This window comes from Dermochelys coriacea, chromosome 1 (assembly GCF_009764565.3).
Source record: "Dermochelys coriacea isolate rDerCor1 chromosome 1, rDerCor1.pri.v4, whole genome shotgun sequence".
In the NCBI taxonomy this organism is placed as follows: domain Eukaryota; kingdom Metazoa; phylum Chordata; order Testudines; family Dermochelyidae; genus Dermochelys; species Dermochelys coriacea.
This window is the reverse complement of record NC_050068.2, coordinates 192,433,882-192,722,239: the sequence shown is the minus strand read 5'-3', so window position 1 is coordinate 192,722,239 and position 288,358 is coordinate 192,433,882. Positions and strand designations below refer to the sequence as shown.

The 288,358-nt window shown below is 40.9% G+C and overlaps 1 protein-coding gene and 1 long non-coding RNA gene across 3 annotated transcripts; one reads left to right on the top strand and one right to left on the bottom strand.

Moving 5' to 3' along the window:
* Nucleotides 1–10,702: 10,702 nt before the first annotated feature.
* LOC122457745 lies at nt 10,703–11,193 on the bottom strand. The gene is made up of 3 exons (XR_006277421.1): nt 11,050–11,193; nt 10,756–10,765; nt 10,703–10,713 (listed from the first exon to the last, which is right to left on the bottom strand). It is a non-coding gene; the product is annotated as an uncharacterized LOC122457745 (long non-coding RNA).
* Nucleotides 11,194–151,147: 139,954 nt separating this feature from the next.
* NECTIN3 (nectin cell adhesion molecule 3) lies at nt 151,148–278,396 on the top strand. Of its 2 annotated transcripts, none has more exons than XM_038386937.2 (9): nt 151,148–151,537; nt 196,640–196,978; nt 202,929–203,225; nt 207,406–207,523; nt 218,273–218,424; nt 237,026–237,164; nt 246,536–246,620; nt 276,673–276,735; nt 277,321–278,396. In XM_038386937.2, exons 1-9 carry the CDS (start codon nt 151,381–151,383, stop codon nt 277,495–277,497), a joined length of 1,527 nt encoding a protein of 508 aa, XP_038242865.1. In that variant the 5' UTR covers nt 151,148–151,380; the 3' UTR covers nt 277,498–278,396. The 2 variants fall into 2 exon arrangements, with proteins under 2 accessions (XP_038242865.1, XP_043366488.1); XM_043510553.1 differs by having other exon boundaries at nt 151,151–151,537; nt 277,338–277,432.
* The last annotated feature ends 9,962 nt before the right edge of the window (nt 278,397–288,358 follow it).

Sequence of the window (288,358 nt, the reverse complement as noted above, 5' to 3'; positions counted from 1 at the left end):
TCTTGTTATAGATATCTGTTTATGTATAACTATCTTTATGCCTAGATTTATCTGGATTTTAAGAGAAGTCTCTACTTCTGTCACTATCAATCTCACTTCCTATAAATTTTAAGTAGCTGATGAGCAAAGAACCTGTTACTAGTGACTTGTGCAATTTGAACTCTAAACTTACCTGATGCTATACACCCTTTCTGAAATTGTCTCACCATCACTTTGTTCCTTACTTCCCTCTTACAACTTGAATCAGTCAACTTGCCCAGTTTGCTAGCCATTAGAGTCCCCTGGGGCCTAGTTGATGAAGAAATTCCGGGGGGAAAATGCTATCTCCACTGGCCACCTTCCCTTTCTTCATTGTGGCTAAACCCTCCTTCACTTCATCTGTATTGATGGTGAAGGGGTCTTGTGAGGGGATTGATGTCATTGTCTGTTGTAGTTGACGATGGATCTCTCAGTTGATGTTTGTCTTGGTCCTTTTGTGCTATGGAGTTGGGCCAGTCTTTTGAGGTCTGATATGCCATTGGATTAGCAGCTCCAAGATGTCATAGTAAGGCTCAGGCATGGCAATGAGAGAGTGTGTGAAATTCAAATCTTCAGCACACTCAATCCACTGCTGGCGTCTGGCTGAGTCTAGACACTCTAATAGAGCTTTTGCAACATATGGGCTGCCTGACTGGTTGTACTGCTGGTGGAGGTCCTGGGTCTCTTTTTTGACCAGCAATGCCCAAGAAGAGTAAGGCTGCATGCACCAGTTAGGTTAAGGGCTGATGTTTCATCAAATAAACTTGAGTCTCTAAGGTGCCACAAGTACTCCTGTTCATCATCCAATTGAGAGAGACTGTTCGTTTCAGTAATAAAAAGCAAACATGGTCACAGTATATATGATACTATGGCATATGTTGGGTACTACTTCTGGTACTTTTGAAAGAGTCTTCAGCTGCTCTTTTTTGCAATAACAAATTACTCGTGGGTTGCATAGAACAGTCTGATTTCCTGAACACTAGCATTGACTTTCACAGGGGAAATTTCAATTCAGTTTTATAAGGGGGACTCGGCTAGAAAAAGCTTCTGCCTAGGATCTCAACAGAAATAAAATATTGAGGGTATTAATGACCTTAACCTTTAAAATGACTAATTGTTGAGTTAGATGGCATTACAGATATCCTTATCCAGCTCCCTGGCTGCAGACAATGCACGCGGCACTGGGGATAGAGGTTAGAACTCATGGCCTTCAACATTAAATGCAGGCTCCTAATTGAATTGCATAAGAACTGCAGTAGCCTCAGTATAGATATGTGTTACAGCACAGCTTTGAGGTTTTGAGTCAGATGTTCACACCAACTTTACCTGTTTAAGCTTTTATGGTTTTACATCCTTCCATCCCTCACCCATGTTTTGCTTTGAGAATGAATGCATCCAAAAATGGAAGGAAAAACTGGGTACCAGCTGCTAAATTTGTTTAACTTGCCCTGCCAAAAGCATAAGCTGGTATAACTTTCTCAAAATCTCTGTCTTCACATACTTTGCAGAACCTTCCATTGAACCTGGCCTCAAATTTGGGTTTGTTACAAAACCTACCAACAGCACATTACACCTGAGAACAGGTCTAACAAAGCAAGTATCCAGAAGCAAATGTGATATATTCCATCCAGTAGAGATTGGCTCAAGCCAATGTATTATATCCTCAGCATTGTAGTGGTTAAATCGGGGATCACAGGTCAGCTTGACTATTGCCTCTTTATTATCTCGAACCAACACATTATGACTCAACTTATTTAATATGCAGTGAAACTCAATCTGGTTCTATTACAGCCATTCTTAAAATCAATATGCCAGCCTATATCAGAAATATATCCATACAGGTGTTTTTCTTGAAAGCAGCATTTACTTATCAGACATGTTTATTTCATTCAGTATATATGAACAAAAAATTTACAAAAACCTATCATGAGTACTTGTGGCACCTTAGAGACTAACACATTTATTAGAGCATAAGCTTTCGTGGGCTACAGCCCACTTCATCGGATGCATAGAATGGAACATATAGTAATATATACACATACACACACACATACACCACACAAGTTGGAAGTTACCATACAAACTGTGAGAGGCTAATTAGTTAAAATGAGCTATTATCAGCAGGAGAAAAAAAACTTTTGTGGTGATAATCAAGATGGCCCATTTAGACAGTTGACAAGAAGGTTTGAGGATACTTAACTTAAGGAAATAGATTCAATGTGTAATGACATATTACCACCTGCTGAAGTGAAAAAACAGATTGACAGAGCCAGAAGAGTACCCAGAAGTCACCTACTACAAGACAGGCCCAACAAAGAAAATAACAGAATGCCACTAGCTGGCACCTTCAGCCCCCAACTAAAACCTCTCCAGCGCATCAAAGATTTACAACCTATCCTGAAAAATGATCCCTCACTCTCACAGATCTTGAGAGACAGACCAGTCCTCGCTTACAGACAGCCCCCCAACCTGAAGCAAATACTCTCCAGCAACCACACAACAAAAACACTAACCCAGGAACCTATCTTTGCAACAAAGCCCGATGCCAACTCTGTCCACATATTTTTTCAAGTGACATCATCATAGGACCTTGTCATAAATATAAAGGGAAGGGTAAACACCTTTAAAATCCCTCTTGGCCAGAGGAAAAACCCTTTCACCTGTAAAAGGTTAAGAAGCTAGGATAACCTCACTGGCACCTGACCACAATGACCAATGAGGAGACGCAATACTTTCAAAGCTGGAGGGAGAGAGAAACAAAGGGCCTGTTTCTCTGTGTGATTTTTTGCAGGGGACAGAACAGGAATGGAGTCTTAGAACTTAGTCAGAAATCTAGCTAGATATGCGTTAGATTATGATTTCTTTAAATGGCTGAGAAATTAGACTGTGCTGAATAGAATGAATATTCTTGTCTTTGTGTTTTCTTGTAACTTGATGTTTTGCCTAGAAGGATTCTCTGTGTTTTGAATCTAATTACCCTGTAAGGTATTTACCATCCTGATTTTACAGAGGTGATTCTTTTTACCTTTTCTTATATTAAAATTCTTCTTGTAAGAAATTGAATGCTTTTTTCATTGTTCTTAAGATCCAAGGGTTTGGGTCTGTGGTCACCTATGCAAATTGGTGAGGATTTTTATCAAGCCTTCCCCTGGCATGGGGTTGCAAGGTTTTGGTGAGGATTTTTGGGGGGAAAGAAGTTTCCGAACAACACTTTCTCAAAAAAATAAACCCGGATGTTTGGTGGTGGCAGTGGAAGTCCAAGGGCAAAAAGTAAAATAGTTTGTACCTTGGGGAAGTTTCAACCTAAGCTGGTAAAAGTAAGCTTAGGAGGTTTTCATGCAGGTCCCCACATCTGTACCCTAGAGTTCAGAGTGGGAAAGGAACCTTGAAAGACCTAATCATATTAACCACGCCATCAGGGGCTCGTTGACCTGCACATCTACCAATGTGATATATGCCATCAAGTGCCAGCAATGCCCCTCTGCCATGTACATTGGCCAAACCGGACAGTCTCTATGCAAAAGAATAAATGGACACAAATCTGACATCAGGCATCATAACATTCAAAAACCGGTAGGAGAACACTTCAACCTCTCCGGCCACTCAGTAAAAGATTTAAGGGTGGCAATTTTGCAACAGAAAAGCTTCGAAAACAGATTCCAGCGAGAAACTGCTGAGTTTGAATTAATATGCAAACTAGATGCCATTAACTTGGGTTTGAATAGAGACTGGGAGTGGCTGGGTCATTACACATATTGAATCTATTTCTCCATGTTAAGTATCCTCACACCTTCTTGTCAACTGTCTAAATGGGCCACCTTGATTATCACAACAAGTTTTTTTTCTCCTGCTGATAATATCTCATCTTAACTAATTAGCCTCTCACAGTTTGAATGGTAACTTCCAACTTATCAGTATGTATCTATATCTTACTATATGTTCCATTCTATGCATCCGATGAAGTGGGCTGTAGCCCACGAAAGCTTATGCTCTATTAAATGTGTTAGTCTCTAATGTGCCACAAGTACTCCTGTTTTTTTTGCGGATACAGATTAACATGGCTTCTACTCTGAAACCTTTCATGTACACTCACAAATTTGGCAACCTTAAGGAAAGCACAACACTCATATCATACTCCATTTCTACCCAAGCCAGTAATCATTGCAACTAATACATGTGCACTTACACACATGTATTTTAAAAGAAAAGCAATAAAAATGGGCAACTGATCCATGTTGCTTTTTGGATTAATGTCTGAAACTGCTGCAGAGCACACTAAAATACAAGACCAGGTAAGTCAATGAAGTTATTCAAGTTAGCTGACAGCTACATGCAAACTACTTAACCCATAGCAACAATAATCCTTGAATACTGCAGATGTTTTTTAGTAAGGCCTTCAGAACCATTGTAATGGGTTACCAAAAGCTTAAATGCCTGTGAGCCAATTGAGAGGAAAACAAATTGAATTCATATGTTGAGTTTAAGGACAGAGCTTCTCAGAATGTAACCGTAATCTGAATTCCTACCAACTTTATCAACACAGCCCTGTGGGAATTCCTGAAAGGACTGAGAAACATAGTCAATTATTCAACTAATGAGGAAGCTTAGCTAAAAAATTTTGACACATACTTTTGAACCACAGGTTTATTCAAAGCTGGTAAAAGGCATAACAATAGTGTTTTGCAATCAGTAATCCTGATAGTCAAGGGATGGGCTATTCTTATTCTTTTGTTCCCTGTCAAAGTGGTTGTGCTTCAGCAATCAAGCCATCCATAAGAGTAACCTGGCTAAAAGCCTGAGCATCAACTCATTAACTCGGTGATGATTTTCTATAAAGATTTCACAGATTCCAAGGTCAGAAGGGACCAATATGATCATCTCATCAGACTTCCGGCATAACACAGGCCATAGAACTAACAGAACTTTAAACTTCCTTCTTTGTTACAGCTAGGTTATCAAAATGGCTTAAGTTCTCTTGGGCCTTGTCTAGACTAGGAAAAATTGTGCTTTCTTCCAGCCAGTGGTTAAGCCTGTTCAATTGAATGAACTGATGAAAAATGCTCTAGCCAAGATATCAGATGGTAATATAACACAATGTTGGTCTGTACTAACTATGTTTCACTGGGGTATGAAGTTTACAATTGTGCAGTATTACAGCTGCTAACATCATGCCAGTGTGTAAGAGTGGACTTACTGGCAGTAGGCGCCATTGTGGCTGGGTGTGGCATTGCAGCTTTTGTTTACAGCGCTCCTTGCTGATGGATGCTCCCATCATCTGGGAATCTCTTCTTGCAATTTGGCCTTTCAGACAGATCACATTTTAGCTCCACCCCTTGTGATGGAAAAGCAAGTCCAACAAACTGAAGTTCAACCAATAAATCCAAGACCTTCTGTCACATCTCCAGCCTCTTCTCACCACTTTTCCAGTGGCTGGCAGGAGAACCCAGGCCCATCCTCCACATTTGGCTTCAGTCCAGGGACCCCAGGATGTTCTGTCAGATACATTGCAGTTGCCTCCCTGGACTCCTTCCTTATCAGGCCTTTTTGCCAGCCCTGGGTTCTTTGTAACTATCGGCACCTCCCAGGGCTTTTCCCCAAAGGTCCAGTTCCTGCCCTTGTGTGAGAGCCAAACACAGAAACTTGCTCCAATCCTGTGCCCTTCAGGCATCCTTTTCCCAGGCTTCCTCCATGCCCTTCAGAAACCTTCTTGTCCTCCACAGGTCTTGCCTCTCTACCACCAAGGGAGTATATACAGTGCTTCCCTGTCTCCGCAGCCTTTCAAACTTCAATGTGAGTGCCCCTTAAGTCTTACCATTACTCCCTTTTGTTCTCCATGTTTATTTACCCCCCCAACCCCCCCACTGTTCCTCACCCATTCTTGTCAACTGCTGGAAATGGCCCGCCTTGATTATCACTACAAAAGGTTCCCCCCCCGCCTCCTCCCCCACTCTCCTGCTGGTAATAGCTCACCTTACCTGATCACTCTTGTTACAGTCTGTATGCCAACACCCATTGTTTCATGTTCTCTGTGTATATAAAATCTCCCCACTATATTTTCCACTGCATGCATCTGAAGAAGGGAGCTGTAGCTCACGAAAGCTTATGCTCAAATAAATTTGTTTGTCTCTAAGGTGCCACAAGTCCTCCTAGGCTTTCTCCAGGCTCAGGACAACCTGCCTCTGGTCCCATGCTCCATTTCCTCCAGCTCTACTTCCTCCCAGGCCTCTTCCTTGCTCAGAGCCTTCTGGTTCTAGCTCCTGGCTTCCCAGGCTTCCCTTTGCCTTTAGCTGAAGAAGAAACTCCCACCTACCTCTCTCCTGGGTTTCCTCACTGATGTTCAAAATCAAAGGTAACTCATCACATGAATTAATGAACAGTGAATTCAAAATCATTATGTGCCATTCATAGTCTAATTACGTCTTGTCACTGACTGTTGGATGTTGAAATGGGCGATATACAGACCACACTGCATCACTCACCTAACACATAGCATCAAGTCTGTTCAGATTTTTTTCTCCCATAGTGACAATTGAGAACATAGAGTCACTTTCCTTCAACACTGAAAAATGTTCCTGATTGGTATAAATAAATCAGTTTGAACTGTAAAGCTACTCCCTTGTTAAATGGAGCAGTACTGAGAGATTTCCTTGGCCCTCACCCATCTGGCTTTGGGCAGTGGATTTAAATCTAGCCTACATCTTCATAATAATATTAACACCAGGTTAGAACATTTCCCTAGGCATTAAAAATGCAGTTTAGGTTAAAAGACCATTTCCAAACCCCCATATGAGCTCTGGAGAATAGCTTTCTTACTGCAAGTACATCCCCCAAAATAACTGAATAGTTGGAACTCCCATCTTAAAGCTTTAATTTTCACCTTTTTTGCCACAAAGCATGGTCTGTGCAAGAGCTCCATGTTCGTCAGCGACATTCACTCTGCACAGCATGAAGTTCTGAACAGATTAGGTTGGGTTTCAAGACTCCAGAACTTTATTGCCTACCTTAAAAAAAAAAATCTATCCTCATTTTGGTTTTGTATTGTAAGCTCTGAGTCAGGCCTCTTCTGTGTACATAGCATCTAACACACATTTGGGTTCTCAACAGTGGGAATGCAGTATTTGACTATCCAAAGAGTATAAAGACTCCCAGGGACACTCTCCAAACTCTTTAGGTCCTTTTATAAGGCATCTATAGGGGGTTAAGCCACTGTGGTAGTCCACATCATCTCCCTCCATAATCCCAAATTCTGTATAGAGTTTCACAGTAACCAGGGAGTTTTGATAGACAATAAGGGTGGTTGATGTAAGCATTTTGTTCACACTCACAGTTAGCATCCCCAATGATACAAATAGAGCCTTTCTTATCTGAACCTAGCCAGCCAATTGCTAGGATCAGTGTCTTTCAGAAAAACCTGATTGCTTTATAAAATCAAGTTTGGAATTTTTTGAAATCAGGTTGTACCAACAGCTAATTTATTTAACTGCCCACATTTCTCTGTTCTGATGGGAGTCAACAGATGCGACTGTTACACATATTAGCGTTCTCTTAGCATGTGAGTATTGCTGAGTATTTGAACAAATGCTGCATTGTTAGTTTTTTGATGCATGATTTTTGGGGGAGCTGTTGCAGGCAGCAAGAAAGTTTGTCTGATTTAGGTTCTCTAGAGCCAATTCTAGGGCATAGTTGTCCCCTGGGAACCAGGCACTAGTACACAAGATGAAATTTCTGAAAAAGTCTGTGAGCTATTTGTCCACCTCTGTTCAAGGACTGGTGTATATTCTAAATAAAACCCATTACACTAAGGAGATACCTAGAGACCAAATCACCAGTTTCTTCAACAGGGCCCAGATGTCTGCAGAGGTGAGATTGTCAGTATATATTGGTAAGTAGCTAGCACCATGAGGGTCTAAATTTGAGTGGAGCTTTTAAATGCTACACTAACACACAATATTTCAGGTTAATTGGCAGACTACTTGAGGACCAGATTCCAAAGCAGTTTTGCTGTTCTTTTCAATGGGAGTAACACTGGACCCTTAATTAGCATCCTTTTGCTACAGTACAAAGACTAGAAACTTTAATTAAATACAAGAAAAGGAGTACTTGTGGCACCTTAGAGACTAACAAATTTATTAGAGCATAAGCTTTCGTGAGCTACAGCTCACTTCATCGGATGCATTTGGTGGAAAAAACAGAGGGGAGATTGATATACACACACAGAGAACATGAAACAATAGGTTTATCATACACACTGTAAGGAGAAGCGAGTGATCACTTAAAATAAGTGGATAAGATCAAGGAATTCCACCATGATTTCAACAATTTCCATCCCACCATCAACCTCAGCCTGGACCAGTCCACACAAGAGATCCACTTCCTGGACACTACGGTGCTAATAAGCGATGGTCACATAACCACCACCCTATATCGGAAACCTACTGACCGCTATTCCTACCTACATGCCTCTAGCTTTCATCCAGATCATACCATATGATCCATTGTCTACAGCCAAGCTCTACGATATAACTGCATTTGCTCCAACCCCTCAGACAGAGACAAACACCTACAAGATCTCTATCATGCATTCCTACAACTACAATACCCACCTGCTGAAGTGAAGAAACAGATTGACAGAGCCAGAAGAGTACCCAGAAGTCACCTACTACAGGACAGGCCCAACAAAGAAAACAACAGATCACCTTCAGCCCCCAACTAAAACCTCTCCAACGCATCATCAAGGATCTACAACCTATCCTGAAGGATGACCCATCACTCTCACAGATCTTGGGAGACAGGCCAGTCCTTGCTTACAGACAGCCCCCCAGTCTGAAGCAAATACTCACCAGCAACCACACACCACACAACAGAACCACTAACCCAGGAACCTATCCTTGCAACAAAGCCCGTTGCCAACTCTGTCCACATATCTATTCAGGGGACACCATCATAGGGCCTAATCACATCAGCCACACTATCAGAGGCTCGTTCACCTGCGCATCTACCAATGTGATATATGCCATCATGTGCCAGCAATGCCCCTCTGCCATGTACATTGGTCAAACTGGACAGTCTCTACGTAAAAGAATGAATGGACACAAATCAGACGTCAAGAATTATAACATTCAAAAACCAGTTGGAGAACACTTCAATCTCTCTGGTCACTCGATTACAGACCTAAGAGTGGCTATCCTTCAACAAAAAAACTTCAAAAACAGACTCCAACGAGAGACTGCTGAATTGGAATTAATTTGCAAACTGGATACAATTAATTTAGGCTTGAATAGAGACTAGGAATGGATGAGTCATTACACAAAGTAAAACTATTTCCCCATGTTATTTCTCCCACCCCACCCCACCCCCCCACTGTTCCTCAGATATTCTTGTTAACTGCTGGAAATAGCCTACCTTGCTTGTCACCATGAAAGGTTTTCCTCCTTCCCCCCCCCCCCCCCGCTGCTGGTGATGGCTTATCTTAAGTGATCACTCTCCTTAAAGTGTGTATGATAAACCCATTGTTTCATGTTCTCTGTGTGTGTATATAAATCTCTTCTCTGTTTTTTCCACCAAATGCATCCGATGAAGTGAGCTGTAGCTCACGAAAACTTATGCTCAAATAAATTTGATCGTCTCTAAGGTGCCACAAGTCCTCCTTTTCTTTTTGCGAATACAGACTAACACGGCTGCTACTCTGAAACCTTTAATTAAATAGAAGCTTAAATACTGCAGTAATGTGAGGCCACTAGTAAAATACAGGCACTGTCTCAGCACCCACAACTCAACATAACATGTGCCTTTAAGACACACAACATATTCCTATTGCCCCTTGTCATAAGCTCCAAACAAAATTGCACAGAATTATGAGGAAGAGCCAAGTTTTGTTTTTCAGTGTGATGTGATACCTGCCCACCCACGGGTACTCATCGGTTTGCTGGTAAGCTAAATTTACCACCCTCAGTCCTACATCTGAGTACACCATCTTGTCCTCTCATCCTCATTATACTTAATTCATTTTCTACTACTGGAGGTACTGAGGTTTGGATTCTCTTTTGAAGTTTTAGAACTAGTGATCTCCAGAATTACATTAAAAAAAATAGTTAGGACAGTTCTGCCAATCCCACCCAATGTGTAAGATCACTTGCTGCAAATTTAATCAGATTCACATGTTTAATGAACTTTCAGCCTAAGAAAACAAAATATGAACTATTATTCCTGGGGGAATTCTGCACCACTGTGCATGTGTGGAATTTATGTCCCCCACAGATTTTTTTGCTTCCCCACAGAAAAATGACTTTCTTACGGGTAAGCAAAGGGAAACCACAAGAGTGGTCATCCGACCCTACCCTGCAGTCTGTTTCAGGTGTCCAGGGCAGCCAGCAGGGAGGTAAATCACTGTGGAGTAGGGGGCAGGATTGGAGACAACCTGGCTGGTAGCTCCTACCTTGTACTGGGCTCAGCTGCTAGTCCCAGCTGGGGAGGACGGGACTTCCTCTTCCCCTGTACAGCATCCAGGGCCATGTCAGACTCAGCCCCAGATGTCTCCCCTGGCTGTAGGAAGCTCTGCAAACTCTCTCCCACCCCTGCTTCCTCTACCCATCGCTCCTCAGCTGGGGGGGAGGGATCACTGTACAGGGAGCTGCTCCCCCATCCACCTAACCCCCATGCATCCAGACTCCCTCATACCCAGACCCTCCCACTGAGCTTCACCCCCACACACCCAGAATCCCCCATGATGATCCCCACTCCCCTGCACCTGGACCATCCTGACAAGCCACCCACATCCCAACCCTACAAAGCCACAACCAGCTGTACATGGATACCCACCCCACTCCCCCAGCATCTGGAACCCCCCACACCCAGACTCCCCTGCTGAACTCTATCCCCGCCCCCCGCCCCCACACACACCCACACACCCAGATCCCTCCCTCTTGCTGAGCCCCAACCGCCTTCACCTGGACCATTACCATTGCAGAGTCCCATTACCATTGCTCCCAGAACCCCCCAACAAGACCCTGTGCATCCACATCCCCCCCATACCCTGATTGCTCCACACAGAAACCTCTGACCCCACACCTGGATCCCATCACACTAAGCCCTTCCACACTTGGATCCTGCTGGTCTGAGCCTGCTCACCCACACCTGGTGCACCTGGCACAGAGGGGGCAGGCCCCTGGGGTGTTTCTGGGGCAGGAAGGATCCTTGTGCTGTGTCAGGGTTGTGTGCAGCCTCATTGCTGAATCCATATCCCAGGGGGGAGCTGCACAGTGATCTCACCTCTGCGCAACCAGTGGCCTGTGCTCCCCAAAGCTATGCTGGAGCCTCCACATTTATTTGACAAATAAAATTTGCAGAGTTTTAAAATACTGTGCACAGAATTTTTAATTTTTTGACACAGAATGCCCTCAGGAGTAAACTATTTATGTGATGTATATTACTGGGCAGACAATACTGTATTTAAGTTATATAAGGATTCACTCCTTCCACCCTCATATATACAGCCACCTTTTAGACTGCTCATGAAGAATAAGAGCAGTAGGGATGGAGGAAACCAACAGGTTCTTTTTACACTTAATATTATTTTATAGATTTTTACAGATTTCTATAGAGTGGCTCAAAAGACTAGAAATGTGATTCTGCATTAGAAAAGCAATCCTCAGTTTACTATGATTCAATTACCTATGAAACATTCTTTAAGGCTATTCTGTAAGTTATATGATTCAGCAGCTATTTTAAACACCATCAACAATAGTACATTACAACATATAATCAGGGGATAATGTATTTGCCTACTGAACCAATGCTAAATTGGAAATTAACCAGGACACCTAATCTAATAGCTATACTAAAAGTATTTCTACAGTATGTTTAAGGTCCAGTAGTCCTCTCAAGGTCTTGTTTATCTACTTGGCATCTGGCACAAACATTTTTCTAAAAGGAGCCAGATAGCATGACCATGATAAGCCATATAGGCACCACATTGAGCATCATCAGGGAAACATGAAATGTTAAATTTGCACTGTGCCCCATGGGGAACAAAAAGATTGTTACTACATGTAATGTAATCACTAAGTGAAATCCAGTATTCCCATCACAGTTAAATGTATAGCAATTTATTCTATTTAACTCTATCCTTAATGAGGTTAGTATTCACTGTTCCCTTAAAGAATGAAGATGTGATGGAAGGGATGAAACATTAAGTTATTCTACCAAATTACCATTACTAAATATGGCAATAGATTTAACAACTGCAACTTTATAGCATCCTCTAAATGAAAATAATAAGGCACTGAAGTTAAGACAGTGCATTATGGACTCTGAAAGCAACCCTCCCTTTTTATAAATCAAGGACCCAGCATTTGGAGTTAGAGCTGGATGAATTTTTTTTTTTTTGGCAAACAATGCAGATTTGAAAACATTGAAGCTTTATGCAAATTTGTGTCCATTTTGCTGAATAATTTTGGCTGAAAAATATTTTAATTTTTTTGAAACAGTGTTTCAATAGTTTGGTTTGAAATGGTTTCAAAATTTTGTTTTATTAAAATCCAACAAAATATTTAATGGTTCAAGTCAAAATGAAACACTCTGGTGTTGTTGTAATGAAATGTTGTTATACTTTTATATACAATTTTCTCAGATTCTGGAATTGCCAGCAAATCAAAAAAAATCTGTTGTTCACACAGCTCTATTTGGTGTGCTCTCTACAAATGTAAGACAGGCTCTCTTCTGGACCTGTAAAGCAAGTTAGGTTCTTGTGTTGTGGGAGTTGAGGGCACAGTTGTTTCCCTATTAATTTGGAAGCAGGAAGATGGCAAGCATTTAAGAAAACTCAACTACCACCTTGTCTGAGTCAGAGGAACATGCTTTATCATCTTCTCTTTCTAATTACTATCAGCTCTTTTAGACTTTTCTGCAAGGATGGGATTTGGGATAGTAGTAGTAGTAATAGTATCAAGTTATCTTTGTAAGCTCTTGCTTCTTATTCAGTGCCTTGATCTGGGGCTTATTCAAATCAATTCATAAAGCTATCTGGGAAAATTGTGAGGACAGTGAAGTCTGTTATTGGGGCTGCTTCCTGCTCACAACCACTTATGCTAGGATTTCTTCCTGATTATCTGGAAGGCCTCTTGCATTTTAACACATTATTAAGGGAAGAAAGTTCTAACCTAGCACTGGCCTTGTTCAGTACTTCCACTAGTTTCACTGCTAGGTCTTCTCACACCAATATTGCTATAGTTCATATAATAAACCACCTAGCATTCTTCTAAAGGCATGTTTCAGATGCAAAATCCTTCCTCAGCCCCTCTCCCTATTACCCTTAAAAGTCCACACACCATCTGAAATCCCTTACTTTAATAGGAAGAAAATGTTCCAAAACAATGTACTTTTATCTCAACAGCCCCAAATTCTAGAAAGTTTCACCTACCTTTATTATGGGCCCAACTAAAATTATGTTTAATCAAAGTGGGAGCAAAGTCCTAAAGCAGCTCTGACCTTAATTTCTCAATTCAAGTCCTTTTTTGACAATGCAGTGTTCTTCCCACATTAGGTGCTCCAGTTCTCACTCTGTCATCATCCACAAGAAGGTAATTTCTCTCCATGAATCTATCAGTGTTGGCATTGACTCAACTAACTTGGCCAAGCTGATGTTTCGTCCAAAGTTGAACATCTTTGTATTAAAATGTTTCATCAACCCCAGTTCCCATTCCTCACTCAAATATACTAATATTCACAGTGTTCTTCCATGTGGAACAGAAGCCAAACAGTAAGATAGAAGAAAAAGTAAAGTAATATAGATTGCAACACAAGTAACTATCTACTCTTTGTTAGCATAGTTCTTTGCTAAAATGTTGCAGTTGGCATTAAGGATGCCAACACCTGTTTGTATCTCAGATTGAAAGATTCTCTTTTCTCCTTTTGGTATCTAGCATCTCCGTAGTGCGACCCCTGACACCACAGAGGCATAAATCATACGAATAGTGTAAAGTAACAGGTGTGACCTTGTAGCCTCCCCGCCTCAGAGGCCTCAAGGAACAAAAATCAACACCCATGAAAGCCTGATAGAATGCATTCAAAGTTTGTTTGGACATTCCACAGCATCTGAAGTATGGCTTAACTGCCTCAGACACATGTCAGCTTCCTGAAGTCCTGTTCTGAGTAACACAACAACATGTCCATATCATGTACTAAGCCCTGGGTTTTCCCATATCAGCAACTAATTTTCCATAAGCTGATCACATACCACTCCCTCTGTCACTGAATTTCCTACAATAATTTCCCCGGTACATAAAGTAACTGAGTCCTTTTATATTAGGAAGCCGTATTTCCAGACCAAGCTTTTACTGTCTCACTTTGCATTATTGTCAGTATATGTGTATCCAGAGGTTCAGATGCTAAATTTGAGACCCAGCAAGTCTGGGGCCATTTGGACCCTGGGCTTTTTTCTGCAACTTCACAGAGCTGTATGGGGCAGTTGCAAAGTTGATGGCCAGCAAAAGTTAGAGCCAAACCTCGATGTTTTAAGAGTGTTTGAATACTGGATATTGGCTTGGGCACACCTAATTTTTAGTACTTGAAAAATATATCTTGGGAGAAACTTTTGACTGACAGCAGCAGGATGCCTAGCCACCAACTTGTCTGCAGATATATTTACGCAGGAGACCAAGTTTTAAAGATGAACCAATAAAGCTTAAAAATGAGAAAGCCAAAAGCGATATCTGTAAATGCTATATACAGTTTACATTTGAAGCATTAGTAGTTGGGACAACTGCTTTGATATGAGAAATATGTAGGAAGAGTACTTAACTGAGTTTTGAAGGATGCATTCACTTGTTTCACCAGCCAACAAGTCAAACGATTTTTTTCCCCTTCAATGAGACTAAGGGCCTTATAGGTCAGTCGCTAATTTCAATATGCAGGAAGAAATTGAAATTGAAATACATGCTTAAATGAACAGAACATAGAATGTTTGTCTAATGCTTAATTGTTATTTGGATGAGCAAGTTAGAGTGTAATTTGACAGCTGTTTGGCAATGCTGGGATAGGCAATTTTAAACTTACCAGTATGGATTGGGAACCAAAAATGATACACTGTGTTCTAGGTGGTGTTAGTGGAGAATACTTTGGTATCTCATGTATTGTAGGTCCTGCCAAACTGTATCAAGATGCCAATCCTTTAGTCAATCCACTATATTGATATTAAATACATAAGGCTAGGGTGAAATTGCTAGCAAACTGCACTTTAAGTAAATATATGAAACTTAGTTTTAAAACCATTAGAAAAGGAAACAACAAGCATGCTTTCCCCCAATTTAATTTTCTGTTCATTTAAGCTCTTACTCTTCTTTAAAGATGAAAATTGAGACTTGAAATTTTTACTCTAAGGGGTTCAAAATATTTCTCCAGTTCAAATCACACTCTTAGTGCTAATTGTCCTGTCTGGGATGATTAACTCCAGTGCTAACATCACAAGAACTGAAAAGCAGGTACAGTCCCAGCCACTCAAACTTTTCAAATTCAATAGATATATGATACCTTCACAAAACAAGCTCTCTTTCTTTGTCTTTGACCCTACCTCCTCCTGTTGTATCTGTCCTCTCCCCTAACCTCCTCTGCTCTCTCTTGTACAAAGCAAATAAAACTCCAGTTTCAGATTTCTAGACCAAGTACAGGCACACCTCCAAGACAAAAAGCATTACAGTATGTGGTCGTTTTTCACCCGACATCCAACACAGGTGCATTAAAGGTCATAAAAGAGAAGCCAGTCATAAGGGAAATTACTTACAACACAAATGATATACGGGAACAGATTCAAATAGAATTAAACTATTTAGGCTTAAATTATTTACAATGAATAAGACCCTGGCCAGATCCAAAGGTATAAATAAACGAAAACAAAGTTCTTTGGTTTCAGAGTAAGTAACAGGGCCCCTACACTTTGGTTTGGCCATGGTTCTACTTACAAACATACATGGTAAATCTTTGGGTCCCAATCCACTATTACAACATTTAATTAAGTAGACAAATAGTGGCTAGTCAGTCTCCCTTGATACCCTTGAGGGTCTATATTAACAAGCTCTAACAAAAAATAATAGAGCATTCCACATAGCTACATTTAGCAAAATTCTAAGAGTCAAGAGAGCCACCAGTCCACCAAATTCCTCCTTTCCTATGAGGAAATGAGTCACAGTGCTTTTATATCACACAGTGATCAAAGGATATGTTATAAATTGGAAAAAGTATTTTGTGAACGTTTCTGTTTTCATTGATGTTAAATTTCTTGCTGACTTCATCAGAAACAAAATGCAACCTCTGAGGACACTGGAATTTTAAATGTTGAAATGGTTCTTTTGCCTAGCATTGCATTAGAGACTGCATTTGAATGTTTGAGATTTTATTTTTTCATCTTTTATTTTGGTTAATGGAATCTATCTTTTGGAAGGAGGTGGGGGCACTACTGTACAATGTATTTTTCTAGAGGTTCAGATCAATGAGAGAGATTCTGAATGGGTTGGGAAGTATGGAGGAACCCGTCATTTTGAACTCCAAATTGATCAGAACTTGCATTTAATAAACTCACCTGAAAAAAACAAATCTGCTACCTCAAGAGATTGGGAAGTGAAGACTCCTAGGATGTATTTCTACTGCTATGCCACTGACTTGATGTGTTACCTTGGACAAAGAACTTGATCAGTTTTCTTTATTCATAAAAAGGATGTTTCTCAATGATTTGTTGAGTTAAAATGTTTGTAGTGCTTTGGATGCAGGATTCTATGTACGTTCCTCATCACATACTTGGTGAGAATTTTAGTATTAGTAGGGTTTTAAGACATGCCTGCTTCCTTTCCATGCATGTATCCCTGGTTACTGTATTCTTCCAGTAAGTCACTTTTCTCTTCAATAGATGGTACATGCTGCAATTATAAATTGCAACAGTGGTCAAAGTAAGCTGCTAACCTATTAAATTTCTATGTCTTATGTCTAAGTAACTCAGTATCTAAAGAAATTAAACAATGTGTGCTTTTCCCCCCTTAAATAGAGGAGCTTTGAACATTTAGGCTTGTTTTGTTACCTGATGTTCTTACATTGTGTATTCACAGTTTGGAAGCCCATGTGCTCTGTAGGCTATGTGGACCTGCTTTAAAACTTGAAATTTATACTGAAGAGCAATTTTTCTGAGATTTGAGATCATGTACAAAGAATGGCTGCATACCCAGCATGTTTCTTAACTTTCTCCCATAGTAGCAAGATTTTATTTTATTTTTTTAAGAAATAGCTTGACTGTTGTGGAGTTTCCCTTTGTTTCCTTTTAGCAAAACAGCTAGTTCCTCTATTCCAAGCCATTTCTCCAGACAGATCTATTTACAGCACCTGAGAGCTGCCAGGGACTCATTTGATAAAGTGTGCTGTCACTTAACTCATGTTTGTAAACTAGCTGCTTATTTCAGCCTACAGTATAGCAGGTCACGGTAAGTGTCACAGCAACCATGACAGCCAGGGAAGGTCTGATTAGTCAGGGTGCAATAAACAAGAAACATGTATATATTTAAATCTCTGCAAGAGGGCATAACCTGTTAAGTCTTATTTAGAGCTTGCATCCCAAATCTGGATTTAATGTAAGTAACAGGGTTTGTTTGTTTTTTCTTGCTAATTTAGTGTTAGGCAAAAAGACAGGTTGACAAAGCGAAAGTAGTAAGCTATGGAGAGCTATTGTACACTCATAGCTTCTTATTTATGCCTGTTTCCCCCTAAACTTGCTTTGGACCTATACACATGAGAAGACAGAGTTAGGGCCTAGGACTTGTCCTCCTTGATTTAAGTGCCAAAAAGTCTGCTAGTGAGTGCACAATGAGTCAGTCAGTGACACCAAGGGTTGGAAGATGCTTAAATGCTATCCCCACCTATATGGGTCTACAAATCTGGTTGGAACTCAAGGGGTTGTTAGGTTTATTATCACTTGTGATGCCCAATAAGTCTGGAAGCAAAGCAAAACTAGCTTGTCATGATAAAGCATTTTCTTCTTCTAGTCTTAATTAGAACTCAAAGTGGAGTAGCTCACTTAAGCTCAAGTTGCATTTTGGGTCAAGCTTCTGGCTAGTGGGTTTTTTTTGTTTTTGTTTTGTTTTTTAATTCTTTTTCATACTTGCCAGTCCTACAAAGAGGCTATGAGATATTTTTTGAAATATGTTCACATCCCCAATGGGTCTGAGAAATAAGTGCATCCTTCAATTTTCTACCTATTCCCCTCTTCCTGTTTATCATAACTAATGACACAGCAACAGGCTGCCTCTTTTGTTCAACAACACTTCTAATGTTAATATCACTTGGCCCTTTAATTAAAAGGTCTTTTTGTTTTTGCCCTTGTAACAAGACAGCACTCACTTCTCTTGAGCAACCCCTTGTGGTTGGGTGTGTCTGCACTATTTCAGTTCTGGTGACCCCTGTCAGTGGTTTCTCGGGTGTTTTTTCAATGACTCAGCCCTCTGGCTGAGTCTCACACACTGTCTGCATGTCAATCAGACCAGACCCTTTACAGGGTATACAGTCTTTAACTTGTCCTGGCCCTGGTATGGGGCCCTACCGTCAGGACTTCCTCCCTGGAGACACTGTCTTCTTGCACCCAGTCCTTATGCAGTTCCAGCAGCCAGCCAGGAGCTCCTTCTTTGCTCTCCTGGTCCCTGCCCGCACTGAGCTGTTCTTTTGGCCTGCCAGGAACTCAGTGCTCTCTCTTCCAGCTCCTGGAAGCAACTGATTATTGCTCTGCAACTCCTTTTATACGGCCCTGCAGTGTTTCTCATTGACTGCTTCCCTGCAATCTAGGCCTCTTGAAGGACTTCTCCTCTGTGGGATGGGTGTGGCAGCACCCAGAGGCCTCCAGCAGGGGGTCCCTGGGCCTAGTCCGCCCCCCCCCTTCCCTCCAATCAAGTCATCCTGCTTTCTGTTATGGTGTTTGACATGCAATGGCATTGTTATGAGCTGAGTGAGACCCTGTTAAGAGTTGAGTTAAAATCCCCTTGAGATTTATAGGTGAGAACTCACCCTTCAATTAATGTAACTGTAAGCATAAGACCTCAGGTTAAAATAAAAGGTGTGTGTGTGAGCCCAGGAGGGAGATTTTGGTCAAGTATTGTTCTGGGTAGATGCATGTGGAAGAAAGAATACAGAAAGGGAGAAGCAGACTCAAAAAAAGCAAGAAATCCAAGCAGTAGCCTGTGAACATATTGATATCCTAGAAAAGGGTAGAGAGAGAGCACTTGGCTCTTGGCTAAAGAAGCTTAGGGCTATTAAACTAAAACTGAAGCTTTTGTTTGATTTCTTGTGCATTCAGAGAAGCAGGCCTTTATACATTCCTTGTAAATGAATAAGATGGCATCAAAGAGAAAATACCAGGCTCCATCAATATCTACTTCCAAATGGAACATCCCCAGGGCCTTGAAATTTGACTAGCTTCACAGATTGAAAAAGGGCAACAGTATTTACTCCTGTACTGTAAAAACTAGGAAAGTCTTTGGAGTGGAGAACCTGCTATCTGTAAGAGGTATCATTAATGGTTTTCACCAACGAGGATAATATTTCTGCTTCTCTAAAATGTGGATTCCTACTTTGCATCATCCTATTGACTTTGGCAAAATCCAGCTTATCTATTACATTATACTGGATGATAAACTTTATACTGTGCCACCTGATGTAATGCATGACATTGCATTACAGTTATCTGTGCAGTTGGTTCCATCTGCTGATACTAATACAATCTGTAAAGTACTCTGTAGTTCAATCTACAAAAAGAAAAAAGGAGTACTTGTGGCACCTTAGAGACTAACAAATTTGAGCATAAGCTTTTTTGAGCTACAGCTCACTTCATCGTATGCTCACAAAAGCTTATGTTCAAATAAATTTGTTAGTCTAAGGTGCCACAAGTACTCCTTTTCTTTTTGCGAATACAGACCAACACGGCTGCTACTCTGAAACATGTTCATATCTGTTAAGCAACAGTTTTCAGTAGTTGTGGTCACCACGGGAATGACTGTAAGAATAGGCCAGAGGTTTTTCCCACATACATCCTCTCTAGATGTATCTGTGGCTTTTTCATATTTTCGCTAATGAAAAGTCCTGCTTTCTTTTTTTTTAAGTGTTATTTAGAGAACAGCCAGGGAGACAAGTTGCATCAAGTACCGTATTATTCCAGCATAGATGCATGGCTCCATACAGGGTCATGTCTTGGGCTGAGTGACCTATAGCAGTACATAGGCTTGCTGATAGGGCACCCATTTGGATTCCATAGCCAGGCAGTGCTTCCACACAATGGGGCTTGTTAGCAATGGCCTGGATTGAACAGTTAAGTGAAAACCTGCATCCGGTCATCTCTCCTAAAGTCTCTGGCAAGGCTTTTATGGCTCTGAATGGGTGACTCTCCCCAGTGTGGAACAGATCCTATTGCCTGAGCTGATGTAGCTATGGGAATGTAAATATATTCTCAGCCTCAACACTTAGGTCCAGAGTCTATATGGCTTAACTTCCCTTTCTACCATGTTGCTGGAGAAATAAGGGGTGAGAGGCTAAAAGCAGAACACTTCACTTTGAACTGCACAGTCTCACCATGCAAGGAATTAAGGCTATCAAATTTGGATTGAACATGTTAGTGAGTTCCAAAATAGATCATTAGGACAGGAAAACTGGGGAATCCTGGAGTATTTAACATCTTTTACAAAAGGAAGAGTTTACAAAAGTCGGGATTTATCACATACATGTGAGCATATGGAGAAACTGGTCATTACAGATACCCATCTGTGAATTTTGATTTGACAGCCTTCAAGGGCTACCACAAACATGTACATCCAAGGAGACATTTCCCAGACTTTAACAAATCCCTTAATAGCCAAGATTATAAAAGGGTTCAAAAAAGAACTAGATAAATTCGCTGAGGATAGGTCCATCAATAGCTATTAGCTAGGATGGGAAGGGATGTGTCCCTCACCTCTGTTTGCCAGAATCTGGGAATGGGCGACAGGGGATGGATCACTTGATGATTACCTGTTTTCTTCATTTCCTCTCAGGCACCTGGCATTGGCCACTGTTGGAAGACAGGATACTGGGCTAGATGGACCTCTGGTCGGATCCAGTATGGCTGCTCTTTTGGTCTTAATCTCCATAATTTTGTTTTGCTGTTTACATTGCCTGAGTCAGAAGGCAAGTGTCAAGAAAGGCAATGATGTCTCTCTCATTTGTGAAGCATAATGTAGTTGGGACATTTAATGTGTTAGCAATTTACAAGGTAGGTGCAAGAGCCGACAGTAAGTACTTTTTATGCACAAAACTGCTGTAAAGAGCAACCAAACTATAGCAACTAAGCTAAATCAAGTCATCTGACTGTGCCTCATTACCGAAGCACATACATTAAGAATATACCAGTACAGCATCTGACATTGCAGTTTGTGCTGGAACATATCTGAGTTCATGTTACTTGGCTTCCGATTATCATCATATACCAACACAGCATGGTAGTGTTGCATCCAAAATTCTGACAGCATTAGAAGAGTCATATTTTAATTAACATCAGATTAAATTTTTACCCCATTAACATCCTACTACTCAAGATCAGAGTTTATGGGATTACCTCAACCATCAAAACACTCATGAAAATATATTTTAAGGTAAAGAGGAAGAAACTGAGCCATTTCCAATAACACAGCACAAAGGGGTGAACCACATTTTATCTATAGATTTTTAAACCATTTTTGTTATCTGATTATTTCAGAATGGGGAGATTAGGATTTATTTGGCTGGCCATCCCAAATTCATAATTCACAGAACTCTTATGGCATGGTTCTAGTCAATTGCACTGGCTGTCTCCTATTCAGGAGATTCAAAATCACCATCAGTCCTTAAGCAGTTTTCCTGCCCCAAAGATTTACTACAATTAAGCAGCTTTGAGTTTCTGTAAAACTCTGCAGCCCAAGTAGCATGTAGGTACAGAACTTTTGAACATCTGAATCCAAACTAGGAGCTCCTGACATAGTTGATACAACTTCCTGCAATTTAAGAGTCCTTTATAGAATAATTGGATATTATGAATTTCCTTGCTACAGAGCACTTATCAGACAATGATGTGATGTAACATAAATGGGCTATTAAAAACACTGTATCATCTGACTAAATTGAAAGAGAAAGTAAAGTAGGTACTAGGGTCTGGGTCTTCAGTCATTTCAAAGTTCCATGGTGCTGTATGGACTGTGCCGGTAAACAGCCTCAGATATTCAAATGAAATGACAAAGCTATGTTAGCTGGAAAAGTCTATATACCCCATTACTTATCACTCATCAGTAACTGACTCTAAGCTTCTTTATGGAACTTAAAATTCTCAAAAGAGCTTCACAATGAATGGCATGCAGTTGACATGTGAAAGAATGTGAAGCCATTTAGGGAATTCAAGTTGCATTTAGTCAACTGATTTAAGTATTTGTGGTTTGCATCATGGTGAACAGTACACTGCTGTCGTGCACTTTTATCCACCTTGGTATCATTTTCTCACCTGCTTCATTTTTTCCCCAAGAAGTGTTCATCCTTCATGGTAATATCATAGGCCAATTTCATCCATGCTTTAAGAAGGAAGTTTCATTCAACTCAAGCAAGTTGCACCTGTTTACCGTGGGTCACATTCTGGCTCCTTATATTCAGGCATTTTTAAAAGTGTTATTGCCTAATGTAGCTTAGTGAACTTGTATATGGGCAGAATATGCTGTCTACTAAGAGTTTATCTCCTCATTGGAAAAAATAAAGTAGTACGTTTGTGGTGGTCTGATTAGTTGCTTGCAAGGGGAAGAACGTGGTGTTCAGTGATCGCCCAGAGCCAGGGAGCAGGAGAGAACTCTGCTTCATTCAGTGTCTGAGTTCTAAATGATCAGAATTGCATAACATGAGCCTCTGCATAACTTAATCTATTCCAACTGACTAAAGCCAAAACTTCAAGATACAGTTCCCCAAAAAGGATTAAGTTGCAAGCAAGGTAGTCGTGCCAGTGAATTATAGCAGGTCCTACCACTAGGTGGCCTTAACAGCCTCATCCCATTGTACAGCTTGACAAGTGCAAACAAATAGAAGCAGATTTGTTTCAATTACTATGTTCTTTGCCCATGAAAAGTGTCCAAAGCTATTAGTTCTAATTATTTACTCATCACGAATTTATCTAGACCTATGAAACTTTGCTCTTCAAGACACGCACTGAGAAGAGACACAAACTGAGGTCAAGGGTTGACACCTCTGAACTGTTCTCCCAATTGAGTTGAAGACTAAACACAGTCTTCTAAAACTGTAGTGACAAAATATTTGTAAAAATATTGCCCCCAGACTGTACTCAGTGAATTCAGAATGCAAAGTTCTGTAAAGTACCATCCAGTAGGTCTGGCTTGAGTTAATGTGTAATGTGGGGAGGAAACAAGCTCTCTGATACCATGAGGTCAGTGACAGAGTTAAGTGCACAGGAAGTAATTGCGAGTCTTCAAGCATTCACCTTCTGTTGCTGAATTTTATAGCCTCTGAATATTTGGCATGTTTAGTGTAATCCTGTTTGTTTTATTTCTAGAATGCAGTGTCTGCACATTAAAAGCTGGTGAATATGACGGACCATGATTTTAAATAATGTCCCTACTATATTCCCAATTATTGAACATTTTATATGCTAAGTTTCCATTATTAAATCCTTCACTTTTGTGTTTAGCTAATGGAGATGAGAGAACTGCTTTTAGAAGGTAAAATCAGGCCACAACTTTTTCCCTTGGGTGCTACTATTTTTAGTTTCTTAATTTTTACACTCAGTGGTGATTGGTGGTGTTAATTATGACATGCAATAGAAACTTTGACAGGTGTTAGTGATGCCCTACCCAGCTGAGATAAAGTAGCATATTATATATTATGTGAGCCTTTCCTTCTCAGCCTTCCAATCCAGTTCCTCTAGTTAACCATTGTATTTGTTTAAGCATTCAACCCCAAATCATTTGGGCAGCTGTCTCATCTTTACTTCTGCTTACTCAGTGAATTGATTGATTTTTTTAAAAAAAAAATGCTGATTTTCAAATTAGGACAGTCCCTCCAAAAACAAACATCTGTTTTAGTGTCTGTAGAGAAGTTCTATGACCATTGGATAATAGAGACTTATGATCACTGTGCATATCTAATAGAGAAGTGTAACTGGTTGTCTGGGACAGCATCAATAAACACGTATCACAGTGAAACTGTGGCAACTGTCTCCCTTCCCTCTCACCCGACTCTCTGCACACACTAATGTCATCCATGTGCACTAAGTTAAATTCCCTGTCACCAATGAATGCCAGACCAATTCAGCCCCTCCCTCGCACCTCAGTTTCTGTAACAAGTCGTGTGTTCTGTGGCTATGCAATCTTCCTGTTTAACTGACCCAGAAAGACCACATCATTAAGTGTTTACCACTGAATTCTCCTTCTCTTGCCCCATCACTTGGCACTGCATTGTTGCAGAAGTTTCAGGGGCTGTGTTTATGGGATTTTTTTGTCTGTAAGTCACTTAATGCACCTGTATAAGGTCAGTGATGCAAGTATTCAGTGTTTTAAAGCAGCAATTAGCATCTTGACAATTATCTTCAACAGAGCTAAGATACTGAATTGTAAGATTTATATTCACGTGACAAGGCATGTTCCAACTCCTCTTTCTGCTATAGCACATGCACATAGCTGAGTTATCTAACTTTCAGCACTGAGGTACAAAAAGCTATGATTAAAAGATCAGCTATGAGTATCACATTATCAGTGGTTAGTCATCGTAGTATTTCTTACCTTAATTAAGAGAACTAAGTGCCATCAATACTGTTCAGATAGTCTCCATGTGCTTCCGATAGTTTATAGTCAAAATAGAAGAAAATTACAGATGAGATGTTTCTCCACTATCTAGCAACCTTGGATGGTTGCAATATTAAAGTTGGTACTGAATTGCTTCTTGGCCATGAGTAGACAAGAGGCACCTTGGAGGTGTACTTCTCATAAGCAGAAGCAGTTGAGCAGAGAATTAAAGTATAATGGATATAGGTAAGCAGAATGCAAGAGAGGAAATGCAAAGTCAACAAGAGGAGAGAAAAGAAAACGTGACGGAATGGGAAAATAGAAGGCAGCAACCAAGCTTGAGAACAAAAAAATCGTAGTCAATGGAGTCTAATCAAAGACTGAAGTTTGAGATGAAAATAAAATTCAACACTGATAATGCAAAGTCAGTCTTTACCTCAAGTCTACTCTATTAAACTGGACTATGTGCTTTATTTCCTCTGCGAAACGATTCCACAGTCCAATAGACGGTGTTGCTATTAAACATTTCCTTATTGTGAGCTGTAGTCTCCCTTTGCTTAACTTAACTCAATTTCTTTAAATTATACTGATGACATCATTATGAATTAGGAGACCCTTTCTGCACAATATTCTTCAGGGAATCACTTTGCTTGATTAGAATTAGTATAATCAAATGGGTGATAAATTCCTTTATAGCAATCACACACATGCCTTTTTTTTCCACCCATGTTTTTACAAAGATGAAGATATACCATGAAGTGCTACCCATGTGTTAATTGTTTATATCATCTTAAATCTATTAAAACAATGTTTATATGATACAAATCTGAAATTTTTGTATTCATAGAAACAGCTAACCCAGACTTATATTCCGTAAGATGAAAATTGAAGCCAAAAGGACAATGTTATGACTTAGTTCTAAATTAGGGTGAGAGGTGGGAAGGTCATAACCCAATAAGATTAGAGTGTGTCCAGTCAATTCCATTACAGTATTAGAGGAAAATATTTACATAATGGTACTGCTTTGAATCAATACTCATTGTCCTTCTAGAAAGACGTTAAATGCATTTTCTCCAAGGAAATACAGTATTATTCTATTACAACAAACCATCAATTTGAACATGGCATGAGAAGTAGGGAAAACCCTAGTCATAAGAAGAACAGGCTCAAACATTGGACATTGGAAAAAATAGCGAGAATCTAAAAAAAAAAAAATTAACTAGGTGACTTTTTTCCCCTGAAAGGAAACGTTTTACTGTTAGAACTGCAGCAATTTTCAGATTGTTTATGATCTGTTACTTAGAGGATTTAAGCATATATCCTTGAGAGGGTGGACTCACCACTGCAACACCTCCTGCTGGCTGTCCCAGGGATTAGCTCTGCTAGCCAGTGTTCCTTCTTCTGGTGATGTCTCGCTGCCATCACTCCTGTTCCAGGACCCTCCTCACTCCCAGGACTATGGTGTCCTCTTTATGACACAGCCCTCCAGCCATATCATGCTCTGTTCTCCCTACTTCTAGGGGAGATGTACTGCAGTCCAACAGTTCAGTCACTTCCTCAGTGACAAGTGGGGATGAGGGGTGTGTGACAGGTTGGACCCCCTTCTGGGGTGCCACCTTATGTGCTGGGGTCTCACTGAGCCCACCCTTTCCACCAGCCTGTGTTTCCTGACCCTGTTCTTGCTGTGCTAGGCTCTCAATCCTTTTCCAGCACACAGGTCAGGCACACCCAGCTGCAGACACAGACTTAGCTCAGGGAATGGCCAGCACTCATGTGCACAACTCCTTTGGAGTATAAACAAAATAATATTGTCTTGCACTGTATAGAAAGATCTGCACAGCACAAGATCATAAAAAATTCACCGTCTCCCTCAATCTGCAGAGAGATATGCACAGCTTTTTGCCCCATATGAATTGCACAAAATGGGTTTTGAAATAAACAAGAAATAAGTTTATTGATCTACAGAGGGTAAATTTTAAGTGATAGCAAGCAGAACAAAGCAGATCATTGAGCAAACAAAACAAAAACACAAACTAAGCTTAATACACTCAAGAAACAGGTAACAAAATGTAATTTTTCACCCTAAATGTTAGTTTATGCAGGTGGCAGAGTTTCTGTAGCTTGGAGTTCCAGTTATTTCTCTTTACAGGCTGGATCCCTGTCTCAGCCTGAACTCAGCCCCTGCCTTTCCCTTCAGGTGTTTTTAGCAATCTTCCTTCTTGGACAGGGAGGCAATTGAGAAGAGTCATGATTGACTTATTCCCAGCCTTAAATAGAATTTACATAAGGCGGGAATCTTTTTTTCCCAGTCTGACCTCCCACCTCCTCTTAATGGAAAGGACTGAAAGCCCAAGATAGGGGTCTAGTACCAGATGACACAATCACCTGACCATGTAGTGTCAAAGCAGCAACCCTGGGAGCTTCTCAGGAAGATGAGAGATTAGTATTTTCCGAGTCTTATTGTTCGTCCTAATGGCCTATTGAGGCTGATTGTCTACTTTCTAGTGGGCGTTCCCCTAAATACACAGTTGTAATGGTTACGTAGTCAATATTCCTAACCTCAGATTCAGAAATGATACATGCATACATATTGGATAAACACATTCAGTAGATCATAACCTTTTCAATGATCCCTCACATGACCCATCTTGCATAAAACATATTAGTTGTGCCATATTCATATCATAACAATATTTCTATGAAGAATATGGGGTGTAACATCATGGGGGGGACCCAAGCCTGCCCACTATTCTGGGTCCCAGCCTAGGTACGCTGTAGATGGCAGCCACATGCTGTGTCCACTCCAACCTCTCAGTCTACTTCCCTGGGCTACTTCCCCTCAGCCCCAGCACTTTCTCTGCCTTTATCTCAGGGCCTTAGCCTGCCAGTCTTAGGAATCAGCCAGGAGCTCTCTCTCTCTCTCCTCTGATCCTGCCCAGCACTGCTCTGTCCACGGTACTAGATTTCCTTTTTCTCCTCCTCCTACAAGGCAGCCAATCCTCCCTCCTAAAGCTCCAGGGAGCAACTCTTCTTGCTGTGCCCAGCAGCTCTTCTTATAGGGACCCCCACATCCTGATGGGCTGCTCCTCGCAGCCCCCTTCCTATTGGCTGCTTTTTGCAGAGCCTTCCTAGGGCCCCATTAACCCCTTATGGGCCAATGTGGTGCAGACACTCCATCACAATCCCGCGCAAGAGTTACTATACAGTATGTGGCAGCCCGGTGTACTTCTACTTGCACTCTACTGCAAAAAGCTTCGTACAAGAGGTCAGTGAGTCACACACAGCCAGCTAGCTCATGACAATGCAGGAGAGAAGGCTTTACCACCAAATGGTCGCTATGCATATTCTCAAATATTTCTACTGTATTGCAAGTCTATGCTTTCCTTACGTGTAACTTATTCTAACATGCTTATGACTGAGTATTCCACAGCTTCCCTTTACTCCAGTAATAACTTCTCATTCTTTCTTCAGCTTTGATCTTTTTTTTGTTTTGTGACTTCTGAGGTACTTCTGTTGTTGCTGTCAGAGCACAAGCTCTGAGCAGTCCCCCTGAGGAGACTAACAGAAATGGCGTAGCAGGCCATCATACTCAGAACTGAACCCTGTTTTCTGTAATAAAAAGAATGCATAGTAATAAACAGGCTATGATTGTAAGCTAAAGTTGCTGACTGAGCTTTGTGTAGTGGCAGAACTTGGATAAATTTGCTGTTACTTCAGAGGAAGTTTATCTTTTAAGAAAGCCACATGGATGTGCACTTTTAGTTCATGTTGTGTATTTCCTGAACTATTAGTATCCAAATGTTCCCATAATGTCATAAGCAAAGGTGTGGACAAAGGAGCAAAGGAGATTTCAGTGTCTGATTCTCTGCACCCAGCAAACTTGTCTTTGATCTATGGATAGTCGCAAGCCTTGAAGCTGATGAACATGCTAGCTGTCCTTCCATTCAGGCTAAGTAAGCCAACAGTGAAATGGCCCTTAGTCTAATGATAGCTGAAATGGAAGCCTCTTCCACAAGTCTAGACTGAATGCAAACATAGGAGCAGAAGATTGATATGGTTGCAGCTATCTGTGTGTAGATTAACAACAACATTGTAGAAAGCAAGAAAACTGTGGGACTGCAAAAGAAGCACTAGTAGTGTGGCCCTGAGACAAGGACAGCTTTCTGGGCAGTATGCTGGCGGGAAAGGCAGATTTGAATTGTAAGCAAAGGAACTTTCTCCTGTTGTGTTTCTACTGTGTTCCAGGGAAACTGGACTTTCATACAATCCTGTTTTTTTTCTTTACAAAGAACTATTCAACTCATCAATTTCTCCTCCTAACAGAAACGACCTGCAAGGCCCTGAGTATTGGCTAACCACTCAGATTAGGAGGGGTAACAATATATTATCTTTTTTACATGGTTTTCTTTCTGCGAGCCAAGACAAAATTTGTTGGAGGCATGTGTGAATTGACTTCACATTATTTGGGTGGGACTTTCACTGCATAACGTTTCCCTGGCTTTTTACAGATGCCCTGTGTTATGGTTATATCCTTCCATACATTCAGTTTCAATCCACTACTCTGAGCCCAAGTTTACATAATCTTGTTCTGAACTGTCCCTGTGTGTTTATCAGCGATGAACTACTACATTCTGAACTACTATATTTGACTGGAATGATTTGAAGAGTAATTCATTCTCATTTATTTAGTATTAACCCAATGTGGCAAGTGATGAAGCTGAGGCACAGAGTGCAATTATTGTCCAAGGTCTCAAAGTCTACTCTTGGCTGTTACAGAATTCCCATCTGTTAATTCGCAAGTTTGAATTTTAAGGACAAGCTGGACTTTTCAACAAAGGTGAATGTACAATGAATAACATGGAAACTAATACTGTTCCACAAGTTGTAGAAGTTCCTATGCCCCTACAACATCTGACCCTGTTTTCTTAATACAGATTGGTTGTTTGTGTGCCCCCTTTATTTCATCTCTTGCTCCCTCTGCCATAATTGCAATACTCTATCATTGAGATACCACAAGAAGAGCAACACCAGGAGAAACAAGGTGAAGATGTGGGAAGTGACTGAATTGGAGTTAATAGACAGAAGCTACTTGGATGTCAATTCCTACAGCTATCTTATTCTTACAGATAGAACAGAACAGCAACAACAGTTCACAATCTGCTATGATGGTAGCTGGCCTGAGCATTATGTAGGGGCTTGTTTATTTACACTGACCTAGAAGCAATGCCAGTATTTAGTCAAAATCCATGTGACTGCCAGCTAATGGAAATTCTCCTGTAACTCGAGTGATTAGGACTCATACTTTTGAAGCGCAACCACCAGCATTCAACCTCTTATTGCCATCAAGTCTTAAGCAACTACAGTATGACATGAAGCACTAGTCATGAACCTTTAGATAACTTGCAGTTCTTGTGTGTAACATTTCTGTGATAGTCAGTAAGGCCAAATATTTTATTTTGAACAGAGAAACAGGATTTGGAGGGCAACAGAACATGAATGCAGAGCCTGGCTGACCAAACCAAACTACAGTTCACATCCATCATCTGATCAAAACAAGTAACATTGTTATTCTTCTCTTCAAGTTTTCCAATATTGCAGGCATTCACCAGCAAGACGTATATATGTTTTTGCTTTACACTTTCCTCATTCTGATTAGACTTGGATATGCAGTAATAACATTTTTGTCAAGAGCATATATTCAATCCCATCTCTTCCCTCTATTTTTGTTTCCTTGGTGTCGCACCTGTTTTTGGTCACCTTAGTTATCATCAAAAAACATTTGATTACTGGCTGCATTATTAGTACGTTACACATTCAGATATCCCATACTAGCTGAATGCTAGAAACACCTAGACTGCCAGAAGCTTGTGAAATGCTTTTAAAAAAGCAACTGCCTTCCACAGCGTAATCTGCTGCCTGATAAAAGTAGCTGCTTTTAGCTATGAATATCAAGAACACAGCACAGTCTAAATCTAACCCACAGTACCAGCTTCTTAAAGAGGGCACTATTCACATCTGATTAATGGGCTGCTTCTTACTGAAGATCAGGCTGTGCTTTTCCTTCTCTCCCCTTAATACTACTACTTATACTAAAAAGTATGCATCGTCATCTACACCATACTATTTCCCTAACACGCAATTTTGACATTAAGTATTTCATTCATTTCATTTGAACATGAACTTTCATTTTAATGTACCTTACTATTTTTCTGAAAGAGCTTTAGAGCAATCAACTTGGTGTGTAAAAACTATTTTTCAGCTTTTGCTAGTAGGCAGGTCCTAGAAATGTAAGTGAGCTAGACAAGAAGTACCCTGGAATTTTTGTAGCGATTATCTAAAGAATTTAAATTTCTCTAGAAGTCAGTTAGGGGTTTGCAAGAAATTGTAACGGCGCAGTTTTAATAGAAAGCATATGCCTTCTGTGTAATGTAACCATGTTCTACATAGTTACACAGGTATATTACAAACTATTTTATTTTCCCCACTATTAATTTTCCTAAAGATCAGCCTGCAGATATTTATTGACACCGTTACCAGCTGTCTTATTTCTGCAGAGATTCCTTGACAATTTACTATTTGTTTTCTTGAAATACAAATACAAAATACATAGAACTTGCAATATGAAGGTTCGTGTCAGTATGATACGATCCTCAAATATTTGTGTCATGACTGAAATGAAGAATGACCAAGGAGAAAATAGTAATTTGTAATTTAAGCAAAATTTTACAGAAAGTGGCACAAAATATTCTTGTGCAGGACGTATTGGGTAGTCTTTGATTTAAAGTGATTAATTCCACAATCCACACACACACCCACACACACACACACTTGCACTTGGGAAGGGTGGCTGGCTCAGTCAACTAATAATGCACTATATGACTTGACCTGTTAGTTTTATATCTACACTTAAGTAAAAGGTTTTTTTAACACATTAGCTACCATGTGTCATCTACATGAACATGATCACACCTGAGTTCAAGTCATGTCATATTCTGATGATTACTTGGTGCCCATGGAAATTATTTCAGTTCACATCGGTAAATGGATATATCACAAAAGCCACAATAGAGAGGAAAGGTGGTTGAGGTAATATCTTTTACTAGACCAACAAAAGTTATATTACCTTACCCACCTTGCCTCTCTAATCTCCTGGGACCAACATGGCTACAACAACACTGCATACAAAGACACAATAAATATTAAATTGCAACTTACTTGAGAAGTCAATGATTATATGTGGAGTGCGGGTATTTAACTACCCTCATGCCACCAGGGGTGGTCTCTGTACAGTTGAGCTATGAGGGTCATTTTCAGAGCAGTGTAGGAAAGCTGCCTGCCATTGTCCAGGCTGACTGCATTCCAATGATAACCTAAGGCCAGGTCTGCATTATAAACTTGCACCAGCCTACATCTGGCAGAGGTGAGATCCCTGACCAACGGGCAGTCCCAACAGAAGCCCCTAGTCTAGAAGTAGTTTGTCCATCAAAGTTGTGCTTTACCACTATGTATCTTATTTTTCTTAGGTGGGGGGCTGAAATAAACCACTATGACAAAACCACAATTTTGCTAATGTAAGCTGCAACCACTCTAGGAGCCCTTGATGTGGTAGTAGATACACAAAAGGCTTCTGGGCCAAATTAATCCCTACCCCTTTCACTAGGACTACAGTCAAACTAACTCTGAGCCAGCAGCCAGACTCACCCTAGTGTTTCTCCTTAAGTGTTTCTGTGAGGGGTTTTTTTTAAAGAGTTTTTAGATAATCAACAGCACCTGTAGAACATACAGATTTTGCTCTCTGGGTATGCTCAGTTATGCTTTTAGTCAGCATCAACTAGCAGTTCAGTGTTATTTGTGTTAAGAACAGTTTCTGGCATCTTAAACTCTCCCTTTTAGAATGATTGAAGATTTTCAGACAAAGTTAGAATTTAATATCTCAGCTAGATGAAAATCCACGTAATAAGTACCAATCACTGCATTAGCTGTAGGAAAGGCCATGGGTTCAGTGTTTTCCGGAGAGCTCTTACTACTTTTGATTTATGTGTGTGTAGTTTACTAGTTGGAGTGCTTTGTTGCTTTCCATATAAAATAAAAATGGAATCAATGCACATCTTAAACGCTTTATGCTGAGATGTTACAAATGGAAATTGCCTGCTATCTATAGAGTAGTTAAATATTCCCAGTTACTTATGAACAATTTAGAAATCCCATCTGCAATTTCAGTTTGTTTTCTTTAAGTCTTCCAGCCTTGTATTTTAAAGGAACTTTTTGTCTAAAGAACAAGGAACAGCAACCCCAGACACACTGATCTTCCTCCCCATACCTGCTCATCATCCCATTCTCCACTGAAAAGCAAAAGCTTGACTATCTTTTAAATACTTTAAAACTCTTTCAAACCAGGGACTTGTGCACACAAGTGCCATCTCACAGAGGGAACTTTATACCAACTCATAGTGCAGCCTCAAAGGAATCTTTGTCTGGACCCACAGATGGAAGCCCATTATTGCCCCTACAGAGTGTCCCCACTTCCTATTTCTCCTTCAGAAGATGGGGGCAGCTGGGAGATGGGGTAGATATCACCTAAGCTGATAGCCTGGCCAGAGGAGCTCAACAAAAGCCCATTGGTTCCTGCACCTCTGAGGGGACAACATGTAAGCAGTTTCCCTATGGACGGAACACTGTTACACAGGAAACAAGTAGTTCCCCAGCTTACACCACTGTCGTTAGCATAGGACTGGGTTGTGGGCATAGTGTTTTTCACCTTTGACTGGGAAGGAATTTTTCCCCTTATTTCTTAATTACTGGGAGAAGGTGCTTACCCCTTCCTCCCCCACCTACCCCCATCTTCCCTCAGCAGCCCAAGGATTCAGAGGTTAGGTCAGAAAGTATGGTTCAAGTTCTCAATTTTGTAGGTGTCCAGTGCAGGGACTAGTTCCATAGATGGTCTAGTTCACTGGTAAATCAGAATGGAAAGTAGACTTAGGGGAAGGCATCCTTTAAAAGAAGCTGGGCAATGGGGTTGGGGCTCCTAATATCTAGTTCAGTGATTGGAAAAATCCCCTTTCTCCAGCCCCTTACCACTCATATAAGGGGAGGGTCCCAGCAACAGGCTGGGACCATCCGAGGAGCAGTTGGAGGGTCTGATGACAGCCCTCCAATAGGTAGAACAGATTACAAATGAAGGATGGCCTGCGCAGTACTAGGTATTGCTGAAGAGTTTGTTTTAACTAATCATTTTCAAACATTGTTGAAAAATTCCTAGCTAGCACTTTAGAACTGTGATATTTTATTGGTGTATGAGATAGTTGTTCCAACTTAAACTCAGTTTTAGGTATTGGTTCAAATTCAAGTAAACTGATTATTTCCCCAGCATTGAGCCATTTTCACTAGAATTTTTGCACTAATTATTTTTACTAGACAATACTATTGTAAAACGGAATGAATGTTCGGTTTCTGACCCAAATAGTACTCTGAAGTCTCCTGATAAGTCAGGAAGCAAAATTCAAATATAACTTGCCATATGTCGTGACACAATACAAGCAATAGCCTGAGCAAACTGTCATGTAAGCTGATTAAGGGTAAGACACTCTGTTCGGAGTTTGCAAAGATACTAAAAATTCATGACAGTTCCAGGAACTGAAACAGTTTATTCTTTGCTGGGAATAGCTTTGCCCATCTCTAGTTTTTCAGTCTGATCCTCTTGACTTACTGCTATCTTATTGTAGGTGGAAGAACTACTTAATGATATTCTGTTTCGTTTGTCAATCATTGATCTCACTCGGATTTGAATGAATATCATCCAATCATTTTACAGCTTTCCAATTGCCAACATCAATTTTTAGTTTATTGCTACACAAGCAACAGGAGTAGAATAGAGCTGATAAGTTAGTATATTGTTCGCTACAAGCTATTAAATGGTTCTCAGCTTATGGAATACCCATAGTCCAACACAAATAACCTGATAGTTTGATACTATACATTTCTTCGTTTTCACATTATAAATTGCCATGCTGTGACCCAGGAACCCATTGGTGCCAACTGGCAGAAGGCAGTGGGGTGCATAAGATTTTACAGAAATCCCCTTATTAGATATCTGCATAATTTTTACTAATGGGTAGCATGCGAGGTCTCTACCAAGAGCCAGTTGTCGTAATCATTGTGAAATGTATGGATGGATAATATTTAAGAAGTTATGTATCTATACTGAAAGTTATGCTCTTAAGATCTTGGAGTTAAGGCAGGTCACCAGGAAGTGACATACCTCAGGGATATTCCTTTGATGCAGAAGGTAACCAACACGTATCTTTCTGTCTGCTTGTTTGTGTATTGTATGCCTCTTTGCATGCTAAGCCAGGTGACAACTGAAAAACTGAAATCGACAAGAGAGGAAATCTACAGAAAGAAACAAAGACCAGGGCATGTCCTGTTTAAGGAAGACAAAGGATTGGTCAGCTGTATCTTGGAGTGCAAAGAGACAAACTGAATCCTTCACCTAGGTGGCAAACTGACAGTGTGCATATCTCAGGAACAAAGGGTCAGAGCTAACCTAGCTGTGAAGTACTACAAAGATATTGGGTGAGCACTACTTTATTAGCCATGAGTGTATCTTATTAACCAAGTCTAGGCTCTAGAAGGCATGGTATGTTTCCTTTTATATGTAACCACTTGTTTCTAAGACTTCTATTTGCATCTCTCTGCTTTGTTAGAAAAATGTATACTTGGTTTCACCATAAGTAATTTTAAGTGCTATGAATTAAGCAGATAGTGATCTGAGGTGCAACTGGGGGTGGTCTACTTCTTTGGAAGCAGGGGAGTAGTGAGCACTGGGACTGTCCAGTGGAATAGAAAGATGAGTGGAGAGCTTGGGGGGTTGGGATGTGCAAATCACTAACCTATAAAGTAACAGGGCCTGCATGTCTGTCATGGGGCAAGCACACCCCATCCTCTCTTGGGGCAGGGTAATGGTAATTATTTCCCTGAAGCTGAGTCAGTATGGCTACCCTGTTCAGCAGGGCTGCATGGCCTAGTGGCTGATCAGGAGGGTGGGCCCACCATCTAGGGGTGGGTGGCAACTGGATAGGGGGACTCAGCCCTCTTTGCTCCACCAGGTCCCAGCTCAGGTCCCAGGCCCTCACAGTGGCAAGTATGCTCACCACTGGCTCAGCAAGGAATCCATCTGAAACACACTGACACCACCTGGCACAATGACCAGTCCCCCTGAGCTACATCCTACCCTGTTCCTGGTGCAGTGGTCCTGGCATCTCCAGGGTTCCTGGGTTCCTTCAGTTGCATGGCTCTCAGCAGCTCCATCACTCCTTGGGCATCCTTGTGGGTCTCAGCATTTCTGGCTTCCACTGCCTGGTGCCACTGGAGCCTGCAGCATGAGTCCTCCCTCCTCAGCAGTCAGCCCTGAATGAGCTGAGCTGCTCCCTTTTTTACCAAGTCTCCAGCCGGAGCATGCCCAGCAGGGCTGAGGGGGCTTGACTTCCTCAGCCCAAAGAGTAGAGTTAACCCTTGCCCTACCAGTGTGGGACAAGCACGCCTCGTCACAGAGGCCTAGAGGGGAATGCTAACATGGCTGGTGCAGTTGAGGAGCTGATCCACGTAAAGCACAGACAAGGCTCTCTCACACTAAGGACAGGTGGTAGCGAGGTGCCTTACAACCCTGGTTACCCCCGGGTTACCCACACATGTCTACTCTAAGTTTGAACTATGTTGCTTTGTATGATTAGAAACAAAGCTATGACTGACTTAACTGTTTCTTTACTGAGGAAATCACAAGCACTCTTGACATGAAAATCTAAGATAGTATCCATGGAACAAGTCCCTAAACTCTGGATCCAGCTAATAGTTGCAATAAGCAAGATGTGGATACTCTGTTCTGTGGCCACAGCAGAAGCCGAAAGCAGTTGTGTTACCAAAGAGGTCAGTGGCTTTTTAGCAGGAAGCCCAAAGTGAGTCAGAGAGTGGTTTAGTACTACCTTTTGGGGAGCCTTTCATCATAGTGTTATTTGTTCAGTGGGTCAGCAGAGTTGTACTTTTTTACCCAGCTTTATTTTCATGTTGCTAATCCTGTATATAACTCTATATTGTTATTACTGCAGTCTCCCTCTCTAGACCTTTCTTTCAGGTCATCCAGAAAGTAGCTGCTGAATTCATCTTCCTCTCTTTATCCTGTTACTCATTTCCTAATTCCTCCAACTTCCACATCAAGTAAGAGTTTCTTCTTCACTTTCAAGGCCTTGGTCCTCCCCACTCCTCGCAGCCTCACCTCATTTACTTAAGTGTCATATTAGAATTATGCAATAATCTTAACATGGGCTAGAGTTGCTGCAAATAAATACATCTGTAAATACAACACTAGTCCAGGTGAAGTTATTGTTTTAAGCCCCATTTCTTGTATTGTATCCCCTATTTTTAACAAAAGCTATCAAGTTAGCATAGGCAGTTACCTATACCTTACAAATATGGGTTGTTACATTTTGCAGTTATAATTGCAGCATTGTGACAAGGCCTGCCTGAGAACTAAAAAGCATATGGCAAAGTTTCTCTTTTTGGCTGTGACACCATCTCGAATGTGGCATGCCTGTCAAACTCCTGAGTGATGGACCTTTTGTTTGGGAGTCCTACCATGTCAGCATACACTCAAGGGGTGAAATGAATGTAGTATAAGCCCTTCATTCATTCATTTTGGTTTCTCTTCTAAAAATAGAGCTATAATCTCGCTTTCGTTTCATTTTGCCTTCAGGTTACAGTGGAATCATTTGTTAAAAAAAAAAATGAGAACTACTTCTGACCTGTGAAAATTGACTGCATGTGGAATAATCCGTTTGTTAGATTATTAAATTTAAAGTGTCTAAAATGATTGTAAATCGACAGATTATTCCAGAGGGCTTAATTTCTCATTGGATCTCTGTTACCCAAGGGATGATAAAGATGAATTTAGACCATTTAATGATGCAGATGTGTTGATTCTTTCAAGTACACATTTAATAGTGAGTTCCTGGAATGAGCCAATTGATTACAAACCAAAAGAATTGTGTTAACACCTATAGTTACTAGCAATTCCTACCTTTGGGCAAGCCAGTTGTCTGAAAGGGTTCTTTTCATGTACAAACTTTCAGAGCCTCCTTTTCCCCCTGTTTACTTAAGTTTAGTGTCGATACTTATTACCTGGTGTGATCAACAGGGAAGGATTACACAGTGTTATTTTCTTTGTTGGGCCTTTCCTGTAGTAGGTGACTTCTGGGTACTCTTCTGGCTCTGTCAATCTACGATATAACTGCATTTGCTCCAACCCCTCAGATAGAGACAAACACCTACAAGATCTCTATCATGCATTCTTACAACTACAATACCCACCTGCTGAAGTGAAGAAACAGATTGACAGAGCCAGAAGAGTACCCAGAAGTCACCTACTACAGGACAGGCCCAACAAAGAAAATAACATAACGCCACTAGCCATCACCTTCAGCCCCCAACTAAAACCTCTCCAACGCATCATCAAGGATCTACAACCTATCCTGAAGGACGACCCATCACTCTCACAGATCTTGGGAGACAGGCCAGTCCTTGCTTACGAACAGCACCCCAACCTGAAGCAAATACTCACCAGCAACCACACACCACACAACAGAACCACTAACCCAGGAACCTATCCTTGCAACAAAGCCCGTTGCCAACTCTGTCCACATATCTATTCAGGGGATACCATCATAGGGCCTAATCACATCAGCCACACTATCAGAGGCTCGTTCACCTGCTCATCTACCAATGTGATATATGCCATCATGTGCCAGCAATGCCCCTCTGCCATGTACATTGGCCAAACTGGACAGTCTCTACGTAAAAGAATAAATGGACACAAATCAGACGTCAAAAATTATAACATTCAAAAACCAGTCGGAGAACACTTCAATCTCTCCAGTCACTCGATTACAGACCTGAGGGTGGCTATCCTTCAACAAAAAAACTTCAAAAACAGACTCCAACGAGAGACTGCTGAATTGGAATTAATTTGCAAACTGGATACAATTAACTTAGGCTTGAATAGAGACTGGGAATGGATGAGTCATTACACAAAGTAAAACTATTTCCCCATGTTAATTCTCCCCCCCACCCCACCCCCCACTGTTCCTCTGATGTTCTTGTTAACTGCTGGAAATAGCCTACCTTGCTTGGCACCATGAAAGGTTTTCTTCCTCCCCCGCGCCCCCGCTGCTAGTGATGGCTCATCTTAAGTGATCACTCTCCTTACAGTGTGTATGATAAAAACACATTGTTTCATGTTCTCTGTGTGTGTATATAAATCTCCCCACTATATTTTCCACCAAATGCATCCGATGAAGTGAGCTGTAGCTCACGAAAGCTTATGCTCAAATAAATTTGTTAGTCTCTAAGGTGCCACAAGTACTCCTTTTCTTATTCCCAACTCTGCTATAGACTTGCTGTTTGATTCTGAGCAAGTCACAGAATCTCTTACCCTCAGTTTCCCTCTGGCTTATGATGGCCTCCTTAACTACCTGAGACATGTGAGGTTTAATTCATTCACTGTTTGTAAAATGCTTTGAGATATTTAGATGGAAGCAGTGAAAACCAAGGAATCAGGTAAAGATTATTCAAGTTTAAAACCTAAAAATGAGATTGCTTTACTTCAAGTGAACCATTCCTTCTTTTTCATGTACTTTTCAAAACAACCCTCTTAATATGAGGAAAGATTTTGAAAAAGTCAACTGATTCTGTTAACACAAAGTTTTCGATGGGTACATATTTAAGGCAAAATTAAGTTCGTGCTAGAAAATATTCACCTGCCCACACTACAAAGGCTCACAACCACTACTCAGGGGGGAAAAATATAGCATTACACTCATCCTTGAAGGTTAACAGTGCTCTGTTACATTTTGTGGAAAGCCAATTTGAGACTAGAGAGCTTGATACTGAAATCTCTCCATCCTGTCAGCAGAGACCTGATAGTTCTCAGACTTTTGCATTTAAAACCCTCAGTACTTGAACCTCAAAAGTTCCATTTTTTCCAGATATACTAAGGGTTCTGAACCGTTCCCATTGGGCAGTTTTAGGCAGATCCAAGTTAAAAGAGCAGAAATATACATAACTTAAGTTTTATATCAACTCTGATTCTTACTTACTTTTATCTGTGCAAATGTATAGTACTTTTTAACTTCAAATGCCCATAAATCAGCAAGTAGTAAATAATCTGTTATGACACAGGAACAATGAGTGAGAATTCAGAATTTAAGGTTTTAGAGATGCAGTCTGAAACTCATTTTCATGCCCTGCATTATGTTCAGAGTCACTATCCCTTTTGTCAACAGTAAATAAAGGAAGTTAATGATCATCTGATACAAATGTCTACAGTGATTGCTTTGCAGGGAATCTTTCAAAACCTTAGAATCAAGCTTTATTCAAAACACTCAGATAAATGGTGTCACATAATACCAGACTGGGAAGTCTGAGTGCTGAATTGTGTCTGACGTTCCATTGTCCTGTGAATTCTGAAAGCAGCAGTTGAAGAATTGAGATACTTTGTTATATGCAATGGACATTTGACTAGCTTGTCATGATACAGCAGTAGAACCATTCAGAAATGGTTCTGATTCCTGATGCTGCACTATAATACTATTTTAGCCTAAGTGAACACCAGTATCTATTATTTTGAACTACCTTTTTAACACATTAACAGTCTGCTTTTGCCAAATTCCAATTCATACATACACAGCCTCCACAAGTCAGCTAACAGTTTGTCGGTTGACTTTTTCTTGCTGGGTACTAAACTTGAAGCATGTCTGATACCCAACAGGAATTTAAGCAATAGGATACCAACCATTTGTTAAATAAATACTATATAGGGTTACATATGTACAATAAAATACAAAATTCTTCAATTTTGTATTGTCATTTTTAATCATAAAGTTCTCCATAATTTATGTAATGCCATAGATAGAGGAGGCAATGTTAGCTCAACCCTTCAAAACTGAGGCAGTTTACAAGTCATGAAAATGGGTTCAGGGTTGTATATTTAATTGATATGAACAAAGTTTTACCCTCAGAATCTGTTTTTGTTTACAGCATACACACAGAGGAATTAGATAAACTCATCATTTTTTCTTGCTGGAAGGTTGCAATGTAGCACTACTTCATTTTTTAGAATTCAGAAACCAAAAATAGACACAAAGAAGGCTGCTCCCTAAGGTAGAAAGACAGGACTCATGTTAGAGGCTGGCTTTTCCTCTGATCGCACACTTCCCGACAGAGTCCCCAAGTCTGCAAGCAGAACCAGGAAACCTGCCTCTACCATGGCTCCATTAGCACTCTTAAAATGATAGCTTGCAATTCCAATGCGGTCCTCAATACACCATAGGATTCAGCTACAGTTAGGTCAGAGCACTGCCAGGTGTCTCCCCCTGTAAGAGCCAGTGCTGGCCAGGCACCTCGCTCCAAAATCACTTGAAAAGATTACTTGGACAACTGGAACATGATCCATCCCTTCAGGAAAGCTGGTACCACTTCCCTCACTTTTATCTTAGCACTGAAGTAGATGTTAAGCTTATTACCATGAAGAAAGTTTACAGCACAGAATATACAGTTAGTTTTCCCAATATATGATAAACCCCTTTAACATGCATTAGTAAACAAGTGCAAAGTAACTTTGAAATCTTGCTTTTTACTGTCTCTCTCCATCTGACACTTTCCCCTCCCCCTGCACTTTAAAATATTAGTTTATTTATTGTTGATTTAACTCATGATTTTAGACATTTTTGGGAGACTAAAATTTTGTTGTCAAGGAAGGTGGCCAGCAGCAGGGAAACTCACCAGTTACAGTGGTTTAACACCCTATTTGGACATGTATATTCTGGAATAAGTGTGTACATATGAGGAGTAACACTGTTGTAATTTTAATTATATATGTGTAGTTAAGCTGGTAAATTTCCCTGTGTCCACAAGCCCTGAGGATATTGAGAAGCAGGGCAGGTGATGAGAAGCAAGTGAGAAAACCCAGGCAACACTTTAACCACTGTTAATGACCATTTTACTGTTTCACTCTTATTAGACACAAACCAGAATCCATCCTGAAAAATGGCTAGAACCATGAACAGCTAAATTATTATTCTGGCCGTGGTGTTTTGTAGAAGTGGATTTCCACTACCTCCTCTCCCTCAGAATTAAAAAAAAAAAATCCACATTTTGCTGATGCATAATGATTAAGAAATCTCACCTCTTTTTTTTTATACTTAGCCAATAAAAAGGTGGCCTCTTCAATATAGAGCATGTTTAAAAGGCTGCCATTTACAGCTCTCCCCTGGGGTTCACATTGCTTGTGTTCTGCCTAGTCAACTCTTAGTGATTTATTTAAATTATTACCGAAGCAGATACAACTGCAGAGTTCAAGTTTTAGGGGACTGGTAATGGGATAGAAACGTTTCTACATTTCTATCATTAGTTCTAGTTTAGTTCCTGAATCACAGACATTTCCATCTAGCTGTTTGGTAGCCTGAGTGACATGAGCTGGTGATCTCACTCTACTTTGTAGTTATCATCATCACCACAGGTATGGCATTACCTATCACAATTTATTAATTTGTTGGCAATTTGAGCAGAGGGCCCAAAGACTGAATGGATTTGAGACCACTTCACCCATACCCCTTTTAGGGCCCTCCAGAGGGTAACAGTGTACCTGTTCCATTGGCATTATGTCAGTTTGACTATTCATCACATTTTCATTCACCAACAGAAGGATATTGCCCAGTGAAACCCGTGTCCTTAGAGATATGAAAATTTTACTCTTATTTGTAAAAAGAAAAGGAGTACTTGTGGCACCTTAGAGACTAACAAATTTATTAGAGCATAAGCTTTCGTGAGCTACAGCTCACTTCATCGGATGCATTTGGTGGAAAAAACAGAGGAGAGATTTATATACACACACACAGAAAACATGAAACAATGGGTTTATCGTACACACTGTAAGGAGAGTGATCACTTAAGATAAGCCATCACCAGCAGCAGGGGGGGGAAAGGAGGAAAACCTTTCATGGTGACAAGCAAGGTAGGCTAATTCCAGCAGTTAACAAGAATATCAGAGGAACAGTGGGGGGTGGAGTGGGAGGGAGAAATACCATGGGGAAATAGTTTTACTTTGTGTAATGACTCATCCATTCCCAGTCTCTATTCAAGCCTAAGTTAATTGTATCCAGTTTGCAAATTAATTCCAATTCAGCAGTCTCTCGTTGGAGTCTGTTTTTGAAGCTTTTTTGTTGAAGTATAGCCACTCTAAGATCTGTGATCGAGTGACCAGAGAGATTGAAGTGTTCTCCAACTGGTTTTTGAATGTTATAATTCTTGACGTCAGATTTGTGTCCATTCATTCTTTTACGTAGAGACTGTCCAGTTTGGCCAATGTACATGGCAGAGGGGCATTGCTGGCACATGATGGCATATATCACATTGGTAGATGCGCAGGTGAACGAGCCTCTGATAGTGTGGCTGATGTGATTAGGCCCTATGATGGTATCCCCTGAATAGATATGTGGACAGAGTTGGCAACGGGCTTTGTTGCAAGGATAGGTTCCTGGGTTAGTGGTTCTGTTGTGTGGTGTGTGGTTGCTGGTGAGTATTTGCTTCAGATTGGGGGGCTGTCTGTAAGCAAGGACTGGTCTGTCTCCCAAGATCTGAGAGAGCGATGGCTCGTCCTTCAGGATAGGTTGTAGATCCTTGATGATGCGTTGGAGAGGTTTTAGTTGGGGGCTGAAGGTGATGGCTAGTGGCGTTCTGTTGTTTTCTTTGTTGGGCCTGTCCTGTAGTAGGTGACTTCTGGGTACTCTTCTGGCTCTGTCAATCTGTTTCTTCACTTCAGCAGGTGGGTATTGTAGTTGTAGGAATGCATGATAGAGATCTTGTAGGTGTTTGTCTCTGTCTGAGGGGTTGGAGCAAATGCGGTTATATCGTAGCGCTTGGCTGTAGACAATGGATCGAGTGGTATGATCTGGATGAAAGCTAGAGGCATGTAGGTAGGAATAACGGTCAGTAGGTTTCCGATATAGGGTGGTGTTTATGTGACCATCGCTTATTAGCACCGTAGTGTCCAGGAAGTGGATCTCTTGTGTGGACTGGTCCAGGCTGAGGTTGATGGTGGGATGGAAATTGTTGAAATCATGGTGGAATTCCTCAAGAGCTTCTTTTCCATGGGTCCAGATGATGAAGATGTCATCAATGTAGCGCAAGTAGAGTAGGGGCATTAGGGGACGAGAGCTGAGGAAGCGTTGTTCTAAGTCAGCCATAAAAATGTTGGCATACTGTGGGGCCATGCGGGTACCCATCGCAGTGCCGCTGATTTGAAGGTATACATTGTCACCAAATGTGAAATAGTTATGGGTCAGGACAAAGTCACAAAGTTCTGCCACCAGGTTAGCCGTGACAGTATCGGGGATACTGTTCCTGACGGCTTGTAGTCCATCTTTGTGTGGAATGTTGGTGTAGAGGGCTTCTACATCCATAGTGGCTAGGATGGTGTTTTTAGGAAGATCACCAATGGACTGTAGTTTCCTCAGGAAATCGGTGGTGTCTCGAAGATAGCTGGGAGTGCTGGTAACCAAGGGCCTGAGAAGGGAGTCTACATAGCCAGACAATCCTGCTGTCAGGGTGCCAATGCCTAAGATGATGGGGCGTCCAGGATTTCCAGGTTTATGGATCTTGGGTAGCAGATAGAATACCCCAGGTCGGGGCTCCAGGGGTGTGTCTGTGCGGATTTGTTCTTGTGACTCCTTTTCTTTTTGCGAATACAGACTAACACGGCTGCTACTCTGAAATTCTTATTTGTCTATTTGTTAGCAAGTTGTGCCAGTTTCAACATTAACCAGTGACACAGAACCAAGAAGCTGACTTATTTCTGTGAAATGTGGTATATACCTAGTTGTGCCTGGGTAATTGTCACTTTCTAGATTTGGATTATGGTAGTTGAAGCCTTCCCCAACAGTTTTGTTTTGCTTTTGTTTTGCTATTGTTTTGCTTTTTTCTGATTGAGTTAATCTTAGCAAAGCTTTCTGATTCTTCATAGCCCCTGTACCACATAATCAGTGACTGAGTTATAAACTGGTTCCAAGTGAAACTAGATGGAGGTGAATAAAGTTTACATAATATTTGCAATTCTGTGTAATAGCTTGTTCATTTGTGGGCCTTTTATGGACCTTGTACATTAAACATAAAAAGCTCAGCTGCTATGAGGATTAAGAAAACTGAAACTTAAATCAACTTTCAGATGCAGTGGGAGTTTTCTATTACTGAAATAAGTAGGTTTTGAAAAGTCTAGGGGCTCGCATACCCCACATCAATGGCTCTCATAGTAATGTTTAACAAAGAAATGTCTCTAATGATTAGCAGCATTTGAAACATTTTCAAGGATACTGATTGATATATAGTTTTGTCAACCCATTAGATGACCTCTGCTAGAGGCACAGAATAGCCCTTCTGGAAATTCCCCCAGTAAGAAACTGAAGGAGGCATACAGCTCAGGAAGAATTTGTGGGAACAAGCACCTGTCATTCCAGCTCCTCTGTTGCTATTCAGCTCTTCTGGTCCCATTAAGATTCTCAAGTGAGAAAATCAAAGTTACAGTAGCTATTGGACTAAAGTTAGTAACCTTTGAACTTCAGCTCAGAGACCAACTGCCCAAGTTACTTGAAACTAGTAGGAGAAAGCAGTATACTCTAGGGGAACTATCCAGTCTCACACTAGCAAGAGGCTGAAGGTGATTTAACAGTAACAGATATTTTATGCAACTAAATGATGGTTTAGATTAGTGTATTGTGCTCTTCATGCATGTAAGCCAGTTCTATTTCAGCAAAGATGGAATTCACTCTGTAATCTTAAATTGACACCATTCATGTTCATATGTCAAGTATATGCTCTTTTCTTTTCAGTGTGCCTAATTATATGCCTCAAACTCAGTCTCTGGGCTCGGGGCACACAACTCACCTGTGTTCTCTCCCTCCACCTTTTAAAATTATTTGTCATGATAGCGGAAACATTTAATATAGCTCTGACTATCCTAGCTCTATATAGGAACAGCAGCTCTTTTAACTCCTCTCCATCCCTCTGAGTAGATATTTATCTGTAGACATCACTTCTTAGATCATGGGAGGGTCTGATATCAAATTGAATCACTACTGAACAGATGGTAACTCTAACTACAGTAGCTGAAACTTGTGGAAAGCAAAGTATGGTTATTAACACCCTTCCCACTGACATAAGATGCATCAGCACTAGTACTTTGATTCCCCTGGTCATGGAGCATGCTCAAAGCCAGATCCACTCTGGCTACCCTAGGATCACTGGTGCAGGAATGGAGCATCTCAGAATTGGAAAGTTTTACACTACCTTTATTACCTAGGCCTTAGTACCCACTGGTGCAGCCTTTCAGCTATAATGATTTTAGCCAGAGGTGAAAGTAACTTAACTTAAAGGACTTACCAGTATGCCAGAGTCCTGAGTGGGGGCATGGCCTCAACTGGAAGATTTAAAGGCCAGGGGCTCTGGCTGTGGTTGGGAGCCCTGGGGCCTTTAAATCACCCTGAAGCTACCATCTGCAGAGGCGGCTGAGAGCCCTGGGGCTCAGGGGCAAATTAAAGGGCCCAGGACTCCGGCCGCCACTACTGCAGTGGCCAGAGACAGATGGGAAGTTACATTATGCACCTGGAGACAGATGGGAAGTTACATTATGAATACAAAGCCTATCAAACATGTAAATCAACTAGATGGGCTATATGTGCACATCATGCGGCAAATATGGTATTTTATCAGTTTCAGATGGAATTTCATCTGTCAAAACTCATATGACTATGTATAGGGAAAATTAGTTTACAAGTACACTGTCTTCATTTGTAAGCTGCAGCTTAAATATTTAGTTGTTTTTCCTGTAGCTTTAAATCAACAGTTTCTTCAGAATTAGGGCAGCGCTATAAAATGCAATTTCTTTCCCCTTTAGATTGTACATTAAGATATGACTTCTGAATGAGGGCTAGTTAACAGAGGGTGATCTTTTAACTGAAGGGTTGAAGACACGAGCTAATGTGATCCACATCAAATTCCTCCCGTATTTGCCAGCTACAACAGCTTCTCACATCACAAGTCAACCCACATTTAAAAAGCTGAGTCTAGGCCAGTATTTGCCGTCAGCCATTTTGCTATTGACAAACGTTTTTCCAACAAAGAAGATTCCCACACTGTGGGGTCTGCCTAATCAAAGTTAGCAGACAAGGCATGGTAGACCAGCTTTATGTTGTATCCTTATTCTGCCCATACTCTCTCCAAGAAGGTTTTTATAGAATTTGGGTATCTCTACCCTTTTCCCACTCCATAGGTATTTTAATACTGCCACTATGCTCATCCTAATCAGTCCCTGCAAAAATCATTTTGAGAGAAACGTGCACTGAGTTAATTACCTGTCAGTCAGTTAGAATATCCCACCAACCTACCCCACACATTTTAGCTGATAGGAGGTCAAACGCAGTTTAAGCTACAGTATCTCCTCACTTAAAGTCGTCCTGATTAACGTTGTTTCGTTGGTACATTGCTGATCAATTAGGAAACAGGCTAATTTAAAGTTGTGCAATGCTCCCTTATAACATCATTTGGCAGCTGCCTGCTTTGTCCACTGCTTGCAGGAAGAGCAGCCAGTTGGAGCTAGCTGGTGGGGGCTTGGAACCAGGGTGGACCAGCAGCCCCCCATCAGCTCCCTGCTCCCCCAAGATCCCTGTGTCTGTGCTGCAGCTGCCCAGCAGGCTATCAATTGCCAGCAGTTCACGTGTCCCTCCCCCCACTGCCATGTGCTGCTCCTGCCCTCTGCCTTGGAGCTGCTCCCTGAGACTCCTGCTTGCTGATTATGTTCCTCTGATATTCTTGTTAACTGCTGGAATTAGCCTACCTTGCTTGTCACCATGAAAGATTTTCCTACTTTCCCCCCCCCGCTGCTGGTGATGGCTTATCTTAAGTGATCACTCTCCTTACAGTGTGTATGATAAACCCATTGTTTCATGTTCTCTGTGTGTGTGTGTATATAAATCTCTCCTCTGTATTTTCCACCCAATGCATCCGATGAAGTGAGCTGTAGCTCACGAAAGCTTATGCTCTAATAAATTTGTTAGTTTCTAAGGTGCCACAAGTACTCCTTTTCTTTTAACAAGGCAGTGTACTTAAGAGTGGGGTCAGCGTACTTAAAGGGGAAATGCGCATCTCTCTCTCACACACAGGGTGTGTGTCTCTGACTGCTATGCTGTCTCCTTCCATTCGTGCTGCCTTGTAGAGTGTGAGGCTACATTAACAAAGAGTTGATCCTTGAGGGCTCAGCCAAGTGTTCGTTCATCCTTTAGCAGTAAGGCATTCCCTGGGAAATATCCCACCCTCTGACTTCACCACCTCAACCAAGCTTCACAATCATCACTGCTGTGTATAGTATTATATTGTTTAAAACTTATACTGTGTGTGTGTGTGTGTGTGTGTGTGTGTATGTGTGTGTGTATAATATAGTCTTTTGTCTGGTGAAAAATTTTTCCTGGAACCTAACACCCCCCCATCCCCCCATTTACATTAATTCTTATGGAGAAATTGGATTCACTTAACATTGTTTTGCTTAAAGTCACATTTTTCAGGAACATAACTACGTTAAGCGAGGAGTTACTGTACTTGGCCATGAGTTCAGAAAGAGTTTTAACCATTCTTTCTAGTTGTAGAGGTGGACTGAACTTGTTATACTTAAAAAGTAAATGAATATTGTGAAGAGTTGCATTTGATAAACTAGACAAGCCATTTGCAGACATTTAAGCTGAACATTGTGGGCTAAGTTCTATGAGTCCTAGACCCATGTTTGACCACATTAACATCCAACTGAGCATATAATTTACTGAAGTTCTGTGCATTTTTGCCTAGCCTTTGGCAAAATCTGAGTGGTAATATTTCAATAAGTGTATGAGTGACCTATAGGTATTAGGACTGGCTTCTCCCTTCACAGTTTGTACTTTAATACATAGGTAAACAAAATGGATCATCCACAATTGGTGCTAACAAGACACACAAAAAAAGGTGTGAACCATTTTAAAGCCAGGGTGATGTGAGAAAATTTTAAGAGAAAGCTCTAACTGTGTTTATTTAGGTCACCCAGTCCCCATTATAATACAACATACAAAACTGACACTTCCCATTTCTCAGAGAATGAGTGTTGGGAAGCAGCATGAAATATAGATATACTGACACATGTCTTTGTTCAAATTATGATTTGCTGTTTACAGGAGACAGGAGAATTTCCATCCCAGAAGCTTTAGTGTTTTTAGCTAAACATGAATAACTTGAACTTGGCCTTTTCAGAAATCAACTTTTAATATTCCCTTCCTCTTCAGTATTCTGAAAATAGCAGTTTATAAAACCAGTGCTTCATGTAAGCACATTTTTCATTACTTCTGCTTAGACAAGAGTGACATCTTGCATTTTACATTGCAGTGCCAACCAAATCAAAGCCTTAAGCTTGGTAACTTATGGAATACCCATACCATACCCAGTCTAATATACATTCTAGCACCTTTAAGGAAATTTTTTATTCAACCAGTTCTGTATGGATTATTCGTTATGAACAGAAGAGACTTTTCTATTTTTAATGTTCAGAATGACATTTTTTAATGATGAGCTTTGAAGACCCAAGGGAGAGAGCTTTCCCCATGAAACACGAACTTAAGTTTGTTGCTATCCCAACAGGGTGTTTGAGCCTCAGTCAAAGGAAGGTGGTCCTAATTATATAGCTAAGTGCAAAATAAAGTTCAGCTTGTTCACAATAATTTACAAAGATGAAAAGGACATAATGACCTTTCCCTATCCTTTTCTGCTCTGGTGTTTGATAACCTCTTCAATGGAATGTTGAGTGTAGCAACGCTTCCAAGAAGCACCAAGCTGGAGTGAAAGCAACACCTAACGACCTTTTGTTATGAAGGAGAAGGTATTTTAAAAAAATTAAAAAATCTTGGTTTATTGTTTAAAAACATTGGTAAAACAAACAGAAAAGAACAGAGGGCAGGAGGCTGATGCCCATTTCATCTCCCCAGCTAAGACAAAATTCTCCAAACACAGCACGAGCCCCCAGGCTCAGACTGAGGGTTTGGGACTGAGGAGGGGCCATAGGAGAAAGGTCTCTACCTTTTCAGCTTCAGGTGCCACTTCCCTCACCACAGAACAGAATGAATTCTTCTGGGTTGGCAGTGAGGCGAAAGGCCTTCCACTTAGGGTATGTGATTCACCCCGAATTCTCTATCGATGTGTAAAAGGGCCTGGGCGAGGGGAGGGAAGGGTGTCTGGAGGTTACAACAGAAATGAAATGCACCACACCAGGTGTGGCACAGCCCCCTGCAACCACCCCTGCTCCAAAGTAATTTGAGCCTCAGGGAAAGATCTAGATAGGGAGTTTGGGACAAAACCAAATATGGCAAATAGCTGTGGTTCTTGTTAGCAGACACAGAACCAAGCTATTCCAGAGTAAGACAAAGGCTACACTCTGAATATATTCTCCCCTCCCTGCTCCTACTGGTGAACACTAAGTGATATATGCCAGCAATGCCCCTCTGCCATGTACATTGGCCAAACTAGACAGTCTCTATGCAAAAGAATAAATGGACACAAATCTGACATCAGGAATCATAACATTCAAAAACCAGTAGGAGAACACTTCAACCTCTCTGGTCACTCAGTAACAGACTTAAAGGTGGCAGTTTTGCAACAGAAAAGCTTCAAGAACAGACTCCAACGAGAAACTGCTGAACTAGAATTAATTTGCAAACTAGATACTATTAACTTGGGTTTAAATAGAGACTGGGAGTGGCTGGATCATTACACAAATTGAATCTATTTCCCTATGTTAAGTATCCTCACACTTTCTTGTCAACTGTCTGAAATGGGCCATCTTGATTATCACTACCAAAGTTTTTTCTCCTGCTGATAATAGCTCATCTTAATTAATTAGCCTCTTAGAGTTGGTATGGCAACTTCCACCTTTTTGTGTTCTCTGTATGTATATATATGTTCTTACTATATGTTCCATTCTATGCATCTGATGAAGTGGGCTGTAGCCCAAGAAAGCTTATGCTCAAATAAATGTGTTAGTCTCTAAGGTGCCACGAGTACTCCTGTTCTTTTTGCGGATACAGACTAATATGGCTGCTGCTCTGAAACCTGAACAATTTCAGCAGTTTTCACCAACTTCACTAGCAGTCCCCTACAAACTTAGTGACATATGTTCTGATATAACGGTATACTGAGCTATATGAACCATTTATTGCAATACATGCATAGTATTTCATGGTTTTCAATTGGATGGTAATTGTGATATCATTTAAATACTTTGTGTGTTAAGTTGGAAGCTAAGGTATATTCCCTACCTTTATTATTCAATGTAGCACTAGGGCAGATCTTCACTTAAAACACTTCACTGGAGCACTACAGTGGCACAGCTGCACTGGTGAAGACACTACTATGCCGATGGGACAGCTTCTCTCTTGGCGTAGTAAATGCACCTAAGAGAAGCAGTAGCAATGTCGATACAAGAAGCCCTCCTGTTGACACAGCACTGTCTACACCAGGGGTTAGATCAGTATAACTGCATGGATTTTCACACCTCTGAGCCACTTAGTTACACCAATGTAAGTTTATAGTGGAGACTTGGCCTCATTAGGAATGTCTGCTGTATTTAGTACATTTGCCAAAACTTAACCATTAAGTAGCACAAGTCGAGCGGCGTAAGTAGCCCTTCTTTAAAATTTTACACAAGCCAAGTTATGAGCCTTCTGTAGTTGGATTATTTCCAGGAAAAGGTTTTGCTACTAATCCAAAACTTAAACCCAAATCTTAACTTCAGAGAGGTCTCCTAGAAATTTCATATTAAGTAGTTTTAGAAAGATATCCTCAATGCCAGCCTGCTTTCATTCATGGTATAAATGACAATTAATTTCTCTTTTTTTTTTAATTCCACATTTCCATTTGTAGGATTTGGGTTTGGTTTTTTTTTTTTTATGAAGGAGAGTCACCAAGAGATAAGATATAGCAACACAGAAGCTACTTTGTTTGTTTTGGCCAACTTGTAGTTCTTCATAGGCCGTTCAGCCTCTTGGTTAAGATGTGTTGGCTTTGTATTAATTTGATCCCTTGCAAGCATCTTTGTCTTGCCTTGTTAGGGTAAAGATTGCCTTGTATGAAATCTTATTTCTACTTAGTGATCACCTTACAAATATTAATTGAAAGAAACATGAGCCAAATGGTGTTTAGGGCTACTGGAGTATAGATTTTTGAGTAGGATGTTCTTGTAATTTCCCCTTTATTGGCTGAAAATTAAGTTCAACCTTTTAAAAAGCTAGAGTAACTAAGTTTTAAAGCATTTGAATCAAAACACAAGTTAGGTCCATTTCATTGGCTTTCATAGAAATGGGCATGTGACCGGGGGAATCACCACCTCACTACCTCCTGCTGGCCATCCTGGAAATTAGCTCTCATTTCACCAGAGCATCTCATTTAGTGACATCATCATTCTCATCTCCATTTCTAGAACCCACATCACTCCCTGGACCACAGCATCCTCTTCTGTACACAGTCCACCACCTGTACCCTACTTGGTTCCCTCACCACTTCTGGGGGAACCTAGCAGTTCTTAGTCCACCCACTTGCCTCAGTGGCAAACTGCAGTCCTTGCACTGGCCACTCCCCTCAGTGATAAGTGGGAGGCACAAAAATGAGAGAGACCCAGCTCCCCCCCCCCCCCCAGCTACTCTGGGTTCTAGTCTAGGGACCCTACAGCCACATACTGCTCCTCCTCTATCATTTGTTTCCCTGGGCTATTTCCCCACAGCCCTAGCACTTTCTCCACCCTTATATCAGGGCCTCAGGCTTCCTCTTGCTCGCCTGACCCAGCACTGCTCTATTTGTGGTGCTGTCTCTCTCAACCCTCCAACAGAGCAACCAGCTCTCCTCTCTTGGTTTTCAGAAAGAGACTACCAGTGTTCTGCTCAGCAGCCCTTCTTATATGGGCCAGGCTGGCCCTGATTGGCTGCTCCACTAAGCCTTCTCCCTATTGGCTGGCTCAATAAGACCTCTTCTAATTGGCTGGGTTCTACACAGCCTCCCCAAGGCTGCTTTAACCCTTTGTCTGTTTGTGTGGGGTAGCTGCCACACCACAGGGCCAAAGAGGGATATGAGTTGGCCTAACAAAATGCACCCCATGGACTTCTCCAGTTCCAGTACTGTGACTGGAAAATACAACCACTGAATGATCCATCCAGAGCAACCCCACAACATCTGGATTTGGGGCTGAGAAAAAAATCATTAGGTCATTATTGCTTGCTTAACAAACATGGTCCCTACTCAGCACAACCTACTGAGAATTTTAAAAGTTCTCATAAAAATTCTCATTTATTAGTCTCTCAGCTGAGGTTTGTTGGTTTAACAGGGTTAAACTTTCAGAATTATGTTTTAGGGTTTTTTAGCTGTATGTAAATACATGGTAACCCACTTCATCGCATTTTGTGAGCAAAATCAAGATCAAATATGTCATTACAGATCCAAAGCAACCATCCTACCCATCAAGTTCAGCTTCATCTTTCCTCTTTCCTCTGGACCTTGAAAGCTATTTCTCCCTGTTGGTTTGTCATTTTGTTGTATTTGTCTATCACTTGACGAAACTTGAAAAAAAATCTGTTGCATATGTTAAACCAGCTGTTCTTAATCTGGTTTTAGCACAGGAAAATTTGCTTTTATGGGGAGAGACCTAGCAATCACACCAGGGAGCATGCATGCCTGCAAGTCAGGGCTGAAGAAAGTTGTCAAAAGGGAAAAGGCATATACAAAGAGGAAAAATGAATGCTTTAAGCTTCATTTATATAATTCCACTAGCAGGGTGCTAAGTGCCTTGTATCAAACTGGTGGGCTAACAAGCTCCCTGCCTCAAACATTTTCAAACATAGTCAACTCTGACTGACAGGATCTTTAACTAGGGTTACATGGTTTCGTTCAACAAGCAAATAAAATCCTTGCACATAATGCATTAGTCAGGATGTTCTCTGCAGTAGAACATGCAGATTTCCCCATTCTGGAAGGCACTATAGGTATGCACTTTTTCAATTGAGGAGCAAGCCGTGTGCTTTGCATTTTGAAGGAAGTAGACCACAGTTTTGTTGTCTTCCCTTTGTCTTAATTTTTTATAAAAATAACTAATTAGGGAATTGCTCTGATCTCTTAATTGTGAGTTTTTATTGTTTATGAAAAAGACCAACTCGAGAAATACTGGAGATGTCTATTACCATGAATAATAGTCTCTGAATAAATTCAAAACAGTTAAGCTGATAAAAACATATGGAAATTAATTGAGAAGTTAGCTACTCCTTTCCCAGCCCCTATATTTTTGACACCATCAGCACTTGATTCTGTCATTATGAATGTTTTGCACACTGCTCTTCCCGTTCAGTGTGATTCCTCTGAGTAGTATACACAGAGCTATCCCTTAGGATTAGAAAGTTCTCAATGTGGATGCAAACAACTAAGAGTCAATCCATTTTGTCTTCCTTCTGCATCCTGCTCTGACAAAATGCCATACCTATGATATGATTAGCTCCACCTTCTTGATAGCTTACTCCAGTGGTTCTCAACCAGGGTTACATGTACCCCTGGGGGTACACAGAGGTCTTCTAGAGGATACATCAACTCATTTAGATATTTGCCTAGTTTTACAATAGGCTACATAAGAAGCACTAGCAAAGTCAGTACAAACTAAAATTTCTTATAGACCATGACTTGTTTATACTGCTCTATATACTATACTCTGAAATGTAAGTACAATATTTATATTCCAGTTGATTTATTTTATAATTATATGGTAAAATGAGAAAATAAGCCATTTTTCAGTAATAACGTAGTGTGACCCTTTTGTATTTTTATGTCTGATTTTTAAGCAAGTAGTTTTGAAATGAAGTGAAACTTGGGGGTACACAAGACAAATCAGACTTCTGAAAGGGGTACAGTCATCTGGAAAGGTTGAGAGCCACTGGCCTACTCCATAGGCATGCCCTCTCCACCCCTTCTTTCATTACTGGGATATCCAGCTCCAGCTTTTACTCCCTAAAGTGAACAACCTGTGCCTTCTATTCCTGGTGAAAAGGGTGGAGACCTAACACCTTAGGTGTTCACAGTGACAGAGTTAAACTGGAAATGGAGTTACCCAATCAGAGGTTAGCTGAAACTCAGAACTTCAGTTCCAATCTTGAATTTGTTGCCTGAGTCAAGGTTCTTCTGTGGTGCAATACATCCTAATGTCAATGTATTAGGTGACAACTACCTGACCTAAGTGAAGTCATTGAGCTCCAGAAACATTCACAAGAGAGAGAATAATTCAAACTCTTCACTGGAGATTAACATCAAGCAACAGCAGCACAATGACTAGTTAAGTAGTTTTCACAAAAGGAATGCTGTTTGTGTAGATCAGTAGCAGAGCCAGGTTTTGACCAAAAAGAAAAGCAGTACTTGTGGCACCTTAGAGACTAACAAATTTTGAGCAGTGACAGAATCAGAATTTGACAGGTAACTGGGCAGCTGCCTTCAGTTATACCTATGATCTTGAAAAAGCACCACACGTCCCCCAAAAGGCCCTCGGGGCGGGGGGGGGGTCATCTCCTCCCATTAGCTCTGTCACTGTACTAGGTGACCATCTATTTTCTTCTTCTTCCAGCAGGCCTATCATGTCTGAAGTTGGAGGTTCTAGTCTCATCTCCCCTGCCCGACAGAAATTTTCATCAGGCTCCTTTGTATGTCATTCAGTTAATTTAATAAGTACTATACTTTCCCAGTAAATTATTTTTCTAACATAACTGACAGAAACAAGAGATGCCCAACCAGAGGCTGACTTAGATTTATATGTGACGGAGCACCAGACAACCCAAATGCAATTGAGCATATGTACATATTGTCTACACTACACCCATGACATACTGTCATCAATATATAAGCTGTTCAGTCAGTAGTTAGCCCCCAGTTCAATATCCAGCTAGTAAAGGGCTCCGCAATAGTAAAACACAGGAAAGTGAACCACTACCACAGGTCAGAGAGGACCTGACTCAGAAGTTTCAGGGGAGCACATTAGCAAGCTAAGATAGAAGCTGGGAGCTGGTTGCAAGTAGGCAGTTTGGGACTTGTCTATACTAGAAATGTAAGTCAACCTATCTTAGGTCAACTTACAGCCATCACAGTAATTACTACTGTGGTAATTGCCACTAGACTCCTTGGATCGACAGTGAGCGTCCTCACCAGGAGCACTTCCACCAACCTCAGAAGGGCAGTGCAGGGAGCTGAGAGCCCAGTCTCTCAGCTCTACTGGGAGCTCCTTCCCAGGAGCCTGGCTGCCCCACAAGCTCACAGGCTCCTGGGGGGCTACCCCTTCGCTCTCTGTTCCCTGCGGGGAATGGGAGAAGCCACCCGGGGCTTCTTGCCCCTGGGGAGTGTGGTCCAGCTGCCCCAACTTTACACCCCGCTCCCCATCAGGAGCGGGGCAGCCTTGTCAATTTCATGGCTCCATGAGCTGAGAAACTGACAAAGGCTGCTCAGCTCCTAGCTGTGTCTGGCCACCCGGGCTTCTCGCCCCCGCTGGGAGTGGGGTCTATTTACCCCACTCCCTGGCTCCCAGCTGGGAGCAAGCTCCAGCCACCCAGCTCTCCAGGGTAGTGGGGGCAGCTGGGCTCTAGCTGCCCGGGCTTTCTTGTCAATTTCACGGCTCCTGACATTGTAATACAGTTCAATGTAATACATTTCAACATTCCTCTCAATGGCAAGGAAAGTTCAGTTTACATTCTAAAAGCTAGTCTTTGAGCCTCAGGCTATATGTGTTTTTTACCTTATACTATATAATTCAGTGTTCAATACACTGACGTTGAGACACAGGCTGATAGTAGCTCAGTTGAGAAATGGCAGCAGGAGAGGTATAGGGCTGACGTCCACGAACTATACTGAAGAAAAAGCTAGCTGTGTGCCTTCTCTTCACTATGATTTACAGGGAGCACGCTCTGAGTTATTTTTTCCATAAGCAACTGCTACCCTAGGACTTCTACTCCAACCACCGACTTTCTCTGTCTACCACCCTATTTGCAGCTGAAAACTCTGAGATAATGTTGGACCCAGAGGCTTACCGCACACACTTGATCAAATACAGCATGATATTACAAGTGTGACAATGTTAAGAGAAGGCCTGATAAAAGAAATACATCCAGGAAACAACAAGTTTCATACTGTGACTCTTTTGTGATTGACACCTATGGCTTGTGTATATTCTCTCCTCAGTGTGCACTGTATTTCCCCACAGCCATTCTCTGTAAGATGGTAATCAAAGACCAGGTTTTTCTTTCTATTTAACAGAGAATTCTCAGCCCTTTTCCTTGTCAGGAGGTCTGTCTTTACACCTTCAAGGCTATGATCAAAAACAAGCCACTACGCTGTGTTTATGCAGGAAAAAACAACAGGGTGATGAGGAACTCTTAAGATCCGCACCCACACATAAGAGGAGTCTCTTAGGTTTGGGATATAGGCAAGGTAATTCCCACTGACCCCAAAATCCATTATTTGAGCCTGTACACATCAGCACACCAATGTTTGAAAAAATAAGTTTGTTATGTCCAGCTTTTCATAGCCTCCCCGTTAAAAGTGTTGAAGTCAATTCCTGTAATCACTGTGAATCAACAGTAGCTGCATCGAGAAGACAATTAACCCTTTATCCTGCATTTTTCTTTTAGAATAGTCTACTTCTCTCTTCCCTGCACAAGAGTGCTTTTTTGGAGTTCTGTTTACTGAAGATGTTCTTGTAACACTGACGAACAGTCACAGCCCCTTTCCTTTCAAGTTCTTAAGTGATTTATTAGCTTCAGGGGTTAAGTCGTCTTATAATATTACATCTATTTTGTAATTATGAAAACGGAGGCAGAACATATCATTGGTAATATCACAGCAATGACTTTCAGATCTGAATCTAATAACCCCCAAAAAACCTTCCTGACCCCCCGCAACAAAGTCTTAACTTTTTCCTCGGCTGACTGCTGGACCATGTGGGAGAGCTGTTCTATGTACATTTGATACTCATAGCAGTGTCATGGATCCTTTGTCTGGTTTGAGAGGGATAGTTTTTCAGAGATCCAGCTATTGTATTCAGTAGTCAAATGGCTCATAAAACCGATGTACTGTGAGGCTTTAATTGCCTTATCCACATATTTTGAAGTTGTTGACTTCATGTTATGGAGATGCAAGAGATTTCCTTGACATTGGATAACTTTGTCTTTTGATGGAATTTTTCTTCATGTGTGCCCTCTAATTTTGCTGTACTGTATGTACTTGTATAAGAGATTAAAATAGAAGTTTGTTTCTTTGAGAACAGAGACAACTGATTGAAGCATAATACATTATACATAATAGAATGCTAAGTTTAAGTCATCATAACCCTTTCTTATGACTATGAGTTTTTTATTCTGGGACTGGTTCAGAGTACTCCTTGCTAGAGCAGTAAAGAAACATTGATGCAAAATGACAGGTTTCAGAGTAGCAGCCGTGTTAGTCTGTATTCGCAAAAAGAAAAGGAGTACTTGTGGCACCTTAGAGACTAACAAATTTATTAGAGCATAAGCTTTCGTGAGCTACAGCTCACTTCATCGGATGCATTTGGTGGAAAAAACAGAGGAGAGATTTATATACACACACAGAGAACATGAAACAATGGGTTTATCATACACACTGTAAGGAGAGTGATCACTTAAGATAAGCCATCACCAGCAGCAGGGGGGGGAAAGGAGGAAAACCTTTCATGGTGACAACCAAGGTAGGCTAATTCCAGCAGTTAACAACAATATCAGAGGAACAGTGGGGGGTGGGGTGGGGGGAGAAATACCATGGGGAAATAGTTTTACTTTGTGTAATGACTCATCCATTCCTAGTCTCTATTCAAGCCTAAGTTAATTGTATCCAGTTTGCAAATTAATTCCAATTCAGCAGTCTCTCGTTGGAGTCTGTTTCTGAAGCTTTTTTGTTGAAGGATAGCCACTCTTAGGTCTGTAATCGAGTGACCAGAGAGATTGAAGTGTTCTCCAACTGGTTTTTGAATGTTATAATTCTTGACGTCTGATTTGTGTCCATTCATTCTTTTACGTAGAGAGTGTCCAGTTTGGCCAATGTACATGGCAGAGGGGCATTGCTGGCACATGATGGCATATATCACATTGGTAAATGCGCAGGTGAACGAGCCTCTGATAGTGTGGCTGATGTGATTAGGCCCTATGATGGTATCCCCTGAACAGATATGTGGACAGAGTTGGCAACGGGCTTTGTTGCAAGGATAGGTTCCTGGGTTAGTGGTTCTGTTGTGTGGTGTGTGGTTGCTGGTGAGTATTTGCTTCAGATTGGGGGGCTGTCTGCGTTGGAGAGGTTTCAGTTGGGGGCTGAAGGTGATGGCTAGTGGCGTTCTGTTATTTTCTTTGTTGGGCCTGTCCTGTAGTAGGTGACTTCTGGGTACTCTTCTGGCTCTGTCAATCTGTTTCTTCACTTCAGCAGGTGGGTATTGTAGTTGTCGGAATGCATGATAGAGATCTTGTAGGTGTTTGTCTCTGTCTGAGGGGTTGGAGCAAATGCGGTTATATCGTAGAGCTTGGCTGTAGACAATTGATCGAGTGGTATGATCTGGATGAAAGCTAGAGGCATGTAGGTAGGAATAGCGGTCAGTAGGTTTCCGATATAGGGTGGTGTTTATGTGACCATCTCTTATTAGCACCGTAGTGTCCAGGAAGTGGATCTCTTGTGTGAACTGGTCCAGGCTGAGGTTGATGGTGGGATGGAAATTGTTGAAATCATGGTGGAATTCCTCAAGAGCTTCTTTTCCATGGGTCCAGATGATGAAGATGTCATCAATGTAATGCAAGTAGAGTAGGGGCATTAGGGGACGAGAGCTGAGGAAGCGTTGTTCTAAGTCAGCCCTAAAAATGTTGGCATACTGTGGGGCCATGCGGGTACCCATCGCAGTGCCGCTGATTTGAAGGTATACATTGTCACCAAATGTGAAATAGTTATGGGTGAGGACAAAGTCACAAAGTTCAGCCACCAGGTTAGCCGTGACAGTATTGGGGATACTGTTCCTGACGGCTTGTAGTCCATCTTTGTGTGGAATGTTGGTGTAGAGGGCTTCTACATCCATAGTGGCTAGGATGGTGTTTTTAGGAAGATCACCAATGGACTGTAGTCTCCTCAGGAAGTCAGTAGTGTCTCGAATATAGCTGGGAGTGCTGGTAACGAAGGGCCTGAGGAGGGAGTATACATAGCCAGACAATCCTGCTGTCAGGGTGCCAATGCCTGAGATGATGGGGTGTCCAGGATTTCCAGGTTTATGGATCTTGGGTAGCAGATAGAATACCCCAGGTCGGGGTTCTAGGGGTGTGTCTGTGCGGATTTGTTCTTGTGCTTTTTCAGAGAGTTTCTTGAGCAAATGCTGTAGTTTCTTTTGGTAACTCTCAGTGGGATCAGAGGGTAATGGCTTGTAGAAAGTGGTGTTGGAGAGCTGCCTAGTAGCCTCTTGTTCATACTCCGACCTATTCATGATGACGACAGCACCTCCTTTGTCAGCCTTTTTGATTATGATGTCAGAGTTGTTTCTGAGGCTGTGGATGGCACTGTGTTCTGCATGGCTGAGGTTATGGGGTAAGCGATGCTGCTTTTCCACAATTTCAGCTCGTGCACGTCGGCGGAAGCACTCTATGTAGAAATCCAGGCTGCTGTTTCGACCTTCAGGAGGAGTCCACCCAGAATCCTTCTTTTTGTAGTGTTGGCAGGAAGGTCTCTGTGGGTTAATATGTTGGTCAGAGGTGTGTTGGAAAAATTCCTTGAGTCTGAGACGTCTAAAATAGGATTCTAGGTCACCACAGAACTGTATCATGTTCGTGGGGGTGGAGGGGCAAAAGGAGAGGCCCCGAGATAGGACAGAATCTTCTGCTGGGCTAAGAGTATAGTTGGATAGATTAACAATATTGCTGGGTGGGTTACAGGAACCATTGTTGTGGCCCCTTGTGGCATATAGTAGTTTAGATAGCTTAGTGTCCTTTTTCTTTTGTAGAGAAGCAAAGTGTGAGCCACACTATCAGAGGCTCGTTCACCTGCGCATCTACCAATGTGATATATGCCATCATGTGCCAGCAATGCCCCTTTGCCATGTACATTGGCCAAACTGGACAGTCTCTACGTAAAAGAATGAATGGACACAAATCAGACGTCAAGAATTATAACATTCAAAAACCAGTCGGAGAACACTTCAATCTCTCTGGTCACTCGATTACAGACCTAAGAGTGGCTATGCTTCAACAAAAAAGCTTCAGAAACAGACTCCAACGAGAGACTGCTGAATTGGAATTAATTTGCAAACTGGATACAATTAATTTAGGCTTGAATAGAGACTGGGAATGGATGAGTCATTACACAAAGTAAAACTATTTCCCCATGGTATTTCTCCCCCCCCCACCCCACCCCCCACTGTTCCTCTGATATTCTTGTTAACTGCTGGAATTAGCCTACCTTGCTTGTCACCATGAAAGGTTTTCCTCCTTTCCCCCCCTGCTGCTGGTGATGGCTTATCTTAAGTGATCACTCTCCTTACAGTGTGTATGATAAACCCATTGTTTCATGTTCTCTGTGTGTGTATATAAATCTCTCCTCTGTTTTTTCCACCAAATGCATCCGATGAAGTGAGCTGTAGCTCACGAAAGCTTATGCTCTAATAAATTTGTTAGTCTCTAAGGTGCCACAAGTACTCCTTTTATTGATGCAAAATGTTGGCAAAGACAAAAAATGGCTTTTTAGAATCCTAAGACAATACTGACTTCACTTCCTGGATTTTTTGAAAGCTGATGGAAATAGATACCTCTGATCCATCAGGAGAAGCTGAAGTAGGAATAGTACAGAACAATTTAACAATGTATGTAAAAAAAGTTGATACAAAGATGGAGCAAGCTCTAGCTAGATTTTGTAGCTTGTACCCATCTAATACCAGTCCCACCGAAATCGGTGCTACAATTTCTAACAAGCTTTTTGTCAACAGAAACTCAGTCTAGAATTTTATTTCTTCAGTTTCACTTCACTCTTGTAATGGCTTTTAATTCCAACTGCCCAATCCTACCTTCTGACTGGCCATTTGAAATCAGACATCATAGCTTGTTTCAACCATCAGTGATGCACAAATCAGAAATCCAAGAACAGTCAACATCTCACCAAGCAGCATACAACAGGCTAAATAGTCTGTTAGGGAAATATACCCAACCATGTAATCTACAGAGATGGACTAAAAAGCACAAATACATAAGGCTCTTCCCAAAGCTACTGTTATTCTCCCATCAGGAGGATTTCTTCAACTCCAAAAAGGTGCAAGCAGTACTGTGCTATTAGCTAGGGTAAGTTTGAAAGCATAACTCTAGTTCATCACATGTTCTGCATTCTTGCTTCCTCCAGCTGCAGTAGCTTCAACCAGTAGAAACCCAGTTCCACCATGTGCTAGTGACCACTGAGCAGCTGGCCATGTTTTTAATTACTATGCCTCATTCACATTGATTCTGTTGTTTTAAAGGACCGTAGAGACAAGTCCTTTTGGCATCTCCCTTAACTTCATTGTCCCTAGTGTCGCTACACCAGGTGTTTAAAATTTTAAGGCCAGTTGCTGATAACTAGGTTATCATTTATCTTATCATCAGATATCCTTCAGTGCCAAATTAATAGGTAATTGCTTGTGATTGGCTTGATATTGAAAATTTTAAAAAAACATTATGGCAATAAGAAATTCAAGTAGCCACCTTTTAGGCTTGGGTTCCACTTGCAGAGTCTTTTGGATCTCCAGAAACCATCGGAAACCTATCCAGTTGTTACTGATGTGCCTTGATCATATATCCTTGCTATTTTTCTATTTCATATTTGTGTTGCAGTTCTAACAGTATCATTTGTTTAATCTGCATTTAGTATCTATTTTTATTCCCTCACTGGATTAGAGCTGGTATCTTAAAATTCACCATCTTTGCTTAAGCCATCCCTCAAATACTTTCCTTCCTTCCTACACCCCAGTAAGAATAAGTAAATCTTATAATATTTCTTCCAGTTATGTCCAGAGCCTAGTCCAATTTACCATGATTTTTTCTTTGGTTTAAACTGGACATAAACTAGTTAGAAGTCTTAGAAAGTTCTGACTCATCTATAAATTAACTTTTTATAAATCAAATTAAAAACAATTTTTCAATAATATTTTTCCACCTTTGTTATTTCAGTAAAAATCTTTTATAAATTGAACCTTACCTATCACTTATTACTTTTGAGACTTTCATGAAAATGAAAAAGCAAACAGCAATTAAATTCAAGGCAATCATGGGATGTACAGACTCATTACAGAAATATTAAATCTCACTGTTTCAAAATTGCTGTATGTTAGATGAGTTGAACACCTGTTGAAGTAAATGGCTACTGTTAGGTGCACCAATCATTGACTCCTTTGTTATTTTCTTAGGCTAAAGGGCACAGGATTGAATATACATGACAGTGTTATCAAATCAAGTTTTATGAAAGCAGGAATTTGCTACATCCATCTTCTAGTGGTTAAGCAGCCTTTAGGGATTTGGATTAACAGGAAAACCACTTCATGTATAGTTTACTCCATGGCTCTTAAAAACAAAAATTCAATACAAGTGAGATCAAAACAGTAAATTGTTAGCTTTTTCCTGACACAGTCTTCAGACTTCTTACAGCAGCTAAACATATTTTTCATTTATCTGAAATGCCAAAAAATTTTAACTCACTGGCTTGTCTCTCATTCCTGACCATTCCAAGTAGTCAAAAGCATGTTAAGACTGGATAGTATTCCAGTCAGCCTAAGGTTAAGACCAGATTGGAATTTAAACTACAAAGTTATTTTCTAATTTAAGTGTTCTGAAACATGTAGTAATGAATGGAGTGTTATAATTTTATCTATACAATGTACTTTGTAATACATACCATATTTACAGCTGATTTTCCTATTTCAGTGCACATTAGTCTTCGCCAGCATGTTTTATGAGCATAATGCTGCTTAATGATGACATATAATGCTTTTATGACCATCTAGCAACATGACTGACAAGAGCCTGTAATACAAATAGATTTACTTGACTGGAACTTGGCAATTAAGAATTATTCCCAAGAATCCCAAAATGTTTATCACCTTTGTTCCAAACTGATGTGCACAACAGGTGACAGCTAGAGTCAATGCTGGTAAAAGTGCATTTGGTCAGTATGTCACCTAAGAAAAGTGGGGAGGGATAGCTCAGTGGTTTGAGCATTGGCCTGCTAAACCCAGGGGTGTGAGTTCAATCCTTGAGGAGGCCATTTAGGGATCTGGGGCAAAAGGGAGGGATGGTACTTGGTCCTGCTGTGAAGGCAGGGGACTGGACTGGACTCAATGACCTTTCAAGGTCCCTTCCAGCTCTATGAGATAGGTTTATCTCCATATTATATGTTGCTTGGCCCATGAGCACTGATGCTACCCAGGAATGCTGAGGGTAGTCTCATTAAGGTAGTATATAAAGTAATGAATGGTACAGAAAGTGCAGAACACACAGTACTATTTACTCTCATTAAGTTCAGAGTCAGCTTTAAGACTGAAAGCAAATTTGTAGTCAGTATAAAATTAACATGGCACACATTAACTGGATTAACAGCTGGCTAACTGATAGGGGAATAGCAGGTATGTTTTCAAGGGGTCCCACAGGGATTGGTTCTTGGTCCTACACTATTCAACATTTTTATTAATGGCCCAGAAGAAAACAAAATCTTTGGTACAGATGACACAAAAATTGCGGGAGTAGTAAATAACGAACAGAATAGATCAATAATACAGAGCAATCTGGATCAATTAGTAAGCTGAGCAGAAACAAACAATATGCATTGTATTATGACTAAATGTAAGTGTATACATGTAGGAACAAATAATGTAAGCCACACTTACAGGATGGGAGACTATACCATAGGAAGCAGTGACTCAGAAAGACTTGGAGATCATGGCGGATAAACAGCAGAACATGAGATCCTCATTTGACACTAGCCAAAAAGGCTCATGTGATCCTTGAATGCACAAACAGGGGGTTCTTGAAAAGGGAGAGAGAAGTTATTTTACTTCTGTATTTGGAACTGGTGCAACCACTGTTGGAATACTGTGTTCAGTTCTGGCGTCTACATTTCAAGGAGGATGTTGATAAATGGGAGAGGGTTCAGAGAAGTGCCAGGAGAATGGTTACAGGTTTGGAAAACCTGCACTACAGTGATAAGTTAAATACATTGAGCTCTTTGAGTCTAACAAAGAGGAAATTAGCGGATTACTTGATTAGTGTATGAGTACCTAGATGGGGTACAAATACTTGATAAGGGGGTTTTTCATCTGGCAGAGAAAGGTATAACATGGCTCATAGGCAGCACTCCGTGGGTGCTCCGGGGCTGGAGGAAGGGATGACATGGGGGTGGGAAGAGGGTGATTCAGAGGTGGGAAGAGGCAGGGCAGGGGTGGGGCCAGGAGCAGGGAAGGGGGTGAGCACCTGCTGGGCAGGGGGAAATCAATGCCTATGGCATGCTGGAGTTTGAAGCCACACAAATTCATATTGTAATTAACCATTGGAACAATTTATGAGAAGTAATGATGTCCATCACTAGCAATTTTAAAATCAATATTGGATATTTTACTAAAAGATCTGCTCTAGGAATTATTTTGGAGAAATTCTAGGGCCTGTGTGATACAAGAGGTCAGACTAGAGGATCACACTGGACCCTAATGGCCTTGGAATCTATGAATGTATGAACCATGAATGCCTATCATGCTGACTCATACTGAAGATTTCCATATTAGATCAATGCTTTAAATTAGGGCACCACACTCCAACAGGACCGTTGTTGACCCTAGCATCAGGTAGCCCTATAACAGACTTTATGCATGTTCAAGACTTCCATTGTGGACCTGAATTTTTAGATTATTAAATTTTATGCTCTGTATAGCAGTTTTCCTTGCAGTCCAGCAGCTACTTTATCACCAAGGTCATGGTCAATCTGAGCTCACAGTGAGGGCTAGAAAGATGACATGTTGGATTAAATGTTAACTTGCAGGGTTCATTTCTCCATTAGCATGCAGACAACTTACTATCTGAGAATCTTTAGTTTACACTCTGAAAAAACTTAGATGAGAAACAGCTTCCCAAAACTCAAGTATCTTGTGCGTATCTCAGTTCATGAAGTTAAATTGCTTCACTGGATTTTGCCCCACGTTCATTTTATTCTTGTTTTCACAAAGTGTAGCTAATCACCTTATTTAATCATTTCATTGTTTTCTCTACTGTTGTGGTTAATTCATATATAATCCATGTGTGATGACTAGTTTTAAATGGTAGGTATTGTTATAGGAATAAGCAGGCTAGTATTATAGGGGTTAAGGTTAAAAGCATTTATGAGTGTATTAGGTATACAAGCAAAGGAAGTCTAATGCAAAGCCTTTAGGCTGCGGCCTGTGAGATTTTATCTTAGCCATATTAGTCCTTAGGTCTAAGAAGGGTTGACATGAGGGGTGACCCAGGCGTGACCCTGTACCAGTAAAGTTAGAAGATTACTGTGTAGTTGAAAGAGAGAGCCTGAGACATGAGGACTGGTATAAAGAGCTTGGTGTAAGGCCTTAGGCCTGAACTAAAGTTAAGATCTGCTGATATAAAGCAAAGTAAGCAAGACTCAGGCTATAAGCAAAAGTCAGGCCCTGTTACAAAGTAGATGCCTGCTCATAGGTTCACTATCCGATTTATGAACTTGGCAAGAACAGGAGTGGTGTTGCAAAAACACAAGCAGAATACCCCAATACAAGGTTATGGTATAAACACTCCTCAAAGATGAGACAGGGACACACTGACACCCCCCCGCCCCTGCCCAAAGATAAGATTAGAATGACAGGGTGATGATAGAGATGTTTTGATTAAACCAGTGGTTACAAGCTAAAGGGTGGTAACTAGCCACATCAGAGGGGCAAAACATAACTTGTTTGTACCTATCTATAAAAGTAGGGATGTCTTTGTCTGACCGAGGGGGGAGCGGAGAATCCTGTCACTCACTGAGCGGAGTCCATTGTAACACGCATACATGTGTTAGTGTATCTGTAGCAGGATTAGGATGCTAGGATCGTTCTTTGTTAACAATAAGCCTGGCCGAGCACCTTCGCTACTGAACCGAGTCTGTGGTATTCTTGGGCAGTTCTATCAAGCTCTGCTGTATGGGCTATCAGGCCAGAGCCAGTGCAGCACACAGAGAACACACATGCAGTTGACAACTGACTGTAAAATGTGTGCTAATAGGTGTTGTTCAGGAAAATATGCCACAATGTACCTATCAATACCACAAAGATGCCTGATTGTAACCTCATGGGAAATTCTCAGCAGAGATGGCTGATTACCATAGGGACTTGTTGATGTAAATGCTTATGAAAATAAGGGGTACAAAGAGAATTACCTATGAAAAGTGGGGTACCCCAACTTTTATGTGGCTCCTGGAGTCTCCAAACCTAAAGATATTTCTAATAGTGGTTCTCACCCTGCTACTTCTGATAATACAATCCTTAGGGAATGCGAAACTTTGGTAAAGGTTACTATTATTTAAGGTACCATTTGTAATATCAACCCATCAATAATATAAAGACTACAAAGGCCTTCGTTTCCACATTGGAAATGGCAACTTATCACTTAAGTCTCATAACTATTAAAGAGCATGTTAAAGTTACATCTTTCAGGATTCTTTAAGCTCCCTCTCCCACACATACACACACATCCCGAGTTTATTTGGTAGCAGTAATGAACAGCTTTGACTACTGTTTTCAACTTGCAAGTCAAGTCTGTCTGTTTTCTTTCAGTGTCCCCTGACAGGAATTCTGGAGAACAGCCTTTTGTCATTTTCACTGATCCTCCTCTTTGTTGTATCTTTCATTGAAATGTCTTATTTACAACTCCATTTCAATTCCATTCTTTTCATCATGCTCCTTGGTCACACTTTTAATGTGACAAATCAAGGTGATAGCATATATATGTTTTTTCTAGTCCTTATTCATGCTTCTTTTCAGCAGTAGGCAAGGCCAAGGGTGACCTAAGTACTGTTGTCTAATAAGCAAGCTGTGATATGACAACATAAGCTAAGCATTTCTTCCCTTGGCATCCCTGCAGTTTATCCTAGTCAGGAAAACCAACCTGCTGAATTTGCCTTATCCTTAAACTTAGTTTTCCATTCCACCTTGGATAGACTGACAATGCTATGCGCTCTACCCTGGATTGCTGAGTAAAATCTCATATCTACAGAACATGATAATAGAATTCAAGCTGTTGTGCATGTATGTTGGCTACCTGTCATTAAGACTTTAGAAATTTTTACAAAGCAAAAGTGTCACCTAGAATATGAAGTTTGAGCTCTTGGTCCCATTTAACTTAGAACCTGAATGTAAGGTACTAAGTGGCATGAAAAGTTTGGCTTCGGAGTCTGAGCATCTACACAGACATTTTTAGCACCATAGCACAAGTCTTGAGTAAGTAGACCCAGGCTCTGAGACATACAGTTGATTAAAACCTCGGGTAATGGGGGTTTTAAACCTCAGTGTAGACATACCCAACTGAAGACTTAATTTCTGTTTCTGTTTAAGGGCAAAGCATTTTGCTACCCACTTTATTAGGTAGCAGGAAACAAGATCCAAATCCTTGCAATATACTTAATTGTGCTATTTGACTACAAGGTCAAGTCTGCTCTGCTTTTGCTTTTTCATGTCTTCACAAAAACCCTCTTTTATGTAGTATTTTGATTTCCTTTATTACCAGTTCAACCTTTGGGGCCCCTTGCTGGAGGCCCTGCAGTCCTACTACACACTCTGCCAGGAAAGGAGAAGCAGAAATGAGTCCTCTAGGCCTGCCTAGAGAGGCCTTGTGGAAGTAGCTAATCAGAGCCCAGCAGGCTCAGCTAAAAGGAGCTGAAGGGCCTTAGCAGGGTAGTTCCTGGCTGGGGCTAGAGGGTGAGGAAGGGGCCCTGGCTAAAGGTGCTTGACTGGCTGCATTTCCTGGGCTTGGGAGGGAGAGGGTCTAAGAACTTTAACCCTAAGGTGATGGACCAAAGGAAAGGGACCAGTTGGGAAGACAGCCAGGCAATAGCAGCAGCAATTAATTAAAGGAGGCAGAACATGGCTGTAGTTTTATAGGGTCCCTGGGTTGAGACCCAGAGCAGTGAGTGGGCCTGGGTCTCCCCACTAGTGAAGTGGCATAAGCCCTGAAAAGAGGCCAAGTCTCCTTTAGAAGATCAAGCAAAGGGTTGAATTTAGAGAGATAGAACTGAAGGCCCTGGGAAGGGCAGATGGTTTATTGAACTCTTTTTTACCCTAGAAGGCTTTCATTTTTTGCTGTATAACTTGGGAAGAGGCCTGAGCCATTGAAGACCCACCTAGGGAGATCAGAAACCTATAGGGAGCACCAGGAGTTGGCGGGGGAAAGTTTGCAGTATGACACCCAGCTGTGAGGAGGCACTCAGGATGTGAGTGCCCCATCACAGCCGTTGATATAGAAAATACATATCTCCCACTATTCAATAGAAATATTGTGTTCTCTCAGATGGGGAGACCAGTGCCTGCCACTTGCCACTCCTCTCCCTGACTGTTTCTATCTTTGGGGTGGTAAGTTGTCTGCTGCCCCCATTCTCTCATTTTCAGTCACTTAAGGAACAATTTTAGTAGGCCAGCTGCCTCATCCAATACCAGATAAGTCCTAGTATCATGGCACTTTCTTGCTCCATTCCCAACTTTCCTTAACAAGCTAGTAACATTTTCTGCTCTCGCTACGTGATAAGTGTACTAAGGTCTGTTTTTTCCACCAAATGCATCCGATGAAGTGAGCTGTAGCTCACGAAAGCTTATGCTCTAATAAATTTGTTAGTCTCTAAGGTGCCACCAGTACTCCTTTTCTTTTTGCGAATACAGACTAACACGGTTGCTACTCTGAAACCTGTGATTATGCAAGGCACTGAATTTAGCCGTATAGAGTGGAAGCTCTGTTTTTTCCACCAAATGCATCCGATGAAGTGAGCTGTAGCTCACGAAAGCTTATGCTCTAATAAATTTGTTAGTCTCTAAGGTGCCACCAGTACTCCTTTTCTTTGTACTAAGTGTGAGACCACAGACACCCTGTTTCCCCCTGAATTTTAGAGGTGGTTTCAGAATAGGATTTATGACCAACATTCTGCCCAAATTCAAATGTTTTCTAGTGACAGTGACTCAAATTGCTAATTCATAATCTAACAAGCAGTCAATTTTTTTTTACCCTATGTTGAATGGGGTCTGGAAATATACCTGAAATATATTGCATGTAGTCAATGTATTTATCTTTCAGAATTTTAAATACTTTCACCCCTAGAACCCAAGTAGTTTTGGGCATACAGCAAAACACAGAATGTAAGGTTCTTCCTTTTACTCCAGAGCAGACTTCCACAAAGTAGTTTCAAATACTAAAGTTTGAATTTACCATAAATCTTTATTCTGTACTTAGCGCTTCTTCCAGGCTGCAACACCTACCAAGACATTTATCCATTATGTATGCTGTTTGTTTCAGCACAGGTGTTCTTCCTTTCATATGAAAGGCTTTATTATTATTAATTATTATTATTATTATTTATTTTAGTATGGTTTTTAGTTTTAAAAGAAAAAAGAGAAAACTGAAAACTAATTTTTTTTATATGGTGGTACCCTATGGAATTGCCAAGGAGACTCTTTTGTATGAGTCGGTTTTTTTGTTTGTTTTTTAAACTCAGTGAATCCAAATTGAAAGTGTTTATATTTCTTTCTTTGTCACAAATGCAAATATCCCAATTGCTGCTTCAAGAGGAAGCACTCTGAATACATCTAGAATTATGCAATTAATTAACTCTGTGAGGTTTTTGGGGAGTTATGATTATGAATTTCAGTCTATAGAGAATCCTGCTCATGAGTCCCCTAGCCTCACTTCCTCAAAGTAACAACTGAAAATGAAATGTCTAAATACTTTGTTTGCTTTTGAACCCACATTTGTACTTTGACTTGTATAGGTGAAGCCACAGATAAAGTTCTTTAGAAGTCAATGTTTTTGGATTCACTAAGGTCTTAATTCTCAGTCTATTCCTAAGTATGATGTACTAATCACCATTCCCCCCACTTTCATGAGCCTAGTCTAATCAACCTATTTGATGCCATAAACCAAGATACCACCAGTTATATTGCAAGAATATCTTGATTTTACTAACTACTATTCAGATATCTTAGGCACTATGTAATGTGACTTTTCTTCTCTATTCAAAGAGCTCATTTTTCCTTAATATCTCAAGACACCCCCTTGTGTAAAGATACTCACTTTTGCCTTACAGGAAGACATGGCTGTTCTGCACTAAATTAGGCTCCCATTGGCCTAGCCTCAGCCTCTCAGTTCAAGGAGCCTGGAAAATGTACTATGATGGCTTCCTCAGCAGGTCATTGCCTTCAGCTCTCCTCCCAAAGGATGCTGAGCATCATAGAGAAGGATGTGCAATTCTAAATAGCCACAGACATGCCATTTGCCTGTAGCCCTTTTCTGGAGCAGCCCAATGATGGTAGAATATATTCACTCCTTTTTAATTGGTTCTGTAGACCACTTTAAGATTTTGTACTCCTTAGGCTGATGGCATCTGTCAGCATTGATCTTGATGACACTGAACTATATTTAGTACTCAATGCCTCCACTTAATATCTAGGTCAGTATCCCTCATAATCTCAAGGATTCTGACATGTTACCCCATATCCTAAACTTTTGTAATCAAGGGGGAAAGATACTTGAATGACTTAGTCTCATAGTATCAAACCCCATCAATCTAATCACAGGTTGGTTTAATGTTAAACCTTTAGGCATGACATAGACTAGAGGGTAAGTTAAAAAGATATTTGTGCTCTTCAGGATAGGATGACACTGTGGCAAAGTCAGCTTACCCACTGTATAGCTAGTATGACAACCACATGCTCTCTAGGGGACCATCTGTGTGTCTTAATCTTGCAACTACTTCCTCACTTTACATTGTTACTTCAATGTGCATTTCCGTTCTCAGCTTCATTTTAATTGGCAGGTGATGCTGTTATTATTTTTGTTCCATTTGTTTGTAGTCTCAGACACAGCCTTTTATTTTCAGGGCAGAAGGGCAAGCAAAAAGCATGTCTAAACCATCATCTGGGTGCTTCTTACCCCCTTTTTTAAGTTCTCGTGGGCCACCTCAACAAACGTTCAGTAACAAATTATCTCTAAATTATGAATAAACACCAAGACTACTCATGTGGGGATGGTAGAATTTGGTGGGCAGAACTTGGGTAACAAACTCATTCCAGTTAGGCTGACAAGTTTCCCATGCATATTTGCATCTCACTCCCACAGGGAATTCTGGCTTTGTTTGAACCTATAAACTATGGCTCCATGGTCATGAATGCCTTGAATAAATTTTGTTTATTTGATGACTAGTGTTAAATCTCAACCCTGATTCCCCCAAGCCAGTTTACCCTAGAGAAACCATTTGTGTCCTCTCAGTTCATTTCTATTTCCTTGAAGACATTGTATTTGATTCGGTTTAGCTCTTTTTTCCTTAATATGGATAACTGTGCTAAGGTATGTCGAAATGCAGGGCCAACCCCACACATTATCTGAAAGGAGATGTGCATCACACCAGTACATTACCTAATTTACTGGTAACCTCTGAAATCAATGGGTCAAGGACAATATTCTGTTTTTGTACCGTGTCTAACACTAAGACTGGGTTCAATGGTGACCTAGAATCCTACTTGTGACGTCTCCAACTCAAAGAATATTTACATATATATATCTTACAATATGTTCCATTCATGCATCCGATGAAGTGGGCTGTAGCCCACGAAAGCTTATGCTCTAATAAATTTGTTAGTCTCTAAGGTGCTAAAAGTACTTCTGTTCTTTTTGCGGATACAGACTAACACGGCTGCTACTCTGAAAGGTGCTACTGCAGTATACCTAAATCAAAGATTTCACTTTACATGTTTTACAGCTGGGTAAATGCTATGCATTTGTTTTTATCTTCAGTGTGGTTCAGCAATGCCCTTTTTTCCCCATTAACATTCCCACAAACTTACAGGAAAGTGAATTTTGTTGGTATGAATGTTCATAGGAAGTGCTAGCACAGGTGGCACGGGCTGTATGCAGGGATTATTTAACCAGTTTGGGAGCTGGGCTTGTTTTAACTATTCTCATGCAGTTGACCCAACAGCTGAACATGTCTGAACTTCAGTATTTGATTAATACATGCAGAGAAATTTGGCAAAGAAACCTTCCTAAGTAAAGAAAATGTAAACAATCTGCTTATGAATATGCTATGAGCATACTTTGTCCAGTATATATTTGTTTTTCATTGATATTTGCGAGCATACCTGGAGAGACAGCTTATTTCTTATACAAAGGTTTTCAGTAATTGTCTTTGAAGATTTCAACTTAGATTTGTCTTCCATGCTTAAGGTGTGACTATCAGCCTCTAAGAAGTTCTATGGTAAGACAGGTTTAACAGGAAGTTTGAAATGTTTTTGAAAATAGACATTTTGTTTTTTTAAACTCATAGTGTGTCTTCGCCATCACTCTGAGATTAGATCATAACTCAGCCATTACTCCAGGCTTAGATTCAAGTAACAATTTTATCATGTTTATTGGATGATAAAAATAGATTTTAAAAAAATCAGGCTTCATCTGTTTATCCTTTAACTTATAACTAGGGCTTCTGATTTGTACGTTTTATCTCCCTTCCCAATCCAGTAAAACATATGGAATATGCAATTCTTTACACAGCCCACTTACTTACTAGGGCAACTCTGATCCTCAAGGGAGGCAGAATAATTTGTTCCTCCCTCTTCAGGACTCTGACTCCTGGATTTTAGGACCATTAGAGCCAATGAGTCCTGGGTTCCCATGAAATGGTGCCTTCTCCTAGTGTATGAAGGGCCACCAACCCTATGACCTCTGGGATATTACGTCACTAGCAGAGTAAATCCAATAGACAACTGACAGTTTATTCACTGTACAGGAAAGGGGTAAACTAAAAGAAGAGTAGGGGGACAGGGATGTAAAGGTCTCAGGGATGACGATTAAATAAGGTCTACCCAGTCTTGCAACAATTGAGACCACAAATGAAATTAGTTTGAGAAAACCCCACTCCTCCTCTAAATCCCTCCACAAGGCTGGGTAGGCAGGATGGAGAAAGCTGGTGCCAGAATTATTATGCTTGCTTTGTAAGAAGGGTCCTCCTAAAGCTAAGAATGCCCCTTTAGCACCTCCACAAGATACAGCTGTAATGAGCATTGCAAATGATCAGCTTGCACCTTTGCCTGAGGCAGAAGCTAGCAATATCTGCTGGTAACTATTGATTACTTCACAAAGGGGCCTGAGGCACACTCAGCAAGAAACTAGGAAGCTGAGAGAGTAGTTGGGGTCCTCATAAATGAATTCTTAACATTTTGAGGCCTGGATAAGTTACACAGACCTGGTGGGAGGGGAAACAAGCTTTGAATCTGAAATATATTCGCATGTTTGTGATATTCTAGGGACCCATAAAAACTGCATTACCCCGGGACACCCACAATCTCATGCCATGGTGGAAATATTCAAAGGGACTTTGGGGAGTGAGCTGACTATCTTCATACAACATCACCAAACGAACTAGAACCAACATATCCTATTGATTTTTGACAGCTTAAGGAACAGCAATCAGCAAGGTACAATTAAATCCCTGCACTCCTCATGTTTGGTCTTGACATAGGGACCCCATCACTCCTCTTGTATGGCTTTTCTGAAAAGGAACAGCGATTTGAACCACTTGGATCATGTAGAAACCCTACAACTCAAAAACTCAGAGAGCTCTCAAATTTGTTAGGAAAAGTTTGAGGATTGTCTCTGATAATGACTATGATGTAAGATCACTTGGAAAAACTTAAAAGAACGGACCTGGTCTGGTTCCACAATCTTGGAGAAACAAGAGTAGGAGCTCTAAGCTGGATAGACTTTGGGAGGAATAAATTACTGACCCAAATAAATGTGGTGGCATATAGGATACAGTTGGGTTACAACCAGACTTGAAGTTCTCTGCAACAATCATCTGAGAAGCTACTGAGGAACAGGATTTCAGCTTGGCTGCCCCCTGAATATACGGGTGTAACTGTGGAAAATGAGGCTGGAGAAGCTGTGATAGAAATAAGTTACTGTGAGGGGGGTGTACCTGGTCCTTCGTGGCCCTCTGCTGGAAGCCCTGTCATTCTACTACACCCTGCCTCAGGAAAGGAGCTGTGAAGGTCCTTCAGGCCTGACTAGAAAAGCTTTATAGAAGCAATCAGAACCCAGCAGGCTCCGATAAAATGAGCGACAGAGCCTTAGTGAGTTCCTGACTGGAACAAGGAGGATGCTTCTCTCTGGCCACAGGAGAATGACTGGTTGTGTTTATTAAACCTGGAAGTGAGAGGACCTGAGAACTCTAAACTTAAGATAATGGGTGGAGATGTAAAGGAACCAGATGGGAAGTGGCCCAGGGAATGTAGCAGCAACTTATTTAAAGAAGTCAATAAGTACATGGCTGCTGTTTATAGTGTTCCTGGGTTGAAAGCCTGAGTACTGGGCAGGCCTAGGTTCCCTCATTGGCCTCTGGTAAAGTAGCCTAAGCCTTGAGAAGGGGATAAGGCTCCTTTAGAATCCTGAGGGGAGGGTTGCATTAAAGGACCCAGTGATGGGGCTGAAGACACTGGTGTTGTCAGATAGATTGTTTCTCTTGGATACCCTAGAAGAGGACCATTTCTGATTGTGTGACTTGGCTGAAGGGCTGAGCCGCTGAAGAACTGACTACGGAGGTCACAACCTACAGGAGTCACCAGGAGCAAGAAAAGAGACTATGGTACCTCAAGCAGCTGCTAGGCAGCCCTCATGACATGAACATCACAGTAACCCAATGGAATGGACAAGGACCATCAGCCGGAAGATTTAACAGAAACAATAGACACATCAGAAGCCCCTCACAAGAGACCCTTCTCTGGTGATAGGTTTTTTTTTTCTTTCAATCAGGTAGTGAAAAATTTATAAAGTTTGGATGGGAATAATATCAATTTGGGTTGGTGATGTGAAGACAGTCTGAGAGAAAGACACTGTAAATATGAAAATAGTTAAACTTGTATCATTTGCAGTTTAAGTTATTTCTTTGTTTATGTCTGGGAGGGGTTGTTGGATGTCGATATTTTGTGCTCCATTGAGGCAGTTAGTGAAGTCAGGGCAGGAAGCATTGTTATAGGTTGGGTCAAAGCCCCTTAAACTGATCCATTTAGCAGCTAACCTTCATCCAGATTAAATTTAAGAAACAATAGGGGTGTCATTTTGTAGCACAACCTTGGGAAAAGCCTAAAGAGTTTTTGGTGGTGTGCTGACTGAAGCATTTTTGGTGCTGTGAGCCAGGAAACTTTTTTTGGTTCCTCCTGTGTTCAGAGAAACAAGACTTTGTGAACACTCTCTACTTTATCAGGATTGGCAGTCTGAAACTTGGTTCCCCTGAAGCCAAGGACTCTGTACAGGCTAAGTTATGGAGATGCTAGAGCAGCTGTAACAGTAGAGTGGGGAAAGCCAAGCTGGACTTATACCCACTGGATTTGGCACTTGCGCCCCTGGGAATCTTTGTTATGCAATTTCAAAAAGCTTTATTTTTAGTGTTCATTACTACAAGTTAACACTAAGGTCAAGCAGTGACAAGGTCAAGACACAGGGTGCATCTTTCAGGGCATCTTTATGTCTCCTCAGAGAGGTTATAAGCCATTTTGGCGAAGATGGATTACTGGAATGAGTACACAAAAGGTGCGTAATTGTCATTTTCCATAGCTTTTAATTGAACTCCACTGAATTTTTAATACTCAGTCACTTCCACAGGCATTTTAGTGTGACACAGGAAAGGTTATGGGAAGAGTACTTTGTTTTTTTTTTGACTGATTTGGGATGGCTTTGGATTCACTCACATGCTTTCTATTAAATGGAATGCTTCCATCTAAAATTTATCTTCACACACCAGAACTGCTGTATTATGGGTCATACACTAAAGCTCCCTTTTGTTTTCATGTTTTACTGTATTTGCTTACTTCCCATAGTTAGATTTCTTACTGTTACATATAGTCAAGTTACCAATTTGTTAGAAATGGGTACATACCAGGTCATGTTTTACAAAGGTAGTCACTGCAATAAGTTAGTCAACATTACGGCAATTGGTGTTCTGGATTACATAATAAGCGATACCACTCAGTTCAAGAATGCAGCATGTCAGCTCAGGAGAAGACACAGCCAGTTAAAAGAAGGTATGCACGTCTTTTGCTGCTAGTGGTACAATGCCCTAGCTCACCAAACTTGCAACAGGTTCTTTTTTTCTCAAATGGAAATAAGGTTACGTATTTTTGCAAAACCAGAACTAGTTAGATTCACATATGATAGAGCATGTAAACTTCAATAGTTGACCCAACTTAATCCATGTAATTTGTTTCAACTCCATGGACATGAATGAAGCTATATCTGCTTACACTAGCAGTCAGATTGGTCCAATATCCTGACTCACTTTCAACTGCAAAGCAAACTTTATCAAAGAGGCATGCAATTAACTCGTAAGAGGCTTCCTGGACTACTGGGAGAACTGGTCAAGCATCGTTGTCAGCATTTGACCAGACCATAAATTATTTTTTAAAATCCATCTACAGTTATCCCCAATTTGCTAAATGACAGGTACTTAGTTTTGCATGAACTACTGTCCATGTTGCTATCAAGTTAGAAATAGATGTTCACCTTAATAGTTAATAGCTAGCAATCAACTATGGAAGCATTTAATTTCTCTGACACATTAGCCACCTTTGTCCTACCTCTTTCCCTTCCTAAGTTTGAACAGTCACTTAGGGGTTTTGTTAGTAGGCTGACGTCTTTCCCCTAGAAGTTTGTTACATATGTTGGAGGAGTTCAAGAATTTGTTTAGAACCCTTGTAGATGTTACCACTTGGTACAGATTCTAGAACTGATCCTTTTTACATGAGCAGCTAAGCAAAATTCAGGGCCCTGATGGTATCCCAGTTTGAAGTAGAAACTGATGATTCAATCTCTTTTATTTACAATAATGTACCAAGTCTTCTTTCTCTGAAAAGAGTAGAAGGCAAATAGCAGGAAACATTTCCAAATCTATTTTTCTAGCCTACTGTGATGGGGTGTGCTGAGCCTTTTTAGGCCCCCTGCTGGAGGACTTGCAGTCCTACCACACCCAATGCCAGAAAAGGAGCAGTAAAGTTAGATCCTCCAGGCATGCCTAGAAAGGTTGCAGGGAAGCAGCCAATCAGTGCCCATCAGGCTCAGTTAAAAAGAGCTGCAGAGGTTGAGGACAGTTGCTGGCTGGGACCAGAAGGGTGAAAAAGGAATTGAAGGTCTTGAAACTCCCCAGGTAAAGCAACTGCTGAGAAACTCTGCTCAAGCAGTGATAGGGTTCTGAAGCTCTAGAGGCCCAGAAGCCTGTGAGAGAGAACTGTGATTAAAAAGGGGGGGAGAGACGGTTACAAGCTCTAAAGGCAGAGAGGCCTGAGAGAAGAGGTTGAGAAATCAGGACAGAGACTGAGAAACTCTCCAGGCAAGGAAGCCTGGGAAAAACCCTGCTCAGGGAGGGAACAAACAGAAACTAAGAAACTGATGGGACAAAATTTAAATGGCCCAGGAAATAGCAGCAGCAACCAAGTAAAGGAAGCAGTATGTGGCTGCTGTCTTTAGGGTCCCTGGGTTGGGAGCTGGAGTAGTTGGTAGGCTCAGGTCCCCTTCCCTCCCTCCCCCCTGGAAAAGTGGCCTAAGCCCCAAGGATATAATTCTGAATGAAAAGACCAAGAAAGGGGCTGGGAGTTTAAACAGGCCCAGGGATGGAACCAGAAGACCCTGAAGAGGGCCAATCATTTGTTGAACTTTGTTACCCCTGGAAGGGGACTGAAGTTAAGCAGTAACCTGGTTGGAGAGCTGGGACACCAGAGAATCACTGAGGACAAAGGGTCTCCAGGGAAAAAGCCCTGGAGGCAGTGCTCCGTAACAGGGCAGGGACAGACTTAAAGCTAGCCCAGAAGAAGCTGAGAACTGAACCCAGAGACAGGACTGCGGACACTGACAAGGACACAGTGATAGACCCTATTGGACCTTTGTTACCCAGGAAGGGGTTCCTCATGCATTTAGACTATGCGTGACTAAGCTGGAGGACTGAGTCACTAAAGACCTGTCTCATGAGGGCAACAGCTGCTGGGGCATCATGAGGCAAGACAGAGTACAGATTGTCACCCAATTGACAGGCAGCACTCACAAGAGGTGAGTGTGCCCTTAACACCCACCCTCTGTACCTCAAACAAAACAAAACAAATGTCTCAGGGATGCATTATTCCATTTCCCGGCTGTCTTTGCTTGGCTTTCTCTCTTCTCTGGCCCTGTTGTTCCCACTTAGTGTCTGTGGATAGGACAGATAAAGCAGAAAGTTCCCCATCCTTTACCCAAATATGCAAAACCCTTTCACCCAGCAGTCCAAATTCTTAGTCATTATGCCTTACTTTAGATGGGACACCTTAACATTTTTATAGCTATATTTTAAGATTGGAGCATTCTTACCCATTAGTTCTAACCCAACACCTATTTCTTGCCACATTAACTGTCCCCCTTCCCCCCAAAATAATCAGCTTTGGCCAGATGATATCTTCTCTGCAGTAGTTTTTGCAGATAGCTATCTTTGAGAATGCTCTCATGTGGTTCGAGTGATACCAACTACCAATCCTATGACTTGTATATTCTTTTCTCAATTGAATGGTAGGGGCTGCATTATGACCTGTTGGCCTTGGTTTTCTGAAACTTTTCCAGCCTGACTGTGAAAACTTAATTTGCCAGAGAACCACCTCAGTGACCAAAGCCTGATACATCTTTGTGAAAGCGATTTGTCCCACTATCTTTAAGATGAGCACTTAAGCTGTGGAGCTGTTTGGTTGAGGGATACCTGAAATACCATCAGTTCATGTTAACATTGCATATGCTTTGCATGAGTAAACCATTGGGTTGCCACCTGCAGCTCCTAATTACTCCCTTTTACAGCAGTCTCAGACCCATGACTCAGTTCTTTCAGGTTTTCTGCCATGCTGCACTCCCTGAAGGTAAGCAGGGCTATGGGACATTGATTATCCACTACATTGCAGTCTGTAAGGGTGGACGGTGGAGAACCTAGCTGAGGGCCTAGAATTAAATCAGTCAAGCTTTTTTTTTCCTTCCCCCTACCAACCTCATCTTCATATGGGATGCTTACTAGCACCATTGCCTCTTTTCTGGAAGAGCAAAGCAGGACATACCTATATGTAGCAACAGCTGAAGGATAATTACTTGGTAACTTACCAGAATGCAAATACTTATTGCTCTTGTTTTCCTAGGTAGCATGATCATGTAGCTGAAACCTCATGCAAAGGTATGAGCAGTCCCTGCATGCCCCCTTCCAGTTCCATGTGGCACTGCAGGTGTGAACCCTTTACTTTTCCCTGATTGGGCGGTAACAGGTCTCTTTTAAGAGCAAGGAGAAGCCAACACATAACAAAGTAGCATCTCCCCTTTTCCATAAGGACTCACTATAAGAAGCTATGACAACAACTCATGAGTCTGGGTTTGAGGGCCTGCGATTAAGATCTCTACAATTAGCTCTCAAAAGTCATCCAGCTTTGGCCCAAGCTAAGGAAGCAGCCAAAATTTGCAGTCAGGAAACATGGCTGCTGATTCCAGCTATAGGAAGCTTAGATGCTAACTTTGTTCTAGCACACTGCTTGCATCACTCTTGTTCACGTATGTGAATGACAGTCACTTGTCTTTTAAGTCAGCTTCTCCAATCTTGCCGGGGGTACCCTTTCCACATTAGCAAGGTGAATTTTGTCCAAAATCTTTTTTTCCCCCAAGTAAATACAATCAATAAGAGTAAGGATGAAGCATGAGACAGACTTTCCCATCTGCCCTGGTCTCTCAGCCCAACTTTCTGCATGGTCAACTGACACTGGTGGCTCAAAAGACGAGCTGAGCAATAAGACTTGCAAAAGCTAAAGAGATGGCTAGACAACCTCTCTTTTGACAGTCAAATGGAGCCTGATAATTTAGTCAGAAACTTCAAATACAAAGCTGGCACATATTAGTAAAGCCCTTCAGTGGAGAGGACTTAAAACCCATTTTCCCTGCTGTGGAATCAGAACAAAATTGACAGGAACTTCCGGGAGTTGGACATTTCTCTGCTGGTAGTGGCAGGTCTGGTTCTGCCCTCAACCAACCAGCAGCTTCAAGTCTCCACCCTTAAAAAAATAAAATCTGTAACTTCACACAAAGAAAGAGTCACTTGCCACGAAAATGGCACCTCACTGATCAAATAAGTTATTTTTAGTTTGGTTATTAACCAGGTTTTCTAGGTTTACAGTACAATTCCTAGGTGACCTCATACAAGAGATCAATATTCCCTAAGATCTATGACCAGTAGTGGTCCCAGACATTTCTCCCTTTGAACTATTTAAGTTCATGGTGTTTATTAAAGGGATTTTCTAGGGCTTATTGCCCCAGAAAGTGAAGCAATCTAATACACTCAGAACATGTTGAACATTCAAATAAATTGAACATTCAAATAAACTTTGCTAGAATAATTTGACAACAGCCAATGAGAGTCCTTCAACAGCCATAGCTGCTAATGTCATCAGAAGTCTTGAGTTTGTGTCTACAAAATTGGTGTGATCATATAGTGGCAGCTCTAGCATTTTTGGTTTTATGTTTTTTAATTTTATCACCTGCTACAGTAAGCAGTCTTAGGGTATGTCTACACTGGCAGAGTTACAGCGCCAGCAGTTACAGAGCTGCACAGAGAGCGCTGAAGGGAAACTGCTGTTGTGTGTTGACACTGTCAGCTGCCTGTGCAATAGCGTGTTCACACTTGTGGCACTTGCAGCAATATTTGAAGCGATGCACTCTGGGCAGCTATCCCACAGAGCATCTCTTCCTCTTCTGCTGTTAAGAGTTGTGGGAAGGCAGAGGGGGTTGCAGGGCATCCTGGGTCCTGTCCTAATGCTCTGTGATGCATTGCTTTGCATCCCAGCAATCCCTGTGCTTCGGTCTGTATTTGGCAGCATCTTTCAATGGTTTATGTACTGTGTGCTTTGCCTCTTCAGTCTGCAGGAATGGATTCCGCACTGTTGACCAATATGCTACTCTCTCCGACTAACCGTTGCGAGTGGCAGTGGAGTTATTCCTTAAACTGCAAAGGCAAGAGGAATGCGACATTGATCTTGCCATGTGTAGTAGTTATGACACAAGATTGCTTGTGACATTCACGGAGGTGCTGAGCACAATGGAATGCTGCTTTTGTGCTTGGGAAACAAGCACTGATGGTGGGATCCTATCGTCATGCACATCTGGGATGACTAGCAGTGCCTGCAGAACTTTCGGATGAGGAAAGCCACATTCATGGGACTGTGCGATGAGCTTGCCCCAACCTGTTGCGCAAGGACATGAGAATGAGAGCTGCCCTGATGTTGGAGAAATGCATGGCAATTGCACTGTGGAAGCTGGCTACTCCAGACTGCTATTGATCAGTCACTATCCAGTTTGGAGTGAAAAAGTCGACTGTTGGCTCACGTTGACGGAAGTGTGCTGGGCCATTAATCATATCCTGCTCCGAAAGACTGTGACTCTGTGCAACATATGTGACATTGTTGATGGCTTTGCACAAATGGGCTTCCCTAACTGCGGAGGGGCGATAGATGACATGCATATTCCAATTCTGGCAGCAGACCACCTAGCCACCAAGTACATTAATCTCAAGGGGTATTTCTCAATGGTTCTCCAGGTGCTTGTGGATCATCATGGGTGTTTCACAGACACTAATGCAGGCTGGTCTAGAAAGGTGCATGATACACACGCCTTTCGGAACACTGCCTGTTCTGGAAGCTGCAAGCAGGGACTTTCTTCCTGAACCAGAAGATAACCAGAGGGGAAGTCAAAATGCCCATTGTCATCCTGGGAGACCCCGCTTAGCCCTTAATGCTGTGGCTTATGAAGCAATACACAGGGCACCTTGACAGCAGAAAGGAGCAGCTCAACAATAGGCTGAGCAAATGCAGAAAGACTGAGTGTGCTTTTGGCCATTTAAAGGCCCGCTGGCGCTGTCTATATGGAAGGCTGGACCCGTGGACAATATTCCTATGCTTATAGACGCGGGCTGGACTGCTTCTCTCAGGGCTGGACTGCTGAGGCTCAGCAGCTGGAGGCTGAATGTGAACAGCCAGAGACCAGGGCTATTAGAGGAGTGCAGTGCAGGGCCATAAGGATCAGGGATGTCTTGAAGCACCAATTTGAAGCTGAAAGCCACTAATATTTGTTGCTATGCTCGGGAGGTGCAGTGCTTGTAATGCTAGGAAGTGTTTGTGATTGGTGCAGACGATGCACTATGAAGGTGTAAGAAAATTGCCTGTTGCTTTGCAGGGCTCTGTTTCCTTTCAATTAATGGAATAAAGATTGCTTTCAAACCAACACAATTCTTTTATTAAGAAACAACAACCGGAGGAGAGAGACGAACAAAAAAACACATCAGCACTGAGGGGGATGGGGGAAGGGAGGGTCCCAGGAGGAGGTGGGGTCCTGGGATGGTTAAAGATTTGTGTATGTCTAGGTATTATATCCAGCCTTCTCCTTTGGAGTACAGTGCAGCGGATACTGTACTTCAGCAGGGCTAAGCTGCAGAGGGATAGGTGATGAGTGTAGCGGGTACTGGGAGTCTGCAGGGTAGACTGTGATGGGATAGGAGTGGAATGCAGCGGGTACAGACTGGAGCCAGGAGGTTGATAAGAGTGTGTTGGTGGTGTCTGGGGGGTGCATGAGAGAGTTTTGTGGCAGTGGCTGCAGGGGACCGTGGGCACGGAGCTGCTCGGTTTGCAGTGCTAGTACCGCCTGGAGCGTGCCCACTTGCTGCTCCATATCTTTTAAGAGCCACTCTATGGCTTCATTCTGGCATGCTGCGTTCTCCTTTTGGTCTCTCTTATTGCTGTCCCTCCACTCCTTCAATTTTTGTTTTTCGGCCACGGAGTGCATCATGACCTCAAACAGAAAGTCCTCCTTAGTTCTTCATGGCTGCTTTCTAATTCTGCACAGCCGTTCAGCTGGTGATAACAAAGTGGGAGGCTGGACTCCCAAGGTCATCTCTGTGAAGCCAAAATGCAACATTTTACAGAAGCAATATGGTTTGCAACACAGAGAACACTGATTTAAAACACAGCCTCTATTCACATACCTGTCTGTAACTGGCTGACCCCAGGCAAGCACACATGAGCCACAAGTCCCCCCAAATTGTGAATAACTGTGGGGGCCGGGGAAATCAGTGTTCCAGGACCATACTATACACTGGGCCCATGGCTTTTGGGGAAAGCCAGCACTGTAGGGGGGGCTTTATAATAATTACTGTCCCCACATTTGCCACAGGATGTGTTCATTATGGAAGATATCTCACTGCTGAGGGTGAGCAGTGAATCAAGGGAGGGTCTTCTCCAAGATTGCGGCTTCTGCCCTGGCCTTTATGTGACTCGCCTGTGTGCAGCAATGGTCATCCCCTCAGTGATGACAGAGTGGTACAGGAAAGTTATCCTTAATGGGGCAAGAAACAAAGCAGCTCTGCAAAAGACCCTGCAGCAGCGCATTGCCCAGTATCTCCAGGAGAGTTTCATGGCGATCTCTGAGGCAGATTCCCGTGAAGTGAGGGAGTCAATCAACAGCCTGTTCCACCGCTCAGATTAGGCATGTGGTCGTACGTGCATCATTCAGACATAAGCCTGCTTTCTGCAACCCTTCTGCCCACAATGACTTGCTTCAGCAATCTCCAAAATCAAAGCCACTCACCAGGGGCCTCCTCGGCTGTTTGCGCTTCGCCAAGATCTGACAGCTGTGACTGGGTAGCCTCATCTGGGGTAGAAAAGAGCTCTGGGCTGCATGCATCTCTGAGCTCCAAGTTGCCCTCTGCCTCTTGGTCCCCCTCCCCCTCCACGTCTTCGTCCAAGATTTCCTCCTCCTGGCTTGATACACTCTTGACTGGCACGTGAGCCCCTGAAGTATCCACAGTGGCCTTTGCAGTGGAGGTGCGGGTCCTACACCGCTGAGTATCTCATCCAGCTCTTTGTAGAACTGGCAGCTCATGGGTGCAGCATCGGAGCAGCGGTTTGCCTCCTGTGCCTTGTGGTAAGCATTCTGCAGCTCCTTCACTTTGACCCTGCACTACAGGGTGTCCCAGTAATGGCCCCTTTCTGTCATGCATTGTGAAATCTGTCCATAGGTATCATAATTCCTATGGCTGGAGCGCAGCTGGGACTGGACAGCCTCCTCTCCCCAAATGCTGAGGTCCAGCAGCTTGGCATTGCTCCAAGAAGGGGATCTCCTGGTGCTTGGAGCAGGTATGGCCACCTGGAAAGATGCGCTGAGACCACTGCACACGTCACCAAGCAAACAGGAAGGGGACTTTCAAAATTCCCAAGGAATTTAAGGGGTGGGGTTGATGGTTGGTCACCTGGGCAGGACAATAGAGTTCAAACCAATGACCAGAGAGGTGAGAACAGGCATTGTGGGACAACTCCTGGAGGCCACTCAGAGCGCTGTAATAGGTGTCTACACTGGCACCACGGCGCTCTACCCCAGCACAGAAAGCTGTACGCCTCTTATCATACAGGGTGGATTTTTTTACAGCACTGCAGCTGTGCAGTTTCTGCACACTAAGTGGTTTGGCAGTGTGTATACCTTGGGAGTTATTGTGCAGAAACTTTCCCGTGTAGGCAAGGCCTTAGCCAGATTCTTCATTGTTTCACTGGCTAAATAGTGGTATAACACAGAAGCTGTTCCAGCTCACCATATGTAGCATCTAGTCTGCAAAAAAACATCTATTCATTTGACTTTGCTTCTCATTATATGGAAATCGTGTATTGCCACTGGATTATATTGATAGCTGATCCGCAAGTCTAAGACGGCAACATGCTGCACTGGCTCCAAAAATCCTGCATCAATAGGAAACCACACCGACAAAGCATTAATTAGGAATTTAGCCTAACATAAATTCTTGCATACCTGTTGTAGGCTTTACAGTGATGCTAGAGAAACTGAGTGGTATTAAGGGACAGAGGCATCAGTGCCTGACTTCATGGAGTCTGAACCACTTCTAGCACAGGTGTCGCTCAATATTTGAGCATCGGACTTTTGATATCCCACATTCCCGATTCAAAAGTCTTAAGATAAAAACTGAATCTTAAATTACAGACCTAAAGCCAATCTACACTACAAGCTTTTGCTAGCATAGCTAGATCTGACAGGGGTGTTGTCATAAATATAAAGGGAAGGTAACCACCTTTCTGTATACAGTGCTATAAAATCCCTCCTGGCCAGAGGCAAAACCCTTTCACCTGTAAAGGGTTAAGAAGCTAAGGTAATCTCGCTGGAACCTGACCCAAAATGACCAATGAGGGGACAAGATACTTTCAAATCTGGAGGCGGGGGCGGGGGGGGACAAAGGGTTTGGTCTGTCTGTGTGATGCTTTTGCCGGGAACAGATCAGGAATGCAGCCTTACAACTCCTGTAAAGGTTTCAGAGTAGCAGCCGCGTTAGTCTGTATTCGCAAAAAGAAAAGGAGTACTTGTGTCACCTTAGTAATCTAGCTAGAAAATGCATTAGATTTTCTTTTGTTTAATGGCTGATAAAATAAGTTGTGCTGGAGGGAATGTATATTCCTGTCTTTCTGTCTTTTTGTAACTTAAGGCTTTGCCTAGAGGGATTCTCTGTTTCGAATCTGATTACCCTGTAAGGTATTTACCATCCTGATTTTACAGAGGTGATTCTTATACCTTTTCTTTAATTAAAATTCTTCTTTTAAGAACCTGATTGATTTTTCTGATTTTTCAATTGTTCTTAAGATCCAAGGTTTGGGTCTGTGTTCACCTGTACCAATTGGTGAGGATTCTTATCAAGCCTTTTCCAGGAAAGGGGGTGTAGGGCTTGAGGGGATATTTTGAGGGAAGACGTCACCAAGTGCTCTCTTTCCCTGTTCTTTGTTTAAAACGCTTGGTGGTGGCAGCATACTGTTCAAGGACAAGGCAAAGTTTGTACCTTGAGGAAGTTTTTAACCTAAGCTGGTAAGAATAAGCTTAGGGGGTCTTTCATGCAGGTCCCCACATCTGTACCCTAGAGTTCAGAGTCGGGAAGGAACCTTGACAGGTGTGATCTCTGATCTTTTGCAAGCACAGTTCCAGCAAAGGTCATAGAGCAGGTGGAGTTATACTAGCTAAATTGCAGTTGTGCCACTAATAGCTTATTTTCACTTGGTCTGGTGTAATAAGTAAAGTTGGTCAAAGTGCAGCGATCCTCATGTAAACTGCATCCATGTAATCTTCATTCCAAATGCTTTGCTGGTAGTGTCCTACAGCTACACTGGTAAAGAGCTCTTATTGTAGACCTGGTGTAATAGTCCCATCTTCTGAGGTTCAGATACTTGACTCAGTTAAGAGCCACCTTCTACCCTCTACATTGCAAAAACAATATTGGTCAGTGCACCATTTTATTTCTCAGATAACTAATCCGAGAAAGCTTCACTAGTTTTCATAGTTAATGTTCAGCAACTGTCATTTTTCTTGAGTTTTATTTGATGCTGTAAAGTTGACATCATTAATAATCATATTTGAAATGAGAAGCAATGAGTCAACTATTTATTTTATACTAATGAGTCAACAGATGGTTGTACCCTTTCTCATTACATCTTTTGGAAATTTTCATTGTGCTTTCTGATGAACAACAGCATGTCACATTTTTAAGGTTGATTAAGCAAATATAATTGGCTATAGTTAATGTTTTTGTGCAAATGTAAAATATTCAGCTTAAAGATGATTGTTAATCTTTAAATACCTTATTTAAAAGTGATGTAACCAACGCTAAAGTATTTAACATTTAGCAACTCAGTGACTCTTTTCTTCAACTGTATTTTGTCACAGAATTCCACTTAGGGCTCATAATTAGTGTTAATCATAGGTTTTTAACCCGTTCCCAGCACATTTGCCTTTCTTCTTTGTGTAGATTATACCCTAGCTGTGTCATCAGCACATTTATCCATTTTTGGTTTTCCTAAGGCCCTGTCTACATGAAAGTTGTAACACTTTGTACCACAGTAGTATGAAGTTGGACAAGCCTCTAGTGTTGATTCCATTAAACAGGGTAAGCTCTTATAGTGATACAGCTTCTTACTTGAAAAGTAGTGTGTGTGACATTACCCAGGATACAATCTGCACTGTTGAAATGCATGTCACCACAGTTCTCCAACCTGGGGTGCCTTTCTCACTGAGAGCTACCACTCTTGCGTCTGCTCACACACAGCATCCAGCATGTAAATCACTCCCAGTTATATTGTATGAGTGCTATACCCAGCCACGCTTGAATTACACTGCAGAGAAATGCCAACAAATTCCCAGTCCCAGACTTTCCCCAGAATATAGGGAAATATATAAAATATCTTGTACTGCCCAACTCTCACAACTCTGGACAATACAAGCTCATAGAAAGTCCGTCATTTTATGAATAGAAAATCCTGTTATCCCAAATGGAGTTTCCCAAACACTTCAGTCTAAACACACTGGCTTTATTGTTTTATCTAAACAAGTGTATTAACTACAGAAAGATTTTAAGTGACTAGAAGTAATGAGGCAAAAAAGTCAGAATTGGTTACAAGAAAATAGAAGTAAAATGCAATTAATGCCTAACTTAACAAGCTAAGTGAATTCAAAGCAAAGTCTTTTCACCACATGTTTCAGCAGTCTTATTGGCTGAATTTCTTTCAGAGAGAAAGGGAGGAATAATTTGGGGTGTGTACTCTCCCTTCTTACAGTTCTTTCTCTGCTTTGAGAAGAATCTACAGCTGAGGTTCAGGTGACAAAGTCTATGTACATGGGAACCCCAAGCTGTTTCTTTGTCAAGATGTGGAGTTTTTTTCACCCACACCCTCTTTTTTGCAAAGAATTGCCACCTAATCAGGTGATGGTCCATTTGATTTTGTTGACACCTGGGTGAGGTATTGGCTAGCCTTTTGTCTCTGAGAGCTAGTTTGAGACTGCTCCCCAGACTTGAAATATGTCATAGTAATATCATACTATAGAATCTTACGACTTTACATACAACATTGCCACATATTTTACCAGGACACTAATGGTCAACAAATCATGAGTTTTCAAATGATACCTCATCAGGCATAGTTTGTACAAAATTAATCATAGTCCTGTAAAAGGGGTGAACATTGGGATACAGACTGTCACAGTGAGTTCTACTGTTAAACACGTCTGCACTAGTATAACTGCTTCCATGATAGGGGGTTGTCAAGGTTCCTTCCCCACTCTGAACTCTAGGGTACAGATGTGGGGACCTGCATGAAAGACCCCCTAAGCTTATTTTTACCAGCTTAGATTAAAACTTCCAAGGTAGAAACTGTTTTACCTTTTGTCCCTTATGCTGCCACTACCAAAGATAACAAAAATAACAGGGGAAGTGCCCACCTGGAGACTTCTCCCCCAAAAAAAATATCCCCCCAAGCACTACACCCCCTTTCCTGGGGAATGCTTGATAAAAATCCTCACCAATTTGCATAGGTGAACGCAGACCCAAACCCTTGGATCTTAAGAACAATGAAAAATCAATCAGGTTCTTAAAAGAGAATTTTAATTAAAGAAAAAGTAAAATAAAAACCTCTGTAAAATCAGGAAGGGAAATACCTTAGAGTAGTCAGATTCAAAACATAGAGAATCCCTCTAGGCAAAACCTTAAATTACAAAAAGACACAAAAACAGGAATATACATTCCATCCAGCACAACTTATTTTATCAGCCATTTAAACAAAACAGAATCTAACGCATATCTAACTAGATTGCTTACTTCTTTACAGGTTTCAGAGTAGCAGCCATGTTACTCTGTATTAGCAAAAAGAAAAGGAGTACTTGTGGCACCTTAGAGACGAACAAATTTATTTGAGCATAAGCTTTCGTGAGCTACAGCTCACTTCATCGGATCTCTTTACAGGAGTTCTGACCTGCATTCCTGCTCTGGTCCCAGCAAAAGCATCACACACACAGACAGAATCCTTTGTTTCTCGCCCCCCCACCCCCCAGCTTTGAAAGTATCTTGTCTCCTCATTGGTCATTTTGGTCAGGTGCCAGCGAGATTATCCTAGCTTCTTAACCCTTTACAGGTGAAAGGTTTTTTTCCTCTGGCTAGGAGGGATTTAAAGGTGGTTAGCCTTCCCTTTATATTTATGACAGGGGTTGTACCAGTATGACCATTTGGTATAAAGATTATACCCTTAACCAAATTAATTACACAATTGAAAATAAAATTGTGATTAGACCCAGCCTAACTTAACCTTTCCACTTAGTCCCTCCCCTACAGCTGCATTACTTTGTTCCTTGTTTAATTTCTTCCACTTTCCAGGTGAGGTTGATGTTATTTGCATGGAAGCAATGATTGAGAAAAGCACTTCAACAGAAAAACTGGGATCTGCAAGCAATTTCCAAGGCATAGCCTCAAATTACATTTTTATTTTAGCTTTGTCTTTTGACAAGTTTTCCACTGAACTCTGTGACTCTGACTACATCTTAGTAGCCACCCACTAGATCAACTATAGGTCAGAATGTTACTTGTGTCTTCTCTCTGGCAATGAAAGATTTCAAGTAAATTTTATATATATTATATTTTACATTATACTCATGTGGAATTATGTACATTCCTCCCACTCTTCACCTGAAATGCTTAGCTAAAGCCCTGTTAATGGCTGTATGATTAAGCTCTAAATGACTTTTGAAGTCAATAAGTTTATTATGAGCATTATCAAGTGACATTTCTACAATATGATTAAGTGTAAAATAAAGACCAGATCTTGCAGACAGTATCCAATAGTGAAGGCAGCAGTACTGGAAACAGTAAATTTTATGGTCAGTGTTTGCAGGATGCTCACAACTTTTCAAAGCTAAGTACTACATGTTCTATTCTCAGGAACTTAATGGACTTACAACCTTTGGTAGCTGTTAACCATTTGGCTGTTTGCGTGGGAAAATGTTGTAGTGAGCTGATCAAAAATTTCAACAGAACAATTTTCTGTTGGAATTCTCCAATTCGTTGAAATGATCAAAATTAAACAGTCTCTAAAGAATGACTCAAAGTCCCTTCAAAAATCAAGCAGTTTAAATCAGAAAGCATCACTAAAAATACAGAGCACACATTAACTTTACTGATCAGTTTCCTGCATGTGATTTCCAATATTTCTGGCCTCAAAACTGCGCAGAATTAAGCTTTAGTGATAGTTTTGATTGGTCAGTTCTCACATACTTCAGAATCTTCCAATCCAAAACTGGCCCCCAGCTGCCTGCCTAGCAGGTTCTTGTCATTCACTTCTGCCAGCAAAACTGACAGAAGCTTTCTCATAGGGCTGCCAAGGCTGAGAACTGAATCGCTGCATCTCAGTTATGTCTTTTGCACAGTTCTAGTGGTGCTCCTTAGGGCTAACTGCAACATGCCAATCTAATCCCAGCTGATTCTGCTAATACCACCGCAGGTTAGTGCTTGAAGAGAAGCCCCTCCCTGTCAAATACCCCTATATAATATCTAAAGCCACACCTTCATTTCTTCACATTGGAAAGCCTGAATAACTCTCAATATTAGATATGCATCCACCTTTTATCTATTCCAGTTTTGTAAAAAGCAAGAATTAAAGATACTTTTTCTTTGATAATAGCACTCAGGTTCTAAGTAAATGCTCTTGTAAAGTATTATCCATTTATTCATGCTCTGCACACCGGATCTCCCAAGTAAAGTACCTTATCAATAATCTTCTCTTCATTCCTATATTGTACAAACAGAAATCCTACAAAGAAAAATCTCTTAGGAACTCGGCAACATCAAGGTGCTGTAAAAAGCATAAAGCTACTAAGTGAGCTATGATTTTTAAGAAAAAACTTGAACTCCCAAGGATTCCCTTGCAAATAGAACAAGAATCAGTTTCCATATCCTGTACTGAGAGTTAATGGGAACTTAATAGGTCAATTTAAAATTTCTGATGTGTATCACTGTGTTTCAGTCTTAAAAGAAATAGGTTGAGCAACCAGACCCTTGCTCTTTGTCAGACAATAGATCATGCAATGACAGCATGTATGAATATACTTATGATCTTCTAAAGTTCAAGGCTGTATGAAGGCCACTGCCTCAAGTCTCTTGATATGTCACCTCCCTCCTCCCCATCTCAATTGAAAGTCAGGAATGCATGAAGCAGTGACATACAGATTATATTTAATGTCAACTATGGGACCACTTGAAATTCAGACATAGCTTCTTTGTTAGTATTTGAATACACTTTATTTCTTCTAATGCATTACTTGAATACTCTTGCACAAATGCAAAGATGGAATCAATGGAGACTTGCTGGGCGTTAGCAGGTAATGTCAACTGTTTAATTCTTTGAAGGGTTGCTGTAATCATTCACCTAAATATTCTGGTGGAAATTGTTAGCATCCCATCCCTAGACAAAGGTATACTTACTTTTACATGTAGTAGATGCAGCAGCAATGAAAATGTGCCGTCTCTTACCTGCAAAATTACTTCCATTCTGACCTAAGGGCATTGCCACTAGCAACAAAACGCTACTTCAGAAAGATTTCAGAAACTTCAGAAAGAATTTTTATGTTTGACCTCTAGTGAGATGGCCACCAAGGTAGCTATGCAGTGCCAACTGATGTCAGTTTTCATGTTTATTTTTTCCCAACTAATGAAAAGTAGATGTAGATAATCACACCATTTGGTCTGTCCCACCTCCACCGTCCCAATTTAGACACAAGCACTACTTTACTGCAGCCTCCCTTTGAGCCATACATTCCTTGTATGTGGAAACCTACCAAGTAACCATGTTTCTTTCATTAAAAAATGACGGAACATATGTTAACTGAATTAATGCAGAAATATTATTTCATTCCGCCATCAATGTGTATTCATAATTTGGAGTCAAGGCAGAATATTGGAGCAAGAACACTGCGGTTTTGGTTCCACAATAGGGGATATTTGTTTATAATTAAGTACCTGAGTAGCTTTCTCTGCTCATGTTGCATTTTCTTAGCATTTTCTTAGTTATTTTGAGTAAGCTTCCAAGAGAAAATATGCCAGGGACAACTCCTCAAGAGTCCTAAGCCCTGGGCCAGAGGATGGAAGAAATCCTACCTCAATATCTTGAGCTACACCACCTCTGGATGAAGGAATGTTGGGACAGGGCACTGGGACTGTTAAGTTCTCCTTCAACCTTGCACTTTAGGACAGGAGTACATCTGGTAGCTAGCCAACTATAGCAGCATGTTCCATGGACTGAAAGAGGTAGGTTCTCAACCCCAACTGTTTAGTTAGTATTGAAGAGCTGATCAAGGACCAAGATGTTTTTGTGGGGTTTTGTGGTGGGACATAACTTTATTTTTGTAATCCATAAATCCAGTGCTGTGTTCCTGGGGTGATAGGCCTCAGACAAGCCAAAAAACCTCTTGGTTCTCTTCCAGAACTTTTGGGAAGACCAGAATTAATCCCAGAAATGGGCACTGCACTCCCTATCTGGAAAGGTACTAAAGGCCATTGAAGTGGCCTCTCTAAGGAGTCATGAATACATTCCCAGCAGTAACACAAGGTACTGACTCCTTAATGCTCAAAAATGTTGTGACAGAGTCCAAATTGTTCCCCAGTCTTAGTTCCACAACAATATACCCTCTGGTATCTTGTGCTTGAAGGCTAATGTTTGGGTGGGGTGAGTTTTGAGTAGTCTTTCAATCGCTGCTGCATGACTTGGTATCCATCTCCACAGGTATGTTAGGGTCCCTCCACTTGGTCTCCAGTGCAGCTGTGCTCCAGTCTATTCCATGACCCAGTCCCCAAGCTCCAGGTACTAGCTGAATTTCAGCCTTCTCCATCAGCATAAACTATGGTGACCACCCAACTCAAAGGTTTCAGCACAGTCCCTGTGCCAGACAACTGGCCCAAACCAAAGCCAACAAAGTGGCCTGCACCAAGTTCCAACTTGGGCACAGCTGAGCTCCTGCTCTGGAGGGCGTGACACTAAGTATCCTGTATTCCCACACAACAAACTAGTATAATCTTTGTACAAAATATGCCTTGTGAGGTATCATTTGAAAACTAATATTTTTTCCATGAGGTATTCATACGGTGTGTACAAAAAGGAATGGATATATGCTGGAATTATGACTAAAATGTGTTTAAACTGGCATGTCAGAGGGTGTTGGTAACCAGGTCTGCCTTAGACAAAGGAATGTGTATTTGATTCTCTCCCCAGCCTAGGCTCTGGGCAAATATAATGGAAATCCATTTTCACATATTAAGTAAACAAAGCTATTAAGCTAACAAGTGCGGGAAGAAAGAGCATGGAGCTTCCTTCACCACCAGATTTCATGTCTCATTCCTCAGATGGGCCAACTCTCCTGTGCCTGTCTCCTTAAAGTTCATAATGTGGGAAAGACCCACCATATCCATTCTTCCAACCTGTGTCTGCAGCAAGCATCTCCACACTTGTGGTCATAACTTGTACAACAGAACCTTTGATAGAGCCCCTTTTTACCTATTCTTTCCCCTCTCTTTACTGGCATTTAGTGTTAGGTCATATATTTGGCATCATGATATGGTTACTGAGTTAAGTCAGCGGGTAGGTCCTACGATCTTGAACTCTGTCAAGCACTGTAGTACCTGGTATCTTCCTCTGCCCCCTGAGAATCCTTTACTTAAGGTCTCAGTTCATACATGTTGCAATATCAGTTCCCTTGGCAAAAGAAGTATTGCACAACCCTGTACAGAATATTGAAAAACATACAAGTATTGTGTATTCCTTGCAAACTGCAACTCTGCTCTATAGAAACTACACTGTACAGAGTGGGCTGGGCCAAAAGATTTATCTCATGTCATTCAGAAGTAGAGCTGTATGGGAACTGGAATTGCCCAGAAGGAAAATTTTGCATTTCTGCAAAACTTGTAATTCTGAATTCGAACCAGGAGATGGATTTGAGATGAAAGGGACATCTCCAAAAAATTGTTTTGGACCAAACAAAATTGTTGCTTCCCAAACTTTCGAGTATCATCTCCACAAATACATGGTCACCAGCCTTTCCAGTTAGCTGCATATGATGAGCTTCCAGGGTCCTCAGTAGCCCGGCAAGCTACTTGGAAGTGTGACATTGGCTGGGAACAGTGAACTGCGGCCACTGGGAGTTGGAACAGCTGTGCCTATGGATGCTAAGGTAAACGAAGCGTCTTGCAGCCACCAGGGGCTTATCCCAAACAAGCTGCGAACCAAGTTTGGGAACCCCTCATCTAAGAGGATTCATTTTCCCCTTCCAACCCAAGGGATCTGGCCAACAACCAGGTCAAACACTGAAGAAACAAGTTGCTCCTTCCAACATGACAAATGTAATCCTTTGGATGAACTGGAAATGCTATAATCAATTCAAGCACCATGTGTTTAAGGTAAGATTATGCCTTGGAAGACTTTAAAAACTGAAAGCTGAAAGGAAGGTAGTTAGTCTTAGACTGTTTTTGCCACTTCCTCTATAAAGTCCCCTAGGTACAGTGAATGTCAGCAAGAATAGGCTCAAATTTGTTTAAAAAACATTATGAATTACTTTCCAGACTTTTCAAATGCTAGGCTCAAAAAAAAGGTATGGTGCTGGTTGGGTTGTGGTTTTTATTTTTGTTTGTTTTTTGTTTTTTTTTTTGTTTTTTTTTTTTGGCAAACTGAAAAACATATCTCCTTGTAAATATTTAAGAGTGTTCTCAACACTTCTGAATTTGGCAGCATATCCATGAAGGTTTACTTCCCATTTCAATCTTTATGGCAAAAAAAAATTAAGTATACTACCCTAATGCCTCTGATATGCTGTAATCCAATACTGCAACAGTTCTGAATAAAGACTTTTGCCAACTAAGTGGGCCAGTAACCAAACAGAGATTGTTTGGTTACCACTTCAAACACAGAGCTGCTTGTTTACAGTAGATTAGTAGCAAGGAAGGATTCAAAACCTAAGGTTAATTTTTAAGTTTCATACATTCACCTGACCAACATTCTTTTTGGGCAGTGAAGTGTAGTCAGAGAAAACAACCTCAGATTTTACTTTGAAATCACACAGTATGAAATAATCCTATCAATTCCTATAGTACTTTTGGTGACCATGGAACTTCTCAGCTAGGAAACCAGCTAAGTAAAATTCTGTAGGAATTGCAGTTCTCACACCTGAAGCTCCCTTACTCAAAAGTGCAGAATAGCTCATAAGTTCTGATATTTACACAAATGCTGAACTGTTAAAATTTAAGAACAAGAAGTATTACTAGGTAACATACCTCTTGTTACATGCTTGAATGTTGCTGGAACAAACTTTAAATTCAGACTTCCAGTTGAGTTCTACCTGAAGAATAAAACAAAAGTTCCACTTGCTCCTTTGGATGGATATGCTTCAAGTCTTAACTAGTTGTTTTTACCCAAAGCAGGGGAGGGCAATTTTTTTGGCCTGATGGCCACATTGGGGTTCCAAAACTGTATGGAGGGCTGAGTAAGAAAGGCTGTGCCTCCCCAAACAGCCTAGCTCCTGCCCCCAATCCGCCCCCTCCCACTTCCCATCCCCTGGCTGCCCCCCTCAGAACACCCGACCCATCCAACCCGCCCTGCTACTTGTCCCCTGACCGCCCCCTCCTGGGACCCTGTCCCTGACCGCTCCCTCCTGGGACCCTGTCCCCTATCCCCTCGTCCCATTGCTGCCCCAACCCCTATCCATACCCCTGACCCCTGACAGGCCCCTGGGGCTCCCACGGCTATCCAACCCCCCCCGTTCCCCATCCCCTGACTGCCTGCCCCCCCCCCAGAACCTCTGCCCCATCCAACTGCCCCCTGTTGCCTGACTGCCCCCCAGGACTCCCTGCCCCTTATCTAACCCCCCCCCGCTCCCCATCCCCTTACCATGCTGCTCAGACCAGTAGGATTGGCAGCCACACCACCCAGCTGGAGCCAGCCATGCCACCACACTGCCCGGCAGGAGCTCGCAGCCCCACTGCCCAGAGCATAGGTGGCACGGTGAGCTGAGGCTGTGGAGGAGGGGGATAGCAGGAGAGGGGCCAGGGACTAGCCTGGACCGCAAGGGCAGGGCAGGACAGTCCCGTGGGCTGTTGTTTGCCCACCTCTTCCCTAAAGCAAAGCAATAGTGGCTTGTTTAGAAATTATTCTTGTCTGTACCTCTTTGGGGTCAGACTACTTGACATGTATTGTTGTATCCTGTACGTGTCCCAAAACAGTAGGTATATGCTTCCTGACTTATTCACTTATTTAAGTATTATTATACCTATTAGCACCTCATTGCATTGAAACAGGATTTAGGCCAACATGTAAACCCACCTTACTTTGCAGGAGGTTGTAGTCAGTTTATCATGTCGTTCTGGATGTATATCTTGTTCCTTCCCTCTCCCACATTAGTTGCTGCTGTGGCTAGAACTGGCTGGAATTTGCAATTTATGGCTTGAGAAATTTTGATGTTGGGTTTCGGTCCAGTTGCAACCATTTTTTTTTATTTCCCACAAACTCGGATCATTCAGAACTTTTTTTTTAATTCCAAAACATGGTGTTTCTAAAATGAAATATGTTCTCAGATCCCTGGCAGCTGCCCATTGAAATTGACATAATGAAACCTGGAAGCCCTGAGGTCCCCAGACCCATGATGGTCTACCCTGTGGGGCTAACCCTGACCCAGGGTCCTCAGGAGCCTGCTAGGCGAGCTGGCAAGAAACCAACCACGTTTATACAGGAACTCTGTCAGCAATTCAGTGAACTTTCACGCAGCCCCATGGGTTTTCACAAAATATTTTGGGTTCCGATGAGAGAACTGAGATTCAAATATTCACATGGCTTCAGAAGCTGGGGCATGTTAAAACAAAAAAATAGACCTAGGGCTTGTCTACACTGGCAAGTTTCTGCACAATAAAGCAGGTTTCTGTGGTTGAACTGAAGACATCTACACACTACCATGCACAGAAACTCCGCAGTTGCAGCATTGAAACCCACTGCACTGCAGCAAAAAACCCACCTTGATGAGACTTGTAAGGCTTTTTGCACAGAGGCTCCAGTGCTCTATTGCCAGCATAGACACTTGATTCCTTTCTGCGCTGTAATTGGCCTCTGGAGCTGTCCAGTAATGCCTCAAGTGACTGCTCTGCTCATTGTTTTGAACTCAGCTGCCTTGGAGACATGCGCCTCTCCCCCTGCCCTTTCAGAGCGCTGTTTCTGACAGGCCTTGCGTGCTGTGCTGATTTGCTCTGGGACACAAAGGAAAGCATTAATGTGGAATGTTCGTGCTGTTGAACATAGAGGCAGGGGTGTGAGTGAGTGAGTGAGGTGTGTGCAGAAAGCCCAGGGAGAGAGGCAGGGGCTGATGTCAGGGTTTCCCCCTGCCTCAGGACTGGTTGCTTCCTGCCTCTGTCTGAACTTACAAGACAGCATGCTGACACACCCTCTGTCCCCCAAAACACACTGTCTCTCTTCCCCCCCCCCATACACACATACACTCACTGTCACACACACTCCCCCACCCCACTTCAGTTGAAAAGCAGCTGGCCATGCAGTAGGATGCCCATGGTACAATGGGATTGGGAAACCTGCATCATGTGTCGCTGTGCCTGCCTCATGAAACATTGCAAACCCTTCCCAAAGCACCCTGCAGCCAGTTGCACAGTGGGATAGCTACCACAATGCACTGCTGTCTTTACCATTGCAAGAGCTGCTAATGTGGATGTGCTATACCGACACAAGGAGCAGAGTGTGGACACGCAACAGCTGTTTAATTCCAGTGTTTTAATAAAAGTAGTATAACTTGTGGTGCAGAAACTTGCCAGTGTAGACATATCTCTAGTCTCACAGGACTCTAAGTCCATTATTGCCATCTGCAGAAGTTCAAAAATCTTGCATCAGAACTAAGTAAATCATTTTACTAGGCCAAAATATGAGGTTCTTTCAAGATTAATTATTTGAGCTCTTCTGTTCTGTGTACTCACCTCTCGCTGTGCTTCTGACAAATTAGACTGACTTTAAGGTCAGAAGGGACCATCATGATCATCTAGTCTGACTCCTGCATATTGCAGGCCACAGAACCTCCCCCACCCACTCTTGTAATAGCCCCCTAACCTCTTCTTGTATGTAAAATGAGAAACTGAGTTTTAGCCACCACACTTCCATATGAAATTAGTTTTTGACCCAGCCCCACAATTTAGCTCCACCTCTTTGTTCCACAGCATTTCTCTGCTCTTCCTGCAGCTGTGCAGGTTCCCCACCCCCTCTCAGGCGTGGGGAAGGCAGCTCCAGGGGGTCCTCTTCTCCCCCCATTGCAGCCTTGGAGTTCAGGAGAGGGGAGAGATCAAAGCAGACCTATTTTTCATAAAAGGATAAGAAAAAAGGGAGAAAACCTTCAGCTGTTGGGCTCTTACTGCTCCTTTCCCACCTCCGCTAGCCAAAAGTGTTGCTCTGCTCCTGAGCTCTTCTCACCCTCTGCAGCAGCTATGATTGGCTGTTTCCCAGGTGGCAGGAAAGGTAGCCAGCTGCGTTTGCCCAAGGGCAGCCCAAAAATTCCATGCAGGCTTGAACTTCTCACATAGTCTATGAAAGCCAGTCCTATGACGAACGCTTTCTCCAAAAAAACTTTGGAGATGGCAACACTGTCTACATTTTATTTGACAAAGCAGTGTCTATCACTTATAATGGTAGCCATTTACTTGAGCAAATCTTTGATACATTTAAGTTGTCACAAGAGCTGCATTTACTTTGTCAGTCCTTATGCTCTTTGCTTTACACCATTATCCTGCCAGTTTCAGTCTCTCAATCTAATTTGCCTTGTCAGCTAAAGCCTGTTTCTTTAATTGTATGGAAAATGTTAGACTCAAAATTCTCACAGCTGGATGTTTGATTGGCAAAAGTAACTGAGATGCCTTTCCACGCTCCTTGGGCTTGCTTGAGTAAGAAAAGCAGTGATGGTACTCTTCAGGCTCCTTAATTCACAATGCCAAAATGAGCTGTCATCCATATTAGGTTTACAGCTATTCCTACTGAATTTATCTGCTTGGTCTTTGTAAAGTTAACTATTGATCCATTTTGAAAGTCATCAGGAGTAGAACAACTATTAAGATCAATAGGACAGTTTATCCACCGGAGATACTGTTTAAGGCTCTCTGCTGACTCAGGTAGTTATTGCTTCATCAATTACACTGTTCAAGCTTTCAAAATAGGTTGCAACCATAACAGCTGAAGATATTTTAACTCAAACTCCAACTCTAGAAGACAAGGTAACTTCTTGGGATTGGTGCCAGTATAATATAATGTGTACCAATGCAAAACAGCTACAAGATTTAACTGCTGTTAAACAGAGTATCTCTTCGTTGATGGGGGGGAAAAATGATGGCCGCAGCTCCAAGTGCCAACACATATTACTGTCCATATTACATAGTATTAGGTTGATGGGAATTGCATTGTACTTCCATTCCGTACAAGTAATTTAATTCAAGTATAAGGGGTACAAAAAATCATTTTTATGTTAACACAAACTTGGTAAGTATTCTATGCTTGTTCTATTGCATGGATTTGAATGGATCCTGGTCAAATACCATTTCAGTCCTGTTTGGGCCTCATGGTTTGTTAAGTGTGAACAATGGGACACTGTCTGAAACTGAAGTGAAGCTAATGCTTCCTAAGTATGTTATTGCCTATTCATTTGGCTGAAATTCATCTGATCATCCATCTGTGAAATCATTTTTTGGCTGAATGTTGATTATGCAATTTTGCTTTGTAATTATTACTGTTAAATAGCTATGTTTTCTTATATTCATTGCCTTATTTATATTACCACTTAGAAAAGCTTGAGTAAATATTGGCTTCAACTACAATGAACTGCCTTTATTTCCCACCATTGCACTATCCCAGAGGAAGATGACTGGTGGGAGCTCTAGTTAGTCTAGTGTAAACAAAGCACTAGTAACCACTGGCATTTACTCTTGTGTCCAGACTCTCTCCAGTCATATTTCAGCTACATCATTACTTGATCTACACCAGACCCCTATCACTGTGCAAAATACACTGGTGGAAGCTCAATATCACGAAATAAAATATATTCAGTGTGAAGAGCCATACAATAAATCCTATTTAGAGTAGTCAAATTATTTACTTATTTTCTGCAGCCAAGCAGATCATTGATAGTTTGTTTGCATGATGGCCTAAATGTTTAAAAAATGATTTTTTGTTTGTTTCAAACAAACTGAGGTTCACTGGGCGGGGGGGGGGGGGGATTCTTGCCAGAATGAGAGGCCAAAACAATATCAGATTGATTCAAGGCAGTATTTTTTTTAAATTGTTGGTTTTGATAATGTTCAAATGAACTATCTGGACTTGTTCAAAAAGTTCTTCATATTTTATTTAGCCAAAACTGTTTGACAAATTCAGTGCACAATTGCACAATAGTCATAGCTGAAGATTCCAATTAAATGCATTCTTTTCAGGAAAGGTTTCGTTCAGCTCTTTTGATGTTGACATGTCTGTTTTAAGAAATAATAGTAGTTACACTTACTCAAGCAACACGTTTGCATCAGGTATGGCTTTGTCATCTGAAATGCCATTAAAATCCCCCTACATCTTTATTTTTTCGTTCCTGCTTTAAATCATCATCTGCACGGCACATTTGGGCGTTGCCTACGCTGAAATACAGCATCGTATTGAAGTGGATTCTACCCAAATCTAAACAAAGGAGAAACTTTTGAAATTTGCTTTTTGATTGTGATTAACTCTGACAAGTAATAATCCCCCTTTAGCAAGAGAGTTTTTTACTTTGTTGCTTATTGTTTCCAAACAGTGCAAAAGTCAGAATAATTTAGAGGTGCAGCCTCTTTGCTGGTATTACCAACTTAACTTTTGCATATAGCATCATGTACTTTTATTATTGTGTTTGGGCATTCGCATTGTTGTATGACTAGTTTCTGCTCAGCTTTGAAAATGGTGACTGCCAAGACAGCTTTCTTCCAAAAAGCTTAAGCAGAGATGGCGTTTAAGTTTTCATGTAGTTAGGGTGACTGTCCATCATGTTAGCAGCTTTAAGGCTTATAGATCCCCTTCCACCTGCATGTAGATGGAGAAAAGCAGACCAGGGTATATGAGTCCCAGGGAAAGCATGCCAGCACCTAAGTGGAAGTTATCTTAAATCTAAAAGCCAAGATATCCTTATAAACTTACTATCCAAGTCAGCATTGATTTAACATGGAGTATTGGTCGTTTTATACTACTTTATTTAGCTTAAGTTTAAAAAATAATAATAAAGCTAGGGATGCTGTTTTCCAGCACTGTTACCCAAGGGATGAATTTTCAGCCTATGCCCTGCCAATTTGATGTTGAACTGACCACTGTTGCCTCTAGGTACAGGAAGTTCTTGGCTTTACGACATTTGACTTAAGACGAACGGCACTTACGATGTTTTTGAATTGACTCCCTGATTCAACTTACGACCATTGGTTTCAACTTTACGACACTCGGTCCCGCAATAGAGTGGATTGCTGTTCCGAGTTGTAATGTTTCGACTTACAACGCAATTTTCAGGAACCTGTCGGACTGCCTGTATTTAAAAACAAGTGTTACTTCTGGTGCTCCAGAGGTCGGCGAGTTTCAATCTTATAGACCACAAGCACATATTAAAAGTTTGGGAACTCAGGTTCTCTATTGTTGCCTGGGTAGCAAAAGCTTTTGTCAGATTAAGGATAATGAGTAAATTCAGGCACTCAATGAACAAAAACTCTTCAGGCAGTCATATAGAGAAAGGAGAGATCATCCTGTTAAAGCTTTGACTGCCTTTTGAGCACAAACATTTTATAATTAGTGAACGCTATAAAAGCCAGGATTAGGCCTCCTCCTTTCTTCAGAAATCCATTCTAAGTAACCCCAGACATTCTGTTCTATCAGATTTTTATTACAAGACCATGTTAGTCAGGCACCAGTTTTTAAATCCATTAATCAAGGCTACCAAGAGTCACATGCATTTGCAGCCCTTGCTCATCTACCCCACCTCAGCAGCTCTCATATGTGAGCTGAGCTATGGGCTGGATGTGGGCATTTGATTGCAGTTGTGCCTTCTGGCCAGGTGTGGTTACTGTGACTTCTGCAAAACAAGCAGCCAGGTACTTCTACTGACTGCTCCTCTGAATGGATTACAGCAGGAAAGAAACGGGATGGAGGATAGTGTGGGGGTAACAGCACCAGCACCAAAAGATGAGGAGCCCCACTTAACACCCCAGGCTTCCTCAGCACTAGCCAGCTGCACCAGGCACCAGCCCTCCTATGCATGTCCCCACAATCATCCCCACCAGCCTGGCACTTCCAGCTTATCTAGTTCCTACCCTGCTTAGCCATTAGCAGACTGCTTCTTATGTTCATGACATACGAAGACACACACTCTTCCTGAAAGGTTGCAACATAACACTGTTATTCCTTAGAATCCATAAATCTAACACAATTTCCTTTACACCACACTATCCCCGCAGACAGCCCACAGTTTTGTCCTCTGGCTCCTTACCCCCAAAACAACTTCCAGTACCTACCCACAGACTTAGACTTGGCAGAATTCTTTTTTTATTATTATTATTATTGTTTAGACAGATAACATCAATGTTTGTCTTTAAGCATTTTTTTTCAATTTATCTATTTAAATTTTCACAGTTGTGCAGAACTGTAGGGGTTGGACAAATAATTATTTAGTGACAGACCTTGAGATTCAAAAAGTCAAAGCTTTACAACCGTTAAAAGAAATAAATATAAACATCACATCAAAATATTCAAAGTAAATAGCCTTTAATCAAACTCTAAGTTTTCAAGCAGCATTTTTTTTTACTTTGCCTATCTGTAAGTTTCCATTATTATTGATGGGACTATTTTTAATCAGTTTGTGTGTATGGTGAAATTGATGTTGATAGATATTTACCGATAACAATCTAGTCTTCCATGACTATACATAATGCAGTTACTGCTGCCAATTATGTACAGCTCTATGTCTTGTTTTCCACTGATTGCTAAAATTTATCATTATGTGCATGTTGCTCATTAAGTAGAGTTTGCAGAAGATGTAAGTAGCTAGGCTTGTTAGCTATGATACTACAGACTGCAATTCACAAATGTGACAAACACTGGGTATCATTCTGCTTCTATTGAAGTAAAGTCGATTTGTCTTTTTTATTTTTTTTATGTTGAGGGGAAATGGAGCCCATTATAAGTAGCGGGAATGGTGGAAGTGTGAGTGTGGACAGAGTCCCAGTTGGACTCCAGCATTTTAACCTTGTCATCTAACCCTGCTGGATGGATAGGTGTAGCGGGGCGGTCACCCGCTCCGGTTAGGAAGCGGTTAAAAGCAGCCAAGGGAGGCTGGTTGGGTAGTCAGCCACAGGTGTGGTTGCACCCAATTAGGGCACAATTGGCCCTGATAAAAGGGCAGGCTCAGGGAGTAAGAGACTCTTGCTCCAGCTAAGGAGCAGAGAGAACCAGGCTGCCTGGGAGAGCAAGCAGGGTACCTGAGGCAGAGCAGGACTGGGGAAAGGCAGGCAGAGCTGAGGAACTCTGGCCTGGTGAGTCCCCAGGCTGAGGCCTTGCTGAAAGCCTGGGGAGTTACTGGGGCTTCAAGGAGGCAGCTGGGGCTGGAAAGGCAGCAGGTCCAAACCCCCTTGTCGCTAAGTGGCCACTTGAGACTGCAGTTTGCCCCTGAGGGAAGGGACTAGATGAAGACAGGCAGTGGATCACTGAGGCGAGGTGGGCTTAGGGGATTGGGGTTCCCTGTGGAGGGGACCCAGGGTGTGGGGACACTGCTGTGGGGCACCCCAAGGTAAGGGGCACCAGTTTCCAGGAGGGACGGAAGGCCTGAAGTGCTGTAAGTGGTGGAGATCAGGAGGAGCAGGCACTGGTAGGAAGATACAGGCCAGCAGGAGGTGCTCCGAGGCTGGAATTGAGCTAATTCCCGGATGACCAGCAGGAGTGCCGTGGTGGTGAGTGCTCACCGTGCTACAATAGGAAATTACAGTAGCATTGTCCTATAATGACCTGTGGTGAGCTGGAGCCAGTTCACACTGGTTTGCGCGAACTGGTTGTTAAATTTTGAAGCCGGTTTAGAACCGGTTGTTAAAGGGATGGGCAAACTCCAGCTCGCGGGCCACATGTGGCCCGCAGGACCGTCCTGTCTGTCCCACCTGAGCTCTCGGCTGGGGAGGTTCCCCTGTGAATTTTTACTCACCCGGGGCACTCCGAGCCTTCGGCAGCACTTTGGCGGCAGGTCCTTCACTCGCTCCAGGCCTTTGGCGGAACTTTGTTGGCGGGTCCTTCAGTGCCGCCGAAGACCCGGAGTGACTGAAGGAACTGGTTCTTCAGCTTCTGCAGCTCATCACTGATAATGACCCATTATTTCCTAGACCTTCTCTCCACTAGGACTTGTGGCTCAGTTTCTCAATCTCTCAGCTGAGATTAACATACCTCACTACTTTATAGGGTTGTCAGTAATAGCAAGTTAGAATGTTTCTATTGTGTCCAAGATGGCATCTTCCGAGAGCTTTATAAGTATTAGCCACCAAGTATAAACCTACTTTGCTGAATTGTATAGCCACATAATTTGATAGATATGGTTCTTTTACTCATATTACAAGTTGACATTATTCACAATCTGCCGCTATGATCACTTACATAAGCAAGTTGGTAATTTGCTCTGTTTCCTTATTTGTTAGTAGACGTTTCATGTCACTTTGTCTTTCTATTATCATCATCATCATCAGTCAATAACTGCAGCAGATAGGCAGACAATTCTGGCCATCCTTTTGGCTCAATAGGCAGTTTGTGAAAGTTAGGTACGCTAGTCACCAGTGGTTATTAACTGTTAGCTCAACAATTTCAGCAACTGACCAGTAGTTCTAGGACCCAAAATTTACATTTGACTACAATTGTAGCTACTTCACAATGGTCTTCCGGTTGAGCTTTGCAATTTCAGAGTTTCAAGGGGCAGCAGCTGTCTGACCACTTTGCCTGTTTATGTTGTATCCCTTTCTCTTTGTGAGTTCTAAGTGCACCTCTTTCTTCCAACCACTAGCCAAGACCTCAGGGCATTCATCCCAGCCCACCTGGCCAAACTCCTCTCCCAGGTGAGGAGGGATTCTGTTATTCCAGAATTACCTTGAAATAGGTAGGGCCTATTACTATTAATACTGCATTATTAGACCTGTTGCTCAGTTAACTCACAAATATAAGACTCGTCTTTATACAATTTACCTAACTATAATGTAAAGCCTGATTAACACTGTAATTCAGACCGGACTTGACAGTTTACATAGGTCAGGTTTTTATGTTACACCCTTAATCACAAGACTCAGCTTTTCAAAGGGAACACTGTTTATTCTGGGAGTTTAAACCTTTTGCTTTAGGAACTTCTTGTAGGCAAAGACCTGCTCAGGGCCCAGTTACAGGCCCACCTCCGATGGCAGGCAAAGTGCACACATACACAAGCACACTCTGCACTCTCTAGCTTCTGCAGTAGCTCACTCAGTGTGCCCCCACGCTACTCTGAAAGGGATAGCTTCCATTTCCCTTCCATAATTTATATAACCATTAACAAAAGTATGTACAGTAAACAATTATTCAAAATTATTACTGAATATAAACAAGATTACTCTATTTCTAAAACATCTACCTCAGGGACCTCACCTGTATATCCTATGTAATAACTAATCAAAAATCTAGTGAGCCTTATATCCTGCTTTTAGCTGCTTACATACTGCAATACAATTATTAATAAAAAATTCCGCTTTTTTCCAAATACAACTTTGTCAGTCCAGTCTCTGAATCTTAACTCTCTTGATTATATGAGATAGTGTCTTATTTTTTTTCTAACAAAGGAAAATAAACATTCCTCTTCACTTACCAGTGTGCTGGGAGGCAATCTCTATACCCTGGAGAGTTAACAAGAATAAAAACTAAGGCTTTCATGAACCTATTTCAGCAAGTAAAATCCACCACCAAACCTAGACAGCTCATTTCATTACAGGGAAATCAAAATAAAAAGAAAATAAACATTTTACCCGAGCATCTCAAAGGAAAACTTCCATCCTCTGACAGAGATAAAACAGTCCAACTCACAGGTGCACCAAGTCCCTTAGCCACACTTTCTCTGGAAGTGTTCCGACTTTAATATCTCCATGAAAAAAGGAAAGGAAAAGAGAAGGGATGGGGGGCTGAAAACTTCAATCTTCCTTCCAAAACCACTGTTATCATCTTTTGTCTGTCTGTGTATGTGTGTATATATATATGCCTTAGTGATTCCTGGTGGAAATCATCTCCCCCTATTTGGCAACCTGAACCTTTTCCATGCTGCCTCTCATGTGGGATATGCACACCTCACCCCAGTACCCTTCAGGACTCCACTCAGTTATTATAAATTCAGTTTCCAGCCAAGAAATACTGCACAGTAAAGTCAGACCATATTGTGTACACATCATCTTACTTTCTGCAATCAGCAAAGAATAAACCTTGTTAAATCCTTTTAAAAAAATATAGGTGTTAGTACAAACTGACAGCTCACTAATAATTGTGCTTACAGGACATTTTACAGGTTCTAAGGAGGTGTTTTAAAATATGAGGAGCACATGTACAGTACCATAAAGTGTATTGTGAGTCTTATTTTCACTGGCCATTTTTAAAATGGGAATGCTAGGGTCCTAGAGAGTTGCTGTTTCCACAACTTTTTGCCTCGCTCTGGAAAAAGTGTGGTGTTCCAGATTGAGTGCTGTGGAGAAGAGGAGGTGGTTCAGCTGAAAAGAAAACTCGGGGGAAGGGCTTTTGTTTCGCATGTAAGTTCCAAAAGAAAAATGGACACAGGAAAGAAGTAGATATCAACACTGTACAGAGACCACAGTTACCAACCAAGCTGGAAAACTATTCCAGCGCTTCCTTCAGCAATATCTACAGACTCGTCATTTAGAGTTCTCCTTCAAAATCCCAGTTCACCTACATCTGTGTAGAATTTCCTTAAACATTTCCCCAATGAAGTCTCTCACCATGTCAGAAAGGTACTTTTCTTGATATGTGAGCAGAGCCCTCTTTTTCACCCAATATAACATCTAGCACAGCTAATTGCAAGAACCACTCTCTTTCCCTTAGGATGTGCAGAGGAGCTCTTTTAAATACCCTGGGCCAGATTGCTTCATATGAAATTGGCCTGGGGGGTTGGGGGGTATGGAGCAAAGATGGGTTTTCACCACCTTTGTGCCTCCACTATGTACAGGTCAGAGAAGCCTCTTATATACACTCACTTGCCTTGTCCACTCTGTGCTAGCACTCAGGAACAACAGGAGTGTAGGCACATGCTCCCTCCCCACTGGGATTGCCCTGGTGTGTCCCCTGCAGTAGCAGATCCCTTGTGGGTGATATGGAGCTGGCTATGCCAACTCTACATCTTCCTGTCACAAGAATTACTTCGGAGGTGGGAATGGAATAATATTGATTATTATTGCCAGCAGTGATGTGGCAACCGTAGGCTCTTTGAATTCTTCTTACCATAATGGGCCTTAAAATATTATTAGCTGAAATATTACAGGTATTATCTATAGTATGTAGGGAAGAACAAGGGAATAGTACAGACACTCAAATGAAGTTATCTTAAATTGGGCACATTTGAGGAGTCACCCTTGTAAAAGTTGCTATCAATTTTTCTGTCATATGGGAGAAACATTCATATGCTTTCTCTTATTCTGTAGCAATGAGCCATCTGAGCAATGAGGGCATCAGAATTCTTTTGTCTTCAGTGTCCCCTGGGAATTCTTCAGTGCTGTATCAGAGGGAATAAAATTCAAACCACTCTATAACTCTGTAACATGGCAGGAGACCTAGCTACAGTGAGGCTATCTCATGACACAGTTATCACATGGTTAATATTATAGGATAGAGGATACCTAACTGTGCCCATTGAGATAGGTTAAATCCCAGTTTGTCTATGGGTATGTGAACATTGCAGTTGGCAGCATGCTTCCCTACTTGGGTAGATAGGCACATATTAGCACCACTCAAGCTAGTGTACTAACAATAGCAGCTTGGGCTAGCCACTTGAGTACAAACCTGCCTGGATCCATCCAGTCAGTCTGTCTTCCCAGTTTAGGAAGCATGCTCCCAGCTGCAGTGTAGATGTACCCTATCTTCCAAGAACCCAATTTGGGGATATTTTCACACTGAAATTGAGTATGTGTTTTTATCCATACATTGACCATTTTTGTTAATCATTTGGATAGAACATGTGCATATGTCTTCTAGAAAGATATGACTGATAGTCTTAAAATTTCCAAATGACCAGGAACAGATAAAAGAAATCCATGATTTTATGAGGTTTATATTGACTGAGTAAGTGTAAGATACAAATCTAAAAATCATTTAATGTTGTTTACGTTGTAAGTGGTATCTAATTCTATTTTGAAAACCAGCTGCCCTTAAAATGCATTTGTCAGAACATACTGGCAAATGGAAGTCTCATGTAAGTAGATTTCTCATTTTGTACTCAAGCGCACTTTGTTCTAATCAGAACAGATTTATCAGTTCACTACAGGGTAGTCTCCAATACATTTTGGAATAATGTGTTGCCTTTATCTTTCCGAATGAGAACATATGGTATACCAAAGAATTTCAAGCTGGGGAAAAATGTTTTACTCCTGTATGTCAACAATAACCCATCTGTTTGTACTAAGAACATGGCAAAGAGGTTACTCAATTAAAGCAGCTATTCTAAGCAGCCGTTATTTGACACTTTAATTCGTGAAAAAAGTTATGTTATATTATGATGGAAAAATACATAATCTATTCAGTGGATAGCACACTACTCTGCCACATATCTCTCTCTCTCTCTCTCTCTCTCTCTCTCTCTCTCACACACACACACACACACACACACACACACACACACACACACACACACACACACACACACACCTACCTGAGAGGTGACAGATGTAACAGAGATGCAATATTTCCAGTTTTAAAGAGAGGAAGAAAGGAATTGCTTCAGCATTGCTCCTAAACTCAACCTAATGCTTCTTTTAGAATAACACTAGAGCCTGAAGAGTGAACATCAGCTTGTCAGATGCAGGGTGATGAACCTCAATATGGCTTCTGTTTTAATTTGTTCAGTCAGGTCTCCCAGCGGCAACTCCTAATCCTGGAGTGAGGTCTTTGGCTCTCCAGAACTTATTCTCACTTACACTAAGGCTCCCTAAATTATATTTAAGTCCCCTTTACACTGTCATATTACTGGGATGGTAGCCTTAATGTAAATAAGACTCAAGCTCTCCACCTTTTCACCATATACCCTCCACCTGCTTCACAATTTTCTTCTACCTCTGCATAACAATACTTTTGGTAAGTATACCTACCCTGAAGCATTGAAAGGTATTGAGAACTCTTGATCAAGAAGAGCTTAGCAGCACATTGATAAAACTCATCAATAACACTAAACTGAGAGGTGCTGGACGTATGAATACCAGAAAGGCATTGTTCTCAGGAACCCCCAACACTAATGCAATTCATTTGGCGTGATGGACAAAAGGATGTTGTGAATTGATCCTTTACTCACAATGTAGAGTTTGTGAACAGGAAAAAAGGGCTAAATTCAACATAATAAATAGTTTGACTAGTTCTGCTTGGAGCACTGTATTTTGTCCTGGGTACATCAATACAATTAGGCTATTGACAGGGGACACTGAAAGAAAAGCAGCAAAAATTATTAGGAGGATGGAGACTTAGATTTATGAGACAAGATTAAATGAGCTACAATCAATATGTGTAGTGGGGCTAAGCAATGCATAAGGTTTGATAACTCCTCTAATATATAAAGGTGGAGACTTCAAATATGGAAAGAAATTATTGAAAGATATGGATTAAAACTAAGAATAATGGGATGAAATTAAGAAAAGAAAAAAGAAGGCTGAAAATCAGGAAATAATTCCTGCTAGTGAGACCTATTTAAATGGTGGAATAGTCTCCCAAAGGAAGTGGGGAAAGCTCTGATCCTTGGAAAATGTAAAACTAGGCAGAAGAAAGCACCAGTAAATAAAGTTTGCTGGAGGGCAATGGATTCATTGTTTTAATAGGTTCCTTATGTGTAGAACTTCTATGATGCTTTAGATCAGTTAGTAGATGTTGCTATTCTGTTACTCAGTTTACCATTCCCCAGGGCAGCTGAGCTCCCAGGTAGTGCTGCTGATCAGCCAAACATGAGGCTATAGTTGAACTTCGATATGTTGCATGGCAAAGTAAATTGGTCCATCTACTTTATTTGCTACCATTGTCAACTTAAGAACTGTGTTTCTCATTTTAACTGATGCTTCATCTACAATAGAGTTATGTTTTATCTTTATCAGGCTGGGAATCTGTATTTCTAGCATTTTAATACAGTAGTTTCTATCTAGCAGTGACTCCAGTGCAATTGATAAATTATACATATTTTATACCTAAACATTGAAACATGGCTGAGCACAGTGATGAATTTATAATCTGAAGCACACTTATAAGGTTCCACTATGATGAGGGGACATAATTCTTTCTGCATGCTAAGGATTGTCAGTAGACTGCTCCATAAAATAATAAGGTTTGCAGTAATAATTTCATGGATTGACTGCAATTTGATAGTCTTTATTTGCCGCATAAATTCATGGAAAGCTTCAATAGTAAACAGCCTCTTAAATGAAATATGTTCTCTTAATATTGCGATTTAACTTGGGGCTTTTTCCTTCCAATTTTAAAAAGCATTCTGTTGCTGCTTTATGTGGTTGTGGAGCCTCCAGGGTTTAGTAAAACTGCATGCAGCAACTAAAATCTGGAATATTGCAAAGAGGTTACAGGACTTTGTTACTGGTCAGTCAGAAATCATAATAAACAGAAGCCTTTGGTATGAATCTGATCTCACCTTAGTTTTACCTTAGGGCAGCACTAATGACTTTAGTGGAATTACTCCTGATTTATACCAGCATAAATTCAGATTCAAACACTTTGCATTCTTCTTCTTTGTGTGAGAATTTGGTGGTAGTGAAAGATTTCAGATTCACATCCCTAGAGATTAATCTTCTATTTATTCACAGACGAGGGACAACACCGGCAGTAGCACTTCAATCTCTCCCCACACAGCTCCATTCATGAGCCATAGGGCTTGGCTACATTTGCGAGTTAGAGCGCATTAAAGCAGCCATGGGCTCCCTAGCTCACTACCCGTCCACACTGGCAAAGCACGTATAGCGCTCTGACTTCACGGTTAGAGCACTTCTGGTACTCCACCTCGGTGAGAAGATTAACGCTTGCTGCATCTTGGTTGAAACGCCTGGGCGTCAGTGTGAATGAGGTGTTGCATTACTGCGCTCTGATCAACCTCCGGAAACATACCATAATCCCCTTAAGTCAAGTGACCACTCTTGTCATTGTTTTTGAATCGTTGCAGGAATGCGGATATGCCCTTTCAAAGCTCCATTTCTGACATCCGGCATGCTTATCTGCTCCGAGACAAAACAATCATTACTGTGGAATGCTGTGTGTGAGAGAGAGGAGGTGGAGGTGGGGTCTGCTGCTGTCTGAACTTACAAGACAGCATGCTGACATGCTCTCAGCCCCCACAAAAACCCACTCTCTCTCCCCCCACATACACACAACACACTCCCTGTCACACCCCCCACCCCACCCCCCCCATTTGAAAAGCACATTGCAGTCATTTGCACGCTGGGATAGCTGCCCATAATGCACCGCTCCCAATGCCACTGCAAGTGCCGCAAATGTGGTCATGCCAGTGCGCTTGCAGCTGTCATTGTGGACACATTGCAGTGCTTTCCCTACTGCACTCTCTGAAGGCTGGTTTAACTCAAAGCATTCTACATCTGCAAGTGTAGCCATGCCCTCAGTCTTGACCTGCTCATATGGTGGAGAGGATAATTCATTCTCCATACCTATTCAATTCTTAGTCTCATTAATGAGACTGTTGAGAAGAGTGTGAATTAGTGTCAGTTGCAATGTGGACACCTGTCCATTGAGAAATGGACTAAGGCCACCAGACAGTTATCATAGTAATGACTTTAGTAGTGGTTTACTACTGACTTTTGACCCCAAATAAACTGAGCTGGATTTCAACTAGTAACCTAGAGATGAAAAGCTCTGTATTCTATTACCAGACCTTTGAGACATAAAAAGTCTTCATTATTTTATATGCAAGGGTTTCTCTTACAGAATAGTAAATCTCTTATTTATAACTCCCCTGCTGATTAATGCCCACCTACATATGGGTCACCTCCTTTGTTGTCACTGGAGAACTAGTAGTGAGAGATTCCCAAACTCACAACATATTTCAATAACAACCATACAGCAACATCTCATAACTTCATACATACTAACGATATACATATTTTGACAGACCAATGGGTATCAACAGATCATGACTTTTCATATGGTATCTTACTGGCATGCTTTGTATGAAATATCACAGCCATATATGAATGATAAATATGGGGGCTACTTTGAGATACAGCATGTCACACTGGGGCAACCTTTTAGGGAACTTGATTTCTCCCCCATTTTTAAAGTCTCTTTCTACTATCTCACCTGGGTTACTTTGGATTTCAGTATAGTGTTGTCCTTGCACTAGGTCTTTCTGATGTGTGGTCCTTTTTACATCCCTTTCACCTTCTTTCTCTACCAACATTGTTTTACTTCCGCTCCCTTTTCATTTCCTTCTCTCTTGGGATCTTTCCCAAGGCCTCTGGTTCTTGGCTTGTCTCTTGTGTCTGTCCCATTTCATTCTTCTCTAGCCCACATTTGGCTTCTTGACCTATTTCTCTGACCAAATATTTCCTTCAGTCTCTAGAGATCTTGTTCTCCAGGTATTCTTCTCCTTCCTTCAAGGAACAGGGCTCCAATCTATCCTAATCAACAGAAGTTGGGGCAACATCCTGACCAACCTAAACCGCTTCAATTGAAATGTTCCCCAAATCTCTAGAGGCAGCCTCGCAATTTAGCAGACTTTATCCTTCCCGGTGGATTACATATTAGCTTCAATCTTTTCCCCAGCACAATCCATTAAGACTTCAGCCAGTCTCTCCTAACCAAGCGTGTCCCCCCACAGCATAAAGATCTTCAGCTTTTTTGCCTTTCCTTCCAATCTCTTCCTTTCTGTTGCCTACTTAACCATCCCACTTCTGATAAGCAGAATCCCCCTATTAACTGATTAAATCACCTAGTCCGTAATCAATTATCTGCCCAGTTTGGCTCTTAGGGGGAAGCTTACAGATGATGAGTCAGCCATAGGCTACTTCCACTATACCACACACCCGTACTTTACATTTATTTTGCACACTTGTAAAAGACTATTCAAAGTGCAAGGCTGTCATGAATCAGGCCCTAAGAGTTTATGAATTATGGACACTGACATTATTTTCACAATTCAAAGCTGGCAAGATAAAACCATATATTGATTTAAAAAATTGCTCTGTAACTGCTGTAGACTTATGCTCCAGATGGAAAAACTATTACATTATTATGATGAGGAGGCAGCAATGTATGGTGGTAATATCAAGGGACTGAACTGGGTTCTGACTCATGTCTGTCTGAGCAATTTACACTCTGCATTTACACTCTGCGCTTCAATTTTTCCTTTAAAATGACTATAGAAATATTTGTCACGTGCTCTGAGAGTCTCAGGTGAAAGATGTTCTATAACTGCAGATTATTACTATTATTCATTTATATGAAGAAAATGTCCATTTTCACTTAAATGTTTTACTTTGTTCAAAAGAATGTCTTGTTTACCCATAAACTCATAATTAGGGTTTCGGATTTTCAGTTTTCACCAATAAACACCAATTAAGCACCCTGATACCAAAAAAATTGAAATTAGTGTTTATCCAATAAACATCAGCAACTGTTACTTGTCTGTCAGAACTTGTCTACATGGAGCAGTAATGCGGCCTACAGGGATGTGATTTCTAAAGCACATTAACATGTTGCACATCCTTTGGTCTATATAGATCCTGCTGGTGAGCACTTAAGGTTCCTTAGTGCACTTTAACATAGTACTGTTTCAAACAGTACTACATTAAAAAGCACTATAAAGAGATTACTCATTACAGTAATATACTATTGTAACCTGTTTGGGTTTTTTTTTCTTTTTTTCTTTGACATCTACAAAAATCTCAAATGGCTAAAAATAAACCCCCAAAATGAAATTAATAAACTCTGAGAAACAGAAGCCCTACCCATAATTTTATATTACAAAATTTATGTAATTTTATGTAATAAATATTCTTCAATGTGATTGTTGTTAAAATGACCAGGTTGTGTGATTCTTTAATTATTGTTTTTCAATAGCTTTCTGTCATAGTAAATTGGATTAAGCTCAAAGCTCAGTTACCTAAGGCCTAATAGTACTTGACTGAGAGACCTTCATGACTCCAGGTGCTGAAGTAGTACTTTAGATTCAGTGGGTGGCATTCTTCCTCCCAAGTCAGAGCTGAACCAAAACTTGACATTAGAGGGAGGTGTAGCCTTTACGATGAATTGGTTTTACTGATTGATTGGTCTCTTAAACCACAATGGTCAATAAAAGTTCAGTCTCCTGAGGGCTACAGCATCAGGAATATTATCAGTATTATTAGAATGAGACACTAGAAGCACAGGAGAAACAACTACAATTTATCACAAGTCTCTTTTTTAACAAATCTGCTAAGCAAATAAACAATCCCACAAACTCTGAAATACAATAGCAGTTAGAGAGAGAGAGATTGCAAAGTGTTCAGCCCTATAATTGGCATCACTCACATCTCCTGTTGGGGGACCCTGGAGTGTCAGTCATTGTATTCCTAGTCATCATCTTTATTCCATCGTTATCATTGTCACCCGTAGTTGTCATCCTGGAGTCACCCCATGTGTTTCCCCGCTCCAGCACACAGGCAGTACCTTTTATCCTGAGTTATACTTAGACCCACTGGAGGTGTCTTCTACTACTTATAATGTAATATAAGAATTATGTAATATAACGTAATATAAGAAGCCAACTGTGGTTATTTCATGTTCTGTGGTACTTTCTGCCAGAGAAAAGGGGTTCACCCCAGTATTCTCAAATAAATTTGTTAGTCTCTAAGATGCCACAAGTACTCCTTTTCTTATTACTTGGATAGTGATAACGAATGGGTAGGGTTCAGGGAAGCAGATCATGTACACTGTTACATGTGTTAGCCCTTTGGTTTGCCAACTTTGATTGTACAGCCCTGTGTCACAGCTCTGTTCCTGGCTGATCTGCTGATTCTTCTACATCTTAAATGCCTGGACTGCTGCTTTGTGCTCCAGTGCTGGCATTCTCCCATTGCTATCTATGTCTGTTCCACTCTTATTGCTAGTTCTCATCTGGAACCCATCCACTCCTGCTAGAGAAGTCTCTAGGATACTCATCTCCCATCTTTTTGCTGTGGCACTTGCTGCTATGAGACAATGGGTGATTTTCCCACTCAGCAATGATTGCTAGATAAGGTGTGACTTCCAAAGCTGTTGTAGCCATTGATCTATATTAGGGTTTTCTATAATGCCATCACAGTATTATCTAAGCACTGTAGAGTTAAAATCCAATTCAGGTGGTTACATTTTGCTTACCTGAAGTCTTTCTTTTATTTCAGTTTAGCAAGTTATATTTAGTTAGTTAGAAGCATCCTCTTCTAAACGGTGGTGTAGTGTCAGCTACTGACAGTAACAATGAGTTGCATGTAACTGATGGTTGAGGGGATCCTTGTACAAGATCAGATCCTGCATTCTGGCTAAGCAGTGATTAGTTTAAGGTTGTAGGAGAGGCAAAGGTGACCCCTTTGTGACCCCTCCCCCACAACATCCTGGGGTTGATCTGTGCCCCAGCACATGTTGGGACAACCTCAGAGCTGCTCCCACTCATGTCAACCACCCACAGCCACCAAGGGGCAATTTCAGAAGTGTTGGCCATGTCTTTTCTTCAGATGTGTCCTGTGAACCAGTGGCCAGTCGGGGTACAGGAGCTCCCATGGTCACTGTACTTCATCTGGAGATTCTCCAGGCAGGAGGAATCCTCAAGGGGACAATTAATGAGGCATACTGCTTTCACCAACTGAATGGCACAAAGCAGCCAGATCAGGGCAAAGGATATGGCCCGTATGTCTGTAAACCAACATGAGTTTCATAAAATAGGTGTTATATAAATGTAAGGTATTATTAGCTTTCACCTAGTGTTATTTAATTCCTCATTTTCCAATTGTTTGTGTTGTGAACAGATTTACTTATACAAAGTATAATTAATTAATGCCTGCTTGTCACTTTCAGTGACTTGGTGTTACTGTTCAAAAGAACAGCTTCTTCCATGCACTTTTGTAAGTGTTACCAACAACTTCCACATATAACATTAGTTCTTCAATTCCCAGCTTTGCTACTTGTATTGTCTGGGTCAGGTGACTACTTAGGAAACAATCTGTACAGCTGAGTTTTGAACTAAGGTTATAATCATAAAAAAATAAAGTTAATGAGTTTCAATTGTCTTGGGAGGAGCCAGGATTGAGTCAGAAAATCAACTGCGTCAGTACCAGAAAACGATTTTGTTCTGACGGGGAGCAGGAAATCTTCATGGGAAAATCAACTCATTGTAAGACATAGTGTGAATCTGCTATTCTCCACATGTCTGCTGTACATGTTCTAGGGATAATGAGATACTGTGTTAAGTAATTAAAATATAGGCTAGGCTGGGGAAAGATTCTTAATGATTTCACCTTTTGCCTTTTATGTAGATTACTTTGGTCTGCATTGAAGTTCTGAGAGAAAAGTTAGTTCAGTGTATCTTTTATAAATGTATTATAAGTTTAAGAAACAGTTATAAAACATATAAGAATGTATGCAAAATATGTCACTAGCTACCTTAACTTATTGTTTTCCTAACCCAATTTACAATAATACAGTGCAATCATCAAAACAAGAGTATGACTACAGTATAATCAATAGGTCAGTGGTTCAATGTATCTGACTTCCCAAAATTACTACAATGAATAAATAAATCAAATGGTAGTGAACAAGTTAAGGAAAACAACCCTCTCAAGGTTTTATGGGAGACGTTGCTCTCTTCGATTTAAGCCATTTTGCTCAGGCCAGGTCTATACTATAGACCTATGTCAGTGTAATGCGTGACCCAGGAGTGTGAAAAATCCACACCCCTGAGTGGCATAGTTATACTGACCGTAGGCCCCCCCCCCGTGTAGACTGTGCTATGTATCGACATAGCTACCATCTCTCAGGGAGATGGATTAACTACACTGACAGGAGAAGCTCTCTCCCTTCGGTATAGGAGCATCTTCACATAAGTACTACCGCAGTACAGCAGTGCCGATGCAGCTTTTTAAGTGTAGACCTGCCCTTGGAATCTACGAAAGGTAGAAGGTATTTCTTGCTTTGGGTATAAAGAAGTACATCTCTTTACATGATTTTCTTGATAACTTCCTTTTTAGGTTGGTCTCTCCCATTAAGCTCCACTGCTCACAGAAATTGCATCAAGTTTATGTCTCTCTAGTCTGTTTCCCCACTTTAACAGAGTGCCTGCATCCTTTTGGCAGTCTTGCACAGATACAAAGTGATTTCTAGAATCCCACACTTTATAGCAGCTTTAGAATGACACTGGTTTAACCCAGAGATCTCTTAGTGTCTACCTTGTGGAACAGTTAGTGACACACACATCACACACATGCACGAAAACTAATAGGTGTTGGCACAATTCAAGCATCCTCTAATTGCTCTAAAGTATTTTCATACCTTCTTCTCAAAGTCTTTAGCTCAAGTAGCTGGAACTAAGTTTATATTTATCAGTATTTCTATTGATGACAGGATGAATTTGAAGTTATTTCGCATGCAGCAGGAGGGAGGTTGGGTTCTTCTCTTTCAATTGCAGACTTCAAGTGTGGCTTAGCCAATGGTCAGAATTTTTTGCCTCTCTTTCTTTGGACAACCAGAACAGGGAAGATGCAACTTTGGGTGTCCTTGTGGTTGTGAGAGAGCCCCCCACTTCTTTCAGCATGGTTAGGGTTTTTTGTAGGGATTCCTTTTCCTCTGCCTCAAGGGACATCCTGATATCTTCAAAGGCTAATTAGGTGTTAAATCCTATAGCTGTACTTTGATGTGAGCCAGTGGACTGGCATCATGATCTTGAAGACACATCAGAGATTCCAGGTTAGTGTGTATGTGTCTTCAACAATTCATTGATAGCAGCAAACAGATGTCTCTCAAAAACATGACTTGAGATGGTGCCATGTGATGATAAGGAGCTGGCAGGCAAACTTCCACTTTAGTCCAAGACATAAATGGCTTTAAATATAACTAATGACTCATCATTATTACATATCCACTCGTTCCCACACATCGTCATGACAATGAGTTAATTGTGACACTGGGATAGTAACTAATGGCTTGTCTACACAGCTTGTCTACACCAGTGGCAGTGTATATTTTAGTCCAAGCCAGTGTGTCAAGCTGATGCACACTAAAATTTCTCTAGTGTGTTTTAATGTAGTCCCATTTCAATCCGTATTATGTTAACGCTCAATTGGGAACTTTAAACGTGTGTGCACCAGCAGTGTCCACATGGGGCAGTTAGTGCCAGACATGCTGGTGCGAATTTACACTCCACTGGTGCATGCTAGAGCACTGTGTAGACAAGCCCTAAGAAGTGGGGGCAGCGTCTACAGCAAGTGGGTGACTTTACCCTAATAACCTTTTGCCCACAAGTGTAACCTCTCTTAGTAATGCTAACTTTCATTAAACATTTGGCCAATTAAAGTTACTCAGGCCTAGGTTCCCTACAATGTTTGTAGCCATTAAGGTTTGTGCGGGAGAGAATTTGGTTTTGACTACTGTTCAGATTGGGCCCTGCTGCCAAACCATGTTGGACAAATTGTGGGCTAAAAAGCACCCAGCCTTCCTGAGCAGCAGAGAAAACTGAGCTCATCTATCAAGCTAAAAAATGAGTTGTAAGGATGCACACTTGTCACCTCATTGACTTCTCATCTGTTTTGATTGACAGCATCCTCTTGTCAAATCAGTCTAATGCTTCAGACATATTATCACTCACACATTTTTGTTTGTGTTTTATTTTTACTAGGAACATTTGACGGGGTTCTTTTTCCCATAACTTACCTCACTTTTTTTTCCCACACAGAGAACCTCCTTAACACATTTTGGGGAGGTAATTCGGAGCGACATTACCTCAGAGTAGCTAGAGGTTTTCCAGCATGGAGCTGGAGGTTCTCTTATGGCCAGGATGGGTAAGCATGAAAGGGGAGGTATTGTATCATTTCATCATGCGGCTCCCTTTGGGGGAAATTAACCTCTCAGCTGGTACATGCACCCTCTCATCCCACGGAATTCCTTCACTATTGCAGCGGGCCCCCCCACCACACACACAAAACAAAGATTGTTCTGTTTCTTCAATAGCTCCCTGGTTCGGGGACACTCCAGGTTAGATAGGAGGGAGGGGAGGGGTAAGTTGGAAGGGGAGGAAATTAATCAGAGGTGTGAAAGTGAACCTGTGTGTCTTGGTAATTCTGCTCCTTGCAGTGTCCCATATGGATCGTTGCAACTGGTGCACAAGTTAGTGTAGCCCTCAGGCTGCTCTAGCCTGCATCAGGAGAGGAGTTAGCTCCAGCAGCTCCTGAGTAGATGAGAAGCAGCAGATACATGCTGGTGCATGGATGAACCAAATCTATAACAGAGGGTTGGATGGTTTGGGAGAGTGATAGCTCAGTGGTTTGAGTATTGGCCTGCTAAACCCAGGGTTGTGAGTTCAATCCTTTAGGGGGCCATTTAGGGATCTGGGGCAAAAATTGGGGATTGGTACTGCTTTGAGCACGGGGTTGGACTAGATGATCTCCTCAGGTCCCTTCCAACCTGGATATTCTATGATTTCTTTGAGCTCGATACCTGCCTCTTCCTCAGTGAGATTTTACATGTCCTACCAGACTCTGTGTATGGCTCTCTGCAGTCCCTGAGAACTACTGAAAATTTCAAGTTTCAGAGTAGCAGCCGTGTTAGTCTGTATCCGTAAAAAGAAAATGAGTACTTGTGGCACCTTAGAGATTAACAAATTTATTAGAGCATAAGCTTTCGTGAGTTACAGCTCACTTCATCGGATGCATACCTTCAAACAGTTTCTCACTCTTCCACACCTTTTATTTTGTTTGCATTCTGATGCTACTGATTGGTGTGATTGCTGTGAGGTGAGATGTACAGGCACATTTCCCTGCTTGACTGGTACAAGGAGGCACTGGTTTTCCTGAAGGAAAAAAAATTATAATGTGTTCTATATGTGGCTTTTTACTTTTTTGGGGGGCGGGGGAGGTGGAGTTTCCTAATTCTGCTAGTTAATGAGTATATCATCTGTAGCTATGTAACTGTTTGTGAATTCATTTTCTGCCTACCAGACCTTATACATTTCTGGAACTCCGCTCTTATTTCAAGACAACTACCATTTTATGATCATTCTGCATAGGCTGTAGGGGAAGACATCCCATGTATCTTTGTTATGGAACTTAGTTTTTTCCATTGTCCCTCTTAATCTACAATAAAGACTCGTTGCAGAAATGCGGATATGCCCTTTCAAAGCTCCATTTCTGACATCCGGCATGCTTATCTGCTCCGAGACAAAACAATCATTACTGTGGAATGCGGTGTGTGAGAGAGAGGAGGTGGAGGTGGGGTCTGCTGCTGTCTGAACTTACAAGACAGCATGCTGACATGCTCTCAGCCCCCACAAAAACCCACTCTCTCTCCCCCCACATACACATAACACACTCCCTGTCACACTCCACCTTACCCCCGTCCCCTCCTCCCCATTTGAAAAGCACATTGCATCCACTTGCATGCTGGGATAGCTACCACAATACACTGCGCTCTGTGGCGTTGCAAGAGCTGCTAATGTGGCCATGCCAGTGCCCTTGAATTTGACAGTGTGAACACACTGCATCTCTTTCCCTTCTGTGCTCTCCGAGGACTGGTTTAACTCACAGCTCTCTACATCTGCAAGTGTAGCCATGCCCAGAGATTCATGGTCAGGCACCAAAACAGAAGCCACCTGGTTTACAGAGGTGCTCAGCGCATATTCTTCGCATGGACCTAAATGTGAGTTGTGGGTGTGTAAGATTTCTACTGTAGTACCTGCTGCCCTACAAAACTGAGATAGAACATATCCCTCTGAATGGCATAGTTCTAGCACTGTCCATTAAAGCCGTGATCCTACAATGGTCACATCCAACTCTTAACTTCAAAGTGTGATTTATGACAAAGATAATCCATGTAACGCCCAGATGCAGAAGGGTAACTCACAAGCCGGTGTGCCTCTCATGGCTGGGCACAGTGTAGCAGCCCCTTCAAATCTGGTGCACCCTGTGGATGGCCACTCCGTGCCTGAGGTGGTTTGCCTCGTCTCACAACGCAACCCTCTGGCTGGGTTGTATATAGTCCCCACCCCTTCCAGGGTAATAAAGAGTATGATCAATCAGTCCAGTCACCATATGTCAGGTATTTTTGCCCTACCCTAGCCTCCTTGCTCTCATATATTTGGCAAGCATTACATCCCTCTTCTTGGAGGCCTCCCTCCTCTCTGGGTTCCAGCCCAGGGAGTCTGAAGTAAATATCTAAGGACTGCTCCCTCAGATTTACTACTGCTTCCTTGGGCCGCTTCCTACCTTCACCTGCCTCCAGCCCATCACAAAGGAGTCAGAGGTGTGTTGCCAGCTGAGAAATGAACAATGGAAGAACATATCTGTGGTGGAGAGTACACTATTAGTAGGAATGGGCAGAGGATTAAAATAACCCATAAAGTGAGAAACACAGTGTAACATACTCTTTCCCTGAGGGAGCAATCAGAACTACCTATTGGCCCTTTTCTGGGGTGGGATTCCCATATACCTGCTTTTCTTGCACTGTGTAGTTCTCTGGGAAGTTCTGGTCCACGGTACAGTGTATTAGCTTTCAGCCTACTATGACACTCACTTAAAAATTATAATACCGTTATCTTGCAACCCCATCTTATGCCTTTGAAACACTCGTCCATATATTTGTAAGGCATTCTGGGGGTACTTCATCAAAAACCAGCCAAAGGATTACATAAAGTAATGCAGTAAGAGGATCTGGACTGGTGATATGGGAGGAAGTAGAGAGCTACATGAGAGGGGATTTTATGGGTAAACTGAGTCGCACCAAAATTTAAAAATACTCTCCGAGAGTCGGAATTGCTGGGGAGAAAGGCTTTTCCCCAAACAGACCATTTTTATTACTTTCATTGATATAAATAGACAAGATAGGTGAGGTAATATCTTTTATTGGACCAACTTCCGCTGGTGAGAGAGACAAGCTTTCAAGCTTATACAGAGCTCTGTGTAGCTCGAAAGCTTGTCTCTCTCACCAACAGAAGTTGGTCTAATAAAATATTACTTTACCCATCTTTTTCGCTCTGATATTCTGGAACTGACATGCCTACAGCAACACTGCATACACTGATACAGGTACTCTGACAGGTACAAATTTGCAATGTTTAAACAAAATTAATATTGCAATTCCCCAAACAAATATTTGTCCACATACATCTATGTTTGTATAGCTATGATACAAACAGCCCAGACAATAATCTCATTAATACTCTTTTTAATATTTCATTTTATTCACACATTTCTCTGGATGACAAAATTTCCGCAAAGTTTTCCCTTGAACTCAGAAGGCACGGCACTCCCAAATACCCAGTTACAGAACAATTAAAGTAAAAGGATGTAATTTAAAAATAATGAGCATGGGGCACTTGTTCCTTAGTTCTCCTGAGACTGCAGTAAACTATTTCTCTAAATATGCCCTGCTCTGTTTAATTGTTTCCATGGCCAGTTCAAAAGCTCGAATACACCTATTTGTGAAAAAATGCTAGTGAGCTTATAATTCTTCACTGGCTGATGAAGTAAGTTTTGTATGTCACAGAAACAAACTCCAAGTTGCAGGAAGTTTATTGAAACCCAGTCGTGGCTTGTATTTTGTAGGTTTTATATGAGAGCAGAGTCCACTACACACCTTTCAATATCTGTCACTTTGAAAGTCATTCAGCTGTGCTTAAACAGCCAGTGCCCTAGATGAAAGTTGAATTTTGTTCTAGGTGGACACTGAACCATCCACACACGTAAATGTGCTTTCAGATATATTAGGTGCCTTCCCCATAGACTGCTGGTAGCACACTAAGTAACCTCAAGGGCAGTTTCAATATTGCTTTGTGGAGTATAGGGGATTGACTATTGAGACCTGCCGACTATGGGTTACGGTGGTGCTACATTTTGGGTATTCCAGCTGTGAATCAAGTTGCATGAATTACATATTGTCTCCTTATCAGCATTTTAATTTTTCCCTATGAAGGGGGCTGGAGCCCACAAGAAAAGGACCGAGAGCAAAATGTTTGCAGAGAAGACGTAATTTCCATGATATTTTACAAGTTCATTGTTGAAACTGGAGGCTTTTCATGTAATATTTTCCATACATTGTGTAAGTATTAGTAATGGAACTTGATATCTTGCAAACTAACTGGTTGCAGGATGCCCATAGGCCTTAGCTAAATAGACAGTGAAGGCACTTTCGATAAGGAGGAACCACTGATTAGTATGGGAAACTCTGACAGGCCAGTCCTGAGCTACTTTTCTCTGACTCTGCAGTTTCTTAGCATCCAGGATACCTTTGATTTTCCCTGAAAAACAGCAGGACAGCACAGCTGTAACTGCCCACTAAACTTTGCCTTCTTCTTATAGACCCCTTTTTTTAAAAAAGTGGTGCTATTATAATGCAAATGATAGTCTTCCCTTAATTGGCTCTCTTGTTCTTCCTACTCGGCTTCTGCTGTTAAGATTATCTGAACTTTTAATACATACATTTATGTAAAAAGATCTGCAAACTGGGCATGTCACTCAGGCTCCTAGCATGTGGCCAATATAATCCTCCTTGTGAATCTTGGGCACTCTTGATTGACACACTTGTGAACAGATTGTCAGCATTCTCAGTGTGCTCCCACAGTAGTCGTCTCCAGATGCTAGGCCATGTTGCTCTCATTCATAAATTCCTAGTCAGGGTGCATTTGAAGCAGCTAAGCCATTTAAAGTTCCCCTGATGCCCCTACCTGCTACAAACAGCTTAGCTGGCTTTGGAACGGCAACCAGACACTTTTCACTGGATTATGCTTGTGGAAGGCTATGGATTATTTTGTATGACTGAAACACTTTATTTATAACAGAGCTGGTTATGGTATAAAATAATTACGAATTTTTGCTTTCATGAGGATTCAAATCCTTTAATTTACTAAAAACTTCAGGATTTAAGCCTCTTGATTTTTTTTCAATTTCATTAATATTGCAGCAATTGGTGTGTTTCTGAACATTGTTGAACATAATATATTCGGCATCTGATACTCTAAACATGTCAAACATGCACCTCCCTTTGACTTCAGCAAGTGTTCTGTGCACAGATGAGCTGCAGCTAATAACCATTTCAACTAGAGATTCAATTAGTGTTTTAATTACAAGTCATACATTGTAGTATTAGGTTTCAGAGTAGCAGTCGTGTTAGTCTGCATCTGTAAAAAGAAAAGGAGTACTTGTGGCACCTTAGAGACTAACAAATTTATTAGAGCATAAGCTTTCATGAGCATGCATCCAATGAAGTGAGCTGTAGCTCACGAAAGCTTATGCTCTAATAAATTTGTTAATCTCTAGGGTGCCACAAGTACTCCTTTTCTTTTTATTGTATTAGGTATTTTGTTATTAAACATGTCCATCCCTCTTATTTCCTTTCCCAATAAATTATTAGTATTTACACAAGAGACCCAGGGTGAACCTCAACAATGATATGATGTACAGGTAAGATGTACATCAAATATAAGTTGATCCAAAAAATGGATGCAAGTAGCAATGTAACTTGCACCAATCTGGCAGTCACTGGGCTGCAATAAGAATGTAACCTCTTGTAACTTTCCCCCTCTTGTCTTCCTTGCCTCCTCTTTGAACACATTGTGGAGCAAGTATGACCAAAATCAGAGATGGTAAGAGGAGGAGGAAATTCCCATTCAAGTGAATTTAACCATGGGAGCATTGGGGATGGTGCAGGTAGAAGTTAAAGTACAGAGAAATAGCGAGAAGTAGTGGGAAGATCCACAGAACTATCTGGAGGCCCCAGGATATAAAGACCCACAAGAGCCTTGTGAGTCAAAGTTTCTTTCAGTCTATATTGGGCCACACATTCCAGGAAGAGCACCTAATAGGAGGAAGAAAAGCTGGTAGACTCGTAGGACACGGGAGCATTAGGGTATAAAACTAAAAACTTCTACCATTCCTATTAAATCATGTCCCCAAAACAGTACTACTGGCCAGCTACATTGAAGTTATGTCAGTCTATCACTGATTAAGGAAAACATTCCAAAAAAGCTTGGTGCCAATTGACAAAAGGTATTGAGCAGCTGTTGTCCCAGTGGGAGCTAATGGAAGTTATAGACACTCAATATCTTTCAGGATTCTGCCTTAGATTTTTAAATAATAATCCATTCCCAGTTTGTTTCCTTTTCAGTACTGTAAAATAATATTACTATCCAGCCAAAAAAGGATCCCAACCTGATCTAATATCTATGAAGCAGCTTCCTTCCTTGTTGTTTGTTTTACTTATTTGGTATTTCTGTGTTCTAGAGAGTCTGCTCTGAAAGGAGCATGTGACCCTTAAATAGACGTTTAAAGCACTTTAGAAATGCCTATAGTACTTGACAAAGGCAGTTGTGCCTACCCCATAATCACTCTTACAAAGGAGGGCTATTCTGATCTCAGCTGTGCAATGCTGCATACAGTGTTTCTTTACTTGTGCCTGCAATTGCAGTCATATGGTTTCTGAGAGATGGGTGCAATATATGCTGCATGAATTAGAAATCAGGCCTATGTGTGTTGACTGGCAAAAGGAGGAATTTGTAAAGCAGAAGGTACGCTTCTTTCAGTGATCTTTCAGATTCACTGACCAAGCGTTCCATCTTACACTTTGTTAAATAAAATTTGAGTTTTCAGTTACAAATTTAATCTCAGTGCTTACTTTGTAATGAAAGAGGTGCTGGGGCTCAAGCAATTTTTCTACATTTATAACTGATGCAGCAAGCCTAAAGGTTACAGGGCGATGAATTGCCAAGACTCGAGGCCTCAGGGCTCAGCCCTGACAAGCCCTGATACAAATTAAGCACTGTTCAATCTACTCTATTACAAATGGGCATGTGTTTCCACACAATCTGGCATCTTGAAGCCCAAAGCCTGCTAAAGGCATAAAAAACAAAATCAGTCAGGCTGGGAAAATTTTAAACTGGGAAAGTAGTTTTTAGTGGTCTAAATTGAGTCTCTGGGACCAGAGGCCTGAGCTTAATCAATTCAGATTTTAATCTTTCCTGTTTATCCTAAATTCTGTCCCTACATCCTGGCTTTTGTAGCTGTGGAACTGTATCATTGCAACAAATTCCATCTTCTGCAGAGTGACAGATCCATGAAGCTCTGAGAGCTTGAAAAAGGGTAGTAGTTGTTCCTCTTGGGCTGGGAGCTTGACAGAGGTGTGGTTTGAGGAAGGGAGTTAAGAATTAACAAACTTTTGAGCTTACACAGAGCTCTTCTACAGGTCTGGGAAACATGCACAGAGTGTCACAGCTAAATACAAGATGGAACAGATTGTTTAGCATAGTAGTTAACACAGATTTCAAGGGACCATTCAAGGTGAAAATGATAAAAGACAAAAAACCCACATATCACTCATGGGTGAACACTTTTCACAAAGTGATTACTCTATATCTGACCTCTCAATCCTCATCCTCAACCTGGACAACACTTTCAAAAGATGAACCTGGGGACTTAAATTCATAACTTTGCTACATATTACAAATCATTGGCTGAATAGAGACACTGGATTTATGGCTTATTACAACAATCTATAACCCTCCAACAACTCCCCACAGCTTTCCTTTTCCCCCTATGACTGGAAGGGTGTTAACAGGCCACTTCACCAGGAATGCTCCCTTGAAATATGTGCTGACTACTTATGCTAAACAATCTGTTCCACCTTGTATTTATCTGTGACACTCTGTGTGCATTTCCCCAACCTGAAGAACAACTCTGTATAAACTCAGAAGTTTGTCTCTCTCTCCAACAGAAGTTGGTCCAATAAAAGATATTACCTCACCCACCTTGTCTCTCTAATATGCTGGGACCAACGTGGCTACAACAACACTGCATACAACATTGAAAGCAAAGTGTCACTTTCAGCAGATTTTCCCATCTTTTTCATGCTTGTTAGCTCCTCTAATTTTCAAGAGAACATAATTTAGAGTATAATCCAGACTTCTTGCTGGCATTTTTAATTAACCCCACACTGTGTCCTTCACTTATAAACCAGGCTGCAAAATAAATCAAATTCAATCTGATCATTTTGCTGATTAAGGACACAATTTGTTTAAAATATTGGCTGCTTCCAATCAAAGATTTGCAGCATTCAATGAAAGACCAACTTTTGAAACTTGATATTTCATAACAAAGTGAGACCAAAACGGGTTATCCAGAAACTGGTCATTCTGCTTGCATGATGAAGTGAGAGAGGAAACAGAGTGCAATTAATTTTCTCTGATCTTCTATGAATTAAGACAGAAAAATTATTAGTCCCCCCAAAATATTTATTAATTTAGAAAAAAATAACTTGGGCCAAGATTTTCAAAATTGGGGGCCAGATCCTCTGCTGATGTAACTCATCATAGCTTCATTAACTTCAATAGAACTACACCAGTTTATACCAAATCAGGATCCAGAGCACAAAGCCTGCAGTTAGGCTCCTAAATTCATATTTGTTCACCTGAATATGTGACCTGATACTCTAAAGTGCTGCGTACTCAGTGGTTCCCACTGACCTTGAGTTTTTTCATTATAAAAAAAACAATGCAGGGTTTTTTATGGCAGTACTTTCACTTCTTCCTCAGCAAATAACAATTTAATTATATTTGCATAGTAGCCCTTGTTATCTTCATACTTTCTTTATGGCTTTAAAGGGAACTTCTATTGCCCCACAATGATGCTGACTCAAAATTTGCAACAGCTGTGATAGATCAAGCTATTGGTTTTTCAAGACAACCTCCTACATCAGTTGGAAATACATTATGAGTTGAAAAAAGAGATAAAGTTCCTTCCTTAATGCCTGATACTGTCCTGAATCCTTAGTCCCTGTGAAATGGGAGATAAAGGTGATGGTTGTAATGGTTTAGGCAACTGTGAGCTAACAAACTATTGAAATAAATTGCTAGCTCAACTCAGAACAAAAACAGTAATTCTCAGTAGAAAACCTACTTCAGTTAAAGTAGCCTTATATACATGGACAAAAAGCTTCTTGATATACCTCTTAGGGAATAATTCCACTGTAGAGTTCAACATACAAAATAGTGTAAATTATTATTATGATCCCATTGAACTATATATTAGGCTATCCTCTTTTCTTTTTTTCCAATATCACACAAAGAATCCTTGCATTCTTTGCAGCCTGACTGCAGATTATAGAATCCTAGTGGGCATGATTCTCATCTCACAATGGTTTATATCTGTGCAGCTCCATTTTCTGGAATAGTGGTACTCTGATAATAATGTATAGTAAAGGGAATTAAAACCACAGAGCTTATTTTTAATCAGGGTTGTGCTTAACCACTGTATGGGCCGAATCCTATTTAGCATTGAGTTAGTTTAAATTTGATAGATAACATGATATATTTTACTAGTATAAACAAACCCTTATACAAAGAGAAACACAAAAGCCACTCAGAACTTGGAGTGTATCTGAAAATATATTGTTAAACCAATATTTGTGTTATAGAAATGATCTGGAATCTTAAACAGCTTTTTGGGCCAGGGTTTCTTTTATGTACAGTAAAGGAACACAGGTGGAACTTCAATGAGTTCAGTTGACTTCCAGCAGTGTAAAACTGGTGTGAGAAAAGAATCAGAATCCATCTATCCATCCATCCATCTAAAATTTCACTTCTCCTGTAACCATTGTTCATTTGTGCTTTTAGCTCCCGCTTTGTTACCCTTGTTATAACAATGATCTTCACATTTGCAGTAGTAAAATACCATACATTCCTATGGACAAAACTAGGGCTTAAAAAAAGCTCAGAAAAGATTTTGCACAGATCACGTGTCAGAGAAGCATGTATAGGCTCAAATTGCAACAGGAGACAAAGATCAGAAATTCCTGGAGGTCTGCGCATATGCAGTTGTGTGAAGTGTTTTGCATGCACAAAGGAAGAAAATAGTGTTTTAGCAATATTCTTTATTAGCGGTTGGGGATTGTGAAATTAAGCAAAGACAGTAAGTGTTATGGGGAGAAAAACATGGTTCATCTTCATTTTTAAATAAAATCTATTTAAATGATTTATAATATAAGTAAAAAATACAAACTAACACTATAATACAAAAAACATGGATAATGATAATGTGATAAGGATTGTATGTGTGTGTGTATATATATACATACTATATGACTAAGTAAAGGAGATATATTAAATCAGAGTTGTGTGTGTGTGTGTGTGTGTATCTTTATCTTTCTAGTATATATAGGATCGCCCCCACTGGAATTCTCATAAGAGGAGGGTCTAAGAGGGGAGGAAAACTCCATGGGTGAAATCCTGCCCCATTGAAGTCAATGGCAAGACTGTAACTGACTTCAGTGGAGTCAATATGTCACTCCATGAGCATCACTTCACATAGGCCACATTCCTGCAATGAACTTTGTGCAAGTTACCCACTGCACCCTGCGTGAGGCCTCATTGACTTCAGTTTGGCTCCACTCAGGTACAGCAGTATTCCAAGTAGGTGCTTATTGTAGGATTGGGATCACAGTTTTCTCCAGATTATTTTCTGGGCAGTGGTTCTACTCCCAAACTCTATGGGTCTTAGGAGATACGCAGAAAACCAGAGATATAGTCAGAGAGAACTTGTGTGTCTCTGTTCTGGCTCTCAGGTCCCTGGTCTCCTCTTCTTTCCTAGGATACACAGCTCTATAGTGGACTGAGTAGCAAGAACTCCTAAAGCAACAGCTGACCCATCTTGAAGCTGGAGCTCCATGGTGCAGAAGGAGGGCTTGCAAATGTTAATGCAGCCTCATCCTGCATTATCTGCACTATATTTCTCATGGGGCTTGGTGGATGAGAGGATAACAAAGTACATTTTTATGGAGTGCTTGAGTTTGCACTTCCTTTCTACTCTCTAAACTTATTTTGAAGATCTGGACAGAATTGTGATATAATTGATATGTGGTATCCATTGAAAATTATAGTCTGTACATATCTCAAAATAACCAAGGTGGGGATTATGTTTATTATTGATACAGCCTTGAATTTACATCAGTGTGATTCCAGAGGTGCAATAAGCATCATCAAGGCCAACTATCACCTTTCTAATTGCTGACTTTTGGTGATTTTTTTCCCCCTGGGCATTACAACAGTTCATTTTTTTTAATAAAAAAAAATTCAGAAAAGAACATAAGCTGAATTCTTGAACTACACTTCTTACTTGCACACATACAGCCCTTAAATTGCATGGTAATCACTGTATTCCATTTTCCAAGTGTTTGGGGTTTTTTATTCTGCCACATGCTATTTTTATATGAGCTGCCTACATTAGAACCACTGCTAAAATGCAGACATTTTGAGTACATTTTATCATTAAAATACTTTCCTTTCTTATTTCCACTTATTATTGTTCAGAAGCTTGCAACTGTGTGTAAAGCTGGTGCTTTTACCATTGTTATTTTAAAAGCCCATCTCTTAAATGAATAGCAATACAATAAAAATCTCAGTAACATTTAGCTACAGTCCATGAGAAATAATGACCCCAATTACAAAAATGGCAGTATCTAAGCTGCTTCCAGTAACATAGTTCTTTTGGAGCATCACATTGAAACACTGATTTAGCTCTGACTCAGAGAAAGTGACACCTCCAGAGACATCAGCACTTCATTTGTCATCTAGGTAGGTTTTTTGTAGGTTTCCTATATGAGTAGTAACTTTGCATAGTAACTGGACTGCACACTTTGGAGAGTTTTTAAGGTGCTATGAGAAGTTTTGCTGGTGACTCTATGTAGTCAGTATTTGATTAATTCCTTATCATACCAGCAGGGGCTCTTTGCTGTTGAAAGGTGCCATTTTTCAGATGAATTTCTTCAGAGATTCCAACCACTTGTGACTATAAAAGCTCCCATAGCACCTACTACAAGAGTAAGCCCCAGTGTTCTGGCCATATTCTAATTTGGGGAAATAATATTCTATTTCCTTAAACTTCCCCTGCATTTTGCTTCAGGAATTTATTTTCTCCTTCCCCTTTTATAAACTTTTTACCATATCACCAATTCAGAATACCTCAGGTTCTGCTAGGCCTGGTTTCATCCTCATTATATTAAGACCATCCCATTTCCCACAAACTTAGGGGACTTTCAAAGGTCCTGAAATCACTTTTGAGGCCTATTAAATGTTGTCATGTTCCATCATAGCTTGGTGGGGTGTTTCCTTTTCTTTTTTAAATAGAAAATTGTCATAGTGTGTCAAAAACGTCATGATGCTGCATTGTTCCATCTCATGGTAGAGCTCCTGGTTGGGTGGTGGTGAAGTTGGTCCCATCTGACAAACTCAGAAAGGTGATAACTGTAACAGTAGGCACTGAAGTCAGTCAATACTGACCCTATCATGTGACAGGGATATTAACATTCTGTAATACTGACCATTGTCAAGTGCCTGGGTTTATGTGATAAACTTCAATGTCTTACCAGCACTCATATGTGTCACCTAGAATGAGATAACACCTAGAATGAGACCTGTAAAAGTTATTGTAACTAGTTGTCACTGTGCATAGTTCTCCTAGTCTTTAAGCTCTCCCCATGCAACCCTTGTGAATATGTAAATACAATATGCACTTGCCTCAGGAATATTATGATTTAGCTAACTTTGTGCAAAAAATAGGAATTATGTTTGATGCTGCATCTGAACTGAGGGATTTGTCAAGACAATTTCAAGCACTAGGTGTGTTTTTCTATATGTGGCCTTTAACAGGGTGGAAGGACGTAATTTATGTTGATTCAAAAAGGCGCAGGTGAATCTAGTTAACTCTAACCAGAATATAAGAGGGGTTGGAGTATCACTTTGTGGGGAGAGGGAATTAAGGGTTGGGATAGATTATTCCTGCACGGAGAAATTCTAGGGACAAGCCAAGCTCTATATGAAATGTAGGCCGTGGTTGTTGTTTATGTTAACAGTGAAAGGCAAACTCCAGGAAGGGTTGAGAGTGAGAGAGCGAGAGCAAGAAGCAGACTTGTGTGTGTTTCAGTGATTGACACTCTTGGACTTCATAGTTAAGAAAATGAACAAGCTGCGCAGAGGGTGTCATTTCAAAATATCAGTCTTCATCCAGGCATGTTTAAAATTAATGCTGGAGAGTTCTTCAACATGGAAAGAAGACTGATTATTACTAGAACCTACAAAACTTCAGCAGACTCAACCCTTAATATGTACTCCATGGAAAACTTGGCCCCAAAGACCTGCCTCAGTACTAATGGTGTATATGCTCTAGGGAGGAACAAAATAAGAAGCCACTTGTAAGTTAGTCAACACCAGTTAAGTGACAGCATTAAGCAAATTTAGAGCCTACAAAAATAGTGGAGTCACTGCAGTGCCTTTCGATTCCCCAGGTGATAGCAGGAGGCCTAACTCCAGAACAAGGTCCTGAGTCAGAGGGCCTTAATAGTGAAGAGCTTCAACAGAGAAGACAGATGGGCTCAGATGGGCAAGAGGGACTAATATTAACTTGTTCCTCTCCACATCAGCTAGGACATGGGGTGAAGGGGGAAGGACTTGCTTGCATGTTTGTTCACCCTTTGTTTAAATAACCAAGATCTCCCCACACCCCCCTTCACTATATACAAGTGAATTTACTGATAGCCATAAGTGGAAATGAGGCAGGGACACAACCACTGCTCCACACCAAGCTGCCAGGGAGCATACGGTGTGATGCCAGCATTGACACGAGTGGGCATTTCAGGGGTGAGTGCCTACACTACTATAAATGGTCAGATATTGGATTTGCCTAATCTCTGAAAATTAATTCCATAGCCTGATCCCCTCACAAAGAATGCTTTTCCCCCAGCTCTCATGCAGTTTGTGATCTGCATTGTCCCAGAGGGAAGCAACTGTCTCAGCAGTTTACAGATTGGAACTGGATGTTTAAATTTAGCTTGGGCTTGATCCATTAATTGCTTTGGAGATAAGAATCAAGGCCTTCAGCTGACATTGGAAACAAACTGGGAGCCAGTGGAAGAACAGGAGCATCGACTGGTTGTGTTCACAGTAGTCTAAACCGTGCTGGGGGCAGGCAGCCACATCTTCCATCACCTGGATTCGATGCGCTGTCTGCACATTCAGCTGCAGATACAGTGAATTACAGTAATCCAGTCCACAACTGACAAATCAATGGATCACTGCTCCCATGGCTTTTTATAATGTGGATAGTGAATTTTACACACATAAAACACCAAAACATCAAACATTCATGTATACATTGGAAGGGGTGTAAGACCCCATACAAATATTTTAATATCATTGGTACCACCTGTAAATGGGAAAATAAGGAACCTAGTGAACTGTCAGGTAAGATTCACATGCAAGGTACTCAAAAAAATATTTCCAGTGGCAAGAGTGAGCATTTTGCAATTACATTGTTTGTAAGTTATTACTGTTTAAAGAGATCTGTACTGCAAGTTTCAGTCTGGATCAATCACCCTAAAGTGGGGAGGCCTGCAGAAAGATGGAGCTTACCATGTGGTAAAGCAGCAAGAGAAACTCTGCCAGCAGATGGACTGGTACCCAATATACTTGAAGGGAAACTTCTATGGCAACCAAGGTGAACCAAGATGAGACTTTTCTAGGAGGACCAGACTGGACAAGACTTGCATGGAGAAAAGGAACTGGACTTCTTTATAATCCCTCCATCTTGATGGCCCTCAGTCTAATTCTCCACTGGCACATTGTATGGAGGTGGAACCAGCTTTGCCTCTGTCTCTTTTCAGCTCCAAAAGTTGGACTCCAGATGCTTTTTTGCCCTCAGAAAACATAACAATTGTCTTTTAAAACTTCAAGCTTGGCACAGACAGAGTCCTCAGCAAGGAAATTGAATATTAGATTGGGAAATGAAAAATCTACAAGAAATGAAGAAGTCATAAATGACTTAAAATGGCATACTTCATCTCGGAGGCAATACGCACAAAATCACCATAAAAGAAGAGTCTGTGGTACATTGGAAAACAAGGCAGAAATTAGCAGACTAACATTGTTCTTATATTTGCCACAATCAGCAGTCATCTTGTACTTAGTTTTGGCCATGAAATAATGGCAGAATGGCTTAGTAAATATTTATTTATCTTTAAGGTATTAGAACTAATCCCTGCAGGTTTCCTTCCACACAAATGTGAAAAAGTTGGTATGTGGAAACTCCAATTCATTATTGGGAACTGAAAGGGATAAAGAGTCATTTTTATTTATGAAGGGGCTTACATGGACAATTCCAAAACAATTATACGTAACAGTAACAGTAGTAATGTAAATATTACTTAATAGTCTTAATTACCAAAAGGTAACATTCACCTCAATGCAGAGGGCCAACACAGGGTATGAACACTAGTAAAATGTCACCTAAGAGAGAGTATTTTGCACTGGGAACTCCTGTGCTCTGCACAGTGGTAGATGGAATACTTAATGGTAGGTCAGTGCATCACTTGCACATTTACTCACAATCTAAACAGAAGACAATGCTCCAAATTCCGCTCCCACTTACACTAGCACAACCTCACTATGTCTAACATTTTCTAAAAGGGCAGGTCAACAGTAGAATTCTGCCACAAAATTACAGACCCTTTCGGCCCACCTTATAAGATTTATAGGTTACACTCTCTGACTAGAGACAGTTTTAAAATGGGAGTTTTATTAAACTTAGTACCCAAACACAGCCAAGTGCCGTTTGCACAAACCCCATTGTTGCTGCGTCCTTTCAGAGGACATCAAATTCAGTTGCCCCATCCACACTCCTCTATCCAGAGCTGTGACCTTTGACATCTTCAGCAGTGCCCCCACTCTTTACAGGGACAGGACGTAGGTAAATATAACCCAGGCATTTACTTATGAGTGCTACACTTCCCCCTCATAAGTGTAATATCCCAACATTTCTATTAACAAATTATAACATTCAGTCCATTCATCTATCCACAGATTTCACAAGCTCATAACAGTTGTTTTCAGGTGAGTCTTTGTTTCTCTTTTCTTTCACAAGCTGTGCTAACAAAGGATGGAAATGTCTGCATTTCTCTTCAGTATATTGTACGCTCAGTGTCTGTGACAATTGTAGCAACTCAATGGCCAACAGAACAGCTTAAATTCCCAATGATATTAACATTTTATTAAATAATGGTTCCAATATGGTCATGTAATTCAAAGTCATTGGCAATATGGCAAGCTATTGAGAAACACAGCTTCTAAATAAACATAATAACCAATCATCCAGAGCTATAAAACACTTGATTTAGACCAAGACCATTAGCATAAGTCAATATCACTTAATTTACCAGGATTATAACAGACTTGAATAGAATGCACAATAAGATACAGAAAAATGGTATTTGGTATGACATTTACCACACTGGAGGATAACCTCATGGTGCATTCACCACTCCAAAAATCAGATTAAACACTAATAAGTAGGTGACCTTAAGGGCACATCTACACTGGAATAAAAAATCCATGGCACAGCCAATGGTGGTTCAGGTCAGCTGACTAGCTGTGAGGCTAAAAATGGCTATGTAGATGTTTGGGCTTGGGCTGAAGCCTGGATTCTGGGACCCTCCCGCATTGTGGGGTCCTTTAGCCAGGGCTCCAACATGAGCCTGAACATCTACACTGCAATTAAACAGACCCAGAGTCCGAGCCCCATGAGCCCAAGTCAGCTCACATGGGCAAGCAACTGGTGTTTAATTGCAATGTAGACATACCCTCAACATTCATAAGTCAGCGTCTTTGGGGATCTCCTCTCTCTAGTTGGACAACTTTGAATGCCAGTGAATGATGATAATCTGCCCTCGTGCTCTATTACATGCACTTGTGCAAAATTATGGTTTCAGGTTCTATGGCCTTGTTTTGGCATTCATGTTTTTCAGTGGTTGGCACAAATATCACACCAATCCTATCAGCACTTATCAGGTTTACCAGATCAGTAACATTCATATTTTCCAGCCATACATAAAATGTTTCTTTCTCTGTATTCAGAGCTTCTCAGCCATGGACAGTAACCACTATCATTACATAATGTAGTTGATCTTCACTCTCAGTATCAGAATCACTGGAGCCTAAATTCTTGTCCTCATTTTGATCTCTTTGTACTATTTTTCCTTGTTCTCTATGTCTTCCTCTATGGTGGTTTAGAGAGGGTGGTGTTATATCCAATGGTAAGGAGTCACAAGGAAAGGCGATGAAGAACTCTAATAGATCCTTTTCCATCTGCCTTGACTTCATAGACTGGACTATCTCTCATTCTTTAAGTACGAAATGAATTTTATCTTCCCAATATGATCTTAATTTGCCTTGTCCTCCTCTCTCCCTCTCTCTCTCTCTCAAAATAAAAAAAAATCATATTGGGGTCTGGAAAATTTCAATCTGATAGGTGAAAACTTTAGGGAGTTATGACGGACTCAGAACAGTGATATACAGAGGAAATTCTTAAGCAGCATATTAGCTCCTATAGTTGTGACTAAACACTCCAATTATAATGGATGCATGCCCTAAAATGGAGCAGCAACAATAGACATTAGGGCAGATGAAGGCCCCATTTCTGTTAAGAGTTACACACATGCTTAACTTTACATGCATGAGTAGTCCTGTTGTAGTCAATGAGACTATTCTGTGTATAAAGTTAAACACATGCATAAGTCGTTGCAGGATCAGGGTATAAGATAAACGAAGTAACAGCTACTATGTATGTGGATCACACAGAACGACGTCTAGGCTACAGTCATAACCCTATTTCATTTAGAAACCAAGAAATATTCCTCTTGCAATGCTTAACTATTAAACCGTAAATTACTGTCTCGCTTCTAACTCTGTGCCCTTAACTCTTAAAAGATACACTTATGTATTAATGGAGAAAGGCATATAAATATTTAAAGCTTTTCTATAAATCTCTGCATATCATAGATTGAATTAATGACCGTAGCATTTTTCCTTCTATAAAACAGTTGCGCAGTACATTATTTATAATATTTTCCACTTATTTCACACATACAATATTAGAAAGTAATGTCTTCTGTTTATTCACAGAACAGGCATAATGAAGATACTGACACTGCCACCGTCCTCATACAGCCCAGCTGATATGTCTAAAGCAGGGGTTCTCAAACTTTGTTACAACAAAAATTATTTCTCAACCTCAGGAGGGGGACCAAAGCCTGAGCCTGCCTGAGCCCCACTGCCCCGTGCATGGGGCCCAAAGCCAAAGACCAAGCCCCACCGCCCTAGGCAGGGGGCTAAAGCCCAAGAGCTTAAGCCCCAGGCGAGGGGCCTATAACTTGAGCCGCGCCACCCAGGGCGGAAGTCCTTGAGTTTCGGCTTTGACCCCAGGTGGTGGGGCTTGGGCTGCAGCCCCAGGCCCAAGCAAGTCTGATGCCAGCCCTGGAGATCCCATAAAACTGGGTTGCGACCCACTTTTGGTCCTGACCCTCAGTTTGAGAACTCCTGGTCTAAATCCTTTCTGCAAAAACTATCTCTAGAGGTGAAAGGACAGTTGACTTGCCATGCCAATTCATTCTCTTTCCTCTACTAAGACTACCAACAGGAATATCAGTTCATGTTAATTTTAGTGGTGTTATGTCTGTCTGTCTAGAATTTTAAATTAGAGAGACAAGGTAAGAGATGTAATATGTTTTCTTGGACTGATTTTTACATCATCACCTATCACCATCATATCTCAGGCCCTTTTTAGTGATGGGGACTCATAAGCATGAGAAATTGGATTGAGACAATTGACACATTCATGCAGCTAACGAATGGCTATCAGATGGTAGTTACTTTGGATTATCATCATTTGTGACCTAATTATAGCTAAGGAATATAGGAATGGACCTTTGGTATCAGTCTTAGCCACTTACCTATGGAGAGTCTGAGCAAAATTGATTCATCTATTTTTGTGTTTATCCATGTGTGAAACTATTCTATCTCTATGTGTTCCAGTGGAACTGTTCATGTTTCCACGGATATGGCTGGTTTTCTAGTTCTCACTGAAGAAGGATAAACCATTGGGGTCAATTTTTGTGCTGACATTCATTTTGGAGGAACCTATTGAAGTGGATGGGAATTGCCAAATTGTTCATGAAGTCATGAAAGCAGGTCATTCCAAACTCATGTTAGTAAAACATTGGATCATCATGTGTTCTCCATGGATTTTATAAAAAAACAAAATGTCTTTTTGAAACATTTTAGGTAATTTAAAAATAATGGTATTGGGACTATTTTTTGTATCCCTACAGCTGCTACCTTAGTTACCATGTGTTTGACAGTAGACTCTCGGAGAGAAAAATATATAGTTCATAAATTTAAAACACCTCCAACATTGACCTAAAATACGCTTTCAATACATAAAAATGTCAGAATTTTAAAGTTCAATACCTTGGGCATCCAGGGATAGAAGCAATGATGTGTCTTCCATGGGAAAATGAAATCTCTCTTCTTTCCAAATACATAAATAAATAAATAAAGGTCCTAGCTTTGATTCTCCCTTGTCCTGCTTTGTGTATAGTTAAGGCTACAAATCAGTCATGGAGATCACAGATTCCATGAATTTTTGTGACCTCTGCAACTTCAGGGCTTTGATTTGTCACTGGCAGCGGGGCTCTAGCTGTCAGCTCCCTTGGGCAGGAAGCATGGCTTTGGCTGTCAGCTCCAAGCTCCCTAGTCGTGGGTCTAAGGCTTCAGCCCCATGCTGGGGAGCCTTGGGCTTCTGTGAATTATTTTTTATTGGCCATGATCTGTCTGTGACTTTTACTAGAAATAACTGACACAAAATCTTAACCTTCTGTGTAGTCCTTTATGCCAGTGCAAAGTTGCTATTAAATACTACCTGGCCAGAATGATAGCATTTTACACCCATATCGCATGACCATAAATGGCTGCCTAAGTGTCACAACCCCAGATTTTCTGTGACATGGTCTTGGTCATGACCAGTTACCACCGCTAAGCTTCTGACTTGGTACTTTTACCGCAGGGAATGCCTCCATCTACTCCATTGTTACAAGGAAGGAGGGTCTTCTGATAGGGGTGGTGGGTATTCTTCAAAGGAAGAAATCCTCATTCATCGCAGCTCCACTCCAGACTGAGTTAATGAATTTGTAATTTATTACATACAATTAAAATCTATGAATGACTATGGTATCAATCATCTGCCGGTGCTCACTGTCCTTTTAAAGCCCTGGAAACTTCAGGTTTCCTTTTCATAAACCACAGAGTCTGATGTTCTCTCAGTTGGATCCACCCTTTCCGCAGCCTGGACCTCAATCATCCTTTATAGACCAGTCTCTGGGGTCTGAAAAGACTTTCCTAGGTAACTTCAGCAAGAGTATCCCAAACCACCTCCAGCTGGCAAATCTCCCTAATCCCTCTCCCAATGGTCTTCCTCCCACATTCTGGGCTGGCTAAGAATCTTCAGGTTTCAAATAACTATCTCCCCTCCAAACACATATTTTACTATCCATATACCTCATACCTAAAATAATATAAATGCAGCACATACCCTAATGCTCTCCACAGCATGGTACAGGGCAGCAGAGAATCAAGCCCCCTGTTTTTACCCTGCAGTGTCAAATGTTATTTGAACTTAAAGCTGTCACTGATACAGGTCTGAATACTGCCATTCCTGCCTCTAACGGCTGAGTAAATTTTTGGGTGGGGGGAGATTCCAAATGCTGTGAGTAAAAAGGAGACGTTCTGGTAATTTAACTTTTTATAATGGCAGCTTTTTGAAGCTGCTCTAGGGTTTGGGGTATAGGAATAAGCTTTGTGGGAGATGGTCAAATGTGTTTTTTAAACATCATTTATTATATGACTTGGCAATTTATCCAGTATCTATGTCACTGTTTTGTGTGTGTGTAATTTTTATATAGAGTGACTATATGTGGGGAAAGAGAGATACAGTAATATTTGGGACTATATGATCCATAAATAAAATGTTATGCATATTTATATAAAAGAAAGGATTCATTTCTAGGGTTTTTTTCAACACAACTATTTTTCTTAGTAGTGCTTGTTATTTTACCCATTATACTCAGAACAACCACAGAGGATAAATAAACAAATAAACACAGGGCCATATTTTTTTCATGTACAAAGTGTGAATTATTGTGTTTCATTGTTTTTCTTTCACAGAAACCCCACCGGTGCAGATGAGTTGTAAGTTCTTTTTCACAAAAAAAAAAACCTCTCTCTCTCTCTCTCTCACTACAGAGCAGACTTTAACAGAGCACTTTAGAGTACAAAAGTGAAATGAATGGGGAAAAATGTTAAGATTGGCATAGAACCATCAAAAGTCAGGAGATTCAGATTTAAGGCTGATAATGCTTTCCTGAATCCATAGTGTAAAATAAGAGATACCATATGCTTAGGGGAAGGATGGGGTGGATATACTGAAACAGAATTACAGAGACTAAAATAAAAACAACTACTGCTGTGTTGATCCCAGGTGACATGCTGTTGAGTTTGGTGGAATAGAAATGAACAGACAAAAAATACCTTAATGAAATATGCAATCAGCCCTTGGAATTTGCTGCTGAAGGACATTTCTGAGGCACTACCAGTAACCTGTGAAGCATTGATGTGGTTTAATAGTATTTCAGCTTATTGTTCTTTTTGAGCAAGGTACATAACTTCAAGCAGGGGAGCGCTCCCATTGATTTCAGTGGGATTTCCCCAGTCTTGAAGTTACACCTGTGCTTAAATTCCTTGCCAAATTGGGGCCTCTATCCTTGTTGCAGTCACGGGAGGGTAACATGGGATTACAAGCAAGTCCGATGTTCCACCAGCAGAGGAAAGCAGTCCACACATACAAGGTGTGTTTTAGTGCAAGTATATATGTAGACACTCTGATTTCAGTGGTTTATCTTTGATTAGTTTGATCTGTTTTTAATGAATTAGCAATCCATTTTTAATGGATTATGGTCAATTGAAATACCCTAGTTTTAGTCCTTGTCTACACATGGTTTTTGTACTGGTATGACTATTTTGTTTGGAGTCTGATTTCTTACTGAAATAGTTATATGGGTACAGCCCTTAATGTGGACACTTTATATTGCTATAAAGGTACGTTGCACTCATACAGCATATTCTCCTTCCCTTACAGGAATAATCTATACTGGTATATGCATCTTGATACCAGCATAACTGCATTCACACTAGGAAGGTTGCATTAGTTTATCTATACCAGAATAGTTAAAGTGATACAAGTGTAAACAAGCCCTTAAACTTCAAGACTAATTTCTACACACAAATTTGCACCAGTTTAATTCACTTGGTTTAAAAACACACTTTTAGTTAAACCGATGCAAGTTTGTGCAAAGACAAGTCTTTAGAGAATTTATAAACTGCCTAATGAAAACTTTTATTAAAAATCTCTATTAAAAAAAAATACTGCCTGTGTGTAGTGACCAGTTTTTACATTTTAACAACTTTCCTTCACTTTTAAAAATGTTTTCAGAATATCAGAAGCAAATAGACCACATTATAGGCTACTCATTTGTCATATTTAAAATGGAAGGGAAAAATTCTGACCGCATTTACATATGCGTGAGTGCAAAAATAAACTTTTAATAAACTTCCAACATTTCTTTTTTTGCACTCATGCAGTCTTAAAATAATCAAACTGAAAAATTAAAAATTTGCTAGAAAGTTAATTCCCAGGATGAAACCTTGACTTTGCTCCAGCCTAGGGCTAATTTTTATAGTTCAAAAATTTAATTATAGAAACTCCAATTTATTCCAATCTATAACTGGAAAAATGTACAATTATAATAAAGCTACATTTTTTCTTACTGAACTGTGATTTTTTTACTGAACTATGAGCATGCTTTGGTGTTATACACCGTTTTGAAGTCATAGAAGTTAATATGGCCTTCAAGTACAAAACATGGATGAGCGCAGAAGGTATATAGTATGTTGTTGTTTTCACCTAGTGACCTGACTTTGATGATGTGTCTTTTATACATTATAGTTTCAAGCCACATTCCTAGGATACATGCAGGCACAATTTTTATGTCAGTCTACTCCACTCCATCATACTGTGGAATCCCTGCTGTACCTAACAAGCAATGGACCATTAGACAGAGGGAAAGCAGAGGAGAGCAAAATAATAAGATGGTACAGGGGCCAAGGGTCAAAATCTAGCCAAAATTTTCTCATTTCTAAAAATGGAAAATAAACACTTTGATAATTAGAAGACTGAAAGGGAAATAGTTGTGAAAATGAAGCGAGGAAGTGTAAACAAAGGACAAACAGAATTAAGGCAAGCTGCACAGAAAGATACTGAGCCTGATTCTGCTCTCACAAAGTCAAAAAGGAGGAGTAACTTCACAGAAACCAATAGTTACTCTGATATATAAGGTCCCAATCCTGTTCCCATTGACATTAAACCCAAAATTCCCTTTCCTCTTAATGGTTCAGAAACAGGCCATTTCTAAGAGGGGAATCAGGTTAGTAAAGAAACTTGGAAGATTATTCTGAAATGTATATACATGTTATAAAATTGTAATCTCATTTGGATCACTTTTTCTTTGGGGCCCAGTATGAGAACTTTTTGATCCCCTGAAGAGCTGGTTTAATACTGTTTTCCTTTTGTCATTGAACATTTATTGTAGCAGAAAGCATACTGTTATGAATTTGAGGACTATTGTAATGATCCTGATCCTGAGACATCCTGGCCTCCAGCCATTTTGTGCTGCTTAAAGATGAAAAAGAGCCCTAAACCTTGAAGATACCACCCCACTGGGTCTCTCTTCCATAATGAATCCATCCTCAATTGTTACAGTGATGCCATAGAGATTCCTACACTGCCCCCTCCCTGCAGCTGGTGCAGAGGGCATTGGCTAGGTAAAAAACTGTGGTGTAAGGATGCCCCAGAGATCCCCAACTGCTATAACTGCACCTTAGGGTTGTTGGCAGCTGGTACTAGTTAAGAACCATCAACTGCAAAGTGGAGTGCAAAATGTGCCTTTGAACCATTCCTCCATTGCAACCAAGTACTCCTCAGCCACAGCTGAGGATGTGGCTAATTGTCTTTTTATTATTATTATTATTGTACAACTGCACTTATATGTTTTTGAATCATGTAAGTGAACAAAATAAATTTTACTGTCTTTCTCTCTCTTTTTCTTTTAGTTCTTAAGTATTGATAGCTTGTACCTGAAATATGAGTATTTTAAAGACAAAATATTTACCTTATATGATTTTATCTGTATTGTTTTCTTTGTAAGACATGAGCTTAATCAATATTTATTTATTGATTTAACAATGTCACAATTATAAATAAATGGTTAAAGAAAGAGAAAGAGAGAGGCTATGGTAAAGGGAAGCAAAGCAGAAAGAAGACAGGGGAGTAGTATATGATTTGTAATAATTCTTTCAAGAAGAATCCTCACTGTTCGTGTTCCCTTTCTCCGTGTGATAAAAGGCAATCAGAAAGATCTAACTGGAAACTGTTTCATTTCCCTGCTTTTCATTTTTGTTTGTTAGACATGTGAAAGAAATTTAATTATTTGGCTGTGATTCTTAAAACTATTTGGCTGAAACTATGGGAATCTCTGTCTTTTGAGGGTGTAGTTCATATGTACTTCTGACCATGGCTATGAAATGTACCGTTAGGGTTATTGTCGTCACTATCTACATTACATTATACAAAGGTAACTTTGAGGAATCTACTGGGACAAAGAAAAGATATTGCATAAACTATGACAAGTAGGCCATTATGTGTGCCAGGGAACCACAGTTTTCTAATGGTATTCTAGTTATTGTAAAAAGTAGTGAATGGGCCTTCAGATTTCTCCTTAAAGGGATAGTCTTTCATTGAAATAACAATAAAACGGGTCATCTTCACCATGATAACACCATCAAATTAGGCCTGAATAAAGACTGGGAGTGGCTGGGTCACTACTAAAATAATTTTCCCTCTGTTGATACTCACACCTTCTTGTCCACTGCTGGGAATGGACCACATCCACTTTGATTGAATTCATCTCGTTAGCACTACAAAAAGTAATTTTCCCTCTGTTGATATTCACCCCTTCTTGTCAACTGTTGGGAATGGGCCACATCCACCCTAATTGAATTGGCCTCTTTAGCATTGACCCCCCACTTGGTAAGGCAACTGCCATCTTTTCATGTACTGTATTTTTATACCTGCGTACTGTATTTTCCACTCCATGCATTTGATGGAGTGGGTTATATCCCACAAAAGCTTATGCCGAAATAAATTTGTTAGTCTCTAAGGTGCCACCAGGACTCCTCATTGTTTTTATGTTGGAAGAGGCTTTTTTTGTTTGTTTGTTTGTTTGTTTGTTTGTTTGTTTGTTTAAAGATCATCATTGTGGTGATGCATGAACTTTGCCAGGCTGCTACTGTCACATCCATTAGAGTGGGAGCTAGAGTTTTCAAAAAAGCACATTGTGCTGTCACAAATCTATTTACAAATTCCCCTTGAAGTGAATAGCCCTTCATTCCAACTGGAATTTGTGCTGTCACATCAATGTTATGCATATAAGCTAATTTCACACTGCTTCAGAACTTTGTTTTCAAATGACGAAAAGGGTTAAAGTCTAAGGACAAAACACCTGCCAGTAACCCCCAATCCTAATTAAGCTAGTTTCTTTTTTGAGGGGAGTAGAGGGTGGGAAATGGAGGGAGGGGCTGAGGGGGCGGGAAACGACAACTAGAAATTGTAAAAAATAAATACTGGAAATTGTTTTGAAATAAAGTACAGTATTCTGAATGTCTAGAGCTCAAAGATTTTAAGTTTTAAACTGGACAACCTCCAACTTTTTATATATATATAACAATATGCCAAGACCAACAGATGTATATGGATTGAGCCAGTAGGCCTTACAGATGTCAATTACTACACTGTGTAAAAGGAATTATTCTGAATAATTCACCTTTAGCGATGTTCTAAAAGTCTAAGGACTAAATTAAGTCCTGTGGCATTTGATTACAACAGAGATGAATTTGGTACTAGAAGATGTTACCTACTGGCGAGCTCCATTTCTATTGAAATATGACAAAATTTCCTTGGCCAATATGGACATACTCACTTGTTTTTGTGAAGGGCCTTGAGAGGCACAATAGACATAAAACTTTATTTTAATAAGACTTAACCTATTTTGTTATTTTGGAATGTAAAACAATGAAAATTGTATGCAGTTTGCAATTTGATAGCAGTTGTCACAAATGGCACCCTAAATATTAAAGAATACTTCCTCAATTACACTACCGCCTCATTATACCTTTCTAGCAGACTAAGAGGGCCTTAAAGTGGGTGTGAGTGTAATTACTAAATGTAACTTTAAGGTCCCTTTTACACTGACCAAGGAAAGTGTAAAGGAGACTTAGCACCCCAGGAAACTGAGAAATTATACCAGAATGGAGAATAACATTATAAAATTATACAAGAACAATAAACTATAACATGGGCAGTGCCAGTGGTGGCCCACTGGGGGCCCTCAGCAGGAATATTATGCCCCTCCCACAACACATACTAATAAGAGGGGGCCTCCTTGAGCTGCTTGGGGGCCTAAGCCAGTGGTTCTCAACCAGGGGTACGTGTACACCTCAGGTACTCGGGTCTTTCAGGGGATACATCAATTCATCTAGATATTTGCCTAGTTTTACAACAGGCTACATAAAAAGCACTAGCGAAGTCAGCACAAACTAAAATTTCATAGACAATTATTTGTTTATACTGCTCTGTATATTATATACTGAAAGGTAAGTACAATATTTATATTCCAATTCATTTATTTTATAATTATATGGTAAAAATGAGAAAGTAAGCAATTTTTCAGTAATAGTATGCTGTGACACTTCTGTATTTTTATGTCTGATTTTGTAAGTTTTTAAGTGACGTGAAACATGGGGGTATACAAGACAAATGAGACTCTTGAAAGGGATACAGTAGACTGGAAAGGTTGAGAGCCACTGCCCTAAGCAATTGCTTAGTCTGCTTATGCCTAGTGCCAGCTCTGAACACATGGAGTTATACAGGCAAAGCTATAGCAGTACAATCATTCTGCTGTAGCTATTCCAGTCAACTTCCTTGTGTAGAAGAGCCCTTAGTGTAAATAAGAATCAGACAATGTGTGCCTAATTCACAGCTGGCATTACTCCAATTTTACTGCAGTAATGGATTACCCTGATTTCAATGCAATTACAGTGTCATAAAACCAGAGTAACACAGTGAAGAATCAGGCCCTAAAGTTTAGAATAGAGCTAGGCTAACACTGACATTCTTTTTTAAATTCATTTTATTTTTAATGAAATTGGCTGCAATTTTATTTGCACGTGTTCCCCACTGTACCTGAACTCTCCTGATTCTTATCCACTCAACTTTGTTGTAAATTAAAACAGCATGGGCACAGCTTTACATCCCCTGAGGATATGTCCTATAGAAGTAAAATGATGAAAATTTTTAAAGATTAACAATGACCCCCATCAGTTATGCTAATTTGCCCACAAAAATGTTATTGAATGCAGAATGTCCATTGTTGCTAATAATTTGCCTCTAGCGATTCTTTGCCTGATCTTTGTTTTGTTTTTCAGTTACAAATTAGTGAGGCCTGTTAATTAGTGAACATTCAATGGAGCTGAAGACTGGATGAAGACAGTTTTCTGAGTGTGTGATAAACTTAACCCATGAGTAGGTATTAGAGAAACATGATGGTTCAGCTCCATCACTAACTAATGTTACTCAGTCTTCTACATGATGTAGAGCCTATATCTAACCTCTATTAGAAAATCAAATGATATAAATGTTTCCACCAGAATTCTCAACATCATAGATGCTTATACGTTTTTGAAAGCCTTGTTGTATTTTCCATGAAGACTTTCTATGGCAATCCACCAAAAGATGAAGAAAACAAATGCAGACCTCATTGAAACTGGACTCTCAACCTGTATATCATAAATGTCTGTATTTTTATCTGAATCAGGCACCACACCTATTTCCCTGTATACAGAAATTACATTCAAATCAGAGGGACAAATTCTGTACCAAGGCAGAGAAGGTACAGCCTTTGCACTGCCACCTTTGTACTGCCTGGGTTCTAGGCTGAGTGGTGTTTGCTCTAATATATAACAGCTTTAGTCAGATAACTTATGAGCTGTGCCACAGCCAAGAATCTCACCAGCACTTAGTGCTACAGATACTCTGCCTTCTGCTCCTGACACCCTCCTTCTTGCCCCATGCCCCAACCTGTATTCTACTTTGGGGGCTATGAGGGGTTGAGGTGGTTGCATAGGAAAACGTTAGGTGGTCTTAACCAACTTCTGTGCAGAGAGAGTTCTGCCCCAGTGGTTGCACCCCCTTTATGACCCTATGCACTGCCAGAATCAGCCCCCAGGAGCTCTGTGTGTATTGCTTTCAGGCTTAAGACAAAGACCATGGTTTTTCTCTATTTGTACCTGTTCCTAGGGGTTTTTCTTGGTGCATACATATATGGGATAGAAGCACTACACATGTGTTAATAATAGATATAGTGAAATGTATATCTGATAATCAAATAATACATAGTATATAAAATTCAACAATGGTTGGAAAAGTTATATGACTTTTAAAAAGTTAAAAGACTACAGGGGAAATTGTGATTAGCTTGTAGTTAGTAAAAATTACTAACTGAATATGAAGTTGTGAAAAATTGTCAGGATATATAAAATGATACTTTCATTGGACTAATAGTTAATAATGCATATTATTCTGACACCAAAAATACAGATTCCTGAAGAAGGGACCCTAATGATCTGAATGTTTCTACGTTATAAATTGTAATAAATAAAAGTTCACAAAGCTAAATACAAGACATAATAAAAACATATGGTGGTCCTCTAATGATTAAATCATCAATCATTAGGTTCATCCTTAAACTTTTCCTCATATGTAAAGACTACATAATAATTCTCTGTTGTCAGTATTTTTTCTCAAAGGGTCCAAATATAAGAGGCAATGAGCCCTTTCATTTCCACTGAAATCAACAAGACTAAAGGTTACTACTAGCACCCAGCAGGAATTACTCAAAATCTTGCAGGATCAGGCCCATGATAGCAAATAATAGCGCCAAAATTTTAAAAGTAGCCATAGCATCCATGTGAGGAACATAAGAGTTGTTCATATTTCAGAGTTTATAAATATCATTATTTCATCTTTAAGCCACAGGCATCTCCTCAAAGACTTTATTTGTTAAGAGATCTAGATGGCTAAGGGGATTGGAAACGTGATACAATGCCTTTCACTGATGCCAGTTCTAATTTGTTTCCCCAGAGCAGCAATGAATGAAACTTGTTACCATATGATGTCTTTGATGGACTGTGTGAAATGAGTTTAGTCTCAGACCACTTTGTGGAGGACAGGTGCATCACAAAACATCCCTTACAGCTGGCACAGATTTGTACCCTGGTTGGTATTCTCAGCAGAGATGCCAAGTAAAGAATGGAGAAGGGAAATAAATTATCCTCTCACCGCTAGAAGTGTTGCCCTCAATAAAAGTTTAGACACATTGATGGGGAAGTGTATGGAAGTTTGCACTGCTGCTGTCTATTGTGTATCTTTTGTGACATATAGAACGTAAAGCTGTCAAGACCAGACTGGCATAATCAAAAGACAGTAATGTCCCACAAAAATAAGTATTTGTTGATCCAGTAAGCAGCTATCACCTAACTGGTGACCATATTGACTACGTCCTTTTTTCCCGTCTCTCTCTCTCTCTTTTCCAAAATAACTGAAAACACTGTAAATCCACCGCCTTTTTTTTTTGCCAGCCTCTAGAAGCATTTCCAAAGAGAAAACACATTTCTTAGCAGGAGCGGTCACTTGCTGCGCTGTGGGGCTGCTGAGCTCAGGTGTCGGAGCGGCAGCCGTGTTAGTCTGTATCGGCAAAAAGAAAAGGAGGACTTGGGGCACCTTAGAGACGAACACACTGACTGGAGCACAAGCTGCCGTGAGCCACAGCTCGCTTGGAGCCCTGTCACGACTGGGCAAGGAGGGAGCCCTGTGGTCCCACAGCTGATCCGTGCAAGCAGCTCGGCACCGTACACTTTCTTCCTTGTCTTGCTGCGGTTGTGGGTCTGCCCGTGTGTGTCTCTCAGCTCCTCGCCCCGGGAATCCCCGCCCGGGGGAAACACCGGCGGTCAGCCTGCTCGAGAGTCCTCCTGAGCGTAGGCTGGGGGCTTTTACAAAGCGCGGCTAAAGCCGCCCTCCCGCCCCCTAACATGAGGGGCTCGCCACGCCGCACAATAACGTGGGGTGGGGGGGGGGGGGAAGTGAGGCGGAAAGGTCGGAAGAAGGCGGGGGCGACCCGGAGGGCAGGGTGACCGGGGGAGAGAGAAGGCAGATAGGCGGGGAAGGAGAGCGAGCCGGGAGGAGAGGAAGAGGGACAGCGGGGGAAGGACGGAGGCAGGGGAGGAAGGAATCACAGGGAGGGACAGCTCCAGCCAGCGGGCGAGTGAGGAGCGCTGACTTCCCCCAACCCTCCTCCGGCGGCTGTAAGTGGGGAGGGGGAGGAGAGGGGCGGGATGGGACATACCAATAAACCCCCGGGGGGGAGGACACCGTGACACCCCCCCGCCCCCAGCTCCCGGGACTAGTCCTTTGGCCGGCGGGGGCTGCGCCGCCGCTGGTGTAGGCGGGCGCATTGGGGAGCGGGAGGGTTTGCCCCGGCGAGAAGGAGGCGGTGGGAGCGAGCGGCTCCCTTTCCCCCCCTCCCCCGGCGGGGTGGTGCGGCCCGTTCCGAGGAGGGCGCTGCGCCTCGCCGCTCAGTGACACACAGACCCGGCGCGGGGCGGCGGCTGGTCGGGGCAGCGGGCTGGGCTGGGCTGGGATCGTAGCGGCGGCGGCTGAGAGCCGAGTCCGGAGCATGGCGGGGACCGCGGCGGCCGCTCCCCCGCCGGCTTCTCCTGCCCGCGGGGAACTTTCCGCTGCCGCCCCCGCGGACGCTGCCTCCTCCCCTCCCCGGCGGCCCCCGGCGCTGCCCGGCCCGGGGCTGCTGGGGCTGGGGCTGCTCCTCTGCTGCGGTGAGTGAAACTTTTCCTCGGGCGGGGCCCGGGCGGTTGCCGGAGTTCGGCGAAAGTTTTTGCAGCCGGGCGGCCGCGGGGTGGGGAGCGGGGCGGCTGCGGATGAATCTTAGCGGGGCTGGCTCCCGGCGGGGGTGTGTGTGTGACGGGAAGAGCCCGGCTGGCGAGAGCCCCCCGTGTGCGCGCGGGGGGGGGGGCGGCGGGTTGCCTGGGCCGCTGCTCCCGCTCCCGGGGCCGGGGTCGCTGCGGCCGGGCGCGGTTGCTGGGCGCGGGGTGTGTTTAGATTCCACTTGTCGCGGCGGCGGGACCGTTACTGCGGGCGGGGCGCAGCCGGGGTGTCGCCCTGGGGCCGGAGCCTGGCGCCAGCTGGCGAGTGAGGCTCCAGCCAGCCTCCCCCGTTCCAAAAACGGAGACTCCGGATCGGAACAGCTGGTGGCTGGAGCCGAGTTGACTCGGCATGAAGCGGGGTAACTGCAGCCGCCCAGCCCTCAGCACGTGGGTCTGTAAATCACAGCCCGGGGGCTGGGCGCTATTTGTGGGTCTAGGGTCCTTTCTCTTCCCCTCCCCCCCCGCCCCCCGATACTGCGAGTTGATACCGACCAGCTTGTGGGCTGCCCGGGGGACGGTTGATGATCCTCTCGCCCCTCGGCTGGAGAAACAGGAGCTAGCGGTACAGCGCGCACGGCCGGGGCGTGTTGCGGGAGCCGACGGGGTGGGTTTTCTGCACGTGTGCGACGGTGCCTCTTAGAGGTGTAGAAATGGTCCTTGGCTTCTGATGCTGTCGCTTGAACGCTCACTCCCCCACCCCCAGGAGTGCTAGCAGGGGTAGTGGCTTTGGGGGTGTGCTTGTTCAGACTCCCTCCCTGCCGGGGAAAGCGCGTTCCCCCCCCCCCCCCGAAGCGGTCACACGTCCCCTTCTCGCCTGCTGAGGCTGATCCGGTGAGTGGGGGGGCTTAAAGCACGGGGCCCCACCTGCAGTTTGATGTGGCCCTGTGGGGAAGACTTACACTCGCCCCGCAACTCTGCTCTTGCGGAGAGTAGCTGAGTCGGCAGTATGGTTGAAATTACTCAGTGTCGTCTCGAAAAAGAAAGGGGGGACGGCCTGTTCGCATTAGGCGTTATGCGGGGATACAGGAGGGAAGTGGACTTGAGGTTGGTTGCAAAAAAAAAAAAAAAAAAAAGAGAGAAAAACGAACGCAGCAGCAATTATGTCACTTTCCAGCGCAGTACCAAGTACCCAACGAGGCCTCGGCTGCTGCTTATGGCTCGCTGTGCACCCTCTCGGAGGTGGGCTTCATACCGCGACTGGGAGCAGCGTGCCGCGAGAGTGCTTTGCGGCAGCGTTTTTGTATTCAGCGAGGTGCCCTTGCTGGGAGGGAAGGAGAGCGCTGCTGCTGGAAGTGCGAACTGCTGCATCATTGCCGGAGGGGGCAGACTAGCACAAAGTGTGCTTCGCAAGGGTGGGGTAACAACAATCGGAATCGCAGAGAACGTGGACGGGCTCAGACTCGGAGCTCTGGATAATCGTCCACCGTACTTTACTGCTTTCTGTTCTTTGCAAGATGAGGTTTTCTTGGGCTCAGTCACGCGGATTGTGAGCACAGCTTTGTTTTGCTTTGAATTGGGAGATGATAGTGTGTGAATGGCTAACGGGCTTAATTTCATCTGTCCAGGAGACGGTTATTTTTTTGAGTTTGGTGCAAAAGTTAAACGTGCAGCATTTGATTTAACAGCTTGGGTTGTGCAGAATTGGGTAACTGAGTTAAGTCCAGATGATGTAAAGTCTTGCTGGCACATATATAAAGTACTGTATGATCTAGAAGTGTTACAGAATTAGTGGAGTTGCAAGTGGTTAAGCAGAGCTTTCATTTGCTGTGTGGCATGCAGAAATCACTTCCAGAGTACAGCATCAAATCTTTGTGGACTGTTTGGTTTTTCTTTTTCTGACCTTTGGGTTGGAAGTTGTTAGACAACTAAAATTTAGCTGATCTACTGTAATTATTACACTGAATAGATTTGAAAACTAGATGTCAAAACTACAGTCACCACTTTTGTGTAAGTTTACAGACATGTTTTTCCTAACTAGAAAATTGCCTGATAATCACACACAGTTACCATGTTTTATACTTGGCTGAAGGGAATCTCAAGACAACCATATTTTACTTACTATTTGTTAAAAGATATTTATTAAAATATAAAACTTCATGCTGAGTTATATGCCGGCAACTTTCTCTAGACTGAGACAATAGAAATCAGTTGGGATCTCATGCACTAGACCTGTACTGTAGTGAGAAGGGGTTGCAAACACAGTAGGGAGGCATGCAAGTTTCTTTCAAATTTGTGTTTTAAATACAAAATGACTAGTGTATATAACCTGTTATAACTGTGTTGGTCCCAGGATATAAGAGACAAGGTGGGTGTGGCAGTATCTTTTGTGGAGCCCAGAATGGAGTGCTAATGCTGCCAGTAGCAGGTAGTTGGAAAGTCTCTCTCACCACAGAAAATGTTACAAAAGTTGGTCCAATAAAAGGTACTACTTCAGCCAGGTCGTGTGTCTACTGTAAATCTTGCAGAAGTGTTTCTCTGAAACTGATGAGTTGAATCAAACTGGGTTTGGTGTTAATCAGCTCTATTTAGATCTCTGAGGGGCAGCTCTAAATATTGCAAATCTATAATGCATGTTAGAGTAAAAGGAATACAAGACCTATGGAGCTCTTGTATGTTTTCCTGGGTCTCTCATAAATAAAATAAGTTCAAGAACTGGTGTCTCCATTGCTGCATGTCAGAAGGTTCTGTGGCTTCTAAAGAGGAAACTAATTGCATTTGTGTAAGATGTGGGGATATTGATAAATGACCAGTGCCAAGTAGACAGTAGCAGACTGAACCAGTGGTAAACTGGTGATCGAACTTAATTATCAAGCCTAGTACTGTAATGCATTTCTTGGGTTATAGTTACCAAATAATCATATTGCAAGTGGTAAAAGGCATGCTTTCCTAGCCTTGCCAAACAGGATGGCTAAAAGCTCTGTTGTTGGTTCTGGATGAGTTTTGATCTCTGTAAACTAAATTGAATTCCATTATCCATTTCATTACACTTAAACAACACAAGGTTTGTCAAAAAGTTGGAGTGCCTGCTTTATGTAGTGTATGTATTCAGTATATGTAATGTAGTGTAGTGTATTCAGCCTGAATTAAAAACTTCTACAGTATTGGGTAAGTGTCTTGTATAGATGTAGGTAGAAACCTGAAGCACAAGAAAATATTTAGTGATTCTTCAACAGCACTTAGTTTAAGAACTGTTTGTTGAGAGAAAGCAGTCTGTACTAAATCTTTGGCTAAAATTGCCCACTTGCATGATTTCTTATCTCTTCCTCTGCTGCTACCACCACAATGCTTAAATGCTGCCGGGTACGACAGTGACGCTTCCTGGGCATGAGAGAAACTTATTTGTAGCCACCAGAGTAAACCTTTCCTGTTATAGTTAGCCTTAGGCTCCACGATCCTTGCTTTTTCCCAGTGCAGGTTAGCAAAATACATCCCTCACTTTGGTACACTTGAGTGCCCGCTCCTTTGCTTTCAGTTTGCACTGCAGGTGTCCAGGTTTGCTGCCTCAGAGAAAGCAGTACACCTCGGTTCATGCTTTCCTCAGCACAAGGAGTTTAGACAGATTTATAGTAAAAACAGACTGAAGTTTATCAGAGAGAAAGATTTGCATAAAAGCAAGTATTATAACATAAGGCTGTAGGTAAATGGAAATACAACGTGCAATCTATAGCCTATATTTACTTTCCTGTCTTATAAGATAACTTGTTAGTATCTCTCACTCACAGGTCATTCCTTGAAGCACTTGTCTGTTTCCAAAATCTGGGATTCAGTTTTTGTGAGGCTCATGCTGGCAGAGTTATTTCTCCTGTAATAGATCATCACTTGTGCCCCTTCATGAAGTGAGCTGTAGCTCACGAAAGCTTATGCTCAAATAAATGTTAGTCTCTAAGGTGCCACAAGTACTCCTCTTCTTTTTGTGAATACAGACTAACACAGCTGCTACTCTGAAACCTTCATTTCTTAGTCACATATCATTGTCCCTTGCCCCAAGAGGTCCTGATTTCTGAGAACTCTCCTAGGTTTGCTGGTCTTTGAGTATGCTCAAGGTTTCATCTTTTTTTTAAGACCATAAACAAAACTCTCTCTTCTTTGTTTGAGGTCCATTGTTCCTCTTTGGATTGGGTCTGTGACTTCCCCTCCTCAGGTGATAAGTTTCACTCCCAGCGGATTTGGAACACCTTACTTCATGTACTAACATATTACAAGAACAATGACAATCAACTAGTTCTTTTCTTTTGGTAGAAACCACATATGACCCTCTTTGCTCTAACATTGAGAAAATGGTCAGACACAGATAATTTCGCTGCCAGAGCTTTTTTGGGCATGTTGGTGTCACAGTCAGAGACCAGGTCTACTCTGGGACCTGCTCTACACTACAGAGTTAAGCCTATGTAAGGCAGCTTACGTCGACCTAATTACGTGTATCTATACAACAGCCTTGCTCCTGCCAATGTAAGTGCTGCACTACACCGACAACATAACTTCAGCTCCGTGAGAGGAGTAAGGCTTATGCCAGTATAGTTAGGGGGTTCTGACCCCAGGGCAGGTTGGGGACTCCAACTAGAACTGGGCTGCTGCCCGGGTTCCCCACTCCCAGCCAGGTAGCTAGCCAGGCTCCTGATGGGGAGCTGCATGCAGAGCTGAGAACCTGGGCTCTCAGCCCTCTCCACTGCCCCTCTTAAGTTGATGGAAGTGCACCACCGACAGAAGGAGGGTAGTGAGGACATGAACCACCACAGTAATTACTACAGTTGCTGTAAATTGACCTAATGTAGGTCAGCTTAAGTTGGTACTGTAAACATGCCCTTGGTCTCGCATTGTTACCACCAGTGCATTATTTCACCAGTCCTAGCAATAATGGGAAATAAAGAAAAATACCATGTGATATACATTACTATAGTGAAAAGTGAAACTTTTTGGTATGTAACCAGAGAAAGCCTTAAAAGTTCTGAGACCTTATGGAAGAGAACATTATGATCAAGGAGTATGGACCTTCTGTCATTGTTACTCAAGTAGAATACAAAACATCCTGGGAAGAAGGTGTATGTGGGGAGAAAAAAGACTAGCAGCACCTTTTGGTTTTTATTTAATGCTGCTTTTCCAGCTATATAGTAGAACCTCCGTTATTGATCCATAACTTGCCTGAACACCCAACACTGTTGCACTGCTTACCGTTAACGTTTGTCGCGGTGCTGTAGTGAAGTTCTGAAGGCACATCTACACTACAGGTACAGCAGCTGTACTTGTGCCACTGTACCACCCAGGTTGTAAAGCAGATCTACTCATAAGTGTAAACTAATGACTGCTTCCTTACTTAGATCTGTGGTGAGTAAAAAATGCAAATTGAAGCAGAATGCTACTTAAACAAAAGTGTGGTGAATGGGAACGATATAATATAGCCCCAAGGAAATATTGTATTTTTTTTTAAAGCTTTCTTCTTGAAACAGTAGTTTAAAATCTTTTTTGCTTTTTACTGAAGCTTGACAAGAAATATCTCTGAGGGGGGTTGAGTTTAAGTTGGTGGTGAAAAGATTTATATTCCTTAAAGGAAAGATTGGCATATGAACTTGAGAGTATAGTGAAACTTTTAAAAAGAAGGATGGTTAAATAGATTGGATTGTGAAAATTGAAATACAAGTGTGTGGGGAAGAACAAGGAAATGAGAGGAAGAGGCTACCATGTGTTCATAAACTTCTGTTGTGTTTTTTGTCTATGGAAATTATCAGCAGACTGGTCATACAGAGTGTCAAGGTTCCTTCCCCACTCTGAACTCTAGGGTACAGATGTGGGGACCTGCATGAAAACCTCCTAAGCTTACTTTTACCAGCTGAGGTTAAAACTTCCCCAAGGTACAAACTATTTTATCTTTTGCCCTTGGACTTTCACTGCCACCGCTCGTCTAAGACCGGTTACTGGGAATGAGTCAGTTTGGAAATGTCTTTTCCCCCCAAAATCCTCCCAAATCTTACACCCCCTTTCCTGGGGAAGGCTTGATAAAAATCCTCACCAATTTGCATAGGTGACCACAGACCCAAACCCTTGGATCTTAAGAACAATGAAAAAGCATTCAGTTTCTTTTTACTTTTTCTTCTATTAAAATTCTTCTTTTAAGAATCACCACTGTAAAATCAGGATGGTAAATACCTTACAGGGTAATCAAATTAAAAACATAGAGAATCCCTTTAGGCAAAACCTTAAGTTACAAAAAGACACAAAACCAGGAATATCCATTCCATTCAGCACAGCTTATTTTCTCAGCCATTTAAAGAAATCATCTAAAGCATATCTAGCTAGATTCCTTACTAAGTTCTAAGACTCCTTTCCTGTTCTGTCCCCGGCAAAAGCATCACACAGACAGAGAGGGAGGCTTTGTTCTTCCCCCCCCCCCCCCCCTTTTGAAAGTATCTTGTCTTCTCATTGGTCATTTTGGTCAGGTGCCAGCAAGGTTATCCTAGCTTCTTAACCCTTTACTGGTGAAAGGGTTTTTCCTCTGGTCAGGAGGGATTTTAAAGGTGTTTACCCTTCCCTTTATATTTATGACACAGTTTGACATTACTTGATTTCCATTGAAAAGCTAGTAAAACTGAAGCCAGTAGACTAAGGCAAACTCTAGTGTTAGATTAAACCAGTTTTCTAAATTCATGTATTTCAGAATATCCTGGCTCTTTCTATTATTGCTAGAATAGTTTGACAAGTAATCTAAGAAGGAGAGTGTGACTAGGTGTATCTGCTTGTTACTGGTAACAGGGAAAGCAGATGCAGTTGTGTAGAGAGCCTAAAAAGAAGTAGGGATAACCTCCAACCATGAATAGGATGATGGTTACTGCTAAGATAGGAAGAGGATCACATCCAAGGCTCATCTAGTCAGCTTTCCTGTCTCTGATAGTTGCTACGGTCACAGTTCAGGGCAACTGCACCTGTATTTCCCTTTAGTGGCCCAGCACTGACATCCACTCTCAGGCTTCCAGTTCTTTAGCTGTTGCCCCTCTTGGATGGAGAGATGTGTCCCTCTTCCTCTTAACTAGGATATTTTCAGGCAACACTGTTTCTTGCCTTCACTGTGTGTTTCCCAGCACAGACTGGTCGTTAATAGCCACCTGCTTGCTTTCTTTTTAGAGAGCCAATAAGTGTAATTGCTACAGTTGTAAGGTACCACACAGTGTTTTCCTATGCAAGCCTACTCTAGTCTTAGAATGAAAAGCTTAACAGAGAAAACGTTACAAAAAATGAACCTACATGCAATCTAATAAGCTTACAGATTTAAACCCACCCCTAACATGGATTCGGCAAGATGAGACTTTCAAATCCACACCAAAGGAGGATTCCACAAGTTCATTACAGCTTGAGCTCGGAATAAGCACCCAGTCCTTCCAACCCTGTGCTAAGGATTGGGGCCTTTATGTACTGGGGGTCATGCTAGTCCTTGGAGAATCCAGTTTGAACTAGTACATGTGTACCTTTCCAGAACAGTGGCTTCAAACTGTTACTAATATTCTTCCTCCATTATCACTTCCCTACTAAAGAAGGTATGTCTGCAGCATCAATGCATATACAATTGCATTTTTAATACAATGTACCCCAAAAGTATTAATCCTAATTCAATAAAACTTTATTGAATGAATTAAGATAGGCTTAATTAATAAAATTTGTTCAGGATACTGTCAGTCTGCCCAGTCTCCACCGGGTAAATTAGAACATCAGGTAAAAACGTTGCTGTAGGCAGATGTGAGTTAATGTCCCCTAAACCTGGTAAGAAATAAATAAGATGGTGTCATCAGAAACTTGACTCTCTCTGTGCATTGGCAGAAATTAAAGGAAAAGAAAATGTCCAAGTTGAATCCTCTACAAGAAACTACATTCGGAACATAAGAACTGCCACACTGGGTCAAACCAGTGGTCCATCTAGCTCAATATCCTTCTCCAACAGTGGCTGGTACCAGAGCTCAGGGGAGTGTAAAGAACCTGGTAGTTGGAGTGATCTTCTGTTTTTTCCCCTTCTGGCTTTGATAGAGGTTTAGGGTCACTCATTGCATCCCTGACCATCTTGGCTAATAGCTGTTGATGAATCTATCCTCCTTGAATTTATCCAATTCTCCTTTGAACCCAGTTATACTTCTCACCTCCAACATCCTGTGGCATTGAGTTCCTCAGGCAAGTTGTATGTTATGTTAAATCTGCTGCCCATTAATGTCATCAAATGACCCCTGGTTTTGTGTTTTGGGAAAGGGTAAACGACTCTTCTCTATTCACTTTTCCACACCACTGATGATTTTACAGAACTTTATCATAGCCCTCCTCCCGCTTGGTGGCCTTTCTTCTAAGATGAAGATCCCTAATCTTTAGACTTTCCTTTGTGGAACAGCTTCCAGACACCTTGAAAATCATTGTTGCCCTTCTCTGAACCTTTCCCAGTTCCACTATATCCTTCTTGACATGGGACAACTAGAACTAGACACAGTATTCAAGGTTTGGGTGTACCATGATTTTGTATTGTAGCAGGATATTTTCTGTCTCTTTCCTAATAGTTCTGTTAGCCTTTTTGATTGCTGCTGCTCCTCACTGAGCTGAAGTTTTCAGAGGACTCTGTGATGACTCAAGATCTTTCTGAGTGGTAGCAGATAATTCAGAACCCATCCTATATAAGTAGTTGGGATTATTTTTTCCACTGTGCACTTATCATCTGCCATTTTGTTCAGGCACCCAGTTTAGTTAGACTCCCCCTGTAACTATTTGCAGTCGGCTTTGGACTTTATTGTCTTGAGTAATTCTGTATCATCTGCACGCTTTGCCATCTCACTTTCACTCCGTTTTTCAGATAATTAATAAATGTTGATTAGCACAGATCCCTGTATTTACCTCTTTCTATTGTGAAAACTGACCATTTATTCCTACCATTTGTTTTGTCTTTTAATTGGTTAGTGATCTATGAGAGGACATTCCCTGTTATCCCATGACTACTTAGTTACTTAAGAGCCTTTGGTGAGGGACCTTGTCAGTCTTTCTGAAATTCCAGATACACTATATTAACTGGACCACCCTTCTCCACATGCTTGTTGACACCCTCAAAGAAATCTAATAGATTGGTGAGGTTTGACTTCCCTTTTCAAAAGCTGCATTGACTCTTCCCTAATGGCCTGAGGTCTTAATGGTAAGAGAAGCAAATGGAACACAAAAAATTTACAGGTCATCTCACTAACTCACAGTGGTGAGTTCAGTGTTTTTAAAAAAAAAAAAAAAAAAAATTGTTACGTTTCTTGGAGATAGGTAAGAACCGTTGCATTATTGACTAGAAATTGAAAATGGAGTTTGTTACACAGAAGAATGCAATACCTGCATGGGTATGCTTTTACTCAAGTGAACAACCTAGAGAAAGCATGGAAGTTTTTAAATGTATGAATAAAAAACTATTGTCACAGAATCAGTGAACAAGTGAGTTCAATAGACAGTCTTTAAAATAAAAAAAACAAAGAATAAAAGGAAAATAATACTTGATGATGTTGCAATAGTGATGCAACTGGTGGAGCAATCTGAGCTTCTGAAAGTGTAAGTCACCTTCAAGAAAGTAGTGGAGCTATAGCACAACTAGTAGTGAAAACTTAGGTGGAAAAACAAACAAAATAAAACTCTTCCTCCCTTGATACATGGCAGGTATGGTAAAGAATACAAAACAGATGAGGTCTACGCAGCCAGTGGAAGTTTGTGCAGGAAAATGTTCAAGAAGCTGGTGGGTGGGGGGGACTCTTTGGAAACAAAGGAATTCAGGAGATGGGTATGATTTACTTTGCTTGGGTTCTCTACCTTCCTTCCATGTCAGATGGATGTTAAGCCAGGGATTGTGGGTTCATCTCATCTGGGGTGAAAAGCTTTTTGGGGAGAGGGATAGCTCAGTGGTTTGAGCATTGGCCTGCTAAACCTAGGGTTGTGAGTTCAATCCTTGAGGGGGCCATTTAGGGATCTGGGGCAAAAACTGGGGATTGGTCCTGCTTTGAGCAGTGGGGTCGGACTAGATGACCTCCTGAGGCCCCTTCCAACCCTGATAGTCTATGATTATGGTAGTGTATTGACTTCTCAACCCCTTCTCAGTAGCAGGTGGAATAAGATGAGATCTTCAGCCCCAGAATCAGTCTTAAACTGAATTTTATATATAGTGTTAAATTAAATGTATATTACTTAAATATGGTGTTAAATTAAAAACTGGTTAAGGTTCAGAAGTGACTGATTGCAGAAGAGGAACTGAAGGAGATGAGCCCTAAATTGGAGTAGTCTAGAGTTGCAGTCAAAGGGCTGGGACAATTGCATGGCCAAATATTTGTGCTAGATCCTGTTCCTTCATGGGATCAGTGTGGCCAACCTGATCAGCCTCAATTAAAAACTGTTAGTATTTGATGGTAACAGGAGAACGAGTACAGACCCTCTTGCAAGAAGGAGATGTACTGTGGCCCTCAGCACAGAGCTAAGGCTAAATTCTGCTGGTTACCAAAGTGAAGAAATGATGGAGAAGAATTATAAAGCAGAGCACTTCATTTTTGCTGACAGTAGTATGTCCCATGGTGACAGTGAAGTTAGGCTGGGGGGAAGGTGTTATACCTTGTAGACTACAAGAGGCAAGGTGGGAATGTGTACTTTTGCCATTGAAAATTATTTGGCGTTAAATGATGCAACAGGATGACTACACTAAATGTAATTAGCACAATCTGGCACATTTTATTTTAATGTGATGGTGCCAAGCTGAAAAAGTCATGCCACTGGGAAGCTATTCCTCTAGCTTTCTCAGAGATGGCATGAGAATTAACTCCAGAAATACTACATGAGAGAGAGAAATTTCCTACTAATCTTGGAGGGAGCAGAAGCTTCTCTGGGATAGACATTAGAAATTAAAATTGAAACAAGTTAAGAAGGCAGCTGACACTGCTGGACTAAAAATGGAGGAAAAAGTATGCCAGAATGAAGACTCTGGCAATTGGAATTTACAATGGATGGCTTTAAAAAAAACAACAAATTTCACTACCTGTGAGTGTGTTAAAACTTGTATAGCTGCTAAATATAATAGATCAGTGTTTCCCAAACTTGGGACGCCACTTGTTTAGGGAAAGCACCTGGTGGAGCGGGCCGGGCTGGGCTGGGCCAGTTTGTTTACCTGCCGCTGCTTCCCACAGCCCCCGTTGGCCTGCAGCGGCGAATCGCAGCCAGTGGGAGCCGCGATCGGCCGAACCTGCGGACGCGGCAGGTAAACAAACCGGCCCGGCCCATCAGGCGCTTTCCCTGAACAAGCGGCGTTCCAAGTTTTGGGAAACACTGTAATAGATTATATATGACTTCAGTCTAATTTCTATCTTGAAGCACTCTGCAAACTGCTTTAAATGGATTAAGGAAGTAGGATACATTTCTAGCACATGTTTTTGAGAATTTTAAAGTATCTAATGATCACACCGTAAACATCTTTATATGGTGTCAACTGTTGTAGACTTGTGAACAACATTTGTACTCTCCGTGAAAAGTTCATCTGTTTACGCAGAGATGATTGGAAGCCCAAAGCATGTTCAGACAGTCTTCAAACACCAGAACTATGCATACAAAAGTACAGAGATGATGGGCATGCAAGGTGACGGTATATTTGCAGGATCTTAGTTATGAGATGATGCAAGCCATTCAAATAATGAAGAACAAAGCTAGGTGCTGTTTAAAAAAAATAAATAAATAAAAGGGCTCTTGTGTTTTGAGACATAAATCTACTGCAGCACGCAAAGGAAATGTCCTATAGTGGTTCATATTACATAGAGACACTCAAACCCTGATTATCCAAAGGCTTCTAATGATATGGAAGAACTGAGAGTCATCTGGCTACACCCGATGATGATACTGAGTAAAAATACCTGCTGCAGTTGATGATAAAAGACCACCTGTTGCCAATTTTTAAGGCATGGTTGGGGAGGTTGTATTGGAAATTGATCCATGGCTTCTTTGCAATAACAAGAGTTGTCCAAAACTTACTTGAGAAGCATTGGGCAATCCTTAATCCGTCACAAATGAGCAAGTTCAACTGATTGTGGGTAAGCAGCACAGATGCCAACCCTCTCAAATTTTCTATAATCCTTCCAATTCTTGCACGTAATTACAGAATTACTAATTCAGGGTTAAATCTATGAATTTTGCAAGCAAGCACATTTTTTGTTACTCATTGCTATTTGGGTCGAACGAACGAATCAGTTAGTGCTTTGGCCATGAAGGGTGTTCTTCTCTACCTCCCCTATGGCACTCTAATGATGCTGGTTCTGGTGAGACCCAACTGAGAGTGCCAATTCAGGACATATTGCTTAAAGCAGGGCAATTACAACCCAAGGCTGGGGTTTTTCACCTCTAAGGCAAACCAAACCAGCCAGACAGAGGACTTTGTTTTTACCCCACTGGCTAACCATAAGTCAGAGAAGCAATTTCCTTAGACACTTCAGTTTCCCAGTATCGCCACCGGTGCCGCTTGTTATGGGGACAGATGGTTATGAAAACCAATACCCCAGTAAAAGAAAAGAAGTTCTCTCAATTCCAAAGGACCAAGCCCCAGACCCAGATCAATATACAAATCAGTTCTTACCCTCAAATCACGCTGTTGCCAGTAGTTTAGAATCTAAAATTTAAAGGCTTATTCATAAAAGGAAAAAGATGTAGATGAGAGCTAGAACTGGTTAAATGGAATCCATTACATACTGTAATGGCAATAAGAAAAGGTGCCACAAGTACTCCTTAGAGACAAATTTATTTGAGGATAAGCTTTTGTGAGCTACAGCTCACTTCATTGTTCTTGTCAACTGCTGGAAATGGCCCACCTTGATTATCACTACAAAAGATCTTCCCCTCCCCCCCCCCGCTCTCCTGCTGGTAATAGCTCACCTTAAGTGATCACTCTCCTTATAGTGTGTATGGTAACACCCATTGTTTCATGTTCTCTATGTATATAAATCTCCCCACTGTATTTTCCACTGAATGCATCCAATGAAGTGAGCTGTAGCTCACGAAAGCTTATGCTCAAATAAATTTTAGTCTCTAAGTGCCACAACAAGTACTCCTTTTCTTTTTGCGACTGCAGACTAACACGGCTGCTACTCTGAAACCAGTAATGGAAATGTTCTTGGTTCAGGATTGTAGCAGTGATGGAATAAACTGCAGGTTTAAATCAAGCCTCTGGAGTACATCCACAGCTGGGATGGGTCGTTCAGTCCTTTGTGTAGAGCTTCCGTTTGTAGTAAAGTCCCTTCAGAGGTAAGAAGCAGGACTGAAGACAAGGTGGAGGAGCTGCAGCAGTCTTATAGTCTTGTCATGTGGCCTCTCTCTGTGTTCCAAAGACAAGCATTGGGGCACATGGCAAGAAAAAACCTTAGTTCTGTCCATAGGCATGTCCCTGCATACCTTGCTGAGTTACAAGTTACCTTCTTTCAATGGGTTAATTGTATAGCTGATGGTCCTTAATGGGCTCAGGCAGGCGAGGCAGTGCTGACACCAACTTGTCTGGGGTGTTCCCCAGAAGCATAGCACAAGTTTGAAATGGACAGTATAGAGCCAATATTCATAACTTCAACTACAAGAATGACAGCACAATTATAACCAGCCAATCATAACCTTCCCATAGACACCTCGCACAACGACCTCTGTACAGTATTTGCTGCAAATATACGAGTGGTTGCAACAGTGATCTCTAAGGTTACAGATTCTGTCAATAACGTCACAGGCACGTGCGCAGAATATGCTTGAGGGTTTGATAGGAGGCAAGCCACAATGATTTTGAATGGGTTGGGGCGCTGCTTGATTCACCATCCAAACCCAAAGGCTGCATGTTATGCTCTTAACTGTCCCACGTGGGTCCTGCTGGACTATTTTTATGTGCCCTAGGTTCTTAGTGCTCTAGCAGGGTATGCAAGGGGCAGTTAGTGACCTGTGGCTTCGGTAGTGCTTGTCTCTGACCATCAGATCCTTCAGTTAGGAGGGGAGAAGTAGTTGGAGGGGAGGGAGGAGGATATCCTGGGAAAGAGATCCAGGCCTGGCCCTGGCCAAGTTAATTAAGGGCCCTATGCGCATATGTGGGCAGCTTTCCTAAGGCCAGTCCTCCACCTTCCTCTTTTGGGAGTGAAGGATGCAATGAGTGGGGGGGGGTCCCAGTTGGCCCAGGCCCACTAGCTGTAGACAAAGAAGGGAGATTGTGGTTTCCTGGTCGGGGGAGAGAGGAGTATTGGGAAGAGTATCTCCAGAAGGAGGGCAAGATGGGGACAACGCTTTGGAACTTGCTGTGAGTCCAAACAACCTCCCTAATTGGTTTCATAAACATCCCTAAAAGTCTCAGCACAAGGTTGGCATCTCTGCAAGAGGTAAGACTTCAGCTAAATTTAGAGGTCAGGTGATATTTTTAGTGAGCTTGTTTCAAGGATGTGTGGCTGAGAGTTATCAAATAGGAGTCCAAGGCTGCTTTTAACTATTGAAGTCAAACTTTAAACTCACTAGAGTTGAAACTGACACTTGGTCCTTAAAAGCTGAGAGTTGATTCTGGATGACAGCTGGATGTAATAAGGGATATGTCTGCAACAAAAAGTACGTAATTTGGGCTGAGGTGCTTGGTGCTGCAGAAACAGCTGTCCTCAGCTGGTTTAAAAAAACTGCATTTCCACAGTCTGAACAAAGGGAGCCAACAGGTTTAGAATTCCTCAAATGGGTTAACGGTGATCATCAGTTATGAGACTTGATCACCCAAGTAAAGAAATTGGGGCAAAATTCTTGAATGCCAGAAGATGGCTCTATCTTAAAGCCAAAGTGTGAAGCCAGTGATTTTCCTAGAACTGTAATGTTGCTGAAAGACTTTTTTAGCTTGGTGTGGAAAAACGTGTGAGAGATTCTAAATCAATAGCAGAAAGTGAGGCAGAAATTTAATCTGCCAGGCAGTAACTCTACGCTGAATGTGATGGAATGGCATCAGGGATTATACAGTGGCATTAATCAAAGATGGTGGTTAATGTTACTTCCTATGACTTCAAATACCTCATGATGCTAGGAACAAGGAGAGAGTCTGTCTTAGTGGGTACTAAGTACACAATGCCTGTTCTTTACGCTCTAGGTCTGGAACCTTCCAAAGAATTCTGTGAAAAACGGAGTTTGTTCCCTTAAGTTACATAAATTGAATTTGCAAAATGGGCATGCTTTAGATGAATGGTTTTGCAGTAGCTGTTACTGGGGAGAGGAGGAACTCCTTGATCCATAGGTTAATTTTGGAGGCTCTATAGAAATTGTAGTATTTGAGTCTTGGTCGGGGGGGGGGGGGGAGAAATAATTGGGTTCAGCTGCCTCTGAGACACTTTCCCATAGAGCCTTCTTTTCTCCCCCACTCTTCTGACACAGTGGTCACATCCCAGCTGGCAAGTGCAAGATGTGTTAATAGAAGGGTAGTAGAAAGTACTTAGGAGGTGAACGTGGCTACTACTGTAGCCTAAGATGGAAAGCCTTAAGAAAGTGCGAATGCACAATTTGGAATTTGCACCCCTCCCATCTGAGGATAATGATGTTGGAGGAATTAGCGATGTATCAGTGAAGTAGTCCTGGGGGGCTCACTGGGTGGCAATAAGCAGCACTCTCAGTCTAAGTGAGTTCTCGCATGCTTTCAAGAATAAAAATGTCTTGGGTCCAGGGTTCTATTTCTAGTGGTTCTCAGCTGATGCTCCTTTGAGGGGATAGAAGAAATGAGGGTTTATAATTACTTAACCAGACATGTTTCCCCTTTGATCAACAGGTTGTGTTCTTCCCTGATCAAGGGAGTATGGGTGCTTAACCCTCTGAGACATGGCTACTTCAGAGAGGTAAAGCCCTAATATTTCCTTTCTGATGACAGCTGAGTAAGTTCTGGGAGGTAAAATATGACTGGTGGTAGCTTTGCAGAATTTAAATTTAGCTGAACATATCCAAGTGAGCAAAACACCAGAGTAAATAAGACATGGGGCTGGGTTCTGTGACAGTGCATAAAAATGTAGAGCCAGACCTCGAGTTGTATTTGATCAATTGCAGGAGTGAATAAATTTGGCCTTTAGAAAAACAAAAACATACATATAGAAAGGGAGAATAAGTGAAAACATGAAGCAAAGATGAGATCTAAGAAATGAAAATCTGACAGTTTCATGGAAAATCACAGGAAGGTGTTGAGTTCTGATGTGCTGGGGTAAGAGGTAAGAGTAGGATAGGGATGTCCACTGGGTGTTTCAACATATGTGTTCCTTGCATCAAGTGTCAGCCTCATGGCCACTTAAAAAGTGACCGTAAACTTGAAGGGTATGCCCCATCTACAGTATTGCAGCTGCCAGTCTAGAGTCTGGCTCTGTACAAGCTTCTTTTCAGAAAGATTGGAGAGAGCCTGAAGTAGCCAGTCATGGAGTAAACTGACTATGAAGGGTAAGCTGCTTTGTAACTCTGGATAGAGGCCAGCACATACAAGGAGGAACAAAAGTATAGAGAGCCCTGTTGATGCTCAGGTACAACATTTTATTAAATCTCAGTTGATTTGAGGTCAGTCTCGCTATTGAAACTCCAGTCATTCTAGTTAGCATATAAATATTAATGGCTGGTTTTTGCTAAGAAACCACTTGCCTTAGTGCCTTGGGGCAATGAGTTGCACAAGCGACTGTGTGAAAAAGTTTTTGTACCAGATTCATTGTGTTTATTGGCAGTTCATTTAAAAGTCTACCCTCTCAGAATACAAGTGTAATAGAATTAAGTGTGCCTGGCATACCTTGTACACTGTTAAATATTTAATATGTTTATCATATTTCCCTACCACCTCAAAGATAAAATGTTCCCATCTTAACAAATCCTGTTAATATGGAAGCATTTTCATGCCTTTAACTTTGATTTCTGCTACCTCCTGCCTTGGAAGGTAACCAGGAATTAGTTATGTACATAAGATCATATGTTTGATATTCTTTTGCATCCTAACACTTGAGCTTTTTAGACTGAGGCTGCGTGTTAGCAAGTCTTGATTGAGCTTATGACAATGACTCTTAATTGAAATGAATTCAATTTTTTTTTTTAAGTATAGAACCGCGTAAGACACATTGAAAGCTAGAATGCGCTTTTGTCAGCGAATAAGTTCATCTACTGTTGTTGCCTGTTCTAGTAGGTCATTCTTCGATTTCATTCTCTGTCACCTCGGTGTCAACTTCCTCTAGCAGACAGTTAATATACTAAACACTGACCATAGTGAAGAACCTTGCAATGTCCTCCTAATAGCTTTTTGCTATAACAAAAATTGATTTTTGATAGTAATTATTGTACTTTGACCATCTTTTGAGGGGCTTTTTCAGATGCTTGAGTCATAATTTGGTCTCCTTTATTTACTACTTGAGATGGTAAAAGTTAGGACTAAAGGAAGGAAAGTAAAGATTAAACTTGGAATGAATAAAAAGAATGAGGTAGTAATTCAATTTATGCAGAGGCAGAGCACACTGGAGGAAAACAAAGGAAAATATACACTCGGACTATATTTTTTTAAAAATTATTTTAACACCTGTTTAGAAGATCACTATTAGCAAAAATAAGATCACAAATACATGCATCTTTGTCAGCGGCAGCTGGCAGATTCCCTCTTAAACTATTCAAGAAATAAAATGTAGTGACAAGAGGAATGAATACCCTAAGTGGTGAAAGGGCAGGAGTCAAGAATGAGGGAAGAGGAGAGAATGAATCTTCATCTTAAAAAATAAATTAAAATCCATTACTTCAGCATGACAATCTTGCGCTTTTTTAAATGCCAAAAACATGGACAAACTAAAGTCTTGTCTATCTTGATTTGTCTGGACACCTAGATAAAGTGAAGTGTTGTAAAGGCCAAGACTATAACAAGGTTCAGAAAAGAACTAGATAAATTCATGGAGGATAGGTCCATCAATGGCTTTTAGCCAGGATGGGCAGGAATGGTGTCCCTAGCCTCTGTTTGCCAGAATCTGGGAATGAGTGACAGGGAATGGATCACTTGATCATTCCCTCTGGGGCACCTGGCATTGGTCACTGTTGGAAGACAAGATATTAGGCTAGATGGACCTTCGGTCTGACCAGTATGGCCGTTCTTGAAGTGATTGGAGGCTAAGTCCTCTCATAAAGAGGTATTCCAACTGGCCACCCAAACACTGAGTCAGGTATTTAAGGTAGATGTTAACTAAAGACTTCCTTACAGCCTGACAAAATAACAAGCCAGTTGGTCACTGAGTTGTATGTCCTGTGATGTGGTGATTACGTTTGTTAAAACAAAACTGAAGACTTGGTATTAAAGATGGAAAATACATATTTTTTTTTTAAACTTTTTGTGGGATGAGTGTAGAGAAAAGTAGAGCTCGTTTGTCCCATTTCCCTCATACAGCAAGGAAGCCTAATGACAATCAATCCCCTTTTTCCCCCCACACAGCACAAGTCACTTCTAAAGAATGTCTCAAGGTATATGCCTTTGGACTAAAAACAAATGCAGACAGAATTTATGTATGTACTGAGCAGGAAGAGAAGCCAGGGAAGGGCTCTAGTGTAGTTCCTATTCAGAGGCATTTAGCAAGATGGAAAGGATAAAATTACTTGGATAACAAGACTATCCAACGTTGTCATGCCTCACTGTTTCAACCAATCTGTAAGTATTAATGATTGAGATAAGATGTAATTTGTGGGGATGGATTATTATCTGACTTCTGTGTGGTGGTTAAATTTTTGTCTAAAATACTTAGTGCTGCCTACTGTCAGAAATGAGATATTAAAAAAGATGAATCTTAGGTCTGATCCAGTGTGGCAACGGACTTGTTTTTCTATGTAACAAGTCACATTTGTACAAAGAGTGCAAGTATTTTTACTCCTAAATTAAGAACCTGTAGCTGAATGCTTTGTGACTATTTGATTTTTAAAAAAACAAAGGGTTCCCAATCATCAGTTCTGCTGCTAGCCTGCTGAGTGACCATGGGAAAGTCACTTCATCTCTCTGCCTCTGTTTCCTCATCTCTGAAATGTGGATAATGATAGTGAACTCACTTATAAATGTTTTGAGACTTACTGATATGTGCTATACAAGGTCTAGATATTTTTGTCTTTTTGGTATTGTAGGTTAAGGTGAAAAAACAAAACAAAACACCACAATTAAAACCTTAATCTGTATTGAGTAACCCTCTTCTTGACATAAGTATTATGAAGTAGCCTCCTATTTAGTTTGCTAGGGCCCTTCATTTACGTTTGTCAGAAAGCTTGTTGCCTTGGTATGTCAGACATATTTCTTGCATGAAATGGTATTAGACAAAATATTAAAAATGTTAAGATTGTTGCAAAGTGAGGTGCTTACAAATTAAATAACATGAATTAAGACTGCCTTTTGAACATAATTTGGGCCGCTTGAGTACATGAATTATGATGGTGTTCAATAACATGATCACATTTTTTCCTTAGGATCCCTGCCTCCTTCAGTTGCAGAATGAACTGTTGAATATTCATTTTATGTTCATTGTGTGACCCCTGCTTTATTTACTGCATGTCATTCAAACCCTGCTCTGAATAGAGAATCTTCTCATGAGCTTTTCTTTCTGTGGGCTGCTCATTGAATCTGAGTGCTTGACAAGCATCAATGAAACTGTTTTTACAATGTGCTCCTAAGGTGATGTGATATTACTACTTGTTGCAGAATTGAGGCACAGATAAAGGCAAAAATTGTCACAAGTTACCTCTTGCTATGAGTGCCCAATTTGTGATGCATAAGGCCTGTTTTTGTTCTATGTCAGATTAAATTTTATAGCATATTGTGTGTTCGGATAAGAGCTCCCATTAATTTAGATTGTAGTTGTGGTTGCTGAGACCTTCTGCAAATCAGTACGTAGGGTCTCAAGTCAGCACCTAGAAATGAGATGCTCAGAATTAGTGAACACATGAAAAGTTGGTATAAGTGACTTGTCTAGCATCACTTAGGTACTCTGTGGCACAGGAAAAGAATTTTCCAGGGTTGTGTAAAACTGCCCTAACCGTGAGACTGACCATTATGTTCCGCAGTTCCCTACTTTAATCACAACACTTCCAACTTTGATTTAAAAAATCCCCCAAAACTCTCAGTACACAACTGTTTTCCTCTTCAAGTGATTGTCCCTATGCATATTCCATATGTAGGTATGCATGCTTGCCATGTGCCTGAGTCAGGAAATTCTTCAAAGCAGCATCCATTGGTCTGCACACATGTTAGCTCTCCTTATGCTCCAGACTAAGGATATAAGAGGCAGTGTGGGTTGATGCTGCTCCAATTCTTCCTTACCACCATGTGGTGTGAGCATAGGCGCCAACTCCGTGGGTGCTTCAAGGATGGAGCACCCAAGGGAAACAAAAATAGTGGGTGCTTAGGTGCAGCAGCTGCAAGTCAACTCTTGTGGGTGTGGGGGGGCCCTCCCTCAACCTTTGGCTGATGGCAGGATTAGCTGTTTCCAACCAATCAGCTGTAGCGTGCAGTGGCCTATCAGCTGTTTGGTAAGGAGCCAGTAGATGAGCTCTTTCGCAGCATGTGGCTATAATTCCTAGCCTGTCTCCCACTGCTGGTAAAAAGGTCCCTTTCAAGGGTGGAGGGAGCAGAGTGCCATTTAGGGAGGGCAGAGAGAGCTTCTGCTGCTTCCTGAGTTTCCTACCGCAGCGGAGTGCAAACAGGAAAATGAATTGCCTCTGCTCCGCTGTCACTGGAGGAAGCCAAAGCCCTTAGCTGTGAGCTGAACAAGAAGTTTCTTTGGCATGGGGCTGTTCTGGAGGAGCTGGATCAGCAGCTCCTCCCTCTCCCTCGGCTGTAGGAAATGTAAATTCCCCCTTGTGTGGGCTGCTGTGTTTAGACAATATCTGAAGTTCGCTCCCAAGATGTCTTCCGCGTTTCACATAAATCTGGTTATTCAGCTTCTAGCCTTTTATCCCAAACCTTATCAGGATAATAGAGAAGCCATCCTCAATACACTCACTTGAGGAGAGCCTTGACCTATTTGGACAAGATAAGAGCCTTCAGAAAATCTTAGACTCTTCCTCTCTGTTGCAGACAGGTCAAAAGGTACAGCGATTTCAGCTCAGAGACGCTCTAAGTGGGTGCTGGGCTGTATTAAATGGTTACAAATTGTGTAATATAACACCTCCCTCTTCAATATGCCTGCATTTTACAAGGTCAGTCTCCTCGCCCATCGCTTTCTCCAAGGGTATCCTTGTATCAGAAATCTGCGGAACAGCTACTTGGGCATGAGCAAACACCTTTGCAGAACACTGCCATCCTGGGGGATTCATCTGCAAATGCCAGTTTTGGTGCCACCTGTCAGATTCTACTCCGAAGTCCCAGCCTCCAGTTATCGGAACAGTTCAGGAGTCTCCTACAGTGGAACACCCATAGGGACACTACTCGAAGAAGCTACTCACCTTGTGCAGTAACGATGGTTCTTTGAGATGTGTGTCCCTAAGATGATAGCACCATACAGCCCTCTGGATGGAAACTGAGTCCTTGGTTTGTCTTTTTGTGTACATCACAAAACACAAGGATGCGCTCCAGTATTTTTGTTTATGGGAGGGAATATCATGATTTTTATGAAAACAAAGAACCTGTTAATGGTTGCCACAAATGTGACCAGAACCCAAGTCTTTGAGGAGTGTCAAGTGATAATTGGGTGCCCAGTCTATGGGCCTTATAGCAAACATCAAGTATCCATGTTTAGGAAATTGGGGCATCCAAAAATAACTCATTTTGATCAAAGTTGACATTGATTTAAAATATTTACTCAGTCTACAGCAGAAACTTGACCATCTCTCCCACCTGGCAGGTTACAAAGTTATTCATTAAAATGTAGGCTCTGAGGGATGTGCAGAAAACACTGATTGTTGCAGTGCTAGGTATTCAGTATGCTTTAGATCTTGTGCTTAATTTGTCGGAGAAGTAGATTAAACCATTGAAGTTCAAGTAGACTTGCAGAGTATGAAATATGGTGAAATCCTATTAACCATGGCATCTGAGTATTCTAATACCTTTCCCTACTTATGCTTAGAAAATTGTTTTTGTTTAACTTTTAACACACACACGGCCAACTCAAAATTAAGACTATCATGGAAAATTAAGAATCCATGAAAGGAAGTTACTGATTGTGAATCCTACCTTTACAGGAATGTAGAAAGTTAAAAGGCTGTACAAGGTGTGCTTCCATTGTTATCTGGTGTAATCAACAGGATTCATACTTTTCATGCATAGTCCTCCTAAAGATGGCTAAAATTATAAAGTAATGCAGTATTGTAAGGGAAGAAATAAGTTACAAGGTGGTATGGTAGCTTTCAAACTGTGACTGTTTTGTAATTATTCTTTAAATTCTTTGCAGATAGTAAAACGTGAATATAAACAGTAATTTCTCTAATTGTTTTTGTTAGCATCACTAAGACTGAACTGTAGAGCCAAGTTGAACAGCAAGTAATTATAAGATTTTAATTTAACACTTGATACAAAAGACCTTCTCATTTACTCACCCACAGATATGACCCTGCTACAAATAATAGGAGTATTGTTTTATCAAATACAGCTTTTAAATAGTCATGACTGACTTCCCTACTTCATATCACTGTGAAATATTCTTTTCAGGCACAAAACTTTTAAAACTACACCACCTTCAGCTTTTAATCGCACATTTTCTTGACAAAAAATAGCTGTGCAGACAGTGCACCCTGAGCTGGAGCTTAGACTCAAAAGCCTACGGAGGAGGAGTGGGCTTCAGAACCTGAGCTCCAGCCTGAGATACAACTTCAAAGTGCTGTCTACATAGCTATTGTCAGCCTGGTAGTGTGAGCCCCACAAGCCTGGGTCTGCTGACCAGGGCTGGGAGGCTCATGGGTGCAGGCTTCCTTTAAGAAATGCGTTCTGCTCAGCAGTTGTTCCACAAGGGGAGATCACACTTGATGACTTTCTAGCCAAAGAGACCAATTTTGATAAGTGGTTCCTTCAAATCATGGAGTTCTCTTCTGTGCAGCCAGTTTGCTTCTTCCTCGGCTGGTTCTGCACGTAATGACCCTATGCTACAAAGGCATGTTCCTTTGTTCTCACCTGCCCAAGTTTCCTGTGTCTGAGGTTTTTTTGAGCCTCTTAAGCTCTGTGCTTTAAGACTTGCCATCAGTGCTTGACTTTGTTTTCCTGCTTTTAGACTTTGTTCTTCAAATTCAGCCCTTTCGGACAGACTTGGTCTGATTGGGAACATAGGATAGCAAAAGCCTCAAGAAATCAATGTGTTTCTATTTGAATGGGAGCCATCAAGATATAATGAACCTCGGTTGTTCTGGATCTGGGAGATGGATGAGACAGCCCTGACAACAAATGGCAGATTCAGCTGACACGGAGTTATTTAATCATAAGCCATTTAATAACATCCGTCAGAATTCAAAGTTGTACTTAGTCCTCAAATTGTCAAAGTCCATTTCTGCTCTACTGAATAAAGGAAGTTAGAGGAAATTTTAGGGAGAATGACGAGCAAAATTGACTTCAGACAGGTAGCTCTGCAGTAAAGTTGTCTAACCCCTTATTTTATGGTGGCAGATGAGATAAATTAACTTTTCCTATTAATTCAGGTCTCCTTAATGTAGCCAAGGAAATTGTGTCTCAGCTTCATCATCAGTAGTAATAGAGAATTACCAACTCCCTTGGGCAAAATCCATGATAGTATCTGTAACATAGAAATTTGCTAGAGGAAGCAGTTGCACTCCATTCACTGAGACAGGGAATTCCATAAACTGGATGTTTCTGATATACCTATTCCAGCTCCTTGGTCTTTTGTATCACCAATTACCGGGCAGCAATGTCTTGTAACTATGTATTATGGAACACCATTGATCTCCTTTAACAACGGTTTACCAGAGGAGCAAAAGAAGATTGCCAAGACTCTGGTCAGTGTGTCAAATTCAAGCAAAGCGCTTATTGTGATTAGCTTATGATCTGTTGAATATTAGCCCAAGACCTGTGGCCATGGGCACAGCCTTAAGGAGACGGGGTTTGTTTAGATTGTTGCGAATTATACCTGATCGGTCACGCACGGTTCAAGTTTTTAGGCTGAGGCACCAAAAACCAGGTCCAGATCTGCAGAGTTTCCAGTCTGTGTTTAATGTATTACGCTCGAGCGTGGTGCCCCCCCGCTAGTCAGGAGGGGACACCGTATACAGCTTATGCAAAGCTTATATACCATTTGACATCGCGTGCTGCCCTCGTGCATCGGCACCCTTAACCAATGAATTCCATCCTCAGCCACTCTGGTGAGTGCTTTCTCATGTTCTGAGTATCAAGAACTTTATCATTAAAACGGAACATGCAGTTACAAAACGTGCCTCGCATACCACAAAGACAGGAAGGACAACAGTTTCAAGGCCTGAAACGATTCCCCAAATGTGCTGCGGTCTGTGCTGAACAGTTTCAAGGCCCGAAACGATTCCCCGAATGTGCTGCGGTCTGTGCTGCACAGACAGTGGCTGGCGCCAAAAGGTGCCAGCTCTGTACATATTAGCTTTCCCTCAACAGTCCTCCCTTTTTTTTTTTTTTTTTTTGTACGTCAGTTAACACTATATAGGAGCTGAGTAACCACGATGAAGGACTAATAACTGCGAATAACACATTTTACAACATTGAAGGCATACAAATAACACGGCAAAGAAAACAGCAATCAATATGAACATGTACAGAGCACGTCTTCCCCAGACCCCGAGATCCGGCATCCATGATGTGAGCCAATTCCATACTTCCTGCAATCCAGTACTGGTATTATCAAGACTGATATAATGAAATAAAGTCGCCTGTTGCTTGAGGATATGGATATCAGTCTCTACCCTCTGGTGTTTGATTTATAAAAACACAACAGCTGGAGTTAACTAAAGCGCATACCCCACCCTGATTAGCGAGGAGGTAATCTAATGCTAAGCGATTTTGCAGGGTTGTTTGAGATAATTGTGTGACTTCAGTTTGGAGGGCAGATAAAGCATCTGCCGTGGCATTGGCCATCTGCTCTAAGGCAGCAGAAATATTAACTATAGCTTCTTCTAGCTCACTTACTCCTAACCATGGCAGAAACCAGCGCGCAAAGGAATGAAAACCTGTGGGACGCTCGATAAGGGAATTAAAAGGGATACTTCGCCGATCCCTCCATACTATATTGCGAATTTCTTTTCGTGTTAGACTCTGATAAACTGTTACAGCAGGGATTATTGCTCCTAGGGTGCAGGTACCATACCATCCTACTGGAAGAACTTTATAGGCTGTGTGGTTACACAACCAATACCACCCTGATCCTTCAGGGATGGGCCAAGGGGCCCTTGAATAATTTGAAACGGTTGCCATCCCCGAACTAATTTTGATAGTACGATTGCACCCCATAAAAGTTCCTACAAAATTCCCATTTTCAGGATTCCAATTTCTTCTAACACAGATTGCCTAATTGCCCTGGGCCACCATGTCAATAGACCATGTTTGAATAGTGATATTCCAATGAAAGGTAGTATTAGCCTGTAATGTAGACAACCGCGTTTCATTAGTAGGGATAGGGACCCCCACCAATGGAATTCCCTGACTAATATATGTGGGGATATGGATACATATCCAACATTGTGTTTGATTTATATTCTGCGTAATAGCCCGAGTCAAATTCAAAAAACTATTACCTGCCCACCCTTGTGCTGGACTTGGGAGTAGGGGGAAAAGCCCCCGGGCCAACCATACCAATAATAACATCCGCCCCGGTACCATACAAAAACCCCTATTCCCAATATACAAGTCCAAAAGAGAAATACAAGAAGTCCTGGTGGGCTGTGAAGATTCCAGTAATTGGAGGGTTCGGTCCACGGGTTGGTTGTAATATTCATCCGTGGAATGGCTCGTACGCTGGATCACTCGGGTCCTGGGGAGGCGCTGTCGCTGCTTTAACGTAGTTGTGGTGGATCCACGAGCTCTTTCCTGCAACCTTTAAAGCAGAATAAGTACATAACAGAACTTGGTACGGCCCCTCCCACCTAGGTTCCAAGGGGTCTGTGCAGGGAATCCTTTTTACCATAACCCAATCCCCTGGCTTAAATGAGTGAATTTGCAATCCCAACGGTGCAGTTTGACACAATTGAACTTTAAATTGATTATCAATCAGCTCCTTTTGTAACCTAGCAACATATTTGGCCAGAGTTTCGTCACCATCCAAGAGACTAGCATGTGCTGGAACGTAGGTTCCTGGAATTAAAGCGGGTCTACCAAATAACACCTCAAATGGGGACAGGCCCAGGGGCATGCGCGGTGTCCGCCTTATATGCCATAAGACGATTGGCAGGATTTCCGGCCATTTAAGTCCAGTTTCCTTACAGAACTTTGCTATCATTGTCTTTACTGTTCGGTTCATGCGTTCCACCTGACCAGCAGACTGAGGGTGATAGGGAGTATGTAATTGTCGAGTGATTCCCAAACATTTATACAGTTCCTCCAAAATTTTCGCAGTAAAGTGTGAGCCTCGATCTGTATCTATAACTTCGGGAACACCAAACCTAGGCACAATATCCTTCATTAGAAACTTAACTACAGACCTCGCATCTGCTTTCCTCGTCGGTACCGCTTCAGGCCACCCAGATAGCTGGTCCACTATAACGAGAAGGTGATGGAATCCTGAACACTTGGGCGTGTCTGCATAATCCATTTGCAGACGCTGAAACGGAAAATTCGCCCAAGGTCTTCCTCCCCCCCCCCCCCCCCCCCCGCGAACTGGCATCAGACCGAGTCATAACAGAGAATGCCAAACAAGTTGAACAGGATCCAAGAATACGCTTCACCGCAGGATAAATGTGTGGTGCCGCCCAGGATTGGAGTATGGCGGCCACTGTGCCTTGAATACCAGCATGGCCCAGGGAATGAAAATAATGAGCAGCTGCCAGTAAATAACGGCGGGGAAGAATAGGTTTGCCCCCGATTGGCCAAATTTTGTCCGCGCCCTCCACATCCTCCCAACGTTTCCACTCGCCCAATTCTTCCAAGGATACATCGGTGTACATTAATGTCCAATCCGCAGGTGGGAAAGACCCATCCAAGGGGAGGGTAACCGACACAGAAAGAGGTTGTAGAGCTGCCACTTTTGCGGCTGAATCAGCTAACGCGTTACCTTGAGAAACAGCACTATCAGAGTGTTGTGTGCATAGCAATGTACCACTGCCACCTGGCGTGGAACTAAAATAGCTTCTAGCAATGCGGCAATCAAGGGACCATTAGCTATTTTTGCACCTGATGAAGTTAGAAATCCACGCTGTTTCCAAAGCTGGCCTGTAGCATGACAAACTCCGAAAGCATATCTCGAGTCTGTGTAAATGGTAGCAGTTTTTCCCGCGGACAATAAGCAAGCTCTCGTGAGCGCATACAACTCTGCACCCTGGATACTAAATGATGGTGGTAAAGGAGCGGCTTCTATAACATTGGTCTGGGAAGTCACTGAATACCCCGAAACCCAATAGCCATCTAAATAATATGAGGACCCATCTGTGAAGAGAAGCAGATCGGACTCCATTAAAGGAGAATCTGTTAGATCCGGGCGGGGCTTACCATTCTGGGTGACGACGTCCATACACACATGATGAGGGGTGCCATCCTCTGGGAGGGTTAACAAAGTCGCTGGATTAAGAGTGTTGCAGCGGCGTAGAGTGATGTTATCAGCAGCCAACAAAATTAGTTCATATTTATGAGCTCGTTGTGGAGACAACGCCTGGGTAGAAATGCTGTTTTAAAAGAATTTCAACCTTGTGGGGGACCCAAACAGTCAGGGGATGTCCCAGAACTATGGGTCGCGAACGCTCAACCATGATTGCCGCTGCGGCAATCGACCGCACACAGGAAACAGAGCCCCGGACAACAGGACCCAGCTGTACTGAATAATAAGCTATGGGGCGTGGGCGGTCTCCAAGATATTGTAGGAGGACTCCACTAGCCACTTCCTGTTGTTCATGACTAAAAAGAAAAAATGGTTTACCGTAGTCCGGGAATCCCTAGGCGGGCGCCCTAACCAAAGCCTTTTTAACCGCTGTAAAGGCAGTCTCCCTCTCCATAGTCCAGGAAATCGGGTCAAGGGTTGATGACGTGGTAGCTTGGACCAGGGGTTTTTCCAGTTCTCCAAACCCCACGATCCAAGGTCGACAAAAGCCGGCAGCCCCTAAGAAAGCCCGTAACTGTCTTTTTGTTGTCGGGCGCGGGTAATCCTGGATTGCCCGCGCTCTATCGAGAGATAATAAATGCTCCCCAGGCCGAATTACAAAACCCAGATAAATTACCTGATTTAGGCACAGCTGTAACTTGGATGGGGACGCACGATGACCTTTATTTGCTAATGCAGTAAGTAAAACGACAGAATCAGTTAAACATGTGCTATAGTCCAAAGAGGCAATCAACAAATCATCTACATACTGAACCAACACCGAAGAACCGGGCAAAACAATGTCCTTCAAATCTGCTGTGAGAATGCGAGAAAAGATAGTAGGGGATCCAGAGAATCCCTGGGGGAGCCGCGTCCATGTTAATTGCTGACCTTTCCAGGTAAAGGCAAATAGATATTGGGAATCTGGGTGCAAAGGGATACTAAAAAACGTGGCACACAAATCGAATACAGTAAAACAAGTGGCCAAGTGAGGAATTAATGTCAAAATAGTACTTGGGTCAGGAACAACTGGATGCGGGGCTATAACGTAGTCATTAATAGCGCGTAAATCCTGAACAAACTGATAAACCGGGTGCCCGTCAGTCCCTGGTTTAGGTTTTTCTTACCGGAAGGATGGGCGTGTTACAGGGTGAACTACAAGGAACCAGAATTCCTTGTGCCAAGTAGCTGTCAGTAACACGTGAGATACTCTCCTCCGCTTCCCTTGGCAAGGGATGCTGCTTCACGGAAGGGGGCGGCCCATCTTTAGTTGTTAGACTCACCGGAACCGCAGATTTAAGGAGACCCACATCAGTGGAATTTGTACTCCATAAAAAATGGGGAACACTAGACAATTCAAAGGGTACACTGGGAACAGACGTAGTCAATCTCATAAGAGAGGCAACTGTCGAATCTGGAACAATCAGACGAAGCCCCTCAGGGGCACGATATATATGTGCTCCTAATTTGCCCAACACATCTCGTCCCAGAAGGTTTGCTGGGCCCTCCGGCATTATAACAAACCTATGGGATAGCTTTAGAGAACCAAGCTTAATGGGGATAGGGTAAGATAACCAAGCCGGGCAGGGGTTTCCTTCTATACCTTGCACCCACACCTTAGTATTAGACACGGGCCCTGGCACAAACGTTATAGTGGAAAGGGTGGCTCCTGTATCTACCAAGAAAGGCACTAAACGTTCCCCAATTTGCAGGTAAATTTGTGACCGCATTCCCAGGTCCCACTCCAACTCTCCCAAAATCTCTGCCTCCAGTCACTGGGGGTCAATTTGATTCAAAGGGTTGGTGGGAGAATACCCTTGAGAAGTCTGGGAAAAACCAGACAGGCCATTGTGCACTGGCTCCTGCCAAGGGACCCCCTTTGGGCAGAGGGGACATTCCCTTTTCCAGTGTCCTGGTTGTTTGCAGTAGTTACAAGTGCCAAATTTCGTATTTACCCAATTTCCTCTTGGCTCTGTTCGTCCCCGCCCCCTGCCTCTCGCCCCGCCATGCTCCCGCCAATTCTGACTCCCAACTGGGACCTGCAACGTGGCTGCCAACATACTTACTTCTTCCTTCTTTTGTTTACGCTTTTCCTTAGCTTTCTCCTCGTCCCTGCCATTAAACACGAAAGTGGCCAAGCGGACTACTTCCTGGAGAGGTTTCCCTGGCCAATCAGGCACATGTTTAGAGAAATATTTTCTAATGTCTGGGGCTGCTTGATCGACATAAAAGGAAACCATCATTGGACGGTTTGTCTCTGCTTCTGGGTCGACACCGCCGCCGTATATGTGGACTCGTTTCGACAAGCGGGCTAGGAAGGCAGAGGGATGCTCAGTGACCTCCTGCTGACATTCACGAATTTTAGACCAATTAGCTGACTTACTACCTGCTTTATGCACCGCCTCTAAGAGACCATCCCTGCCTGCTTTAAGGAGGTCCATTTGGGCAGAAACATTAGGGTTCCAACCAGGATCAACAAGGGGCCAGGCAGTACGGACATTATCCTCTCCTGCCCAGCGCCTATTGGCATCCAAAATGGAATACTTCTCATCGGGAGTAAAAAGTGTGTCCAAAATTACCTGAACATCCCCCCAGGCAGGATTAAAAGCAGTAAACACAGATCGAATCGTTTGTAATACCTGTTCCGGATCATCACGCAGGCGAGGCATCTGCTGTTGCCATGTTATCAAGTCGCCTGGGCCAAAGGGGCGGTGCACATAGGGGAAAACAACTTGTTCACCTCCGTCCACCGTATGGGAGACAAGAGGTTGCTGAATAAGAGGGGCTTGCAAAGCAATCGGTGGATCCAGAACGGGTCCACATAAACAGGGAGGCTGCGACCGGGAGGATTGCGGGCATGAATCAGAAAGCTGAGAATAAGCTGGAGGAAAGGGAGAGGAAGTAGGCAGAGGATAGGGTGGGGCCGAAGACCCCTGCAACAGATAAGAAAAAGAAGTAAGAGGACGTCCTTTCGCACGCGCATAAGCCCAATTGTCCCATACATACCAGTAATCCATCTGGGCTGGAGCCTTATCTTCCAGCCTCTTTCTCAACGCAGTCAATATTTCCCCTGCAAATGACCCGTCAGGTGGCCATTGCATAGATACCTGAGGAAGGGCCTGAATTACTGGCCATTCTACTTTACATAAAACAATAGTTTTCTTCTTCTTTAACCCATGGGTGCCTGAAATATTCTTCCAATTCTCTAGAATTTCCGCCAAAGGGGTCCCCTTCTTGATACTCTGCCCAGAGCCCATAATTGGGCAACCGAGGGGACACCTAATGTGCCACCTTATCGTCCGAGCGACTGCTCGCGCTCCCCCCCGTCGGAATTCTCCAAGGTAAATTCACCTTTTGCCGGCTAGAGCTGTCCGCGAGGAGGAACGCGACCTCAGTACGCCTTTTGGGACGAGCCTAAAGTCCCATCTGGGGTGCCAAAACTGTTGCGAATTATACCTTATCGGTCACGCACGGTTCAAGTTTTTAGGCTGAGGCACCAAAAACCAGGTCCAGATCTGCAGAGTTTCCAGTCTGTGTTTTAATGTATTACGCTCGAGCGTGGTGCCCCCCCGCTAGTCAGGAGGGGACACCGTATACAGTTTATGCAAAGCTTATATACCATTTGACATCGCGTGCTGCCCTTGTGCATCGGCACCCTTAACCAATGAATTCCATCCTCACCCCATCCTCAGCCACTCTGGTGAGTGCTTTCTCATGTTCTGAGTGTCAAGAACTTTATCATTAAAACGGAACATGCAGTTACACAACGTGCCTCGCATACCACAAAGACAGGAAGGACAACAGTTTAAAGGCCTGAAACGATTCCCCAAATGTGCTGCGGTCTGGGCTGAACAATTGCAAGGCCCGAAACGATTCCCCGAATGTGCTGCGGTCTGTGCTGCACAGACAGTGGCTGGCGCCAAAAGGTGCCAGCTCTGCACATATTAGCTTTTCCCTCAACAAGATTATGGATTGAAAGACCTCAAATTGCCTAGCTCACCTTGACATGTAAGAGAGGTGAGGTAATGTCTTTTATTGGAAAAAGAAAAGGAGTACTTGTGGCACCTTAGAGACTAACAAATTTATTTGAGCATAAGCTTTCATGAGCTACAGTAGCTCACGAAAGCTTATGCTCAAATAAATTTTAGTCTCTAAGGTGCCACAAGTACTCCTTTTCTTTTTTAAGGATACAGACTAACACGGCTGCTACTCTGAAACCTATCTTTTATTGGATTAACTTCCGTTGGTGAGAGACAAGCTTCCTGTGACCAACATGACCACAATAATACTGCATAGCTCAATTTTGGTTTATTAAGTCAGGTAGCCCTGTCTCATAACCATACAGCTAAGGGTAGCCTAGAATTCCTTCTTATCTGTAAGGGGTTAAGAAGCTCAAATAACCTGGTTGGCACCTGATCAAAAGGACCAATGGGGAAAGAAGATACTCTTAATCTGGGGGTGAGTGGGAAGACTGTTTGTTTGTGCTTTTTGGTTTGTGTGTTCTCTGGGGAAGCAGAGAAGCATCAGGTCAGAAAACTCCTTTCCTAAAATGAGTCTTTCTCCCCCCCCCCCATATTAAGTAAATAAAGCAAGGCACGTTAGATTATCTTTTGTTTTTAGCTTGTGAACTTTCCCTGTGCTAAGAGGGAGGTTTATCTCTGTTTTTTTGTAACTTTTTAAAGTTTTGCCTAGAGGTGAATCCTCTGTCTTTTAAATCTGATTACCCTGTAAAATTATCTTTCATTCTGATTTTACAGAGGTGCTTCTTTTACTTTTTTCCTTTATAATAAAGTTCTGTTTAAAAATCTGGTTTACCTATTTGGTTGGTAGATTGTCAAGCCTTCCCAGGAAAGGAGGTGAAGGGATGCGGGGGGGATATTTTAGGGAAGAGGAACTCCAAGTGGTCCTTTTCCTGAATTTTTGTCTAACTCACTTGGCGGTGGCGGCAGTACCCATCCAAGGATAAGAAAGGATTTGTACCTTGGGGAAGCTTTTAACCTAAGTTAGTAAAAATAAGCTTAGGGGGTCTTTCATGTGGGTCCTCGCATCTGTACCCAGCAGTTCAGAGTGGGGAGGGAACCTTGACATGGTGGCAGAGCGGTGGGATCATTTTGAACCAGAAGCACAAACCTCAAGATATTAAAAGGGCTTCTTCTTTTAGCTGAGAGTAGCTGGAGGGTTTTTTCCTCTGCCTCAGCGTGGAGTAGTTAAATCCTGCAAGGGAATTCACAAGCTGTGTGGGTTCCCCCCCCACCCCGCTCCTTTCTAGCTCTCTGGTTAAGCTAGGCTAAGTGCAGAAAGGCTAGGATGACAGAATGTGACTTCCAGAAAAAACTGGAAGTAGACAGATTTGAAGCTGAGGAAAGACAGCTGGAACTTGGACAGATGGAGACTGATGCACAAGTGGCCAGAAAAAAAGCTGCTAGGGAGGTAGAAACAGCTAGAGAAGAGGCTGCCCATGAGAGAGCTCAGGAGGCCCAGAAGCATACTCGGGAGGAGAGGGAAAGAGAGAGAGCATGGATTGGCTGTTAGAGTTGAAGAAACAAAACCCTTCAGCTGCTGACTCCACTTCCCCAAAAATCTACAAATGGGAGCGCCTGTGTCTGCAGTATGATGAATCCAGTGATATTGCTGAATATTTCCTCACCTTTGAGAGACTGTGCACCCTCCATGCAAAACCTGATCACAAGATGACCACATTGGTAGCAAAACTGACTGGAAGAGCTCTGGACATATTCAACAAGAGGCCTATTGAGAATGCTTCTAACTATGGTAAATTTAAGGATTTGGTTTTGAAACAATTTTTCAAATTACACCTAAAACTTAAAGTAAAATTTACAGTCCTTAGGAGAGGGGCTGGACTAAGTAATGTGGCTTATGTAAACCAGATGAAGGATCTGTTAAATAGGTCAAAGACAGGGATGTAACTAGTTTTAAAGGGATGTGTGATTTGGTTGTCCAGGAGCAGTCTCTGACTATGACCAATAATGATGTAAAACATTGTTTATGGGATAAGAAAATGGGCTCAGCAAAAAGTCTTGCTGCTTATGCTGATCATGACTTCTAGCAGTCCCAGACTGTCAGAAAAGTGGGGCAAATTGGAACAAAACTGGTGGAGGTAGCAGAGAGGAACAACCCTGGTTGCGGTTTGGACAGATACCAGAAGGGACACCCCAAGACCACACCCTACCACCAGGGGCAGCCCAAGGCCCCAACTACACCCCAAGGAAAACCCGAGACACCTTATCATCCCACCGCACCATTCGCCAGCAACCCACCTGCCCCATTGACCAGTCAGCTGGGCGATGTTTTAAATGTAACAACCTGGGGTCATGTAAAGGCCAACTGCCCCCAAAACCCCAGTAGATTACAGTTCATTGCATTTGGGTCACACCAAAGGTCCTCAAGCCCAGATGCCTCCCAAATACCCCCAAAGCGAAGGGAAACTGAGTGAGTGTGGGAAGGAAGAAGGTTATTGCATGGAGGGACACTGGTGCACAAATGTTGGCTATCCATCAATCCTTAATGGACCCCGACTTAATCAACCCAGAGGTCCAAGTGATGATTCAACCCTTCAAGTCCAACTCTTTTGACTTGCCTACACCCACAGCCAGGCTAAGCAAGATGTCACACCTAGCTCTGTCCCTGAGCCTTCTATAAGGGCCCTGTCTGTGTTACCAAAGACCCAGACTGAGGTGGTGGAACCGGACCCCATGCCAACGCCTGCAACAGCAGTAGTGGATCCAGTTGCAGAGACCCAGCCAGACCCAGAACCGGAACTGGCGAAGCAACCAACACCAGAACCACTGCCAGCACTGAATCAGTGCTTGCAACCCCATCTACAACTCCAATGCCAGAGGGCACCACCGAGCCTGTCCTGGCAGCAGCAGGTAAACCTACAGAAGAGGCTCAGCTGGAGCCTGAATCCCAACGTAGTGCACCAAAGGAGAGCAGTTCACAGTCAATGGAAACAGCCCCATCCCCTACATCGCTTCCAGAGGGACCAAGCATAGGTCCACAATCCAATGGGGACCTGATGTCTCCAGCATCAAGGGAATGGTTCCAGGCTGAGCAGGAAGCAGATGAAAGCCTCCAGAGAGCTTGGACGGCGGCCCAGAGCAACCCACCGCCTCTCAGCTCTTCTAATCAATCCAGGTTTGTTGTAGAAAGAGGACTTTTATACAAAGAAACTCTTTCTGGTGGACATCAGGAAGACTGGCATCCTCAGACAGTTGGTAGTTCCAATTAGGTACTGGGTAAAGCTCTTGAGCTTAGCCCACAATCATACTAGTGGCCATGCTGGGGTAAACAGGACCAAAGACCGTATGGGGGAGTCCTTCCACTGGGTGGGAATTGGTAAGGACGTTTCTACCTATGTCCGGTCTTGTGAGGTGTGCCAACGAGTGGGGGGGGGGAACCCCAAGACCAGATCAAAGCCCCTCTCCAGCCACTCCCTATCATTTAAGGTTCTCTTTCAGCAAGTAGCTATGGATATTCTGGGTCCTTTTCTGAAAAAGACACCCAGAGGAAAGCAGTACATACTGACTTTCATGGATTTTTGCCACCCGATGGCCCGAAGCAGTAGCTCTAACCAACATCAGGGCTAAAAGTGTGTGCCAGGCACTAATAGACATTTTTGCCAGGGTAGGTTGGCCCTCCGACATCCTTACAGATTCAGAAATTAATTTGCTGGCAGGGACCATGAAAAGCCTGTGGGAAGCTCATGGGGTGAACCACTTGGTTGCCACCCCTTACCACCATCAAACAAATGGCCTGGTGGAGAAGTTTAATGGAACTTTGGGGACCATGATATGTACATGAGCATTCCAATGATTGGATCCTAGTGTTGCAGCAGTTGCTCTTTGCCTGCAGGGCTGTACCACATCCCATTTTAGGGTTTTCAGCATTTAAACTTGTGTATGGTTACAAGGTTAAAGGGCAGTTACAGTTGGTGAAGCAGCAATGGGGAGGGTTTTACTCCTTTTCCAGGAACTAACTTTTTGGACTTCGTCAACAACCTACAAAACGCCCTCCGAACCGCTTTAGCTCTTACTAAAGAGAGCCTAAAAATGCTCAGGAAGAGCAAAAAGCCTAGTATGATAAACATGCCAGAAAGCGTTCCTTCAAAGTAGGGGACCAGGTCATGGTCTTGAAGGCGCTCCAGGCCCATAAAATGGAAGCATCGTGGGAAGAGCCATTCACTGCCCAAGAGTGCCTGGGAGTTGTTAACTGTCTCATAGCATTCCCCACCTCCAACCAAAAGCCTAAGGTGTACCATATTAATTCTCTAAAGCCCTTTTATTCCAGAGAATTAAAGGTTTGTAAGTTTACAGCCCAGGGAGGAGATGACACTGAGTGGCCTGAAGGTGTCTACTACGAAGGAAAAAGTGATGGTGGCTTGGAAGAGGTGAACCTCTGACATGTGCAGCGACAGCAGATCAAGGAGCTGTGCATTGGCTTCGCACCGATGTTCTCAGCCAGCCCAAAACAGACCAAACGGGCATACCACTCCATTAACACAAGTAATTGCCCAATTAGAGCCCAACCTTACCAGGTGTCTCTTCAAGCCAAAACTGCTATAAAATGGGAGATCCAGAACGCTACAGATGGGTGTAATCTGCCCTTCTAACAGTGCATGGGCATCTCTAGTGGTTCTAGTTCCGAAACCAGATGGGGAGATGCGCCTTTGCGTGGACTACTGTAAACTAAATACTGAAACTCACCCAAACAACTATCCAGTGCCACGCACAGATGAGCTATTGGAGAAACTGGGACATGCCCAGTTTATCTTTACCTTAGACTTAACCAAGGGTTACTGGTAAGTACCGTTGGATGAATCCACCAAGGAAAGGTCAGCCTTCATCACCCATGTAGGGCTGTATGAATTTAATGTGCTACCTTTTCATTCTGTGAAATGCACCTGCCACTTTCCAAAAACTTGTAGGTGGTCTCCTAGCAGGATTGGGAGAATCTGCAGTCGCCTACCTTGGCGATGTGGCCATCTTTTCTGATTCATGGGCAAAACACCTGGAGCATCTGCAAAAAGTATTCGAGCGCATAAGTCTTCGAGGCAGGACTAATTGTTAAGGCTAAGAAGTGTCAAATAGGCCTAAACCGAGTGACTTACCTTGAACACCAGGTGGGTCAAGGAACCATCAATCCCCTACAGGCCAAAGTGAATGTTATCCAAAAGTGGCCTGTCCTAAAGTCAAAGAAACAGCTCCAATCCTTCTTAGGCTTGGCCGGATATTATAGGAGATTTGTACCGCACTACAGCCAAATGACTACCCCACTGACAGACCTAACCAAAAAGAAACCGCCAAATGCAATTCAGTGACCTAAAAAGTGTCAGACCTTTAACCATCTTAAAGTAACACTCATGTCTGACCCTGTGCTAAGGGCCCCAGGCTTTGACAAACATTTCCTAGTAATCATAGATGCATCCCAGCATGGTGTGGGAGCAATTTTAATGCAGGAAGAACTGGATCAAAATTCCATCCTGTCACGTTTCTCAGCAAAAAAAACTGTTTTAAGAGGGAAAGCCACTGGTCAATCAGCGAAAAGAAATGTTATGCCATCGTGTACTCTCGGGGAAAAGCTACGCCCATATGTTTGGGAATGGTGTTTCTACTTTCAAATGGACCATTTTATGCTGAAGTGGCTTCATACCATCAAGGACAATAACCAACTTCTTCGGTGGAGTTTTGCTATCTGAAATTTTGATTTTTGAAATACAACACATTTCAGGAGCTTCTAACAAGATGGCTGATGCACTTTCCCATAAAAGTTTCCCAAATCAACTGGTGAAATTTGTCCTTGAAATGTGGAAATTATTGTTTTATATAATCAGTAGTATATCTAAAGGTGCGTGTGTCTTATTAACTCTGGTCCAAAGTAAGGTCCAGGAAGAAATCACAGCCAGTGTGGTACAGGCTGTCCAGCACCATCTGTGATTTGGGGGGCGTCATAACCATATAGCTAAGGGTAGCCTAGAATTCCTCCTTACTTGTAAGGAGTTAAGAAGCTCAAATAACAGGGTTGGCACTTGACCAAAAGGACCCATGGGGAAAGAAGATGTTTTCAAATCTGGGGAGTGGGGGGGAGGCTTTGTTCATGCTCTTTTGATCTTTTGTTTTTAGTTGTGAATTTCCCCTGTGCTAAGAGGGAGGTTTAACCCTGTTTTTTGTAACGTTAAAGTTTTGCCTAGAGGGGAATCCTCTGTGTTTTAAATCTGATTACCCTGTAAAGTTACCTTCCATCCTAATTTTGCAGAGGTGCTTCTTTTACTTTTTTTCTTTGTTATAAAGTTCTGTTTTTTTAAATATCTGGTTTACCTATTTGGTTGGTAAATTATTGTCAAGCCACCCCAGGAAAGGAGGTGAAGGGGTTGGGGGGGGGGAATATTTTAGGGAACAGGAACCAGGTCCTTTTCCTGAATCTTTGTCTAACTCACTTGGTAGTAAGAAAATGAGTACTTGTGGCACCTTTAGAGACTAACAAATTTATTTGAGCATAAGCTTTTGTGAGCTACAACTCACTTCATTCATTGAATGCATCCGACGAAGTGAGCTGTAGCTCACGAAAGCTTATGCTTAAGTAAATTTGTTAGTCTAAAGTTCCACAAGTACTCGTGTTGTTGTTGTGTGTTGTTTTTTTTTTTTTTTGCTGATACTGACTAACACTGCTGTTACTCTGAAACCTGTCACTTGGTAGTGGCAGCAGTACCCATCCAAGGACAAAAAAGCATTTATCCCTTTGAAGTTTTTAACCTAAGCTGGTAAAAATAAGCTTAGGGGGTCTTTCATGCAGGTCTCCACATCTGTACCCTAAAGTGGGCAGGGAACCCTAATACCCTGACTGTAAAGATAACCGCACACAACAGAAAGGTAAAGTTTACCAATCTGGAGCCCAACCCTCTTTGCTTGCATCTGTCTGAATGATTAAAATTTTCAAGGTGGTTATACATTACTCGTTTACCTTGTAATAAAATTAGAGGTTAGCCGCATAATTTAGCATTGTTTAGTTATTTAGAAAATGTCAAAAGAACATATTCCATTGTGCTTTAAATTTCCGGTTATAGAAAATCAAAACAGATCTGTTAAACAGAGCATACACAAGTCTTAACCAATCATTGTGCTGTTTCTTAATCTTCATAAAAAGTGATGTTTGCTTGAATTTGAGATTTCTGAGATGCAGTTCTTGATTTTAGATATTGAAAACTTAGGCAGTGGGCCTAGTGTGAAGATTACAAAACAGTGTCTTACTTATTGCCTGTAGTTTTGTGGGTTTTTTTAATCCTGACTATTCAGTGTGTGACTGAATTTATTTCTTGAAAGTAAGTAACTTAACTAAAAATTGGACTTCTGTTTAAAATATATATATACAGAAGTAGATATTTCCTTTGAGAGATAATTTTAAAAAGGGTAAATATTCTCCTTCAGTGTTGGCAAACAAAATTCCGTGGCGTTAGGTTTGTGGTGTTGTACCGGAAAGTAAAATGGACTAGCAAGTGAACTCTCTGAATTTCTAACAAAAACCTGTTGAATATTGTATTTGATTGGTGAGAGTGGTGAATAATGAAGAGGACATGTCATCAGGATGTGTGTGGTACAAGCAAACAGAGTTTCAGTATTGCCAAATGTAAGGACCTCCACGTGTGGGGGGAATTGTAGGCCATATTTCAAGGATGGAGTCCTCCATTCCTGGAAAAATACAGAGTCTGAAAGACATGGGGATTATGGTGGATAATTAGCTGAATATGAGCTCGCAGTGTCCAAAAGGGCCAATAGTTGGATGCCTTAATAGGGGAGTGTTGATTAGGAGTAGGAACTTTCTGTTATCTCTGCAGTTGGCACTGGTGTGACCACTAATGGAATATGTCCAGTACATCGGTGCCCACATCAAGGAGGATGTTAATAAACTGGAGAGGGTTTAGAGAAGAGCAGGAATGAAGGATTAGAAAATATGCCTTTGCAGTGAACTAAGTTAGTGTAGCTTATGAAAAAAAGTGCTTTGACTACTTGTAGACATGTATTCCACTTCTGATGTGCATGCATCCCAGAGACTGAAGATCAGAATTCTTTGCTGGCAGTGTCCGTTGGTCACATCTCTTCCTCTGACCTCAAGCCCCTTCCCCCTCAAGGGTAAAAAGAGGGCAGAGGGACAAACTGATCCTCAGTTCCTTTCAACTGCTAATTACTGTAAGACAGACCCAGTTAGCAGTGTGTACTTTTTTTACGGCAAAAGTTTTATTACGATTTTTCTAGTTGAATATTTTATTACTATTTTGTAAATGGTTAGTTAATTAGTCTAGGTATTAAGTGTGTGTGTGTGTGTGTGTGTGTGTGTGTGTGTGAGAGAGAGAGAAGTAGTTTTTAGTTTTCTCTAGGTTTTATTGTTTGCCTTATACCAGTGGTTCTCAACTCTGGTTCGCCGCTCCAGGCCAATGGGGGCCTGTATATCTCTCGGCCCACGCCGCTTTCTTCAGCCCCCATTGGCCTGGAGTGGCGAACCGTGGCCAGTGGCAGCCGCGATTGGCCAAACACGTGAACACAACAGGTAAACAAACCAGCCTGGCCCTCTAGGGGCTTTCCCTGAACAAGCGGTGGACCAGAGTTGAGAACCGCTGCCTTATACCATAGTGTGATGTGGGGACATAAACCACTGGACTTAAAATTTTGGGAGTTCTGTGGGGCTGTTAAACCCATTAGTGACTCGCATTCAAGGTATTGTTACTGTTTACTCGGGAGACGTGTTTAAATAAAAAGAGTAAGGACTGTAAAATGGTCACTAAGGGGGAACTAAATGTAGGGACAATAAGATGAATTTGTTCATTTTAGAGAACTGTGAAGCCAGTCTTGCAACCAAATGGAAGACAAAATCTCCTAGTCCAGGACAGTCATCAAAGAGGGTCCTGGCAACTGCATTATGTCCAGGCTTCGCATGTTCCATCCTCTGTACTGCAAGCAGTGACTGTCATTGCTAATCTCTGAAGTACAGAGGAAAATTCCCTCAAAAGACTTTCTCAGAAAAGAAAAGACAGTTGATTCACCTCTTTCTATCTCCAGGAAGAAACAGTGTTCTGAAAGCAGCAACTGGCTCTTTATTTTGGCAGGAAGTAACTTGGAAAACTTGTTGACTGTTACCTGCACTCAAGCAGAGCACTGCTGCGGCTGTCAGTCTGCTGCTAGCACCTATGCTCTTGGCAGTGGGTCAGTTCTCTCAGCTGCCTGCGGCATCAGCTTGTTTTGTGCCAGGCCAGTTACAGTCCCCTACAGGGCTGACTTGCGTAGTGCAGGCATCTTCAGAGAAGCTGATGCTTGTGCCTGTATCTGAGGCTGCTGCTGCTTTTAACATATCGGCTCTGGCTCTTCTAGCTGTAGAGCTACTAATGCCATTATTAATACTACCAGGTCAACTTACGGAGCAGCACCACTTGAAACCTATGTGTACAGCATGGAGTCATTTGGCAGTTTCCATGCAACCTGACCTGACTTCGTCAGGAGTTTGTTAATGAGGAAGTGCTTTCGAGGTCATCTAGGTGTTGTGGTAAGCCTTTTTCAGTGGATAATTCTCAGATCTTCACACAAGCAGCCCCTTGCCCCCTTAAAATAAAGATCGTGGGTATTCATCTTTAAAGCTCTTTTCATAGTTGGAATATTTTACCCTCTTACCCTTCAGTGTCTTTTTATGGCTCATACATATTAGTGTGTCAGGTCAGATACAGGTAAAAACATGTTAGTTCAAAATCTCTTTCCTCTCTTCCTCCCCTCTTCCCCCCCCCCCCCCCCCGAATCTATACTTGTTTTATCCATATGAACAAACTAACAAACTGCTTGGCCTCACTGGTCCCCACGGCCATATCCTAAATCAAAACCTTCGGCTTTGGTTTCTAGGGTTAGATCTCCTTCCCTGTAGGATCCACCTATCATGCAAAAGTATTCACATCAATCTGTTCATATTACTGAGACACTCTTTTCCATGTCTGTCTCTGTATGAACGTATAAATTGGCAAGAAGTTTCTGAAACTATTCCAGAGAATATTCCATTCTTTTCTCAGAATGAGGCTCTGGCTCTTCATCAGATAATTATGGGTTATTTCAAGGCTTAGTTGGCAGAATGGTGGATGCTTTGGAGATCATGGTTCAGATTGTTCAAGGAAAAGGACATAAAATATTTGACTCTTGGCATACATCGTTGCGAAAAGCTTTCGTTTCCTGTAAGTGAAGGCTTATTAAAACCAACCTAACTATTATGGGCAGACTACAGTGTCTATATCGCCCACTTACAAGAAAATTGGAAAAAAGATATTGAGTCCCTTCCACAGGCTTAGAATATTTCTATATGCATCCTGATCCAGGATCTTTGGTGGTGACCACTGCACAAGAGAAGTCAAAATTTAAGTTCTTTAGGACTACTGCAAAGGAGTTGAGATTGGACTTCTTAAGAAAATGGTATTTGTTGGCTAGCCTTCAATTTGGCATAGAGACCCTTCTCCACATTTATGATTACCTTATGTGGAGCAGAGTTACTGAGGACAGGTCTATGATACAGAGTTCAGTCGACCTAAGTTAAGCAACTCCAGCTACGTGAATAATGTAGCTGGAGTCTATGTAGCTTAGGTCGACCTTTTGCTGTGTCTACTCGGCGCTGGGTCAACAGGAGAAACTCTCCTGTTGACTGACTTACCTTTTGCTTCTTGTTCTGGTGGAGTACTGCAACTGATGGGAGAACGATCAGCAGTTGATTTAGCAGGTCTTCACTAGACCCACTAAATTGACCCCCTGGTGGATCGATCACCATGCATCAATCCCCCTGTAAGTGAAGACAAGCCTTGAGTATGTTGATAAACTTTGATCACACCTTGGAGAGGAGTTTATGGAGAATCAGATAATAGCTAAAACCTCCCTACAAGTCTCAATTGATGCTTCTGATAAGGCATCGAGGGCACCATCGGTTACTGTGTGGTGTTTGTCATGGCTCCGTTGTCTGTTACTAAAGGATGTTCAAACTATGTTGAAAGACCTCTCCTTTGAAGAGTCTTCTACTCGGATCTAAAACTTAATGACTCATTAGCTATGTTAAGACTCTGGTGCCACATTACTGTCATTAGGCATCTACCTTTCCCAATACAAAAAGCGGTTTAATATTATACTTAACACAGCATTTCACTACTCCTTTCTATCATCCTTAAAGAATATAGATTTCTGTAAGAGGATATATAGATAGATACGACAGATCTTTTTCAACTTTGAATGCTGCTAAGGTGGCTCAAAGTCATTTTGATGTGTATGTCGAGAGCTGCCAGCCAATTTGGATCTGCTTTCAAGGACATGCACAGCGGCCTCACATATCTCCAGAGAAGCTGCCTGGAGCTCCCAAGGAGGCTGCATGGTGAAGGGTGCTGATCCCTTCTGGCAGCACAAACGCAAACACTGTGGTGGTGCATTGCATTGCCGTTGGTAACAGCTATTCAGGAGAAACAGCTGGGCACTGCAGCAAGGGGCCACTGCTTTGCCTCCCCCAATTCTCTACCTGTGCTATGTAGGCTGTTGTGGCTGGAAAAAAAATCCACTGGTGGCCACATTTAAGAAATGCTGTTGTATGTACAGTGACACACAAATTTGGCATGTCCCTTGAGGAGGATGTCTGTTCTTAATTTCTAAAACTAATTATCTTGGTCTTGAACGCTTGATGGAGTTGTAAGTATTGTAGAACTTTTAATAAAAGCAGTGAGATGTCTGGCAGACCCAAAGAAGCTAATTTGTAAAACAGTGGATTGGGACTAAATGCTGATGAATGGTGGAGTGAAAGTTAGTAGCGTACACGAGTATTAAGCAGAAGAAAACGGATGAGGAGTGAAAGCAGGACAGACTCTCTAGCTGAGATAAGACAAACAGTTCTGACTGGCTATTGCCTGTTAGTAGCTTCCCTGAACACTAAGGGCTTGGTTACACTTGCAAGTTAGAGCGCATTAAAGCAGCCCCAGGCGCCCTTGTTCACTATGTGTCCACACTGGCAAGGCACGTAAAGCACTCTGATTCCATGACCAGAGCGCTCCTCATACTCCACCTCAAGATTAATGCTTGGTGTCCCTTGGCTGAAACGCTCGGGTGTCAGTGTAAACAAGGTGTTGCATTACTGCGCTTTGATCAGCCTCCAGAAACGTCCCAAATCCCCTTAAGTCAAGTGGCCACTCTTGTCATTGTTTTGGAATTGTTGCAGGAATGCGGATATGCCCTTTGAAAGCTCCGTTTCTGACAGCCAGCTGCTTATTTGCTCCGAGTCAAAGCAAGCCGTGTGTGTGTGTGTGTGCGCGCGCGTGCGTGGGAGAGGGGTCTGCTGTTGTCCGAACTTACAAGACAGCATGCTGACATGCTCTCGGCCCCCCTAAAACCCACTCTCTCTCCCTGTGTCACCCCCCCCCATTTGAAAAGCAGGTTGCAGCCACTTGCATGCTAGGATAGCTACCACAATGCACTGCTCTCTGTGGCCGTTGTAAGAGCTGCTAATGTGGCCATGCCACTGCTCTTGCAGCTGTCAGTGTGGACAGATTGCAGCGCTTTCCCTATTGTGCTCTACGAAGGCTGATTTAACTCAAAACGTTCTACATCTGCAAGTTAACCACGCCCTTAGACAAGATAGAAGTTAAAGAAGAGAGTCTTTTGGTGGATGACAAAAGCTAAATGTCTGACTTGGCCACAGACTTATCATATGGCATTGGACATTTCACTTGCACTCTTTTAATCAGTAAATGTTGGTTAACATTGATTTCACCATAGAGGCATAGACTGACGATCACAGTTTATGGATAGTAAAGTAAGAAAAATGTTGTTTAGGAACTTATTAGAGTTTGATTTAAGGATTATTTACATTTTGTTTTAATGTGTGACTCTTAATCTGTGTGTGTGTGTGTGTGTGTGTGTGTGTGTGTGTTTACAAAGCTTCAACTGTTTGAATTTCTACATCTATTTATATAATTGTCGTGACACCTTCATAATTTCATGCAAATATGAACATTAAAATTGATTATTTTTTAAAAGGCTTAAACACAATTCTTGAGTTATAAAAACATTAAACTAGATTTAGCAGAAATTTATTTTTGTGTTAGTAATGAAGTACATTACTCAGCATGGGAACCCAGGAGCTGTTTTTCCTCTTCTGTGCTCCAGACCCTAAAACCTGTCTCCAGGGAAGTATAATGCAATAGAGTAAACTAATTAAGTTTTAAATGAAATGCAAGAATTACAGCTAAAGGAGAATAAGTGTCTTTAGATTTGATACTCGTGTTTGATGAAACTCAACTAACATAACATTTCTTTTATTTATTTATTTATTTATTTTTTAGGTGCCTTGGCTGGACCAGTTGTTGATCCACATGTAACAGCAGTTTGGGGGAAGAATGTCACCCTGAAATGCATAATTGAAATAAATGAAACAATAACACAAATCTCATGGGAGAAGGTACATGGTAAAAGTACACAGACCATTGCTGTTCATCATCCTGAATATGGGTTTTCTGTTCAAGGAGAATACCAAGGAAGAGTGTCATTTAAGAACTACTCACTTACTGATGCAACTATCATCCTAAACAATATAAGCTTCTCTGATTCAGGAGAATATGTATGCAAAGCAGTTACATTCCCACTAGGAAATGCTCAGTCATCAACAACTATAACTGTATTGGGTATGTTTTTGCTTCTTAATTTTATATTTTTTTAACCCCACTATTTCCACCCCCCCCCCCAAAAAATAAAGCTAAACAAACTTCATAGGACTTGGCTACATGGAGATATTATGTTTGCCAAGCTGGGGTCTGAATCTACATCACACTATCTTGCCACGTACTGATTGGCTGTGTTTATCTTCCTACTGTGCACTGAAAGTTCAGTAGTGGGGGTTGACAAATGTTTCAAATATTGTTAGTGGGCTCCCGCTTTGTAAGGAAATGATCAAGTTTTTTAATGCTTTGACTTACAAAAGTATATAACTTCTGACTCAGGTTTACTTTAACAATTCTCATGGTTGACTTAGAAGACAACACAGAGTAGGTGTTGTAATGTAGTATTAGTTGATTCATGAAGGTTTTTTGGTAGACGTAGCCACATCCATGAGAGGACTACAAGCCTTTTTGATTCCAAGTCATTCTTAGTGGTTTGGGGAGGACATGCATATTTTAAATCGGAAAATCCATGCATTCTGTCAAATAATCCAAAAGATGAGAACAGTGTAAGTTTAAAAAAAATATATATAGTTGGGCCTTAGCTGCAAGAAGGAGAAAATAAACATTGAGTGATGGAATTAATATACTGGGCAATGCTTGCTGAGTGAAGAGATTCTCTGATGGATTACAATAGGCTGAGATGAAATTGCTGCTACTTCAAATGTTTTGACAAAAATGTGCTAAAATAGTGTAGTTAATTTTTAAAAACATTCACATTCTAGTATGTTTTTTAAAAATAAACTGCACATGAATGGGAGAAATTTCAAGCATTTTTATTTATAAGCTTTCTTCTCAAATTTTAGAAACAATTCAAATAAACGCAAAAAACAACTTAACAAAGCTTGTCCTGAAATTTTGAATAAAGAATACAGCTGTTGACTTGAATGGAAAAATCAATATGTAATTTAAAGGAGCTCTGTTAAGTATGTTTCAGGTGTATTGATCTGATGAGCTACTAAATGACTACAGGAAGGCTTTTGAGGGTGAAATAAGTAAATTGCTGTGTACTATTTTAAAAAGAAACTTAATGGCTCATTAAAGGATTAAGGAGGGCAGTCCAACAAGTACGAAGTAATTCATTTTTTCCAAAAAAATTGGGTATTTTTTAAAATGCTTGAAAAACTTAACTGGGGCCTTGTCTTACTAATCCACATTCTTATGTCTTCTTATTTGTTTAATATTAATGCCATGAACAATGAATAAAATGAGATTAGTTTAGTTTACTTATAAATTATTAATTTTAATTAAAACTCTGACTAGAGATGCATGCATGGAAGAAAAAAGCGTAGAGAAACGCTCACCAATGTGAGGTGAAACTCACGAAAGCTTATGCTCAAATTTGTTAGTCTCTAAGGTGCCACTAGTACTCGTTTGTTTTTGGTTTTGTTTCCATTCTGTAAGTAACTTTGCTCTTGGGTGTAACAACTTTTTTGTAGAAAAGACCACTGTACTTAAGCAAAATAAAAATATTTCCTGACACCACTATTAGTATGATGGAGAAATAGGTGAATAATGTATCTTTACACATTTTAAGCAATAATGTTTCAATACACAAGGGACATGTTTGTGGCAATGACTGTAACATAGCTCTAGAATTAATTTTTTGGTATTTGTCTCCGTTACTCTACTAGCACAGTAAGTCCCAGAACTGCTTCTGTGAAATATGGACTGTTTTCATTGTGTGATGCTGGTTTTTTACAGCTTGGATTTGAAGCAACATGTTTCTAGTTTCTCGCTTTTTTTCTCCAGTAAAGAATTAAGTTAAAAGGCTGAATGAGTAAAGCGTTCCATGTTAAGTAAGGCACAAAAGAATTGCTTGTCAACTGAAGACCTCTGTTGGTGAGGAATGGGGCACCTTGAAAAACAGTTGGATATGAAGCAATTGTTTGTCGTAAGGGCAATCAGGAAGGCCTCTGCCCTTCAGACTGTCATTGTAAGGACAGACAAGGCAGTGATAATGGGTTAGATGGTGCATTGTAGAATACCCATGAGACAGATGATGTGTGGGTAGAAAGTCTCTAGGACTACAGTAACATGAAGAACAATACATGTGTTGAGTTTAGACGTGACACAGGTCATGCTACATTTTTGACTTTAACCTGTAGCTGATGGGCAGGTTTTTGAGAGATGTGAACTTGGGAATCTTTGACTTGACCAGTAAAGTGAGATGTCCTTAAATATTGGTGGAGTTAAAGTATTACCATGTGTTGTCAGACAAAGGACTCTTCTCCAAAGTCCTGCCTTCAATCAGGAATCCTGCTTCAGTTTCCAGACAGGCTGTGAAAAGCACTTGACTCTCAAGTGCTGATTTTTTTTAGCTGCTGTTCTTAACCTGGGAAAGTGTTAAAATGAGTTATCAATAGGTATCATCCGTTCATCAGGAATGCAGTGTCTGATCAAGTCTTGAGATCTGTTCCTTCCTCCCCTTCTCTGTGTGGACTGTAGAATAGTCTATTACTACCTAAGCCTTAATTTATTGTGCTTTGTTGTTGTTTGTTATTTGAGTTGGTTAGATTGCACTGTAAGCCTCCCAAGCCCCTCTCTCAAGAATTGGGCATTTAAGTCTCTCCCATGCTTCCTTTTCTTCGTAACGTTTCCTGTAGGCTTCATCTTGAGCAGGATGGTTCCTAGCTTCAATCTTGATACTTTTCTCAAGGAAATCTCTGCTTCAAAAGTGTTTTGCCTACTTGAAATGTTAGTTGCCTCACTTGAACTGGGATTTTACCAAATCATTGAGTTTTGACTTGAGCTATTTAGTAATCTTAAGAAAAAATGTCACAACTCTAGTAGTAGTCAATGGATCAGAAAGCTTAAAAGCTATTAGAATTGTAAGGGATTTTAGAAAATAAGTGATAAATATAAAAGGAATGGTTTTCTCTTGTAAAAAAGATTATATATAAAATATATGGCCTCTATTTGATCTCAGTGAACAATAAATTCCATATACATTTACTGCTTCGAGCAATTCTATTCACAGCTGTGTTGTCTTGTAGCTTTTCTTCACCTCTTGAATTTCTGTGATGGAAGATGTTGTTGTTAAGATGCAAGCATATGGAAGATAAAGATGTATTATCAAAGCTGTTCACTTTTTTGGCAATGTGCTGTTTCAGATCCAAAAACAGTAGTTCTTCCACATGTGGGTGCACATGTGTAAATAATTTTTTGTCTTTTTCATAGTGTAGTTCAGTATCATAAACATCCTCCCTGGTTAAGGGACACAATCGCTTATCACCTAGGGACTACGCCAAGGATCCCAGGCTTCAACAACTGTCTCGTGCTCATTCATTTTCCATTAGCGACTAGCATTAATGGTGCGTCTACTGTCTGAGTGAGGCACGCATTTCAATGAAGCGCAGCATCTGTAAGGCCTTTCTACCCAGAACTAGAGTAGCCTGTGAGCCCCATCTCTGCAAGTTCCTTATAGAAGAGGTAATGAGGCCCCTGTTGCACTCAGATCCTGGCCAAGGAGCTGTTGGCACTGAAACCTAAGGACAATCCCCACCACAAGAGTAAGAAACACTCTCATAGGCATAACAGCAGATCCCCACAGTGGGCTGCTTTATAAGAGATTAGTTCTCTCCCCTACCTGTACTAGGTCAGCTTTGGTTCTGCTGGATCCAAGTGGTGCCTCTTACCTGATCTTCTTTGAACCCACCCCCCACCCCCAGCTGGAGGGCAAAGCAAAGAAGCAGCAGGAACTGTTGGTAGTGTACCAGTGGTGATCTCGGTACTGGGACACTTAAGAGCATCAGTCTACAAGCATAGCTCCGGATGCTCCATCATTGCTGCCTTGCCAGCATGTTGACCCAGATCCCTTTGGAGTCTCAATAGGCACCTCATAGACTCAGGATGTAGAGACTTTCCTAACATCAGAGGAGGTATGCCTGCTGTACCCACTCCCCAAAAATGGACGGGCCCATGAGATATCCCCACATCTGAGGATGAACTGCTGTTCCTGCTACAGGAGAGGCCCCTGTCCCATCCATTGGACCGAGCTCTCCAGTACTGACAGTCCTGCCGTTTCTGACAGAAGTGATGGCTTGACTTTTAAGTTAATACCAACTACTGTAAGAATTATTTTCTTTTAAATATAAACTGCAGTAGAGATGCTCTGGACACCTAAGTTAACAAAATGTTGGGCAGTTGGATATTCCCCATTAGTACCTTGCAGCATGGGAGTGAAATCAATCTCTTATTTGTAACTGGCTTAACATTCATAAGTAGACTAAATTTCCTTGCACTTAAGTTTGATTTCTTCAGAGGCTTCCCTTAATGTATAAGAGTTCAGCCTTCCTTGATGCCATTGATCCTTGGGCATCTCTCAGGTCTTTCCTGATGTTGAGTTTTTACATGTTGATTGTCTCGATAGTTATGTTTTTTAAAAAAAAAAAAAAAAAAGAAAGAAAGGAAAAGAGAGCTTAGTTCTGACTAGTAAAAAGAATGTTTATGGCCAGAGCATAATGCTGCAAGCTACACTGTTAACTACCAAAGAAAGTAGGCTAAAGGACATAACATGGTCTGATTTGTTTAATAGCTTGTGGAGCAAGCATCTTTAGTACTGCTTGCTCTTTAACCAAAACTAAACAAACAACCTAAATAAATAATAAACCCCCCCCCACCTATGAAACTAGCTAGGTGATAGCACTTCAGGTACACAACAAAGAAGATTTGGGTTCTAAGAAGACACTGGAGATGTGTAGTTGTAAATAAGTGCAATATACATTCCTATAAGTGTGTGTTTAAAAAAAAAAAAAAAAAAAAAAAACCTGAATAAATGTCAGTTAAGCTACAGAATTGCTTAAGTAATTGTGTAAAATATAGTGTCTCTTCCTGGTTAGTAAAACCAATCTCACCAAATGTAGTCTAAAGGCTATATTTAGTTTCAGTTCACATGTTTTAATGGTTACCAACAAATGAGCATCAACCTTACCTGTGGGGGGGGAGAGAAATCAAGTACAGATATGAAACTAGATTAAAATAAAAATTTTGTGGCACCTTTAGACTAACAAATTTATTTGAGCATAAGCTTTCGTGAGCTACAGCTCACTTCATCGGATGCATTCAGTGGAAAATACAGTGGGGAGATTTATATACACAAAGAACACGAAACAATGGGTGTTATCATACACACTGTAAGGAGAGTGATCACTTAAAATGAGCTATTACTGTTGAAGAATAGCCACTCTTAGGTCTGTAATCGAGTGACCAGAAATATTTGAAGTGTTCTCCGACTGGTTTTTGAATGTTATAATTCTTGTTATTTCCACCCTCCCCACTGTTCCTCAGACATTCTTGTCAACTGCTGGAAATGGCCCACCTTGATTTATCACTTTTCTTCCTCTTCACACCACCGCCCCCCGTTGCTTGTAATAGCTCATCTTAAGTGATCCCTCTCCTTACAGTGTGTATGGTAACACCCATTGTTTCATGTTCTCTGTGTATATAAATCCTCTCCCCACTGTATTTTCCACTGCATGCATCCGATGAAGTGAGCTGTAGCTCACGAAAGCTTATGCTCAAATAAATTTGTTTAGTCTCTAAGGTGCCACAAGTACTCCTTTTCTTTTTGCGAATACAGACTAACATGGCTACTACTCTGAAACCTAGATTAAAATAAATGATTTAAAACAAGGTTTCCTGCTTGCTGATTAAAATTTGACTTCTATCACTTTGATTTTTAAATCGGTCCACCCTGGCAATGTGTAGCACAGGGGTGTCAGAGCTGTCAATTGTTCAGATTGCTTTTAAGTATCCATTGTGTCATCAGCTTTACCTGCTGGTTAACAAATCAGCCTTGAAAATGAGTTGTTAGCTGTAAGCTGTTGGGAATAAAATGTACCTACAGGAAATTAAGTGAGGTTAATGAAACTTTTCTGCCTTGACTGAAAACTTAAACTTTTTTTTATTTCAATAGTTGAACCCATTGTGAGCCTAACCAAGGGACCAAACTCTTTAATAGATGGTGAAAATCAGACAGTAGCTGCCATTTGTACAGCAGCCACTGGAAAACCTGCTGCAAATGTTGCTTGGGAAGGAGGTCTTGGAGAAATGGAATCCAGTTCTACTTTATTTCCAAATGAAACTGTGACAGTTGTCAGTCAATACAAACTCGTACCCACCAAATTTGCCAGAGGAAGACACATAACTTGTGTTGTGAGGCATCCAGCTTTGGAAAAGGAGATGAGATATCCTTACACATTGGACATATTATGTAAGTATACAAGTTAACTATTGCTTTTACAGCTGTTGTTCTGTCATATTACAACTAGGCCTTATAGTATGTTCCATCAGTAGATGTGCAAGCAGTGTACAAAGAAGGTCACTATCATTGCCCAATCACACAGATGGGGAAACAGCAATGGAGAGGTGAAGTGGGTTGACCAAAGACTTGCAGCAGGCCACTGTCTGAGCTGGGAATAGAACTCAGGTCTCCTGAGACCTAGTCAGTTGCCCTACTTGCTGAGAAGCATTGCCTCTTAACTTTTAATTAACTTTGATTTAATTTCCCATTTATATTCCTCATATGTTTCTTCATGGACCCTTATTTTTTAACAAATGTGACTAATACTCGGATGTTGAAGCTGAAAAATTCAGTTCCTCTTCTTCAGCTTTACGTGGAGTTGTTAAATGGGAAAACGGATTTTGCTTATAACAAGAATTCAAGTATTTAAAAATACTTGAAATGGTGGTTACCATTTCACACTTGGAATAATACAAGGCATGATAGTCCGAAAGAACTTGAGTGATGAAAAATGTTATGGGGTAACTAATCTTAACCAGATCACTCACTACACTACTGAGAGTGTTAGAGAGAGTGGATAACTTGAGAATCCTTCCACTTGGAAGTCTATTTTCTTCTTTTTTAATGAAGATTTTTTGGTGTGTTAAACTTGAAGTCCCAGAAAGAAACAAGTGACAGAAGATGATAAATTGCCAAGCCCTCCTCATTATTTTACCCAAAGGTCTACCTTGTAAAAATATTCTTTATAATTTCATAACTTTACCTTCTATCTCAGCCATAGAAATATGCAGAGCTTTCATCTGTTAGCAATGTTTGTGTTTTTTGCAGCAAATAAGTTTCTATGTATGACTAGATTGTTTTGGATTCTGCATATTTACTATTGCTGGCATATCACAAGCAAAAAGTATGGCACATATACTACTTAATTTTCAGTTCAGTAACAAATAAAACAATAAAAGACCTCTTTCTAGCCCTTTGCTGTTGAGCTTCTGGCTACCTGAAAAACTTTGTCTTGATGGTCACAGATTAAAGCCCTAACAAATGTAGGGCTTGTTTACAGTGCCCTACAATTTTGGATTATGGGAGTGTGAATAGCATTGTACAGCAAGTGCTGAGCTGCAACTCCCCCATGTGGATACTGTGGGCGTGAACTAAGAGGTTCTTAAAACAGGACTACATTAATGTGAATTTAGGAACCTCTTGGTTCACACTCACAGCATCCACGCAGGGGAATTGAAGTTCAGCACTTGGCGTGCAGTCCTTTTCACACTCCAAACTGAAGACATAGCCTTAGCATATCTCCCTAGATTGACCAGTAATAATGCTGTGCTCTGGTGGCCTGCTGATATTTGACAAGAATTGCCCCTGAAATAAATTCCAGTCCGTTTCTTCCCGTTGAAGAGGAACTTCTAACTTATCATAAATAAGTTGAATTTCTTAGAACTTTACATTGTATGCTTTTTGTCATTTTGATGTGCTATTACAAACTTTAGTCCACATAGCCCAACTTTAGGCATCCATTTTGGGTTATCAAATATAACCCAGAGTTTTCAAAAATCCAGAAAAATTTGGGTTCCTAAGGATTCAAAATTTAGCTTTAGGCATCCATTTTCAAACGCAAACTATAACACACTAATGGGCGCACGGGAGAGGGGCGAAGGAAGTGTAGGATGTAGATCTTGGAATAGAAGAAGCTTGTAGTTTTACATCTATTGATGGGTTAGAGTAACTTAATTACTACTTCAGAAAAGCAGCTGAGTGGTGAAAAGATTGTAAAAAGATACTTTCTCTCCTTACTGAACATCAGGTCCCATGCTATAATCTGTTCTATCAAAAAATTAAATATTTACCATCAGTTATTAGTTGGTCGCATAAACACACGACCAAAAGAGAATTTTCGGTAAATTTAAACAATTGTTGCTTTTTATGGTTACCATAAATGGTAACCATATGGTTATGGTTTATGTTGCTTTTTATCGTTATGGTTAACGATTTGGTGCATTAGGGACGGGAATTACCTTGAGACAAGTATAATTGACTTTTGCCTTCAGCCATCTTGGGAAATACCATAATAAATAAACTTACGGTCTGAGAATGCTATTGATAGTAAAATTGTTAACATGGAATCAGGAAACATTTGAAATGGTATTAAAAGACTAAAATTATGACCTATTCCAAGTAATACACAACCTCCTGGAACATAACCTTACGGTATCCCATCAAGTAAACCCACTGATAAAAACATGTAAGAATTGTAAAGAACATTTTTGAAAGACAAGTATGTTCTGTTGAGTCAATGAACTTTTAACAATTTTTAGAACAGTCTGTATTGGAGGATCGGCTGGTTTTAATGTCTAATTGAATTTAGAAAGAACTTTAGACTGTTACACATCTTTTCCCCGGTATTAATTAGAAGTGAATAAACTTCCAAAACAATTTATAAAAAGGTATCAGCGTAGCAGCCGTGTTAGTCTGTATTCGCAAAAAGAAAAGGAGTACTTGTGGCACCTTATAGACTAACAAATTTATTAGAGCATAAGCTTTCGTGAGCTACAGCCGATGAAGTGAGCTGTAGCTCACGAAAGCTTATGCTCTAATAAATTTGTTAGTCTCTAAGGTGCCACAAGTACTCCTTTTCTTTTTATAAAAAGGTACTGGACTTCATATTCATGACAACTTGCCTAGTGTTCTTATAAAATTGTGTTGAGCATGAATAGAGAAGCAATTCTGTTTAGTGCTTTGTTTTAACATATACTAACAATCTTCAACTGAGTTCTGAATCTCTACACTTGAATCTGAGTAGAGTCTTTTAGTGGAGTAGTCCTAAATGAATGAATGTAAAAAGCAAGTTGTGAGAACTGTAAATACTCCATCCAGGCCCTGTGCTCTGATGCAAAAATAAGGAAGGAAATTATCATAACTTTTTTTAAAGTGTAAACATAAAATGAAGATTAACTTAATACTAATCCTGTTGAGAGAGACTACCAGTTTTTAAACTGCTACTCCCTACATGTCATTTGCATTAGTGTGCAGTCTGGAGAGAGAAAAGCTGCATCCTAACACAATTGATGACAATAGCTGGAGAGACAGGCATAACAGGAAATTTCCAGTCTCTCTAATGTAACCTTTCTGGCCTAGCCCAGTAGCAATAACCAATATCCATAATATGCTTCAAACATAAATTAATAACACTAAACTATATAAGAGTTGGAAAAATGTGGCTTCAGTGAGAAGAGAGAGATTCCAAGTTTTGCTCTCCTTTTCAACCTTTGTGTCACCTGCATTTGGAGGAAGTAGTTGAGCCTGCTGTCCTGGACTGAGAACAACTATCCTACTCTGAATTCTGACCTCATATTACTTTTACTTTTTACTGTAGCAGACCCTTTCAACTGGTGTGTCAATTGTATATGAATGTTTTACATTATGTTGCAGTATACTGTGAATTTGCCCCAAGCATACCAGTGGAAGGCTTACAATAAGTATATATTTAAAACTGTCAGACATTTTCTACATCTGGGTTAAGGTGAGATTCTGGGGGCAAGACTGCTAATACTGAGGGTTGAAAAGTTGGGAAGATGGGATTCATAGTGGAGCCATTATTGCTATGAATTGTCTTTTGGGTCTTTTGAAAAGAAATAAAACAAAATTAAACACAGAATACACTAAAGTTCCTTGTTGGTTTGACTAGTAGTATTAACATAGGCACAGTGCAGATACCTACTACAGTGTAAATCCTTAGCCAAAAGTTACTCGGGTTGTATGTGCAATTCATCATTTACCACTGTGTAATATGAATTTTTTGAATTAACAGAATTTGGTATATTTTAATTATTAAAGTTAACACTGCATTATGCTAAAAATTGGCATTGTTGGTGTAAAGACTATAATTATCTCGACTTGTTTCAGTTAACAAACTGAAAACTTATGGGGCCCATTGATTTGCTTTGTTAAGCCTCTGATGCCAACCACCCAAGGATACATGTCATTTACTAAGCTTTCCAGGTAGGACTATCACCATTCATTGGAGATTAAGAACTGCCATACTGTTTGTTTAAATACAACATGTAGACATATCATTCTAAACAATGCATGTCTCCTTTTAAAGATTGTACTTTGAGTATTGGCTTGTGAAATTGCACATATTTTATAGATGCCCCTGAAGTTTCAGTAACTGGGTATGATGGAAACTGGTTCATTGGAAGAGAGCATGTTCAGCTCAGGTGTAATGCTGATGCAAATCCACTGCCCATGGAATTTACATGGACCAGGTAAGTGTTCATGAAAATCAAAGATCAATGTTTCCATTTAAGTACACACTTAATATTTTAATAAGAGTTTTGAAGGGTGTTACTGGCTAATGACATAGTGGAAACAAGGCCCTTTCACTGCTACTAGCTTGTCTGGTTCCAATATGTGACTAATGCACATCATATGTGGTTAGAAATGACTGCTATTGAAATATGTCCCATATTGATGCATCAGACATATGGATTCATACATGTGGACTTTTTAAAGAAAAACATTGGCCTTATACGGTTGATGGCTCCTAAGGAAAGGGGAACAGTAGCAACTGGGGTGGGAAAGTACAAATAAAGAATTATTGTTACTCTGAAATCTGAATAGTTACCAATACTTTAGGATAAATCCATTTATTTTTATAAATGGAATAACATCTTTGACAGGTGATAATGATATTGAGTTTCTTGGGCTTCGTGTAAGATATTGCAAGCACCTGTTGTCTAGCCTTCCTCCTCCGTGCGAGTTGGGGACGTGTTCAAAGCAAAGACACAAAAAGACTGGATATTATTTGAATAAAATTATATAAAACTGATATTACATTTAAAAATTGGGGTGGAAAACACTTGAAGTATCATTTCAATCATCAAATTTACCATGCCTTAATAAAGAGTAAGGCACTGCATCTACTTCCAAATCAGAAGCATGAGATGGCTTGCCTCATGACTCGACTCGAAACTTAAGTCAATCTGTGTTGGTATCTGGTATCTCTGTATGGCTCTCGGTTGTGTAATAAAAGCTGTATTTCATGAATGTCATATGAATTGGATACCTTTACTGTGAGTCCTGCTGCCTGCTATCTGTAGTCTTGGATGTTAAGTATGTTCCCCTGGAGGGAGCTACCTCCAGGAGCATATAGATGGCCCAAAAAGGCAACTTCCCTTTTTTCCCTCGTAAAGTAACTTCTCTGGGTCGGTCTGTTTGAAACAAAGAAAATAACTTTTTTGTGTGAGTGTTTAAGCATATGTAATACACAGTAATAGTGCTGTGAGAATCACTGATACATGATCATTAAAGATCAGTTGTGGTACCACCTTGTATCCTCAAGTTGCTTACTGGATCAGTTAAAAGAAAAGACTAATAGTTTTAGCTTTTGTCTTTGTCTACACTGCAACTTAATTGGCAAAACTTCTGTCATTCAGACGTGTTAAAATACACACATGCACCCCGAACAGCAGAAGTTTGACGAACGAAAAGTGCCGGTGTGAACAGTGCTTTGTCATCAGGAGTTGCTCATTGTGCGACTTTTGGCAGCACAGGAATGTCACTAAAAGCTGCATGGTGTAGACAAAGCCTTTAAAATTGTATTTTGAAATGTGTGGTTATTGATGATAATAATAATTAATTAACATATAACCAAGGTTTTTCTTGAATGGAACCTCCTAAACGCAGAACAAAATATGCTATCCAACTATTACATTAAACAATTAAGAAACAAATCAAATGAAGTAGTCTCAATTAGATCACATTTAAACCAGGTTGATTAAAAAAAAATCCACTCCTAATAGAAATAGTAAAATCTAACAGTGGTTGTCAGTTAATCCCCAATTAAACTTCATTTAAATCAGTTACATTCAGTTTTAGCTTGGCTAAACTGCTCAACATTGAAACAGTATACATTTAAACCAGTGATCAAACCATAATCACAAAGGCAATACAAGGTGCTTTTCAAGGTGATACATTGTTCCAGAGTAGCAGCCGTGTTAGTCTGTATTCACAAAAAGAAAAGGAGTACTTGTGGCACCATAGAGACTAACAAATTTATTAGAGCATAAGCTTTCGTGAGCTACAGCTCACTTCATCGGATGCATTGGGTGGAAAAAACAGAGGGGAGATTTACACACACACACACACACACACACACACACACACAGAGAGAGAGAGAACATGAAACAATGGGTTTATCATACACACTGTAAGGAGAGTGATCACTTAAGATAAGCCATCACCAGCAGCAGGGGGGGGAAAGGAGGAAAACCTTTCATGGTGACAAGCAAGGTAGGCTAATTCCAGCAGTTAACAAGAATATCAGAGGAACAGTGGGGGGTGGGGTGGGGGGGAGAAATACCATGGGGAAATAGTTTTACTTTGTGTAATGACTCATCCATTCCCAGTCTCTATTCAAGCCTAAGTTAATTGTATCCAGTTTGCAAATTAATTCCAATTCAGCAGTCTCTCGTTGGAGTCGGTTTCTGAAGCTTTTTTGTTGAAGGATAGCCACTTTTAGGTCTGTAATCGAGTGACCAGAGAGATTGAAGTGTTCTCCAACTGGTTTTTGAATGTTATAATTCTTGACGTCTGATTTGTGTCCATTCATTCTTTTACGTAGAGACTGTCCAGTTTGACCAATGTACATGGCAGAGGGGCATTGCTGGCACATGATGGCATGTATCACATTGGTAGATGCGCAGGTGAAGGAGCCTCTGATAGTGTGGCTGATGTGATTAGGCCCTATGATGGTATCCCCTGAATAGATATGTGGACAGAGTTGGCAACGGGCTTTGTTGCAAGGATAGGTTCCTGGGTTAGTGGTTCTGTTGTGTGGTGTGTGGTTGCTGGTGAGTATTTGCTTCAGACTGGGGGGCTGTCTGTAAGCAAGGACTGGCCTGTCTCCCAAGATCTGTGAGAGTGATGGGTCGTCCTTCAGGATAGGTTGTAGATCCTTGATGATGCGTTGGAGAGGTTTTAGTTGGGGGCTGAAGGTGATGGCTAGTGGCGTTCTGTTATTTTCTTTGTTGGGCCTGTCCTGTAGTAGGTGACTTCTGGTTACTCTTCTGGCTCTGTCAATCTGTTTCTTCACTTCAGCAGGTGGGTATTGTAGTTGTAGGAATGCATGATAGAGATCTTGTAGGTGTTTGTCTCTGTCTGAGGGGTTGGAGCAAATGCGGTTATATCGTAGAGCTTGGCTGTAGACAATGGATCGAGTGGTATGATCTGGATGAAAGCTAGAGGCATGTAGGTAGGAATAGCGGTCACTCCAATATGTTATGGGGCAGGTTAAAAGTAATAAGGACAAATAACTAATCTAGTTTTAAAAGGTATTTTAACCTTCTCAATAATAGGGGCTTTCATAACACTAAACCAATTCCCAGATTTAATTTCATTCCTCATGGTATAGACAAGTCTGACATGTTTTGTAAAAGCAGGGAACTTAATTTCAAGAAATTGTAAATGAGCTTGTATACAAATTTCTTGTAATAAACTCTTTGGCAGAAACTTAATCATTAGAAGAATGCTGACTTTAAAAAGTTGAGGTAGCAATTTATTGGCAGAATATTGGGCTACAATACAGAGGGTCAGACCATTATTATGCAAGGGTAGAGAGCTTGGTTATGTGAGGGGTATTTACTTGTACTTGCTTCTGAAAAATTAACAAAGTAGTGGCATTTGGGGAAGGCGAAGGCAGAATCTCATCTGTGCCTCTTTGTCCCAGAAAAAAAATTCAGTTGAAGTTGATTTGAAATCTAGCTTAAATTCTAAATAATGCTATTGAAGAAATACAGAATTGAACTAGTGCAGAATAGCTGTATTTTTGCATGTTGTCCACTGAATGTTAAGGTGAAGGGGGTATGTTATATTCTCAGTAATAGTAATAACATGCTGAGCAATCTTAATAACCTGGAAGTAGATGGACAAATCTATACACAACAAAGTAAATGAATCCTTGTTTGGCTGGGGAGATGAAGACAAATGAGTGTGTATTGTGGCAGTGTGTTGTGGTCATGCAATGAAATGACACAAGTCCATGTACAATCAGAAATAACTTAAAATAAAAAAGTACAGATTTGTGCATGTTTAGCCATTTCACTCCTATGGTGCGAAGACTTTGAGATTGCCAAGCAGGATAGCTATTAAGCTGCAGAAATGAAACATTTCTACAGTTGTCTAGCAGTCACTGGCCTATAGTCAACAAGATCTCAAGTGGAAGAATGTCTGAGGATGTTCATTCACTGTATATGTTGAATTTTTAGGGTATTGTTCATGAAAAGTAGTTGCAGCATGTGGCATTGCATGGCAGACTGTGTTGACACTTCACTCATGGAAATCTCTCACTCACTCACTCACTCTCTTCTTTGAGTAGTGTCCTTGTGGGTGCTCTGTCAGTATACTCTGACTGCCTGTGCGCTCTTGATCAGAGATTTTTGTCAGTGGTATCTGCAGGTCTGCACCTATGCCCTAGACACACTCATACCCCAATAAACTGCCTGTGTCTTGCAACAGAGCAGTCCATGTCCAGTGGCTGAACTATGCAGCTGGCTATCCTTTGCTTTCCTTTGCCTTTTTCATTTTAGTTTTTTCTTAATGGTGTTTTTTTAGCACAAGTTCATGCTTTGAGATGGTTCACCCTTTCTTTCCTCTGGGTCCCCGTTCTCCCCCTCTCCTCCCCACAGCCCCATGTGTGGGTTATGCCGAAGACCCTGGACTTCAGACCTTTCCATATGTGCCCCAAGTCCTTCTCTTGCGGTGATGAACATTCAACCTGCCTCTCTGCTGCTTGGGAGAAATCCACATTCCCTCTAAATGTAAAGTCTATTTAAGATTTAAAAACAGATCTAAAAAATTGAGATAGGAAAAACATACATTCCTATTTTATGCAGTACTTTGAGATCCATGTGGTGAGTCACCCCCAAATAGACTGATTCCATTGACCAGCTCTGCTTCGACAGTAACCAAAGACGCCAGACTTTCCAAGAAAAGACCCCATTCTCCAGCATCAGACGAAAAACGGAAAGTCGCCACCTTGATCTGGGTCCCAAGAGACCTCCTGTCCAAATACAGATACTGCTGAGGCTCCCTTTCCTTCAGTACTGTGACTACAGTAGCATACCTAGAAGTCAATTTAGAGAGCTTCTGACACTGGCATCTGCCTCTGCCTCCGAATGTCCAAAATGAAGGCGAAGTCCTTATTGGCACAGTCTTCCATAGCCAGAAGTGAAAACTGTACCATACCTATTCTGATGCTGCATCCGGCACCACCCCATATGCTTACTCCTGGGAAAACGCATCCAGACGTCCTGGTACTGTCCAGGCTCCTATCTCACAACGACCTTCGAATCATCAAAGAGCCCGAATCACCATTATTAAGAGGTACTGAGAGGCATTCCCCACTGGTACAAATCATTTCTCTGAGCTTGCTTACCCTCCATCCTTTTCTTTGATGGTGACTCACCCTCTGGTACCAACACCTTCCCCATGCAGGCTCTTTGAGAGAGACCTCAAATGGTACTTTTACAAGGTTTTCTGGAACTTCCTCACCAGCCTCTTTCTAACCAATATTTATGCATGTGCAGATCTCCTTCTGGACCCTATACTAGTCTGACCATCAGAACCTACATCATTTTCCTCCCCATTTGGATAACATCCTCTGACTCAGGTGTCTGTCTGAGGTTCCTCTACCTTCCAGCCCTTCTCCCTAGAAACTGACCTTTTGAAGAAGGAGCTCATGGCAAGAAATACACCAGTTACCATAGCAAGGAAAATGTTGTGATCTTGCATTATTCCTTTATGCCTCATCACAGTGCACTTGCTGAAACCCATGGGCTGCTTATGTCAACCCTTGTTACAGAGGGTATTATCTCAAGAATTCGCTTCAGGAACATCAGTGAGTACATCCTAGGTTGTGCCCCACAGACACATCCTCTACAGCAGGAACCAGTGGAAGAGGAAGAAACCTCACCTTTCTGCAAATCCTCCTCATCAGATGAGGGTCATGCCTAGCTCGGCATCCTGTCCTAGTGACTTTAAGGCCTTTCAAGAATCCATGGAAAGGATAGCAGACACCTTGCAAGTCCTGGTAAAGGAGATTTGGATTTCCTGAAACTCCTTGTTGGATAACCTACATTTACCTCAGGGCAAGATTGTCTTGCCCATCTGTGAAGCTTTGCTTAGTCTATTCCATGACACATGGAGTGTGGTGAACTCCAGCCACTGTTGCACTTCCATATAGATGAGTCTACAAAATTATTACATCCCTCTCAGAGGCTCAGTATTTATTCTCTCAGCTCTCTGGTGGTCAAGGCTGCTAACGAATGGAACAGACAGCATTAGTCCTGTTCAACGCCATCGGACAAGGAGCTAAAATGATTGGATCTGCTGGGTCGTAAGAGCTGCTACTTGGCCTCCTGGTAGTTCAGAGTGGCCTGTTATCAAGCCCTGATGGCTAAGGGTAAGTCTTGACTACCTGCTGAATCAGCAGGTAGTGATCGATCTATCGTGTCTAGACGAAATGTGATAGAATCGATTCCTCCCTTGGCAGGAGGAGTAAGCGGAGTCAAGGGGGTTGACTCGCCACCATAAGGATGGCCAGGTAAGCTGAACTAACATACTTAGACTTCAGCTATGCAAATAGCCTAGCTGAAATTGCATATCTTAATTCAAACACCCCCACCCCCAGTGTAGCCCAGGCCTAAATGTGACTTCAGTTTATTAAAAATTTTCATCTTATTGAACATCTGCCTCAGGAGCAGAGAGAACAATTTCAGGCCCTCATTGCAGAGGGTCAAACAGTTGCCAAGGCATCTCTTCAGGCTTTGTGCAGTTGTCAGTTGCATCTAATGTTCTATGGTTATGGCAGTAGTCATGTGCCAAGCTTCCTGGCTGTGGTCTTCAGCTCTCCCCTGGGAGGTACAAAATACTATAGAGGACCTTCATTTTGAGGGCCCTCAAGTTGAGTGACAACCTGGATGAGTCCTTCCAGTCTCTGAAGAACTACTGGGTGACACTAAGTTCTCTAGGCATCTATATAGCTGCAAATAAAGAAAATACAGCAGGTTACAGACAGCTCAAAAATTTTTTGCCCAGTCCACTACCAGCCCATGAGAATGGCTGAACGCCTTCCCGTGCGCACGCACACAAACATAGAAGAAACCCAGATTCCCTAAGGAAGTGGTTTCCCCTGTAGCAATCTCCCAGCCAGTGACATCTTCAAAATGTATGTTTCAACCCATTGGTTGACAGAGGTAACCAGCTTCTTGCTATGGAACTTGTATTTCACTTATTCCCCTTGTACCCTTATGGGGATTGTCTCTCCTATTATCTAGCTTCCTGGGAGCTCATCAGTTTGGATAGATGGATCCTAGAAGCAATTTTCAAAGGCTTCTCCATCCAGTCCAGTTCCTTACCACCCCATTCCTTGCTAGGGACCCTTCTCGCAAAGAGGAAAAAATTTCTCCTGGCTCCGGGGGAAATTGAACCTGCCCCATCAGAGAGAGGATTCTGTTTTATCAGGATAAAATTCTCCTCTTGGTATATTCTTGTCCAGAAGAAAAATGAGGGGTTGGGGGAGACCACCAATTCTGGACCTCAGGACTTAAACTAAGTCTATCCGCTGCTGATAGTTCAGAGTATGACCCCAGGAACTATAATTCCCTCTCTCTGGAATGCTTTATTCCTTCAGTCTTCAGGATTCTTGTTTCCATGTAGTCATTCATCTCTCACACAAGCAATCCCTATGCTTTGTGGTATGCAAGGACCACCTTCCCATACAAAGGTTCTGCACTGCAAAATTTATCAAGAATCTATTCTCTCTTCTTTCCTATCCAGGAACTAACACCAGGATGGGACCTCACTTGAGTTCTCAATGCTTTGAGGAAACCTACATTCGAATCTCTGGGGAGTTGTTCCCTCCTTCATTTGGCCCTTAAGACCTTATTCCTCATAACCATTACTACAGCCAGGAGCGTAAGAGCTTGGAACCTTGATGGTGGACCCACCGAATACAGTGCTCTACCAAGATGAGGTGACTTACTTCCCAAGTCTCTCTTCTGAATTGCATGTTGAGTAGGAGATTAACCTGCCGGTATTTACCCAAAGCTTCACTCTTGTAGAGAAGAAGTGAGCCACCGTACACTTGGTGTTTAAAAGAGCTCTTGGTTTTTACCTTGACAGGAGTAGGCCGTTCGGGGGTTTTCCCTAGACTTTTCATCTCTGTTGCAGAAAGAATGAAAGGGGACATCTGATATGGACCCAGAGTCTGTCCAAATGTGTTGTAGGTTGCATCCTCTCATGCTACGAAGTTTCATTGTTAATCCACCCTCCTCCCCGAGAGTTATTGCTCATTCCACCAGGACTCAACCTAGCCCCTTTCAAATATACACCCATTTCAGACATTTGCAGGGCAGCCACCTGGTCTTTGTCACCCATGTTTTACCAGCATTACACTCTTTCATGCCTGCCTCCAGGACTGACATGGGCTTTGATGTCCTGTGATCCATACTGAATCCACTTCCTCATCACCCTGCTCCATGATGGGAGTCTGCTGACATGGTGCGCCCATAGGGACGCTACTCTCTCCTCTGTCTTTACCTTGTATAGTAACTGGAGTTCTTCCAGTCATATGTCCCTACGGGTGTGCCACAACCCACCGTCCTTCTCCTCTGCCTCGGAGCCTTTCTTGAAACATTAGTGGTTGAGAAGAAACTGCACTAGCATTGGGTGTACCCCTTTCTATATATTCTTGAATCAACACACACGGGTGTTTAGGGTTCAGATGTGGATCCATACACTGCTGATTGAAAACTCCTATCAAGAGAGCAAGGGCGTGCGCATATCCTGATGTGGAGCACACATGGAGGGGAGGGGGGCACCTTTTGAAGAACTCCAGTTACTGTACAAGGTAAGTAACCTCTCCTGTCCTCCTTTTTTGGTTAGTTGTAACCCCTCTATGCCCTGAAACCATCTGATTTCTTAATTAGCAGTGAAGGATCATTTAAAGATGCCCCTAAATGAAAATCTCTCAGCACGTTAACAAAAAACAGCTGGCAGAGCAATACCTATGTGAAATCATATAGGCTGTTCAAGATACAAATGAATTAGTGTTAAGCACTACATTGAATGCTGCAAACATACTCAGCTCTTCCTCCTCCACACATTTGAGTCGTAGGCCTTTAATAGTAGTCCCTGTCTCTTCCTCTACAGATAGGCATTTCCACTTGCATCAACCTTGCCTGTACTAACAAGATAAGGACCACCTACACCTCTTTTGGGCTTTATAACTTTGTTTCTACAATCCATCTGTGTGTTTGTTTTTTTTTGTTTTTTTTTTTTTTTTTTTTTTTAATATTGCTCCCTAGTCAAAACTTTCAGATAAATCATGAGACATAAATTCAGGTCTTACTAAGCCCAAATGTATTCTCCTGACTTTGTGTCTCAGACTTTCAGTAATGGCAATTTGAAGGACTGAATTAGTTAAGTTGTCCTATTCGCAGTAAAACCATATTGTTACTAATAAGTCGTTTTTGTTTTTTTTTTAAATTAAAAATTTGACAGAACTTTGCTTTTCATCAGTCCTTACCTCAAAAGAGGGGAGATTTGTTTACAGCCTATAAACCTGCAGAAGAGCACAAAAGACTACTTCTCAGGGCATTCTGCGCCAAGAAATTCTGCACACAATATTTTAAAATTATTCAAATTTTATTTGTCAAATAAATGTGGAGGCTCCAGCATAGCATGAGGCGCACAGGCCGCTGGCTGATGGAAAATCACTGTGCAACTCCACCGTGACCCCTTCTTCCCTCCCCCCCCCCCAACTCCTCCCCTCCCCCCCACCCCGGGACATGAACTCAGCGGTGAGGCTTCACCCAACTATGACATAGTGTGCCCCAGAAACATCCCAGGGCCCTGCTCCTATGTGCCAGGTGCACCAGTGTGGGCAGGCAGGATCCAAGTGTGGAGGGGATTAGTATGGGGGGGAGGATGGTGTGGGTTGAGAGGGTTTCTGTGTGGGGCTGTCTGGGTGCGGGAGGCTTAGTGGGGGATCTGGGTATGGGGGGAAGATTCTGGGTGCCATGTTAATGGAACTCTGCAGGAGGGTCCAGGTGACAGTAGTTGGGCTCAGTGTGTGTGCGGGGGGTCTCAGTGTGTGATTTCAGATGCTGGGGGAGTAGGGCTCAGTGGGATAGGGATCCAGGTGCAACTGGTTGGGCTTCATAGGATGGGATCTGGGTGTGGGTGGGTTATTGGGGTGGTCCAGGTACAGGGGGAGTTGGGCTAGTCGGGAGGGCTCTGGATAATAAGGGGGGGTCTGGATGTACGGAGATTGGGTGGATGCGGGAGTAGCTCTTTGTACAGCGATCCCTCCCTCTGCTGCTAAGGAGCGATGGGTACAAGAAGAACGGGGGGCGGTAGTGCTAGAGGAGGGAATTGGCAGAGCTACCCACATCAGGGGGGAGAAATCTGGGGGTGGATCTGACATGACCCCAGATACCATGCAGGGGAAGAGGAAGTCCCGTCCTCCTTAGCCCAGCCAGGACTAGCAGCTGAGCCCAGCACAGGGTAGGAGCCACCAGCTGAGTCTTCCCCAGTCCCGCCCTGTGCCCCACAGTGATTTACCTCTCTGTTGGCTGCCCTGGACACCTGATACATACTGCTGGGGAGGGTTGCATGACCGCTCTTCGGGATTCTCTTTGCTTCCCCCATCAGAGAGGCATTTTTCTGCGGGGGGAAAACAAAGAAATCTACGGGGGGACTTAAATTCTGCGCATGTGCAGTGGCGCAGAATTCTCCCAGGAGTAAGACTCAAAATAAACAAATTGACTTGACATTGACATTGTTTAACTGAAATGGCTTTAATAAATATAACAAAATAATTGCATTCCACAGAGCAAGCTATTGTAAACATAAAATAATTATAGTGGGAACTTTTTTAGATAATACATTTTGCATTTAAATTTTGTGTGATTTCTGAGAATGCTTAAACTGCTTCCAAATATTGTCTAATTCAGGTTGGATGGACAATGGCCTGGAGGTTTAATATCTTCAAATAATACTCTGCATTTCAACAATCCATTGACTTACAATTATACTGGGACTTATGTCTGTAAGGTGACCAATTCCCTTGGACAAAGAAGTGATCAAAAGACTATCTACATATTAGGTGAGTTGTTTCTCCCTTCCCTTCGTAAACATGCTTTGTTAAAGTACTGTGTCACAAATTGGACTAGGTGTCTAGTTGAATGTGGTGTGTTTTAGCCATGTTATATATCAGGTTACCTAAAACTCAGTCTTTGATTAAAGGAAATATAAAACTGGGAAGGACAATTGGAAATAAACATTAGCCCCTTGAAATAGTATCAGTACTAGTAGGGTAATCTCATTGTTTCATCATGTGTGCTGTCTATAAATCATAGTATTTAAAAGGACCACAATAGTGTCTGAGACTATATACCAGCCCTAAGTGATGGTAATAAAGATAAGGAAGTAACCTCTGCCACTGCCTAAGAGCAAGTGTTTCCCTCCCTCTGAAGACAGCATTACTGACAACATCCATGCTACCTAATTTGAGATCAGTTGACAAATGGAAAAGATTTTAGCTGGTAAGGAGTTAAACAAAATTGAAGAGTTGGGGATGGGGGGAAGAAATGTTGTAAAACCCAACTTAAAACACTTTCCTGAGGGAGTCTGGATTTATTCTTTTATCCTCAGCTGAGCTGGTCAGAATAACAGTGATGCTTCTCACTGCTCATGCACTCCTACAGAGCAAGCATAAAGCTAATTACAGGGGGCAGAAATGGTTAGAGCACATTGCTCCACCTGCCCCTTCCTGTCTGTGTGGTGCTCTCTTGTGGGTGGGGTATTGCCACAGCTGTTGGCGGACTTTCAGTTAGTATTTAAATCAAGAAAGCACTTATTACAGTGCTGGCTATGGTAAAGAATCTCAGTAGCAGACAGAAGTGCCACATTATCATAGTACATGTTCCTTTGAGTATAGCAGCATATTGAAAGGGTACCATGTCTTATTGAAGATCATATGTAGTAGCCTCAATAGTGGAGCTGAGACTTAACATTATTATTACCATGATGATGGGGGTAAACTAAATGGAATTACTTAATTGAAACATTTGCACCTATTGATAAAATTAACAGGTGGTAGCAGCATTCAGAACATTAACTATAAATTCATTATATTCTTTCTACGGTCTCAAGGGCCAGTCTTCATAGTAAGGTCTGAATCCATTCTTGCCTCAGTAGCTACTATCCTGGTGGCATTGTAGCTAGGGAAAACTACTGATTCAGCCTGTAGACCACTGAGAGTGAGAAGTAAAGTAAGTGCCTCTTTTGGCTATTGGAGCAGAAAAATTTATCTTTCTTAAATGCTGTGAATAGAGAATGCAATTGAGCAAGATGGCACCAAACAATCTACAGATAAAACATTTGAAGTCGCACCCTCTGTATACCAATTACTTGAGCAGGCTTCACTACTTTATAGCAGCATGGCCCATGCTGGTATATCTCAGAGCAGGTTGACTGTAATCGAATGGGAGGGAAAGGTGAGCAATATTGAACTCAGTACACCTTCATTTGGTTTTGGGAGAATTCAAACAATACTGTCAAAGGTGGAATTTCAATATTTGTAACTACGTTTGTATGAACATTATGCAAAATATTGGAGTGTTTAAAAAAACTCTATGAAAATAACACTTGAAGAAGCTCATAAGTATGTATATACAATTCTGTGACCTAAAAATAAATTTGTCCCAAGTATCAATATTTTCATGAGGATAAATCACCTGTAAATGGTTCTGTGATTCTCTGCTTTTTTGTCTTAGTTGAACTGTTATCAGAGTAGCAGCCATGTCAGTCTGTATTTGCAAAAAGAAAAGGAGTACTTGTGGCACCTTAGAGACTAACAAATTTATTTGAGCAAAAGCTTTTGTGAGCTACAGCTCACTTAATCGGATGCATGAAGTGAGCTGTAGCTCACAAAAGCTTTTGCTCAAATAAATTTGTTAGTCTCTAAGGTGCCACAAGTACTCCTTTTCTTTGAGCTGTTATGTTACTGAAGAAAGCTAATGCTTAATTGGAAAGGTTGACTAAGATCTGGTTTACGCGAATAGCATAGCTGAAGTCGGCATATCTTAGGTCAACTTACCTGGCGGTAAGGATGGCGGCGAGTCGACCACTGCTGCTCCCCCATCGACTCTACTTTCGCAAGCTGGAGTTCCGGAGTCGAAGGGGAGCGCAGCGCGTTCGGGGATAGATTTATCGCATCTAGATGAGACACGGTAAATCGATCCCTGATAGATCGATCACTACCCACGATCCGGTGGGTAATGATTACCTGCCTTAAGAAGCTTTGGAAAAACTCTCTACAAAACCTATTTAAGGTTTTTAAAGCTTCCTGGGTATTTTAAATGAAATAAACCATTTAAACAGAGATGGTTATTTGTTAAAATAGTAGTTCAGAACTATTTTAGTCCTGCAGCATTGATGACAGAATACCTAACATATATGAATGGGAACGGTAATCTTTAAACCTGTTCAATTGCATATTAACTATTGCAGAAGAAGTCAGCTGGAACTAGACATACAAGATGTATAAAATTTTAACTTTAATTAAAAGCATTGATATTTTAGAGTTACTGATGCTTTCTGATCATGATTTTTGCAGTAACTTTTTATTTTAAGCTTTTCTGTTAACCTACCTTAAACGTAAATTAATTTAAGCCATTAGCACTTCAGGTTACTGAAGATGAAGACTCTTGAAAAATTGAAATGGTTTTGTATTCAGGTGAATCTTTGCATTTGATCAATAAAACAAACAGCTCACTTATACTACGCATCTCTCTGCTATGAATACAAATTTTTGTCCTGTTAGCAGCATTGCAGGAAAAATGAAACTTGAACTTTTTAAAAACAGTACACTAAAATAAAGTTGCTGCAAAATCTTCAACTGCTTGATTCACACTTAATGGGGATCATCAGTCTATGATTACAACATTGAATTACACAAAACTCAACTTATGACAAGATATGTGCAATGCTATTTGAAATAAAAGCAGTTCAGCAGTACCTCTTGGCCAGTTAAGCTGTCCTAAACTTAAGTCCAGTGTTGTCTTTTGAGCTCACATGTCACCAGTTATACTGGATATCATGGGGGTGGGAAAGCCACATATGAACCACTCCTAATTGGTTACTTCAGTAGTATAGTAAAAGTTTAAGAAACAAAGAAAACCCAAAACTTTTTATAATAGACCATTGACAGTATCTTGGTCTATATATGGGAAGAGTAGCTAAATCCAGAAGGAACGAATGTATTCAGAAATGCAACATGAAAACAAATTAATTCCAACCTGAAAGCATGGCTCGATTTCCCATTCTTAAAACAAGACACAGGTTATCCTTTCAGTCTCTCCACTTACTGGTTTTTGTAAACATACTACAGAAGGCTCAAGAGGAAACCTTACAGTAGGTTTTCTGACTATTTCAAATGTGAACATGAAACCACTAAAAGTATCTATTAAAATTGGGCTGTTGTAAAGAGGGGAAAACTTATTGATACCTACTGTTTCATAATTTTTTTTGTAAATTTTAAAAAGCAATTTTATTTGCTGTTCAGATTATAATACATAGAATTTGAACATTTAAATATAGTTGATCTTGAAAAACTAGTTACTATTGTTTTTAACAAACACATTGCTTCTATTGTTTATGCACATTGAGCATAATGTGGCTGCAGTCTTTGTAAAGTAAAATGACTGCAATTATTATAAAATTACTTTGCTCCCTTTTTTCTATTTCAAAGATAACAAGGGTTCTTAGACTTTTTTCCACTAAAAGTCAGTATTAATTATTTATATCTTAAGCTATTTCAGTTATCTTAATATGCCTGTCCAAAGCTTCCAACTGATTATCAAAAAAACTTTTAAAATTTCAAAAGTACATACCAGTCTGGAAGAATGGCCAGAAAAACTTGTCAGCCAGTCATTAATCTGTAGGTAAACAATCATAATGATGGTGACCTAAGGAAAAGCACACCTTAGTCGCTTGTCAGAAAATATATATATATATATATATATATATATATATTAAAATATATAATAATATATATATATATATATATTAAAATATATAATATAATTATATAATAATATCTGAACTGAAATTTGCAAGGTTGTTGAGCTTAAAGAAATTGCTTGGGTGCTAATGTATCTGACTGCAAATATACATTCTAAGATAAATTGAGGTAGATACAATTGTCAATAGAAGTATTAAGTCCTATTTGTCAACTTCTGTAAACTTAAGAATTTCATTCAAAAATCAACTTAATAAATAAACAAGAAAAGTAAAAACCAAATTGAACATCAAGTTAATCTGTTTCTGTGCAGTTTGCTAATGGAGGAAGATGGAAAGGATTTGGAACTGAGCTTAAAGTTGATGAGGAATTTTACCTGATCACATATCTAGCACTAAAATGCCATAATGTGTGTTGTGTGGGGGTTATTTTTTTGTGTTTGCTTTTGTGGTTAGATACAGTAAAGAGCTCATAGCAGAAACAATGTCTAGTGCTGCACAGCTTCTCCTTCACACAAATGAATAATGCCTTTGAGCTGGAATTCAGAGGCAGTCCACTGTTGCTGGAGGCCCCAGAACTGAAGCCTGCCTTTAAACTTAGGCCACCAGAAATTATGCAACTTTTGCTGGAACTCATCTTGTCTCATCCACTTGGTTTACACTTTTGATTTTTGTCAGCTTCTAGCACTGGTCTCTCTCTCCCCTCAGATTAGAGATAACTAGAGCAATAAGGGTGTAGTTTTCTGGTTTCTCCAGTACAGCATCTATCTAGCAAGTTCCTTCTGCTCACACCGCAACTATTAGGAATAGCTCTGCAAGCCTAGAGCAAAGTCTAAGAGGTCTCGCTTTTCTGGAAGATCAGAGGAAAAGCTATGTCCTGCTGCTGTAAGCCACCAACCCTTTTAATGGGAGTGTGTAGTGGTTTGAGTTGGACAAGCTGGGTGGGAGTCTTGACTTCTGTCTGAAGTCACAGCTCTTCCGCAGCAAGGCTTTCTCAGGGTCATGGAACCCCTCTCAGCCTGCTCATGGAGGTAAGTCATGCAAATTTGAGAGGCTGTGGGTTGCAGAAGTACGGAAGTAAGCATCCCCTTCACAAGGCAGCAACTCTAAAGCTTCAAACATGGGATAGGAGATTTCAGGTGCTAGCAAAGGGATTAGAGAACTTCTCCAGTGCCTTGGGTCATAGTCCAAGCTGCACAGGAAAATTCAGAACAGACTTGGCTGACCATCAGAGCATAGGATCCTAAGAAACTAGATGTCGGAGAAAGTATATCCCTCAGAGTTTCTAATGCAGAGTTGCTATCTACCATGTAGTCTTGGCAAACTACAAGTTAGGGCATTAACTCTTCTCATTAACAGACACGGTCTCCTAACGAATATCAGGAGCAGCTTAGATCCTCCATGACTAAAGGGCAGCTCACCGCTACAATGGTGCTCTGGGCAGCATTGAATACAGTGGATTTGGCAGCTAGGAGCGTAGTAACTGCAGTGACATGAGATGATGGTCCTTACTTCAGATGGTAGATATCCCTTCTGAGGACCAAGCAACTATAGGAAAAAAATTGCCATTTCAAAGAAATGAGCTCTTCAGCATGATCACAGATGAGGCAATGCACTTAAAAGAAATTGGAAGAGAAAGTCCTTTCTCTAGGGCTTTATGTATATCCCAGCTTATGCATATAAGCCTCAAATGCCTCAGTCCTCTTTCAGATAATAGTCCCCTGACTGTGGCCTGTATACCTCCAGAGCCATTTAGGGAACACCAGTGACTCAATCCATGATGGTCATTCATCATCTTCTTGAAAGACCTGCAGGAGGGACAAGTGTTCAGGAAATAATTTTGATGGCATAGTTAAGATCCTGGGTAGACTACCTATGCATCCATCCTCTTTTCTGTTTGGCAATTCCCCCTGTTAATTCAAAGGAAATTTAGATTGGGATTACCTTGGACTAGTGGGACCTCAAGATAGTAAATAAAGAGTCATAGCTATTTGTATGTTACTCCGACCCCTACTCTTACCCCATCTGCCTTCAAGGATCCTTCTTCATAAGATGCTTCTAGAACAGGAAGTAGACTCCTTGTCAAAATTGTGACTGGTAGAGGAAGTAACTCAGAGGGAAAGGCATCTACTCCGATTAGTAATAGAGTCTAAAGTAGAAAGGTGGGTGGACACCTATCCTAGACCACTGATGTTTAAATGCCTTCATTTGTCATTGCACGTTCTGGATGGTCACCCTAGATTCTTTCATCCCCCTAACTGGATCCTAAGGATTGGTTTGTGGTGCTCTACCTGCAGGACACTTTATATCCACATCTTAATCCTTCCAACATAATTTCTGTGGTTTATAGTAGAGAGTTCCACTATCTGTACAGTGTTCTACCCTTCACTCTGTCTTTTGCCGCCCAGGTATTTTACCAAGGGCCTGTGTGTAGCGGTAGCATACCTATGGAATCTGCGCTTTGAAGTTTGGCTGACAGGTGCTTTTCCACAGTGGGTCAAACATTCAACATTAAAAGACCTTAGACCTCTTAGCCTCCCTTAGCCTCAAGGTCAACCAAGACACATCCACACTGACTGACACAAAACATCAAATTCCTAGGAAGCTGCATTAGATTCCAAGTCGGTGATTACATGTCTGTTGGAAGTGTCAGGACTCCTTAACTGCAATTCTTATTGGCAAAGGAACTGTGAGTAGTAAGTTGCCTTGGCTACGATGGTTGCGAGGGCTCTTACAGTGCCGGCACAACCCCAATAGAACAATGCTATTAATAATAAAAACTAACATTGGGTCATGCGTACCAAGAGCAGAACCTGTGGACAAAATACCTAGGAGAATTAAAGTTGCTATCAGTTAAGTAACCATACTACTTTGCTGATATCAGTGTGGATCCCATGAGCTGTTCACCCATTTCTTTAATCTTCAGCTACTACAGGCTTCGAGCTATAAGGGACCTGAGGAAGGGTCACAGCCATTCCATTCCTTATACCCTTGCAAAGGAGCGTGAGGTGGCATGGGTCACACATGCAGCCCTCATGGACAGTGTTAATTTAAAAAAAAAGGCATGTACAGTGGGATCCGCACTGACAACCTCTCAAAACCCCAACGAAAAGCAAACCCACACTTATTGTAGGATAAGTAAGTTACTTGTCGTTCAGAAACTTTTCTACCCAAGGTAAATTCTTCCAACAGATCCTGGGAAATGGCTGTCCCATCATTTTGTTCCAGTCTTTAGCAGTACATTTGAAGAGGCGATGGTATAGATTGGCATTCCTAGAGCTCTAAAGTTATCCTAAGTGTACACACCATAATTGTATTGTGAAGCCCGAAGGCCGTGGCATTTTGATTGAAGTGAGATGTATAGCGTTCTTGTAGGCAAAACGATAAACATTTGCTTTAGCTGGCATGTCAAGTATCTGGAAAATGATTAATGGAATGAAACCAGACTTCTTGTACAAGGACATCAGGTGACATTGTTGGAAGTGTGAGCTTCAACTGTAAAATGATCTGCAAAGTAGATTTTGATTACATTGGAGGTATCCTTTGGTAGGAAGATGCAATTGGGTTAGTTACTGTATAATTCCTTAAACTATATAAAGCTTTTGCTTTATATTGTGGGTAGGAGGGATTTGTGCTTCTTTCTAGTCCATCATCATTTCAAAATTTTGCTTCTCGCCCACCATCCCATTTCTTTGAATCCTTGCTTATTACCTTTTGTTTTGTTATGAGGAGAGAAGCTATGCAGCAGAATGAGAAATGAGTGTTACATGATCTTTCTGTTAGCAGCTTGTCTCCTTACTCAGCCCATCCTGATAGTCTAATAAGAAATGGAATTTTTTCTCGAGAGACTTAACCTTAATTACCTTAAGATTACCATCTGATTGCTGTTAATTGGTTGCTGGAGTGTTCCTACAGCTCTGGAAGAAATCTTCTAGTGGCTTGAGTTGAAGGGTACAGCTTAATCCTGGAGTCTAAAGCAACAACTTTGGATCATTTCAGAATTCTACAGGTGAGAGGCATTATCTATTTTAAATGAGGAGAGAAGCTGCTAACAGAAAATTATCAGGGCAGAAATTTCTCATTCTTGAAAGACAAATTACGTATTGAACAGCAACAATAATACTCCATTGTAAGCATTCAGTTGAAGGGTGCTTATTTGGAGTACTATATTGTAAAGGAGAAGTACAAGTAAGTGGATTGAGGCAGATCATTAGCTTTATGTAAAATTAATTTTAATTATTTCCTTAGTTAGCATGTGCTGAAGTGGAAATAAAAGCTAAAGAAGCTCTTAGGCTAGCAGTTCTCAACCGGGGTACATAGAGGCCTTTCAGGGGATACATTAACTTGTCTAGATATTTGCCTAGTTTTATAACAGACTACATAAAGCACACTTAACAAAGTCAGTACAGACTAAAATTTCATACAGACAATGACTTGTTTATGTTGCTCTATATACTATACACTGAAATGCAAGTACAATATTTATATTCCAACTGATTTCTTTTACAATTGTATGGTAAAAATGAAAAAGCAAGCAATTACTCAGTAATAGTGTGCTATGGCATTTTGGAATTGTCTGATTTTTTTTTTTTTTTGTAAGCAGTTTTGAAATTAGGTGAAGCTTGGAGTATGCAAGACAAATCAGACCTTTGAAAGGAGTACAGTAGTCTGGAAAGGTTGAGAGCCACTGACTTAATCCAAATTTATCAAAATGGACTAATTTGTGTGTGTCAATTTTCAGGTGCCCAATATGAAATACTGTTTCACTGGGTTGGGTATGAGATTCTTTCCTGAAAATGAGATGTCTGAAGTTCACTAACAAAAAAAAAAAAAACAAAAAAAAACAATAGTTCTACTTGCTTCTGGAAGTTTTGGCCTTGAGCTGTTATAGCAGCAACAGTGGAGAAATTCTGGCCCTGATATTTGGTAGTTGGGGGAGGGAGGCTGTACCTTTATTTCAAAAAAAGTTAAATTTAAAGGGACATTTTAAAGACAGAGTTCAATTTTAGAAAATACTAGAGAAGCATTAATAGCTGTTGCTTGTTAAGAGTATGAATTATCAGGTCTCCAAAATAAGTGTTCTGGATTATATTTTCTAGAGACTTGAACATATATAAATGAAAACTGAGGCAATAATCCTATTTATTTGACATTTTAAGATAGCTACTTCTTGCAATCCTTTTAGACAGTCTGGTTGTAGAATATAACAAAAACTTGTTGACAGTATTACATATTCAAATTAATCTCACTAGTTCAGTTTTTCAACTAAGAAAATTTTTTAGAACCCTTAATACTATATAAATCAATTTAAGCAAAAAATCTGCAGTTGACACTGGTTTTACTTGATGGCAATTGGAAAATGCTTTCCAGGAAGCAAGCATTGCTTACTTCTGAACACAAATGGGAGAATTTTAAAGAATGAAACTTCTTTCTGGTGAGGAGAACTAAGGAAGGATTATGGCACTAGCTTGTATTTCTTAAATACTTGAATTTGCCCCCATTACCTGGTTCTGATGCCATCTGAAGTGTTGTAGATATGAATCTAACCTCTATTTCTTTAATGCAACAAATAGTTGTCAGCCTTGATTGGGGGCGGAGGGGATTGATTTCAATCTCTGCCTTTAAATCTAAGGATGATGATCTTGGAAAATTGGGGTTGTTAATCCTTTTCCCTTTATAGGATGAAACAAAGCTTTTTTTTTTCACTTCAGTTGAACTTCTGGATCACTAAAATCATAATCTAAATTCCCTTCATTACTTTAGTGCATCTTCTCTCCTTTCTTATCCTAATTCACTTAATTTATATATAGATGTGTTAACAAATCACTATGGGTCATAGTTTGTTGCTTTCAAAAGATTTTTTTTACAAAACTAGCAGTAAATACATTGAACAGAACTTGGCAACACAAGTAAGTTGTTACATGACACAATACATGAAATGCAGATGAAGAAATCAATTGCAGTAAGTATTGTGTGCATTGAAAAGATAAATTACTCCATGTAGTATAAGAATTTTATAACCAATTCTACACAATTGTTAGTATTACCTATTTTAAAAAAATTGAAAAACATTGCTCAACAAGAGCCTGTAAAAATTGCATTTGTCAGAGGCACTGAATTTTTTGTATCTTACTTCTAGTTTTTGTTTGTTCAGCTACTACCATTTCAGGCTAAGTAGCTTAAATGCTACTTTAACCATTCTGATTAGTTTCACTATTGGTGTTTAGTTGCCCCATTAGTAACAAACAGTATTAAGAATGAGTTAGATAGTTTGATACTTGAGTATCTATTATGTAAGCAGGTTTTTTAATATTCTCTCTAAAATGTAAACTGAAGTAATGAGTCAAAATTTTTCAGTTTTAAAAACTCTTGGATGAATTAAGCTTGCAGCTGGTGATAAGATACTAATTCATACAGCATTTAAGAAATCATATTTAGTATATTTGATTTTGCAATTTAAGAGATCATGAAGTCACTTCATTTTAAACCACTTGCAGATATTAGGCAGTCTTGTATGACTCCAGGCGCTTCTTACATATAGAAGCGTGTACATCGCCAGTTGACTTAGAAAGTCAAAAGAAAAAAGGTCTCGTACAACCCCAGTAGCAGATTTTATAAGTGATGGTTCAGTGCATACCCTTGAGAGAGCAAGATAAAACTCAGAATGTATGCCATTATGAAGGAGACGGAACTTAAGGAAAAAAATTAAAATTTGCTTAAAAACGAGAGTTAAATCAATCGACATTCTGGAAATGTACTATTTATTACATATTGCAAAAAACTATTTTTAGTGACTTTCTTCAACTGGTTCTGTAGACTATTTTTCTAAAACAGTGATTATCAAATATAAAGTTGCATTGTTACACTGACATCATTCTCTTAAAAGGAAATTCATAACTAGAGAACTGCATAACATAATTAACTTTGAATTCCTTCATCATTCCCCACTTAGGCTGTTGAGATTCTATTAACACAGCCAATGTTTTGGGGAGATTAATTAATTAAAATCAATAGCTTACTTTCTGCTAATTTAGCACACAATGTATAGTTTTTCATTCTTTAAGAGTTTGTTTCAATGCATTGAAAAATTTCAAAATTTAATAAAAGTTTGTTAAAAGTGAAGACACTATTTTTGCTTCGCCAATATTAATTTTTCAACCAATATTTCTTACCTTTTGGCTGAGGAATTGGTTAGTGGTTGGTTTTTGTTTTTGTTTTTTTGCAGTAGATAATGTTCTCCATGGATGAGATAAAACTGGTTGGAAATAATAACCTCTAAAACCTACACAAACTGAAAGGAACTTCTCCATTCTTTCAGGAGAATTAATGGTTACTTTAAAATTTGATAGTGATTGCTTTTGTGCTACAAAAGCAGTTTCCCTACTCTGCTTGTCGTATAGCGCAAAATGAATACACAAAAGCCAATTCAGAATTAGTTGGGAAAACTATAATCTGTATTGCAAAACTACTTTATAATTGCTCAGACTTCTTAGAAATTTAAGAATGAAAAACTATTGTCTGTTAGTAGAGAACAACATATTTACATATTCATCAACTTGGCTTTCTTATAAACCCTCTACTGATTTAGCTTGCATTGACATTCTTTGCCTTTTCTGTGTCTTGTCTACCCCATTCCTCTTTCCATTAGATCCTCCTACTACTACTACACGACCACCCACGATTCCATGGCATCCTTCAACTGATGGCATCACAGGGTTAGCAACAGAACCAAAACTAATACATTTTCCAACATCAACCTTGCCAGCAATGCAGGAAGACAGTTGGGGTACCATCATCGCTAGTGCAGTGGGTGGGGCTCTCTTTCTGATACTTGTAAGTGTTTTGGTTGGAATTATCTGCTATAGGAGAAGACGGACGTTCCGTGGTGACTACTTTGCTAAGAACTACATTCCACCATCAGATATGCAAAAAGAGTCTCAAATAGATGTTCTCCAATCAGATGATGTGGATTCTTACCCTGACAGTATAAAAAAAGAAATAAAACATCCAGTGAACAGTCTAATATCAAAAGATTATTTAGAAGACCCAGACAAACCAGAATGGAACAATGTAGACAATATTAACAGGTACCAAGAACGGTATGAAAGACCAATGGATTATTATGAAGGAGGAACACTGGGAATGAAGTACATGGGTGGTGAATGTTATGATGACAATGAAGAAGACTTTGTGTCACATGTAGATGGCTCAGTAATATCCCGGAAGGAGTGGTATGTGTAGTAACCACTGATAACTTAACTTGATTCATACAGTTCCATTCATTAGTTGATCACTTTCAGGTTGTTTATATTTTTACTTGAGGAAAAACAAGCTTTTTGAAGTTGATTTTCAAGCTTTTGATATTGTAAAAATCTGGGTTAAATGTATCCGAGCTGCTTTATGATTTTTCAATGCTGTACTACTGTCTTTGAAAATATTGGAATTTTGATGCATAATGCTTTATTCGTCTACTGCACATGTAAGAACCAAGTGCTAAATTAAAGTTACCATACAACGTTAGAGTTAAAAAGCAACTGTCTTGGCTTTGTGATTTAAAAACAGTTTACCTGAGACTATGATCAAGTATAATCTTGGTTAAGCACATGTGTTTTTATATACATTTTAGACAAAAAAGAGTGAATTAGTCTCAAAGCTGAAGTTTATCAAAGGTAAATTCAATTTTTAAGTCATTTTTACTATACAAAAACATGGATTTGCTTAAATCTGTTTTTTCAAAGGTATATTATTCTTTTCTACACAAAAATGAATACCTCTTTGTTGTAATGAAACTTCCTGTAATACGATGTGCATAGTTAGTGGTAACTTTTAAAGAAAACATGTTGCATTGAAAAAGTTAGAATTCTCGGTGAAAGAGTTTTAGAGGAGAAACAATGAAGATATGGAAGCTTTTGTCTTGTAGCTGATTTTTGAGAACCATTTTTTTTACACTACAGTTCATTTTCAAAAAGTACTATTACAGTCTATGTACAGAATTAGTCAGTTATAGTCCTGTTCTTCACGTGAGATCAAAAACTGATTCTCTATCTTAAAAAGAGAGAATTTTCAACTAGAAATAAGATGATGCCTGGAAAGTTTTCACTGGGGATTGGGAAATACAAGGAGTTAATTTAGCTAAGATATATATGTTTAAAACTCTAGCAGAAGACAGCATAACATGGTGTGCAGAACATAAAAGGTAAAGGGCAAATTTTTACAATGCTTTGTGATTACATCATTGCTTTTAAGAGTTGAGCATACTTTTTAAAAAATGCATATTTATGAAAAGGGGTTAACGTAAAAAAAGTGCTATTTAAAATAAAGCAAGTAGGGAAATAAATATTGCTATTAAATGCTGTTAGAAAAATAATTTGTACAAGCACACTGTGGAATCCCCAGAACAACAGTTGTATGTATTACTCAGTTGGGTTTGTTTGTATTGCATTGGTTTGCTTTGTTACAAATAAACAAGTGGAACTGTTGACTAAAACAGTAAACAGTCTTGTAGCTAGGAGAAGCAGATGGTTACTAGAAATGAAATTGCATGTTTGGAAGTCAATTTCAAGAATTGGAATAACCTTGCTTCTTTAGTAGTAGATTCACTACCTCAGCTTTTGCAAATGAATAGAATGGAATCTGAATGAAGTTAATTCAGATAATCTAGTTTGATAGCAGTTAACTGCTTATCACCTCTAATTTTTAAAATTTCTGTGGTTAAATCATATTTTAAACTCACAACTTGACATGCATTTATGAGTATAAAAACTCTTACCCAGGAAAACTTGCCTTAATGTTGAAGTCCAGAAATGAAGAAGGAAAAAAAAAAAAAAAAAAAAAAACTTGGAGAGGGAAGATTTAACAAGCTTGGACCAGAATTTTAAGAATGCTTAAGGCTACTTCTTTGAATGTTTCCTTTAATAATAAAAGCACTGCAAAATGACAGAGCATTTAGAGCTTTACAACAAATACAGCATCTGCATTAGACTTTTGACGGTAGTCTGTGATTTCAAATGACTGCATGTCTTCAAAAATGAAGGGTAGACTAGTAAATTCATATACGGATTAAAACAGTTTCCTGAGGCTAGTTAGGTTCATAATTGAGAGCTGTGTAATGTATATTAAGTTAATTGACCAAAGTTTCAACTTAGCACAATAGCAAGGGGGTCTGTGCTCAGGTGTAAACTCATGCAAATGAGTTCTTATAACACACAAGGGTCTACTCAAAGCCCTTTGAAGTAACTGGATCAGTTTCTATATATAGAACTTCTTGTTGTCTCTGAGAGATAATTTAACTTAGAGTTTACAGTTAACGTTCTCTTATGTCCATGTGAGATAATTTATTTGGGCCTTCTGTAGGTTTTGGTTTTTGTAACAAGTTGAGATTTAGAGATGAGTATTTCCTAAATTCTTAAGTGTTCTTCACCATCTTAAATTATTAAACTTGGAGTTAAAAATTTTAACCTGAAGAGGTTGGTGGTAGAGTTAAGACTCCAAAAGAGTTGCAGTGTTTCCTACTTGATTTATGTTTGCTGTAAATAGAGAATTGATTGTAAGTATGAATAGCTGTTGTGTGAAATAAACATCTGCTGTTAAATTGAGTTCTTGAATACAGGTAGTGTGCAGAACTGATTTGAAAGACGTGAAATAACAAGCTAAAGCTCACACCCAAATATATGTACATTAAGTATAAAGGTTTTTTGGGGGGAAATGGAGTTCAGCAATCAGCCTTCAACTAGAATTGTTTCAGTATCACTAGTGCTTTGAAAATTATTTCTACATATTTAACTGCCTTTCAAAACAGCATATAGAGAAACTTAAGCAATTAGCATGATGGATATTTAAGGACAATTCTACCTTTATTAACGGTATGTTAATCACTTAAAAGTAATGACTTCATTCATTTCAGTTAAGAAAATACTTAATAAAAGTTAACTATTTGGACACATTAGCTTCTTGTAAGCAAAAGCTGTTCCTTGGATGACATAACTCATTCTGACAGAAGTTATGACTTAACAAAATTTCTGCCCAGTTCAATGTGATGGAGTTTGTTACTCTGGATTTGCCTCTGAGACTCGTCTTGCTGCCTTCTTTTGCTGAACTGACTAAACAGTTTAGGAGGTGTCTCCTGCCATACATATTCCTCATCAGCACACTGACTACCAACAATCCTCTGGAAACTAGATCACTTTATTTTTTCCAGGAGTTTTGAGTCTAGAATGGAGGGAAGCTCTAGGAACAAGCTTGCCACAGATGACCCTGTGATTACCACCTTCCGAGTCTTATGTATTCAGCAGTTCCTTACCTGCCACTCTATCCACTGATCTGTTGTTGTGAGAGAGATTGGGACTAACACCAGGGAGTTCAGTGTGGTAATAGTACCAATTAAAGCAACACTTGCTCTCTTCACCTGGGTCAACATGACTCCATGACAAGCCACTCCACGTATCTGACATATGCTTGTGGATACTCTTAAGAAAAGCAGGATCAGTTAGTGAACCAGTAGTGCCAAAGTGTAAGATGAAACAAAGCCTCACACTCACACTCTGTAAGATGAAACAAAGCCTGAAAAATTCTCCCTCAGTGAAGTCATATTCACATCGTTCAAATGGTTACTTTTACTCCAAGGGATTAAAAAGCAGTAGCCTATATTTTTTTTTTCTCCACCTTCAGCCTTTCAGCCCCAGTGACTATGATCTTTACTAGACAACTTAAAGCAGTGGGGAGGAAAAAAAACGGATTCCTCCATGAAAGGCCAACTCCAGGAGAAGGTCAAATCCCAGTCCAAGACATGTACAGTACAATTTTTTTAGGCACATTAAGTGTGTTTTTGGAAATCTTTCTATCAAATAGCTTTCTTCCAAAAAGGATAATAGTTGAAGACTTGCTACTTGTGAAGTTGACACATTGCACTGTACTAATATCCTGGATAACCTCTGGCATGAGTTCAGTCATGTCAATTTGGTAGGGTTCATCTACAATAATTCTTTTTATCTTGTCACTGACAGCAAAAATAGCTAGGAGACTAAACTAAAAACCATTAATGGCTTTGCTGTTATACTTTCTTGGCCAAGACTACCTTATTCTGGCCAATTCTGCATGGGTGTCAATCAAACCTTGAATTTCAAGTAGGGAAGCATATTGATCAGAGGTATTGTGGTTTTTAAAGTTTAGTGCCTGAAGCTGGAATCATAACAGAACTTGGGTCCTTAGGCTTTCTAGAGATGTACTCTTCATATAGGGCTGGCTAAAATACTTACCTGGGTGACTGTTGCTCTACAATTTCTTATGCAAAGAATTCTATAGTCTGATAAGCACTTCAGCAATAGCATCTTACTTTCTCTTGCTGAAGTCCTTGGTTCCATCCTAGTGCTTGTCAGTCCCATTAGAATTTGCATCTCACTGTTGCCTGATTCTACAGCACATTTAAAAATAGAATCTTAGCCTTAGAATGTTGCCTTGGAGTTTGCAGAGACAGTCCACTCATATGGGTGAATGACGACCGAACCATTAGACCAGTATCTTACTATGGGACTTTGGGTTGGGGGAGTAACTGTTAAAAGCTAATTAGAGCCTTGAAGGTTAGGATAAACCTTGAGATAAAAATAATGATCCTTTCGTGGTATGAAAGAGTACTTATTCCTGTCAGTCATTGAGTTACCCATAGACTTTACAGGTGGAGAACCTGATGACCGGACAGAATTGAGATGAAAAGTAGGTATTGACTGAATAGCTAAGAGTTGAGGAAAATGAGGATGAAGCAAAAGATTAACAGGGTGTCTTAGTTTGTGTTTCACAAGCTAGAAGCAGTAGACACTCATGGATGCGCTCCCAGGCAAGCACGTGAAATTGTACACGGGTAATACGCGGGATGTGAAGCCAGGTCTTGCATAGCAATAGAACTTGAAGCTAAACAGGTGGTCTGGGAAACTGGAATGAAAGCTTGCATATCCTAGTCTGCCCAAGGCTGTACAAAGCCAGTGGGATGGGATAGATGACCAAAATTGTCGCAGCTTCACACGTTCGACAGTTGAAGTTCAAAAGCATGCATGATATCCACAGCTTCAAATGGATTAGTATCTGCACATGAGTTGGCTGCTTGGCTCTGTGCACAACAATAAAATCAAACTGACAAGCTCTGTTTCTGAAGTACTGTTCCGTTACATTCTAGACATACTGCCATTTAAACTTGGCTTTTAGTATATTGTGAATGTGCCCAGTTCACTTATGATTAGAAGAGGCAAGTAGCAGAAGGAACCTCAGGCTTGAAATAAAAAATGAAGCCCCATGCCTTGGGAGGAAATTAATCTAGATTGTACCATTGTGACTTTCAGTGTGGTAGTTTTTTTTTATTATGAGAGGTGATATGGAGAAAGGTGATCACTCATTTGTAGAAAATAAGTGACTGGCAGTCTCTTTGTGAGAGATGAGACAAACTTGAGACAATGATCTGTAAAATACAACTGCATCAGAAGGTCTTTTTTTTTATAGCCATAACTACATTGTAAGTATAAATTGTGCCGTAAAATTCTGTGGTATGGAATACTGGAAAGACCTTCCTATCGGGAGTGTAGTCTGGCTGATTGAAATTAATCCACTCTCGCTGATGGAAAAAGGGTGTGTTTTCATGATTAAAAACAACCAACCCCCACCTGACATTTCTGTAACAGAGGATACAAAGCCTTTTTAACTTCACATTTAGCTATATTTTACTGTTAAATTTTGAATTCCTGTCCCTTTCCTTCTAAAGTCCATGGAAGTTGGTTTTTCAACTGTGTGATACCTTTGATTTGTTTACTATGAGAATGATTAATTATTGAACTTGTGCAAAATCACTGGTTTGCACAAGGGAAGATGTTTGTAAGTGAAAAAGCTTCCATTTGAAGCTTCCAACCACATTTAAAATACTTGGGGGGGGAGGGGGGATGAGAACAACTGTAGCAGTTATGACCATTTTTATATCAGACTCAATAGTTTCAAGTATTTGAAATTAAAATCAGCAGTGATGTAGCTATGGTCAGTTGTCACAAAGTAATTATTTTTAATATTGTTGGGGTCACTTGAAATCTAAAAGGAAATTTTCTAGAAGTCTGTTTAGAGTAGCAGTTTGTTAAAACTTGGTCAAAATAAGACATGCACTGAAAATTCTTAATGCTTTCTAAAAGCGTTCGGTCTTGGAGAGGACATGGTATTAAGCATGGTTTTGGTAAGTTAACTTATTAGTATTTTTGCATGTTGCATTTTGCAGCCTATTTCCTTTTTTTTCTTTAAAACTAATTTGCTTGGTCCCAGTTTTTGCAATTCTCAATGGTTTCTTTTAAAAAGCTGTCACCTAAGTATATTGCACTGTCTCATTAAGTTTGAAATAGTAATAAAAGCATGCTGTTACTGTATTGTTTTCTTCACTGATTTTATTAATCTCAAAGGCTTAAAATAGAGAGCTAGTTTATTCATAAACTGCCTTTTCTTTATATCTACAAACTAGCTTGTTAAGTAGAGTTAATGAGATCTGGGCAGCTGGCATTGATTACGAAGACTTTGAAAGAACATCTTACATTATAAAAACGGCTTTTGCATGATGATGCAAGTAGATATAGTTTCCAAAATGTCGCTTAAATGACTAGCTTTGTGAGGATGGAAAACACAAAATAATACCTGAAAAGGATAATCTGTGGTGCATTACATTACAGATGTGCCATTTAAGCAGACATCTTCTGTAGCTGTAGCGGGGGCTGTAATTGGAGCAGTTCTTGCTCTCTTTGTCATTACCATCTTTGTGACAGTACTATTGACTCCAAGGAAAAAAAGGCCATCCTACCTTGACAAAGTGTAAGTATCTTAATTTCCTAATTTAGAAGCAATAAGCATGAAGTTTTTGGCTTTATTTATACTTACTTTGTAAGAAACAAAACTTTAGTGTGTACTTCAGTCAGTCTCTGAATCCAAAAGTGGTGAGAAATTGAACAATGCGGAATCACCAGGATTTATAAAACAAAAAAACAAACATAGTTAAACCAAGTATGTTAAGTGTCTTTCCCCTAGAAAAGCATAGCTGTTTCCAAGGCAAAAAAGGGTTTTCATTTTTTAAAGTGCCCTAGTACACAATACTCTTAACATCTGTTGAAACTAAAATATGAAAGACTAGTGAAGCAGTTAGTTCTTTGATTTTTTTTATTTGTTGTGTTTTGTGTTCAACTAATTTACCTAATAGTAAATAACATTTATCCCCCACCCACAAGCATACAACTTACTATTGCCACAGCTACCTAGCAAACGACACATCTCAAACTTACCTTGGCTCCTTGAGTCACCTTTCTGCACATTCGTTTATCAGGTTTTTTTTCTCCAACAGTAGAAATTATGGATGTTTGGTGTAGTAACTTGTTCTAGTAGTAGATAGGTAAGTGCAAAAATTGTGTGCAGAATGGCAGTTAAAGGGTGATAAGACTGTCATCCCTAGGAGGGGCAGAGTTACGGTTGCCTAGTTTGAAATTAAGAAACCTCCCCACCTCCAAGTGGCAGTTACATGTTCTCTGAAATAACAGCACTGAAGGAGCAGTGTCATAGTTAAGATTTAAACTACATACCCTGAGATCATGTACTTGAAATGAGGAAAAACCAGCTTTTAGGTTGAAAATTTCACATTCTTAAAAGGAAATTTTAGTACATGGTTAAAATGTGATCCAACCTGTTGTTGGAGTAATTTTTACAAGCTTTTATATACTTGGGAGCTTTGCTCATATAGTGGTGAAACAGTTGTCCTGGGAGTAGTCCTAAATTGGGGGGGGGGAAATGCTTACAAGGATTTGATTGTGCCCTTCAATCGAACAAATATAGCTGGTAATTGAACAGACACATCCTTAAACATCGAGGTACTCTGAAGAGGGGGGGGAGCGGGAGGGAAATACGTTCTTTGTCAGTGTTGCAGCAAACAAGTACTGGAAAAACTCACTTTAAAAAAGGTTAGAAATGCCTACTCCACAAATTAGTTGCCTATACTTTTTTACATGAACTCCTTTTAAAGATGATAAAGCAGTAATGGATAATTAGTAGTAATTGCATAAGCATGCTACCTTAGTATTTCAAGCAACCTATAATCTGTTAGTGTTTTTAAAAACATTTGTTGCCAGTTAACGTAACAATTGTTACATCAGACATAATAATAAAGACTGCTTCCGTTTAGGAGTTGATAGAAATCTAGCAAAGCCTAAAAGAAGGGACAAGGTCCTCTTAGAGGTAACTAGTAATAAGGAAAAAAGTTGTTGACCTTGAAGTATAAAGCATGAGGTAACAGTCAATTACAGTTTCAACATTTAAAAAAAAACAAACACAGCCTGATAAACAGTCTAATGCTTGAAACTATAATGAAAATGTAAGAAATTCTACCATTTGTCCCAAATGAGACTAAATGTATGGGTTTAATAACAGGTAAGCTGATGGTCAGGGAAGAGCCTGGGGTTAGAAGATGCACATTTAGGGCATGTCTACACTTACTGGTAGATTGACACTGCTGCAATTGATGCAGCATGTGTTGATTTATCTGGTCTGGTGAAGACCTGCTAAATCGATGGGAGAGCACTCTCCCATTGATTTGTGTACTCCGCCTCCCCGAGAAGTGTAACTGAAGTTGCATAAGTTAGATCGATTTACTGCAGTAGTGTAGACAGGCCCTTACAGCCAGGTTTTAGCTAGATTTTTTTTTGGGGGGGAGGGGGGGGGAAGGAGCTTAAGAAAACTAGGTACCCACCTCCCATTGAAGTTAACTTAATATTTGGGTGAATGTCTCATTTGAAAATAGCAGCTTTTATTACTTGAAAGCTACATGTTGATCAATATCATGTCACTCTTTCCCCCTTGTTTTCTGTTTCCCTTTTCTCCAAAATACTATCTTAGGGTATGTCTACACTGCAAAATTAGGTCCAATTTGTAGAAGTCGATTTTTTAGCAAACTATTTTATACAGTCGATTGTGTGAGACCCCACTAGGCGCATTAAGTCAGCAGAGTGTGTCCACAGTACCAAGGCTGGCGTCGACTTTCGGAGCGTACCACTGTGGGTAGCTATCCCAGAGTCTCCGCTGCCCATTGGAATTCTGGGTTGAGCTCCCAATGCCTGATAGGGCAAAAACATTGTCGTGGGTAGTTTTGGGTACATGTCATCAGTTGCCCCTCCCACCGTGAAAGCAATGGCAGACAATTGTTTTGTCCTTTTTTTCCACATGTGGGCGCTGTACTGCTTTTAGCCGATGGTGCAGTAGGTCTGCGAACAGTTATCATTGAACGACCACTTCCGTTGCCACTCTGCTCTCCTGGTGGTCTCGCAGAACCTCTATATGACCATCACAGGTTTCAGAGTAGCAGCCGTGTTAGTCTGTATTCGCAAAAAGAAAAGGAGTACTTGTGGCACCTTAGAGACTAACAAATTTATTAGAGCATAAGCTTTCGTGAGCTACAGCTCACTTCATCGGATGCATTTCATTCGGAAATGCATCCGATGAAGTGAGCTGTAGCTCACGAAAGCTTATGCTCTAATAAATTTGTTAGTCTCTAAGGTGCCACAAGTACTCCTTTCCTTTATATGACCATCGTCATCCGCTGCTTCCACTGCAACTCTGCTCAGCCGCTCTTGTCTCGCCATACCATGGCAGGCGTGCAGCCCGCTCAGTTGTTGTGTCCTGGCAGGAGATGGTGCAGTAGGTCGGCAAAACTGGTCATCCAGCCACCACGTCTCCTGCAACTTTGCTCTCCTGCAGACACCATACCACAGCAAGCATAGAGCCCACACAGATCACTGTAGCAGTTATAAGCATTGTAAACGCCTTGCGCATTATCACGCAGTATATGCAGAACCAGAACCTGCAAAAGCAAGTGAGGAGGCGACGGCAGCACAGTGATGAGGACATGAACGCAGACTTCTCTCAAAGCACAGGTCCTGCCATTCTGGTGGCTCATGCCATGGAACACCGATTCTGGACCTGGGAAATAAGCACAGACTGGTAGGACCGCATAGTATTGCAGGTCTGGGATGATTTCCAGTGGCTGCAAAACTTTCAGAAGCGTAAGTTCATGGAACTTTGACTTGCTTTCCCCTGCCTTGAAGCGCAAGAATACCAAGATGGGAGCAGCCCTCACAGTTCACAAGCGAATGGCGATAGCTCTCTGGAAGCTTGAAATGCCAGACAGCTACGGGCAGTCGGGAATCAATTGGAGTAGGCAGATCTACTGTGGGGGCTGCTGTGATCCAAGTAGCTAATGCAATCACCAACACAAGGGTAGTGACTCTGGGAAATGTGCAGGTCACAGTGGATGGCTTTGCTGCAATGGGATTTCCGAACTGTGGTGGGGCAATAGATGGAACCCATATCCCTATCTTGGGACTGGAGCACCAAGGCAGCCAGTACATAAACGGAAAGGGGTAATTTTCAATGGTGCTGCAAGCACTGGTGGATCACAAGGGACATTTCACCAACATCAGCGTGGGATGGCCAAGAAAGGTACATGATGCTCGCATCTTCATACAGACCAGAGTTCCTGAACAGCTGCAGTAAGGGATTTACTTTCCAGACCAGAAAATAACCATTGGGGATGTTGAAATGCCTATAGTTATCCTTGGGGATCCAGCCTACCCCTTAATGCCATGGCTCATGAAACTGTACACAGGCACCCTGGACAGTCGTCAGGAGCTCTTCAACTATAGGCTGAGTAAGTTCAGACTAGTGGTAGAATGTGCATTTGGACATTGAAAAGCGCATTGGTGAAGTTTACTGACTAGATTAGACCTCAGTGAAACCAATATTCCCATGTTATTACTGCTTGCTGTGTGCTCCATAGTATCTGTGAGAGTAAGGGGGAGATGTTTATAGTGGGGTGGGAAGTTGAGGCAAATTGCCTGGCCGCTGATTACACACAGACACCAGGGCAGTTAGAGCACAGCAGGGTGTGCTGCGCATCTGAGAAGCTTTGAAAACCAGCTTCATGGCTGACCAGGCTACGGTGTGGCAGTTCTGTTTATTTCTCCTTGATGAAAACCCACCCCCTTGGTTCACTCTACTTCCCTGTAAGCCAACTGCCCTCCCCTCCCGCCTTCAATCACCGCTTGCAGAGGCAATAAAGTCGTTGTTTCAAATTCATGCATTCTTTATTAATTCATCACACAAATAGGGGGATAACGGCCAAGGTAGCCCGGGAGGGGTAGGGGAGGAGGGAAGGACAAGGCCACACTACACTTCAAAACTTATTGAATGCCAGCCTTCTGTTGCTTGGGCAGTCCTCTGGGGTGGAGTGGTTGGGTTCTCTTCCCCCCCCCTTTGCATTCTTGGGCCCTGTGGGAGAGGAGGCTATGGAACTTGGGAAAGCGGATGGTTGATTACACAGGGGCTGCAGTGGCAGTCTGTGCTCCTGCTGCCTTTTCGGTAGCTCAGTCATTCGCTGGAGCATATCAGTTTGATCCTCCAGTAGCCTGAGCATTGCATCCTGCCTCCTCTCATCACGCTGCTGCCACCTCTCCTGTTGCTTCAGCCATCTATCCTCTCGTGCGACCCGCCTGTCCTCGCGTTCATTTTGTGCTTTCCTGGACTCTGCCTTTGTCTGCCTCCACGCATTTTGCTGGGCTCTTTCAGTGCAGGAGGACTGCATGAGCTTGGAACATTTCATCACGAGTGCATTTGTTTTCACCACCTTATCTGCGCTAGCCTCTGGGATGGAGATGCTAGTCCCAGCATTGAAACATTTGCAGCTGTGGAAGGGAAAAAAAGAGAGAGTAAAATTGAAAGACACATTTTCCATTTAAAAGGAGAAGCTGATATTTTCAGGTTAACATGCAGCACAAACCCAACTAAATCCCCACACACACCCAATTCTCTGGGATGATCAATTCACCACTCCCCCCACCGTGTGACTAACAGCAGGGATGACTTCTTTTCAGCCACAGGCAAACAGCCCAGCAGGAACGGCCACCTCTGAATGTCCCCTTAATAAAATTCCCCTAGTTCAACCAGGTGACCATGAACGATACCACTTTCCTGAGGATAACCGAGAGAGATAAAGAACGGATGTTGCTTGAATGCCAGCAAACACCGGGACCATATGCTGCCATGCTTTCTTATGCAATAATTCCAGACTACGTGCTACTGGCCTGCCGTGGTAAAGTGTCCTACCATGTAGGATGCAGTAAGGCTGCCCTCCCCAGAAACCTTTTGCAAAGGCTTTGGGAGTACCTCCAAGAGAACTTCATTGAGATGTTCCTGGAGGATTTCCACTCCATCCCCAGACCTGTTAACAGACTTCCAGTAGGTGTACTGGCTGCAAATGCATCCCAAGGCTTCAGGGCAAATTAATCATTAAACATGCTTGCTTTTAAACAGTGTATTATATTTACAAAGGTACACTCACCAGAGGTGCCTTCTCCGCTTTCAAGGTCCAGGAGCTCTGGTTGGGATGGTATTGGCTCCAGGGTGATAAATGGTTCCTGGCTGTCAGAGAACGGTTTCTCCACTTGCCTGGTGTGTGCTATCTTTACCCTCCCCCTCCTCATCTTCCTTGTCCCCAAAATCTTCATCTCTGTTGCGTGAGACTCCCTTGCAAGAGTCCACGTACAGGTGTGGGGTAGTTGTAGGGGCACCCCCTAGAATTGCATGCAGCTCATCGTAGAAGCAGCATGTCTTGGGCTCTGACCCCGAGCGGGCATTTGCCTCTGTGGTTTTTTGATAGGCTTGCCTGAGCTCCTTAAGTTTCACATGGCACTGCTATGGGTCCCTGTGATAGCCTCTGTCCTTCATGCCCTTGGAGATTTTTTTCAAATATTTTGGCATTTTGTCTTTTGGAACAGAGTTCTGATAGCACAGATTTGTCTCCCCATACAGGGATCAGATCCAGTACCTCCCATTCGGTCCCTGCTGGAGATCTTTTGCAATTCTGGGACTCCGTGGTCACCTCTACTGATGAGATCTGAACGGTCACCTGCACTGATCAGCTTGCCAAATGGGAATGAAATTCAAAAGTTTGCAGGGCTTTTCCTGTCTACCTGGCCAGTGCATCCAAGTTGAGAGCGCTCTCCAGAGCAGTCACAATGGAGCACGCTGGGATAGATCCCGGAGGCCAATACCGTTGAATTGTGTCCACACTACCCCAAATTCGACCTGGCCATGTCTACTTCAGCGCTAATCCCCTTGTCAGGGAGGAGTACAGAAATAGATTTTAAGAGCTCTTTAAGTTGACAAAAAAGGCTTCGTTGTGTGGACAGGTTCAGGGTTAAATCGATCTAACGCTGCTAAATTCGACCTGAACTAGTAGTGTTGATCAGGGCTTAGTGACTTTGGATTTTTAAGAAAGCAAATTTTTGGAGGTGACTGATAGGTCAAAGGAGTTAGGCCCATACAATGATTGACATGACTATCTCACAAAAGTATCCCCCTATGAGAAGTTTTTAAAAGGAATGTAGGCTTTAAAAGACAAAATAGAGTTTAAGCAAACTTAAATTAAGGACTTCTAATGAACTTACACATATGTATGTCTGTGTTACACAAAAGAGAATATCCACTAAAATGTACGTAAAGGTCTAAATTTAATTTAAAGCTTTAAGTCACCTGTTACAAGACAAACTTAAAAACAACTTAGTTGACTTATAAATATAACTAAATAGAGAGCTCCTGAAAAGTGAAGGGAAATGCTTGTCTTGCAACTCTGTCATTGAACTACATTTCATGTTGAAGGGGAAACAGAAATTTAAGTTAACATAAACAGGGTGGTAAGGAGTCAGAAGTTGCTCTTTGACTTAAATGCTTTAAGTACCACGTGATAATAAACAACAATTCATAGTCTCTCATTCTTGAGCTTACACTTCTCCAACTCAAATTTAACCACATAAAATATGTAACTTAAATTTCTTTGACTTTCACGTGGATTAAACACTTAAATCAGCTATCTTCATAGTCTTAGACTGCTATATAATGTAAATTGATGCCAATGAGATGAGGGGTGCCCAACCAACAGGCTGTACACATGTACCAGAGCGTTTCATAAGGCCCGTGGCCTGCTTCAACACAATATACTAATAGACAATTCATTAGTGTTTTTTCCTCATGTTTACATCATTTTACAAGTGTGTAAATATACAATACTGTATAGAGGTTGTTCTTATCTAAGTAGATATGAAACAAGCTGAACTTTAAAATATAAATCAATACAGGGAACTTTAAATCTTTATGAAAATAAGTATAATCTGTTTGGCCCACACAACATTGTGCTAAGGTTTATAAGGCCCTCCTGTGTAATAAGTTTGGGTCCCAATGAATTAAAGGAATTATCTGGGTACCTCAAATGATATGAAGTGATTAGACACAGACTAAAAGGGACTTTTTTTTTCCCTTCAGGAACATTACATATGAAATACTTAATCAAAAACTAAAATGCTTAACTAACCCAAGCACAAAGAACAAAATTTTCAAAAGTGCTTCAGTTACTTGGTGCTCAATATGACATTTAAAAAATGGACTGTTTTGAGGAGGGAGGGAGTGTCAAGGATTGATCTGGTGAAAATCAAGGTCCCTGGAAAGGGTTTATCTGGATAGAATAGAAAATTTGCATTAAATCATATGTTCATTCTTAGGTGGCTGCTGCTTCACTTGTTCGTAGTTGAACTACACACTACAGTAACATAAACAAAACTCTAGGCTCAGATGTTTAACTGCAGTTGAAGTTTATGGGATCATCATGAATATTAAGTGGACAAAAATAAATCCATGAGGTACTAGTCAGATGGGACTTAACTGACTAACTCTTCATCACTAAAAGAATCCTTAAACTACATGTTAAATGAAAAGTAATATAGACAAGTGCAGTTCAGTCTCATTTTTTTCAGGTCTGCAATGCATTGTTAAACAAAATCATTCTAGTTTACTTCAGCTGTTCAGGGACAGTAAAGATTTAACAGTTCCTCCAGTTGCCTAGCACCTACACACTCGCATCTTCCTTAGTATATATTATGAGCTCCAGCTTCCAACTTCCCCTTCCATGCCGATACTTGGAGATATATGTAGAGAACACATTTACTTTGTTGGTTCTTTCCTTTTTCTGTGTGGAAATACTTTATCTTAATTAATGAAGATTCACAAATTAGGTATTCTCAGAAGAGAAGAGGTAACTTTCAAAGTAAGCAATTACCTTAAGATTTACTCAAATCTAACAAAATTCATTAAGGATGATGATGTTGGGATTCCCTCAGACCTCTTTCCATCAGCTTCCCAAGAACTCAGTTCCACTTCATCACTCAGGTATTTTTATTTGGCGTACAATAGTGCTATGCTGAGTTGATAAGACTCAAATGCGGGGGGCTGGATGCAGGATACTTCATAGCTCCAAAGTTACTCTCACTTTATATACATTACACATCCTTTTGCATTTACTATGCATCACATCACATATTTGTGTATTGGCTTGGTTGCTTTGCGAGAACCAGTGCCCGTGCAGCATGTATTGTCCATGCTCTGTCCATGGTTCGGCTTCCTCTTTTTATCTCATCTCTACATTCCTAGCTTATTTGTCTCTTATGTAGTTCATAACAAATAATTCACTGTGTGTTCTCTCTCTTAGGTTAGTTTGCTCAGATATTCTTTTTAGTTTACTGACCTATATACTTGCCTTATTTAGTGCATTATCCTGTTTTCAGTCCAATGATTGTTACCTACCTAATCCTGTCCTCCAAAGAATGAGGTCTCCCTGTGTGTGTTAATTACTCATGTCAAGATAGGCCTCAGCTAGAAATTATATCCCTAACATTTGAGTATTCATAGTTAAGATTCTTAGTACACTGAAGTCTTTCCCATAATTTTAAAATATATTTTTAATTTGAACATAGAGAAATCAAATACCCATTGTTTCAATAAGTAGTACTTTTTTCTGTACTGCAGACAGTTATCCAAAGTAAACATCTCGTATGCAAGTCTGATTACAAAGAATGCATACCATATGAAGAATAAGTAGAGTTAAAGAATACGAAGGTGCATGTAATTGGTGGTTGCCAATAAGTTATGTTTACAAAACTCAGTTTCATTGTAGATCTATTAGTGGTGAAAGGAAACAAATGCTGTAGAATATGTATCCAGGGCGTTTCTGTGAAGGTGTTTACTGTGGAGAATGCTGACTTTACTGTTCATTTGGTCTTCACAAATTATGCCAAGTTAAACTGTATAATCTTTTTATGCAGGATTGATCTTCCACCCACACACAAACCACCACCTTCATATGAGGAAAGAGCCCTTTCTGTATCTCAGAAAGAAGTCATTCTTCAGGTAGGTGAATGAGTAATTTTAACACTTCGAAATGGAGAATAAGCATGTGCTAACTAACATTATGTTGCTTACAATAATACTTCAGTGTTATATGTACAGGCCCTTGTAATGGAAATTGACTAATGTTGAATTTCTGCAACATGATGTTGTTGATTTAAACTTAAGTGAAAGAAACAACTATTTTACTGAAGTATTAAAGTATTAAACGGGTTTAATTTTAATCAGTTATTTGTTTTCTCTATAATTAACTTTACATGGAAATGCTGCAATTTGCTGAAATTGGCATGTATTAAACACAACTGCCATAGCTGTTCTAAAGCAAAATAACTCGTAAATGATAGTTGGTTATTTTATGTCCCAGAATATTTTAGTGCACCTGAAAAGTTGGGGACAGAACTGCATTGTTAGAAGTATTAATGGTTTTGTCAGTGTAAGCTTCCTTACACAGACGAATTAATAATGCCCCCTGCCATGGAAGAACCACAGGAGTGGCCATCCTGTTAGCCTAGGGTATAGTCTTTCAGCAGTGGAAGTGCCTTACAATGATGGCTTCTGTGATTGGTGGAGCGGGGGTGGCAGGTATAGGCCATTGAGTACCTTTGTCATAATTGACCTAGTCAACTCTGCTGTCAGTCAGACTTGGTTGATTTACTAGAAAGGTTTGTTCTGTATTAGGCAACATACGTACAACTAACTTTAACATTCATTACTGAAAGCATCCTCAATGGGGAATATTAGTATTTCACTTCATGTAATGCACTATACCCAACCACCTCATAAAATTTAGAGGTGTTATGAGCCTCAAAAATTGAGGCTGGATGTGGATTTTGAACCTCAGACTAGGAGTGAAATCCTGGTTCCATTGAAGTCAATGACAGAAATGTCAATAACAGAAATGACTTCACTGCACCTAGAGTTTCATTCATTAGGAGTGCTCTAATCTGGGCTTCAGTTCAGTATTTCAGTACCCATAGTATTTAATCAAATTCTTGTTAAAGCTTTACTATATCAAGCTCCATTGTAATACAGGTTTGTAAAATACTTTGCAAATTCAGTCAATGGGCTGAATTTTTTCTGTAATTCCTTCCTCTTAACTTACTAACCATATAAAGCAAGAAGACTGATACACAGGATACTACTGTTTGAATATTGACTGCTCATTTTACCACAACGGGGGGGGGGGGGAGGGTGCAGCTGGGATAGCCTGAAATAATTAAGGCTCTAGTTATGTGTTAAGGGGAGAGAAAGACCAGTCTGACTGTCTTGTACCTTAAATAGCAGGGGAGGCATCTGTTAGATCTTTGTTTTTTTCTTTCACATAGAATCACTGAGATGAATTGGGTTTAAAAGCAACGGGACTTATTAAGATGAAATGGGAAGAAAAGGGTGATGGAGATTTAGGCATCCGGAAAAGACTTCGGCTTTGGAACAAAGCTGAGTTTTCGTACTGAATGCAGATTTGCCACTTGGTTCACACATTCTATAGTTTTTGTTAAAGAATTGCCTGAAGGAAAATTTCTGCAAAAAAACAGCATTTCCTTCACCCTAGTTAAATAATGAAGTCCTTAATTATGGAGTTATGGACCACTGTAAGACCAATAACATTGTAAGCCTGATGACTTCTTTGTTCTCCCTCTCCTCCTGCCCCCCACCCCCACATTTCGGTCTCACTCTGATATCTCATAGAGATTGCTTTAAGCATCAAGGCTTAGTGTCTTGCAAAATGTATCAATTCTGAAAACTGATGCTCTTATTGATATAAATGTCCAGTCCCTTGTTAAAATTTGAACATTCTTGACCTCAACTTCTTGAGGCAATCAGTTTCACAATCTAATCAGATTGTGTGAAAAGTTATTTCCTTAATTCAATTTTGAATTTGCTGTCTGATAGTGTCACTGTCTACTTGTTCTTGTGTAATGAGACAGGAAACTTCTGTCCTTCCTATCTACCTTCTCTATTCCATGCATTATTTAAATTTTATCATGTCTGCTCTTATTCCTTTTATTTCTATGGTAAACAATCCTAATAATTTTCCATGCCCTTGATCATTCTCACCACTGTTCTCTGAAACCCTTTGAATTCTGCAATAGACCTTTCTTTGAGATGTGGTGGCCAGTACTGCACCCACTGTTTCAGTTGAGGCCACACAAGTGATGTATACAATGTTCTTGTATAAAAACTTTGTATTAGTCATCATCCTATTGCTTAGGCATCCTGATATAATTTCCTTTTTTTTTTTTTAAACCATGTATCTATCTTTAGTAGAGGTCTTCACTGAGCAGCCAACATTGAAATCCGTGCCCCTTTCATAAGAAGATTAAGTCTATTTAGACCCTTGGGAGTTGTAAGAGTATTCTTGATTTTATTTTTTTTTTCCATACAGTGTTTGCATTTTTTGACCTTGCATTCACCTACTGTCATGCTGCCAAATAACCTAGCTTGTTTAGGTCCGTCTGAAAATCCTCAGTCCTCTGTAGTTCTCACTAATCTATATAACTTCGTATGAACTGTAAATTTTGTTTCCTCATTACTCACCTCTCTCCCTACTCTAGACTATTAACAAATATATTAAACTCTGGGTCTTGGTATATAACCTTGGTGTGCTCTACTGTTAACCTTTTGCCATAAGAAAAATCAGCCATTTAATTCTACTTTTGACTTTGTTTCCTAATCGGTTACTGAACCATGACAAAACTTACTTTCTCACCCGATGACCATGTGGACTTTTTGAGGTAACTTGTGAGGGATCTTGTCGGAGAATATTTGGAAGCTGAAATGAATATAATTTATCCATTTATCCTTTACTTCATTGACATATTCAAAGATCTTTAAGATATTGAGACACAAATTTTCTTTGCAGAAGAAGAGGTTTGGAATGAAGATATAGAAGAACTTTAACTAAAAACTCTGTCTTAAAGTTAAAGTCTTAATGGAGAAAGCAGTGATTCTTCTTCAAATGCTGGTCCCCATTGTATTGCATTGTGGGGTTACACATACGCACCATGCATTCAGAGCTGGAGAATTTGAAAGTAGCATCCATTGGTCTGTGTAAGTGCTCTGGCTCACCTCATGCCTCTGACTGAGGGAATAAAGGGCAGGTCATACTAACTGCCTCTCCAGTTGCTTCTCACCACCAAGTGAGAACCTTCAGCGTCCATGGCTTTGGCTTCATTCTACAAAATAAGAATTACATAGTTCGTAAATAGTTATAACACTTTTAAGAGTTTTTACAGTTAGTGTTAGTCTCCCAAGGGTACCCCCATACCCTGTTTGAGTGCCAGACTATGCCCAGGACTCCAGGCATCAAATTCTGCTTTCTGTCTGCGATTCGTCTTGGTCAGTGATGAGCACGAGCACTGCCTGTATTACCTTGGGGAAGTCCACATCATGGCGAAGTGCAGTATTTGCCAATCATTCCCCAGCCATACCTGAGAAGGGCGGGAACTTTTGTCTCCACAGATATCTCATGGAGAAGACCATGTGTCCTCAATTGGACCCAGAATGGGAACCCTCCTCTCCACTCTGGACTTGATCAGGGCAACCTCAAATTCTATCACTGCAAGAGCATATCTGCCCAAGGACAGATTCCAAGGTTCCAAGCCATGAAAACTATCATCGCTCATGTCCCAAACAATCTTGGAGTACCGGTCAAGTCATGTCTCTCTCTCTCTCTCTCTCCCCTAGGTCATATGGCCTCATGCACCTATGTCACTCCATTCAGAAGACTCCATTCTTTGTTGCTTTCAAACACAGCTGCAGTCAGTATATTCTCTAAATTGCCATTCCATGAAACTCTTGGTGACATTTCCAGTCAATGTAGTATTTTTCTCTGCTGTGATGGACAAATCATCAGGAATGCATGGGAGGCCCTTCTTCAAGAGTGTTCGTATGGGTGCTCCACCTTAGGTGGTGGTGCTCCTAGTGCCTGAAATGGCACAGATACCTAAGGAGGAGCACCCACAGGAACAACTATCTTGAAGAATCTCAGTTACTGCACAAGGTGAGTAACCTTCTCTTTTCTCCCTTCCACTCTGGACAGAAGCATTATTACAGATTCATCCCTGTTAGGTTGGAGAGCCCACATGAACAGCCACACAGCACAAGATACCTGGACCTCTCGAGTGTTCAGGTAAAACCAAATCCAAAAGAAATCAAATCAAATGAAATCTCTTTAGTTGAAACCAAAATGAATATTTTCAGGCATTTCTAAAGTGCTAAATTCACAAAACAGCCAGAGGTGAGCTGCCCTCCTTGGTAAGTTGTAGCTCAGTGGTTAGGACATTCATCTATGGTGTGGGAGACTAGGTTCAATTCACCCATGTCCCTGATATGGAGGGGGGAATTCAATTTCATTGTCCCTTGTTGCAGGAGTGTCCTAGCCACTAGGCTATGGAATAGTCTGGGGGGGGGTGCTTTGTCAGAGTCTCCTAGTGAAGGTGTAATTGTGTGTAAATAAATAATAATTAGTCATTGGAGCATAGACTTGAGTGTCCTACATCCTTGGTGAATGATCTATCCAATGCTACAGAGTCATGCCAGGTTTCTGGCTGAGTGACTTTATGAATTGCCACAATGAATGACCATCATCACCACCACCTCTCTCCGTTGGGTATTCTGTGAATGGCCTGTAGGTCCCAGGGAAAATAAAGTTTCTGCAACTATTGGTCAAATTAACAAATTGCTTTGGGTTGACCAAAACTGCATTTTTGGCAAACTATTTGTCAAAAAAAACTTTACCGAGCTCTACAGAAGACATTAGTACCACTTGTTGCCTCTGCTTTTTGCTAGGGATCATTAAGAAAAAGGCCTGGTTTTTTATGGGGAATATTGGAAAAGCAGCAGTACTGTTGTCATATTAGTGCTTACTAAAAACAGGAAAAGCACAAATTGAACTTCAACTAATTGACTAATTTGAGTGTGAAAGATGAAAAAAATTGAGCAGTTACTGAATCAAGTACGTCTGACATGGTTTCTATTGGACAATGTATTGTAATCAATCTCATACAACTACTGTAGTTTATAATATGCTGGCTAGGCATAATCTCACAGTAGTTCATGGATTCTAAGGCTGGAAGGGACTGCTGTGATCATCTAGGCTGACTTCCTGTATAGCACAGGCCATGGAACTTCCCTAAAATTCCTAGAGCATATCACTTAGAGAAAGTCCACTCTTGATTAAAAATTGTCAGTGATGGAGAATCCATCACAACCCTTAGTAAATTGTTCCAATGGTTAATTACTCTCACCATTAAAAGTTTGCCTTATTTCCAGTCTGAATTTGTCTTCAATTTCCAGCCATTGGATCAGGTTACATTTTCTGTGCTAGATGGAAGAGCCCCATTATTAAATATTTGTTACCCATCTTATAGACGGTAATCAAGTCACCCTTTAACCTTATCTTAGACTCAAGCTAAATTGATTGAGCTCCTTATCGGTATAAGGCATGTTTTCTAATCCTTTAATCGTTCTCATGGCTCTTCTCTGAACCCTCTCCAATTGATCATCATCCTTCTTCAATTGTGGACACCAGAACTGAACATGGTATTCCCACAGCAGTTGCACTAGTAAAATAACCTCTCCACTCGTTCTTGAGATTGCCTTGTTGACGCACTGCAGGATCCATCTTTTGGCCACTGTATTGCACTGGGAGCTCGTATTCAGCTGACTTATCCACCATGACGCCCAAATATTTTTCAGTCACTACTTCCCAGGATAGTCATCCTGTAAGTATCACCTAAATTCTTTGTTGCCAGATGTATATATTTATCCGTATTAAAATACATATTATTTTCTTGCACCCCTGTTACAAGCTATCTAGAGTGTTCTATATCAGTGACTTGTCTTCCTTATTTACCACTCCGCCAGTTTTCAAGCCATTTCAGATTTCATCAGTGGTGATTTTTTTCTTCCAGCATTGATTAAAAATCCTAAATAGCATAGGACTAAGAACTAATATCTACAGATCCCATTGAAAACAGAGCTGCTTAGTAACAATTCCTTGTTTACAGTTACATTTTGAGACCTGCCAGTTATTGTTAATCCATTTAATACAGAGATACTCAGTGAGCAGCCTATGGGCCAAATGTGGCCCACCGAGGCTTCCAGAGTGACCTGGTAGCTCACCTTAAAAAATGTTTATAATTACGTTCAGGAACAGTGATGCACTGCCTATCATTTGCCTATGACTTCCTTAGTAAGTAACTTACTAGGAGTGCTTAATTTGTAATGAAAAAGGTGCCAGGGCTCAGCTCTGGCAAGCCCTAGCACAAATTAAGCACCAGCTGGGCAGCTGGAGAGCAGTGGCTGCTGGCCAACTGCCCAGCTCAGAAGGCAATGCCACCACTAGCAGCGTAGCAGAAGTAACAGTGGCATGGGGTATTGCCACCCTTATTTGTGCACTGCTGCTGCTGGCAGTGGCACTGCCTTCACAGCTGGTCAGTCAGGGAATGGCAGATGCTGGCTGGGAGCCCAGAGGTGCCAGGGTTCATCCCCAGCACAAATTAAGCATTTGTTACTGGATCTTAAGTTCTCACAATAGCAATACAATTGTGTCCTCCTTTTTTTAGTTAGTGATGGAAATGGAGCCAAAAATCAACACAGCTGGGAGTAAATGTCACACAGTCAACAGCAACACCAAGCTTTTAATCCACACTGGACCAGCAGATTTTCTTTAATAAACTACCTCCTTTAAATGCAAAACCTTTGTGTTTTAATATGCCAAATGACTGCTGTAAGGTCAAGTCAGTAAGGTTGTCAGCATGAGGCACCACTTTGAATCAAACCACAGTAACTTCAACGTGGCCTATCCTCCTGGCAGTATTGTGAGATGAGACAAAATTGAAAATCTGAAGTCTTTGTATCGCACTTAAAATTGTCACAGCATCAGCCAATCTACAAGAAAAAGCAACAATTCCTTCTCTTTGGATCATGTTGGTACTGGTTTAAAAAGAGAGCCTTTCCTGGATGCTTGGAAATGCTGGAGGAGCTTTTTGCTGGAGATAAAAGCAAAGATGATGTGCACCATGTGAAGCAAGTTCCCCTGTCTGATTCCACTGCAGTGTGAAGATTGGATGCAATTTATGAGGATTGTTTGTGAGCACTGCTTTCCAATTTAAAAAATGCCAAATAAAGGTTTCTTGCAGTGGATGATCAAGTGATTTTAAGTGACTCTGTCAAGCTATTGCTGTTTGTTAGATTTTTATGATCTTCAATGAAAATTTTTTGTGCATAATACAATTAGAAACCTACACCACAGAAGAGATCATTTTTGAAAAGGTAAAAGTATTTTTTGAACAAAAAAAAGTTTTAGACCTGGAGAAAGTTAACTTGCTTGTTTACAGACTGATTTCCCTCCATGACAGGGAAAGAGAAGGGCTTTGCTTCACATTTGGCAGCAATACACGCTTCATTAAATATACTTCACTGCTTCATTTACCAGACTATTCTGTGCGGTAAGTTGTCTGAGGCCAGAAAAAAACAATGGTATTGTGATTAGATTACATTTGTGTATGTGAACTACATACACTCAACTTCTAGCTTGCATCATCGTCTTTTTAAAGCTTTTTTTAAGACATTTTGGCTGAATACGGAGACCTGTTGCAGCATGACTACTTTCTCTGGTTAAGTAGGGGGAGTGTGTTAGAGAAGTTTGTGTACTTCAAAAAGAAATAATAGAATTTCTTTCAAACCACAAGACTTGCAAGTTCCTGGATTTTATGAATCCCCTCTGTCACAAGTAGCCTTTTTGTGCCATATTGCTGATCACTTTAATTCTCAACTTGCAGCTCCAAGACCATGCAAGCAGTGTCAGGAATCTGTTTGAAAAAGTATGTGCCTTTCAGAGGAATCTTGTAATCTTTCGGGGAGATGACAGGAGAGATGTTGCACTTTCCCACATTGCATGTAGTAGCTACAGATAAAACATCTATGAAAATGACACAAGAATTCCTAAACAATCTGAGCAAAAATTTTAAAATGAGATTTCAGAATTTTAAAATTCCAAAGGATTTGCTTTTGTTTGTGATGCATTTTGTTGTCTCTGCTGAAGCAAAGAACGCTGGCCTTCTGAAGCAAAGCACAATCTTGATTCAGCTGATGAAGGTGCCTTTCAATTAGAAATTGTAATGCTCCAGAGCTCTGATGTCTTGAAGGCAAAATTCAGAGTAATGGGACTTTGTGATTTCTGGACTCAATATGTTGACCAGTTTCAGAATAGCCAGAATCTAGTAATTATGTTTCTAAAAGATGCTTGGATCAACATACTTCTGCTAATCTGGGTTTTCTACCATAAATATGATAAACCAACACTGTGATTGCCTGACAGATGAACATCTTCACCAGTGCATTCATGTTGCCCTGGCCTCCTACAAATCACTCTTCACAAAGCTTGCCAGAGATTGTCAACGTCTCTTCTCCCAATAGAGATTGCCACAAATGCGGGTGGCAATGTTGATTATAAACTTTATTAAAAGATAAAAGTTGCAATCAAAGACTTCATTTATTGGCAGCCTAAGTTGTGGGGGTTTTTTTTGGGGGGGGGGGGGTGTCAGCTTTCTGCACAAATGGCCTGCCTCTTGTCATGAAATTCTCAAATTGGCCTGCAGGTAGATCTAATTGAGTATCACTGATTTAATGTGTGTGCCATGTTAATTTTCTGTCATTCTAGTTTTTAATCAAAATGTTGTGTGGTACCAAGTAAAATGCCTTATAGAAGTCTAAGTATATTACCTCAACACTATTACCTTTATCAATCAAACTTGTAATCTTACAAAAAAATCAAGTAAGTTTTGACAGGATCGTTTTCCATAAACCCATGTTGATTTGCATTAATTACATTGTCTGCCTTTAGTTGCTTATTGAGTCCCATATCAGCCTTTCCATTATCTTTATGTGGGATTGATGTCAGGCTGACAAGCCTATAAAATGTATAGTCTGGTTGGTCCTATGATGCCATTTTCAGGAATTGTCATGCGGCACTAGAGTAACCATGGGATTATCATTTTGCCTATAAATCAGGTGAATAACTGGCATTTATTGAGCCTATACTACTATCAGGACTTGTATTCGCTACCAGGGTAAGTAGACCTAAGTTACGTTGACTCCAGCTACGTTAGTCACATAAGACACTCTCCCGTCGACGTAACTTAATCTTCTTGGGGAGCTGGAATGCTGGGGTCAACTGGAGAGAGCTCTGCCATCGATTTAGTGGGTCTTCACTAGATCTGCTAAATTGTTACCTGCTGCATCAATTGCAGCAGCGTCTATCTCCCTGGTAGTAGAAACAAGCCTTAAATCAAGTTAATAGAATTTAAAAAAAAATTGCGATCACACACAGTTGGGAGGTATTGCCAATATGGAAGAGGACTGGAATATCATACAAGAAGATCTGGATGACCTTGTAAACTGCAGTAATGGAAATGGGATGAAATTTAATAGTGAAAAGTGCAAGGTTATGCATTTAGGGACTAACAACAAGAATTTTCCTATAAGCTGTGGATTTCAGTGGAAAGTTAGAGTAGGAGAAAGAAGTGTCTGTTTGGCCGCTCATAGTTATCCTATGATCAACAATGTGATGTGGCCGTGCAAAAGGCTAATGAAGTCCTAGGATGCATTAGGTGAGGTATTCCAGTTAAGACAGGGAAGTATTAATACTATTCTAGAAGCCACTGGTGAGACCTCATGTAGTATATTGTGGGCAATTCTGGTCTCCATGTTTATTAAAGATCAATACAAACTGGAATAGGTGCAGAGAAGGGCTACTAGGATGATCCGAGAAATGGAAAACCTACCTTAGGAGATGACTTTAGCTTGGCTTGTTTACCCTAACCAAAAGAAGGCTGATGAGAGAAACTATTGCTTTTTATAAATGTATCAGAGGATAAATGCGCTCGAACATCGGCAACTGCCAGTAGCAAAAACCCCAATGGCCAGAGAGGGGACACTAGATGGGGAGGCTCTGAGTTACACAGAGAATTCTTTCCCAGGTATCTGCCTGGTGGGCTTTGGCCACGTACTCAGGGTCTAACTGGTTGCCATATTTGGGGTCAGGAAGAAGTTTTCCCCCAGGTCAGATTGGCAGAGACCCTGGGGGGCTTTTTGCCTTCCTCTGCAGCATGGAGCATGAGTCACTTGCAAGTTTAAACTAGTGTAAATGGTGAATTCTCTGTAACTTGAAATCTTTAAAACATGATTTGAGAACTTTAGTAACTCAGTCAGAGGTTAGAGGTCTATTACACAAGTGGGTGGATGAGGTTCTGTTCTTGCAACATGCAGGAGGTCAGACTAGATGATCACAGTGGTCCCTTCTGGCCTTAGTCAGAGTATGAAGAATAAAAATTGAACTAAACTATGTGGACATTTAGTCCAGTGGTAGACACAGTCCAATCGGATGTGATTTAATCATGTTTTTTGTATTTGGGCACACTAGCCCAAAACACTTGAAATGCTAAAAGAATCTGTCAGTAATCAATGGCCTATGTGTCCTTGCATAATCTGAAGTATAAGGGCTGTTTCAAGGTCTAAAAAGACCAGGGATACAAGTCAGTGTTCTGCAGATGTTGAATGCTGAAAATTTCAGATTTGAAAACGTCACTCAGATTGTATTCTTGCATCTTTATTTGCTCACACTGGAATTCCAACCTATTTAATAATCACTGTATTGAAATAAGAACAAGTGTCTCGCTCCATCTGAAAAACTATAATGCCAATTTTCATGTGGAATATAGCGTTTGAGCCAGACTTCCACATAGTTCTTGGGTGGGGGGGGTTTGTATGTGCAAATTACTCCAGGCAAAAAACATGGAGACTAAGGCACATGCAATAACACCCTACAATTCAAATTCCTGGTATTAATGGAAACATAGATTGCTAAAGTCATGATGAAATTGAAATGAAGGATAATGTAGGACAGGCAGAATAATGTGACTGTAAATGTACATGTCATTAAGTTTATTACATCACTTTTTCTTTACTGGTGTTAAGTAGAGAAACTCATGGTTTTATAAAGAATATTTTTAGAGGTTATGATTTTCCATACCCACCTAGTCTAAGGTGGGTTGAGTATTATACTGCCACTTATTAAGAACCCTAATGTTCTTCTTTTCAAGGATTTGGTGAAACATTTCTTATTGTAGATGGCTATAATTGTATCTGGTACATCAATACATAAGAAGAGGTCTTCTCTCACGCAGGACTCCTTTATACAAGATGCATAGATTAAGCCAAAGCCCAAGTGCCTCTAAAGGCAATGTGTACGGAGATTTGTGTTTGGATATCTTCACCAAAGCGGATTGGACAGAGTAAATAAAGATGCTGGGTATACATGAAATGGAACTACTGCAAAAAAGGAGAGCATGTAAGAGCAAAGCAGAAAGTGAGACTGAGATAAGAGGAATAGTAAGAGATGTTCAGGAGTATATGGAATAAGAGGAAATGCAAAAACAGACAACTGTGTGCAGTTAAACAGAACCTTGCAGCTGAAGATGGTTGAAATCAAAATATGAAAGTTGTGGCTCACCAGAAAGGGGATGTCACCAATGTGTGAGAAGAAAAATGAACATTTTATAAGAATATTGGAGTTGTGATATCAGCAACTCATAGAGGAGCCAACTTGATCTGAAATGAAAGATTAATCAGACTTTAGTGGTGGAGAAAGAGAGGCTGATTCTTTCCTTTTGTAATCTCTCGTAAAATTATATGATTTAAGAAGAACCTTCTTGTTGAGGGCTGTCTTGTATTCTTAGATGTGATATGGCACCCAGCCTCAAGCTGCAGAACTTCCTTGAAAAACTGTCATTTGGGAGGAGGGTGCCGAAGAGATCTTGAAACAGTGATATCACTCTACTCTATAAAAGGAAGCGCAAGTAGTAGTTTAAAAGAAACCCCTCAAATGAAAATATTACTTTGTACCAAAATGGACGATCCAATAAATACTTGGCTAATTTCATGGAATCTCTCTAGCCACAGTTATTTCTAAAGCTAATACAACAAATAACCATTAATTGACTCAAGTTGTATTGCTTGAGTTTAAATAATGAAATTGACTATTCAAATTTGAGAATTGATCAGTACATAAAATCTTGAGACTTATTTGAGGCTCGTGTTGTAGTTTTTACTTAAGATTTAAAACTCTTGATGTTTTAAGTAGAGGTTGCTCTGATTAGAAATATAAAGCTCTATTCAAACTTAGTTTTCCAAGTACCATGAAAGTCTCCTCTCAAGTTAAACATGTATGTTTAAAAGAACCTTCACAGTACTTTAGAAGTGCAAAATATTAGTTAAATACTGTTTCACATTTGCTGTATTGCACATTTTACAGCTAATCCAGGCAATAGCTTGATGAAGGGAACAATAATCTTCTTGGTTCAGTCCTGTGGTCTTGAATATTTTATACTTGTTTCCCTGAGTAAGTATTTTAGTTGAATTGGAGGTATGCTGTGCTATCTGAGGAACAAATGTGTCCAAAGTGAAGTAGGGAGAGGCGAAGTTGTTTTGACCAGAACAAATGGTATAGAACCTAATAGTTACTAGGGCATTTATTTTAAAATATTGAAAAACCCTGTACATGATCCTAAATATGTTTACTTGACAACATTTGCTTTTACAAATATTTCAAATTGAAGGTGGACATAAAAATACCAAGCATTTGTTTAACTCTCTTCCTTTGTTAATCATCTTGAATTATATTATTGACTTCCATGGGAAGAGAATTAAACCAAGGGTGAGTGATTGGTAAATTGCTACCAGAAATGTTAAACATAATATTTCCCCCTTCCTCCACATAATATATTCCTTTTTCAGAGGTGAGGTAATGTACCAAACAATTTTGGGCTAAAGCATCCAAAGAAATTGATGTTTTTGAGACATGGGCCATTTCAGATGCATCAAATAGTATTCAGATGCTTTCCTCTGTTTCAGAAATTATCATGTAAGAATATCTCTATATTGGTCTATACAGTTTGTACTTAACACTAACTACTATTAAATGTTGAAAATGGTGATATTTTGAGATTAAAAAATTAACTTCACTCTGGATTGTTTGAAAAAGAAATGGACTGCTAAGAAGGGTGATAGGAAATCTGCTTCTCTTTTTAGATGCTGTCCTTGGCCCTTGAACTTAATATAGATAATTAATTCAGTCTCGTACAGTTTACTGACTGAACTTATGGGTATTTTAAATGTAGAACTTGAATCAAATGAAGATGCTACAAATGCAAAAAGTATAGTATCTATTAGCTGAGACTCAACAAGTTAATAGCAGGACTTTTTAGGCTAAATTAAAGAAAATCGCATGAGACCACACAAAGTGTGCTTTACATGGAAATACTTTGAAAGATGTGGATTACGAATTGACAGTCTGAAGAAGATGTAATCTTTCATTTGCTTGATCAGCACCAGCTCTTCAGCGTTTAAATGTTACATTACTAAGTAAAGCAAATGTCTCAAGTAACTCTTTTCTGATTTTAAGTGGTTGGAATTTTAAAATAGTAAATCACCCTCGATTATAATTAAAAATGATGGGTCAGTGCCACAAAGATGAAACTCGGACTGCAAGTTCTCTAAGTTTTGAAGGCATTGTGTCTTATGTCTTGAGTTGCATAATGGACCCATCTGCTGTTATAACAGAAATTTATTTCTGAAAAGCACCCACTGTAAACTTTAAAATGTTGCAATTTTTCATTAGAAACTGAACACTAAATTGAAACATTTCAGTGCATAAAAAATAACAGTAAATTATAAAATTTAACTGAGTAACCTAATGATAGAGAGTTGGTGTGAAATGTTGATTGGAAGTTTAAAATAAACTGAAGTCTGACTTCATATTTTTATTCATTCAACTACTGTTCATTTATTTGGTTTTTTTGCAACAGTTGAACACTGAAATTCAGCTACTCCTGCGGGTGAAGGTAGTAGTCAAACATCTGGTGCATGCCTATATTGTGGATAACGTTGTAAAATACTCATGACTAAAAAGCTAACTTGCTAAGCCTAAAGTTTGGCTGTACTGCATGCTTATGCATAGCTAAGCTTTCTATATAATGCATCCGATTAAGTGAGCTGTAGCTCACGAAAGCTTATGCTCAAATAAATTTGTTAGTCTCTAAGGTGCCAAAAGTACTCTTTTTTTTTTTTCTTTATATAATGAGTATTTTCCCTTTCAGAAGTGTGTACAGAATGTGATGGTCAGTGTTCTACTGCCTTAATTTTCACTTAATTACAAAATACCATAGTCAGGGTCTGTCTTGTTGTGACTGCCGAAATAATGTCCAATTTGATTAAATCCTATGAAGACAACCTATTTAAGAAATACATGCATGGTGTGGGAATAGCAACAACGCTAGCACTTCTTATAATATTGGTATCATTTTTTAAGTGGGAATAAACCAGACTACTTATTGTCACTGGGATAGTTAAAAACACAAACTTAGGAAATGACCTCACCACACATTAAGAAGTGGGGGGTCATTGTCTGGCTTGTAGAAAAAGGTGTGTGGCCCTTTTAAGGGCTAGCTAGCCAGAGAGTGACTTGCTGCTGCAGCAGCTTCAGACTGGGGATGCTGACCCATTCCTCCCCTTATGACACAAAGAGATGGAGGACTATTTAGGTCCATGTCGGCACAGGAAAAGCCCTCTTACCTGGACCAGGCAAGGGGTGAGGTACCAGCACCTGGTTGGGTGGGATCAGGATGGGTAAATGATGTATACTTTTATCTGCTGGGTACTCCCTGACACTTAGGAATAAAGTTGCAGCCTAATTAAACTGCATCCAGTGTATCCTGATCTCCTGTCATATCTGGATGCAGGTTTGAAGGTGAGGTGGGAAAAGAAGAAGAATGTGAAATGTAAGACATCTAACCACTTAACAGAGCTTGGAAATAGAAGCAGGACTACCAAAACTGTCTGAATTAATGTTTGTCCATGTAATTTTTCCAACATGAGTGAGTAATAACTTTGCTATTAGTGGTCACGTAAATCTTAATATAATTAAATTGAGCCTCTTTGCTCAAATTTATTTAGCCTTTTTGTATACAGTACTAAACAGCATTATAATCTTTGTCAGACTCAGGTAAAGGTCTTGTTTCCAGAGGTATGTTTTTTAGAATTATTTTTGGGGGACAAGCTGGTCGGTGGATGGAAATACTTTTTATGTAGGCTCTGGGAGTTTTACAAGTATCTTGTTGCATTACTGATGAATAAAACTTAATTATGGCAGCCTTGTGAATGGCTGTGTTCTGGTTTAACTTATATCACAGTAATACATTGATATATATAGGATATAGAACACAACTAAAATATTTTCTGTTAAATTCCAATCGTGTTGTGTAGTGAGGTGAAGACTCACCAGTGCGGCACCTCCTGCTGGTCATCTGGGAATTAGCTCTTTTCTAGCTTATGGAGTGCCCTCTGCAGGCCGGTGTCTTGCCTGCCACTGGCCCAGTGTCGTTTTACCTTGGGGTTCTGCCCCAGCGTTACCCCCATACTCTGGGTCTCCCCTCCCTGGGGAACCCCCCACCCTCTAAACCTACCTTGCCTCAGTGGCTACTGCCAGTCATCATCTAGCCCCCACTCACTGGGGCAGACTGTAGTGGCCACTCATCATTGGAAAGAGTTATGACCTGCTGCCTTTGCTTATCCCCAGGCTGCCCCGCTTCAGCCCTAGTACCTTTCATAGGCCTTCAACAAGGCGTGCAGCCTGGGGGTTTACCAGACTGGAGCTCCCCAGCTCCCTTTGCCCTTCCCCAGCACTGCTCTGCTTCAGGTACTTTGCTCCCAAGCAGCTAGCCCTTCCCACTGCAGGACTAGAATGAGATTCCCCTCCCAGGTTCTGGCCCACAGCCCTCTTATAAGGGCCAGCTGGGCCCTGATTAAGCCAGCCACACCTGTGGTCAGCTACATAGCCAGCTTCCCCTAGCTGTTCTTAATCCCTTTTCCCAGCTGCAGCCCTCTGCAGGGCTGCTTTTAACCCCTTCAGGGCCAGAGTGGGGTGATCATCCAGCTATGTGCTGGAATTGGAATGTATAGCTAACTTGACACTAGCCTGCTAATAAAATGATTCAATAATAATTGCAAGCCACTTTTTGTGGAAGGGGAGACCATTTAATTCCATATAACTAGGGTAATTAAAACTGATTATTGCACATTGTCGCTTTCAAGACTAACCACAGAAATCGAGCAACACGTAGGTGGTCTGATTCTAAGCACTTTGAGAGCACTCTGTGTATTAGACTTTGTGCATCAACAAGCACTAAACTGAAGAGAAGAAGCCCAGAAATATCAGTTGAAGTTGGTTTATGAAGACTCTCTTACTTTAAAAGCTGTTGGGCGTTCTCTCCAGATGTTAGGCCAACTATCTTGTCAGATAGATTTGTCTTTAAAAAAGACTGAGATTACAGGCAAAAGGAGAAAAGATACAAATAATGGAGCAAATTCTTTTCAATAGCAAGTAAACAGCCCAGATAACTGAAAAATATTTCAGACAAATTCTTAATACTAATGAACATGAGTAGGGACACATGGTAGTTGGTGAGACATGACTAATGGAAATTCTTACCAAATTATTTAATAAGGGATATTTCAAAATTTCTAATTTAAAATTATAGTGTCTGCCATTAAAAAGTTAGGTTACTTAATACTGATTTTAGCCTAGGGAAAAGCTGATTAGATCAAATAACACTTCATGGTAATTAAGTTTAGATTCCTCAACAGTAACCGCTGTAAAGTTTAATGTTACTGTATTGCTGTTAATATAGAACAGCAATATAATAGCTAAATTATAATCATACCAATTAAAAGGAATGGGATGAGATTTGTCTAAGTCAAAGTGAATTGTTAACATGCAGCATCAGTAGACAGTTTTGTACAGCAAACCATTGCCTACAATATATTGGTAAAGTCTGTAGCATAGTGGGGCATCAATTCTGTTTAGGGTCACAAAATACTGTTTATAATGAAAATGAAGGATAGGTCATATTCCCTTCTATCGTAATTAATTTCATATCAGATGAGAGGCAATTATTGGCCACTACCAAAATATTTTTTCAGTCTAAGAGCTTCTTGTACACACACAGACACATGCATAGTCTACTAAGGACCTTTGTGCTAGCCAGAGTGACCACAGGTGATGGCATTGCACTAAGCACTGTGTAATGAAGTTCCCAGATCTGGCTCAATCCTACAAATCCATCAGTCTCTGGGGTAGTACTAGGCAGGGTCAGGGCATGCATCCCTTCATATATAGATGGAAGGTTTGTGTGTGTGGAGTGCTAAGATATTTTTGCCCATCCTAATAACATGGCCAAACGAGCATGCAACACCGCTTTTGGAGATGATTGACTGAATGGGGGCCTGATCTTTGTGAGGTTGTGACATTTTGCACTTTATATTCAAGATTAGGCACTGACAGCACATATAGAATGCCTCTAGCCACTTTGAGTCTGCCATATGAGGGTGCAGGTTCCTGACCTGTAGAGCAATGGTAGATCCTGAACTTTGTCTCAGCACAAAGGTGTTTTTGCGTTCATAAGTGAGTCGAGACCAAAGCATATCTGGTTTGTTACAAACATTTGAATTCAGCTTGCAAACTAGGTAGATGAATTCATCAGTGCTCTCCACAGTACTCAATCCCACCTCACTGAGGGTTCAGGTTCTGGACCTTGGTCTTCTGCCATGATAGTCAATCCTGTAGTGCGGGAAGCATCTTGGAGACTATGGAATATAGGGCTGTATTTCTGACTTCTCCACAAGCAAGGTGGTGTCATCAGCATAGTTTTTGTTGATAAAAACTTCTTGACCAACCTTGGTTCTGACATGTGGAGCAGCAAGTCCAATATCTGGTTGATAGCTTGACAGAATTGTGCCTGGGCAATGTTTGAATCTTTGCCTCGCATCTGAGGTTGTGCAGAAATGTAGCAAAAATCGTGAACAAACATGACCTTTTGCACTGGTACCAGTGTGAAGGTCACCCAAATGTTTCACTAAACCTGGTGCAACACCCACTCTTTTCTGTGCCAGCTAAAGTGCAGACTTGTCAACTGGGTCAAAAGCCACTTTGATCTCTTCATATGCTAGATGAAGTGGGCAGTTAAATTCTAGGTGCTGGTCAGCCAGAAGCTGGAGAGTAAGGCAAGATCCATTGTTGACCACATTGCAGTGAAACCTGATTGTTCTGGATGACTGTTGAAGAGTGGTTGCATCCTACTAAGCAGAACATGAGCAAAGACTTTTGCTGGGACTGATAATGAGATCGAGTGTGGCAACTACAGACCAGAGTGAGATCCTTTGCCCTTGTACAGGGACACTATGATGCCATCTTTCCATCCTGCTGGTATTTTGCTTGATGCCCACACTTTAAAGAACAGTTGATGCTGGCAAATGCTTGTTGGTACTGCTTTGAGCAGCTCAGGTCCAGCAGTACCTCCTTGTACCCAGGAGATTATCAGGAACGCAGGCATCAGGACCCTACAAAGAGGGCTAGAGAGCACTGTTAATGGATTTTGAGAAGGTGAGGAAGTAGAAGACAACTAAGAGAGAGGGGAAGTGAATGAGTTGGATGGATTGGTAGAGGGGACAGTGAATAAGGAACATTGGAGGGAATTTTTCAGATAAGGAATGGGGTATTGAGTAGAGAGTATCAATGAGGAAAAGTGTTTATAATCACTGAACTTACTCTCAACTGTTAATTTTCCAAGCAGAAAATGGGCGGAAGGCAGGGGGAAGGGTCTCCAGCTGGACTAGTTAAGATAGTACCTAGCCTCAAACATCAAATGTTTCGGGTCTCCTAAACAAATCTCTAATTCCCTTAAACTGGCCTCTCCCCACCACCTGCTTTCAATTTATGTAATATATCCTGGCCCTGTTGTCTGGTATGTGAACATGCTGATCTTCTATTTTCAAGGGAAAGTAGTACTGGCTAATGTACCTTACAGCCCTGAGTTACAGAATATTGATATGAAGGGTGGACTCCTAGGTGATCCACATGCCCTGTACAGTATGATCCTGGAGTTGACCTGCCTGTCCAAGGAGAGATGCATCCAAAACTACTGTAAAAGTGGGAGGGGAATGATTGAAAGGAACCCCATAGCACATCTTGTTCAGAAACTTCCACTAACACGCTTTGAGGGACAGAGACCAACTTGTTCAGATTGTCCTTGTTGGGGATATAGACTGACCTGAGCCAGGTTTGGAAGCAGAACAAATGCAAGCAGGTAAGGGGTAATGTGACACAGGTGCACGCTATTATGTACATAAGCAAGAGCCGGGATCTGGCCATGACCTGAGGACTACACCTTGAAGAGCCACTTGGTGAGATAGGGAAAGACCATTACTCCCCATTGGTGAAGGTTGCAACAAGTAGTGCCATAACTAGAGCGCTGCACAGATAAAATATTTGTATCTGCATCCAGTCCGCAGACATGGTTTGTGGATATCCACATCCCCAGAATGTATGTTGTCTATGTCCCTTTTAATTGACTAGGAACTTTGAAGGATATAAAGCTTCTGCGTCAAATCCTTCTGCAAGATATTCTGGTTTTGGTCATCAGTTTTTCGCCTACGGTTAAAATGCTTAGTTCAAAAAAATTATTTTTCCTAATCTGTCATGTTTTTGTGGCACCTTTTAAATGGTCCCTTTCTTCTCCCTCTCCCCCCACCCTTTTTGCATAGGGGTTAAAATCATTGTAATCAAACCTGCATTTTCTCCCATACCAGCAGGCGGGAAATTATTAGAGGATTCTAAAAACGTAATATGTATAAGGTTCTCTTCATTATCTAGTTCCAGTATGCCAATACAAGTTGATTAAGTCTGTCAGGTCTTTCTGGCTTCCAACTGCATACATTTCCCTATGTACTTGTGTGTGTATATATAGGTTGTCCTAAAATAAGACTTCACCACTTAAAATTTTCTCCTCAAACTGCGATAGTTCACATGAACACAATCTGCAACAGTTGTACAATGTAAGTTAAATTAATTTTATATTACTTAATGACTAGATATTGAACAGATCTATAATTTCTTCAAGATTCATGTGATGTACTTGCATCTCTAAAGAAGTGAGAGGCTGCTTTGTATTGCCTATTTTTCTATTGCTAGGGAGACTATAATCTGCTTTTGTTCATGACAGACTTATATGAACTGAGTAACACTGTGCCATTCCAGGTCTGGTGGCTGACTTCCTTGTATCTCTTGGTTTTATCCATACCTTTTTGTAGAAGTCAGGCATGGAAGCTGATGATTACTGTTCAGATTACAATCATTTTGAAATCCTTAGCAGTTCCTTGTAAGCAGATATTTAACTTCAGTGGGCGCTGTCTTGGAATCTTTGCTTGCTTTTTAGTTCGCTCTTCCCCAGCATTCTCTTACATGGTTACTTTGTTTTTGTATCCTGACATAGCACAGAATATGGCAATACAGAGTATACTAACACTTATTTTCTTCCAAATGTGATCACTATATTCCTTCTCTACCATCCTGGAAATTCTATTCCTGTTCATGCAGCTGCTCTTCTTCATGCCTTGCAGTCTTCCCCCTCTCTTTTCAGACACTTAATCTTCCCAGTGTTTATACAGGCACCATATGTTTGTCCACACATGGTCATCTTCTTTGCACTTGGTCATGTAATCCTCCTTCCATTGATATTAGAGATCTTAGACTTGTAATAAAGCCTCATCCATATGATGTTACCATTTTTCCATTCCATAATCTGTTACTGTATGAATTTCCTTTCCTTTCTCAAAATGTGGTGGTGCTCCAGCTGGCCATATGTGATAACCTTATTCATTTTCCTGCTGCCTTTGCATTACTCTGCCATTTTTAGGTAATGTTCCCTGCTAGGTCATCACTTGGATGTATAGTAAACTTCCATGTTCTTGGTCAGAAAAATCATTTTCTTTCCAACCTGCACACTGAGCCATAATTATGTTCCTTTTTCAGCATTGGCCATTTCAAAAACATTTCAGGTGATCTCAACCGTTTATGTAGCCTATAATGTTTGATTAGGAAGTACCATTGTTTGTTACCATCCTTTGCTGTGGTAAACAGGTAATCTACATTTCTCATGTAATTCTTCTTTTTTGTACTACAGGAGTTAACATTATTGAACTTTGTGCCCCTACTTGTGAACATCACTATAGGTAGATTTGCTTTCTGTGAACTAGATAATTGTTCATGTTCTGCATAACCCTTTACATGTTTCTATCTCCTACTATAGCATAAGGTCTTCCCAGCATCATGCTTTTGATTCCGAATCCCAGTAGCTTCTTTAAATGTGTACAGCCATAATTACAGAGAAATGCCTATTGGAAACAATTTAAGACAAAGGCAATAATAGAAAAATGGTCATGACATTGCATACTGGTCCCTTACAAAAGACATGATGTGTATTGGAGGAAAGATGAAGCATGTTCCTCCTTGTATGGACTCAAGTTGAGACATTGTTTACTATAGCTGGGATGGCAAGGCAGGAATCTCTGAACAAGTAGTTTGCTCAGCAGGTATGATAGCAGGTGAATGTCTCACTTTTACAGTGCTCCCATAACCAGAGTTGGCAGTATTATTGACTCCCCGGTGGCAGTACTATGACCTGTTCAGGAGCCCAGCAGGAATTCCTTCTGTTACAACCATTTAAATTGTTTCTTTCCCTGTAAATAGTACTCTGCCCCACCAAATGTCAACTCCTGTACTAGTTCCTGTGATTCTCCTCTCAAAACAGAATTTTTTTCTTTAGCTTTCTCTGCATGTTCTTTCCTTTTTTTCAAGCTCAATCTCCCCCTGTGCACTCTGCTGGCCACGGTTTCCTTGCTGCTTTGTTCTCTGCACGTTTTGTTCTTCTCCCTTTTCCATTGTCAGTGACTGTGAATATGCTGTGTTACTTCCTTGTCACATCACGCTTCAGCTTTTTTGACCTATCTTTTGCTACAGACAATTCATCCTTCTCCATGCACGTAGAGTATGACCGATTTCTAGCTGGATTAAATTGATTTAGCCGCATTCATGTCAACAAAGGTGCACTGACTTAGCCCAGATAGATCTGGGATTGTCCTATGTATTTATTGAATGCCTGCTATTCTTCATGAACACTGTATTCATGAACATAGTTCTCTAAACTGTGAGATAAAAGTAGGCAGTAATCTTTATACAGGGCAGTTGGTTGGACAGAACTGTTAGCTTCCGTCACTCAGTTATGATGGTACAAATTGCATACTTTCCCTTTTGTGTTGAAAATGAGAAACTATAGCAGCAGTAGAGGTCGATAACAAAATAAATAAATAAATGCCATTAACCACCCACATCCTTCTTTATATAGTAATAACTACTTGAATTTGCAGTTCCAGACTGCACTTTTCATTCAGAGATGTTCATGGATGCATGTGTCAAATGTTCAGATCATAGTGGATATGGAAGATAACAAATTTATTGATCACAAAAAAAATGCCAATTGTAGAAAGGGGAAGTGGGGCGTCTGAGTTGGGGTGCAGGGACACATGGGTACGGGGACAGATGTTCCTGACTGAATGAGAGAGGCTAGGGGTCAGCCAGGGTCTGCATGGGGAGGCTCCCTAACAATCCTTTCTCCCCCCCCCCCACACACACAAAAAATACCCTGTTGCGTACTTGTCCTACCCATATCCAGCAACCCTCCAAGTTCACACGCAGGCTCCTTCCCAGCAATTACTTCCCTCTCCCTCAGCTCCTCCATTACTCATGACTCCCCCAAGCCTTTGCATAGCATCTATGGGTTGCAGGAAATATGTTTCTGTATTGTAGTTCAAATGAATTATTACTCAGAGTTCTGTATTAATATGCCTAGTAAGGAACCTATTTGTCAAAAAAACATTTCCTGAATCTTTTTTGTCTGTATTGTTACACACATACTTGCTGACAAGTATTTTGAAATGAATTACCAAAATAATTGAAACTGGTGTGATTATATTGTGTTATTTTGATTAAAATATGCAGAATTTTGATTTATTTTTTCTTAATGCAAAATTCTCCCAGGAGTAAGCTTGTAGCAAAAATTCTTCTTGTTAGTCCCTAAGTGTCTGACTTTGCACTATTAAATTTCATCCCATTTCTATTTTAGTTTTCAAGGTCATCCAGATCTTTTATGGCATTCTGGTCCTCCTTCTTATTGGCAATACTGCCAACTTTGTGTCATCCACACATTTTATTAGCACACTCCCACTTTTTGTGTCAGATCAGTCCCTGAGAAACTGCACTAGTAAATGCCCTCCAGCCTGACATTTCACGTTTCAGTATGATTTCTTGGGGTCTCCCCTTTAACAGTTTCCTTATCCACTTTTGAATTCTCATATTAATCCCCATCTTCTTCAATTTAACTAATTTCCTACATGGAACTGTATCAAATGCCTTACTGAAATCCAGGTAGATTAGATCTACTGCATTTCCTTTGTCTAAAAAAAATCAGTTGTATTCTCAAAGAGGGGAATTGGGTTGATTTGGAAAAACTCTCTTTTGTATTTTGTATTTTATCCCAATTACTATTCACCTCTCTGACCTTAACTATTTTTCTCTTTCAAAACTTGTTCCAAGACCCTTGCATACAATTGAGATCAAATTTACAAGCCTCTAGTTTCCCAGATTACTTTCTTTTCCCCTTTCTTAAAAAGAGTAACTACATTAGCAATTCTCCATTCATAGAGTGCAACCCCTGAGTTTATAGATTTATTAAAAATCCTTGCTATTGAGCTATTTCATGTGCCAGTTCCTTGAGTATTCTTGGATGGCGATTATCCAGGCCACTGATTAAGTCCCATTAAGAAGAGTTTGAGTTCCACCTCAGATGTGGTAATTTCTACTTCCATACCCTTGTTCCCATTTGCCACCCAGCCACTACTCCTGCACTCTTCATTTGCCTTACAAAAAAAACTGAGGCAAAGTATTTGTTTAGGTGTTTGGCCATGGCTAGATTATCTTTAATCTCTACCTCATCCTCGGTGCTTAGTGATCCCACTTCTTCTTCTTTCCATGTTTTCTTTCTTTTTTTTTTCCTATGGCTATAGAACCTTTTACTGTTGGCTTTACTTTCCTTTGCAAGGTCCAATTCTGCTTGGCTTTTGGCAGGTCTCACTTTATCCCTACACTTTCTAAATGCCAAGAGGTAGCTTTCCTTGCTGATCTAGCCCATCTTCCATTCCTCACAGGCTTTCTTCTTTCTTTTGATAACCTGCTTGCTCATCCAGCTTGGTCTGCCACCTTTCCCTGTGAATTTTTTCCCCTTGCTTAGGATGCAATCTTCAGATAGTTTCTGGAACTTTGATTTAAAGTAATTCCAAGCCTCCTCCACATTCAAATCCTTGAGTTCTTCAGTCCAGTCCATTTCCTGAACTAATTTTTTACAGTTAGCCTTTTTTGATATCAAGGACCCTAATTCCAGATCTATTTTTGTTTATCCTTCCATTTAGTTGAGTTTAAACTGAATTAGCTCATGATGACTTGAACCAAGGTTGTCCCCTACAAGTAGCTCTATGAGCTCCTCACTACTTACCAATACCAAATCTAAAATGGCATCCTCTCTTGTTGGTTCAGTGCCTATTTGTGAAAAGCACATTTTTAATGGTTCTTCAACCAAGAACAGGTTTATTTCTTTGACTTTTTTTTTTTTTAGCCAGCACTATCACCAACAGCACAGTACCCAATAACACCCACTAAAGCCTGGTTCAGCTGTGATGAAGGGGAAGCAATGTCTCTTACTGAATCACAGTATAACTACTTCAGGTGTTTGCCTCCAGGGAGATATTCCATTTTAGTACTAAACCAATCTGACCCTCTTTAGGGAGTGACCAGTGTCATGTGATGTGATCTGCTGCATTGTGTGATATGGCTTTGGAGGCCTTTAAAAAATCTTCACCAGGGAAAACTACAGTATAAATGAGAATCCATGGAAAATTTTTCTAGAGGTTCCACCAAAGTCTGAAGCATAGCGCTCCCTCCCCCCCCCCCCACACACACACACACTTGGATTTTGTATATGATTGTATTTTCTTTTTTGATGAGAACAATGTGTTTTCATATCCATCTAAACAAACCCATAATCGTATTTTCAGTAGATAACAGACAGCTAGAGAAATTAATGCCAGATAACTTTGTGGGGAAGTCAAAAGGATATTGATGTCTGTTCTTGTCACACACCATCCTTTATTCTCAACCTTTCCTCAATTTCTGGCATCTTCCCCAAGAGGTGATAAGGGTTTCTCTATCTGTCAACTTTATCGATTTTTATTTCCCTTCTTGATGAGTTAAATGCCATCAGTCACTAAACCTGAGAGAGTTTGCCTTCAAACACATGAACTTCTGTCAAAAAAAAGTGTAAAACAAATTTGTTGTGTAAAGCAGGGCTTCACAGGGAGGGGCGGTGGCATGAGGCAAGGGCTGCTCTCTTGTGAACAACTTTTTCTCCTATTGACCCTAATATTGCACAGGGAAAAAATTTAAGGGTTTTTGTGAGCTTTATTGCTAATGATCATCTAGCAAATTATTCTTCTGACACTCTGCCTTAGTCAAATTTCAGCAAAGCAACAGATTAGATTCACTGGTTGCTAGACAACATCCTGTTTTCAGAAGGGGTATCCAGTTGCTGCAATCACTTAATGGGGGGAGAGAAGAAGAACTTGTCAAAGACAAATTGCTCATAAATTAGGAAGGATGGTTTTGCTTGAAATTTAAGCTTACTCCTCCCCAAACGCACTATGTATAATCTGGCTCTGAAATATGGATTAGGATAAAACTCAAATCCTAAATCATGGGTTCTTGTACCGTGGCCTGTTTAATTTTACTACTTAATATCAGGCTTCCTTACTCTGTGTGAAGGTCAGCAACCATGTCAGAATGGTCATCACCCAGAAGCAGCTGCTCGTGAGCTTTTCAGAAAGTACCAGGATTAACTCACCTAATTTCGTGAAATAAGCAAGTTGTACTACTTTGAACAAGTACGTATTGAGTTCTCATTAGTACATAGGTGCTGGCATGGTCCTGTATTTGTATTTCTAAATGGATTTGTTTTTAAGGAAAACAGAAAATGTATTTACTGAAATGGTACAGTGAAGTTTTTTTCATTGACCTTTTTATACCACCCAACTGTGCAATTTGGATGCATAGTACATGGTTTACACAGAGGCAAAAAACAATTATGCAGAGATCTCCGCTATTATTCTCCCCCCCTCCCCCCCCGCAGACCCACCATCCCTTCTACAGCATTGATTTAAAAGGAAAGATGGGGAGGACGTTGAGAATAGACTGTCACATAGAACTTAGTTGTCTCTAAATGGGGTCCAGGTTCACTCTTAAACCAGTGATGGATGGGATGGCCCAGTGACTAGATGTACTCGTTTACGATGCTGGGAAACACAGGTTCAATTCCTTGCTCTGCCACAGACTGTGTGACCTTCGGCAAGTTGCTCAGTTGTAGTTTGCTTTAGTTACTGGCTAACCTCACAGGTGCTAAGTGTATAAATACATTGAAGATGATGGGATACTCAGATTCTAAAGTAGTTGGGGCTGTGTCAATATGTTGGATCTCTCCACAACCAATAATTTTATCTAAGAGGAGAGTATGTCTGCGCTTTTTGCTGAGGGGGACGGGAGTGGCAGTCCCAGCTTGAGGAGTCATTAACTAGCTCAGCTAGCATGCTAAAAATAGAGGGTAGCCACAGCGGTGGTGGGGAGGGGATAGCTTCCCTAAGTACAGACCTACCCAAGACACTAGGAATGTACTTGAGAGGCTTGACCCCAGTGCTACTGTGTCTATACTCTAATTTTAGTATGCTAGCTTGATCAGAGCTATTCTGGGTATGTCTCCTCAATCTAGATATCACAATCCCAGTTCAAAGCGTAGATGTAGCATGAGATGAGCCTATGCCTGACTTTCTCAAAATTCATGTTTCCTAGAGTTAGCTGAATAGATGGATTAGTTTATGAACACTGTTAGTGCTATGAAGTCTCTTACGGGCTTGAAGACTACCAAGTGAAGCAGAGTGACTGCCTCAGATGAACGGTAGTCACGGGAAGATATGTGAGGGGAAAGGGAATGGAATAAACTGAGCCAGCAGTGTGCTTTGGTGTTGCACAAAACGCATTAGAACACACAATCCCCATCCTAAAGAACTTGCTGTCCAAATTTGCCAAATTGAGACCTAGAACTCACCACATGGCAGATTTATCACAGGAAAGCGCTGGGGTTTAAAGCATTATTGCCTAACTAGATGGATTTCATGTGACTAAGCTGTCTTGATTAATTGTTTTTTAAAATGTGCATGAGAACGATGTAAGCTGCTGTAATGGCAAAAGTAGATATAGTACAGGATGGTGTCCCTTTATACAGCAATATGAATTTTTGCTGTATAAATAAGGGGGTGTGATAATCTTAGGTTATGTAGCATAAAATGGTAACTTGGCACATGACTTGCAAAGGGCTATTTCCATTTGAATTCAGAAAAGAGATGGAATGAGACCTTATGCAAGTTACCACAGTGGAATGATTATCATGATGATTTAAATGAGGTGTTAATTGGATAACAGAATTTCAGATAGGGTTTGGAAGAGAAGCATTTTTAAATACACAAGATGAAACTTCAATAACTGAGGGCCCAATCTTAACACTATGGTCAGTAGGAATTTTGCCACAGACTCAAATGGGAACAAAATGATTTCCCTAGCTAATGGTCTAACACAGCAATCAATGGTATTTCTGTGTATTAACACAAGAACATCATCCAACAGTGGTGTATTGACCTGGGTAACTTACTTGCCCCCATTTCTAGGAGAAAAACAACTCTTCCTACAGGCTATACCTTCTCAACACTTGGGGCTTCAGGCCAAAATATCACAATCTCTAACAAGTGATCAGGGGCTACCTTAGCAAATTTGAGTACCAACCTGAAGAAAGTGTTTAGGCAGCCTCTCAGCAGCTAGTTTTTTGCTGGTATTAGTTGTAGGGATTGTATTTAGCCCAGGAACTGGTGGAAAACCAGGCACAGGGAACTTGAAAGGGAAAACCTTAGGATGATGGAGGAGGCTACACGAGGTCCTGCGAAGGGGCCTGTGGTGGCATACTGATAGTGAGTTTCTCAGACATTGTCACCTGTGAGGACACCCATGGAAGACCACTTCTTGCCCACCATCCCAGACAATCCTTGCAACACCTGGACATCTGTTGGTGTACTGTACAGAGCTGTTAGATACATTTCTCTTAACACTCTTGGGTGCATCAGGCTGAGAGTGAATAAAGGAGCTTTTACCAATTCTAGTCTGTCTCCTTGGAGAAGAGGCCAGTGTGATTAAGATTAGATGCTGTACTGCACAGAGAATTCTTAAGAGTTTAGTTTACATGTAATTTGAGAGTTGTTCAGATAGCTTCTGTCTCAAGCTAAGGTGCTCATCAGATGGAAGTAGTTGCAGTAATCCAATAGTTTATTGTGTATATAGTGTGGAAATAGTGTTATCTTCCTATGAACAAGTTTTGAATATGTCAAATCTTACAAATAGATAAATGATTTCATGTAGGGGATACTGGTTTACCAACCAAGATCTACTGCTGGCTGTGTAACTTTATGTAATAGTAAGCAAATGAGAGGATAAAGCATCACAGTGTACCTTGACTTGAACTAGTATAGTTCTAATTTAAGCATCATTGTATAATAGTAATTGTAATATAGTTAGTAAGATTTAATGACTTCACTACAGTATGCTAGATAATAGGTACCTGCCTAAACTCTTGTAAACCTCAGATGTGTTGTGCTTGATCAGTTCCTATTCTTGCTATAGAGGCTCTTTCTGTTGTCTGTTTGTTTGTTCTTTCCTCTTTCTTCCTCTGCTTGTCTTCATTGCTCTCTACTATTGTCCTTTTCTTAAAACTAGAACACTTTTGTGATAGCTACTTAAGAAAATTAAGGGATTTATTCTGTTAGCACTGTTGTGCAAATTGATTTAATTACCTAATGAGACTGTTTGGAATGCATTCAGCAATCTGAATTCACTAACTGAGCGTGTGCCTTACTTGTGACAAACTTGTGAATAAAAAAAGTGCACATGCAAAAAATATGTGCAAAACTAAATAGTCTTCTGGGAGATATTGACCATGTAAAATACTCTAAGTGCAATAAAAGCATCTTGAGTAATTGAAAAACTGTTCAATATTGGGGTTTTAGTTTACAAATCTGTTAAGTACCATAACAATGTTGCTTTGTTAGGCTAGTACATGCAGTCACAAAAGAAATTATTGCTTTGTGTAGTGTACACTAAGTGAAATTTTCAGAAGCATCAGAGTGATTTGGGAGTTTACCATTAAAAAGAACTCCAATTCCTAATTCACTCCAACACTTTTATCTAGTTTGATTAAAGTTAAATATCAGAAAACCAGCAGTCCCTTTTTACTATAACTAGTTAACATTTGAATACCTTCTCCTAGGGCAAAGTATTGGTATGAAATTCTGTGGCATTCTATCCCTATTATAGTATGTGGAAATTTATGACTTGGCTTCCAGGAGTGCCATGAATACGATTCCTCTGGGTTGACTCACCTCTGCAGAAGTTCAGTGAACTACGAAGCTGAGACTGAGATGATGTTTGCTGAGTTAAGGAACTTCAGTGAGTTTTAAACTTATTAGGGCTGTCTTCACTGCAATAATGACAGGTTTCAGAGTAGTAGCCGTGTTAGTCTGTATTCGCAAAAAGAAAAGGAGTACTTGTGGCACCTTAGAGACTAACAAATTTATTTGAGCATAAGCTTTCGTGAGCTACAGCTCACTCGATGAAGAGAGCTGTTGCTCAGGAAAGCTTATGCTCAAATAAATTTGTAAGTCTCCTAAGGTGCCACAAGTACTCCTTTTCTTTTCACTGCAATTGTTAGCTTGAGTTAGTACACTTGAACTACTCCATTTGAGCAAGCCTCGTCAACCTCCTTTTCCTCCTGAAAGATGCTCCATTCAGACACTTGTCAAGGCAGAATGCTTCCTCTCATTTTATTGCTTTGAAGAAAGCACTTGTCAAACCTTTCTCCAGTATTGCAATGTAAACTTTTACTGTCACTTTTGTTCCCTTCAGAGAGAACGCTTCCCTTTGCAAAGCCAATACAGGGAGAAAAAAGCCGGAAATTTGCAGAACATAGTAAGTAATATGACTATATGTATTGAGCCAGAGCCCTGAGCTTTCATTAAAGAATCAGTGGACTGATCTTGGTTCTTACAGTGACTTTTTCTCTACATTTTTTTTTTTTGACACAGAGAACTCCAGATTACTTGTCCATCCTATTCAGTTACAATTTAACAAGTAGAATTGCTGTCCATGTGGCATCTGAGTTTCAAACAGTACAAACTAAAAGTTAATGGCTGGGAAATAAGATCAAAGCCAATACTTACATTCATGTAATTTTGTAGTTGGCTTAATGTCTGTGCTTTTTCATAGTCTTTTTTTATGTTACTTTTCCTTTAATAGGAAATTGATTTTAGTCGTAATGTATCTAAGTTCTTGGAAGATAATATTTTCCATGTCCCCTTTTTGTAATGTAAGTTATTTCATTGAATCACTAGTAACTAAGGAACATGCATTAAACTATTATATGGGGCTTATGGCAGAATAAAAGGTGGGTGCTGATGGTAGTAATTACAGTCTTCACGTGATGTGCTGTGGAAGCAGTATTTGAAGAATGAAATTGCTGATGCTTTTAATGTACAGAGTTGTTTGTATTTTTAGAAATCGGTAAATGGCAGGCAACCTAATTACGAAGATGAAAATCCATTGGGCCAAGACAACCTTCAGCAGATGTACCCAGTTCACAAGCAGATATGTTACAAAGATTGGACCAGCAAGTACCATCAAAACCCAGGAACTGGAAGAATCTACATTAATCCTAGAGAACACTATGTGTGATTGCTTCCCCTGCTGTGAATTTTTATACAGAATAAATTGGTGTTAGATAAGTTAAAATTTTGAGAAGTCTGCAAGCTTAATGCTTGTTGATTATAGAACAAGTACGTACCCTGGTGTGTTCTAGTAGGTACAGAACCAATTAATAGTCTTTTTTTTGTGTGTGTGTGGTGAGAGATGGTGAGAAACAGGCAGGCAGAAAAGATGCATATTTTTGGAACAACTATTGCATTTGTGACTTTGATTGCGGATTTGCTTTTTCAGTAGCATAGTGCTTATCTGTATTGTACTGTTAAAATCCCAGTGTGTGTTGATAGCTGAAGGGATCCTCCAGAAGAAGAGCCTCAGCTGCCTGTGTTAACCTCACCAGATTTAAGAAATGCCAGCCCATTCATCTGTAATTCAAATGTGCGTTAAATGAATTTAGAATCTATTTCCCTAATTCTTTCTTAGGGATTTCTCTCTCTCTTCTCTCTGCCCACCCCCAAAGTGGATGTGCTTAATACAATTACAATTCCTGTGTACAAAAAATGAGGTATGAGCTGGAGGGGAAATGTACATCCTTTGTGTCAAGTGAGAAATTTGTATCTAGGTTGTGTCTAGGTTTTGTTTAATATTTTAAGACACTTTAGAAGCATCACCATTGGTAAATAATTTTAATGATACTGACAGTACTTGACCACAGCTTCTGATTCCCACCCTCGTTACCTCTATTCCCCATTCCAATAAACAGTCAGGTGCTAGTCTGTTAATGTACTTTCTGGACCAATACTGCCTATCTACCCACCTCATAACTGCTATTCAATTCTTTTCTGCCATGAGTCTCAAGTCACATGTTCTTTTCTTTTTTTTTTTCTTCCCTTAGCTCCCAGTTCACACCTCCCCAGACTCAGTCTACCAAACCTAACCTCTAGCTGCTTGAATCAGATCATACCTGTTTCTTATCTGGTTTAAAACATTCCCACAAACCCCACATGTGCACCCCCATCTTGCCCTCTCGGAACTCCAGACACCAAGACCTAATTCTCAGTGGTCCCTAGCAATAAAGTATTCAGGAGCTGTGGGTGCTCAGTACAGAAGAAAACAAGCTATCTGTTAGCTAGAGCCATATCTACTCCATAGTTGGCTGACAAAATAAATTCCTCCTTGTGAAAATACTTAGTTTTTCCAATGGTAGCAATGGGGGTGGGGCAAAGAGCTTCACTCTAGCTGTGGGCAAGTTTAACGCTGTCTTCTAACCCTGACCAGAGCAGATGGAAGTAATAGTGTTGTGAAATAACTCATGAATGTGAATGGCTTGCCCAAGCTAGTAATAACACAGGTGACACTGCACTGGTGTTGTTAACAGTGGAAACCTGTGTGCAAATACAATTTGTGTTGAAAAGGCACAGTGCTCTTGATGAGTAAAATAAGTTTCCTGTCAGTTAAAGAACTTGCACAGATAAGTCTATGTGGTCAACTTGAGAATTTTTTTTTTAGTCTAATTTAACAGGGCAAGAAGTGGGACACTGAGTACAGATGACTTTAAAGACTTTAACTTGGATACAAGGGCATAAAGGGGAATGAGCGTTCTGGCATACAAAGGAAGCGTCTCAATAGACACAAGACAATTTATTCCATAGCTAACTTATTAGACATTTGAAAAGAGTAATCCCCGAGCATTTACCCACTTGAGCTAATTTTCATTCCAAGTGTGCATGCTCGTCTCAGACAATGGCTTTACTGCTGGTTTTGTAGACAGTAAAAGATACTGGAGTATTTTTTAGCTGCTGTATTAGCAAATCATAAGTATGGCACAGAATCATAGACATGCATTATCTGTCCTTAAAATTGTGACTAGCAAATCATCTAAAACATGAGTTTTATAAATAACTGACTAATTAGTACTTAAGTTGATGGTATGGTAATTTATTTTACTGTAGTATCTCCAGCCTTTCATAAAATGAATGTTTAAGTAATGAAAGTTGCATATGGGTGATAATCAAAGCATGGTTCCCACTGTAAGGGTTTCTTCATGCCTTGAGCCACCAGTTTGAAAAAGGAGTTGCTGTCTTTCTCTCCTAAAGTTTTCTTAGTTTTTTCTAAACATACGTTTGTCAGCTTTCCCAGCTCAACAACTACCACCTTAATATGCTTTTTCTATTGGTACCATTGTAACAACTTGCTTCGCAACAAAGCAAAATGTATAGGGCTTAAATTCTGAGATTAGTTCCCAGAGGGCCCCCTTCCCCCCCCAACACACACACACACACACACACACACACACACACACACACACACACATATTCAGGCTCCAGGCTTCAAGTGCAGGGCACTAGATCTTGAGGCTTTAGCCCTGAGGAGAGATGGGGGCACCAGGGCTCAGGGCTTTAGCCCCCCAGAGGAGGGGGCACCAAGGCTCATCTCTGGTGGGCTCTGGCTACATTTAAGCCTTGAGAATATAGCTACTGGGAACTGGTATACTGATATTTCATTGACAATGCAGCAGAAAGAAAGCTGATATTGATCACAATGAAATGCTGCATGAAAAGTCTGCTTAGAGTGAAAATTCTCTCCAAAAAATGAAGGTTTCCAGTGTGTTTGCCCATAACTCATTAACTTTTTTCATCTTTGTGTCACGGAATCAAATTTTACTGGAACAATCTCATACAAGGGTCATTAACAATTAACTGTGGTGGCAGAAGAGGGCAGCAAGATTGGTTCCAAGTACTGAAGGGAGATTTTCATTTTGCAGCCCTTGTGTATAGCCTGTCAGAGATGGAAGTAGTGAGACTGTCTGTCTGGCTTCCAGCATTGTTGTAAGGGGCCTGAAGTGCAGGCATTTTGTGTTGAACACCATTTATGTGATGTCCATGTATACTGTGTGTGATGCACTGTGGCAATTGGAAAAATAGGGAAGAGTGGGAAAACCTGAGAAAGCAGCAGTTCTGCCACTATTGCATAGATGTGGAATACATGTGGCAGTGAGAAACGGAAGTGGGGAGAAGACACAGAGTAGTTTTCAGTTGAAAAAATACTGTGCGAGTTTCTCTGCAATGATCCCAGTGCTTTCGCTCTGCCTTGCATGATGGCAGATGAAGCAGCTTGGCTTGTTGCTTCATTTCTCACTGATTAAAACTTCAGTTCATGAGGGCCCAGGAGACAGTAGAAAAAGGAAGAAATGAGCAAGCATGAATTTGACGGGCAGAGAATGTCTTCACCACTCTTAGTTCTGGGAACATAAAAGGATGTTGGTGACTTTTCATCTGTTTTCCCCTTCAGGCATCTTTTAAGGGTTAGAATAGAAACAATTTGCATTTACTAAGCACTCCTGAGCTGTAGATCTCAAAGCTAGTGGGTGGGGAAAATAAGTGGCTGGGTACTTACTGATGACTTCATCCTGATGTGAGAGGAAATGCATACTGACAGAGACTCAGTATTGAAAAGTTTCAGAGTAGCAGCCGTGTTAGTCTGTATTCGCAAAAAGAAAAGGAGTACTTGTGGCACCTTAGAGACTAACAAATTTATTAGAGCATAAGCTTTCGTGAGCTACAGCTCACTTCATCGGATGCATTTCCGTAAATGCATCCGATGAAGTGAGCTGTAGCTCACGAAAGCTTATGCTCTAATAAATTTGTTAGTCTCTAAGGTGCCACAAGTACTCCTTTTAGTATTGAAAAGGTCTATACAGAAAAAAAAATTGCTGCCACAATGTTTAACCCTTTAGAAGTTGGGATAACTTCTAGGAGACAACTTAAACATTCAAGTCCGTAATTGGAGAAGCTGGAGAAAATAATGAAATAAAACCAGGTGCAGGAAAATGTACTGCAGCATCTACTCATCCATTGTTGAAATAGTGCTGCCGTTGCAGCAGCAGAGCCACTTTGTCAAATGCTGCCCAACAACTCAGGAAGCCGATTCCAACTGAATTGTGGCCATTGATGTCTCTGCTTCCTTAACTCCCGCTAACAAATTCTGATACATTGCTAAGTGGCGTTACTTGGATACGCAGGCTGCTAGGAAAAGTGCCCCCCACATTGTCTTGTCCTTAAGACAATTATTGTTATACACGTGAATAGAAGTTTTGTTTGTTACAGGCCAAGTCTCTAGTGTACTTACCCTGAAGCTGATGGAGTTACAAGAGGAATGCATTTCACATCAAAAGTGGTCCATTTATGAGCTTAGATAACTGAAGTTTTACCACTTGCCCTCTTGCATGTCATCCCCGTAAGCAGAGCTACAAAAGTTAGATCTGGATTCCCGTTGCCCCAAAGATGGAGTGTGTTTGGATCTAGGGCTGTGGTTCAAACACATCCTAAATAAAACATATATTTGCTGTCGGATGTTATCTGGCTGAAGTACTCTTGTACTACTGTACTCTTAATTTATGCAAAACACACAATGAGACAGATGGCTGACAAAGTATTTGTGAAAATTGGATTTATATAAGCAACAGATATTTAAGGCACTTGTTTATGAATATAGATGTTAAAACCAAAAACAAATCTAATCTAATCAAATACTGAAAGCTGGAAAACCTGGTATGTGAGGTTGTGTGTGAACCTCATTAATTCACACTGGCTGGGGCTTTTATGGTAGATTACTGCAATTTGTGAAGCACTTGATAAATGTGCAAATATACCTCTATATCAGTATGCTCGTGATCTTAATTGTAATTTAATAGTCTAAATATACCAGTATTAGTGTAACATTTGAATAATACTAGGTTACTATTAACCCCATATTCTTAATTACCATATGGATTGTGATTAATTTACTTGCCTACTTATTACCATTGGTATAATGTATTGCATTGAATTTTCTTTACAGCTATTGTTGATTTTGAGTAGCATTCTGTTAGTGAATAATCAGATAAAAACAATAACATTAATGTTAACACATAGGAAGGATTTGGGAAAATGTAGCTAAAACGTTCAGTATTAGACAAAGCGTAGAAGTAAATTGCCCGTTTTATGTTAGTAATATGCAGCATCACCGCAGCCTTCCATTGCTAAATCTTAGGGTACATAAGGAGAGGAAGATAACCAGTGTGTTACAGAAGCATAGCAGGCTTGTTCATTTGGTGAAGTAGAGTACTATTGTAGTTGAGGGTGAAGGGGGTTATGTCGTTGCCCTTAAAGTTTCTCTATGCTTTATGTATGTGAAGTTGGATAAACTGAATATTTGTGGTATAAAAGATAACATCTATAGTAACAATAAGGAATTACCTTTGTTTGTTTGTTATGGGTAGCACCTAGGAACTTAAGAAAAGGATCAGGATACTAGTGTGCCAGGCATTGTACTAAAGATGAAGAGAGAACAAGCCCTGTCACAGATTGCGCACAATTCTACTTGTCAGAGAACAAAACAGATGGATTAAACTGTGGTGGGGGTGGGGAAGATAAGAGGATAATGCAACAATATAACAAATAATTTGGTAGAAAAGCAGAAGTCATGGCACATCACTTGCCTAATAATTGAGAGTCAAGGGGCAATAGAATACTGATAACTACCTTAAACAGTAGTATGGCTCATATGCAATAACATTATATGGATTGGTAAAGAGTCAGTTGATTCTCTGTGATCCTCCCAAGTCAAGTCCAAAAATCCTAATAAATGTCAGAGCTGCATCAAATAAGGATTTCTCACTTGACTGCATTTGAGAGGTGGAACTTCCTAAAATAAGCATTGGTGAATCTCGTTACATCTGGAGAGTACAGCCAACTTCTACCTGCTCCCTTATTTTCTGCATCTCAACTTGATGGTATCCAGGAAGTTTCTGGTATTTGCGTAATTTAGGAGTTATTAACCAGTAAGCAGGAGTTCACGGACCTGTGTAGTTTATCTGATCACAAAGCTCATTTTTACTACTCTAGTTTCCTCAGACAGCTTTAGACCCTCATAATCCTATTTTTGGAAGCTACCAACTGCTTGGCACCAGAAACATCCAAGTGGTATATTAATTGATGCCTGAAGTTTGAGTGAAGGCACTGACTAATGAATCCACGGAAGCAGGGGGGAAATGCAGATACACATTTTCTTTGGCTTAAACAAAATATTATTCTATTCAATACAACAATGGCTGTTCAATAAACTTCTTGTTGTCAGTTGTAGTACAGTGCACTACTGAGCATCCGATCATAGACTGGTCCATGGCTTTGTTTCTGGGGAGACTTTACTTTCATCTTTCTTCTACCTAATTCTCCAGCAAAATGTTTCCATCATGGTTCTGGATTCCATATAACAATTTAATGTGTAGATTCCTCTGAGATGCGTATTAACAGTCCTCTAACAATCTCCCCCGTTCCCCATCAGACAAGTATGTCATCTTCTCCACCAATCCCCACCATATCTCTACAGTGCACTTGGACACTGGTAGCATCATACTAGGATAACTCTAAATTTTGGTGGGAGTTGTCTACATGCAAGGCCTGAGATAAAAGATTATTGCTGGTCCTGAAAGTAGTGGGTATGAGAAGGGTGATTTCCTAATCAAGTCTGTCTTGCTTTTCACTGTCATTGCGCTTGAGATCCAACATATCTCAGTACAACACAATATGTAAACTGATTTATTTTTTTTCATACTGTGGACAATGTAATACAGGGAGAGTTCTGTGCTTCTGTCATGGCATTTGATTTTTGTTGCAGCTTTCCATATCATTCATAATTGCATAACATCACCATGGCAGGGCAGCAATTGCTTATATGGAAAAGTAATACTAAAATCTTATTTATTCTATTTTCTTAATCGACTTGAAAGCTGGAAATAACCCAGAGGAGCCAGAACCATGTGGCCAGCAACTGTATGTATACCACCAATGCTCCATGGGCCACAAGTTGGGAATCTTTGCTGTAAAGCATTGAGTGGGTCCATGCCAATAGCAAACTTTTTATTCTAAATTTCCTTTTTATGTAAAATAGAAAAAGGAAGACCTTGGCTGGAAAAATCTCAGTGGCTGACAGTTTTCAAGTGCTAAATGTAAAAAATCCTTTCTGTTTAAGCACACAACAAAGCACCAAAAGAACAGAATGAAATTTCAGGTGCAACAGATGAAGTACAATGGCTATGAATATTTATTTATTTTTTTTTAAAAAAAGCCTTCATTTTATCCACTTCATTATTGGTTAGAAAAACAAGTTTGAATGTATAGTACAGCAAGTTTCAAAGCTGTTGCTGTATTTGCCATGTTTACTGTTATTACTGAAGCGGTTTGGTTCAGTCCTGGGTAATTGAATACATGTGATAATTTTTTACCCTACACCTTTTCATTTTGCTTTACAATATTCAGGAAACAATCCACTACCCTTATAGTCTTCTGATGTGGCTTCATCTTTGAAGTTCTTTTGATTTTCAGTTTTGCAAATAAGACATCGATGGTTCTTTCAAAGTGCCAAAACAGAACTTTTTCTTTAAGGGAGATTTTAATCAACAAGGCTGCAATTCTATATTAGCTTTTACCATTAAATTGCATAATGTTCCATTGTTACTCTGGTTCATAGAAATGCAAATAAGTCTTTGAAAAATATTAGCATTAAAGTAGGTTGCTCAAGGTACGTAGACACACAAATTGCAAATAACTTTGTAATGCATATTGTGTATTAATGTGGAGTTTACAAGTATAATGATTAGGCAGGTACATTATTAAGGACTTTACCTGTACCAAGCAAAAAGGATTTCAGTAATGCATGCAGTGAGGCTTAGAATATTGAGTTGTGAAATGTTGCCTACGTTATATTATTTAGTATTAGCACACAACTCGGAAATGTGGGTGGGAGGTTAAGGCGGGAGAAATTCAGAATACCTGGAGATAACAGAAAAAAGTATAGATGTATTATTTTGAGATCACTAATAAAAAGGACAACAACATTGTTGAATTTCTAGGCTATCCTAAGCTATAAGAAATAGTCTTTTACTTCACACATTTTTGAAGTGTATGTATTAGACTTGTTTTGAATAAAAATATCCAGAACAAAGGTTTTCATCTTATATTTCACTGTATGGCAAATCTAATAATTGGCAGAATTTTTATATTTTACAAGAAGGTGTAGTGACTTAATTCAACAATCCCTAAATATGTGCATATAGGAGAAAACAAAGATTTGCTATAATTTCATCAAGGAGGGTTGCTCTTTGATATGACCCCACATGCCTATACTCATACAACATCTATGTGAGCTAAAGTCTTTTTTTCTAAAAGTGATTAATGATTTCACGGTGTCTTGAGATACCTTGAAGGGGGCTTGAGTCTCAGATAGCAGGCACTTAGCATTTGAAAATCCTGCCCCTTTAAGGCTTCTTAAACTGGGCCCCCAAAATAACAAGTACATTTTGGAGAAATGTGCTTAACATTCATATAATTAAATCGAAGATCCTCATGGCAAATACCTTAGTTTAACATCTACAATTGACTAACCATGCTTAGTAAATGAAAGTGATCCACCTCTTTTGGATATAGTGATAAGGAAAGCCAGAGAAAATGGAGTAGGAGCTCAAGAAAAGGGAGGAATATCCTCCGGGAGTCAGTTAGACATGGTCATTTAAGGAGTGCTACTGGCTGCCTTAACCATATTTAGCAGGTTGGCTACATTAACCATATTTAGCAGGTTGCTAGGAAAGGCACCAGTAAAAGTGAATCTGATGTTAGGTAAAATCTGGGCCCCACTAGTCCAGGAGCATTTTGACAGATGATGGGCCACATTTTCACCTCTGGGGAACTGAAGCAGCACCACTGCCTGACAGCCTTGCCACTGTTAATGTAAGAAATGGTATTCAGCTCTCAAAGCACCATGGATTTGGTTTTAAAACGCCCTATTGTTTTCAGAGGTAACTGATTCTTCTTTTTTCATTTTGAGATGATGGGATAGTTGACCACATTTAGTTGTGCTCAGCTATGATGTTAGGTGGACACAATAAATTTGAATTCATTTTTGACACTAACTGCCTGGGCTTGTAATGGACCACAGCATCATCATCATCACTGCATTACCTTAGGTCAGACAAATAAGGTGGATAGAAAGCTGGTTAGATCACCGGGCTCAACAGGTAGTGATCAATGGCTCCATGTCTAGTTGACAGCAGTATCAAGCGGAGTGCCCCAAGGGTCAGTCCTGGGGCCAGTTTTGTTCATATCTTCATTGGTCCTTCAATATCTGGAGGATGGTGTGGACTGCACCCTCAGCAAGTTTGCAGATGACACTAAATTGGAAAGAGTGGTAGATACGCTGGAGGGTAGGGATAGGGTACAGAGGGACCTAGACAAATTAGAGGATTGGGCCAAAAGAAATCTGATGAGGTTCAACAAGGACAAGTATGGAGTCCTGCATTTAGGATTGAAGAATCCCATGCACCACTACAGATGAGGGACCGAATGGCTAGGCAGCAGTTCTGCAGAAAAGGACCTAGGGGATACAGTGGACGAGAAGCTGGATATGAGTCAACAGTGTGCCCTTGTTGCCAAGAAGTTCCCCTCTATTTGACATTGATGAGGCCTCATGTGTCCAGTTTTTGGGCCCCACACTAAAAGAAGGATGTGGAAAAATTGGAAAGTGTCCAGCGGAGGGCAACAAAAATGATTATGGGATTGGAACACATGACTTACGAGGAGAGGCTGAGGGAACTGGGATTGTTTAGTCTGCAGAAGAGAAGAATGAGGTGGGATTTGATAGCTACTTTCAACTACCTGAAAGAGGGTTTCAAAAAGGATGGATCCTAGACTGTTCTCAGTGGTAGCAGATGACAGAACAAGGAGTAATGGTCTCAAGTTGCACTGGGGGGAGGTTTAGGTTGGATATTAGGAAAAACTTTTTCAATAGGAGGGTGGTGAAGCACTGGAATGCGTTACCTAGGGAGGTGGTAGAATCTCCTTCCTTTGAGGTTTTTAAGGTCAGGCTTGACAAAGCTCTGGCTGGGATGATTTAGTTAGAGATTGGCCCTACTTTGAGCAGGGGGTTGGACTAGATGATCTCCTGAGGTTTCTTCCAACCCTGATATTCTATGAAATGCAGTAATGGCATGGCATGACTGAAATTGTATTACCCGGATAGTGTCTTCTATCTAAAGAACCCTAAATATGTAGCAGATATAAATGAACTGAACTTCATTACATCACTTTGAAATAGGTAGCTAGTAATTATCCATATTTTACAGATGGAGAAAGACAGAGAGGTAAGTGATTTGGTAAAGGCCAAAAAAAGTCAGTTCAGTGGCAGAGCTCAGAACAAAACCAAGATCATCTGACAGTTTACCAATGTGTGAAATTTCAAGTAATTAACTTAGATTTTACTTCTTATGCTATGAATGGCCAAATTATAAAATGTATTACTTCTGAAATATTTGACTTGCTTCAGCAATAATTCTTGGGCTGTAGATTGTGAAAAATCTATTCACTGCAAATATTTAAAATTGAACGTCACACCTGTGACAGACCACTGACTGTCAATGAATTAATACTTCATAACCAACAAGCATTAGGGATATACGATTTAGATTGAGCTAAGTGCAATTTTTCTTAATCCATCTATTTTATCCCCAATAATAAAGTGAGCAATATGCTAAGGGAGATGGCAACAAGATCAGTGAAGAGACATAGATTGAAAGGTGGCTGGGTCACAGCACTCTATTGCATAATTCAGTTGTGTGAATGGCTTATGTAGCCCAATGAATTAAAAATTGCATTCTCAAGTGTAAACTTGGCAGTTTAATTTAAATTGCTTGATTATGCACATAAGCATTGGCTTTTTGTACATTCACTAAAAGTAAACAAACTGCAATACAATGAAAGTGAAATAGTTGTAAAAATTGAACTAATACCTGGAGATTTTATTTATTGCATCCTCCCTGTTGTAGAGAATCCTTTCCCATAAATTTTATATGGACCCTTCCATG

Bases quoted from the DNA above. Each gene is read 5' to 3' on its own strand.
- NECTIN3 (XM_038386937.2), top strand. From the start codon at position 151,381: ATGGCGGGGACCGCGGCGGCCGCTCCCCCGCCGGCTTCTCCTGCCCGC. The intron at 203,226-207,405 runs GTAAGTATACAA...CATATTTTATAG, and splicing joins TTACACATTGGACATATTAT to ATGCCCCTGAAGTTTCAGTA. The intron at 218,425-237,025 runs GTGAGTTGTTTC...ATTACATTACAG, and splicing joins AAAGACTATCTACATATTAG to ATGTGCCATTTAAGCAGACA.